The following is a 284323-nucleotide window of genomic DNA, read 5'->3' as shown; positions in this document are numbered from 1 at the left end:
AGGATGGCCGAGAAGGACAAGTCGCCTGCTGCTGCTGTTGTCGTCTGCTACCCTTCGTGTTTATGTAGACGTCTTCGGCTCCGTCAGTGCGTTTCATCTGTTCTTGCCGAACCTCATCACCAAGGAACAACAAGAGGAAGACCAACGAGGAGACATCTGTAAGCAGTGGGCAGCTTTTGTCTAGTATTCGGCAAATAAAACACGCTCAAAAACGAGTCTGATCAGGTAATTTTTACCTATACTTACAGAGAGTAGGAAATGCGAGACCAATGTTTTATACTTTTTTTTTACTTTCGTTCATTGAATTCTTCGGTTTAGAAATGTGGAATAAACTTATTATTATTGTTATTATTAACAATAACACGTGGCACCTTACGTATAGCACAGCAGGTATCCCCGGAGTGTAGAACCACACAAGAGATTCTTGCCTATACGAAACACATGCTCAATTAAAACCAACACGCAGACATACATGCATACACACGTGTAAGAGTGATTCTCCTATAGATGATTGCAATCCACAAACACGCGAAGAAGCACTAGCACTGCACTGCCCCCCGTAGCGACCGTTCCTGATCTTCCGGGTTCCTCACATGGTACGGCACCGTAACGAAAGAAAATCTCTCATTTGGGGGCGTTACTATCCGTTGCTATCCAGCATATAATAGGCCTGCGTATATTTTACCAGGAATGAAAGCTTCACGATTCTCCCATTGAAAGCTTGTGCCGATCTTAGTTTACTAACTTAACGCAGTGGCGCTCGTTCCTGTACATTCTTAGAAATGAACTTCACCGCATAGCACGCTCCTAGCCAACCATCATCTCGAATGATATCGCTACCTGCCCTGATTGGTTGAAAACGGGAGGCGTACACCTTTTTTTGTGGCAATTATGAACAGCATAAGTGACACAAAAAAGGCGCGCGCTTCCCGATTTCAACAAATCAGGGCGGATAACGATATCATTCGAGATAATGGTTGGCTAGGAGCATGCTATGCGGTGAAGTTCATTTTTAAAGTGTAGGCTCAGGTAGGGAGCCTATGGGCTCAGGATGGCGGCGGTGCCGTTTGGGTGGCACACATATTGTAATACGGGATGCTCAATTGATGCGCTGAATTGCATACATCATTGTGTCACAACCCCTGAAAGGCCGGCTGAGTTTGAACGATTATTATACAGTTAAAGTGAATTAGGTGAAGTATACACACGTACAAAGCGATCGCGAAAGAATCTATAGCCTTTCCCTTAACCGCACAGTAGTGTGTTCCTAGGTGGACAACAATGAAAGTCGCTAACAAAACTGTCTTCAACTCCGTCTGTAACAGGGCCGTTGCACCATGCACACATTGTGGTGATAACTATAGTAATCTACAGGGTTATTCTAGCAAACGTTACATATTTCAATCGCACCGTAAAAATAGAAGACTAGGTTTGGCCCATCCCAAACTTTGCAGACTGATAGCCGTTTATCTGAAGTTTCATTTGAATTTTTTGTAAGCTCTATAGTCATGTAGAAAGAAAATTAAAAATAAAGCGAAATCTCGCCCCATGCATTTTCAATGGCCTATCCCACACAAACACCGCCATTTTTTCTTGTGTCTGCTCCACGTTCACATCACTTCACACAGGTAGCGCTGCCTACAACGATCTGACAGGCCAATTCTGACGTTATGCACCAATCCTCATGTTCTAGTCTTGTTCCGTATGCTGGTGCCACCTGTGTGTGGTGAAATGAAAATGAAGCGCACACAGCAGAAAATGTCGGCTTTTGAGTGAGATAGGCCATAGAAAATGCATAGAGTGAAATTTTGCTTGATTTTTAATTTTTCTTCTACAGGACCATAATGCCCACAAAAAATTCCAACAAAACTTCAGACAAATGGCTACGAGTCTGCAAAGTTTGGAGTTGGATAAACCCAGTCTTCTATTTTTACGATGCGATCAAAATGTGTAACGTTTGTATATTTGAGACTAACCCGGTATATAGAGAGCGGATTTTTGAGTACTAACAGGGGGCGCTCTTGACTGCATAGTACGCAGTATGCCAATCATCACCACGGATGATATCGCTCTGTCTCCCGATAAGCTAAGAAAGGGCCCGCGCACCTATTTATGCATCAACTTTCCTTCCAATCAGAAGATAAAACGATATAATTCTGAATGTTAGTTGGCCTACACTCTAAAAACAGAGCTTCACCGCATAGCATGCTGTGCGCCAACCATTGCCACGAATGATAACATTCGAATGATAACCACTGATTCGAGGAGAGAGGGGGGCGTCGCCTTTTTGTGGCAATTTGGATATATGGTAACTGCCACAAAAAGGCGTACACCTCCCTCTCTCCTGGAATCAAAAGCGATAACCCTATCATTCGCGGCAATGGTTGGCGCACAGCATGCTATGTGGTGAAGCTCTGTTTTTAGAGGGGGGGGGGGGGGGGGTGATATATTTATTAGACGAAAAGAAAAAAAAAACGGGGGAAAGGTCAACCAAAGGAGAGTGTAGAACGACTCATGCGACGAAGAGCGCTACACTCTTAAAAATGAACTTCACCACATAGCACTCTCCTAGCCAACCATCATCCTGAATGACAACGTTCTCGCCCCTGATTTGTTGAAAACGGGAGGAGGAGCCTATTTTGTGCCGTGCATAATGGCACAAAATAGGCTCCTCCTCCCGTTTTCAGCAAGTCAGGGGCGAGAACGTTGTCATTCGGGGTGATGGTTGGCTAGGAGAGTGCTATGTGATGAAGTTCATTTTTAAGAGTGTACCTGCACTCTAAAAACAAAGCTTCACCACATAGCACGCTGAAGGTCAACCATTGTACAGAGTGATACCTCTATCATTGGAAAGCGTTTGGAGTACGCCTCTTTGTGCCATTAACATTTCTGCATAAGGGCCACAAAAAGGCGTACGCCTCCCGTTTTCAGCAGATCAGGGGAGAGAACGATGTCATTCGGGATGACAGTTGGCTAGGAGCCTGCTATGTGGTGAAGTTCATTGTTAAGAGTGTGTTACTGCCTAAAAATCCGCTACCAGCTCCCGTGGCTCAGTGGCTAGCGTGCTGGCCATGTCACGTCGAGACTAGGAGGTACGCGGGTTCGAATCTCGGCGCCGGCTGTGCTGTCTGGGGTTTTTCCTGGGATTTCCTCAGACGCTTTCAGACATATGTCGGCACAGTTCCCTTAGAAGTCGGCCCAGGACGCACATTCCCCCACACACTCTTAAAAATGAACTTCACAGCATAGCAAGCTCCTTGCCAACCATCATCTCGAATGATATCGATCGTTATCTGTCCTGATTTGTTGAGAACGGGAGGATTATGAACAGCATAAGTGTCACAAAAAAGGCGTACGCCTCCCGTTTTCTACGATATCATTCGAGATGATGGTTGGCTAGGAGCGTGCTATGCGGTGAAGTTCGTTTTTAAGAGTGCAGCGTCAGTCGTGACGCTGCCTCACCTCTGTGAGGCCGACAACGGCGAGACCTTTCACCAACACCTAAAAATCCGCTTTCTCCTGATGACAAGTGTATTGATGAACGATGACATATTTCCTCCTGTACGGCATGGTCTGCTCTATCACTCATTTGCAGCAGCATCCAATCACTTGTACTGTATCCCGTGTAATAGATGGAGTTCCGTTTATGCTTTGCTATACACACTGTTCTATGCCTTTCGCTACCGTGCGCGTTGGATGTACTTTCCGATCGGTAAATGACGGAGGTGCTTCGCAATACGGAATATGCATGTGTGGTGCTGTTATCAACACGTGGGATGGAGAAGAGAAAGAAGAGTGTTTGTTTATACAAAAATATTTCTAGCAGTTCAAGGCCCAACCACATGCGGCGTCTTTCAAGCGGGTAGAACGATCCTGTCGGGAAATCCCAAAGGTATAACTGCATGCAACGTTTCCACAACAGAGGGTGGACGAGTATATCTTCTTCATACCCCCACAAAGAAACAAACTCCGCATGATTTGATAAAGATGGTGGTGGTGGTGATGGTGAAAAGGCTCGTCGTTGTCGGTTTCACAGAAGATAAAGACATTTATTGCGAGTGAAAAAGTAATACACGCAAGTGTTTCTGAGCAATCATTTTGCCCAAAGGCGACCGTCGTGCACTTCTGCGTGCCACCTCTGCAGACAAGACGAGATCTCAGTGAATGCACGACATGGCATCCTCTCTCACCGTCGCTTTCTCGTGGATTTCCGCGATGCTACGCATCCCTTCTTCACCGCATGCGGCTCAACGTTGCGCTTACCCCAATGGCAGCGCCTTGGCCGCGCGCCGTCAGGCCTTTGTACCACGTACACTGTGCGCGCTGACCTACACCATCTACTTATGAACTATCCCGTCTTCCAGGGAAAACGCGAGGCCTTGCAGCACAGGATGCACGCAGTCGAACCACCGCCCCTTTCATCCTCCTCAAGGTGCTAGACCCCTGGTCCTGTCCAGCTCATATGTATCAAGGTCCCCGTCATTTTTGGGAGTTTGTGTCACCAACCGGCCTCTCTACCATAGTTTGATCACCTGAACTGCCATCTTTACCATCACGTTTCATTCACTACAGTTGGCACTGGGGCAGCGCCCAGCCTGCTGGCATCATCGTTTCTTTATGTGTGTGTGTGTGTGCAACATCATATTGTAACGAATAAGATACTGGAGCAATGAGCACGCACGATGCCATTCGTTATGAATGGCGTTCCGCTGTTGAACTTCATTAGGTACCCGCAAGAATGGCGGGCTACCTCAAGCACAACGAGCGAACGCACCATTGCAGCTGGCACCTTCACAATCTGTTCCACATTTTCGGCTTTGTGCGTTACATGATGAATTGCGGCCACTCACAAAAGGATTATGTTTTTAACATTCGCAACGATCTTCTGTCGAACGGGCGGTACGCGATCCACGCGAGCAATTCTGCGAGCCGTCATCTACGGAACCTACCAAGGACTGGCGTGAACGGACGCTAACCGGAAGCTACTCTTTAATTGGTCACCTGGGCGCGCCACTTCCGTCGCTTGCCGTCCAAATCTGCTCGTCTCGAACTTTGGGGTGGGCGTCTCGTCACCATCGTTCCGCGACGGCGTTTGCCTGGCCCACGAGCCGTGGCGCCGCTTTAAGTACGTGTGCTTACCTCCGGCTGAAATATAATGAGCTTCAAGTGCTCCGCTACCTGTCTAAGATTGAAACGTTTTACCCTGACACCGGCTCCGATGTTTGCGTCTCAGCACACGCTGCAACTTTGTTGCCCGTCGGCTCGGTCTATGTCGGTGACACACAAAGGCCTGTAGACTCTGATCAGGATGAGCTCATTTCTGTTACAGGGACAATGTTTGTTTTATTTGCGCTGTTTAACAGAATGGATCCTTATGAGCACACAGCCGGACTTTTTACGTTCGGCAGGCGAACGGTTTTCTCACGAGGGAATTTAAACGAAGTACAGGAGTTACACGAAGCTGATACCCCTGGCGACTCGCCACGACAGGAGTGTCGTGGGGAGGAACTTGACTCTACCACCGTTGTACACCATTACGCCACCTATGACGTACGTCACAGCGCGCCGATTGGAATGCCAACGATTGGCCGATGCTCCATTTTGTGGGAGCCTCGCGCAATTCTACCGTAAGGGGGCACCGGGAACATGCGTCTAAAAGTCGAGAAGAGTGAAGAGGAACGCGAGGGATGGGTCCGGAGATGGTTTCCACCACGCGTGGTTTAAAAACTGCCCACATTAGTAGGGAAAGATATCCGTTAGACGAGTCTCTGCACAAGAAGAACCGTTTTCAGCAAACATTCTTTGGGATGGCAGAAGGGCAAGAGCAAGGGCGAGATGGGGCTCCGTGTCTCGAGTTTCACTGTTATAATTCATTGGGATGTTTGTGAAATTTCATAGGCCCTTTAATATATTCGAGTCCTAACTGTTATCGCGCAACAGGGCAGACCAAAACATGCAAGAACGGCACATTCTTAAACGTGCCGCGCCTGCAGCCTGGCGGCTTGGTTTCGTGGTTCTGTCCAATGGACCTTTTTCACAAAGCTTCTGCGCATGCTCTGCGACCTTGACGGTGCCGATTCAATATCAGGGACGGCTCTGCCTATCCCTTCATAAGAAGTCAACAACTAAATTCTGTTCCAAGATGATGCCTCAGTTGCGAGCAAAATGGAATGATCTCTTCACCTTGGAATAGACAACGGACCCATGAGGCACGGCTTCGCTGTCTCCGTTCCGGGATGCTTCAGTCGTTCTCCTCAAGCTCACGACGTGAAACGCTTCAGAGATGACACTCAGCTAACTTGTATCCTACTCATCATTTGTCTTTATTGTCTTCAGCTTGTGGTAAGGTCCACTCCGGACACCGATGCGTTGTTCAAACGCATGGATGGATGATGTATTGACTGCATTTTGATTTTGTCTAGTTCAAGCGACCAGATGGAAAATTTCAAGTATTGTGCATTTGAACTGGTGGCACACCAGGATCCAAAGGTGAACTTGGAGACAGTGGTCGGCCTCGATCTCAAGGGATAACAGGTTAACCACGGGGATTTCCCGCTATTCCCGTGAGAAACGAGAGCCCACTCAAGACGAGTGAACCGTTGGTACATACACGTGAAATCAAGATCAACAGTAAATCTGACAAATTTTAGCATAGAGGGGAGAATGTGGCTACGATGGACCTGACGGACCTGCGGGATCGATAGCAACCTATGGTTAGGTTGCGGAGGTGCCCTGGAGAAATGGACATAGCTAATAAACCGTTGATGGGACCGTACGCATGTACTAGATGATCCTATTACACGGAGGTACCACTGAGGCATTTGTCTGATACAAAGTAGCTCATGAAATACAGTTCCTCTTCAACTGATCACCTGCGAATAATCATATCTTGTTGCTTTCATTCCTATCTTTTTTCTTTTTTTTTTTGAGGCACGAGTGTTTGCTCACAAAGTGTACCGACAACTATAACCTTGGCAACTGCCCTGAACTGCCTGGTGATTCACTGCATTGAGTACCGACTTGCCGCAAGCACTGTGCGTCTATGCATGTGCTACCGCTTCCTGTTGCGTACATATCTTGTATTTCCCGTTTTCGTCGTTGTTCTGAAGTAGGAATCTATATGCCAAAGTGTGTTCGTAGGCGTCAGCCCTGTCCACCAACGCAAAAAAAAAAAAAAAAAAAGCAGTCCATGAACATTAGTTCAGGCTGCGCCCTCCACAGGGGTCAGAGTTCAGACCACGCTGACTTTTTTTTTTTTCTCTCTCTCTATCGACTGCCTAGTCTCCATCCGTCTAGACACCACCTACGGTGCATGACAGCCGTGCCTGCTTTTGCGCTCTCGGCCCCCTACGTCTCCTTGGAAATCGGAATGAAAATTCGCTCTTCCGAGGCTCTGTTATTTATTTTTCTCTTGTGCTTCTAACGCAAAGCAGCTCTCCCTCCCTTCACGCTCAGCTTGCCTCGTTTCCCTGCTTCTGGTAACGCCGTTGTCTTCTTATTCGTCGCCTTCTTGATCCATATTCCTGTCGACCTCCGGCGGCGCGTTTGGTCTCTTGGTTCTCCGTCAAATGTGACGGGACATTTTTTGTCGTCTGCTTCACTTCGCGCCACCTGGATCAATACAACCCGGTGACACCACCACAGGGGTGCCCTGTCGTATCCCTTCCCATTGAAAAGAGCGTGCAACCCTGCGCAAAGAACTGTGGGACGGTTCAGGCCTGACGTTTACGGAAACGTCATCACTCACATGATCAGTAAAATGGCGGCGCACATGATCGCCGGTGAACACGTTTGTAAACAATGTCACTGTTGCTTCTGTGATTGGATTCAAAAGCATGTTTTGATCGTACTGACAAGTTTGATCGAATGCAGCAACAGTTAAACATGATCCTCATGGATGTGGCCTCATAGTACACGGTGAAGTGTTGCGTACAGCGGCTAATTCCTTCGCAATATTTCCGCGGTACCGGCTGCCCGTTGATAAATAAACCTTGTTGTGAATGTATGTCATCTTTGTGTTTTACCTAAACTGAATGTGAAGTGTCCACAAAAAGAAAAAAAAAAACGTCCCCTACCTCAGTTGGGCAGCCGCAGTAGTTTATCGCTTTACCGGGTTTTACCATGACATGGTGTTCCTGAAACCTTGGTTAGGAAGTTTGAGAGAGAAGTTGGTAGTCCAGTAGTTACTAAATGAAGTGTTTACTGACGCAGGTTAAAGGAACAATGCTGGGGAGACCCAGAACAAAAAGCAGCAACAAACTATTTACATGAGCCAACGTTTGCTCTTGACATACACTATGTGAAGTTTGTATTGTATCACTATATACAAGGCAACATGACCCAAGGGCAAGTGGGTGAAATATTTACAAACTATAAAACAATGAAAGGATGCTCTATATAGTATATACATTACTGTAGTAGAACAGAGTGTGTTACAGTAGTAACCTGTGAAGTGGTCTTAACCATAGATCGAGAAAGTGCCCGTCATAAATAACTCGTTACAAATTCAGTTACCCCGTGAAAAATATAACAGTTAATAATTATGTTCTTCTGCCTGAAATGTAACTTGCAGTTACTGAGTTACTTACACTTACCTTACTTCGAACAAAAAATAGGTAAATAGTATTTGGTAATAGTGTTAGGTAATTAGCAGCGCGTGTGAGCAGTTGAGCTAGACCTTGAGTTACCTGCGGAGAAGTACAATACGACTAGGTCGTTTTCATTTATGTCCAACAATAGACCTCTCCCTTTTTGTAAACAAATGACGTCATAGTGTTCGACACCGCTACAAATTTGGTAAAGTTGAACTACACTCGAAGCTAGAGGTGAACAAGGTCAACCCCGAAAGCCTCCGTCTTGATGATATTATGATGGTCCCAGAAAGGGATGCGACCTTCTGTCCTATTTTTCTTCCAGTAGGAGGCAGCAAACAAGTTCCCATTCGTGGAACCCAGCCCTCCCCTTCCGATTTGTCTCTGTCTACCAACATTATGCTGACGTTTCTCTGGTAGGGGTCCATTCGAACGCTTTGCATCTTGCTCCCTGTGGGCACACAACGGGCCAGCTTCATTTCAATGGCAGCAGTTCTTACTCCCTGAATAGAATACTGTCATTGATTGAGCATCACAAAATGGTAAAAAATGGCATAAATGAACCGGAGGGAAAGCAAGAAAATATGTGGACGTGAGTGAAAAGTGAATTAAAAGTAACTTGGTACTTAACTTAAGTTACTCTGGCAAAGTTACCTAAAAAAGAAACGAGTTCATCTGAAAGTTACCACGGCACAAAAGTACCGAGTTAAGTTACAAGTTACCAAAAAAAAAGGAACTTTGTTACGGTAACGAGTTACTTGTAACGAGTTACCTCGAACTCTGGTCTTAACCGTGATACTGAGTACCTGCTCAATGCAATGCTTCTTGCAACAAACAAAACACTTCAATTACTCCCCCTTAAACTGTGTTAACTTTGTGAAAAGCTGCCTGCAGCGCTGTCTATGCAAGTCAGCAGTGGCTTGCCTGCTTGCATGATGTAATCGTACCTCGAGGTATTTTTGTGCTATACTCTTCACGATGTGATAGTAATGATTTTCCAGTGGACCCTGATCAAGCATATGTTGTTGCCGGAGTGATTGAAACACTTGACTTTCAAAAAGGGGTTCAAGCACACGAGGAAGCAGTTCACGCAACACTATGCTCGACGGCTGTCCCTTCTCATTTAGCGCCCCACGGAGAACTCTTTCTGATTTTCGACAAACGGCAATAACGTCTTGTGACGGAAAGACAGCTTCACCTTGCAGTCTTCGTAGTATCAAAGAGTGATATGGCCTTGGATCTGACATGGTTAGCGTTGGGACACATGTCTCACATTTCAGGTACCCTTGTAGGTAGCGTGCAATATACCCTGCGATGTACACTACCACCCTCTCTCCAAAAACTGAGGGTTCACGTGAATCTGGGAAGTAGTCATGGTCCCGCAGGTCAGCCGGCACGACGTGGTCCTCTGTTGTCATGTTTCTTCTAATCGATGTTACATTAATGATGTCTTCTGATCGAGATGTATAGCTGCTGGCATGAAGAATTGCAATGTCTTCTAGTGGAAGGCAATTTCCCATTCCTGTTTCTTGTACTTCATTTTGGATGAGCAGTTTCTTGAATCCAGCTGCCAATTGTCGTGCTGTTGGGTTGTTATTCCATCCCCCCTGAGCTCGAAGTGTGCCAAAGAAGAGTTCCAAGTGATCTTGGCTGATCCTATGTGTGGGTAGGTACGTTATGGCACCCTTAGAAATCAGGTGCTCATAAACTTCCAAGGAGCTCTGGCAACAAACAAGGAATCCCAAGAATCCAGTTTTCCTGTTGCATTTTAGGAGAGCAGGGCCGGATATGCTTGTTCTAAGTGAAGTGATGTACGCTGCCGCGCAGTTGAAGAGGTCACGAACATTTTCTATGTTTTCTGGACATAGGGGCTTCTTCCAATTCTTCTGTATCATGCTGCGGGAGTTTAGCACATCAAAAATGTCGTTTACCATCCTAAGGAACTTCTCAGTGGCTTCCGAGTCACTGAACTCTGGAAGGAGGAGACTGCGGCATTCAGCTAGTGCATCAGCTACAGATGTGCTCATTACTTGGGCGGCCAGGTTAACCTTCATAGGCTGCCGCTGCCAGTTGATGTGTGCCACCCGCAGCCTATTTCCTGCATGCAGGCCTTCCCTCGCTTGCAGCAAATGCAGCTTCTCTATATATGCCCATGAGATAGTGTCTCCTTCATTATCTACAAAGGTTTCCTTGTGGGACAGGGCATTGCGGATTAGTTTTAGCATATGACATGCGTCCAAAAATGCACTTATTGGCTCACCAGTCTCAGGGTGGGGAAAGCTTGTCTTGAGGCCCTTTTCGTAGTCAAAGGAGCAACCTAAGTTGCGAAGCATGGCAACGTTTGACGATGCCCCATCACAAGTGATTGACACGATGGTTGCACCTGCTTCATGTAAAAGTGATAATGCCTCGCGCACAAGGTGTGTCTTCTGCTCACCAGATATGCCATCAACTAAGAAATAGCCGATTGGCAGCTTCCACTTTTCCGTGATGGAAACAATCATCACAACAAATGCTTCTTTGGCTATTGCTGTATCATCGGTGGAGTCAGGCCCGAGGCTGACATAGCCGTATGTCCTCCTTCCATCCCACTCGACATGTTTCCTTATTGCCATTTCATCAACCATGAGGCTGCACACTGTAACTCTGCCTTTGCTGTTTTCATAAGCTGTCTTCATTCGGAGTGCTGTGAGGGCTTCTTTTGAGAATCCTGGTTCGCCGTCGATTGATTGATACCACTTCTTTATTGTCCGTGGATGTGGCAGGCAGGTGTCGAAAGTGCTACGCACATATTTATAAGCACGAGGGGAATAAAAGTGGAGTGTCAAGGCAAAGGCACGTAACTCTGGGCTGTACTGACGTGGCACGGGTTTTCCCTTCTGTTTTGCTGTTTGTCGTTTGAGGATGTCTTTGTGGGCTCCAGCTATGTTTTCTAAGCAGTCTGCATTTTCTTGCAGTAGTATGTTCTTGGACCTCAAGTCTTTTATTACATCTTCGAGGTGTGCCACTTTTTGCTTTATGCGTCGCTGTGCCTGCTGGAGAGCCTTTATTCTCTTTTTGCTGGCAGTGTGCAGCGATGCCACTCGTTTCACCTCCTTTTTCAAGAACGCCTTAACAGGTGTGTCCTCAGTAGCATGGCTGTCCTGGACAGTGAGCATGCAGTCGTCTTGTTAGACGTAAATTCATAACACACACATTGAAATTTACCAGCTTCTCGCAATAAAAAATAAGTATGCATCATTTAACTTATGATTTTATATATTCTACAGTGAAATTATCGTGCAAAAATGCAGGTTGCACGGTACATAATTATGCCAATCAATATTAGGTACCTCATTGTAAGTTTAATCAAAGGACCTTCAGAGAAATGTCTCAGCTTTCTTTACCGCTACGTTGTTGCAGTTCACATCCCCCCTGCCTTTGTGTGAAGGGTCAGCTGCGAGTGTTTCCACCTGACTTTCAGTTTATAGGAACAGGCATGATTCATGATTGATTTGTACCATGCACATGATTAGAAACAAACGAGATGCACTAACAGCTTGCGAGGGCTACGTAGATGGACAAGCTGGAGTGCTCTTCCTCTATGCCTCCCAATCCTACTTCCTAGAATAAATGACACAGACATGCAAATCAACAAAGAATAAATCAATGTAAGTATTTTATTTCATCATTGAGTGTACATCATAAATGCAATTCATTTTTCTCATGCTGTTAGTAAAAATCTGTCAAATCACAGATCTAAATCAATACATGCCATCAAGATGTCATGTTAGCAATTAGAAGATACATGCAAACACATTTGATGGAATAGAAAGAGGCTGGTTTATAGCGCGTAGTACGCTCCAAGTAGGCTACGTAGATGCAGCCTGTACAAAATGTCAGCCGCCATCATACCCTTGTGATGAAAGATTTTTCTTCTAAAACGTAAAGGGCACAATAAACCCTTTAGTGTTCAGGGTACATCTTGCTCTCCCTTTCTCTTTTATTGTGTGCAATATGTTGTATTTAACTGCACTTAGGTATTAATTTCGAGGTAGTGGCCATGTCTCAAGACAGATTGGTATATCCTCCAATGACAAGAAGAACTATATGGTTTGAATGTATCCCCAACTGTAGTGGCACAGAGAGATTCTATGTTACTGTTGATGTAAGCATGCCGCACATTCCCTCTGTGGTCTGAGATGAAACAGTAGCCCTCCTGATAGTTCTTACCAATATAATCCCTCTGGTAGGGGTCACAGGAGTGGAGGTGCTCGCAGTATCCTACGTGTCCGATAGAAAAATAAAATGCATGTATATACCTCGACTGCACTTAAATGTATAGCATCCTTTCAACTGTTTTGCTTTTGGTAGTCCTCACCAGTGAAATCCTTCTGCTAGATGTGGCAGCAGCATAGGGAGCATAGGTGATGGCACTGGTTTCCTGTATACACAAAGGAAAGGAAAAGATGGAGATCACCCTCAGCTATAGCTAAATGTACTGTAGAATTGTAAAAGCAGGTGTACACCAATAAAGAAGGCAAAGCATAAAAACGTTAGCATTCACAAAGCATCACTACTGTGTTTCCATACTTATAACCCCTTCATAGCAACAGTGTGGGCGAGTTGGTACATACTGGACACAAAATACACTGCAGAGACCGGACATGACTAGTCAAATGAGACGGATGATTCAAATTCACAACAGAGGTGGTAACAGTGTGCCTTCCATTACCCTCCTTTCCCACGAGACCCAGTATGTCAACCACAAAATTGTTTTCATTCCTTCCCAATAAACCACAGTTGTTAGTCAGAGCTTCATTTGTCTACTCACGTCCTGTCTCTGCGCTGTTTTTTGTGCCAGTTTATACCTAGGGAGTGACTTTTTCGGGTTCAGTGCCTTTCTCAGATTCGGGGGGTAAAAATCAGGCGATAATTGTGCCTTTGTTATACATACATATAATTATATGTATAAATATATATAATTGTGCCGGGTGTTATCGGGTGTTTTTGTTTCTCCTCTTGTCTATTGAGTCCTTTCCTAATCTCTCCTTTTGTGTTTTTTTGCGGGATCGTGACCTTCCAGTGGTAATCCTCGAAGGCATAGACAGTGTTGACACACATGGGTGTATTGCTGGGAGCGTAAGTGACCCATTCTTAAATGTGTTACACGTGGCGACCTTTGTTTGTCTTCAGTGGAAACGTCACTTGAGGATTCCATAGTGACTGGAGATCAGAAAGAAATCGGGTTTAACCCGAATTGGTCGAGCATCAGTTCGGGGGCAAGAACCGGGCAGAATCGGTTTTAACCCGAAAAAGTCACTCCCTATTTATACCCCTTCTTCATTTCTCTTTCACATTAACATGTCTCGGACACTTGATAGCCTTATGGACATAATTATGTTTCGGCCGAGCTTACTGATTTGACCCAGGTACAAAAATAACCTTGGGTCATGTGTACCAATATGTAAATTTCCAAGCACAAATCAACAGGCCGGTCCAAAACATTCAAAACAGGATTGCATTGAGCAGGAATTCTGACAGTTGACATTCTCACCAGTGAGGTATTTAAGCTTGAACAAGAAGCTTGAGGTGATGCATGTCCAGCTCGGACATATCCCTGCAAAATTTGATGAATGCAGTACTGTAGCACAGTTAACTCTGTGCAAGCATATGGAGAACCAGAGAAAGCAAGTACTTACTAATACGTCCTCATCTTCGAGCTCTGTAAATGGGTTGTGCAACGAGTCACAGTCAAAGCCCGTGCTTTCCTGCAGCCAAAGTAAATCACATATAATACAGGTTTGATGGTTTTAAGAAAGCATAAAAGAAAACGATTGTTCAGACCAATTAGATGCCGTTAGATGCCGATGTTAGAAATTATGGTGCTCTGTGCATATGACTAATATTTTGCATAGCTGAAAAGGCAGCAATTTATCTATGTAAAAACCCCGAGACTAAGGAACACGAAGGGACAGACACAACACCCTTCGTGTTCCCTAGTCTCGGGTTTTTTACATTATGCATCATCTTCACCAGCTCACGTGCTTCCTAGCCATTTTTTCATACTTTATCTGTGCCCTGTTGTGACCCCGTCAGATGAAAAGTACTGATAACCAAGCAGAACGTGCACAGTGACGTGCTTTGTTTCAGCACAATATAAGAAACAACATCGAGTCGTCTCACTTTGTGTTTGCTGGTTGACATGTTGAGTCAATCTTGATATCAGTTGTTTAACAGGAACCACACATTTTAGTGCAGCATGATTTAGCATCATAAAGCAAAATGTACTATACTTACATCACTCATCTCTGCACAGGAGCTGGACAATAAGTCTTGCTGTCAGGATAGAAATTTCAATGTGAGCTGACTTGTGGAACTCACAGCAGAGTAAACTAAACTGTCTAAACTCTGAGGTAATAAGATGCACAAATAAATTAGCAATACGCTATGCAAGTAGGTCTCTGCGCACGAGAGGGGAAATGTTTGGAAGACGACATGACAAAGTGAGTATCCTCTCCGAAGGCAACAATAGAGGACCACATGTGGACATGTAGTAAAATTATGACACTATATGGTGAAAGACGAAGCCACATGGTGCACAGTGTAATTGATGGCCCTCTTATTTTCGAAAAGGGTGGGGAAATTAGGATGGCTCCACCGGCACGAGGAGAAAGGGGCAACCTAAGGGGCTGCGCAGATAGCTCACATGCTTGCATAGCATACAATGGCATACAAGTTGATGTGTAGAGACTACGCTCCTTCACACAGTAAGATACATTATGCATACTGATTGTAGCAATAGTAGACAATGGATAGCAATGGTGGATAAGTTTTTTAGACTTTGTGTTAGTACTGCAAAGCAACTGTGGCTATGTGTGGTGTACTGAGATGGATAGATGGAGCGAAAGAGAACAGCACAAGGGAGTGGTAGAAAGGCTCTGCATCCTGTGTCGAATTCACAGGGGAAATGTTGCATGATGTAGCAATAATTGTCCAAATAAAAAATCATATACATGTTTGAGGACTTCAAGTCCTGTAGCTCACAGCACCCTGAGTGTGTACACGAAAGGGCCACTCACTTCATGTTCTCCCTCACAGGTTTCCTCTAGAGCGAGTTCCTCCTGTGTTCTGGCTGGAGCTGGGAGTTGCTCCTGTGCTCCACCAGGAGCTGTGACTAGTTCCATCTAGGAAACAACCAGTATGCCATACAGCAATTGCCACGACATAGCAGAAAAATACAGAATATAAACCTAAACGTATGAAGCACAAACACTGTGCAAGGAAATGCTGTGAACACTGCGTATCATGCCCTGAGAGTGTGAACACGAAAGTGACACTCACTTCATGCTCTGCTTCATGTGCTGCCTCAGGTGCTGTTGAAAGCTGTGCTACCTGGAACATAACCGACATTATATGTGTGCCATAGGTAATGAAATATTGCTAGGGATTGGCAGAAAAATGTAGATTACAAGTCCATATCTCATGTGCTGCACTTTCTCGTCATGTTACTTAATTCAAAATTTCAATAAGGTTACTGCGCATGACCAAAACAAAAAGTATGTTCTCTGATAGCATTACTTACAGAATTTGCTATTCAAGTTTTTTCTTTCCTTTCTTTTATTTTTGTCGACATTAACGCTCACTGATTCATAACAGGTTGTCACAATTTCTTGTACCGTTCAAACAATATTATACGCACTTTGGAGTACGGGAACGAGAGCACTCAAACGCACCTGCAGCTCAGGAGCAGACACAGAAGGATGAGCGATGGGCACCGCACCAGGTCTTAATCGAATCCGTGCTAACGATGTCCTGTCCATGTCACGGTTCTGAAAGTGCTTGGAGCACACTACACTGTGTTTGCTGGGTGTCCATCCAGTTCTCCCAATGGCCTCAACCCAAGCTTCTCGAAGCGTAGGATCTCGTGGGAAACTGTAATCAATAAATAGAAGTAAAGTCAACTGTCGTACGATGTGCGACAAACGCATATACTTACCAGTGAAATGTTACGCCCGAGGCTTTTGTTGCCTCGCCGGACCGGTGCTGACAGCCCATGTAGCAACAACGTCCCATATTTATTATTGTAAAGTGTTATTCACAACTTTAAATACCTAAAAGCCGCACAACGACACCAGACTAACACCACATAGTTGCGTTTGGCAAGTTGCCACCGATTGCCACACAGCATAGAAACCACGCCAATTTGTTTTCGTCGCCTTCCGTGCGCGCCGTATCGTCTGCTAGTGACGTCAGGCCTGGACAAGATGGCGGTTTTGCAAGGAGCGACCGCTTGGGGGTGGTTACAAGGTCTGGGACTTCTGGCACCCCTGTGGACACCACGAACGGGAGGAAGAAAGCAAAAGAGAACTATAAACAGCAAACAATTTTCCGTCTCGTGTCGCTCGTTCTAAGAATTTTTCGGCACCACAATGCTGGTATGCCGCGCTGCCTCGACAATAAAACCACGGTCGGTCGGTGACAATGGTGCGCCATACAGCGGCGAGTTTTGGAACTTTGGGGTCGAACTACACCAAGCGCCGTTTGCGTCTATTGTACCCATCGTCCTCAAGCTTTTCAAAATAGTTGGGGCGCCAGATCAATAACACGTGTGGGGAGACCCGTTTAGTTGGGATATTGTGCGCTTGATACGTCCGGGAAGGTTACGTTCTCGAACCTTGGCGCCCGTAAAGGTTATTACGGCGACGGTCCGCAAATAAAAGCGAACGGATGCGTTGCGTGTTTGCGAAGTGGGTGTGTTGTCAGAGCAGCGGAAGGATTTACAAGTGGATTCTTAACCGCTGCTTCTACGCCCCCTAACCCCTGCTTCTATGCGTTCGTCGCTTGCTGGGATCTTCGACTGGGCGGTAGACTTCCATGCCGGTGCCCTAGCTCTACAAGGTGCAGCTAAGGCAACAGAGTTTAGGAAGTTCTCTGTCAAAAGCGATAAAAATGTGCAAAAGAACACACCTGTCCATTAGTAATACAACAATATGCAGTATGTAACGTGTTCCTGTGCACATTTTTGTCGCTGTTTTGCTTCGCCTTCTATAAGCTTTATGGGGATAGCTTTCGAATTGCGGGAGCAGTTCCGCCGACATTCTGAAATTTTGGATCCATGTATTTCGGAAGATGATAGAAGGACCGTACCAGGAATGCAGTTCCCTACCGCGTGTCTGACTTATTTTTCAGAAAAAGCAGAAGTTCCTGTTCGAAACTCGCGGGGGTCACAATGTTGCACTGTATACTATGACGTCACAGTAGGATGGGCGTGGATATAGACGTTAACACAAGCCAATGTTGGCGTTCGTTCATCCGTCGCTAGATACCGCCAGGTGGGATGATCTAGTCGGTTCCGCCGTTCCTGGAGCGACGAGGCGATAAAAAGCTATCTGTTTCTTTACACTATGGTCGGTGGGGCTTGGTTAGTTGATGTAACCGTCGAAACAGGGAACTTCACCATGCGAAACAGGGAACTTCACCATGGGTTCATCGCTCGTCACATCACGTTATTGTCATCAGACATATGTCGGCACAGTTCCCTTAGAAGTCGGCCCAGGACGCACATTCCCCCAGGACGTGAGTCGTGACGTTGCCCACATACGTGAGGCCGACAACGGCAAGCCCTATCACCACCACCACCACCACCGTCTACAAGGAGCATCCGTGCAAAATATTTTCATGTATAAAGATTCATTGGTTTCATTGATTGGGAGACATTTCGGCCTCTTCTCACTGCACAGTTCAATGTAAAAAAATAAATAAAAGACGAACCGAAAAATCGGTCGGAGGTACCAAGACCTGCGTGACGTACGTGCCAGCAGACATGTGCGAACCAAATGATCGGCACTCCCGTCGTGTGCGGCTACGTCATGGAGTGCTGTCAGCCTCACCCTCACCCATATAGTCTTACGGGGCCCCGAAGGAGGGCGGGGGATCCTGAAAGACCTGTGACCTGTCTCAAGTACTACAGGTCAGCTGAGACTATTGTTTTGTGGAAGAAGTAAGAACGCATGTCGTTTGTCGCACAACCCATCGCACAGAGAGGCTTACTTTATATGTATGTTATTTGTTATGTTTAATTACTATTTATATACTGTGCCTGTTGCTGTATATTGTGAGGAAGGCTCATCACCATCGGCCGCTCGAGGAGCACCAACTTCGAACTGACCTTCGTGTTCTCAGTCGCCCATTAAATATACTGTAAAACCCTTTAATTTCGCGTCCTGAATTGTTCGCGAATCTCACACATGGCATATATTCGCTGTCATTAGGTTTCGCGAGGTGTGTGCCTTAATTGGCTTGCCTCGTGATAAACTCGAGATTGACCGCAACACCCTTAAAGTTCCTTAGAAGTCAGCCCAGGACGCACGTTTCCCCAGGGCGTCAGTCGTGATGTTGACCACCTCGGTGAGGCCGACAACGGCAAGCCCTTTCACCACCACCGCCGCCACCACCACCACCACCTCAGCACAATTGATATAAGCGACATTGCACTGGCTATAGTGCTGTAAAACAATCGAGATGCTTGCCATAACCCGTACAACCAACTGTGAAGATAAAGATCGCGGGTCCAGCATAGTTTTGAAGGGGTCAAACTTAGCTAGACATTTTCGCAATCGTGCCCTTAAAATTCTCGAAAATTAAGACCTCATAACAATATACCAGCTCCGGTGGCGCAGCGGTAACGCGTGCGCTTGGAGACTGGGAGGTCCACGGTTCGAATCCGCGGGCCGGCTGTGCCGTCTGGGGTTTTTCCTGGGTTTCCCTCAGATGTGTAATAGGCGTATGCCGGCACAATTCCCCTGAAGTCGGCCCATGGACGCAGCTATCCTCCCCCCGAGCGGATTCCGCTCGGTCTTCCACTTCACCCTTTCCTCTCCACCACCTTTCCCTTCCCGAGAAACATGCCGCCTAATCAGGCAGACCTCTCGGGTTCCTCCCAACGACACTCCTCCTCCATAACAATATATTTTATGTACTGTGTGGCACGCCATATGTGTTATTTCTTCGTATATAATCATTTTTTTTATTGTATTTATTCGAACCGTACGAGGCGCATTGTCGTTTTGATGCACTGCGTGGGATGTGATTTGATCACCTTTTGCGGCAAAGGCGATCAAAGGTGACGACCACCTGTGCGGCAAAACGCAGATAGAAGCTATTAATATAGCGCTCCGAGCAATATATGTGATCTATTATACTGTGAGGGCGAATATACGAGGGGTGTTCAAGTCAAACCGGGACTTTCTGTCTCCTGAGTGTACAAATGGCTCGCGCTACTTCTTTTTCGTCATTTTCACACGCGACAGGGGCTAGATTTTGAACTTTTCGCTATCCCGTAACGCTCGCTAAACGCTCGTGCTCCCCGGTTGACGGCCAATGCGCGTGACGGACGAACGCGCAAATTTTGAAAAATAGCTATAACGATCGCTATGTGCACATCAAGATTAGGGAGTTTTAGCAAAGTGCGTCCTCCCGCTCGGTAGATTACCGTCGGGCCGGCCACGCAACTGCGCGTGCTCAGATGACGTCACCCTCACCGTATCTCTCCGGCCGTCACCGGAGCTCCGCTCGCTAGCCGCCATTACCGGACATACTTACGGTTGAAAATCTCATAACGGCTACGTCGTTTGCTAGTATGACACCCGCCCGAAAGCGTTTTACGATCACCGATTATCTTTATTTTCTCTGTGAGGAGCTCGGAGAGTCTCCGGCGCATTTCACTTACATTGTGGTAGCAGTAAGCATTGTTCCAAGCGTGCAAAAGCGAAAGAATAACTTAGCCGCAACTGTCTTCTCTCCAAGTTTCGAAGAATACACTTTAGGTCCACACATTTGTCGAGCAGCCCCTGTTCACGGTCAGGAAAGAAAAAAGCACAATAGTTCTTTGAAAGTTCTTTCAATCGTGAAAATGTGGACAGCAGTAGAACTTCTTCTTCGCAATGGCTGTCCTCTTCTTCGTCATCTAAAAAGATATCGGGCGGCGGGCAGCGAGCGCGTCTCCGGCACCCTCCGGTTTGCTAAAAGTGTTCGTGCTGGCGTTCTTTCCGGATACGATCGGTTCGATTTCACCGTATTTATTAGCGATCGGGAGCTGCCAGATCCCGTTTGCTAAAACTCTCTATTGAGCCCCAGGCCTCCGCGTTCACCACGTAGTGGTCCAAAGTTCCTGCAAAACAGAAGACACGTGCTGGACAAGATGGCCGACAACGAGGTGAGCGCGCACATCGAACAGCGAATTGTCATGAAGTTTCTCGTGAATGAAGGCGTAAAGTCATCTGATATTCACAGAAGACTTCATTCTCAGTATGGCCCGATTCACTTAACCGCAGCAAAGCGTTTGAGTGGTGCAAACGGTTCCGAGACGGCCGTACATCAGTGCAGGACGATCCCGGCCAGGGCGGCTCCGAGCCCAGTGTCAGAGTTCCTGAGAACATCCAACTTGTGGAGCGCCTGATCCTCAAGGACCGACGGATAACATGTCTCGAACTGGCTCGAAAAACATATCTTTCTGTGGGAACGTTGAACACTATCATTCATGGACACCTCCAGTTTCGGAAAGCCGGGCCTCATCACAAAAGGAGTCCTCCTCCTACAGGACAATGCACGCCCGCATACCACGCATCTCACGACACGCACCTTACAGGAACTTGGCTGGGAGTTGCTGCCACATCCCCCTTACAGTCCAGACCTCGCCCCCAGCGATTTCCATCTCGTCGGGCCACTGAAGGCGTTCAATGGAGGCCGCCACTTCAGCTGCGACGTCAAGAATGCTGTCCGATCATGGCTGCACGCGTCGGTAAGGATTTCTACGCTGCTGGCATCCAAGCCCTCGTGAAACGCTGGGACAAGTGCATTAGTGCAGCTGGAGATTACGTTGAAAAATAAAACTAATTTCTCGCCTGTAAGTTCATTTTATTTTTGCGAAAAATGAAAAGTCCCGGTTTGACTTGAACGCCCCTAGTACATATGGGGATATACACATCACGCGACCAGTCGCTCGTGAAACCAGTCCTTCGGATTCAGCTCTGCGCTCGTGTGTCCTGACTCCGTTGCCCCTATTCTCCTCAACCATATACTGTAGGAATATGAGACGCTTTTCGCACGCCTAAGAAAATAAAGAGACGAGTGGACCTGGCCCTTGTGAGCGACAGCGTCATCGCCACCATCGCCTCCGTAGACCCACCGTCACCGCCATGGATGCCGTGGAGTTCATGGCCATCGTCGACGAGTCATCATCATCCATATACTCTTAATTCGGCCCATTACCAGTATATAGAGGCCTAATAAACCTTTGTCTTGCCTCGCTTAAACTCGCATCATCATCGTACTTTCTTACATTCTTCATCTTAACACCCCCGTCTGATTGAACAGGGACGCCAGTTGGACCACCGCATTTACCTAGAGTGTGACTCTACATTTACCATCACCGGTTTATTTCTTGGACTAGTTGGATCAGCCAGGCCACGTCGTCTTCTCGTTTATGCCTGCTGCTGATCGTCACTACTCGCACGATAGTTCGCGTAATGTGCTGGGTGGGACACATTTTTTTCTTGCGTGTTAGCGCCGCGAAGCAACTGTGGCTATGAGCGGCGTACAGACGTAGACAGACGCAGAGAGGACAGCAGGAAGGAGGAGGAGACAGGGGGGTTAGTATGCGTCCTGGGCTGACTTCAGGGGGAAGCGTGCCGACATTCGCCTGGAATGTCTTCGGAAAACCCAGGGAAAACCTCAGACAGCACAGCCGGTGATAGGATTCGAACCCACCACCTCCCAGTCTTCAGCACGACCTAGGCTACCACCAACGAGCGGGACGCCTTAGCCCGCTCGGCCATGCCGCTGGTGGGTGGGACACATGGGTAAATAAGAAATATGTAGAAAACCATGATTTGGAGTAGATTTATGCGCAACGTGTGTCAGTCAGCCTATATACGTGTGTTTTTGTGACTGCGGTGTGCTTGTCGATTGTTGTACTATCTCATACTTGATGATTACTTCTCTACTTCTTCTTCAACCCTCAACGTGTTAGGCCCTATGGGTGCTTTCGCCCGGTATGAAATCCCGTAAGGTGGTGTCTTACATCCTGTTATGGCAAATTACTGACTTTAGCTTCTTGGGGTTGAGATCGGTGTTCATGGTGGGTTCTTGAGACCCACAATTGAAATCTACTACTGTCAGAGCTCGTTCACCCCCCCCCCCCCTTTTAGCTACATGCTGGACGCACATGACTACCCGATGAGAAGACTACATCGTCGTCGTCGTATATCGTAGTCATCGTCATCGAACATTGTCGTCATCGTACACTCTAAACCTGGTACCTTCTAGTAAAGGATAAAAATTTCAAAATTTTTACCCTCTATTTCAGAAGTTACCTTGTAACCTATGGGCAATACTCTCTGTAAACGTTACACATATCACCTATAAATAGAGGTTACTGTCTCCTAACCGCCACACTGACGTAAAAGTTTCAGTTTGGCCAGGCATGGGTGTCTCTAAGACGCTCGCCTCTTCACAGACGCTACAGAACAAATGGTGCTCAAAATGAGCTCTCATGAGTGCAGAACGCACACTGTTATTCGGAATATATGGCTATATATTCATCTAGATATATATATCTCATATGGGAATATATTCATCTAAGGGCATCCAGTGGCGAAAAGTGAGTGATGTACAGATTGACGTGCACAACAAAGGAAAGAAAGAAATAGAAATGATTGCAACTGGAGCATATGTATTATTCAATTGGCAAACCTGGAACTACAGCTGAGGCAAGAGCACGAGGATGTCGCAATACCAACACTTCAGCTGTGGTGAACGACATTTAGTTTCAAGGAGGTATAATCTTTGCGGTCCCCACGTTGTTGCAACTTCCTCTTCAGTATACGCCGAAAACTTTTCTATTCCTTTCTGGTATGTCAGAATGACACATCAGCGACGCGGCTATGGTGAATCAGAAGCACATGAAGAAGTAAAACACAAGAATGACAAATGACTAAGCAAATAACGGACGTAAGACACACACGTACACACTGTGTTGAACCGTTCAACCGTGTTAGAGAGACAGACGGTGCTGTGATTAGTGTTCTTAGACTGTCCAGCAAAAACGTAACCTCGTAAACTTTGTAGTGAACATACCGTAGAAATACCCTGATAAAGTTCCGTCACTTGACACTTGTGCTTTCTTCACAGTTCTGAACACGATCCGCAGTTCGTACAGACGCAGAGACACAATAATGTAACGCACACTGATACGACACTCTTGTACTGAATGATTGAATGTGCGGCTTACGAGAACACAGTGACTTTTGAGCAGTACCTTTTATACAGGTCACCCTGCAAACAAACAAGAAAAACAAACGAAGGAAATTCAAACGTGGAATTCGTTTAGAAGTTACAACGTTCCTATAAAGGGTACATTTATAAGTTACGACGATTGGATTTCCGTTAAACACCGAAGCAACCTCTATTGCTCCTCCAGTGTCTCGTTACAAGTCATGTTTAACCTCTAAATAGAGGTATCGGTCGTGTAACCTCTACGATATTTGGAAATCTACGTCTATATAAAGGTTATACATTGCTAAAAGTTACAATAAAGGGTACCGAGTTAAGAGTGTAGAAGAGAGTCGTCATCTCCTCCATTCCCAGTGCCCAAGAGCTACTCTCACTACTCTCATAGAATGCTCACTGGAGAGGGTATTGAGTGGTTGCTCACCGATGAAAGTTTCTGAGACTATTAACGCTGAGTACATTACATAAACTCGACAGGTACAGTCTGAACCAGAACTTCACTAACACGCTCTAAGTCGTCGATCATTCCGGATGACATCGTTCTTTCCCATGATTTATCGAAAGCGGGAGGCGTACGCCTTTTTGTGACGCGTATACAGTTACGTCAATTATTACAAAAAAGCGCGCGCTTACAAATCAGGAGCGATGACTGCATCATCCTGTACAATGGTGTATTATGCAGAGAACTTCTGTTTTGAATATATCGTAAAGCAGTGGAGGTGCAATCTCAGAAGATTTATCTACTTACTTATCTGATTTACTTATCACTTATCAACATGTCAAGACTTGCATGAAGATAGCCTGAACCCTCAGTATTTTTACGCCCCGATTTTCGTCCCAGTTGCATGCATAGTTCCTTTTTTAGATAATTTCAACTGAAAATTAGGGGCAACACTGTGTCGAAGTGTTCACCAACTGCGCATTGCTCGTCAAGTACGGCGGTATAACTACATTGCATGCTGACAACACTCGGTCTAAAACGAGATAAGTCGGCTACATGCCGGCTACGTAGCCACCAGGAGCAGCAGGTCAGCCGGGGACATAGATCACTGTTGCTTGACGAGATGGGTATTATTTCCCACCAGATGTCGGCACTGAGCCGTTTTACCGCAATTTAGCTTGGAAATTAAAAATAATAACCGTTCTCTGTCACAAGTATAACTTGTGCTGAGCTTGCAAGCAATAAGACGTTAATCTACTCCATCAACATAAACCACCTGACTACTGCTTCACGTTACCATGAAGAGTGCAGCAAAGTACTCAAGCATTACCTTTTAAGACCTTTTTTGTCGCAAATGCATAAAGAGCGCCTTTAAGGCCTCGAGTGATATCTCGAAGGGTACTGTGCAGTGTCATGCCCTGCCAATTTATTTGCCCAGTCGTGATCAGCAGGGGAGTGCACAAGTATAACGAATATAGAGCATATATTTAGTATCAGTTGTTGGTGGGCTGTGAGTTTAATGTGAAATATGTAGTTACTACCTATGTATAGATATACGGAAAGCAGTGTACCTGTGTGTATGCTGATTATAGTATAGCAGACAATTGAAAAACGACAATGAAGCTTCCTAAAATTTATTACAAGCTTTCGCGTGGTCCACCACGCGAAAGCTTGTAATAGATTTTAGGAATTGTCTCCTAAACTAGACCTGACTTTTCCCACTCTACCGGAGTATACCTCATATGCTTATTATAGTTTATGAAATTCGTAATGATGGATTGGCAAGCTGGACTGTAATGGCGCATGAGGTACTTAACTATAATGATACACAAATCGAAGATTATGTCAAAAGTTAAACACATGTCATTGCGAGTAGACCTGTAAAGAGTACTTTTCAAAAGCAGCTAAATTATAGTTCCAATTACAGTATCATAATTATGCCTAGCGACTGTCATACATTTATGTGTTTTCCGTCTGCCCACCTGTTTGATACGGCCCGGATCTGTCGTATCAGGTGGACGGGAGTTTGTATTGCAAACTACAGGATAGGACAGGCGCAACTCTTGCCCACATCACGCTTCAAAAGTAGTACTTCTGCCCTCGCCCTAAAAACGAAAAGCAATCTTCCTCTTTTTCTGGTCTACTTTTCCCCCAAGCACTGTCAAGTTTTCCAATGTGCGGTCTCAAAGGCCACGATAACCTTATCTTTCGCGAGTGAGTAATAACCGAGGACATCGAAAATCGCATTCAAAAGTAATTCCAAAAGTAACCCCAAATGCATTGCAAACACCTGTAAAAGTGATCTAGTTACAGTCTCAAGTACAGTGTATAATCGTATAAACGTGAAAGTAATAACCAAGAATGTGATTAATTACCGCAATAGCATTAGTTCCGATCGCCAGCAAGGATCTGGTAGGTGAGAAACGAATAGGAATAAAATGGGAAGCTTGTACACGCGTTTGGACGTGTACGAACATTGAGAAGTCAATGTGGTTTACATACGCATTTATCATCATTATCTATGGTCCATAAGTATTTGCCCATTTGGTTTACACGCGATACAGAATGTTGATCCTTTTGTTACCCACAACTTCACTGGCGTCCTGACACGCTCGAACTACAAGTAATAACAACAAAAAAATCGTTGAGCGCACTTCGACGTTGGTGCCCGTCAACATGCACACAAAGTCCATTGCAGACCAAACTGAAGTCTTGATTTTGAAAGAAACCACAACCCACATGGAAAGTGAACTAGAATAACATGAAGTGCATGTCATGCAGTGCACTAGAGTGTTATTTTAGTACTACACACATTGTACCAGAGGAACACACCAGAAGCCATACAGCGCCATCTGTCGAGCGGCCAGAAAAGCACGATTTTAATCGGTACCGATGAACCCCACTATGTGACGCGACCGTCAATGTGCGCTGCAAGAGCAGAGTACCGCCAACCGCTTGGCTTGACTTGACTTCACCTCACGTAACTAGGCAACGCCACCATTTCCCTTCCACGCTAATATGGTCCGCCGTGTTAACGCTCTGCGACAAATTCAATTGTATGTAAACTCGCGTGAGATTACCTGTGCCAGACATTCCTAGACGGTACAGAAACTACTGCGCGTACAGATATACGGACCCGGACAAAGCGAAAAAGTTTTCCTAGGTAGCGATAATATAATCTCAGTTTCACAATAATTTGATTTAAAAACACCGACATCAAAGTGTAGTGTTTTCATTAACAGTGCCAGTGATCAACGGCAGCATTACATGTACAACATATATCCAAATGAATAAATAATTGGAAGGGATATGGTGGATCACGGTCACGTGGGTGGATTCGGCCAATAGCCATCGCGGCGACAAGGGAAAAGGCTGGTGGCACTCTATGCGCTGCCATTTCTCCATGTCTCACGAAGTTAACAGACCTTTACCCGAGAAACGTTATCATGACGTTGGTAGACAGACTGAAACCGAAACAAATCGGAAGGGGAGGGCTGAGTTCCTCGAATGGGCACTTGTTCGCTGCCTCCTATTGAAAGAAAAGTAGGACAGAGGGCCGCGTCCCTTTCAGGTACCGAATTTCCGACCCATTACCCAGGTACGTAATTTCCGACCCATTATAACAAACGGGTAGAATGGGACGCTCAACTTACTATTAGCTCCAAGTGTATAGAGATCGTGAGTAACTTCAAACTCTTAGGCGTATATTTTTCCGACACTATGACTTGGGATTACCACTACGGAAATGGATTTTAGGTACACTAGCGTCCAAAACATCAAACTCCTTTTCCTTGGTGCGTAACCACTAACCCCATATTGCTGTATTTCCATTCTTGTCAATGGCGTATTTCCATCCTTGTCATATTTGTTATTACTACCATTGTCGAATTAATAGTTGTAAATATACCCCTGCAGTGTCAACTATTCACGCATGGTATTGAAATGTATCCATATATGCTGCTTCTGTTACTGTTTCTTCGCGTTTGAATGCCATTTGTACTTACTTTCTACATGTATTTGTATGCTCCGCTGTGTGAGGCGCAGGGTCTGGGACTCGTCAAGCTACCTAGTGTAGCTTTTTCCCCAGTACTCTGGGTCCAATGTCGGATCAAATAAAGTCATTATTATTATTATTATTATAGTACACGATGCAAGGTCAAAGCACAGTAACAACCGATAAACATGCCGACGCAACAAAATAACAATAAACGAGCAACTTCGACAAGAACATATTAGTGAGATAAACGCGACAATATACAATGACATTATATGTGAAGGAGATCGCACAAGCTGTTTTTAAATGCCATACTATTAGTAATCGCAGTGACAGAACCAGACAAACTATTCCATTCTGATGAGGTGCGGGGAATGAATGAGCCCTGGAATCATCTCGTTGAAGAACGCACTACACCTACTTTTTGACGATGATCAACACGAAAGGAAATGTACGATGGTGGAGTGATCAAAGAAGATTTTAAAGTCGCGTTGTGATAAAGAAATTTTATGGAACAGGCAGAGACGGAGCATTTTCCGTCGTCGGAGCAGTTTTCGTAGCGGTGACGCTCTTAAAGGAGCATGGAAGTGGCACTTAACATAACTCGAAATCCTGCTTCATTCGTGAAGCTGTCCACAAGAAGTCACCATGGAAAATATTTCCGATCTGCAGCGTATTGTCACTGCGCAATAAAATTTATAAAAGAGAAAAGACAGTTGTTGTTGCTCCTCAAGCGGGATGGCGCTTATCCGCTAGGGAGATTGGCCAGGACTACTGAGGTGCGGTCAACAGGATGTTAAAAAAGAGTTAGGATCGGTTAGAGCTGGAGATGAATGACATGATACTATGGAGAACAGCGCAGTCCCTAACGCCATTATGGGAGACTCCAAGGGATAGCAGAGATGTCAGGGAGAGCTGAGCACCGATGGAGAGAAGAGGGGGGACGAGAAGGCGACGACGAATGGTGACGTAGGAGGGGCAATCGAGAAAGAAGTGATGGACAGTCTCGGCTTGACAGACAGTCGGAGAACGGCAGTCGCGGACGAGAGACACGAGCCCCGTGTGACGTAGGAGCTGCTCGGTGCCTTTCTTCTTTGTTTTTTCTTCTCGGCTCACGCGCCGCTCATACATGTTTCAGCTCTGCCGTTGGACGTCACTGGTCACGTGCCGTAGCCCGTGATACGTCACGCCGTCTTCGGCTTCGCTTCGGCGCTCTTCGGATGTGGAGAACGTTCTTTAAAGCTGTGCGGAACAGAGCCTTGCGAGTGCTCTCTGGGTTACCTGCGCTCATCGTTCTTTCGCAGCAGCTCATTTTATTTGTTGTAGAAGACGTCGCAGCGAAAAACTAAAAAAAAAAAAAAAAATGGGGGTCACTTCCATGCTCCTTTAACGCTGTTACTCAGCCTCGCAAGTTGCGTAAGTGACGTCAGTGATTCTTTAAGTAATTTAAGTTGCGGCTGAATCCGAGTTTCCTAGGCACAGCAGAGCAATAAAGTGCAGAACTCCAACGACTAGTGAAACGTGCGAATCCAATCTGATCCGATCTGATCGCAACATGCGAGGAACTCTTTCACTGCAGAGAGGGAAAAAGAAGAAGGGAATGTAGCCTAGCGGGGCATACTGCAACCATACAAAATCGTCAAGTATATTGGTTTGTTCTCGGTGTTTGATATGCCCTGCGAAAAACGTTATTTTCGACCTTGAGACCAGTCCCATACCAGCTGCAGATCTTGTACCGTGGGAGGAATGATGCAGGGCAGCTGTATCCGAAGCCTGCGTGTAGCGCCAGTGCCAGTCTAGTTGCCTCCCGGAGCCAACGAAGTTTTTGGTTCAGTGCAGATGAACATAAACGCCCAAAAATTAACTTGGCAGATAGAGCCCTTGGAAAACACATTGTGAGAACGAAGAAGCAAGAGGACACAGAAAGTAACAGAAGCAATGGAACAGAGAAGACGTTATTCAATTCTGGGCACACCTTAACCAAAGACAGTTTCACCAAAATTGTTTAACGATATCCGACATTTTTTTCTGATTCCATACGCAATCTACCATGTGCGAGGTCAGAAACAAAGTTCACGGTGAATCCGACTTGATCCCTAGCAGAAAAGGCAACAATGGTGCGAGCAACTAGGGAAAGCGCTTTCGACGTTCTGCATAGCATTTCACGCTGATGCTGAAGACGACGAAGCAACTGTTGGCTACCGCGCCGCGGAGGGTGCCTGGTTCGACGCCGGTAGAGATGAAGTGCCGCGGGCGAACCGCGGTACTTATACTGTGCTTGGCGTTCGCCATCTCCGACATCGGAGTAGGCAGGCCAGATGAAAGCACCAGAAGAGTCTCCACTCCACCAAGGAACAAAGACGAACAGAAAGGAGCTAGAGACACCCAGGTGATAATCGAACACATCGACGGCAGAGGTGAACAGGTAAGCGGAAGTTCGTTCAGACACCGAAAGTTGTCACCAGCAGCGTTGTCGGACATCATGGTTTGCCATTTTGGTTTAAAGTGCCGCTATGGGCCGAAAATTATATTTATTACATTTCGTATTCTAAATCAACGTCGCTGAGTACGCCAAGTACGAACGCGGTCAGGGAACGGCAAGAGGTGGGGTAACTTCGCTAATAATCCTGGCGGTTACCGTGGTACAGGGAGCGTCTCAATGAAGACTACTGAGGCTGAGGGATGCTCGCATGCTATCTGTGGTGGGTAGTCCTCTTGGACTACCCAAATCCCAGAGCAAGAGGGTTAGCACGCCTCTCTCTCTTGTGCCACCATCATCTCTCCCCTCCCCTCTTCTCCCTCCACTCCCCACCGAGCCGCCACTTCAGAGCAGGCTGACCGCACCTTCCCCCTACATCACCCCCCCCCCCCCGGTCAGGGAACGGTACGAAATTACCGGGATTTCGAAAGAACTCCCAAACCTTTATAGTTTTGGATTCACTCAGCGTAAGCGGCGTCACAGGAAGCTCTGAGGTCTTGTCCGTCCTCCAGCAACAGCCCTCCCCGCCTCACGTTGGAAGACCGTCAGCAGCTGTAGTGAGCAGATGGAAATCTACTTTGGAGGAGCAATGTTCGCAGTAGTATGGCAGATACCGCACCCTTATGACGTCATCCTACTCAAAACTAAAAATGAATTTTGTTATGTTTATGTTTACGGGTCATAGAGAAACATTACGTATATTGGGACAATGCAGTGTGGGACACATGATTATGAAGGCATGAGATTTAGTCCGTAGTGGCCCTATAAAGAAGCAAGGAAAAAAGAAATCATGATTTCCCCAGAACCTTGTTCCATTCGTGAAGCTACCATGCACAATATTTTCACCTGTTTGGCGTCTTGTCACAACGCAATCAAATTTACAGTAACCCTCTGAAACCCGGATTGTATCCTCACTGCCAGATATACAAGGGTCGTTCAAGGTTGACTGAGGCTCTTACCCAAGCAGCACAATGTACTGAAAGTCGAGTGCAATAGGGGTGGACGGTATGTGTCTTATCAATGTTCTTTAGCTTCACGAGTCTGTTCAAGGCCTTCCACCTACCCGTCCACCCCTATTGCACTCGACTTTCAGTACATTGTGCTGCTTGGGTATTTCTTTAAATCAAATTGAAAATTCGGGAAGTATCAAACTAGGTCAGTTTTTCAAAGTAATCACAGTGCGCATCTATACACCGCTGCCATCGTTGTGGCGACTCTTTGCTGCCTTTGGCGTAGAAAGGAGTGGGCTGTTACCGTAGCCACACGCCATCTTTCTGTAGGGCTTCATCTGCGCGGGACGTCTTTCTTCCTAGGTGCTCTTTAAGGGGCCCAAGCAAATGGTAATGGTTTGAGGCTAAATCTGAGCTGTAAAGGGAATCGGGTAAAACCACCCAGCGTATTTCTACCAGAGTTGCTACCGTCAAATTCACCGTGTGAGGCCGTGCATTGTCACCAAGAAGACTGACCCTTCCGGACAACATCCCTTGCCTTTTCTTCCGAATTGCGTTTCGCACGGCACCCTTTGTCAATGTGGAATAGTAACTGGCATCAATCTTGACCCCTTGCTTCAAGAAATCCACGTGTATGACAGCCCGCATGTCCCAGGAAACAGTTCCCATATAGACTTCCCAGCAGACGGCTGCACATTGCTTTTCGTTGGCGGCAAGGAATCCTTACGTCGCCATTCCATGGTGCTTCTTTTTGTCTCTGGGGTGAAATGATGCATGTTGCAGGTTTCATCATACCTGGCGTGGCGACCGATTGCACAAATTCGTCCCCCTCGCACTGACCAGCTGCTCAGAAACTGCCATGCTCGCTCCCTTTTATAGTCACAAATGAGGTGCACACGGGTACCCATCTTGCATAGACATTGCGGAATAGGAAGTGAATGATTTTCTCCACAGTGCCGACACTAGTATTACGCCGGGCTGCGATGTCCCGAACTGTTACTCACCGGTTCTCAACGCATGCGATGTTCACTGGCGTGACTGGGGCCGGACGAACGTGTGCATGTAGTTCAGTCGCCACCATATCCCGTCCTTCTCAAAATTGTCTGCACCATTCGTACACTCTTCCCCTTCACATCGTTTTGTTCCCCATACTGTGCCTGTAATCTATACAAAATCTCAGCTGGTTTGACGTTCCCCTTCACAAGGCATCGCTGTTGCACAGCTACAGAAACACTGCTCGCTGCCATGATAGCTGCCGCTACTGCACGTGCCGCTGACCCGAGAAGTATTACACTTCGTCCTTCGAAAGTTTTATTCAATTACGCTTACTCACTGATTTTTCTCGAGCAAAAGTCTCGATCAACCTTGAACGACCCTTGTAGAATGCTTAACTATTTATCAACAAAGTGCGCAAGCAGCGCTTAACTCACTACTGTACCGAGTACCTTTCGTCTTTCGTATGTTGGCAATTATGTATGTATGTTGGCAATTATGTTGGCGTATGTGGCAAAAATGTAACGAAAATGTTAAGCACAATCTTTTCTTAAGCTTGGCCATGCTCCTAGTTATGTGGCCAGGTCTCTTTTTAATAGTGTATGTGACTGTGAGGTAACTTCAACCAGGACTGATTTGAACAAAATAACATTGCGAGCAGGTACAGTTTGGACACTAAAAGGTGTCTTCTGCAACACTTCTAGGCAAATGCATCATACACACTGGTAGACTGGCCAGTGAAGCTGGGCATCCTGGCTGCCGTTATACTGTCCCTCATCTTGTGCCTAGTCCTGCTGCGGTTACCGGAACCAGAGAGTGAGATTGAGTACAGACGACTCCACTCCGTCAAAAGGAGCAGTAGTCCTACAGAGGGCCTCACATTCGTGGACATCTTTGACGATGACTTCTCCCGCTCAGGACGAGATCCCTGCGGAGATGCGCACCGGTGTAGCCAGCTGGAGACCCACGTGCAGAACCAGGTAACGGGATATCGCCGCTTTTGTGCTTAGTTCATATGGCTGGAGGCACTACATTGAACTGTGCTCAACGTCTAGGGTAAGGTGGGGCAAGACGCGACATTTTTTGCTGGACGCCGCCTGCCTCAGAGTCGCGTTGCTTCATGCGCTTGAAACTTCACTGATATGTGGCTCTCACTTTCCGCTTTATTGCATGTCATAATTGTCCGGATTGGTGTATGCGTTTGAAGAGACCGTTGTTAGCGCGCTGGCCATGTCGCGTCCAGACTGGAAGGTGCCCGGGTTCGAATACCGGTGCCGGCTGCGCTCTGTGTTCTTTTTTCTGGGTTTTCCTCTGACATTATCAGACATACGTCGGCACGGTTCCCTTAGAAGCCGGCCAAGGACGCACATTCCCCCAGAGCGTTAGTCGTGACGTTGCCCACCTCTGTGAGGTCGACAACGGCAAACTTTTTCGGCACTACCACTACCACCATGCTGATCTCACCTCCACCTCCTCCCTCTCGCATTTCCCCTCGCGCTTCTTGACTACGAAACTCGTGGTCAAAGGGGACTCCTCACGTTGCGTTTGCATTTATTCGCTTCTCTTCCTTGCTGGCCTTGTTGACACATGGGAGGACAGTGACGTAGCAGGGCTCGCTGTGGTCTTTTTGAGCTGTACAGTAGATACAAACTTCTGGTGTGGTTCCTATTTCACCTACTTATCTGTTGGTGTATTGGCACTAATGTATTAAACAAATTTCGAACAAAGCGAGCTTAAAGGTGAAAGTTCACTCCTTGACATCGTTGAAATAAACTGTCCTGCAGGAGCTATTTGACCCTAAACAACTCTCCTGCGACCCCTTTCGCTGAAAATCGACATATTTCCAGAGTTATTCGTATGTTGACGTCACAGTCGGCAGCGGACCCACTACTACAGGGAGGAGCAACCGGAGAATCTCCTCATCAGCTCGCACGATGTTTTCGTGACGTGTCAGCGTCCTCTCCCACAGCTCATCCTCCTGACGTATTCTGCAGAAAGAGGGAAGGGAGTCATGCCCCAAGGCCCCACCCACACCTCCCCTCCCTGACGTCGAGCATGCGTCTTTCTGCGCGCGGATTTCAAACCGCGTGTGAATTCTAATCGCTTATAATGCATATAATAAATTGTTGAGCTCGAGAGTCGGCGAAACGTGAAGCAGGGATTCCGTGAATCCGGGAATACACTACTCGTGGACATAAGTATCTACGAATTGATGCTTCGAAAGCGAACTATTCCTTTAACAATATGGCATGTTCGTCTCTGTCCTGGTGACCTATAGCTTCAACCTGCTAATAGAAGACAGAATTCGCCAATCTTTTGCATCCCATCCGATAATATTCTCTGTTGCCCAGTAGAACATAGTAGTAGAAAAATATAGTCTCTGTTCGAAATATCGGGGTGTAGTCGGATTACCCTTGCTTCACCAATATCGTCATATCTAAGTTCTTTATTCTGTGCAGGAGAGCAGGCTCGGTTCTGATCAGGACAGTCCGGACAGCAGTTGTAGTGGCATCAAGAAATCATCGAAAGCCAAGCATATTTCTCCAGATACGGATTTCGGCTCGGGCAGAGCAGTTGTTCACCACGCACAGTGTGCACAGCTAAATCGCACGGAAAAGCAACACGAAGCTGGATCTCGCGAAATAACAAATTGCCCTCATCTTCTCCAACCAGAAGAAGTCCGGTTACATCCTGGAAAGGGGCGTGGTCACCACACACCGCATAGCACGATTTTACAAGAGGAACATCACGAAACGTTCGCCCACTGCACAAACACATGCGTAGGCCCTTCTGTAAACGATCGGTGCGTAGGTCGTCTGGCTACTTTCAGTCACCCTCCTAGAGGGAATTTAACAGAGAACAGTGCTACGCGAACGACCGAGTCTCAACGTCAACAGCCATGCCGTCAGCACACTGCAAGAAGCCCCGTAGTTATCGCGGCTACATCGTCAGCGTCATCGAAGGACACGCTTCCGTCGGGACGCCCCGCACTTGGTGAGAGTGAAAATTCAAAGACTGAAGACGATACTCCATCTCCCGGTGGAGCCTGTAATGCTGACGCTACTGAAAATACAAAGTCACAGGGAGGTCAGGGCAGCGCTGCAGTTAAGCAAACCGACCCAGCGAAATGTCATACTCCACACGACTCGAAGAAACGTGGACGTGTCCCAATCGCTCACAAGTCACAACGAAAGAAGAGTTCATCCCGTAAAAATCGACCAAAGGGTACAAAACGCGACTGTCGTTTCTGGAGCGCAAGTGACAGAGGTAGCAGTGGGAGTGCTGAGCACGATGGTAGAGCGGACGGGGTCCCGGGTAGTGAGTCGATTTTGAAACGCCAGTCATCGTCGGCATTTTTTTCTAGCTCGGAAAGCGGCCCAGCTTACACGCCGTTTCTGCCGGAACCTAGTTCATCCGGAGTGGCAGAAGCTGCGTCGAAACCTTCGCGTCGTAGAACACGACCTCGGTACAGAAGCACTGCTATGCAGGAATGGGTGCCGCCACACAATGTTGAGAACAAGCCCTCAGGGACAAAGCAACAGTCTAGCGCTGGGACGGCGAAACCCGACGGGACGTTATCTAGCGACAGACACGTTACACCTGGAGGTACAAGCGTCGAGGGAGGCAAAACGGTACGACAGGAAGCCTTCCTCCCGGCAAATGCGCCTGGTTCATTGCAAAGTACGAGCAACGACGGATATTCCTCCTCTTCAACAGCAGGCTCTACTCTTCTTGCTTTCCCAAATCATGCAGGACCGCCAGAAGGAAAGGCACCGGGATTACCACCAGAGGTGTCGCAGAGCCCGATCAAAGCTTCGAAGCCAACTTCTTCTGATAGTGTATTGAAACCATTTGATATCGAAAAAGCGCGACCTCGCAGTCCTACAGAGCCCTTTATCGTCGAACATTTATTGCAAGCTCTCGCATCAAAACGTAATAGCGCATCAGACGTCATGCAGAAATACACGCCCAATGAAATGTCCGCGAAGAATGAGAGAGAGAAGGGAGAGCAAAGTGTACCACGAGCGGCTCCTAGAGGGAGATCCAGCCTCGCCACCGCTTTGGACAGGGCGGCTGACTGTCGTTCGAACAGCATCAACTATAATCGAGACGACCGAAATGGAAGTGGCAAGGCCGACCTTGATGATGATCTTCGCAGAGCGCAGACCGCACGCACGAGCGAAACCAGTGCTAGACACGATGCCGTCAAAGTTCAGGGTTTTTCTACTGATGAAGAATGTTCGACGGAGAACACATCTAGAGACACGCATGAAAGTCCTTTCTGTGGCGCTGACCATTCGCCCCCGGACAGGAGACTCGTTGCAGTCGTAGAGCCAGAGGAGCCATTCTGCTGGCCCAAAGACGACTCGTCGGATGATCATGAGCAAACGGAGCAGCCTAAAGGACCACCGTCCTCGAGACTCGCAGAGGATAACCCCAGGGCGACTATAGAACAAACTAATACAGAAGATAGTTCACCGCAAATGTCTGAAAGTCTCATTGAAGACGTGAGCGTTCCTGTTGGCGTGGTACGACCGTTTACTGGGGTAAGGCAGCATATCTTACAATCAAGAGAAACAATGCTCTCCGCGGACAAAGGGAGCTCGCTCACATCGGAACATAGAAATCTACCGCCTGCGCGCCACGCGGAAGAAACCCGAGAACAGCATGTATGTCAGCCCGATAACAAACGCAGCAGTGGTCTTTCATCGTCCAAGATGAAATCACCCCGGCGACCAAAGATGATTTCTGTACCTGAACTGCGTCGAACATCGAAATGGGAAGATGGAAACGGCACTCTATGTTGTAACACACGAGACGACAAACTCATCAACCAACATCAGCATCGCCCCCACCACCAAGGATTCAATAGAGGAAATGTGGACAAAAAGCCAGTTGGTCGCGAGCTGTGCGACATTCGAAATGTGCCTGTTGCAGCTCCAACGTCACTGAAAGCGACACCTCTTCAGGATGCCCTTGACCTCTCTGCGCGAGAAGATACTGCCGAGCGAGAAAGTAGTTCTTCGGGGCATTCGTCTGGCTCCCCTGCGACATCTTCAGGTACTCTCTCACGGCAGATAAGACCGCCTAAAAAGCTATTGAGACATCAGCAAGAGATCAACGATCAGGCTAACACTATTCCACATGCTGACATTCCTCCGAAAAGTAAACTTCCTCCCTTCCGTCGCTCAAGCATTGAGCCTGCCCTCTCAAGGGACAAGCCAAGCACTGCGGAGTGCTCTGCGACTGCAAAACCAAAACAAGCAAAGCGACTAGGCCGTACAGATTGCAATAGCAGCCTCGGTACACTCGATGGCCGCAGCTTCGCACGCTCAGTTGAGGAATTTTCTAAAGAGGAATTACGAACTATTCCAAGAAGCGAGAAGCTGAAGAAAGAAGCTGAAGAAAGCGACACACTAAATCTCGAACCTAGGTCGAACCCAATCGCTCCTCTTGGCTCGCCATGCGGTCCTACCGACAGCACTTCCCTGCATGCTACGCCGCGACAAGGATGCGTTGGTCGTTCGTCCCGACGGAACAGCGGTGCTGCGCCAGATGCAAAAGCCCCGCAAGTTTTACCACCAGAAAGCACTCCACCATGAACGCTTTCTCGCCCGAGCAGTACACGTATCAATTCACACCGTTTAGAGTCTTCACTTCCAACAGCATCCGTATAGGCAGTGCTGGTGTGGTAACGCCAGGAAGTGATATAATGATTGGCCTCTTCGGTGTGACGAAGAATCGTCGTCCTCGGATAAAAAGGAAACTATAAATGAAAGCTGTCTGAATTCTAAGGGCAAGATTAGCATTCTTTGAAATGATCTGAATTCTTACGTAGTTACAACAATGGCTTTGTTGTTAGATTTAATAAAAAAAATATGTGTAATTAACAGTGTGTAATACAGCCTGGTGTCTATCATTAGCGAATGCAACAAATGTGATGCATATTAGTGTAAGACCGCCTGAGCGTGACCCAAAGACGTGCCTAAATTCTTCCCCAAAGTACGGAGTGAGGTACCGTAGCTCTGTTTCCTTTGGCGTGTTGAGTGGCCATCTATGGTACGCATTAAAACGTCATTGCTTGAGTCTTGTGTTGTCCTCATTGCCTTGTGTGTTACCCCACAAGCTGCAGTATACCAGCTCTCTCGCCACCATTCTTATTCATCGTAGTTTGCTGGCGTGCGGTTAATCCATGTTAGGTTCGTGCACGTTGCCTCAGGGCTATGGTATAACTTCACTTCCGGCTAAGGCCTAGTGAACACTGCTATAATACGGAAAAGCGGCACTGGCAAAAGGGGCACGAAAATAATACGAAAAGGGCATTGTGCTGTGTAAGTTTGTGTTACACAAATAATTTTGTGTAGCTTTTTTTATTCCAACTGGTCATGTTGTTTAATATTAAAAATTCTTCTCTCAGGATGTATACCAGCAGTACGGTACCACCAGCAGCAGCGGAACAACGCCTTGCGCCATGCAGGTGGTGTCCATGAAATTGGCACAAAAATCCACTAGTTTTGCAAATTTCCGATCCACTGGCCACCCAAAATGACACCGCTCATGTAGGATAGGAGGACATTGTGAGGATATAGTCTGATTGATAATGCCCTGCGTTTCAAGACGTCTTTGGTCCGTCCAGCTCTGGGTCATACAGCACAAAAAGTGGGTGGAGCTTCAGGTATAGGCTCCCTTCTAATGCACGGCTCGGCTTTAAAGGTCACATGACTGTTTATATCCCGTTTCAGCGACTGCTGACATATTCCCACCAGCAACAAGTTGTCGTATTTTGCCAAGGTATATTAATGCGACGATTCTGAAGCGGCATAACAGCTTATTCCTCCAAAGTATGAGTACATCGCGTAGGCTGAATGAGTCATACCCCTGTGGTTATCACATCTTTGGGAGTGATCACTAGTAATAGGCCTCATTTGTCAAAGGTACACTCTTAAAAATGAACTTCTCAGCGTAGCACGCTCCTAACCAACCATCATCTCTAATGATATCGTTATTTGCCCTGATTTGTTGAAAACGGGAAGTGTACGCCTTTTTTGTGACAATTATGAACAGCATAAGTGTCACAAAAAAGGCCTACGCCTCCCGTTTTCAACAAATCAGGGCAGATAACGATATCATTCGAGATGATGGTTGGCTAGGAGCGTGCTATGCGGTGAAGTTCATTTTTAAGAGTGTACTTGCCTTCAAGGATAGGAGAGGGACCATTTCTTGTCGACGACAAGACGCCTGCAAAGCAGCTGAGTATATTATGAGCTGAACCGATATCAGGATGCCAGTCATTCATTCCTGCTACATTCCCATATCACTCATCTAATCTGTCACATGTAATGTGGAAGACACCGCCATGATGTTAATCATGAAGTGTCAGGAAAGCAAATGAACGAGTGAAAGTGAGAGAGAGGAATGGGATACCTCTCAGCTCTTTCTTAGGATACCGCTTTGCGTCAAAACATATCATGTCCGCTTGGACGTCCCGGAAGTGCCCTGCCAACACTCAAGATTGAGACTTGTGGCAGAGAGCTCCGTTTTCATGGTTTGTTATTGCTTTCAACGCACAGTAGATAAATAAAACTATTAGTTATTTGAAACCACGTGATATTTTCATTGCATATATGCAGAGAATCACTTTTAATGTGCAAGCGTAACAGTGTGGGGAAAAACTGCGCCTTGCGTTAGCATGGACACATGGTCGCATGGAGACACTGTGAAAGTATACCGTACGTAGATCAGCCCACTGCGACACGCTTGCACGTGCTTCCAAGTTGGCAACATCGGTGCTTGAGGACTCCTTCGACCGCTTTGCATCCAGCCGCTGTTGAATTGGCCTCGTAGTGGCAGGGTTTTTTGCGTCTGTAAAGTTCAAAACGATGTCGTGAGAATCTACAAACTCACCAAGGATTCCAATACCGAACCTATTTCCTTATTATTATTTATGAGCGACAATGATATCATTTCTGATTATCTTTTAGGTATATAGCCGTATGCATTCTGACGAATTTGTATACGATCTCGCACTTCAACAATTGTAGGTTGGGATACAAGGCCTCTGACCGTCATCAACCATAAGCGGTACACCACTCTAAGAGCAAGGGCTAAACGGCATAACTCGCTCAAGATCAAGCAGCATTCAGAATGAAATTGCTCTACCTCCTTAGTTGCTGTGGTCGAGGGGCGTACGCTGTTTCTCTTTCTTTTTTTTCTAACTCTTTGCGTCTATGTGAAGCGCCATAGAAAATGCCAGCCCTTTTCAAAAGAGAGAAGACAGAACGACACCATTGGCGAGTGCTACTATTTCACCATGAGCATGTTATGCGGTTGAGTTCCGTTTTTAGAGTGCAGACTGGCGGCGTGTGTCGGAGAAAGGGCAGCAGGAGAAAGGGATAGACCCGATATCGGCTATTGGCAGCATCTTCTGTCACCGTTGTCACATGGGCGCTTCAATGATCCTTGAAACGAATGACCATCGGCCTGAACGGTAATCGGACGCGGCTACACGGCCACTCTGAATTGCCATTGACTCGCACGGTCCACGACCAGATGGAGATTCGTGAAACGCCACTGAAACTGTCAACGGACCTCGAAAACTGCCGCTGGCAGCCTCATGATCGGCGACCAAGCAAGCGCTGTACAAACGCACACAATAAACCTGCGAGAAGTGCTATGAAAAGTCTTGAAACAGCGGTAACACAGTCGTATTACATGTTTCTGGCACGTGTAAATTGGCTTTTCTACTGTCAACTTCGCGCACCGGCGCGGTGTCGACTCCACGCACTGTCGCACGAATATGTGCATTAAAGTTTTGTTATTATTTAAATTACTTATTATTTAAGAGCGACGAACAATTCAAACACACACAAAAAAAAAATCAAGAAAAACTCCAAAATATTTTTGCATTGTATTTAGAGATGTAGCGAACCTTTCGAGGTTCGAATTCGCAAAAGTTCGCAGAAATTTGGTTTCAACTGAGCATGCGCGCTGATCTCCTTACCGGAACCGGAAGCATATGTTTTACGACTCAAAAAGCCGCCAAGTACTTGTGGTATGTTCATATTCGTTTAGATGCTTTCTATATTTTTCTGTGTGCTATATATTTATTACACTAGCAATGTGTCTCGGAAACCTGAAAAGGAAAAAGTACTCGTAGTATAATGCCACCTGCAGGTGAGTCTGAGACGCTGCCGGACAACAACCGTGCTTTGCTGTGCGTCGCTTGCACAGGGATGCCCTCCAATGTATTGCTTATTAGACGTAAGCGTGCTTGGCGAACGCAATGTATTCTGGACAGTTGGTGCCAATGGTGCCAATGGTCCAGTTGGTGCCAATGACACCAACTGGACAGGTCCTGGTCACACGTCACAGCAAACGCCGCGCCCGTGATCGGCGGCCAAACAGTTCATCATGGCCATCATGAGGCTGCTGATCACTTCTAATGATGTGATGACGACCCAGCGTTACGCACTGAGCCGGTGTGATGTACTTAAACAAAGGAGAAATGGGCTACCGTGTTGCGGAAGAAGCACCGCATAGTTTACGTTTGCAAAATACGCTCATCTCTTGGCTTTATGCATTCGGGAATATGCCGGAAAGCGCTAAAACGATATATAAACAAAGTTGATTGACCTCAAAATGACGTTTTCTATGACGTGTGACCAGGACAAGATGGCAGGACAACATGGCGATTACGCGAAAAGCACCCGCTTGAGGGTATAGTTACAAAAATGTCGGGTTTATGTCACCCCTGTGGTCGCTCGTCTTCATAACATGCGATTTCAAACTACATATTGCTTGCTTGCAGATGTGGTTGCTTGTAATCTCGATTGCACTTCCTGTGGTAGTAGTTATAAGAATTGTTGTTTCAATAAACTTTCCCTAGTTGATATAGTGAGCGCCTGCGTGGTGTCCTTGTTCTCGGTCCCTCTCCGTGCCGCGCCCGTTTCATCGTGAACTTGTACTGACTAGACAAACCAATATGTTTTGTCATGTTTGACAAACAGACATTTCAATGTTGAGAGCTGTAAAAGTCGCAGCATTTTCAACTTTCCACGTTAAAGGCAAAGTCTGCGAACCTTTGCGAACGTCGGCGAATCTGGCTTGAAATTCGAAAGTTCGTCGGACCTCGCGAACCAAAGCTTCGCGAGAAGTTCGCGACATCACTAATTGTATTTATGTCGCTGTGGACGTCTTTTGTCTGGCAAAATTTACGTAGACGATGCAGACATGCAAACGAGTGCACGTAGAGTGTATACTACACTCTTAACTCCGTACCCTTTAGTAAAGGGTAAAAAATCGCAATATTTTACCCTCTATTTCAGAAGCTACCAGGTACCCTCTGAGCGACCCCTTTTATAAAAGTTACAAGGAAACCCACTAATTAGAGGTTACGGCCTTCAATCCAGCACCTGCCCGTAAAGGGTACGCCAACGCGCGGCTTTTTATACAGGATGTTCATTTTTATTCGCAACAGAGTAGCGCTCATTTGGCAGGTGGGTTATGTGAATTCTTCCTAATTAATCGGTCCGTAGTTACAGACACATGCGTCAGGAAATGTCGGAGATGTTTGTAACTACGGATGGGTTAATTTGCGAAACTTAACGTAACCCACCTGTCAAATGAGCGCTGGTGTGATGCGAATAAAAACAAACACCCCGTGCGTGGGATATGGACAGACATTTACAGAACACACCAAGGTACCAAAATGAACCCGCAGAAAAGGAGATCTTGAACATATGTATATTACAAAAACAGAAGTATAGCTAGAGGTGACACATTGTGCACAAGTGCGATTCTGATGTGAGGAGGAACCATGATCGCTTTACCATAGGTATGTGGAAAAAAGAACTATCTTCTAAGTGAGAAGCAATGCATAAAAGTGCGAGGAAGCCAGCGAGTCAAAACAACTGACCTATGTTTGCTAAGCTGAACAGACCCAACGAAATGGAGAATTACAGCAGAAAAAAATTTATTCCACATTCGTGTTGCAGAGGCGAGCGCAAATGGCAATACAGTATTACATAAAACGCACACAACCTTGAGGAATATGAGTGTACAGTAACGCAGGAGACACTACATTACTGCGTTATCAGCGTTGGAGGCGCTCTGGGACGAGTTTGTGAGGTACTGCATTGCGCTGGTGACGGTATATGTGAACCTGCATGTGGGATCCTGGGAACAAAAGTTTGGGCAATGAGAGTAACAATTACGGAACCATTCAAATCGGTACAAAGCACAAGGTACAAAGCAGCATAAATGCAGGAAGGCGTTCACTCCGCGATTGAGTCTTAGAATATCGTAAGAATACATCGAGTAGGAAGCTGCGAATTATATATCTTGATGCATATATCCGCAGCTCGCAAAATACACGCCGGTGTATTGACTTGGCGACCAAGTAAGAGCAGAAAAGTAGCAAGCGTAAGTGGCGTTCATATGCAGGACCGCAAAACGCTTGCCATAATCACAACAAACATGCGCTAAGAGCTCTTGCTATCAAAATAACGCACGTACCTAGCACAAAACGTACACTTACCCAGTGTATGAAGTGTGTGAATTAGGGCTGCGGTGGTGACGTTCGTTTTCGGTTATATATTCTTTGCAATCTTCGCACTCACTACACTTTCCCCTGAGAACACCGAAAATATCCTTGTTTGCTAGAGACATCTAGCTTTTCCGTTGTTCCTGACGATACTATGATAAACGCGAGGAAAACCACTGATTAAAACAGATTACACTTGTTAACGGACGGACGACGAGCGTTAAGCGTTTCAAGGCAACCGCTCTCAGTGTGGATAGACATAGACCAGGCTCGGCTACGCAGCGAAATCGGAAATCTTGGTGGTTGCGGCATTGACAATGGTTTTCCACCCTTTAGAAAGAAACATACTATCAGTATTCCAGACTGCGAGCTTATAATCTGTGTTCATACAGCATTGATAACATGTAGTCGACGTATAGATGACGCTGAAACAGATAAAAAATAACAGCGTAGATTCTCAACTGTCGTCTCGAATGGGAGGCTGAAACGCGGCATTATGCTGAAAAATAGAAGGAAAACAAACGATAAGAACATGAACGATAAGAAACTAACAAAGAAATTATCGTTGGAGATTTCGCTTAGAAGTTACAGTGCTGGAGTAGAGGGTACATTTATAAGTTACAACAAGCTGTTTTTGTTTTTTCCGAGATGTAACTTCTATTCGTGTTGTAAAGACATGACCTTGGTCGCTTTTAACCTCTAAATATACGTTACAGTGGTGTAACCTATATGAAATCTCGAAATCTACGTCTATATAGAAGTTACATGTTTCTAAAAGTTACAATAAAAGGTACGGGTTTAAGAGTGTACGTCCAACGTGTCAACCTCTCAAGGAACATTGGATGAGCCCGCGTTGCAGCTGGGCAGCGTCAATTGTGCTTGAAATGATCAATGGTTATTACATGCAATGATCATTCAAGTGCCCGTGTGACAGCGGTATTACAGTCACCCTTGAGGGTTGGCGGTGATCAAAAACGTAAGAACAGACGACCTTCTGCCGCTTCAATCTTCCCCATGTTGCCGCATCATCAATGTCAATAGTAGAGCACGAATATTGTTGTGTATAACTTACTGAACAAATTTCACGCGTTTCGTCTTGGCAAGACAGGTGACCCTGGTGCATGTTCCATTCAGGAAGCTCAGGTACCTAGACGCATGAGCTTTTACGCGTAGTCCATTGCTGAGGGTACAGGCACCTGGAAAGAAAACGCACTTGATGACGAGTGATTGCGGAGTATAGGCTATTATGCAATACCCAGGGTGAATAGTGTGAGAAAATTAAGAGAATTAAAACATCATCCCGATCCACACAGCAACGGCGCATACGTAGGCAATGGCACGGGGCTACGGCAACGTACGTGGGGCTTTATACAAGCACGCATAGGGATGCGCTAAACTTTACAACTGAAATAACAACTAGGAGTACGTGTAAATATACTCCCAGTTGTTAGGGGTGCCGTAAAGCATCGAGCGAGCAGCTTAGATGTGTCATTTAAGAGCTTGTTGCCTGCAAACACCACGCATAAGATACGTCGCTCAAAATTTTTTAAAGTTTGTTGCGAAAATTGTGATAAAATCGATCGGTGCGACGTCTTGTGTGAGACTACAGTCATTTTAGCGGGCAACACTGGCGCTCACGCATGCAGCATTTTTTGCTGCATAGACGAAGACGTCGCTGCGCCACACGCACTGTTGTGCGCATGCAATGTAGCCTTGCCGCCGTACTTGACGGGTCTACTTCGGCACACTGTTGCCCGCAATTTCCAATTTTCTAAAAAAAAAACTATGAGTGTGATTGGGACGAATGTCAGATGAGTTCTGGCAAGAGACGAAGACCCTGAGGGCGTATGCTATTGAATTGGCACCAACTGCTTTGCGATACCTTTAATTCGGTTATGTAAGTTAAGTAACTTCGTCTAGTAGACGAATGAGTACAGCACAGTTAAGAGGTGACCTTCGTTCCATAAATGGACACCTAATGGCACATCCAGCTTTCCACCAGTGGGTAACCGACATTCCTTTCACGTGTGCGCTTGGAAGAGTTGATCCAATGGCCGCTCTCCCACGAACTGACTCTCGTCCAGGATGGGGCGTTAACTTGTCGGATGCGACTCAATGTCGCCTTTAGTGCTGTATTGCGTCAACGCTTGCGACAAGTAGTAAGTAGTCTCCCCAAGGTGCACCCACTGTGGTGACTGGGAAGTCTGGAGCACATCCTGGAACACATCTGCTCTAAAAATCTTTAAGGGCCATATACGTACAGAGTGTCTAAATTAGCTAGACTCTGGCATTCTCACTGTGACAAAATTGCTTGTTCCGCACTCTCCAACAGAACATAACCACGCAGCATGCTCCTAGCCAACCATCGCCCCGAATGACATCATTCTCCCACTGATTTCTTGAAAACGAGACGCGAACGAACAACAGCAGCAGTTGAAATATAGCAGTCATCGAAAATGATGCCGCGTCTATGCCGCGACTTGCACTTGTGTCATATGAATGTGTGCGTGAAAGGAGGAGAACTGTAGGAGAGAATGTTGGAGTAAATGCGTCTTCTGCCAGTCAAATGATCCCCCAGGCATGCCGTCGGAAAGCGGATGCCAGCGTGGTCGAATTGGTCAAGGCGTTCAACCGGTAATCGAGAGATGGGTGGTTCAAATCCCGCCGCTATCTTTCTGTTTCGACGACTGCCATATTACAACTAGTCACGTCCCCAGGCGCATTGAGGCTTGTGTTGTGGCTGTCCTTTTGTGTGTTCCAACCAACTCTCTAATTTACTTTTTTTTATTCCGTGTTAGAGCCACGAAGCAACTGTGGCTATATGAGCGGCGTACAGATGTCGACAGATGGAGAGAGGACAGCAGGAGGGAGTGGGAGACAGGGGGGTTAGTATGCGTCCTGGGCAGACTTAAGGAGGAACTGTGCCAAAATTCGTCTGGAAAATCCTCGAAAAACCAGGGGAAAACCTCAGACAGCACAGCCGGTGGTAGGGTTCGAACCTACCACCTCCCAGTCTTCAGCACGACCTTGGCTACCACCAACGAGCGGGGCGTCTTAACCTGCTCGACCATACCGCTGGTCCAATTACCTTCCATCATGAACAACAACAAATTTGTTTTAATGATGATGATTTGGGGAGCTTCATCGCCAGGGGCGATACTGTACCCCATTGCTGAAGGTAATGTGGAGAGATGTAATAGTGAGTCGTATCGTAGTGATGACCCAAGTCCTGAGGTGTCAAAACAGTTTATAGGTTCTTCTAGGGCACAGCGCTGGTGGGCTGGGTTTGGCCATGGGAGAACATCTTGAGAAGGCGGGAGTCCAGCTGATTTAGAGACACTGAGAGTGTGGTTCTGAAAGGTTGGTAGTGGGGGCAATGGAGAAGGAAGTACTCTACATCTCCCAGATCACCGCAGTGACGGCATCTTGAAGAGTCAACTTGTTGCAAGCGGTAACGCCACTGTGCTGTAAAAGCCACTTTGAGTCGCATCCGATGGATTAGTGCAGCGTCCTGACGAGAGGTGTTGTTGAGAAGAGGTGTGGCATCCGCAAAGCAAGCGTTGGATCAACTCTTGCAAATATAGATGGGAGGGGGGGGGAGAGAATGTCAGTTGTCCATCGGCGGGAAGCCAGGGGTGCCAGACGTGGAAGAATGGAACGACGGTCTGCTCTCAGTAGTGCAGTACTCGTTCGCCTCCTAGATGCCTCTGTTCTGAGTAGCGTGCAGTGCAGATTTTGAGTCGGTGAACACTGTACGTTCTCACGGGCTAAAACAACTGTGTGCTACAGAAAGAATAGAATGGCATTAGCCGTTGATGAGGATGAATACGAAAGGCGTCGTCCTTGCACTACGCCTTGGGATGGTAATACGGAGGTCGGTGCAGACTTGCCATTTTTAGAAGCGACATCCGTGTATACTGCTGCAGAAGTGGAAAAATGCTCTTCTACTAGGGCATGAAAATGGGCTCGAAGGACTAGAGGGGGGGGGGAACCTGATCTCTTCGTTCCAGAAGGTGCGGAGGACTTACGAAGGTGGGTGGTACCAGCAGAGGGCAGGGGGCTTCCGGCCGTGTTACGTCCTTATTTACGAAGCCAGCGAGACTGTGGCGAGTCCTCTACGCCACTCGATAGAAGTTGCTTTCGGGACGGTGTCCAATTTTCCTGAGAGATGGAAACGTACAGGCTCATGCTTCTTGGCACCGACCCACTGAGGGAAATTTGTCATCGCCTTGCGTGTGAACGAGAGCTCGACGCATTTTTCGGGCGAAAGGTTCATCCCAGGGTGCGTGAGGTACGTGGTAGATGTTATTTAAAGTGCCACTATGGACTAAATCTCGTGTCTTCAGAATCCTACCAATGTTACTGAAATCATCTTGTCTCACTTTACATTGCTGCAAATTATTTTGGCTCTACGTGACACGAAAGCTAGAGAAAATTAATTTTATTTTTGAGAACTGTGACGTCATGTTAGGCTCCGAAGGAGCGCCCGGCACTCATCTGGCAACGCTGTTGCCCTTCGCGTCTCCAGGGGGGTTCACTTTTTACACTTCGTCAGCGGAGCCCCACGTGACATATCCCCTGACCGCTCCGACCTTCGAGAAAACACATGGAGGGAGAAGACATCTCTCCCATTTTCCCCTCTTTCGATCAGCGTCATGTCAGTTCTCCACCACGTGACCCTCCCCGGACGCCGGCGTCGTTGCTAGGAGAGGAGTGTCCTCTCCAGAACATGACATCATTGCAATTTGTGGGCTTATGATTACGTGTCCCGCTCCTGGCATCATCGAAACGGTAGTGTGAAATGGGCCTCATACTGTGATAAAGACGACGACAATCGCCACACCCTAAAGTCCAAACTCGACCGTTGACGATGAAGTCTCGGAATGCTAGCCAGCCGACGCGATGGTTTAGGGACTGCACATTCAGCCCTTAGCTTATATACACCCATTCATTTACAGACAACACGGTGTACAGATAAGTCAAGCCACGTGGTAGTACAGCTAGTCGCCATTAGTAATCTAAGAAATGTGCGTGGTTAAGTAGAGGCACATACAGACACACACACACACACACATAATAAATACTAACAGATATCTTCTTTTTGTAAAAGACCGGCATCAGAGCTCAGTGAGCGAAGTGTATTTGAATTCAGTGCTTTATCTAGAATCGCAAACACGGGGGGGGGGGGGGAGTTGCAAGAAATGGGGGAAGTCATTATTACAGCTGCGTTGTAACAGCTTTATGTATCTTGGTGACATGTATCTCATGCTGGAATAACACAGGCCCCTGCAGGGTATCCACAAGGAAACACATGTAAGGGGGTTGTCGGCGGGGTGGGGGTGGGGTGGGGGGTTAGGGTGGTGGTGGACAAACCACTGTTTGCATTTGTCCAGCCAGAGGCTTCCTATCGGAAGCAAATAGAAATATGGACATACCCTTTCGTACTGTAGCCGGCACTGTCCATTGTACTTTCTTCTTCCTTCCTACGGCCAGCGAAGCACTCAGGCAGCAACCAATGACGGCCACAGCCACCAGCAGCTTCCAGACGGCGATGGACGTCATGCTTTAGCCGCTTCGCACAATTAACTTACAGATGGTGGAAGGGCTCGCTCGCTTTATCCTCGAGTACAAACGATGCTCGCGGTCGTGATTTCATACGGCACAGAAGAAGGTCTTAGTGGAACGGGTTCCTCTTAAATCAGTCTCCCTCTGTGTATTTTCCCCGCGGTTAATCGCGGCAGGAGCTTTGACACGTCTTGAAAGTTGGCATATAGTTAACGAATCCCCGAAGCGAAATCGTTTCGGTGGTCGCATATGTTTCTCATGTTGCCGGTGCTCTGCCGAAAACAAACGAGCCATACTTAATCAACGTTCTTAGTCGTGACCAACGTGTCGGGTGGCGAAATATCCTTTCTATGCTGTAGTTTCACAGTTAATTTCCCAGCGGCAAACACAAAAGACACGGAAACGGTGCTAAAATTGAAAGTGACAGGAACTGCGTGCGTTGCGTTCTCGGGAGTTGAGGTACTCTAAGAACTCGGGAGTTGGAGGTACGTTTTGGTACGCAGCACGAGTGATAAGCAGGAACGTGTGTTTCGTTTTGTGACATATAGGTACTCGTAAGTTGGATAGCTTTTATGTGGCTTCACCAACGCCCACAGCGTGTAGGTCCGTACGTAACAGTAGCGAAGAGAGAAGACGAAACTTATCTGCAAACTGAGCTGCCACGCGAGCTGCGAACAGTTGGGAAGTAGAGACCAATAAATGTACTTGTTGTCACCACAGGATAGCGAAGAGGGGAGTATGTGGGAAGAAGACACCGTGAACGGCATCCGAAGAATATCCGAACCACGTTGGAATAGACGATTGAAGTTTATTATTATTATTATTATTTTGGAACGCGAAAAGATTGCTCAAAGTGCCAGCAGGCGACCCGTCGACGCAAGCACACGAGCAGCGGAAGAAATATTCTGTGGCAAGCGGACGAAATATTCCCAAGGGGGACAGCATACGCGAGGGGACGCGACATCAAGCGCTGGTTGTCGCGTGCATTCAACCATCTTCGCCGTAGCTCTTTTCGTACTTGGGTCACCGCCGGCGTGTCGCTCGATAAGACTGCGTGCACACTTGAGGGAACGTGTCCATGGCGCGGAAAACTGCCTGCGAAAAAAAAAAAAAAAAAACTTCTGCATTTCCTCGACGGCGCAGCGCACGACTTTTATTTAATGTGATAACATTATTGGGCTGCCCCCCGGAAATTCCTGTGTTCTGCGCAGAAAATTCAGCTCGGAGGATAGATTGCGCCACGGTATTATATAACGTACTTCAGCGCTCACACAAGCAGTTACTATGCACATGTTAAACCTGTGTACACAACGAACTAGAAACAAACAAGATCGGCTTGAATAAAACAAATCCTGTAATTCGGGTCAGTGGATCTTATTCCTTCACGCCAAACCCCACACCGTGTTATCCTCTCTAGCATTACATCATAACTCGATGCAGTTGTGCCCCTACGTTTAACCCATATCTGTAAGCCATTACGCCCAATTCAAAAGTAGCCTCGCGTTTTCTTAGCAGTTCAAAGGTTTCTATCGCTTTACTCCTCGTTGCATCAGCAGGGCGAGACTCTATTTTTTTATTGTCAGGTCGCACCTCATCAATATTCCAAAAGTCGGGGTTCATCACAAAAACACAAGAAGGCTTTACACCGACATAACTAAACAACTCAAGAAAACAAACTTATCGAGACGTTCTGTCTCGAAACGTAGCGGAATGTTGGGAATGCGGAAGACATCATCAGTGTCTGCGATGTTCTTACACGAGAGACATCATCACGGAATGTTCTACGGGAAGAAAAAACACAAAACTGCTCACAGTGCTGCCGCATAATATGTTGAGCATTCGCACGATGTCGAAATGTCGGGAGTGTCATGCTCCCGATGTTTTACTCTCATAGTTCACATTACAGTTTACAGCAGATCATCCTTTACTGTACCGAAAAGTGCTAGGAAATGACATATAGCATACCAATGATCTCCATTGCAAAAGGCTATCGCCAATTTCTAAAGAAAAAAAGAGAAGAAAGCGGTCACGTGGTAGATGGGATTACCCCAGAGTCCCATGTGCACACTGCTCCCCGTTGCAAAAAGGACGAGAGGCCGCTCCTGTGTTTCCCCTCCTCCATGCTCTGGACCACGCGCCAGTGTTGCCACACCTACAGATTTATCATGAGATCTACCTACTTTTTGAAAAATCTACAGATCTACAGAGAGTTATAGAAATCTCACGATTTTTGGTCCAATGAATGGATCACTCGACGCAGATTAAACCGGGCTGCTCGTTTCATCTTTTCTGATTACTCTCGTTTCACCAGCGTCACCTCACTTAAACTAAACGGATCTCTCCGGCCTTTATCTCTACGTCGTAAATTCTCTCGTCTCTCATTATTTCATAAGCTCTATTATAATAACGTCCTCCCTAGGTACTCACTGCTATCCCCTCCTCATCATATGTCCAATTACTTGGATCATTCTGAAAAAGTTCTCGTACCGTTCAGCCGCACAAACCATTTTTACAACTCATTCCTTCCTAAGACAGCACTCGAATGGAACAGCCTTCCTGCCTCGCTGGTCGTCGTCCAGGATGCTACACGTTTCCGAAAGCTCCTTGAAGACATGTTCACTGCCCCCACTCCCCTCTGTAATTCCTCTGAGACCTGAGGGTAAATAAAGAAAAGAAAGAAAGATGAAAAACGTCAGCAGAACGCGGGAATGAGTGTTTGACCGACTGTTTTTTAGAATATTCTCTGCAGTTAATTTGATGAATACGAATGAAAGAAACAGCCTCTCAACGACCACCACAAGTGGCCTCCTGCACACAAAACGCATGCTGTTGGGTCAAGCTGCTTTGCCTTCGCCATTGACAAGGATTTTGTCCGCCGATCACGAAACTGGAGGGGCTCGCCGGAGGAGAAGGACGTCTTCAGCGAACGAACCATTGGCGAGCCTTAACGCTAAATCAGTTTTCTTGAATATTTGGCGAGCTCTTTCACCAGCTCCACCACCACTACCTCTTGAGTATGTGCGCGTTACCAGTTTGCCTCACAGACTTGACTTGGCTGGCTTTGAAGTGTAACCAAACGTTTATAATTCACGTCACGCATGTACGCTTTCATTGTGTCTGTGGAAATAATATATCGAGCTTTATTGTTTTTGTGGTCTATTGTGATCCTCGCTCATCACTGCGACGGTGGAACGAGCGAGAGAAATGTTCCTACTACACGCGACAGGTTATTCTTGCATTGGAGCGCCACAGCTGATGTGAATACACGTGTCAAAGTATTAAAATCTACGTGCAGTGACACTTTTTTTGTGATTGTAGCAGACACTTAAGTCCGCTGCAATCACAAAAAAACGCGACATCGCAAACCGAAACCGAAAGTTCCAACGGCAGTGCGCCGCAGCAAGAAATTCCGGCTGTGGGTGTCACTGTTAACTTTTAAAATTTACGTCGCCTTCACACTGCGACGATGAATGACAGGAAGCAGCCGAGCCAACAATGCAAAGTCAAGCTGTCGTGTAGCACGTCTCTCTTTTTTTTTTTAAGCACCCCGAGTCACACAAATGTACAGGGAGGTCGTGAACCTTTTGGAGGTGAGGCTATAGGAGGTGCGTGGACTCACCACTTCTTGGTTTATCAATTTGTCCGCTCTATGAATTCGGCAAGATTCCGAGCGACACCGGGAGCTGGTGCGCGGCAGACGGGTGGGAAGGTATAGGCGTTTTTACCGTCTGGCGAACCGGTTACCGCATCATATTTTCCGGTCACAGTTCCGGTTTCGACCCCTGCTTTCGAGACGAATGTCGGCACGTTCCTCCTGAAGTCGGCTCAGGACGCGTACTAATCGCCACTGTCCCCTGCACTCTAAAAACAGAGCTTCCCCGCATGGCACGCCTCTAGCCAACAACCATCCCGAATGACAACGTTTTCTCCCTTGATTTGATGAAGACGGGAGGCGTACGACATCTCTGGTGTCAATTATGGACTGCATAATGCCATAAGGTGGTGGTGGTGGTGGTGTTGGTGAAAGGGCTCGCCGTTGTCGGCCTCACAGATGTGAGCAACGTCACGACTGGCGCCCTGGGGGAATTGCGTCCTGGGCCGACTTCTAAGGAAACTGTGCCGACATATGTCTGAAAGGCACATGCCACAAAAATGGCGCACGCCCCTGTTTTCAGCAAATCAGGGAAAGAACGGTGTCTCTCGGGATGACGGTTGGCTAGAAACGTGCTATGTGATGAAGTTCATTTTTAAGAGTTCACTCCTTCCTGCTGTCCTCTCTCCATCTGTCCACGTCTGTAGGGCGCTCATAGTAACAGTTGCTCCGCGGCGCTAACACGGAATTAGAGGTATATAGGGAAGTTAGTATAGTTCACCCAGCGTACTAGTATAGCTCACCACAGTGTACACAATGTATTCTGTGGATGTGTATACTCAAATGCTGTTGCGAGAAGCTGTTGAAATGCTGTTCATCTCGTTTTCCTTCTCCTGGATGCGCTACCCAAACGGTACAATTACCAACCGATACAAGAAGGTACCGCGGGGGGGGGGGGGGGGATTTCGTCCGATTTTTGTGGTGACGTGAATGGTGAGTGTGCAGTGTGGCTCCCATCAACAAGTTATAAGTCATCACTCATCACTTACAAGCGTTTTTAAGGACACTATAGAGTCAGTGCGAAGTTATAGGCCGAAAGCAACAAAACCGACAAAGAAAATGAGTTACCAGCAAAATTTAGCTGTCGTGCCCCTCAATACTGGATAAATATATATACAACTTGTTATACTGGCACGACAAGTGTACAACCAAAACAGACAGCAGCGAGTCACAGAACTTAAGGGCTGTCTACTTATGAGGCGTTATGGTATCTTACAAACCCATAGTTATTTATTCATAATGCGGAATAATTGATGTCAGCGGAATGACATGCTACAATCAGATATGTCTATAGCCGTTCACCCTGGAAAGGAGTATATCGCATACCATACATTGTCTCGTGGCTCTGTCAAAGCTACATCGTGCCAGAGAGGCGTTCAAGATATTTCCACCACCTTAGATGGATGTTGTCCGTTGGTCATATTTTACGTAAAACTACAGCCTTGAATCCGCAATTTCTGTAGCTTTCCTGTTTTCGCCACAAAGCCGCATTGGTCTTTATCATTATGACGTCACTGAGGAATTCCTTAAACCTTATCTAAGCCATGCTCACCTGTAACCGCTCCGCTCCAAGCACAACAGGAACCTGATATTGTAGCAGCATGTGCCATGTTCAATCATTCCCTGCCATACCAGTGCAAGGAACACGAACGGTGCCAGTACAGTTCCGCCAAACGCAACAATGTAGAGCTACACGTTCAGAGAATGCACCGACCAGAGGAACACTTGTGCTGTGACCAGAAATTCTCGACTAAGTTCGCCTTGGACGAGCACACGCAGAAAGAGCATCCGTCAGGCGAGTACAAGTGTACCTATCCGAGATGTAATGTCGTATGTCCCCGTCGACATCCGCTGTATCGCCACGCACAGGTCCACACGGGCAAGAAGCCTCATCATCGTACCGAACGCGAATACAGATCCAACAGCTACAGCAACCTGCATCGTCATGCACTATCTGTTCCCGGTGCCGCTCTGCCCGAGTCATCAAGGGGGCGTTGTGAACCGGACATTCCCTTTAGCTCGACGTCTCATTTGCCTGACAGGCATCATGTAATGTATGACGACAGCAGAGGTCTAGACGAATACGCTCAATCGGCGGTGGGAGCGGCTAGCAAAAGGTACAGTGAGGCTCAACTCGACGTTCTGGATTTGAGCTACAAGGCAGCCTCCCAGCGGTACGATGTCTCGAGCATGGCGTCCAATATTGAAAATGACGGCGGAATGCACTTGCTTCCAACTCCGCCGCTTTCCGACATGACTTCTGAAGAGGCCACGCAGCCTCAAAAAGTATATGTCACGTTCTGTCCGGACTGTCTTCAATGGTTTGAAAATAAGCGGGAACTTTCGCGTCACAGAGGTGAAAATCACGAATTCAGCAAGTTAGATGCAGCGCTGGCCTTGCTGGAACTCGCTGGAAGCAGCTTAGAGGATAGCTCTATATCTGGTGTCCTTGCCGGTCATGTTTGATAGCGACAAGTGTAATGTGTATTACCGTTTTATCTGTTTTTAGTCTAGTATTTTAACATATGGGCTTGATAAGTGCGAGCGCCACGGAGCGCGTAGATCATGATTGTGGTGCTTTTGTTTTTTTTTACTTTTAATGGTAGCGTTGCGGTTTTATTTGTGGCTTTGACTATCATGTCTGTGATCGATAGTTGTCTGCGTATGTATTTCTTACAGATTAACTTTGTGATAGTGTGTATCGCGCACGCATCTTTGTTGCGCTTCTTGCGGCGTCTTGTAAGGCGGTAATTCGCAGTGTGTCTTTATTTTGTCCACCATTCTGCTCAATGCAAAGTTCAATATAAAACGCCATTCTCATAATCCTAGGTCGTGTTTTGCGCTTGGTTACTCTTATTCCGTTGTTGGGGGATCTCGAATTTGGTGGCCGCCTTAGGGCCTGACTCAAGCGCACCAAGACCTCGCCTTTCCTCGTTGTCTAGTTCCAGGGACGTCCTTGCAGTAGTACATTCAAAACTTGCTTAGACTTGCTTTTGTGACTGCTGCTGTCTGAGTTCAGGCAACGGCATAGGACAGTCGACAGCAGCGGGACTCCTACCTACGCTTCTCGATTATCCTAGCTACCTCTCTCTCTCTTCTTGATCATAGGACAAGTGCCCTGGGATCACTACTCCATTCCATACCGATTACTCCCCATAGATTGTGCTTTAGCGACCTGCTGAAATACGGTTAAAATTTGGGACAGTTTTTACCTAGAATTCGTGGTCCTTCAACACAACTTACAACAGGGGATCTTAGGCAGACACGCAGGAAGAGCTCTCAATATGAGTAAAGAAGAAGAAGGAGAAGATAAAAAAAAGGACAACCACCACCACATATATGACGATGGGATGTGGTGTTTCACTGCAGAAATTGCGGTACCCTACCTCAGTGCATATGAATTAACATATGAGTGGGATGGCGATGAAGGAGATGAGGCATACGCACACGCACACACACATGACAGAACACATAGGAAGTGGGATATGCTACACATGCGTGGGTGCCCTAACTGTCGGGCTTAGTGGTTCATCCAGTCGCCTACACGCGATGCAGTGCGATGAAGTGCCATCACGTCACTGATGCTCTAGGAGCTCAAGCAATACCGGTGGACGTCAAGAACTGTGCCCGCCGTTCATTCGCAGGAGCACGTTTTATGCGCACAAAACGCAGAACACGCCGCAGCAAGAAAAAGCTACCCTAGGAAAAAAAGACGACCCTTTCTTCAAGCGAACCTTATAGTCGTGTTCAACTTAAGAACGAAAAGAAATCTACTCAGTCAGCTCTCAAAATATTACTGCGCCGCAGATAGGATGACTGTGCACAGAGACGTCACTCTCCCTCCTCCGCCAGATAATGTAATCCATCACACTCACTCTGCTTCCGTATTAGCTGTTAAGACTGGCCGCATGACACTACGCGGGCCCTTACCCATGGTTGCGCTGCATTATTTCTTTTGGTGTGATATTGGGTCTCCTTATATCTTGGACGGCGTATGTAAATGACGGACTAGACTTATTTGGCTTCACATGGCTTGCCACACAATGGCCACAAAGGCGGCCATAAGCGCTTTCATGGTTCCATCTCTGTAATATCATATACTACAATAAATACAGAGATTTGCCCCAGCATTTCTGTTCTGCGATGTGGGACGATTGCGCAGGCAATACAGCACCTCAACATGAATATTATCATTAATTTTCGCTACAAATAAGATAATATCATACATTTTATGCTTAATGATTTTTTTTATGCGCTGAGGAGAGGCAAGATCTGTGCGTCTTATAATGCACGTCACTGGAAGTTTGGTCGGGAAAATCCCCCACCGTCTTGCACCGGGCCTCTCATCATTAAATTAATAGTGTCTTGGATTGGTTACTACCGATCACTCTAGAGCACTCTGGAACGATGTTTCATCTTCGACTGTTCGAAACAGAGCACTCTCACTGCATTCGACTGGTGCATTTGGAGATCTTTGCTCCAACTCGGAGTGCTCCAGGGTGCTCTCACCAACGCCGTCGGAGTGGCTGCCAAATCGGTTGGGTTCCGGTCACGTGACTGCGCCAGCGTCCGCTGAGTAGTGTCTCTGTTGCGCCATGCCTGCCATGTTCTGCATTTTGCGTCGTCGTCGTCAGGAAAACATCGGAAGTTAACACGTGAGTTAACATTATACATCTCCACTCCGCTGCTCGAACCTACCTCATCGCTTCTGCACGGTTCCTCCGGCTCGGAGAACGTAGTAAGGTGCGGTCTGACCCGCTCCAACTCGGAGAATCGGAACGACCAGTCGAAGACACCATAAGCAAGCTTGATCATATTCACAATAGACGATTTCAGAAATTGCATGAATGGCCCACCAGAGAGCGCCGTGTTGCGAAAGCCCCGCTGCACCTTGGGATTTAGTTTTCATGAGTCAGAGAGAAGAACAAGAGCGCAAGCGGTTTCGGTTTTCTCTCTCCTTCACCTCCCGCACCTTCGAGCAACAGGCAGACGAGTACGAATGTAAACCATTTCCCACGACGCATTGCGCGATGCGCGTGACTTGGGCGACGGAGGGCCCCCGTGCGGAGCACAAGGGCAATATCTGAAATCGCCTATTAAAGGCCGGGTAACACAGAATGTGTCTAGCTTATCATTACAACGTGATCAAGCTTTGTCGATAGCATGGTTCGTCGCTGAATCTCCGTTGCGGCAGTAGCCGAGGAATAAAGTATCCGCCTCGCAACCTGAATGTTCAGGACTCGAAGCCCAGCGGGTGGCGAATTTTGCTTCCGTGTGACGGTCGAATGTGACTCCGGACCATGACGTGACGTGTCGTTATGAAAACTAGTGCGAAAAGTGGGAGTGCGCTCTTGCAGAGTTGCTACTTAACGCGCCCATCGGTGCAGCAACCATCGTTCAAGGTTTAAAGCTCAGTTCACAATATCTCAAACAAAAGTGACTAGCGTCTTGTTTTAAGAGCTGCACCAAGTGTTCTGGAGCAGCCGGCTGCCCCGGAGCGGAAGACATCTTAGTTTTTTTTTTTTTTATCTCTCTTTCTCTCTATCAACGATAGTCCCATGACTCAAAATAAATGAAGCAAGCCCAAGCAGCAAAATGTACTGAAAGTCGGGTGCAGTAGGGGTGGACGGGTAGGTGGAAGGCCTTGAACTGACTCGTGAAACTAAGGAACATCGATAAGACACATACCGTCCACCCCTATTGCACTCGACTTTCACTACATTGTGCTGCTTGGGAAGCAGCGAACTGTTTTAATGTGCCCTCTTTCTGCGAGTACACTTTCCCGCAATCGACTCCAGCAGGAAGACGAAAAGAGATATAGCGGAGAAGAGGCCGTAGAGAAGGAAGATAGACTGTACTTCGAAGAGGCTAAGGGCGCTGTATACGTCATCGTGTCTTGCACTGGAGCAGGCCTTCCAGTCCCCGTACTGTTCGTTGAGCCAGGCGTCGATGAGACCAGCCTCTTTAAGCCAGCTGATCCTGCATAGTGTACAACTTGTCACTGTCATCAAATAAACGCTCATACTGGGGCGCGTCAAGAACTGTGTAGAGCTTGGCGAGTTGGTGACTCATGATATGTGCAGAAACGGTGCAAGGTGAAGTAGGCCAGTTACAGTCTTATAGAACGCGAGCGTTTGGTACGCCTACTTGAATGGGCCAGACCTATTTCAATGAATGCGCTTCGTGGAAAACGTTATACGTGGTACGCTTTGTGTGTGTAGAGGGGGGGGGGGAGGCACAGCCTAACCTGCCAAATCTGAGTTCACCGAACATACCTAAGCTGATTATCTGTGAGGCAAGTGTTACGTATCGGGAAGCTCTGGAAAGATAGTGAGGGTTTTCTGCGAGCTGGGCTAACAGTTAATGATGAAACTGATTGTTTCAGAACATCAATTGTCTCATGGGCTAACAGGATCTGACCTGAACAGGAAAAGAACGACAGGGCCGGCGGACACCTTCCACAATATGATGGAGACACATAGAGACTTACTGTGAACTGGACTCACTTGGTGAACCATAGCCGAAGAATCATACACGACATAGGAAGGTGAAATCCGCAAGGAGAAAGCTCTGACGCTCAGTGTCCTTGAGGTATAGCTACCAGCCGGCCATCGAACGTTGCACCAATGTAGTGATGATATTGGTAACGTTTCCCTGAGTATTCCGCTTTGTTTCTTTTGTTCTAGATGTGGTACATCTTGTTCGTTTCGAACAAGACAAATAAACTGTTTTCGGTTATGTTATATTTCCAGACGCTGTCGTCATTATATCCCGACTACGTAGTGCTACGTACTACTCACGATAAGGTGTGAGCTCTGCATCACTTTCGTGACAGCGGGTGGTCCTGTCGCTATGTTGTAGCGGGCTATCGGGAAGTTTCGACGCCTATATAACAACGTATTAACCAGTGATGGCCAGTAGTTAAGTACATGTAGTTAAACTACCTTATTGTAGGTAAAAAGTAGTTATCAACTACTTGCAGAAATGCAGTGTGCAACTACTAGTTAAAGTACTATTTCGAGTAGTTAACTACAGTAGTTAGGTTACTTCAGGCGCCACCTACTTCTGATTTTGCCGCAAGCTTTACGGCAAGCTTACGGCGAGATGTAGTTAAAATACATTGCAGTAGTTAAAGAAGTAGTTTTAACTACTTCCCCGGAAAAGTTGTTGAACTACTAGTTAAACTACTCCATCGCGAAGTAGTTAGTAGTTATAGTTAAACTACTGTAGAAGTAGTTAGTGGTCACTGGTATTAACATAGAAGTAAGTACGATCAGCGGAATGACCGAGTGCATAGATGGTGATATCAGTTCGAAGGTCACGTGAACAGTGGGGTGGTGGCGGCGGGCGGGTTCTAATCATATCATCAGCTGTGCTGTCAGGAGGTTTCTACCAGGTTACTGCCAGGCTTTCTAGACGGATGTTGGCACAGTTCCCCCAGAAGTCGGCCCAGGACACATACCAACCCCCTGTCCCTTCCTCCTTCCGGCTGTCCTCTCTCCATCTGCCTACGTCTGTACGCATCTAATAACCTCATTTGCTTCGCGGTGCACGAAAGCAAAGAATAGTGAGAACGTATTATTCTACAATGGCAGTGGGACAGGCTATTCCAGTGCACATAAGTTGAAGAGGAAGTAGAAAAATGCAAAACAAATGCAGCTCAATGTGTCCAGGAGACAAAAAACAAACAGGGACCGATTAATGAGTGTGTTCACCGAATGAAAGCATATTTCAAAAGTCTGTAGACCAGATACAGCAATGTCCCTCGATGCACACCGAGCAGTGGGCCCCTCACCTAGGGCAGTAGCCGAGTCACTAAGCGATTTCAGAAGGTGTCGAGAAGGAACATGATTTCACACACGCATTGGATGATGATGAGGTGGGCGATTCACCGCCGCTGAGGCGGTACACTGCCCTAGTGTGCATTGGGAACGGATGAGGGGACGATGATGAGGGGAGCGCTTTCAGAGAGTGTCACATGATTTCAAAAATTGCACAACTGCGTGCATAGCCTGCACTTGGTGACCCATGGTGACCCACAGGTCAGCACCCAAGAATTTGTTTCGGTGCTGAAAAGGAGGTTATCCAGGTGGGTCAGCGACGGTCGCAAGACACGGCGATGGTCACTGTATTTAGTGCAGGCTTGAATGACGTGTTCAGCGTCCTCTATCACTACATTTACCTATAACTGGGAACGGACATAGGGACAGAAACTTGGAAGGTCCAAGGGTTAACGCTGTCTGCGACCATTCGATCCATTCGGCGAGTTGGGATTCGGCAGATTGGAAAGGCACGGTGTAAAGTAGCTATGCTGTCCGCACACTATGGGTACACGCGTTGTTGCATTATACGCGCATCCAGTGCGTGCTTACGTTGCTTACCGACTGTTCAGTTCTTTGATGAACTTCAGGTCAATGTCCTTCCTGACCGCCATGGCGAACTTGTGGGGAAAGAACTGCTCCTGGGCGAAGTGGTAGTTGCCGTGCCGAAGCCAGCGACATGTACGAGACACGTGGTACCGCATCGTGGTAACATCGCTCACGATCACTGTACGGCCCAGCTGCACTTCCTTTAGGTTCTCCTGACTGTACAAGGAGTTGGTTTCAATCGTACCGTTGCTGCGCTGAACCATTAGCCACACTTTCTGGTACTCCTCCACGTCCAGGGAGTTCTGCGTGGAAACCGTAGGGTAAGCGATGGGACATACAACGCGTAGTTTCCTGCAGAATACTTTCTGCATTTTATAGTCATGCAACCAGCTCGCGTTGCGTAGTGGTTAGCGCCTTCCACGCCGAGACTGGGAGGTGACGCGGGTTTGAATCCCAGCATCGGCTACACCGTCTCAGGTTCTTCGTGGGTTGGGAGGCTTTCCAGACGAATGTCGGCACAGTTCCCACTGAAGGCGGCCCAGGACGCATACTAACCCCCTTATCCCCCACTCCTTGATGCAGTCCTCTCTCCACCTGGTGCACGTCTGCATGCCGCTCATAGACATAGTTGCTTCGCGCCACTAACACGGAATTTAAAAAAAGAATATTGTTACGCAGCAAGAATATTAGTGCAACATACTGTTGCTGTAGTTGATGCTAAACGACTTCCGTTCAAGCCTTGAAGGCTTTTTCTGATGTTTAAGTAACCTCAAGATATCAGCCGTATGCAGCTGAGTCTGGTAAGCCTTTGCGGGCGTTACTATGCATACGTGTTGACACATGTGAAACTCTTTAACATACCTCGGTGCGTAAATTACCACACAGAATAACACGGGCTAAAAATACGTGAGATAGTTCTTGCTTTTCCTTTGTTCTGTATTGCACAAAGGTAGGGATACACATTCCTTGGAATGTCGTGAGTGAGAAAGTGGTGCCCAGCCGATGTCAATCACGTCCTTCCGATTCGGAAGAGTGGCAAGAGGGGATCTATTTATGTTGGTAGGAAAAGTCAGCCAGAAATGACGGCTTGCTATTCCTTAGTAAATATTTCTTCACTGGGTGGCAAGGGGCAAGCAACAAATATTTCAATAATTCGGTGCGCGTTGCTACAAAGTAAGTGCGATAGACACGAGTGATGTGATGTGATAGAAAAAAGAAAAACTGGGGATTTAAGTCACGACAAAGTCAGACTAACTACCCCAGACAACTTAGCCGCAGTTAGTTTAAATAAATATAAAAAAAGGAGAAAACCCGGTAGGCTGTGGGGCGGGAGACAAAATAGTGGGAACACTTGTCACAAACGAGGGACCAGAAAGTGTCACAAAAGGACACGACAAGACACGAGTATTACACAGTGGTTTAGGAGTTGCGCAACATCACACCTGAACAACTACAAATTTTGCGCGAAAGGTCGTGCGGCAAAAATGCTGTTTTTCCTAGTTCTTGTTCCCAATTGCACATGATTAGTTCGTCCTTTTCATGTTTGTTATTTCGTTGGTTCTCCTTCGGTTGTGCTTTGTGAACTCGCTAAGTCAAGGAACTATTGCAAGCTGGCAACCTAGGATCCAGGGGAAAATATAGAGCCTTCGGTGCACACTCTACTCACTCACTTTAATCATACGAACTGTGACAGACAACGTTTTCGTGAAACCAGCTACAGAGGTACTGAAAAAGCTTCATGTGGACTTAGAATTATGATTCCCATATATTAGAGGGGTTCCCAAGAGCTTATGCTCTTGGGACATGGCGCACGTTTCGATAGTGACGTAGTATAGTAGCGTCGTCAACCTAACAGTTCTTGGAACTGGTCGCTACAATCTGGAAGTGGGCCTTTTCAAGAACAGTTCGAAAAGGCATAGCGAATAGTGCATGGCAGCTCCTGTAAGGAATCTGAATTACACGCCTTTCCACGGGCTTTCAGTTTTCGTTTGTTATCCTTTACGCGTGATGATGTGAAAGCTGAACACGACCAACATTGTACATTGTAGACAACAATTGAACACAGTGAACCCTCGTTAATATGGCCACCGCCGCTCCCGTGGATTTTGGTCATAAAGCGAATTGTCACACTAACGGGAAACGCATCCTACGGACAGATCGCTAGGCAGAAAGGCAGAACATAATCATAATCCTACGTATAGTTATGATGATTTATTTTCGGAAAAAGGCCGTTACCAATGTCTCCTCGGAGCAGTTAACACCGATCAAGTTTTCTAAATGGAAAATAGCAGCATCAATTGTGCACTCGTTATAAATATCCACCTATTGCTCAAAGAATCGTAGTACAACCTTTAGTGCTCCTCTTCCCTCCTTCGCAGTGACGTGCGGGGGCCCACTCCGCTCACCATCAAGCACCCCATCCACAGCGTTATCGGGCGACCTCTGGACAGACCCAGTATGTCACTCCCGGAAAGCATTGTGTGCGTCGGCAGCACTGTGTGACTTGGTTATGTGGTCACTGCCTTTTTAAGCACTTCAGCGGTTCGGCGGTTCCAAAAGCGCTGTACGCGTAATCCCCAGGTCAACAACATCAGGCGTCATCCCAAACTTTGTCGGCCTATACCTTAACACGTGCCGCACTATTCCTGAGGTACGTGGTAGCGTCTCCTTGGGGTTAGTCTGAGGGTCAACTGCTGCGGTCATAATAGTGAGAAGATGAAACATGTGTTTCACCTAATACTGATGACACAAATCTCGGTCATTGTAGGATAAGCGAATTGTCATATTAACGAGGCGGATTTACATGGCGGCAAAACGGTTCCCAAGAAGAAAAGAAAAAGGTTCCCTGTATAACATTCTAAGTTTTCTTTGTAATTCAGCGTTAGCGCCGCGAAGCAACTGTGGCTATGAGCGGCGTACAGATATGGACAGGTGGAGAGAGGGCAGCAGGAAGGAGTGGGGAACAGGGGGAGGGGGGTTAGTATGCGTCCTGGGCCGACTTCAGGGGGAACTGTACCGACAAAGTCTTCAGAGAACCCACGGAAAACCTCAGACAGTACAACCGGTGGTGGGATTCGAACTCACCACCTTCCAGTCTTCAGCACGACTTGGCTACCCGCTGGTAACATTCTAAGTAAGCATTATGAGAAAAAGAAAAAAAAAAAGAAGTGTTTGCACGTACCTTAAGTAGGGCTTCGTAGGCGGTTCCTTTCCAGACAAGAGTACGCATGTTCGGTGTATCTGCCAGGTCACGCATGCTTTCGATGTGGAACGGTTCCGGTCGCACCATCATGGTGGCTTTCATGTGACCCGTGAAGGCATTCATCATGACCACAACGGCTAACCACCAGATGGCGAACACGATGCGACCCGATATCCACACCGGCGTCTCTACGGATGCTATACAAAGGGATGGAAAGGCGGACATTGGTTTTGAAACACAGCGGCATCACGAAGAAGGTGCACCCTAACGGCCACCGCGTTGAATCCTCCACACGCACGAGATATCCCACTCTTTTCTCCTTTTGCACCCGTTCATTTTCGTTCCTATCACTTCATCGTTAACCTCACCAACCCCTCACTCTTAGAAAAAAAAAAAAAGGTGGAGTAGTTACACCTTTTAGGAGGTAATAGTTGTCTCATATGATATGCCTAAAAGGCTGCAAAGTTCTACCTGCTACCTCATTATCTGCCACAAATGATAGGGTTACCGCTTTTGATTCGGTGAGCGAGGGGAGCGGACGCCTTTTGTACTGATTTCGATATACAGTCAAACTCTTTTATAGCGAACACCTTTTTAACGAAATACCACTACAGCAAATTTTTTTGCGGTCCCGCTGGAGCCCTATAGGTCCAATAATGGACATCCTTTTTAACGAAAATACCTTTACTGCGATTTTTTTTGGCTGTCCCCTGAGTTTCGTTGTAGAGGAGTTTGACTGTATCATGATTGCTTTTACCACCCTGTTACACCCTATATCGTACGCTATGTTGACCTAGGTGGTAACTGTAGAAGTTACCTCCTTTTCACACCCTTTTTTCTTAGAGTGCTAGTGGCCATTGCACTGTTAACTGCAAACGTTCTGGAGCAGCCCGCCCCACATTATGGCGAATTCGGGTGGTCATTTCATGGCAACACGGCCTAGCGCTCGGAAACTGCTCCGAAGTTGCCCGCGTTAGATCACGTGACCATCGCCACCCGGACATGAATGCCAGCAATCTAGCGTTTTTGGTCGCTTGGATCGCAGTTTCTCGGCTTCGGTTTTCGGCGTCTGCTAGCCCACGTGAACTTCGACGTGCGGGTCAATGTGGGCCTTTGCCATCCTTACAGTGCGGATGTGACGACACCGGATGTAGTGGGGCAACCCGCTGCCCGGCCGTATCGAGGCCGGCCGAAAAAAAGTGCTATCTGGAAAATCGTGGGCGCTCGGAAAGCGCCACGCGAACATGCGAGATTGCTCCGCCTTGACCAACCGAACATGACTGCTCGGGATGTGGCAAAAAAAAAAAGTTGCCACCAAACGGCCACACGAATTCGACACGATCTACATGTTGTTTTTCTTATCAATCCAATCCAATCCACTTTACACAGTGAAAACTCCAGCCAACATGCGCTGCCGACATCAAATTCATTTTGCTGCCTAGCCTCTTACATTCGCAGAACATGGCGGAAAAGTAGGTCCACCAATGTTGCTCAAGTCGTAGTTTGGCAAGGTCAGCCTTTGCGTACGCGGGATCCATGACGCAGTCCACGTACAGGTTGGTTGCCACGCATACCAGGATAGATATTAGGAGTCCAAGCCACACCTGTATGATATGTCCTATAAAGGCACGTTTCGCTTTGTCGTCTCTGCTTTTACCTTCCACTCAAAGGCCATGATGGTTCCGAAGATATTAGCTTCAACTACTTCGGGAAATCCCGTTAAGATGGTCAAGTAGTCGGTGGTTACTTGAGCCGTGAAGCGAGAAACTTGTGACCGGTCGTACGTCATGGCGATTGGTCCCAGAGCCAAATCTGCGGACTAGAAGACAGGGATATTCAGAAGACAGGAAGGCGCTCGAGAAAAACGAAACGATGTGGCTGAAGCTGTCAAATCAAACATCGGCAACATGATGTCAGCCACTTTAAAGAAATGAAACGGCTGCCTTATCATGTTTTCGGTATCGTTATCGTGAACACGTTCAATCTACTAAGTACTGGCTATTAGCGAGTTTGGCTAGTTTTAGCAGATCGGAAGCCGGCAACGAAAACGATACGATACGATCATTGGTGATACGGGTCCAATATGGGGGCCCGTTTCGCCAAGATTTTCCCCATATTGGCTGAAACTTGCAATACGGGCCCCATATTGCCCAGTTTGAGCCAATATTGGGAGAATCCTGGCAATATGGGCCCTATATTGCACGTGTACACCCCATATTGACTGAAAATACAGAAAATGGTGCGTACCCGTGTTGCACAAATGCCCAAGCAACACGGCAAGATTGGACGTTGAAGCGTGTGAAACGCCCAGTTCAATACATCGTTACATCCAACAACTTCCCGCAGATGACACACATTGTTCGAAACAGTCAACATACGTGGCAATCCCATTGTAACAGTCACTCGAACTCGACAACGCAACTTTCCACTTTCTGGAAGCAGCCGCCATCTTGCCAATGCCAATCGGTCGATCCGACTGAGAGCCAGCGTGGTCGTTTGAGCGAAATCACACGTCCTACAATTGATGCGCATGCGCGACAGTCGTATCGGACGTTTCATACGGGCTAAAATGTCTCTGGTTCCTCTAATGGTAACGGAACTGCGGCAGGTCAAGTAAAAAACACATTGTTTGATAGATAGGGATGGCTCTTCTGTAAAGTTAAGCGCTTTGAAGTTACTGCAAGCAGTGTGAGTTGCTGAGGCGTATGTCCGTCACCGTTACGAAAGTGTTTCGCTCCCTTGTACTCTCCGAGCGGGTTGGAAATTTTTGGTTCATACAGTATTGCAATCTCAAGGAAGGCTTCTGCGGGATGTTTTGCGTTGGCAATTCCGTAGTACTGCCTGCCTAGCACTAGTTGATCCTGCTCTTCGTTCTTGGGGCGAGGGCAGTACTATTTTTGAAGTGTAATGTGGGCTAGCTTTCGCTTGTCCCATGCTACAGTTGGCAATACGACTGCCTCTGTCCTTCAGCAAGACGGGCGTAGCACCCGTTCCTCGTTTTTAGGGCGATGCAATCTTGTTTTTGCAATTTTATGCGACGTCGGATCAATGAGATCTGCAGAAATGAAAAAAAGCAAAAAGAAGAGAGAAGTAATATCAGTGGTGGATATGAAGCCGGATAATGCTTTATTATTACACGGACTCCCCGTTGGCGTTATCGCAGAAATATTGGCGCAAAATGGGCTTGCCAATATGGGCAGCCCATATTGGTGCAATATGGAGCCTGGTTGCACTCCCCATATTGGTCCAATATTGGCAGTTCATATTAGACCAATATTGGCAATCTTGGCAGCCCATATGGGTCCAATATTGGACCAATATTGTCGTGCTGCTTGGGCAGTGTTCCTCAGCGCAATATAGAAGAAGCATTGGTCCCGTCTAGTGCTCCACTTGAACGGTTATTCAGAACTGGTATAGCGATGCTTTGGAATAAAACAGGTGAGACTTACAAAGACAAACATCGAGCGGTAGCTGTTATTCAAGTAGTTCACGTTGCACTAGTGACGGATTTAGAATAAATATTTTTTTAAACTGGAGCCTTCTTTTCGTCACTTTGGAGAGTAACTGTAAAGTAACTTAGTTACTTGTAACTTAACTAGTTACTATTTGCGGAGAGTAACTGTAATTGTACCTTATATAGCCACTGTATCCGGGTCCAACTGCAACTCTAACTTAGTTACTTTTTTAATTAACTTTTCCCAAGACTGCAAAGAAGTATATGTACTTACGTTTCTGAACAACATGCCCACCATGCCTGTCCAGCTGCCATTTGGTAGTGCCATGCCCCACTGCAAATCCTCCGGACTTGTCACAGAGTACCTAAGTTGAATACAACTCTGTGTAACTTTATCTCAATGTAGTGTCCATCTATACCAGGTCACAGGCAGCAGGACGCCATCTCACTGGTAGGGGGAGCAGCATCGCGTACACAGCTTTCTCTACTGTCTACTTATTTATTTATTTTTTATTTCACAGTACCCGAAGGGTCCTAATGGATATTACATGGGGGGTACAAGTACACTAATATACTTACCCGAATATCTCCGGAATACTCGGAATACCCGAATATACTTTCATGGGTGCCGTCACGTGGGGCAAGGGGGCCGTCCCCTCCCCCCTGCACTCTAAGAAAAAAAGGAGTAAAACGGGGAGTAATTGCAGCTTCTACTCCCCTAGTCTGCAATTGCTCCCCATTTTAGTCCCCTAACCCAACATTTCGTCCCGACATTTACTCCCCAGGACTGCAAATTGTCACTAAAGTTCGCGAATGGTCTCCTGAATGCAACAGTCTACGCAAATATGTGCCCTTGGTCAATTTGAACGACATAAGGCTGTATAACTCAAATAACGTAGCAATTTTCAACCACACAGAGTAACAAACAGTTAGCGCATCTTTCTTCGCAAATTGTGCCCTAGTATGGCGTAAGATTTTATATCACTCGATATATCACCGTTTACTGTTTGCTTTAAAGTATTTTCATGCATGCACACCAATTATGTACCTGGGACTCTTACAGCAGCGCGTGAAATGCGGTCTTCACTCTGTGACATTCATTTACTCCCGTGCATTTACTCCAGAAAGGGACTATTTTTTGTGGCAATGCAATTACTCCCCAAAAGGAGTAAAAGTACTCCTTTTTTTCTTAGAGTGTGGCTTCCAGAAACGCAGGGTTTCTGAGCGAAGACAATATAGTTGCGGGTGTAGTTGACGACCCCCCCCCCCCACACACACACACAAACATTCTGCCGTGCCTCCCCCCACCCCGCTGGAAAAAATCTTGGCAGCCCTCCTGTTTACTAATAGCACTGGGGCCGGTTGGTAAATAACTACTTGGAGGCGATAACAGTTTAGCCACGGACTAAACACACAGAAACACAGGCGGAGCTCCGATCGACGTGTCTATGACAGACCAACCGCCCGGTCGTCTGTCTACCTGTGCGCATCAATCACTGACACCATACTGCGTGCTTACCTGAAGCCCATCAGTTCAGCTAAGATTGAAATAATGTTGGGCATTGGACCTGTCATCGCAAGTCGAGCTTCGGTCTCTTCACTAGCCCTGTTCTTCAGAGTCACCCACGGTGGCCACTGCAAGGAATTCCAAGGTTAATGAGGTTTATGGCAAGCAGCGAGCGTTACCTCACGTCTTTGGGTCAAGCATAATCAAGGGCAGCAGGGCAACAACAACAACAACAACATATAAATCGTGGCTATGACAGGGGGTGATTCAGCACCAGGGTAAACTTATCGATACCAAAGTGTGTGTCCGCAGATGTCCTCCTAGGCTCCTACGGAGAGCAGTTTCAAAGATTTCACATTTTCGCATTTACTGAAGAAATGTATACTATGTTGAGTTCGCTGGTAGTAGTTTTTTTGTTGTGCTGCATGGCATGCTCTATTTTTTATTTTTTCGTTGCTGATATCCTGATATCGCGTCAGAACCGAACAGAATCGTAACTAAAGACCGATCACAGTTTGCTGACGAGTTTCGGAAGCCTATAACATTGCCTTAAGTTTGAGGGAAACTGCAGGACGAACACAGGACAAGACAAGGCGTTTTCCCTCAAGCTCAAGGAAATGTTAACATCAAGCACCAGCTAGCTTGCCTGCTGCTCCTACGTTCATCTATTATTCAAATTCATAACTGCTTCCATGGCTGGAATATGAGAGCACCACCAAGACGAAGGACAACGGATGCATTCTGTTCGCATTGTACTGTTTACTCCGGAGGTATTTTACCAGCGTCTATTCGTGTGTGTGTTTTTATGTTCGCCTTTAACTCGAGGAGCATGCTGCGAACAAATCAATTTGGACTTTTGTTCGACTTCTTCAGCAGTAGTAGCGAAATAGTAGTGGGAGTTATATGACACCTTTTTGAAATGGCATACGCCAATGAGAGGCGGGGGGAGAGGAGGGGTGTTCGAATGGTGTTGTGGGGAGAGGAATGCTTGAAAAATCTCTAGACCTCATTCGTAACCAGCTCCGGTGGCGCAGCGGTAACGCGTGCGCTTGGAGACTGGGAGGTACGCGGTTCGAATCCGCGGGCCGGCTGTGCCGTCTGGGGTTTTTCCTGGGTTTCCCTCAGATGTGTAATAGGCGTATGCCGGCACAATTCCCCTGAAGTCGGCCCATGGACGCAGCTATCCTCCCCCCGAGCGGATTCCGCTCGGTCTTCACCCTTTCCTCTCCACCACCTTTCCCTTCCCGAGAAACATGCCGCCTAATCAGGCAGGCAGACCTCTCGGGTTCCTCCCAACGACACTCCTCCCCCCCCCCTCCTCATTCGTAATTTCGTGCTGCTATGCGTGCCTTGGCTATACCACCAACGCTCGGCCGTGCCGTTGGTACCCTCTAATAGCGATGACCCAGTGGTGCCCAGTGGTGGCAGCTAAAGAATGTCAGTCGATGGAAAGGGTGCTGGCGTAGATGATGCACTCTTGAGGCGCAATTTTTCGATTTCGGCTCATTTGCATAGCAAACAGAAACTTTCGTATCTTGAAGCACAGAAACATTTCGAATTCGCTGACAGTTGGAATAGCTTTCGACTACGACGGTCTTTAATCCGGCCATCTCAGTTTTTCCCTAAAACTCGTTGATTTAATAAGTTATCGAATTTTAGTTCATTAGTCATCGAACACTGATGCGACCGGCTAGGAAAGATGTCCACCAGGCCACGTATGTTAGACGCCCAAACGGCATACCTGGGGCTCTCGTAGATGTTTAATAAAAATCTGTGGCACCTAAAAAAAGAAAGACACCCTGTATATATTCACAGAGTAAAGTTAAGGTAGCTTAATAAACTTTCTGTCCCCAACTCCCGGCCGTTCGCCGTTGGAAGCTACACTGTTGGGGAAAATTTTGGTGTCATGGCAGCCCCCATATAGAAAACAGCAACCAATGAGGAACGCTCAAGTTTGATTGACAGGTCGAGCCTCTTTTTAATGCTCCTCCCAATGGTCAGACTCCCTTTCAGTACACGCGTCCGCAACCAGGTGTACACTATACCGCCATCAACAACACGCTACTCATACTAAGCAAACCTAACATGTATTCGAATGATATTACTGTGTCTTACTCACATTGAGGGCGCTCACCCGCAGGTGGAATTTGTCGTACAAACCGTCTGAAAGTAAAAAGAAGAAAAGGTGTTGGTAACCAGAATAATCCACAAAACAACTGTAAGGTACACAACAAATTTAGCAAAGTTTCCGGCGCCCCTTTACAAACACAGATGGGATAAGGTTTCACCTAAAGTGTAAAAAAATAATTCTAACTGATGACGTAATCGCCGGAGCATTGTGGGACTTTCGGCGACCTTCTGGGAACGTTTGCCGCGTTTTAGGAAGGCTTTGGACAAGTTTTAGTGGAGGGAAATTTATTTTCTTCAATTGACCTTTGAAATTTGCCAAGCGAACCTCACTTTTTTTTTTTACAGAAATATGAAGTCATCCACGGATAACCACTGACCCAGCAAAAACTACGCGCAGTATCGCAACAGAAATAAGCTAAAAAATTAGTCAAATTTCCGCTTTAGCTCCGCCTACTTGATTGTTGGGTCTGCGTTTCTCTGTGTTCAAAGTGTGATGCGGCAGGCTGCGAATCAACCTACGTGACAGCTGGTCAATTCACAGTTCTTACACTGGACGTGGACGCCAGAGCCCTCAGGGTAGTTCGGATAGAAGCCAGCATGAGACAGAGTCAAACAAGGTTGTAAGTAGAAACTTTACTGTGAGCATGGGGTAACCCTCGGGGGTGGACCGCGCAACGCCAGCAACCTAGCAATCCAGAGCCAGAGGCAAGAACCCGGTGGGGCAGACCAGCAGCCAGAACCTGGTAGGACAGGCCCGCAGCCAGAACCAGAAACCCAGGACCAGGTGGACGTTGAAATCCAGAGCCAGGCGGTAGGACCCCCAAGACGATGCCGACAGTCAGCCAGGAATCTTCTCTTCCAGAACACAATCGCCCGTGCACCTCTGTCCGTGCCCGTTACGTCACACCTTCCCACCTTGCGCGTTCTTCCCCGAGCTTCTTTCCCCAGGAGTGACCACAACCATGACACAAAGCCCTCCCCCATGGTGGCAAAACTTTCCAGAAGGTAACAGCCAAAAGTCCTGCAATACTCCGGCGAGTACGTCGCCAGTTAGAATTGTTTATCACGTTAGGTGAAACACCCTGTATACCCTGCGGCAAGCGTGCAACATGTATAGCCGTTGGACAAGTGTAGGCGAACTCACCTTACGTGTACGTCTGCTCTCTATTATTACTACTATTACCACCTGGCTGTGTTGTCCTAATGTAGTTTTTATACCGTCCTGACATCGCATTCCAACGGGGAGGCCACGATATCCCTCCGTTCAAAATCCCCGGTCTCGAAATCCCCAATATACCAGAATCCCTAGATTACAATATCAAAGCTTATATCTGCGAAGTCTGAGAGTGAGCGTGTTTCAAAATAGGATATCATTAAGCAACGTGTCAGTTTCGCGTATTTTCGATCTCCGTCCAAATCGACGGTTAGGCTTAGCAGGGCGGACACGCTGGAGCACCACAAAACGAAGCGGCATTGGTTAAGTTTACGATTAGGTTAGACCGAGGTTTTCGAAGCTTGGTGAAGATATTTCGCGGCGCGTGATCTTCTTGTGGGATTTCCAGAACGTTCAGATTTGACACTTGTGGATGTTTTCACACCCAACACCTTTGGGATGTTGGGATACCCCCAATTCTGCTTGGTCGTGCTAACAGCTACGATTATCCTGAGTATGTGGGGATAACTGTGGAAGCAGAAAAGCCAATAGTGTTCACTTCGCTCTGAGTCATGTACTTCTCTTATGCTCGATAAAATGTTATAGTGTCCATGCTTACAAGCGCTTGATTAAATGCCACACTGTTAAAGCAGAAGTTCACTACAATACACGCTCTGCGAAGTTCCACTCTAACAGTGTAGCTTTCATGTCCTGGCGGCGTTCGTAAACAGCGCGAACAACTGTTCGCAGCTGCAGAGGCGGAGAGTTTTCATTTTCCCGGAGGGGGCAAGGGCGCACCGCGAAGTAAGTACTTTGGCGGGGGGGGGGGGGGGGAATATGTTTATTAAGAAAAAAAAAGAAAGGAAAGGTAAGCCAGATGGATGTCGGCTTGTTATTCCAAAACAAAAAGTGAAAGGGGAAGTGAAAAAAGGCAAAGAAAATAAGAAAACAAGAAGGAGGAAAGAAAAGGAAAAGAAAAATGAAGAACACAAACTAAAGCTGAAGAATCACACACTCTGGCGGGATCCTATGATGTATGCAGAACTGGTATAGAAATAAGAGGAAGGAAGAACAGAAAAAGCAAAACAAAAGAAAAAACAGAAAGAACGTAAACAGTGAACATGTGCACAACTGAAGGCATTACGCCTTTGAAAACTGAGTGCAAAAAGAACAAAATGTATTGAATCCTCGGTGTCTGACTCGAAATGCGCGCAAATAATGAATATGGTCAATGAAATGGAGCAGCGGGAGTTGAACCCGCTCCCAACGAATATACATTCCGAAGATCCTACCGTTACACCTCACTGGCAGCTGCTGGTACCTTTTCGACTGCTTCGTTTCATTGATCTGATTGCTTTGGGCGAAATTCAGGCTATGTGTTGTGTCATCCTCTGTTTCTTCGCCTCACCTTCTACAGTGATAATGAGTACGGTGGGCGGATACATATTTTACAAATTGCAAGGTGCATTTTTGGGTTGGTGCCTCTTCGCTCTTTTGACCCGGGCGCGCCGAGCCCCAAAGGTTGGTGTCAGCCTCTTAGAGGGACTTCCCGGGGGAGGCGGCGCCCCCCCCCTAGTTCATGTTCCGGGGGGGCAAGGGCCCCCGTGCCCCCCCGCAGTCGGCGCCTATGCGCAGCTGTTTTTTCAACTTGCGTTGACACTAACGGGGTTCAAATTGATCGATTAACTTTGAGTTCATGAACTTTGTAGTGACGTTCGAGCAGGTTCACACGGTTGAATGTCATGACAAAATGTTGACGAAGATGCATGACTCGAGCGTGCAAAAAGTTTCAACTCTGTTTGACGATACGGTGCCTCAGCCGTTGCATTTCGCCAGGTTGTATAGTGTCGGAGGCAGGTCCGTGATGCAATTTTCGGCTACGAACAACACCAAAGTGTATTCATAACCGCAAGGGAAAATGTTTATGGGGAACCTCCGATTAGCCATCTTATAGGACACAGGCACTCTAAATTGGATTTTATAGGAGGTATGTCCCTTATTCCATGTTAAGTTTACATCGGAGACGTATACATTGAAGACACACACACGCCTCGGCGACTTTTTTCACAGTTTCCACCACGTATTCTTTGTGGGAATAAATGTGATGGTGGCAAACATCGAGATTATTTTGCTCTGTTGCATATGTACGCGCTCTGGGCTCATCGTGTAAATACGGGATGCCGCGAAGTTTTTGCGAACTGGAAAATTCAATGTGAAACCTTGGCGTCCGAACGATTCGACGAACCGACTAATTTTTAGACTACAGCTCGAGCGGGTTAGCAAGGTTGTATGTAACTTCAGAGCGAACGGATAGTTCTTTACCGAACAATGATTTCTAGAGCAGCTAGGAATAACATCTTACGAATTCCGTTAGTAGAGTTGACAATTAAAAACGAACAGGAGAAACACCCGGGGTGCGAAAAAGGCTTATTCTTTCTCTATGTCTACTTTGGTGTAAATTTTAGAGAATCTGTTGAAGAATTTGAATGTGGGGAACTACTGTCTTATGCCATGTCAACTTTTCCACGAGTATGGATTCCACTTGGATTATGTGACATCGAATGGTAATGTACATTTCTCACAGGGCCGTCCGAAGGTGGGGGCATGAGTGGGTCAGTCGTCTCCCTGAGTTTTTGCTGCGGGGGCCCTGTCCCCCCATGAATCCCGCCACCTCATTTTTCATCTGTACGTGTCGACCCAAACAGACTCGCTTTGACCTCTGTTACCGCGCAGAGTCAATACATGCGGTAGTGTACTATCCAGCCAATTACATATGTGATACTGTGTGTGCGGACCTGCTGCGCAAAGAGTAGCGACAAGCCATTCAGTAGCCTTGCTTAGACGACCCAGGAAAACGCAGATTTCGCTCCAGTAAAGGACGTCGACTCGTTTTTTTTTTTATCAATGCAGGGAAATTGCAGGCTGGGAGGGGAAACTCATGGGGGGACATCATGCTACGAGGAGCATTTATGCAGTTCGCTGGTGTGCTTAATGAGACGTGTAGCATATATATCCGCTGTCTTTTCCTGAGCCATGGCCAGAACTCTTGGCAGAGCCTTTTAGTGCAACGATAATGACAGCCTTTGCAGACGACACCATTGCGCTTTTGACGAGAAAAAAAATAAATAGAAAGGATCACGCCACCGCTCGCTTACTTCTATTCGTCTTATCACACTTAATGAAACAATCAACCAATATTTCACTTTGTACTGCTCAAACGCCAATTTCCTTTCGCCTCGAGGTAATCAAGAACGCGAGGTGGCCTTCCCATATGCGTTACGCCCTGCACAGTCATCGGATTGCACCGAACGAGTCGTTTGTATTAAGCACATCAATGGCTCCTGTAGGTTAGGTTAGGTATGTACTTTCCCCCCCTCCCGCCCCCGTGTCGTGAGGGACTTCTGACGCCCCTGATTTCTCCATACTTACGTAACGGACATTAGGCAGCTGTGACCATTTTCATGGTTTCTAAAACCATGATAGTTCATAGGGTTTGTGACAAACTTGAAGTGACCTGTGACCTGAGAAGTACATGTTTCGGCGTCACGCATGCGCAAACATGTTGAACTTCCTTCGAGTTTTCCGACGAGACTCTTCGTAAACGTTCGATATTTTTCGAACCCCCTCAAACCGCGACTACAACCGCCGCTGGGTCGCGACATAGCCACTGTAAGTGTACTAAAACTTCAAGTGTACTAAAGCGCTTTTCCACCGTCTTACCTGAGGAGTTCATGAGGGGGCTTGCTAGTGCGGTAAATGATGGCGGTCTCCTTTGCACGCATGTAATAACTGGCGAATTGTTTTCGGTGCTATCATCGTCCCTGCTGCCGCAAATCTTTTTCTGCTTCTCCGTTGCATGTAGGGAAAGCTCACGATCATTTATTCATTGAGAGCTATTATCTCTGCAAATATGTTTTCGCTTAAATTGATCTCCTTGAGACAATCTACCTGATGGATTGACTTCCTGTCTCGCAGCACACCCCCAGAAGTCATAAGCGATCCTTCCCCACTGTCTTTTGTGGTGACGCAGATCGGAGTTAGCTTTACGTGTATAGGTACGTCTTCATGTTACCTTACAATAGCTCGGTTTATTTATTTATTAAGCGGCGAACACGCTCAATCTTAAAGATCGTGTCAATATAGCATCGGCAATTGGACCGCTTGGGCGCTCTACCACCTTCCAGGGAGAGCTCAGGATATTTATTCGATGCTATACTTTTCAAAATCACGTGCCTGCAGTGCCTGTCAAAACTCCGAAGCGGAAATAGGGAGCGGAAGCGTGGATTCCCTCCAAGCAGGCGAGGATTTGGAGCGTTAAAGGTACTGTAAAGCAGTAGACAAGCATGATATGCCGGTGATGTGACTAGAGACTTTGTTGCTTCTAAATACCATATGCGGAACCATACGACCGACAACGCGCTATAAATATTTTTAATTTGCCATGAAAGATGCGGCGTAGTGGAGCGGTGCGACGCCTGGTGTCAAACAACCCCCTGTACAGCGGGCAACACTGAAAATTGGTATTACACACTATGACATCGGAACTTCGTTATTTTAGTAACTATATTATTAGTTTTCCTGTTTACCTATGCATTCTGAAACCCCTGTTAACAGTTTAACCTGTTAACCCCTGTTTTTGCGAAGTAACCCAGTGCTGGCCGCTGTTCGATGGGGGCTCTCCCTACTTCTCTGCTGCGCCTGCGCGCTCCTTTTGTTCGCGGCCTCTTTCGAACGAACAAACTCTCTCTGTGAACAAACAAGTCCAGACGCTGTCTGGCTTCTTGAACGTCTGACACATTTTTTTCAACGGCTCAGCATTTCATTTCAGTTCGCTTATCCGTTTATTACTAGCCACTGTACGTTTATCCTCAGATGTGGATCGTTGTGTGGATTGCAGGGGTGGATTTTATGGTGGATTGTTATGTCGGGCCCAGTGTTATACGCATGCAATGGGGTTGCCGCCGTATGTGTCAGAAGTACGGATTCATTTCGAATACCTAGCACAGTGTTGCCCGTAATCTTTAATTGTAATTTTCTAATTAACTGCACCGTCGATTGGAATGAAACTTGCACAGTTTTTGTCCTGGTGGCTTGGACTATCGAATAGCCACACTAAATGACATTTGATCGGTGCTGCTTTACTGTACCTTTAAGCAGATGATCCTTGTGGGGTTAAACAGAGTCACTCCCTTTAGAGTACAAGAGTCGCCACTTAACGCACACATTGACAGAATAGTGAGAAATCTGTTATTACGACCGGCTCTTGAACTAGTGTCTTTTATTTGCGAAGATACCGCTCACCACAGTGCAACAGACTGGCTGATGTGCACATGGTACTCAGAAGATCTGAAGTGCGTTTTTCTTCCGTTGAACAAACAGTGCAGGGTAGTTTCATAATCCACACCGGGAACGAACGGGTAGGAGGAGTGTGGCCAGGTCTTCAGTGACGTACGTCAGTCAGATCTATAGTGGGTCGTCTGGATGTCATGGCCGCCCTCAGTTTCCGTCGTCACATAGTGCCTGAATTGACTTCAGGTAGTGTATGTAGCATGGTGTCCAAGGTCGGACCCTGCCCCCTCACCCTACACTGTAAACTGGAAAACACCCTTATGGGTGTAAATGGCTTGTCCTATAACACACACCACTTTTTACACCGTGTGGTCTGGAACACCCTTTTTAGAGGGTTTATTCTGTGTAAAACACCCTATGAAAGGGTACTTTTCCTTGAAAATGCCTTCTTTCGCACCCTTTAAACACCCTTTTAGAAGGGTGTAAGATTGTTAAACATCCTCCTAAGAGGGTGTTTAAAGGGTGCAAACGAAGGAATTTTCAAGAAAAAGCACCCTTTCATAGGGTGTTTTACACAGAATAAACCCTCTAAAAAGGGTGTTCCAGACCATACGGTGTAAAAAGTGGTGTGTGTTATAGGACAAGCCATTTACACCCATAAGGGTGTTTTCCAGTTTACAGTGTACCCCAAAAAACGTCTTGGAGCCCTGGTCACGTCTGAGGGGGCGATGCACGTCCACAGAGACCTCACCTGGTGCGCGCATACCGTTCACCAAGGAATTTGACAGCATTTGAGTATACATTACTTGTTAGCGCCGCGAAGCAACTGTGGCTATGAGCGATGTACAGACGTATACAGATGGAGAGGAGAGCAGGAAGAGTGGGGGACAGGGGGCATTAGTATGCGTCCGGGGTAGATTTCAGGGGTAACTGCAGACATTCGTCTGGAAAGTCTTCGGAACCCAGGGAATATCTCTGGCACAGCAGGTGCGAGGATTCGAACCCACCACCTCCCAGCCTTCAGCACCACCAACCTTCAGCCTTGACTCTCGGGCATGCCGCGGTACTAGTTTATCATATGTATGCTATAGAAGTTTGTTCAATAGTGTTTCTTTTTTGTTATTTTTGTGTCCGCTGGTTTGACGGCTTTTGGGGGGCTTTCGGGCAGGTATTTCGGGGTTACTAGGGGGTGTAGGAGCGTGCTGGGAAATTCCTAGGCCTCTTGTCATCCCGTTACGCAGCTTTGCATACACGCGTTATAGTCTATACTTACGTCTACAATTCTCCGTTTTGTTACCGCTATGCACCCACCAGGTCTGAGAGTGTACTCTATACAAATGGAAATATACGCTTGCAAGCGCCATAAGATTCCATAGAGCGAGAATGTAAATTGATTTTAATCTTTCAAAGGCTCTATGAGCCATAGTGACGCCGTGGGCTACTCGCTCCATACTATCATTGAGTATATCGATTTAGACAGCGCTTTGCTACACAGCACGATCCGACATCGTAGTACTGCTGATGAGCAGGTGGCTGCATGCAAAAGGAGATGGGTGAGATTAAAGGTGTGCAATTCACACCGCCATCTTCGTAATCAAGGCCTTGAAGACATCGTTGTTGAACTGAAGCGGAAATTTTATGGGGGGAAATTTGTTCCACTGTGTGCTGGAGCAACGGTCGACAACGAGCATCCCCCTGGTAACGGTGCCACGAAACTCAACGCTCGCAGGAAAACGTTCACTGGATGTTGTCACTGAAGGATCCAGGGCGGTCGCCATGGTGACCAGGTCGGAGCAGACAAATCCTGGCCTTTTCAGCACATTGCGCTGTCGGTCTACCGAGAGTGCAGTCAGCCTCTTGATGAGTTCCGAGTTCTTGGTGCCCAAGTTCACCCAGTTCTGGTACCAGTCCTAAATAATACATAGGCCTTTTTTAGAAGCGCAAGCGCCACCTGTGGCAACCAAGGGCTTATGGGAACTTGGAGCGCCTTGAAACATTACGAGACGGCCAGGTGCGCGCAGCAGCAGCGTCAGCCGTGGTAAACCATAACCGAAGCAGGCCATTGAGCAATGTCCCTCACAGTTCCCATGCTGCTTTACGCCGCGCGCATCTTTTTAAAATCGTCTATTCACTGTCAATACAAGTCTGGCATCAGTTTGAATACCCAGCTTCGCTACGCGACGTGATCCCTAGCGTTTAAATTCCGGTAACGCAAACCCGTACGATCTGCTAGCTGACATCTGCGAGCGACATATAATGATCGCACAAGCTGCAACAAATTCTAATACTGGTGCTTTGGTTCAGTAGCTGTACATCCTATAAAAAGCAGCCGGACACACCGTAGTCTGCATAGCAAGTTAGTTAAGTAGTTAGTTAAGTTAAGTAGACTGCATTTTGCGTCGCATAGGACATGCCGCATTGTACGCTACACATTGATCAGGCTCTGAATGAAAGCTTGCTGTAATTCAAATGGATTCTAACTGCAACCTCCAACGATCACGGCCCGGTATGCGTACCCATTCCAAGGCATGGCTGAGACAGGTCTCGTAAGGCACCAGACGTGTCTTGCACTGAGTTTCAGTCAGGATCATATTCGCAGCTTCTGGATCGTAGGTAAAACTGGAACTGGTCTCGGCGGATAGGCTTCCTTGACCTATTGGAAATGGAATGCTATCATTTTGGCTAACAGCGAACTCCAACAGCGTTACACTGGTACACCTGAACGTGCCAGTGGACAAGGAGTCACTGCGTCAAGACAGTCCCAAGTCTGGGGAAAGACAGCACAAGACAAAACTCAAACCAGCACCGGAGCTCTAACACAGCACGTACAAGCAGGGGCAGATCCACACACTATCTTTCTTTTCTTTTTTTTTCTTTTTTTTTGGGGGGGGGGCGGTACTTTTGTCGGAGCGCGTAATTGGAGAGGAAGGGGGAAAAAACTAATGCATAACCTAATGTTTTCGAGTGCTATCGCAAAAAAAAGCACACCCCACCCAAGTACAAAACGCAAAGAGACAATGAAGGGAAAGTTGAAACTACGAAACTCAGTCCGGAACTGTGCAGTGTGCACTCAAAACGCACTTTGTGCAGCATATAGGTTAAGGCGCATATGCCGGCAACAGAGTTATCAGTCACTTGTGCATTAAAATTACGGACATTTTTCTTAACGTGTAGGAAGTGAATATGGTGAATGATGCCGGATCCATCTAACGGTTAGCGTTATGCAAAGCAAAGATAAAAGAAGACTGTTCGGTGCTAAAAAGCCCCTCGTAAGATCCTGTTGCAATCGTATTGTGTTTCCCCAAACTCAGGTATTGTTGCCAACGGCAAGAAAGCGCCAGCTCGGAGCCTATTGCTTTACGTTCAAGAACAATGTAGTACACATATATCTCTATGCATATCTGGAACGGACCTTGCGTAGTGCCTCCCACGATGACCAGCTCCTTCAAATTTCGAAGGAAGCCCGGGTCTAGCCTGTGGGCGACGGCCACGTTGGTCAAGGGTGCCAGAGCAACCAGAGTCACCGCACCGGGATACTGCGCTACGATTTCTGTCATAGCGACAGCGGCGTGGTCCCTGGGAACCTCCACAACGTCCTTCGGGAGAGGAAGGTCGTCGGGCATTCTACTCATATCATCCGTGGAAGGCGACTTGCGAACGCTCTTTTGTTGGGCCTTGTTAACGAGGGATGTTTTGCAGCCCATGTACACAGGGATGTTCTGCAAGTTGAAAATGAAATATATCCACTATAGACCGCAATTAAATAGAAGTGACTGGAAGGCAGTAACCTTAATTAAGGCCTTAATTAAGGGGCGGGGAAAGTGTTCCAGTTTTGGTTGTGGCAGGTTTGCACCATAGATATTGGCAGTGAATTAGGAAGAACTTCCAATAACTAATTAATTGTGCATTATGAGAGTGTGATCGCCATGCATCACCGCTAGAAATAACAAATTATTTGACATATATTTCTTGTATTTCACCGTGAAAGTGTCTCCCGGGTGGATCCCATCGGAAAAGATGAGCTGCACATTTCTCGACCGTACTGACAAAGACTCCATAGCAGTGATGGGCAATATTTATATCTTTCTACTTAAATACAATCACGGTGATATTTACAATATGCGGTTATATTTTACGTACCTTTTTTGGCGCTTATTTTTTAAACAATTATACACGAAGCGCGATGTTTCAAAATTTCGCTGTTCCATTTACTGTCGTGACCGAGACCCCAGAGGCTACAAAGGCTACAGGTCATTCGCCTAGTTTGAATGATTAGTACACTTTTAGAGGTCTATTTGGGGCATACTTGTGCACCACAGTCGCGTGAGCATTCTACTGCCATCAACGTGACCCATTACTCCCAATACGGAGTCAAAGTCCAAGCACCTCTTTGGTAAAAGAAATCTGGTGCCATTTCTGAAAGTATTTAAGCAAATTTAAATGCTGCGTTGAGGCTTTGTATTTATGTGTTGTATTTATGCCGAATATATCGCTACATATGTATGTACCGTATTTTCACGCGTATTAGCCGCGGCTTATGCGCGATTTATTTTTTTCGCGGACGCTCTGCGGCTTATCCGTGGGTGCGGCTTATCTGGTGACTATTTTTCCCTGGTACCTTCCCCATACCCCGGGTTAAACGAAAGGGCCGACAGTTCCTCATGTTTTTCGGAACAGGACCGCCCTGCCAGTGCACGAACAATACCGAACATGGGCGGGTCCACTCCACATTCGAGTGGACTAACCCGTCAATCCACGAAAAACACGCAACAAGGGCACAATCCGATCTTAGTGGTAGAACACTAGAACAGACCTCCTTTGTTATACTTCATGCCAACACCGGAATGTGGACAGGGTTTATGGCCTTCCCCACGGTCTCCTTTGTCGGCAGACGCACAGGAAGGGTTCAATACACCTGTCATCGGGATAAAACGTGGTCAGCTAAGCGTCAGTTCTCATTTGACGAGAGCAGCAGCATTCGTGGACACGGGCACGGCAGTTAGAGGTGGGGCATGGCTCCAACGCTGAGGCACAGCCACGACAGCGGCTTCAAACTAAAAGTCGTCAGGGCAGAACAGGGCAGCTGGCAGGGAGTACGGCGCTCACGAGCGTTGAGCGTCTCTGTTGATTTTGTATGCGCATCATTGGTTTAGCGCACAAAGCAGTCGCGTCGTATTACCCGCGGCTTATCTGCGAGTGCGGCTTATCTGCAAAAACATTTTCAAAATGTGTCTAAAAACGAGTCCTGCGGCTCATCTGCGGTGCGGCTAATACGCGTGAAAACACGGTATTTGTATCCCTGCCTCATAATATCAACTTACCTGCTGCCGTGCGCAGAAATTGAGAATTCGCAGCGTGTTACTGTAGGCTGTGCTCATGGGAACGAACCCCATCACGCAAGTGATCGCGAGGAGCTTGCACCTTTCGGGATTCGTGCAGGCAAGGAGAATTGCCAGAGCGTCCCCCACTGTTCCATCGGTGTCGACTATGAGAAGGTTTTCGCTCGCTGTGCTGTTCTGTAAAGACTAAATTTTCACGTGACAAATGGCTTCCTCCTTGGTGTGATTTTCGATAAACCTTATACCAGACTTGTACAAAATACTGCACAAAAGTATTTAAAATAAGATACTAAATACTCTACGGAAAAAGTATTTAAAATAGAGTACAAAATACTCAAAACTGAAAGTAATTTGAGTAGAGTACTAAATACTTATTTAAATTTAAATACTTATTTATTTAAATTAAAGTAGAAGTATTTAAGATACTCTTTAAAGTACTTTAGTATTAGCAGTAAGTGAAACGCGTATTCTGAACGTGGCCTTACAAATGAAAGGAATAAACTTCATCAGCCATGCATATCTTTCATTTGCAACGTCTTGGTGTCAAGTAATGTCTGATGAACTTTGGTGAACCCAAGTAAACTTTGTTGATATGTTCTGACCCAAAACGTCGTAATCCCTCCTGTATGTCGGTTCGGGTCTTTCAACCTCTGGCACGTGTTTATTGCTTTAATGACCAAGGAAATAAATGCCGGGATTATCTTGTACCTAATCCCCTGGTGATTCACCTGGCAATATGAATAGGAACGGTTTTCTGACGAAGCTGGCTATCGAGAAGCAAGGCCAGGCTTTGGGACCAGCCTATTGTACAAGAGGATAAATGACAGATTCGCGAATTCCCGAAAAAAAGAAAAAGAAGAAAAAGGGGGTTAAATTCCAGTGAGCTGAAAATCTCGGCACGGCGGGAAGCGTGCTGGATATGGCTTGACGAGGAAGGAAAGTATTTAGAGTACTGAGTAGCAAATACCGAAAAAGTATTTTAAATAGATTAAAAATACTTGTCGCAAAAAAGTATTGAGTACAGTACCAAAATACCGGAAAAAGTATTTAAAATACTGTATTTTGAGTACGTACTCAAGATACGTACAAGTCTGCCTTATACTAACAGGCCGACAAATATTCGGAGGCGGATCCACTGCTGCCAACGCTGGTCTGTGCGCATGAAGAGTAAAGAATACAAAGTAAAGAGCTTCAGAACTGATTGAGTTCACTGATTGAGGGACACGAAACGCAAGCGCTATAGTGCACGCAGCGGTCTCTTCCCGCGCACACCGGAGTTCTTAGAGAATAGGGTTTTCATAACGCAGGTGCTTGCAACACAGCTACGGCTAACGACCGAGTCAAAAACAAGACAAAGAAAGCAAGAAATAAGAAGTATAATTATTTGAGGAAATTACAAAAATAATTTATTTCTGCTTATGCATTTATATTTTTTAATGCATTAGCATTAAGAGGCTCATGTCAAAGGAAAAACGACGGCGTCTATCTGCGGACACGAGTAAGAAACGAGAAGGAAGCTTATACCCCAGTCAGACGGACTAATTTAGTGTCACTTTCAGCGAGTGACACTTGCACTTAGTGGCATTCATATGCTGCCACACGACATCTTTTAGTGACACTCGGCACAAAGTGCACTAACGATTTAGTGAGTTCCCAAAACTCACTTCACTTGTCTTCGGCGGAAAAGTGTGTAGCCTCGAAGGCAGGCTTTGTGGCCCAGGTAAAAATATTGAGAAAATGCGAGGGGTCCCGACATCACAATATTTTTAAACGAATGTTTTCATCAGCGTGTCTATTTCATTTAAGTACAGTGTGAGATGGTGCCAAAAAACATGTTATTACTCTTGTTAACAGCCTGTGACAACTTCGCCGTCTCAGCAATCCAGCGGCGGCCATTTTTGTTGTGGCACATGTTCGAGGCCAATTTGTTTAATGTTGGAAGAAGATTAACAGGAAGTGTTTCTAAATCAAAGAAAACATTTTTGAGGAAGGTTCTATGGCGCACGCATGGAAATTTTGCCTCCGTTTATTTTTATCTATCGTAATTGCCATCACTACATAAGTGACACTTACTTAAGCCGTGTAGCAAGCACGTAGTGAAAGTGCATTCGCTGGTTGGAGTGCACTACACGAATGACACTAAATCATCCAGTGTGACAGGGGTATTAATCTTCTGGAAGGAGCAGCTTGAACGAAAGCAACGAAGACAGCGGGAAACGACGCGAGTTTTAATGCGTCAGCATTACAAGAGTCATGAAGAACAAGTAGTAGCATACAATGGAGTGCGAACGAAGTACGAGTGCCAAGCCAAGTAGGGCCGAGCCAAGCCGGGCCAAGTAGGAGACAAAGGAAAACAAAATGCGCTCGACGGTGATGGGCTGCAGCAGACTGAACAGCAACGTAAGCAACGCCTCCCTGCGGACGCCACGGCCCAACGTCGAAAGCGCGTAAACGAGATCAAGGAAGAACGAAAGCACACGAGACATGCGAGATTGCTGCGCTTTGACCAAGAAACATGCTTGCTCGGTATCTGACCACCCGAATTCGCTATTCATTTTTGAGTCACGTCGTCCAAGCGATCGGGCTTCGTCTCTATAGGTGGTGTTGGCTGCACTCGTACCTTTGTTGTAGAGCCGTAGAGGGTTGTAGTTCCTGTAACTCGTTTCGTAGTAGAGTTGGGTCAACTCGCTGCGATTGCCGGATGCGGGAAACCACTTCGGATTTGGATCCGGATTCGATCCCCTCGCATCGGATTTTGTTGTGCTGCAGCAGATTCGTGCCCTCGCTCCCGGTCGCCCGACCATCATCCTTCTAGCGAGCGTCACTCTGAACTTATGCCTGGTTGACGCTGCAACTTGGCTCCGTTGAGGTTACGGCGGTTACGGTACAGATCCAGTCTGGAGGAGGTTGTCGTACGACACGCTGTTCAGACACATGCGCTCTTGATACGGCCTCCACTCCACAGACAGCTATGTACCGTTAAGAGCGATGTGGTCGGTGTTGAGTTGTATTGAAGCGGATCTGTGGCATACGGAGTAGTCAGAGCTTCTTGTTTCACCAACGTGCTTTCAGCGGAGGCAGCCACGTCAGAAAAGCTATGGCGACAGCAGAACAGTGATGCGCTTGCGCCGTGCACCTTCGCTCATTTGCCAGCTGCATAGTGGGAGCATCGGAGGTAACTTGTACCGCACGGATTCGGTGGAACTCTTGCAATGTGTCTTTTTTGTTGTTGTTCGCCGTGCTTCGTTGCCATGACAACCGCGCCACACCGCATCCGTAACGCATGAAAATGCGACAGTGTGAACCAGGCATTATTCTCTCTCGTCTCATATCAACACAGCAACTGTTACACCTGCGCTCTACGTGACACAGCGTCACGCACGAAGGCTTGCTGTGGATGCTGCTGTGACACGTCAATGAAAGAGCGAACAAAAGTAAAGCTCAAAGCAGCTCGCAAAGCTCACGAAGGCCTGCGTGAGTTGGGCAGTGTGCAGGCCTTCTGCGCACTGCGCTACTGCCTAGCAGGTTTTGATAGAAGAGCGGTGTACAGATGTGGTTGCCCTGTCCTATGTTCACTGCACTTCTGCGGTGTCATATCAACAAACGTAATCGAACAGCGGTATTTCTGCTGTTATTATACTTAGGGCTGCGGATGTTCCAATACAAAACTTGTTCCATTTGACTAGCGCTTTTGCGTGCGTTCTCTGTGGCATAGACGGCAGATGAAAGAAACAAAGACTTACTTCCATAGAGATGGTTCTAGGAGAATAAACAGCGCCACTTGGTTCAGCAGCTGCAGCTTCGAAGCTAAAACGAGAAGAATGATGGAATATCAGAAATGCGGCAACTGACCCAACAACCAAAACTATTTACGTGCGCGCGATGCTGCGACACATGTGCAACATTGCGAACCTTCAATTACGAAGAGAATCGGTTCTACAACAGGATGTGAATACATATTCAATAACGCCAACGCTATCAATCCGAATTCATTGTGACTGTAGAGCTTTGTCGTTTTCATTGCCTACTATAGTTACTAGCTATACTGCGACTTCAGTATAGTAGTTCACCATCTGACCCTGTATTAGATTTATTAATAGAAGATCATACTCAGCTCCAGAGAAATCTGATAACCCTTAGAAACAAGTGCACACTCTTCCCTTTCCGCTGCCTAGTAGGCCAAGGCTTAGGAAATGAAATTTTTCAGCAAGAGAGCCACCGCTATAGTCATCGGATCACGAACGTGCTGCACAAGTCATGGCCCCATGGGAATGTGGGAAACCTAGCGCTGCAATAATGGTGTCGTGTCTATGTCATGGCGTCTCCCAAACTTAGTTCCTGGAGACAGAGTTCTTCGAGCCTTTTTGCTTTTTGTTCCTTCATTTCCAAAAAAATACCAACACGAACTAATACAAACACGAGAGGATACAGAAGTAGCAAGCGAGCTGGTGGTATAGATCCATAACTGAAAAACCCGAGACCAGGGGACAAAAAAGGCAACACAGACAAGGTCTCAGTTCCTTGTCTGTGTTGTCGTTTTTGTCCCCTATCTCGGGTTTTTTAGTTATGGATGAATACAAACACGTAAACAGCACGGCTACACGGTGGCGCAACGGTGCGTGACGGTGGCGAGACAACTATGATCATTAGCGACGCCGTGCGGTCGGTACGTGGACCAACTCTGCCCACCTGAAAGATTTTGTAATGTGCGCTGAAAATCTCAACACAACGCACACCGTATTTGACGTTCCCTGTGGAAGTCTACTAGTTTTAGCAATCCCTACCATGCCATTAAGCTATATAGTGGCGTCCCCTGGACGGGTTCTAATCCCTCAGGATAACAGACACGCTATCCATTGATGCTTACCGGAGCATGCGCATATACATCTCCTTGACAGCAACCATGTTGAACTCCGCAAGGAACTCGAAGCTAAGGGGCGGTGCAGCCTTGCCTTTGTTGCTCCTGTGGTCCACTACGAGCGCGCCCCTGGTTGTAGAGCCGAGAAGCTCGATCACGGCTGGAAGCGTCTCAGTCTTTATGACGCAAGCCGGGTCTATGACCGCAGCCACAGCCAAGGGATCGCAGGCGATAAAGCCAGGATAGTGGAGGACATTTCTGTATCGATCGACCATAGCTGCGTTGATGGCACGCACGAAATTGCCCCTCTCGGTTCCAGTCGTCGTCCATTGATCGTACCATGGCTGAAAGATGACAAAGTCACGAGTGGCGAAGCTCTTTGCGAATATTATTTATAAGCTGCACTGCAATAAAAATTGGGGAGGCACGGATGACGGTAAACTGGGGCGGATGCAAAAACGGTATGCAAGGAGGAATGTAAAGATGCCGCAGAATAAAATAATAGTGGTGTGGTGGATACAGGCAAGGCCACCTAGATAAGGAGGCCTGCTCAATGCCTCCTCTCACTCCTTCGCACGTAGACATATAACGTCCGCTAATCACAGCAGCCAGCCAAGATGTCAGCCACCCATCGCAGATGATTTTGAAACATAGGCTTTCTGTGACTAGCAGCGGCTGTCCATGCTGAAAAGCAGCATCGTGATTGTTACGTCACGTCGCTGAAGCGACCAGGCTTTGTCTGTAGGTGGTGTTGACACAGGTCACGATCTCACTTCACTTCAAACGTTTTACGAGTGAGCAAGCCGGAAATAGGCATACCCAGTCGAGGTTGCTTCTCATGCAAGCGTCAAAGGGCAGTATCCTGGTCTTGCACGACGCCTCACCCAGAACGACGCTCACAGCTTCGGGATCAACGAAGAAATTGAACTCTGCTACTGGAGTCACGTTGCCTACCCCTGAAACACAAAATGCGCTTGAAGGAGCAGCGCTTGGAGACGGTGAACGTCAATCGATGTGCGCGACACCGATACAACCCCCCCCCCCCCCCCATGTCGCCTATATTTCAGTTGCCGCAAGTCCCTGGCATGTATAAGAACTGCGGACATGGTCACGAATAGCGAACCACGGAAAATTCACGCGTGTTGTTTCTACAGTGGTAAAGCATTACTACATAACACCGCTCGGAGCCAACTGTCGTCAGACTGGTAGTGTTCTGTCTCCCAACTTCTTTCAAATAAGAGGTGTACGTGTTTTTTGGACAATAACCGCAAGATGCAAGGTGTCCGGAAAACTCGTGGGCCTCCCATTTTCAACCAGCACATGACAGGCTCCTGGGCAACCATCATTATGAGTGATATCCTCCTCTCTCCTGATAGTGGTTGGCCAAGAGCGTGCTATGTGGTGAAGTTTCTCTTTAACAGTGCACAGGTTCTAGAAATTGCGAAGGAAGATAGTCTTTGGTACACAAAGACATAACTGACCGTTCACAGTTCCACCCATAATCACGAGCTCTTTGAGGAGCCGCAGGAAGTCTGAATCCAACCGTTGCGCCACAGCCAAGTTCGTCAGGGGTCCTAAGGCCATCATGCTTATCTTGCCTGGATTCTTGCGTACGAGGTCTACCATGACGACTGAAGCGTGGCCCTTCAGGTGCCTGTACTCGTCTCCCGGTAGTGGGTACTGGTTCGCAACTCCTCCGAGACCGTCTTCGCCGTGATACAAGCTACCGTCAATTCCGCCTGGAATCAAGGCCTTCTGGCAGCCTTGGTAGACCGGGATCTAAATAAACCATTACTACTCTCAATATGCCAGTTTGGCAACATGAAACTGCTGGTAGAAATGAGTATTTCTGAAATAAGTGTTCGACCTGCGAACGGAAGTAGTAGGTGTAGCACAAGTATCCAGACAGCAGAGGTCACGCAAAACAGCGCGACCTGTGGGATACCGAGTGAGATACGCTTTGACACTGGGCTGGCTTGTCTTGGCTATGGCCTGAGCTACGGCGGCCTTTATCTCGTCGGCACTCGGAACTGCAGGGTGGATAAACGATTTAAACCTTTTACTTGGTATACGCGACATCAGCTGTAGTGGTATATACCGATCAGAAAAAGACGTCGCAAAACAGAAGGCTCGATGGAACAACTTTGTGACAAGATTCCTACGTCGTGTTGACGGCACAGTGTCAAAAAATCTATGAGAGTGGCTTTTTACGTTGTTTGGCGTGCTTATAGTGGCAGATAAAGGAGGTTCGTAGGCTGAACAAGAGGTGGCACTTTCACGTTGCATATATAGTCTATTTTAGAGACCAAAGTAGTGAAGAGGAAACCATGGGCTTTCCGGAAAGGGGCAAAGGGAGCTACTCTTTTTGTGTCTAATTCTATGGATGGATGTCTAATACACGAGTCCGTGCCTGCTCTTTGTATATTATACGACTCGATTATCTCTCTTGCCAGCTGGCGCCTAGAAGATGCCAGGATTTCCATATGTTCGAATCTTCCTCGGTATACGCAGTCTCGTGAGTGAATGGCCAGATGACCCGAAGGTCTCGATTTTAGCGCAGCGGCATGTTCACACAACCTCGGGTTGACACAACGGCCTGTTTGGCCAATGTACGGCAGCACGAGAGCAGAATACAGTGCGTAACGTGCACGCATCGTATGCTTAGTGGTACACTTTGTAGCAACGGTACGGGGTCCGCGATATCAGGTGACTTATCTCCCCACCTATACCTTTTCTACCTACCGGCTACCTTTGCAAGGTTAAGTGACAATGCATGTACATAGGGCAGAGCCATTGGTCTTCCCTCTGGTGTCCGCTTCTTCGTTGCTCGCCCTATTACTTGTGCAACCAGGGTCTCACTAATCGTTGTCGTGGTGCTAATGGGGTAAGCAGCACCACGTAGTCTGTCTCTCTGTCTGGACAACACCAAATCCATGCGGTGTATTCATGATTTGCTGAGTGCCGGTGCAAGACAGGCCTTGGCGATACCACGTTTACTACTTTTGAGTGCAGGAAAGGAAGCCCTTTTCAATTGCCCCCTCCCCCCCCCCCCCCCCAGTGGAAAAGGGCTTCACCTCGCGAGGTGAATAGTCCCAGCAAACGCGCTCCACAAAGGTCCAGCCCCTTCTTGGTCAAGAATTCGCAAGATGCTGTTGGCCAGCAGGGAGCCACCACACTGCGACTCCGCATCCATAAGGCCCGAGCTGAACACTATCACAAAATCGTCCACATATCTGAGCACCTTATGTACACCGAGGTCCTGAAGCACCTTGCTCATACCAGCGTCAACACTAGACAGGTAAATGTCACAATACTGGGCAACAGACGATCCAATACATACACTATTCTTCTGGCCGAAGGCATACTGTCCGTCACTGATAATGGTTGACGCCAGGTAACGGTCCAAAATACCCAGAAGTCCCTAAACGGTAGTCGTACAGAGGCGTTCTGGAAAGGGATCACACCATTTGCCTCGATGCATCTTACTGCGTGAAATAGTGGGTATATGGGATGGCATAGAAGAGGTCATCAATGTCAGCCGACATCTGGTGACTTCCTGAACATCGCTGTTGCTCCGATAACCTCCTCGGAATCACGTATGAGGAACCGGTCATTGAGCCTCAACATTGAAAGTTGTTTCTGCAGGTAGCGCGGTACCACCCTCTGCCATGTCATCTTCTCAGTCACTATGGTTCTCAACAGTTGGTCCGGCTTGTGGGTCTCCAACTCATCCTTCGGACTTACTGGCCTATAACTTTTTTTTGTGCGCAGCTGGGACCGGAACCGAATATATATATATATATATGTACAATTTTGTAGTGCACTCCCAGACGAGGACAGCTGTCAGACATAATGTGCGTTGTGTGAGATCGAACTACGATGTACACAGCGGATTGAGCCGCGTTGCCAAACAAATTCAAAACCGAAACTGAACAAAACAAAACTGCAACTCAAGTACGCGAGGAATTTCGTATTTCCTCCTCGCAGCTATTGCGTTCATTCAGTTGTGTTAGTTTTCCCGTCGTCCTTTTTGGCAGTTGTGGGCTTTCTCGTCCAGCTTCATTTTTGGCTGTGAAAATACCGGCCAGTCCCTGAGCAGGATGTAACAGGGTGTATACGATGAGTGAACATATGCCGGTTCGAACCGATATTTTGCGCTGCTGTGGAGCTAAACGCGAACCGAACCAATATGCCTTATCCTGAACCCAAAAAGAACCAAAGAAATAACGGCTCCGATTCGTGGCGCGAAGTCCGAGGAGCAGGAACATCGACACTCTTGAAATTCTTGTACATAACGTATGATCTCTTGGTGTTGAAGGAGCCGCTTGTGAGGTCCTCACTTTTTTGTCCGAATTTAGTAGCCTGAGAGGTCTTCCCCTTCCAAGAAGTCGCATACACGCTTCAGGTTCGGCCTTCTTACTTATGTACGACCTTGTACGACCTAAAGCAACGTCTCCATTCCTTCAGAAATACAATTTTGAACGTCATTAGCCTCAGTGTGTCTCGCTATGGGACGTACAGCTGTAACCACATCGGGCCCAGTCATTCTTGGGGGAACACAATATTTTGGCCCCAGTTCTAACACATCCTTGACCTCTTGGGGCTCCACCACTTCGTCGAGGACGACTAGCGCCACTGTCTTTATATTTGGTGTTGTCGTCTTGTAATCTCTTACAGTAGCACCGGAAAGGTAGTACTACACATTGTTTCCGCAACACATCGGGCCCTCCTTAGGTTCATCGTATGGCGTTTGTGTGCTGTCGTTAGCTTCCCCGACTGGGCATACACAGCGAGCAGGCATCTGTTGTAGAACATCGCCTGTTGCTATAACTTCTGACCTAAGAATCTGCAGAATCCGCGTTGTCCGAAGGGGTAAAACCATCAAACATTAGTGAAGCTCCCGTAGAGAGTAGACCAAACTTCGAGTGCAAATGTGGTTGCCTGCCCTGCGCTCTGCATGACGTGTAGGCACAAAGGAACATGTAAGACTGAATTGCCAACGGTTAAAAGGTCTGGGGACACAGTAGAATACGCTGTGAAAGTGCGTCTCTGCGCATGAGAGGAGGCAGTGAGAGGGAAGAGAAAGGGCGCCGCCGTAGCCAATGGGGCTTCCAGAGTGGAGTAACCGGGAGATGAGATATGCGCAGAACGCTCGGTTACTTGCAGAGCGTATTGCCCGGTGTGCTAGAAATAGCACGCATACCCGCAGTACGCAGCACCCATCCAAATCTGATATGTGTTCTCCAGACCTTTTAACGGTTGGCATTCATTATTACGTGTTGCTCTATATGCCTACACTACACGTCATGCAGGGCGTGACCACGTTTGCACTCATGTTTGGTCTACTGTTTGGTCTAGTTTTACCCTTTCGGACAACCACAGGAAGGGGATTCGGAAGATTCTCAGGTCAGAACTTTGGCAACAGGCGACGTTCTACAACAGATGCCTGATGACTGTATGCGCCCAGTCGGGGTAGCTGACAATAGCACATCAACGACATAAGATGTACCTAAGACAGGCCCGTGGTCTTGCGGAAGCAATGTGGAGTGCAACCTTACACCTTACCGCTGCAACTGGGGGAGAAGAGAGCAAGACGGCAAGCTACCGAGGCGGGCGGATTACCCCAGATACACCCCACATACGGCGTCAACGCCGATGCGGTTGCAGCTGTACCTTCCAGTGAGACACACTGAGGCTAATGACGTTGAAAATTCGTAATTGAAAAACGTAGTTAGGTCGTACAACACACAAGTAAGAAGGCCGAACCTGAAGCGTGTATGCGACTTCTTGGAAGGTGAAGACCCCAGGCTACTCAAACCGAACAAAAGGGCCTTTGTGGTCCTCACAAGTGGCTCCTTAAACACCAAGAGGTCATACGTGATGTCCAAGAATTCCAAGAGCGTAGTCGTTTCTGCTCCCCGGCCCTCGCGCCAAAATCCCAGAAGTAGTGGACTTCTGCAATGCGATCCTGAAATGCACGAAGGATGCGTCACAGGTCTTCTTCGCGGTAAAGACCCACAAGCCGGAACAACCGTTCAGAGCCATAGTGCCTGAGAAGATGACATGGCAAAAGGTGGTGTTGCGCTACCTGCAGAAGCGTCTTTTAACGCGTTGAGGCTCAGTGACCCGTTCCCCATACGCAATTCCGAGGATGTTATGCGATTTCTAGAGCAACACCAATGTTCAGGAAGTTACCTCATGTCGGTCGACGTTGTCTTCTATTCCATATTCCATATGGTCCACTATTTAAAGCAGTAAAGATCGAGGCAAAATGGCGCATCGAGGCAAATCGTGAGATCCCTTTCAAGAGCCCCGGTGGGGCTACCGCTGAGGAATTCCCGGCTAGTTCGGTACGTTACCTGACGTCAACCATAATCAGTGACGGACAGTGTGCCTTCGTCCAGAATAACGGTGTATGTATTGGATCATCTGTTGCCCCAATATTGTGTGATATTTGCCTGTTTAGCTGCTCTGAGCAAGGTGCTTCCGGACCTCGGTGCACAGAAAGTGTTCCGAAATGTCGACGATTTTCTTTATAGTGCTCAGCTCGAGCCTTCTGGATGCGGTGTCGCAGTGTGGCGACTCATTGTTGGCCAAGAAGATCCTGCAGGGTTTCCACCAAGAAGGGGCTGGGCTTGCGTTCATACGCGAACTTCCAGTTGGCAGTGTACTGGAGTCCCTGGGTTTGAGACCGGTGGAAAATGATGACCATGTTTGCTGGGGTATTCGCCTCGATCCAGAAAGGGCTTCTTCCCTTCCTCCGCTCAAAATTAATGAAACGTGGTATCGCTAACGCCTGTCTTGGATCGGCACTCAGAAAATCACGCATACACTGCATGCATTTGGCGTTCTCCAGACAGCCAGACTACATGGTGCTGGTTACCCCATTCGCATCACGACAGCCGTTAGACCCTGGTGGCACAAATAACAGGGCGCAAGAGCGGACACCAGAGGGAAGCCCAGTGGATCTCCCTGATGTGCATGCATTGTCCCATAAAGGTGGAAACAAAGTACGGTGTACCAGCAGCTTTTTTTCTGCTCCTGGAGGGGGCCCCACCTGTGTGCTAGTTACGGGGGGATCCCGTGCCATCGCTAGAAAGTGTACCATTAAGCATACGAAGCGGTACATGGTATCATAGCCTGTTCAGAAAATGTTATATGCTGTATTCTGCTATCGTGCGGCCGTCAGGACATTGGCTAAGCAGGGCCTTGTGTTAACGCGGGGCTGCGTGAACGTGCCGCTGTACTAAAATCGACACCCTCGGGGCGTCCCGCCATTCACAAGCAAGACTGAATGTCAAGTAAGATTCGCACACATGGAAATCCTTACTTCTTCGAGGCACCAGGCATAGCATACAAAGAACAGGACTGGACATGTGTATTAGCCAACCATCCATGGCATTACGCACAAAAGAGACTGAATTCCTTGATAAAGTGGGAACAACGCGGGCGATAAACTCAAACTGTTCCAATGATCACGGATGTGTTGTGGTTGACGTACTTTTGTGTGGTCCCATGTAAATCTGGATCAGGTGTTGTCCGTTTCCCAATAAAACATCAGTTGTGAGTGGCGCATTGTCCTCACCTTCCTCACCTTGCTCTGTCTTCGTCTAGGTCTGTTTGGCGCTCTACCTTCATTATGAACCGATACAAACTAGCTCTGTTTCTTGTTCTGATGCCCAAGCTCTGGAAATTACGCGCTCTTTGCGCGCCAGATCCTCTGCATATCAGATTATTCGATTGTCCTTATTCTACTGCCTAATGTACATTGGTTGCACACTGCCTTCCCTTGGAAGCTCTTTGCTCTCCCCTGGAAAAAAATCCTGGGAACGCCCATGAGTGAAACCACATTCTACAGTGCACCATTCTACGGAGCGCCACTGTTACACTTACGTTTGCTCGTATACCTATCTATTTTCATTAGTTGTATGCTCTCACCTCTAAACGATTACACAGCTTGAGGACCCTGAGAACGTTGAGATAGACTTTGGGCAACTCCACGTTGCCTGAAACACATGTGATGGCAACAACGCTGCAGCGAGAAGGATTTGAAAGCGCCAGCATGAGCGCTTGGGCGTCGTCAATACCCGCGTCAGTATCTATTATCATCATCTCGGCCATATTTCTTGTCCTTCCTGTAAAAGCAAAGGTTGGAAGTACGTAAGACTCTATGACAGGAAACTAATTTAGCTGTAGTGCTGAAGTGCCCCATATGTTGAATGATTCCTAACTACATTGCGGTTGAAGACATACGCGTCCTTTTTTTGAACCTAAGTTTGCTTCACGCGGTAATCGCAAGACGACTAGCTGAGTAGCTAGATACCACATTCGGTCCTCGGTGTTAAAGTCTGGTAAGATAAAGTCCTACCGCCGGCTGTGTTGCCTAAGGTCTTCCCTAGGGTTACTGGCTGACTTTCCAGACGAATGTCCGTAGAATACCCCTTGAGGCCCAGCCGCGGCTGACACTAACCACCTGTCTTTGCATTGTTTCAAGATTTTCGTGCACGCGACAACTACAAGGCAAATTGAAGAGTCATGTCACTTGTGATCCCACGCTGTAACCAGCTCTGTCAAAACATGTAACTGTCACCACGCCCCGAGTGCGAAATATTCTCTGAAACACAAAAAATGCTCGAGATATTTAAGTTCGCACATTCTCGCGTGTGGTCTGCAACTGGTTACTCTCCCCCTCTAGTGTAGGACAGGACACTCGACCAGTTGATGCGTGCGCGCGTTCTACATAGCTTACATCTTTCGTCGCATGGTCTCGTACAGCTGCCATCATGCTTAAACGGAACGCCACAGACGCACCACGAAGCTTGGCCGTTGGGTTAGTGGCTAGGACTCTGAGAGCGTGCCCCCCTCACGACAGCAGTTCGACAAGCTCGCTTGGGCGGTTATATATATTGACCTGTAGGCAGTCACTGTAGTCACATATGGCCAATGCAGACAGTCACCTCCAGGGTGTCGGAGCGAACCGAAAACCGGAACCGAAAACCGAAAAAAAAAACGCTATTTTGGTGTGAACCGGAACGGAATCGAAACCGTATACGTTTCTTTTTTTTTCGCTCAGGAGGGAAACCGAAAAATATATTTAACGGTTTTCGGTCCAAGAAAAAACTTCGCCGGTTTGGACTACGGAAAGGCGAATGAAACAGACGTCGTGTGCTCTGAAGTCATGTCATGGGTACTATACGAGGGTTACGGTTACGGTGGAATGTATGTTGGTATTCTATGACTCTTTGGCTCCCTTTGTAATGGTTTATCGTTGGCGCACGCACACAGACTTAGAGGTACATGTGACTCTCTAGCAATGTGCCGTAGTGTTCGCTTTAATTTGATCCCCCCAAACTCTCCTCAACTAAACAGCGACCCAACGGGGCTGCATAACGGCTTCTTTATCGGTAATGTCGCGCAACGCGTCCCTTGTTTGAGAGCAGCTAAGTTGAATACATTTACGTATACGCGAGGGCAAGCCCGTGCGATGTGGCAACTCTTTTGTGGACAGGACACGAAGCAAATATAACGGAGCCGTCGAGCGCGTTTGTGAGTGAAGGTGTTCCTCGATTTGCGTCGTACTCGTGCGGTGGTGCTTGCTGGCTAGACAGTAGCAACAGACATTCGGATGGGACGCGATCGCTCCAACCCAGCAAGAAAGTACTTTACGTATGACATCTCGACAAACAAGTCAGTTTGTAGCATGCGCTTCAAGAAAGGAGAAAGCTCATTCAGACAGTAACCTACAGGAACCAGGAGCTACCAATTTCACAGCTGTCTATTAATATTAAATACCATGTATGCGGAATAAACGGGTTTACATTTTGTAACTTTTTTTTGTGTGTGGGGATGAATATTCCCAGCAGAAGCGAAACCGGTTAAAAACCGGTATGAACAGTTATTTTTTTGCTCCGGAGCAGAACCGGTACCGGATCGTTTATGATGTAACCGGAACGAAAACCGGAACGAAAAACGTTTCGGTTCGACACCCTGGTTACCTCACCCGATACCGCTCTCTGAAGGCGGCGGTACATTGGACATTGAGCAAGACTTTTTCGGGATATCCACAGATGCCTTCAACAAGTTGCGGATGCGCTGTGTGCCTTCAGCTAGGCTCTACCTTCAAGGTAGAGGAGCAAGGGCATACCTTGAACTGAAGTATGATTGCTCTGCGCCACAGCCCTCACGGCCTTTCCCTAATGCGGGCGCTACCACGGGAGGCCTCGAAGGGACATTGTGTCATATATTCTCAGAAATATTCGCCGTTTACTACGGAAGAAAACAATTATCAATACCCGGCCCTCTGTTTGCATTCGCAGTTCGTTCTATGGTTCTGCAACGTTGCCTCACTGAAGTTGGCCTTTCGACTGGCTACCGGAAGCAGTTTGTGGCTCAGCCATTAATGACAAAACAAAATGATTTCGGAACGTTGTTTTCCGTTTCCTGTCGCTAGCAAATGGCGCGTTAGGCAGGGTCCCGGGCGCCATATCCCGGGTTCTTAGGGGAACGTACCCTTTGTGTCTCCACTGAATGGTGTTTGTCAGGCTATTCGGAAGCCGAGCGCCAGAGCCGCTGAGCGCGCGCCACCTATCGAGCTTCCTTCTGTCGTCTGCTTTAAGTATAACATAGCAGTAAACCATAGCAGTCCTCTAAAATCGTATCACTATTTACCGCCGACATCCGATGATTCCGGAAACACAAAAAGCATGGGCGGTTGCAACGTGTTGCAACGGTTGTGCCATTTCGAAAGGCAGTACACCGGAACATGCGTCACGCTCCGGAACTGGCCTCCCTCTCCCCCAGCATTCTCCGGCTCCGAAGAAGGGGTGCACAGGGTGCACCAGGGAACGTGTACCGGAAGTCACTTTGGAGGTGTTAAGTGATCCCCTGAAAGAGGGAACGTTCCCGGAGCACGAACCTAACGAACGCGCCCAAAGGCGTGGGTACATTGACATCACAGGGGTGCCAGAAGTCCCAGACCTTGTAACCACCCCCAAGCGGTCGCTCCTTGCAAAACCGCCATCTTGTCCAGGCCTGACGTCACTAGCAGACGATACGGCGCGCACGGAAGGCGACGAAAACAAATTGGCGTGGTTTCTATGCTGTGTGGCAATCGGTGGCAACTTGCCAAACGCAACTATGTGGTGTTAGTCTGGTGTCGTTGTGCGGCTTTTAGGTATTTAAAGTTGTGAATAACACTTTACAATAATAAATATGGGACGTTGTTGCTACATGGGCTGTCAGCACCGGTCCGGCGAGGCAACAAAAGCCTCGGGCGTAACATTTCACTGGTAAGTATATGCGTTTGTCGCACATCGTACGACAGTTGACTTTACTTCTATTTATTGATTACAGTTTCCCACGAGATCCTACGCTTCGAGAAGCTTGGGTTGAGGCCATTGGGAGAACTGGATGGACACCCAGCAAACACAGTGTAGTGTGCTCCAAGCACTTTCAGAACCGTGACATGGACAGGACATCGTTAGCACGGATTCGATTAAGACCTGGTGCGGTGCCCATCGCTCATCCTTCTGTGTCTGCTCCTGAGCTGCAGGTGCGTTTGAGTGCTCTCGTTCCCGTACTCCAAAGTGCGTATAATATTGTTTGAACGGTACAAGAAATTGTGACAACCTGTTATGAATCAGTGAGCGTTAATGTCGACAAAAATAAAAGAAAGGAAAGAAAAAACTTGAATAGCAAATTCTGTAAGTAATGCTATCAGAGAACATACTTTTTGTTTTGGTCATGCGCAGTAACCTTATTGAAATTTTGAATTAAGTAACATGACGAGAAAGTGCAGCACATGAGATATGGACTTGTAATCTACATTTTTCTGCCAATCCCTAGCAATATTTCATTACCTATGGCACACATATAATGTCGGTTATGTTCCAGGTAGCACAGCTTTCAACAGCACCTGAGGCAGCACATGAAGCAGAGCATGAAGTGAGTGTCACTTTCGTGTTCACACTCTCAGGGCATGATACGCAGTGTTCACAGCATTTCCTTGCACAGTGTTTGTGCTTCATACGTTTAGGTTTATATTCTGTATTTTTCTGCTATGTCGTGGCAATTGCTGTATGGCATACTGGTTGTTTCCTAGATGGAACTAGTCACAGCTCCTGGTGGAGCACAGGAGCAACTCCCAGCTCCAGCCAGAACACAGGAGGAACTCGCTCTAGAGGAAACCTGTGAGGGAGAACATGAAGTGAGTGGCCCTTTCGTGTACACACTCAGGGTGCTGTGAGCTACAGGACTTGAAGTCCTCAAACATGTATATGATTTTTTATTTGGACAATTATTGCTACATCATGCAACATTTCCCCTGTGAATTCGACACAGGATGCAGAGCCTTTCTACCACTCCCTTGTGCTGTTCTCTTTCGCTCCATCTATCCATCTCAGTACACCACACATAGCCACAGTTGCTTTGCAGTACTAACACAAAGTCTAAAAAACTTATCCACCATTGCTATCCATTGTCTACTATTGCTACAATCAGTATGCATAATGTATCTTACTGTGTGAAGGAGCGTAGTCTCTACACATCAACTTGTATGCCATTGTATGCTATGCAAGCATGTGAGCTATCTGCGCAGCCCCTTAGGTTGCCCCTTTCTCCTCGTGCCGGTGGAGCCATCCTAATTTCCCCACCCTTTTCGAAAATAAGAGGGCCATCAATTACACTGTGCACCATGTGGCTTCGTCTTTCACCATATAGTGTCATAATTTTACTACATGTCCACATGTGGTCCTCTATTGTTGCCTTCGGAGAGGATACTCACTTTGTCATGTCGTCTTCCAAACATTTCCCCTCTCGTGCGCAGAGACCTACTTGCATAGCGTATTGCTAATTTATTTGTGCATCTTATTACCTCAGAGTTTAGACAGTTTAGTTTACTCTGCTGTGAGTTCCACAAGTCAGCTCACATTGAAATTTCTATCCTGACAGCAAGACTTATTGTCCAGCTCCTGTGCAGAGATGAGTGATGTAAGTATAGTACATTTTGCTTTATGATGCTAAATCATGCTGCACTAAAATGTGTGGTTCCTGTTAAACAACTGATATCAAGATTGACTCAACATGTCAACCAGCAAACACAAAGTGAGACGACTCGATGTTGTTTCTTATATTGTGCTGAAACAAAGCACGTCACTGTGCACGTTCTGCTTGGTTATCAGTACTTTTCATCTGACGGGGTCACAACAGGGCACAGATAAAGTATGAAAAAATGGCTAGGAAGCACGTGAGCTGGTGAAGATGATGCATAATGTAAAAAACCCGAGACTAGGGAACACGAAGGGTGTTGTGTCTGTCCCTTCGTGTTCCTTAGTCTCGGGGTTTTTACATAGATAAATTGCTGCCTTTTCAGCTATGCAAAATATTAGTCATATGCACAGAGCACCATAATTTCTAACATCGGCATCTAACGGCATCTAATTGGTCTGAACAATCGTTTTCTTTTATGCTTTCTTAAAACCATCAAACCTGTATTATATGTGATTTACTTTGGCTGCAGGAAAGCACGGGCTTTGACTGTGACTCGTTGCACAACCCATTTACAGAGCTCGAAGATGAGGACGTATTAGTAAGTACTTGCTTTCTCTGGTTCTCCATATGCTTGCACAGAGTTAACTGTGCTACAGTACTGCATTCATCAAATTTTGCAGGGATATGTCCGAGCTGGACATGCATCACCTCAAGCTTCTTGTTCAAGCTTAAATACCTCACTGGTGAGAATGTCAACTGTCAGAATTCCTGCTCAATGCAATCCTGTTTTGAATGTTTTGGACCGGCCTGTTGATTTGTGCTTGGAAATTTACATATTGGTACACATGACCCAAGGTTATTTTTGTACCTGGGTCAAATCAGTAAGCTCGGCCGAAACATAATTATGTCCATAAGGCTATCAAGTGTCCGAGACATGTTAATGTGAAAGAGAAATGAAGAAGGGGTATAAATAGGGAGTGACTTTTTCGGGTTAAAACCGATTCTGCCCGGTTCTTGCCCCCGAACTGATGCTCGACCAATTCGGGTTAAACCCGATTTCTTTCTGATCTCCAGTCACTATGGAATCCTCAAGTGACGTTTCCACTGAAGACAAACAAAGGTCGCCACGTGTAACACATTTAAGAATGGGTCACTTACGCTCCCAGCAATACACCCATGTGTGTCAACACTGTCTATGCCTTCGAGGATTACCACTGGAAGGTCACGATCCCGCAAAAAAACACAAAAGGAGAGATTAGGAAAGGACTCAATAGACAAGAGGAGAAACAAAAACACCCGATAACACCCGGCACAATTATATATATTTATACATATAATTATATGTATGTATAACAAAGGCACAATTATCGCCTGATTTTTACCCCCCGAATCTGAGAAAGGCACTGAACCCGAAAAAGTCACTCCCTAGGTATAAACTGGCACAAAAAACAGCGCAGAGACAGGACGTGAGTAGACAAATGAAGCTCTGACTAACAACTGTGGTTTATTGGGAAGGAATGAAAACAATTTTGTGGTTGACATACTGGGTCTCGTGGGAAAGGAGGGTAATGGAAGGCACACTGTTACCACCTCTGTTGTGAATTTGAATCATCCGTCTCATTTGACTAGTCATGTCCGGTCTCTGCAGTGTATTTTGTGTCCAGTATGTACCAACTCGCCCACACTGTTGCTATGAAGGGGTTATAAGTATGGAAACACAGTAGTGATGCTTTGTGAATGCTAACGTTTTTATGCTTTGCCTTCTTTATTGGTGTACACCTGCTTTTACAATTCTACAGTACATTTAGCTATAGCTGAGGGTGATCTCCATCTTTTCCTTTCCTTTGTGTATACAGGAAACCAGTGCCATCACCTATGCTCCCTATGCTGCTGCCACATCTAGCAGAAGGATTTCACTGGTGAGGACTACCAAAAGCAAAACAGTTGAAAGGATGCTATACATTTAAGTGCAGTCGAGGTATATACATGCATTTTATTTTTCTATCGGACACGTAGGATACTGCGAGCACCTCCACTCCTGTGACCCCTACCAGAGGGATTATATTGGTAAGAACTATCAGGAGGGCTACTGTTTCATCTCAGACCACAGAGGGAATGTGCGGCATGCTTACATCAACAGTAACATAGAATCTCTCTGTGCCACTACAGTTGGGGATACATTCAAACCATATAGTTCTTCTTGTCATTGGAGGATATACCAATCTGTCTTGAGACATGGCCACTACCTCGAAATTAATACCTAAGTGCAGTTAAATACAACATATTGCACACAATAAAAGAGAAAGGGAGAGCAAGATGTACCCTGAACACTAAAGGGTTTATTGTGCCCTTTACGTTTTAGAAGAAAAATCTTTCATCACAAGGGTATGATGGCGGCTGACATTTTGTACAGGCTGCATCTACGTAGCCTACTTGGAGCGTACTACGCGCTATAAACCAGCCTCTTTCTATTCCATCAAATGTGTTTGCATGTATCTTCTAATTGCTAACATGACATCTTGATGGCATGTATTGATTTAGATCTGTGATTTGACAGATTTTTACTAACAGCATGAGAAAAATGAATTGCATTTATGATGTACACTCAATGATGAAATAAAATACTTACATTGATTTATTCTTTGTTGATTTGCATGTCTGTGTCATTTATTCTAGGAAGTAGGATTGGGAGGCATAGAGGAAGAGCACTCCAGCTTGTCCATCTACGTAGCCCTCGCAAGCTGTTAGTGCATCTCGTTTGTTTCTAATCATGTGCATGGTACAAATCAATCATGAATCATGCCTGTTCCTATAAACTGAAAGTCAGGTGGAAACACTCGCAGCTGACCCTTCACACAAAGGCAGGGGGGATGTGAACTGCAACAACGTAGCGGTAAAGAAAGCTGAGACATTTCTCTGAAGGTCCTTTGATTAAACTTACAATGAGGTACCTAATATTGATTGGCATAATTATGTACCGTGCAACCTGCATTTTTGCACGATAATTTCACTGTAGAATATATAAAATCATAAGTTAAATGATGCATACTTATTTTTTATTGCGAGAAGCTGGTAAATTTCAATGTGTGTGTTATGAATTTACGTCTAACAAGACGACTGCATGCTCACTGTCCAGGACAGCCATGCTACTGAGGACACACCTGTTAAGGCGTTCTTGAAAAAGGAGGTGAAACGAGTGGCATCGCTGCACACTGCCAGCAAAAAGAGAATAAAGGCTCTCCAGCAGGCACAGCGACGCATAAAGCAAAAAGTGGCACACCTCGAAGATGTAATAAAAGACTTGAGGTCCAAGAACATACTACTGCAAGAAAATGCAGACTGCTTAGAAAACATAGCTGGAGCCCACAAAGACATCCTCAAACGACAAACAGCAAAACAGAAGGGAAAACCCGTGCCACGTCAGTACAGCCCAGAGTTACGTGCCTTTGCCTTGACACTCCACTTTTATTCCCCTCGTGCTTATAAATATGTGCGTAGCACTTTCGACACCTGCCTGCCACATCCACGGACAATAAAGAAGTGGTATCAATCAATCGACGGCGAACCAGGATTCTCAAAAGAAGCCCTCACAGCACTCCGAATGAAGACAGCTTATGAAAACAGCAAAGGCAGAGTTACAGTGTGCAGCCTCATGGTTGATGAAATGGCAATAAGGAAACATGTCGAGTGGGATGGAAGGAGGACATACGGCTATGTCAGCCTCGGGCCTGACTCCACCGATGATACAGCAATAGCCAAAGAAGCATTTGTTGTGATGATTGTTTCCATCACGGAAAAGTGGAAGCTGCCAATCGGCTATTTCTTAGTTGATGGCATATCTGGTGAGCAGAAGACACACCTTGTGCGCGAGGCATTATCACTTTTACATGAAGCAGGTGCAACCATCGTGTCAATCACTTGTGATGGGGCATCGTCAAACGTTGCCATGCTTCGCAACTTAGGTTGCTCCTTTGACTACGAAAAGGGCCTCAAGACAAGCTTTCCCCACCCTGAGACTGGTGAGCCAATAAGTGCATTTTTGGACGCATGTCATATGCTAAAACTAATCCGCAATGCCCTGTCCCACAAGGAAACCTTTGTAGATAATGAAGGAGACACTATCTCATGGGCATATATAGAGAAGCTGCATTTGCTGCAAGCGAGGGAAGGCCTGCATGCAGGAAATAGGCTGCGGGTGGCACACATCAACTGGCAGCGGCAGCCTATGAAGGTTAACCTGGCCGCCCAAGTAATGAGCACATCTGTAGCTGATGCACTAGCTGAATGCCGCAGTCTCCTCCTTCCAGAGTTCAGTGACTCGGAAGCCACTGAGAAGTTCCTTAGGATGGTAAACGACATTTTTGATGTGCTAAACTCCCGCAGCATGATACAGAAGAATTGGAAGAAGCCCCTATGTCCAGAAAACATAGAAAATGTTCGTGACCTCTTCAACTGCGCGGCAGCGTACATCACTTCACTTAGAACAAGCATATCCGGCCCTGCTCTCCTAAAATGCAACAGGAAAACTGGATTCTTGGGATTCCTTGTTTGTTGCCAGAGCTCCTTGGAAGTTTATGAGCACCTGATTTCTAAGGGTGCCATAACGTACCTACCCACACATAGGATCAGCCAAGATCACTTGGAACTCTTCTTTGGCACACTTCGAGCTCAGGGGGGATGGAATAACAACCCAACAGCACGACAATTGGCAGCTGGATTCAAGAAACTGCTCATCCAAAATGAAGTACAAGAAACAGGAATGGGAAATTGCCTTCCACTAGAAGACATTGCAATTCTTCATGCCAGCAGCTATACATCTCGATCAGAAGACATCATTAATGTAACATCGATTAGAAGAAACATGACAACAGAGGACCACGTCGTGCCGGCTGACCTGCGGGACCATGACTACTTCCCAGATTCACGTGAACCCTCAGTTTTTGGAGAGAGGGTGGTAGTGTACATCGCAGGGTATATTGCACGCTACCTACAAGGGTACCTGAAATGTGAGACATGTGTCCCAACGCTAACCATGTCAGATCCAAGGCCATATCACTCTTTGATACTACGAAGACTGCAAGGTGAAGCTGTCTTTCCGTCACAAGACGTTATTGCCGTTTGTCGAAAATCAGAAAGAGTTCTCCGTGGGGCGCTAAATGAGAAGGGACAGCCGTCGAGCATAGTGTTGCGTGAACTGCTTCCTCGTGTGCTTGAACCCCTTTTTGAAAGTCAAGTGTTTCAATCACTCCGGCAACAACATATGCTTGATCAGGGTCCACTGGAAAATCATTACTATCACATCGTGAAGAGTATAGCACAAAAATACCTCGAGGTACGATTACATCATGCAAGCAGGCAAGCCACTGCTGACTTGCATAGACAGCGCTGCAGGCAGCTTTTCACAAAGTTAACACAGTTTAAGGGGGAGTAATTGAAGTGTTTTGTTTGTTGCAAGAAGCATTGCATTGAGCAGGTACTCAGTATCACGGTTAAGACCAGAGTTCGAGGTAACTCGTTACAAGTAACTCGTTACCGTAACAAAGTTCCTTTTTTTTTGGTAACTTGTAACTTAACTCGGTACTTTTGTGCCGTGGTAACTTTCAGATGAACTCGTTTCTTTTTTAGGTAACTTTGCCAGAGTAACTTAAGTTAAGTACCAAGTTACTTTTAATTCACTTTTCACTCACGTCCACATATTTTCTTGCTTTCCCTCCGGTTCATTTATGCCATTTTTTACCATTTTGTGATGCTCAATCAATGACAGTATTCTATTCAGGGAGTAAGAACTGCTGCCATTGAAATGAAGCTGGCCCGTTGTGTGCCCACAGGGAGCAAGATGCAAAGCGTTCGAATGGACCCCTACCAGAGAAACGTCAGCATAATGTTGGTAGACAGAGACAAATCGGAAGGGGAGGGCTGGGTTCCACGAATGGGAACTTGTTTGCTGCCTCCTACTGGAAGAAAAATAGGACAGAAGGTCGCATCCCTTTCTGGGACCATCATAATATCATCAAGACGGAGGCTTTCGGGGTTGACCTTGTTCACCTCTAGCTTCGAGTGTAGTTCAACTTTACCAAATTTGTAGCGGTGTCGAACACTATGACGTCATTTGTTTACAAAAAGGGAGAGGTCTATTGTTGGACATAAATGAAAACGACCTAGTCGTATTGTACTTCTCCGCAGGTAACTCAAGGTCTAGCTCAACTGCTCACACGCGCTGCTAATTACCTAACACTATTACCAAATACTATTTACCTATTTTTTGTTCGAAGTAAGGTAAGTGTAAGTAACTCAGTAACTGCAAGTTACATTTCAGGCAGAAGAACATAATTATTAACTGTTATATTTTTCACGGGGTAACTGAATTTGTAACGAGTTATTTATGACGGGCACTTTCTCGATCTATGGTTAAGACCACTTCACAGGTTACTACTGTAACACACTCTGTTCTACTACAGTAATGTATATACTATATAGAGCATCCTTTCATTGTTTTATAGTTTGTAAATATTTCACCCACTTGCCCTTGGGTCATGTTGCCTTGTATATAGTGATACAATACAAACTTCACATAGTGTATGTCAAGAGCAAACGTTGGCTCATGTAAATAGTTTGTTGCTGCTTTTTGTTCTGGGTCTCCCCAGCATTGTTCCTTTAACCTGCGTCAGTAAACACTTCATTTAGTAACTACTGGACTACCAACTTCTCTCTCAAACTTCCTAACCAAGGTTTCAGGAACACCATGTCATGGTAAAACCCGGTAAAGCGATAAACTACTGCGGCTGCCCAACTGAGGTAGGGGACGTTTTTTTTTTTCTTTTTGTGGACACTTCACATTCAGTTTAGGTAAAACACAAAGATGACATACATTCACAACAAGGTTTATTTATCAACGGGCAGCCGGTACCGCGGAAATATTGCGAAGGAATTAGCCGCTGTACGCAACACTTCACCGTGTACTATGAGGCCACATCCATGAGGATCATGTTTAACTGTTGCTGCATTCGATCAAACTTGTCAGTACGATCAAAACATGCTTTTGAATCCAATCACAGAAGCAACAGTGACATTGTTTACAAACGTGTTCACCGGCGATCATGTGCGCCGCCATTTTACTGATCATGTGAGTGATGACGTTTCCGTAAACGTCAGGCCTGAACCGTCCCACAGTTCTTTGCGCAGGGTTGCACGCTCTTTTCAATGGGAAGGGATACGACAGGGCACCCCTGTGATTGACATAGGAAACGACGTCATTTTGACGTCAGCTGTCACGTGCATGTTGCAAGCACGAAAACATGAAAACGTGACTGAACACGCCAATTATCAGCGATATTATTTCACAATATATCCACAATTGTATGGCGCCTAAAGATCCATTTAAATTAAACTACAGAAGTACCATCTACCAGTTGCCATTTGGGATGCTGTTATTTCTATAATCTCGTTCTCCTTGTGTCCCATGTGCAGCTCAGATCACAAGACATTTGTATCAGCACATCACATATACAATTAAAATATACAAATATAAAGGTTCTGCAGGATTTTCAGTAAAAGATGCTAGTTTCCGAACGGGTGAAAATAGGGTGTTCTCGTGAGGCGGTAGCCCAGCTACAACAATGCAACAGCATGGTTTATTGCTTGAGCATTGGTTGCGCACGCATGACATTTCTTCGCGCCTTCTTCGCTTGGCGACCAATGATAGCTTGCAAACGAAGTAATGCACGGATTGCTTCATCGAAAATAGCTCCCCAGGAGCTCAAAGCCGGAAATTTGCCTGGGACAACTCTACACTCAGGAGACTCTTTACCGAATGAGGAGATCAGCATCGCCACTATGCGTAACATGTACGAAGGGAAGGTGTGCTCCACGTGATCATCCAATGCCCCGCCTTCAAACAGCACCGAGAAAGGCTGGAAGCTGTTCTAAGCAAGCTCGACTCGCGCCCCTCCAGTTTTTGTAAGCTGCAAGTGTTTGCCCTGCTCAAAATTGCCAAAAGAAAGCGGAGAAATCCCTCTTCGTTTTTCTTAAAGAAAGCGGCATCGCAGACCGCTTCTAGACCTAGTCTCAAAAACATGAGACCCAAAGCAAAAGTGTCACGTGGCATTCACTCAAGAGTGACACATGCTAAAGACTTTTCTGCGGATATCACCTATACCACCTACAAGAAATGGAGCTAGAGGCGACATATGAAGTCACCACATAGCTCCAGCAAACACCCAGTCAAAAGAAGAAGAAAGAAAAAGAATGATCAACGCAACATTACAGAATGATTCTGGAAGGAACCACTCATCGCACGCCGAGCAGCTTTTCGTCGGCCTGGGAATGTAAAATATCTTTGGCTTCATCGTCATCGTAATACACGACACCACTGACCATCGTCATCAATCTCACTCGTGATCATTCCTCGTACCGTAATGCGTTAAACGTATATTGCACTGCTACGGGACGTTCCTGTCCACATTTTTTTTTACGTACATCTACGTGAATGAAGCAAGCTGTGTAATTCACGGCTGAAGTATCGCGCGAGTCAGGGTACTTTTGTATTGTCAACTAATTTCGATTAATCATAGATTTTAAATACCAATCTTCGAGCACGATGAGCCAGCTACCCCATAAGCACATCAGTCCATGGCCATGCAGTGCGTAAGGCCCTCTCATGCTAGACAGCGCTCAACAATACTCAGATGCAACCATTCCCGCTGTGAATTTGTTCAATGGAGTAGAGAGACTTACCTAATGGTAAGGACACCGGGGCTTTCAGGTCTTCACAGCGATGTGTTTCACCTCAGAGTCGCTCTCAAATTTTCGAAAGTAATAGAGGCCGGTAAATACTTTCTACGCGCAATTTGAAGTACCCATTGGAGTGGGCAAATGCTGACTCTACCAGTGCCCACACAGTCGAACGAGTGCCACACCTCGCGCATGCAGGCACTGGTTATGCGCGAACGCAACATGCAGGCGTGGGCGCTGTGCTCCTGCTAATGTTCATGCGCTTTGCCGACGACAGCGACAACTGCCGGCAACGACGAGGCAAGAGCTTTTGTAGGAGCACGCGGCCTGTATTCAGCTTCGGACCGGTTGTACACAACAATGATTGTGCGAGGACACACCGTGTAAATCATATTCTAAGAACATAATGTCGTTGTGGTCACTACCGTAACATGGTGTCTTATGGATAGCAATCACAACGTGTAACTGAACCAATCTTCTGTGGCTCATCTCATAGAGTCAACAATACACATGAACCAATTTGGTGGTGTAGTGAAGGACATTGTGCGGGAGAAGTACGAGCACCCTGATTTGAGCTTCATCGAGACCGGCAATCGCCGTGTGGTGATGGAGATGAAGTCTCCGGTGCCCAACTTCCTGCGTCTTAGGGGTAGAAGAGATCGTCGTTCAGAGAGAGGCTCGGTCAGGGTGCGAGGGACGTTCAGGGGCTCAGTGGTTTCCTAGTGATTCGTCGCTGGAGAGCATGGAAAGCGCAGTTAGCGCGGACAACGTTGCGGTAGAGTCCAGCCACGGTGTTAAGAGGAGGGTGTCCGACTCTGTGGTTGCCCTCGGTTCTGATGCGACAAGTGCTGTAACGGGCTCAGAGGCTTTGCGCTCGCCCAGTGCCTTGCAACCAGGGGGTGTTGACAATGATGTTCGTGGCGTGAAAATGTGTCGCAGCGCAGTCAAGCGCAGGGCGTCTCTCCCTGTGGCATCTGGGGCAGTGTTGCCAGTTGCTTCTTTAATGCCACAATGAGTTCTTTCTTCTTTTGCTTTTGGGTTTTGATGGCCTGTCCTCTGGCAACGCTGAATTGCAGGGGCTTTCACAGTGGCCGAAAGCAGTTTTCCGTTATTCAGTGGGCACGTAGTTTAGGTGTTGATGTCCTCTTGCTTCAGGAGACTCGCGTGTTATCGCATGGACTATTAGGCACTTAGTGACAGACTATGGGGTGCACCCCTTCTTCAGCCACGGATCTCCGCATCAGTCTGGTGCTGCGATTTTATTATTTCCTTCATTTCGAGGCGACGTACACTGGTATGATCGTGATAATGATGGGCGTGTCATTTCTGTTGAATTACAAATAGGCGGGTCATCCCTTCGAGTTGTTAATTTGCATGCCCCAGCTCGGCGGGCTGAACGGGACGAGTTCTTTCGAAGTCTCGACTGCTTCTTTCTGGGCAATTCTAATCTAATTCTTGCTGGAGACTTCAACTGCTGCATTGATCGTCATGGTAGTGGTCGTCGCCCTATAAACGCGGAGTTGTCTCAGTTGGTCCGGGATTTAAATCTTGCGGACGCTTTCACGCACTTGCAGCCGGGGCAGTACCAGCTATACCTGGTCCAACTCTCGTGGTGCACATAGTCGTATTGACCGTTTCTACGTGTCTCCCGCACTTGTGTCGCGCATGGGTGTGTGTGCTGTTGTTCCGTCTGGGGATCTGTCGGATCATGAGGGGGTTTCTCTCGTCCTTAATGGCTTCCGCAATTATCGCGCAGGATCAGGATGTTGGAGGCTGCCTGTCACGCTATTGGAAGACTCTGAAATCCGCAATGATGTGAAATCGTGGCTTGAGGCTCGTTGTGCGTCCACTCCTTTCACGCCAGGCTGGTGGGAGGAGACGAACGCGAGGCTTTTTCGTCAGTGGCGGGCGAGACGTGCACGTGAAGGTCGGCAGCTGATGCAGCATCTTCGGCAGGTGCTATCTATACTGCGCCATCCGGGGTCTAGGAGCCCCGGAAATGGCAAGACCATACAGGAAGTCCTGCGGAGGATTTCTTCCTTGCAAATGCAGGCCTGGGATCGCTTTGCCTCGCTCCAGACAGTTGAGCGTTGGTCACGGGAATCATGCTGTTCCCGCCTCCTCCTGGGCCGTTACTATCGCCGCCCCCGGAGTCTCATTGGGGAGCTGTTGGCGTCTGATGGGTCAACCTGTGGGCAGCCCGATGGCATTAGGTCGCTCTTTCGAGAACATTTTGCGACCCTATACGACACGGCGACCCTGCCCATTGGGGAGGCCCGCTCTTTCTTGCCTTGTGCAAAGCACTTTGCTCTCAGTGCCGACCCTTTTACGCGAGCTGAATACTCGGCTGCAGTCAAGGCCCTGCACACTGGGAAGTCTCCCGGCTCTGATGGACTTCCTACCGAATTCTATAAATGCTTCTGGTCGACTTTGTCCCGTCCCTTGACTATCCTTTTCAATAGCTGTTTGGTGGGCGGCCTCTTGTGTCCTTCCATGCGCGACAGCGTTATTATCTTGCTCTGCAAAGACGAGTCTCGCAGGCACGATCGGAACGTTTATAGACCCGTGTCTCTATTGAATACGGACTATAAGATTATTTCTAACGCGCTACTGCAGCGAATTTCTCCCGTTTTGGGCCTTGTTATTCCTCCTTGGCAGGCCTGCGCTGTCCCCGGACGGTCCCTGCAGCTCCATGCTTCTGCGTTGCGTGATGCCCTTTATTGGGCTCATAGTCGCATCCAACCCGCAGTTTTGGCCTCTTTTGATCAAGAGAAGGCTTTCGACAGGGTGCACCACGGGTACATATACCAGGTCCTGCACGCTTTTGGTTTCCCTGTTACGGTTATTGACTGGATCAGAACTCTGTACGCCGGAGCTTCAGCTACAATTGGGCTAAATGGAGTTCTGTCTGACCGTTTTCCGATAAGTCCGGTGTGCGGCAGGGTTGTCGTTTGTCACCTGCTCTCTACGCCATGGTCTTTAGTCCACTTTTGGAGTCTCTTACAACTTTACTTCCGTCACGTATGCTCAAACTACCTGGCTCTACAGCTCTTCCGCTTTTTGCGTACGCGGATGACCTGTCTTTAATACTTAGAGATGAAGCTTCTGTTGCCGCTGTCTTAGGTGTTCTAGATGCCTATGGCAACGTATCAAATGCGCGCACTAATCGGGCGAAGTGTGTTTTGCTCTTCCTTAATGCTACCCCTTCGTGCCCTGCGCTCTTTGACATTCCTGTTAAAGACGATGTTCGCATACTAGGGTATAACTTTAATGGTTGCGGACTGTCGCCGTCCTCGTAGCTGAGGGTGCACCAGCGCAGTGTCCCTGTTCTCGCTGATCTCAGAGGTTTGGTGCTCTCTATCACGTGTCGAGCCCGTCTTGCCAGCTCATGGTTTTTCAATAAGCACTGGTACCATGGCAGTGTCGTTATTCCCCTCGTCAGACCGTGGTGGCTGCTACTCACACAGCTTTTCGTTTCATCTGGGGTGGCAGCGTGGAATGGGTGTCACGCGCCCACATGTGCCTGCAGCGGGAGCTAGGTGACCTATGGGTTCCACATATGAAGACCAAGTGTCTTGCCCTTGGTCTTAAAGGTATTTTGGTGCGCTCATGGAGCCGTGCCACCCTGCCCATGATCTGTTACAGTTCCTCCTGGGTCCTGATGTCAGGTTTTTTTTCAGCATTTTCGCTGAGTAGGCCTCGATCTGAGTTTGTCGCACCCCACCTCAGGGAGTATGTCTCCTCCATGCGGCGCCTGCGTGAGTCCTACCCTGGTGAACGCATGTCTACATGGACTGTGAAGCGTCTGTACAAATCCCTCTTGGAGCTTCTTCCCATCCCTCCAGCGGCTGTGGGCCTTGGTGTGCCCCGGCAGGTTCCTTGGCGTCTTGTCACCGCGGGCTGGTTGGACGCACGTCGGGCTGGCCTGCAATGGCGCTTGCCACACGACGTTTTACCGCTTCGGGACCGTCTGGCTCGGTATGGAGTCGCCACTCCTTTCTGTCCATTCTGTGCTTGTCACGAAACTGCAGAACACGCGTTTCATCAGTGCCTTATGCCCGATACGCTGTGGCACAAAGTTGAAGTCCTGTTCGGAGTGTCACGCATTCGGTGGGCTGTCATTCAAATGCTCTTTCAGCCTCCCGTCCCGCATCGCGATAGGAAACAGTTCCTCCTTCTGACAGTTGAGATTAACTATCAGGTGTGGATTTCTCGTTGCATTGCAGCACAGGGTGGCCGCATCCGTAGTGTAGAAGTTCTAAATCTTGTTCGAGCAGAGGTACGTCGCTCTCTTCGTAGGGAGAGAGCTGTGCTGGGAGCTGTGCACTTTGCAAGACGATGGCAGACATCTTCGGTCCTCTTTGAAGATGATAGAGGTACGTATGCGCATCACTTTTAGGTGACCAAGTAGAGTGTGCCGTTGTCACGTTCGCAACTTTCCGCGAGTATTCGTTTGTTGCATGGTGTCGTCCAGCACACATATTAATCTAGAGATCATATTGCTCTAGAGTTGGCATCTACGTAGCCTTAGTTTAGTCCGTGTGAAACGTTAGAGGGAGCCAGTTTGTGTGGCTGGTCTTCCGCTCCGATGCCGATACATATAGATCTTGCGGTGTTGTTTCCGGGAAGATTTTTCCGAAAATCTTTCTGACCATGAGGGTGTGCGCCTCTTGCTCACTGGTTTGCGAGGTTCTCGCTCCGAATCAGGCTGCTGGAGGCTTTGTGCCGAGCTACTGCGAGACACAGAAATTTGTAACGACGTCAAAGCGTACCTTGTTGATCGCCGTGCTGACACCTTAGCGTCACCGGAATGGTGGGAAGAGACCAAATTAGGAGCCGCGAGTCTTTTTCGTCAGTGAAGAGCTATGCGTGCAAAGGAGAGCCGGGAGGAATTTGTGCACCTTCGGCAAGTGCCTCTATTTTGCGCCATCCTGGGTCGCGAGGCCCAGGCAATGATCAAGCCATACAGGACGTGCTAGGGAGGCTAGCCTCTCTTAGATTACGTTTCTGGGACCAGTTTGCGGCAGTACAGTCTGTCGAGCGCTGATCGCGAGAAACATATTGCTCTTGCCTTTTGCTTGGCCGTTACCTCCGTCGGCCTCCCAGTGTCATCGAACAACTTGTTGCAACCGACGGTTCGGTTCAGGAGCACCCTGATGGAGTTCGGTCACTGCTGCGTGATCATTTTATGGCGCTTTTTGACTCCGTGCAGCCTGCCGACGTCGAGGGTCGAGCGTTTTTGCCGGACGCACGACGTATCGAGCTCAGTGCAGCTCCGTTCTCTGAGGACGAGTATACTGCTGCCGTCAAAGCTCTTCACACAGGAAAGTCTCCCGGTTCCGCTGGACTCCCAGCTGAATTTTATAAATGCTTCTGGTCCACTCTTCAGAGGCCTTTGACAGTTCTGTTGAATCAGTGCTTGGCACGACGTCTCCTCTGTCCGTCCATGCGGGAGAGCATTATTGTCACCTTGTTGTGCAAGGATGCTTCCAAAAAACAAGACCCAAATGCCTATCGTCCTGTTTCACTGCTTAATACTGACTACAAAATTTTATCAAAAGCGATTTTGCAACGCATCTCTCCAGTTCTTGGTACAGTTATTCCTCCTTTCCAGGCCTGTGCTGTCCCTGAGCGGTCCATCACGCTTCATACGCAGGCTTTAAGAGACGCCTTGTATTGGGCACATAGTCGGCGGCGACCTCGTGTTTTGGTGTCGTTTGACCAAAGGAAGGCCTTTGATCGTGTGCTTCATGAATACATGTATTGTGTGTTGAAGGCGTGGTTTCGAGCACTGTATGCTGGTGCGTCAGCTTTCATTGGTGTCAATGAGGGTACCTCTGCTAACTTACCCATAAAGGTGGGTGTCCGCCAGGGGTGCCCCTTGTCATCAGCACTGTATGCCCTAGTGTTTAGCCCGCTTTTGGAGTCCCTCGCATCCTCGGTTGCATCCCGGATGCTTGCCCTTCCGGGCACATCCGCGTTACCGCTTTTTGCATATGCAGACGACCTATCTCTCATCCTGACTGACGAGGAAGCTATCGGGAATGTTCTCCGGGTAATCGAGAGCTACGGTATGGTTTCTAATGCACAGATCAATAGAGAGAAAAGCGCACTACTTTTCGTCAACCTCAACCCGTCGTGCTCCGCACCCTTTGGTATTCCTGTGAAGAGTGCCGTGCGCGTTATTGGGTATGATTTCCTGCCTTCAGGAGTATCGCCCAGCTCCTGGGCACGTGTCCATATGCGTAGTATTCCTGTGCTCCGGGACTTGAAAGAGCTCGTACTCCCCATTACCTACAGAGCGCGCCTTGCTACGTCTTGGTTTCTGAGTAAATATTGGTATTTAGCCAATATCTCCATCCCTCCGCGGACTACTCTTCAGGCCGCTACACGTGCAGCGTTTCAGTTTATCTGGGGGGGTTCTGTAGAATGGGTATCAAGAGGTCGTATGTATCAGCCTCGCGTAGATGGCGGCCGAGTGGTGCCCGATTTCAAGGTGAAGTGCCTTGCCTTAGGTCTGCGCGCGATCTTTCTGGGTCTCCAAGAGCAGCAGCATCCTGCTCAGTGTCTAATAACTTTTCTGTTAGGACCCCACATTCGTTTTCTTTTTTTTTTCTTTTTTTCTTAGCTGACACACACACGCTCGCGTTCAGAGTGCGTGGCTCCCCACCTGAAGGCTTACGTTGTGGCAATGCGCAGCCTGCGAGCTTCTTTTCCGGATGATGTTATAACATCAAGGCCTGTGCGGCGCCTTTATATGGCACTTCTTGCGCTTGATCGGCCACCCCCGCGCCACATCGCGTGGCGTACGACCACTGCTGGCTGGCTGGGCGCCCGCTGGGCCAGTCTTCAGTGGCGCTTAGCGCATGACGTCTTGCCGCTGCGTGAGCGTTTTTCCCGTTTTGGTATAACGTCACCCGGCTGTCCCTTCTGTGAGTATAGGGAGTCAGCAGAACATGCTTTTAGTTTATGTTTGTTGTCGGGTGCCCTGTGGCATCGTGTTGCAGGCCTCTATAGCCTGACGGATGTTGAGTGGAGCACCGTTCGTGGTCTGTACCCCCTTCCTGTCTCGCAGCGGGATAGGCGGCATTTTGTGCTCTTGGTAGTTGAAATCAATTACCAAGTATGGATTTCACGCTGTCGACGAGTGCACGCGCAGCAGAGCCGCAGTGTGCAGGAGGTGACCAGCTAGTTAACGCCGGTATTCGCAGAGTTCTTTGCAGGGAGCGAGCGGTGCTTGGAGCAGTTGAGTTTCACCGCCGCTGGATGACCTCTGACACTCTCTTCCGGGTGGACAATGGCAAGTTCTATGTTAACCTATGAGGTGTTCACATCCTCGTGTTGTTCTCCCACTTGCGGCTTTCCAGTGTCATGGACTGTTGCGTGGCGAAACGGACACGTATAGCAATCTCTAAACAGCCTTAGTAGCTGGGCGAGAGTTGGTGTTCAGAATGTTGTTCGAGTCTGTTTGAGATGCTACAGGAAGGCGGCCCCTGTGGCCGGCCTTCCATTTGATGCCAATACACTCTCTGGTTTCTCGTATGATGGCAATACATTTTTTTGGCATACATATTTTTGAAGCGTGATGTGGGCAAGCTGGTTGGGCGTGTGGTTGTGGGCGTGTGGTTGGGAAGCGGATAAACCGTCCGCGAACCGTTTGACTGAAAACGATTCGCTAGCTAGTTTTAGTAAATCGTCTTCACTCAAACGGTTCGTGAACGGTATCACGGAGTGCCAATGAGAAGAGGAAGTGATTCAGTAATCAGTATGGTACGTCCTGTGGCTTTTGAGCGGATAAACCGTTCACGAACCGGTTGACTGGAAACGATTCGCTAGCTAGTTTTAGTAGATCGTCCTCACTCAAACGGTTCGTGAACGGCATCGCGGAGTGCCAATGAGAAGAGAGAGTGATTCAGTAATCAGTATGGTATATCCTGTGGTTAGGAAGTGGATAAACCGTTTACGAACCGTTTGAGTGAAGACGATTCGCTAGCTAGTTTTAGGAAATCGTCTTCACTCAAACGGTTCGTGAACGGTGTCGCTGAGTGCCAGTGAGAAGAGGAAGTGACTCAGTAATCAGTATGATATATCCTGTGGTTGGGAAGTGGATAAACCGTTCACGAGCCGATTGACTGCAAACGATTCACTAGCTAGTTTTAGTAAATAGTCTTCACTCAAACGGTTCGTGAACGGTATTGCGGAGTACCAATGAGAAGAGGAAATGACTCAGTAATCAGTATGGTTATCCTGTGGTTGGGAAGAGGATAAACCGTCCACGAACCGTTTGACTGAAAACGATTCGCTAGCTAGTTTTAGTAAATCGTCTTCACTCAAACGGTTCGTGAACGGTATCGCGGAGTGCCAATGAGAAGAGGAAGTGATTCAGTAATCAGTATGGTGTATCGCGTGGTTGGGAAGCGGATAAACCGTTCACGAACCGGTTGACTGAAAACGATTCGCTAGCTAGTTTTAGTAAATCGTCTTCACTCAAACAGTTCGTGAACGGTATCGCGGAGTACCAATGAGAAGAGGAAATGACTCAGTAATCAGTATGGTATATCCTGTGGTTGGGAAGAGGATAAACCGTTCACGACCCGTTTGAGTGAAAACGATTCGCTTGCTAGTTTTAGTAAATAGTCTTCACTCAAACGGTTCGTGAACGGTATCGCGGAGTACCAATGAGAAGAGGAAATGACTCAGTAATCAGTCTGGTATATCCTGTGGTTGGGAAGAGGATAAACCGTCCACGAACCGTTTGACTGAAAACGATTCGCTAGCTAGTTTTAGTAAATCGTCTTCACTCAAACGGTTCGTGAACGGTATCGCGGAGTGCCAATGAGAAGAGGAAGTGATTCAGTAATCAGTATGGTGTATCGTGTGGTTGGGAAGCGGATAAACCGTTCACGAACCGGTTGACTGAAAACGATTCGCTAGCTAGTTTTAGTAAATCGTCTTCACTCAAACGGTTCGTGAACGGTATCGCGGAGTACCAATGAGAAGAGGAAATGACTCAGTAATCAGTATGGTATATCGTCTGGTTGGGAAGCGGATAAACCGTTCACGAACCGGTTGACTGAAAACGATTCGCTAGCTAGTTTTAGTAAATCGTCTTCACTCAAACGGTTCGTGAACGGTATCGCGGAGTACCAATGAGAAGAGGAAATGACTCAGTAATCAGTATGGTATATCCTGTGGTTGGGAAGAGGATAAACCGTTCACGGACCGTTTGAGTGAAAACGATTCGCTAGCTAGTTTTAGTAAATCGTCTTCACTCAAACGGTTCGTGAACGGTATCACGGAGTGCCAATGAGAAGAGGGAGTGGTTCAGTAATATGGTATATCCTGTGGTTGGGGAGTTGAGAAACCGTTCACGAACCGTTTGAGTGAAAATGATTCGCTAGATAGTTTTAGTAAATCGTCTTCACTCAAACGGTTCGTGAGCGGTATTGCGGAGTTCCAATGAGAAGAGGGAGTGACTCAGTAGTCAGTATGTTATATCCTGTGGTTGGGAAGCGGATAAACCGTTCACGAACCGTTTGAGTGAAAACTATTCGCTAGCTAGTTTTAGTAAATCGTCTTAACTCAAACGGTTCATGAACGGTATCGCGGAGTGCCAATGAGAAGAGCGGGTGATTCAGTAATCAGTATGGTATATCCTGCGGTTGGGAAGCGGATAAACCGTTCATGAATCGTTTCAGCGAAAAGGATTCACTAAAACTCCGTACTAAAAACTAGCATGCTAGCATGGTAACCTGTAAACTGTCTGGCATTTACTGCGGCTTTTACTGCGCCATGGAGATGGCAATGGGTTTCGTCTGAACGCTCTAGCGATCTTCAACGCTAATGATCCATCGTGTGTCGCATTGAATGCACACTAACAATTCGCGTCACCCTCGTGCCCCAACAACCGTTAATTGTCTTTGTTGTTGTTCAGTGGGGTACCAGTTATACTTGTCATCTAGTCACGTGGCTGTCTACATGCAGCCAACGCTGTGCATCTGTTATGGAAAACGTACAGTGCATACATGTATCTGAGCAATTGAGTAAATTAGACACACACACAAAAAAAAAGTATGGAGACAGTAGTCCCGACACTGACGAGAAATAGGCGTTACATAATGTCCGTAATTACCCCTAATATGTCGCGCGACAGACAATAGAAATTCTTCTGCTCAGCGTCTTGTACGGGGCGCTTAGCTTCACAAACGAATAGCCATTTTTTCTCGCTTTCTCTCTTGAAGTTGCATTTGAGATTTGACAGTAGGTGCATTCTTTTCGCTTGCACCGCCTGCACCAGACCTGAACTGGGTTATTTGTGTGCTGCACTTTCCTGTTGAAAAGAAAGGCATTACTAATAAAGTTCCTTTCAGCTGGAAAGTGCAGCTCCCGAAAACCTGTCTTGCGTGGAGTCCAAGGTAGTGCAGTCCAGTGCAAGTGAAAAGAATGCGCTTAGTAAGCATAGAAGATTTATGGGTTATTTGAATTTTTCTCACTTCTAAATGTGCTTGTGGGCCGGGGTTTCAGCTTCAAACCGTACCAGGACCGCATTTTTACCTCTCCTCCTCACCAATCTTTCCTCCAATCTCCAGAAGCCATTCGGCCTTCGCCACAGTGGCGTGAGGATTGGTACACAGGATTGGTACACACTGGTACAAAACTTGCGATCATGCTAAAGAAAGAGAGAGAGAGAGCGTAAAAGAACGCCACGTATCGCGTTCGACAGAATTAGTGAAAGAGCGCATAGGCAAGCTGGTGCATACTGAGGGATTAAAATTTCTTTTGTTCTTCCGTGTCTCGACAGCTTCCGCTTTAAGAATTCGGTTAATTACAAGTCATTTCTCTGTGTGAACAGAAAGCTTAAGCCTTATTACATAAAGCTTCTTTTGGCTTTTTGCCTTCCTTTGTATTCTCCGTGCACTTTGTGCGAAATAAACTTGGAGTTGAAGGAAACATTTGGAAACGCTGCTTCCGTATCGTCCTAGTCTGATCATTTGTTATAACACTGTGCGCAAACAGCCTCCGGAATTATCTCGTAAAAACATCGTAAGCAGGCAAGCGGAACGGCAGCTTCTGTGCGATATTAAAGTTGCCGCCGCAGGAACCTAGTGAGTGACGTCACGACAAGCCGGTCCCCGCCCCCAGGCGTCACCTCTGTTGCTGCGGCCGCCGAAGAAAATATTTCTGCGTGTGAGGGTGTGAGGTCGAGCTTTTCGTGTGCTCTAATCCAAAACCGCAACTGCGAGGAAGGTCAGTCCCTTACTGAACATTTTATAGCTGTATCAAGACCTGGAAGTGAAGAAGAGGTCACAGTATCTATCCTTGTCGCGGCAGGACTCTGGATTCCACGGAAGCATTCCAAAATGGTCATCAAAATATTCGTCTCGGGTATCTCTGCGAGCAAGGAGGTACGTTAAGTTATAGTTCGTTTTTGTTCCTCGATTAATCACTGTCAAACTGAATATGCATCAAACTGCTGGGTCAATGATTTCTGTGTAATGTCAGCGAGAAGTCTTGTGTATGATGGAAACGGGTCCATCGTTAAATACGAAGTATCCGCAGAAAATAATCACAGGAAAATAAACCGGATCAACACACTTCGCGTGCCGTATGCGGGAACTGCTGAGCGGCCAAGTTGTGGCACCGGCTTTAGTTTTTGTTATAGTGCCATATCCTCTTGCAAAAGTTAGCAGCCTTCGGTATTTTTAGTCGCGCTGAGGACAAGGGTGCGTTCCGGATTGTATTGTGGTTCTTCGGGGTATATTTTGTTATTTATTCACGTGTTTCCGGAAGTCTTCGCGTTCTGACTTTGAAGACCGCACGAAAAGCCAGAAGGGCGTCTTCCGTGGAAGATTCACGCAACGTTTCATTAACCTTAGAAGCACCCATCCTTCCTTCTCCTCCATATCACCGTGATTCGAAAACATCCGGAGTATATGTTGCTGTTTTCCGAGGGCAGGACTGGGACTTCGGCTTCGAATGTGTGTTTGAGGAATTAGTGAAACGCTAAGAAATTAAAGGCTGAGGTAACAGCCTTCTACTTGTTGGTTGAGTAGACATTGCATTAAACTCCAATCCTCGAAGGGAATCTCTTTAGCTCTCCACACCAACTCTCAAGACAGGGTGTGTTATGGATCTGAGAGCCTCCTTTGCATCCTTTTGTATAGGAGGAAGTCATGTTGACATACTTGGTATACTTTCACTTTCCTACGTCCTATTAATAACCCCCTTTCAAATAATATGGCAAGAAAGCGACAAAGGAATTTGCAGGAGGCTCTTTGGAACCAAGCTTCTCAAATGCAAACTGTATCCGCTGATTTCGGTTGTGATGACTGTGCAATTACTGTTGCTTGTTTCGGATGTTACTTGTTGCACACATCAAAACTGACATCCACATTAAATGTAGTCTTCACTGTCATTGCTCACGTCAGCATCAGTCTTCGTTGGTTCCTTGTCGATCTCGCAGTGTCTCTGCTTGTTATTCTCTTAGACGCCAGTACCTTGTGTTGACTGAAGCATGTCACATAGGGCTTGCTGTTCTAGCTAGTTGTTTACATAATTGCTCATGACCTTCAAATGGTGCTCCTCCAAATGCACAAACACACTTCAGGCGGAATGGATATCACATGCACAGCATCTCCAAAGCTCTCTGGTAAGGCTCAAAAAGGCCAAAAGCCCTGGTTGGAATCCCTTTTTTTTTTTTTTAATGCTGAAACGTGAAAATTCTGGGAAGAGTACAACACAAAAATTCCAAGTTCACTGTTCCGTTGAGAGAGCATTCTTCATTAAAAGCTTTACCTGCGTCTGAAACCCATACCGCCAAACAGCATGGATACATCTGCTTACTACTCATAGTCTTCTTCTATCTGACTACCTATTTCATGCACAACAACAAAAAAAAAACTTTATAGACGTGTTCAACTTTAGAAGGACAAGAAATCAAGTTTGTGAACTCTCACAATATTACTACGCCTCAAACAGGATGGCTGGACTCAGAGAGGTCACATTCCCTCCTGCGCATGATAATGTAGTCATCATACTCACTCTACTTCCGTATAGACTGTTAGGACTGGCCGCATGACAGTACGCTCCGGCAGAAAGTGCGCCCCCTACTGATGCCGCATGATGGCGCTGCAGTATTTCTCCTGGCACGCTATTGCATCTCCTTATATCTGACGGTGTATGTAGTTAACGGACTAGATTTCTTTTCCTTCTTAAGTTGAACACGACTATAGTCTGTTGGATCTAGACCAAGTACATTTAGAAATGCTTCATCCATGTGAGCACAGCAGTTCAGTTCTCATGGCAAAACGGTAACATTAAAAAAAAAATTCAATAAATCTTCCAGGCAAATGAAGCTTAAAGTGGCTTCATCCATGATATCATAAAAACATGGAATTGCTTTATTCATTGCTCATGCAATGGTGTTTCCTCAGGTGAAGAAGAAGCAGCAGAGGGCACTGATGATCCTGCAGTCAATTAAGGTACCCTTCGAGTCTGTGGACATCACAGAACCTGGCCATGAAGAAGAAAGGGACTTCATGAAAGAGCATTGCAAGAAAGTGGATGACGTCTGCACTCCACCCCCACATTTCTTCAATGACAAAGAATATTGTGGCGTAAGGGCGCAAACAATCCATGCTCCCATCACCCTATTTTTCTGTAGCTTTCTAATTTCAGCTATAACAGTGTTGATTCAATACATGTTTATAGATACATAAATACATGGATACATTTTTAATACTGTAACTACACTTGTCAGTACTACTAATGCATTGTACCAATTGTCAGTTTCTGTCTGAAGCACGAGAGCCGATAAAGCCCCCCCCCCCCCTTTTTCCCAAGTATTCACACAATAACCAGAAACAAAAATTAGGCATAATTTGTGTACTGTATAAATGGTTAATGGTTAATTTTGTGGTATTAAAAATTTGCAAATTTTGATTGAGAGATGTTATATGGAATATTTTGCCATTTGATGAGGCAGAAAGGCTTTTGCATGTCAATTGCATCATGCATGTCTCTTTGTTTGTTACAGGGTTTGTTTGTTACTGTTACAAGGAACTATGTATAGCGAAGGATATAAAAGCAAGACACCAGATGAGGTGCATATGTGTAGATATAAACAACGACGTTACTTTATATCTACACATATGCACCTCATCTGATATCTTGGTTTTATGTCCTTCATTGTACATAGTTCCTTGTAACACTTGCATTTTATTTAATGCCAGTCTTTAGTCATGGCACCAACTGTAATTAAGCAGGTAAAAATGCATTTCCACAGGACTTCGATGACTTTGACCAGGCCACTGAAGAGGACAGACTGATTGCATTCCTTAAGTTGGATCCTGCAGAGTATGACCTCAACGGATCAGTAAGTGTTGACATGGTTGAAGCATTTAACGGCATGTGACTTGCAAGAAAACAACACAAATAATGAGGCAAAAGCTGTATTTGATGCGCAACGACGAATCACCCTACAGTTTCCTTTGACTGCTGCATAGGCTTGTGGCAGAGCATTCTAATATAGTAAACAGTGAAAAATAAGCATAGTGCACAGTATTTAGAAGGTAAAAATGATTACTCATTTTGTGGAGGAGTTACAAGTGTACTTGTTAACAAATGGGTTGTCTGGTACATAATTAATTCATACATGATAATTACCACTGCTTCAATGCAAGTTACAAGTGTGATTCAACAACAGCATCCTTGAAGTGCGGCACTAAATATTCGTGCTGCTCATAAGGCCTGATCAGGTTGTCTGAAGTACAAAAAAAAGTTGTTTTCTATCCTTTTGCGTGTGTATGTGTGAGCTACTTGATGTTTATACACTGTATGGTATTACATCCTCTCTCTTGCTGCTCCCAGTAAAGGAGAACTTTTGGGGTGAGTAATTCTGAATTCAAATGCCCTATACTTCAAGATATCAAAACTGGTGGATGTGAGGAACTGTACAGCACATTACTGTGTTTTATAGAGGGATTGCACAGAAATATTTGAAATTCTAGTAGAAAATTTGTTATTGGCCTTCATAGCAGTTCTAAAGATTAAATATTTCAAACATGTGCTTTTTCTGAATGATTATAGAGTTCCAGGTTAGGTTATTGTGTACAATGCTACCTCATTCAGTCTCTCTGTGACAAGACTCAAGCACTCCATATGAACGCAGTATCCAGAACATGTTTGTTTAATAGCAGTCACAAATAGGGCACGAAATATCAGTCTGCCCTATGCATTTTCTTACTGATATTTCTGGCTACAGCACCAAAGGATGGAATGCTATGTTATGCCATATCTTCTATCTGAACACATCCTTCCAACATTGTTCTCTGCATGCTAATTTAGATCATGCGGTCGTATTTGCGTGTTATTAACCATTTTGTTATTGCACAATGTTTTCCATTGGTTCATTAGAAATTCATCCACACGTGTGGTGAAACTAACTTATTAGTATATGGACTTCTAGGGACTGATCACGATTACTAGTCCGCGTAAGTGCGCCTTTATACCTGCTCAACATCTTCAAGGAAATAGAGCTGCATGACAAATTTATTGATTTATTTATGGAATACACTCAAATTGTCCCATACGGGCATTTACATGTGGGAGGAGGTATGATAACACTTAACAACAGAGCATTGCAAGTTACAATTGCAACAGCTGTACAAAAATTGGAATGATTTTTGTAACAGCACATAGTTGCAGAAACCCTAAAAAAACGTTACTGTCATTACATTGCAGAGTGTCGTACCGGAGGGCCTGACGCCTAGAGATGCCGGCGACAAAGGTGAGGATGTTGACGTTAAGATTATTCGCATTGCTGACAGTGAAGATGAGAACTCCGCGGAAGAGAATGAGATGGCTGAGGACGAGGAGGAGGAAGAAGAGAGTGAGAATGAGGAAGCGGCGGAGCATTCAGAACAGGAGGAAGCACATATGGATGAAGAGGATGAGGTTGTAGATGAAGTTAAAGGAAAGAGTGATGATGAAGATGAGGCGGAGGAAGCTGATAAAGAAGAATGATTACGTGGAACATGTAGCCGAATAGTTTTTCATTTTTTGTGGAAGGAGTTATGCATCAACCTCCACTTCTTTTCTTTCTTTGCACTTGGGATGAGCTGTCACACGGCATTCTTTACATTTGGCTATGTTTATGTCATACATCGAATGGCGCCAGGGACCTCTCTGTTCCACAAAGTTAGGCTATGATAAGCTGCTTTCGCAACCCTGTTACAGTGTACTTCCACCCTAAAAATAGACCTCGGGAATTTCCTCAGCTCTATGCTCTATGCCCCCTCTGCACTAAAACAGCACTATGTTCTCGCACCTACTGTTATGTACAGGTTCCATCATGCTTCTTATCGTCAGCTTCACCTCTCAGCAGTTTCATAGTTTGTTGCACACCATTTTGTACATATGTTGGTGCATTCACACTCATTACTTGCTGTTCATGAGGTGAGGGGTTAGGTTGTGCCAAAACCAATGGGGGAAAGTGATCCCAGTTAAGAGAGGAAGTTGCACGAGTTGATGTCGAATACTTTTTATCATCAAATCGCTCGGTCAGTAGAAGTTAATGCATAAGTAAATAATCTAACTTGATTTCTAACACTATCTTGATCACACTATCTCACACTAACTTGATTTCGCAAGTCTAGGTACTTTGCTGAGAATCCCCGTGAACGACCCACCACAGTATGCAGAACAAATGTTAACATGTTCCGTGCACTGCGAATGTGTTACCTGCCAGTTTGTCGTTACATTTCGTACTAATACATTTTAACATGTTTTCTCTCCACAGCATGATGCATCTGTCCCAAGCCCGCACAGTGCAGTTCTTGCAAGCTCACATTATTGTCTTGACTGTGTCATCCTAACAACCTGTTCAGCCTGTGTCATGATGAGTATGGCAGTGAATTAATGTGTTCAAATATGAGTCGTGGGACCTAATGTTCTTTGTATTGTCTAGAAACCACGCATGTCTCTCTTCTGCCCTGCATTATGCCTATAACTATGACATAGTATACTGGGTGCATCATTGCAATGACAAGTGTCTTTGTTTGCAGCACAGAGCTTATTACAGTGTGCTGTTGTCAAATTTTAATAACGAGTAAGCTGTCTGAAAAACACCTGATTCTACCTGTCTACCGGCATATTTCCCATTGGTCTTATTAATTATGACAGTGCATTTTGCTGGAACGGTGAATGTACTACTTGTGCATGCGTGACACTTCCTTTCCCATATGCGCTGAATGCTGTCGTTGCATGGTGCATGTGCACCAACAGAATGTGTTCTTTTCCATGCTACAGTTGCTGCCAGAGGTGCTAGTCCTTGTGAAGAAATGAACAGAAAATGTCTTTTCTTTGATCCTGTCTTTCTTTTTAGTGGTTGTTTTATATAATATTTATTGTGTTGTTTGCATGTGTGTGTCTGCATACTGTTTTCAGGAATGACAATTTCTGTCAGAAGAAAGAAAAAAAAATCTGAGTAAAAAAGAAACAAGTTGTCAAAAAGTGAAGCACAACATTTCTCCTCTATTCTACCAACAATTGGGACATTCCTACGGCTGTATGAATGTTCAGACTTTTCTAATGCCGAAGCAAATAATTGTATACCTGATTCGAATCCAGATTCAAACGTGGAATTCTAAACTGAAATTTCAAATAGAAGGAACTTCTCTTTCGAACTGAAGAGCATTTCGAATGGTTAAAGAGCTGCACATGCAAGCCTAAAAATGCTACAAGAGAGGGGATAACCCATAATGAGAGCTGATTCCTGCAGAGATCCTTATGGGTGTGTAGTATCACTACATGCGAATGCACTGTATAGATCGGTTTTACAACTATTTGCTTCCATTTTAATGGCTATTCGAACAGCCAGTAATATACCACCATAAAAACAGGTTATATTAGCTAGACTGCAACTTGTGCAAATTTTATTGCCATACAGTGTCAGAATGTCTTAGATACTACTAGATACAGCACCTGAAAGTGTGTGTTTCTAGAGCACCTTTCACACTGTAGGTGAAGCAACAGTTTGGCTTGTTGGTATATATGTCACGCTATACAGTATGCATACTCTCGGAGAGGATGTGTATGTTGTGCTAAGTTTGAAACGCCCTAAAATGCCTTGTGTGCACGTTCAGCTGCAAGTGATATATATACGAAGCTGTTGGCAGTAGAACGAATTAAGCACGCAGAGTTTAAGAGTTGTTGATTTGACTTGTTGAGAGAGGCACCACACAATCTTTTTGTCAATTTAGGTGTTGGCTTCTTACAAATTAGTATTATCACCCATTTTGGTCTTTGGCAGATTTTCGTGAATAAAGACTGTTACACATGCTCTGGTTGTGTGAGAGTGCATGCCACAGAATTCATCCATTATTAACAACTAGGGTTATTTACTTGAAGAGCAGTGTGCAGTGGGAAAATAGATCAGGCCGTTCGAACTGCAAGGTCGAATGTTCTGCTACAGCACTTCTGTGTTCCTCGTTATTATGAACAAAAAACAATGCCTACAGACTTTTCAGGGAGCAGGAACATGCCATTTAATGTGTCAACACACTCTCACACGCTCTTTTGTAGGAGCCAACTATTTTGTTACAGGACATTCCACAGCCAAGAAACAATATTATAGGGGACCACCTCACTGCTCCTTTAAAGTCCTTTGCTAGAGTTACATAAAAAAGTAATCCCTTTGGTATGCTTTTAGAGAGATTATGCTCACCAAAAATGTACATGTAGCTTTCAATGGAGCCTTGAAAGTTTAAAATACTTGGCGTGCAATGCAAGCTTTGGACAATGGCTGCCTTCTAGGTCAGAGCCCAAAGGAAAGGAACGTGCTGTGAAGCTCACTTCCATGCAGCATGCACATTGATATATAGTGCTATAATTTTGCAGAAAAAGGCGAAAGAAAGAAAAGCAGCTTCCACAGCCACAATTTTTACATAGGAAGAGTTGATCCAGTGCTACCTTCTACAGTGAGAACGGTCCAGTAGCACACCTCCTGCAGTCCTTTAGAAGTCCAATGTTACACCCGGCTAAATTTTATTCAACTTTACATTCTTCAGCAGACTGCAGATGGTAGTGGCTTTCCATCAAGCCCAAACACTATGTTTCTTGCAGTAAGGAGAGCCATGTCTCTTCTGGTCCTTTCCGTTGCACTTCCAATATGAGGCAACAAAACTAGAATAGATTTGCAAACACCATCATCATCTGGCAATGCTTCCCATTCTTTCTTAATAAGATGGAAGGATGCATACCACAGTTTGATAGCTTGGTAAGAGGATGGTCAGGTGGCAGTGGCTCAGGGGTCATGACATCCAGACCAGCCGCGCATATCTGCTTCTTCGCTAGTGCTTCATACAGTGCATCCTGGTCGACTACTGCTCCTCTGGAATAGTGCAAGGGGGAAACATTCTTTCACTTCGTAAAATTCAAAAGTGAAAAGCAAAAAAGAAGAAAGAAAAGTGATGTAAAAAAGGTAAAAAGAAAAGTAAAAAGGGATAAACAGAAGCAAAGTAAGAAAAGAAAGTAAAAATGTAAAAGAAGTGGAAAAGGAAAGGTAAAATGCAAGGAGCCACAGTTGCTGGTGTGAATGAAATGTATGGTGCAGATGTTCTGCAATCACTTTCGAATGATTGGTACAGTGATGGGACTGCAGTAGTGAGGTTACGGATCCCGTTTGATCTGACAGACATTTGCAAGTCCTGTTCCTTCTTATTGAGGTTGCTTATATTCTGTTTGAAACGAAACTTACTGCACTTAGCTAAACCAAGCTTGGCTCACCATGTGCTTTCCTTGTCACTCAAACTTTGCTTATATTTTACTGCCAATACCGCTTCCCCCGTTGCCTGCCAGTTGATTTCAGGTGTTTGGCCACAAGTGACTATAGGACGGTACACTAGTCCTCGGTAGTAACTAACTTACAATGAACTTGTAACAGTAATTACTTACTTTTGTACAAAAGTATCTACTTAGCATTCTTGGTTAAAGTAACTGTAAAATATAAATAAGTTAGCAATATTTTCCGTGTGTCAGTTCCGGTCACTTTATCGGGGCTTCAGGTACACTGCTATTTTTTTCCCAAACAGGAATTTCACAAATTTTATCATCTCGTATGCAGCCAGGATGGCCCGGACTAACCCCTACCATGCTGATTAGGCCCATGGGAAATCATCTGCTTATGACACTGTATAGCTATAAGCTAAAGCTATGTTATTGCTGTAAATACTACAACAAAGGTTTTGAGAGTTACATTTATTCTGCTTTTTTTCCCTCAAAATGTCACTGCTAACTAACTTACTTTAATGTGGTAACTGTAACTATAACTAGTTAAATTTCAAGAAGAGTAGCTGTAGCTCTAGCTCAGTTACTATTTTTGCAGGCTGACTGTAGCTGTAACATTCTAGTTAATTTTTGTAGTAAACTACCCATGACCGTGGTATGCTGGGCATAGGCAGAGAGCTATCAATCTGCAGGGGGGTGGGGAGGGGGGGGGACGGCTGGGACACAAGGCCCTCACAGAAGGATACTTCAAGTACTTCAACCAAAAGTACAACAAAATGTATTTCAAGTAAAGAAGGAAGTATTATTCGGCAGAATTACTTGAACGCATTCACACGACAAGGAAGAAGAAGTATGAAAGAACTGATGTTCTGAGGCTGGAACAGCATAGAAGGGACAAATACATACAAAGCCTCAGTGTGCAAAAATGTAAGAGTGAAAGGAGGATGAGTGAGAGAGAGTGGCTGGTTTGTCCCTTCAGATGACGCACCCTGGAAGTCACTGAGAAGGCATGTTAGCTTAGCCCAATTGGTAGAGCCCTGGACCGGCAATCCAGAAGATGTGGGTTCGAGTCCTACAACTGGCTAGCCTTTTCAGTGACTTTCATCTTTCATCAAGAAAAAGTACTCTATGTACTACCCAAGTACAGAGTACTTCAAGTGCTGCCCTTCACTGCCTCGAACCATGGGCATCCCCAGGATTTTTTCCAGGGGGAGGGCAAAGAACTTCCAAGGGGAAGCAAAGTGTGCAACCAACAGAAACTAGATAATAGAATGACGAGAACCGAGACCACTGGTATGCACAGAATACGGTGGATAAGATTCAGACCACTATGACGACATCTGAGCATATCCCATGACGACCTGCGAGTGCACAGTCCCCACAGGTGATCTTGAAGCTCCAGGCAGGTTCCACAGCCCCTCTTGAGAACCCCCCACCCCCCCTTCTCGGAATGCCCATGCCTAGAACCGCTCGCAGCTCCAATAGACCACAACCTCTTACCTGCTTATATTGATCAAAATCGCAGTCTTCTTCATTTGGGCAAAGGCAGACTTGTTGAATAGGCCACGTGTGTCTGGATTTAGTGCGCAGGTCACAATGATGATGTCTGACTGCTGCAGCAGAGCAGCAAAAGATGTGAACTCGGCTCCCACGGCATCGGCTGAAAAATTTGTTCAAGCTACATAGAGGCTGGTAGGTTATCACAGGTAGGTTATCACGGGGTGGTCGTGTAGTTGTCATAGCACAACTCCTGCCTTACAATCAGATGAGTTGTTGAGTTGTCATAGTTTCACAGATGTTTTGGAACGAAAATCCAAAAGGGCTGCCAGGTACACGTACACAGAGAGAGAAAAAAAAGGGGGGAACTGGTGTACCGAAGAGCCTTCGCTCGAAATGTCACCCCCCCCCCCCTTCTTTGCTCCCCTCTTCGGTACACCAGTTCCCCCCATTTTTTCTCTCACAGATGTTTTGACAGCTACGAGTTAGGTGTTGGATGGGAACATTCTATCTCAAGAAAATGAGAGGCTACATTTGCTGGAATTAAACATGGGGTGGAGGTTTTGACACCTGCCAATACATATTCTTAAAATTAAATTCCACTTTCTCGGTCATATGCACACTGCACGCAGAACATGTATGATGAGAAACAGTGGATTAAAGGGACTATGAAATTTCCCGAACCCCCATACTTTTTTTCGATGGAAACTGTTCTTCCCGCAGAGAAACTAATATGCCACAAATTTTTCCGGACGAAATCGCTCCATTCTGCGAGGAGCGCGCGCTGGAAATGTCTCTTCCGCGTTCCTCCTCTCCCGCGCATATTTCCCTGCCGATGGTGTAACTGTACGGACCGCTCTTCGGTTCCCCGTTACGTCTCCGGTGTTGCACAATGGCAAGTAATGCCGCGAGCTCGCGCTGTGGCTGCCGCCACAGCCGAAATCTGCCGATCGCGCGAAAGCTGCTGTCATGGAGATTTCCACTCCCGATGAACGCATACGCGGGATCCTACGGCGCATGCTCCTGGCGGGATTCCTCGGCTCGGCAACACGTCACGATGACGTGTCGCTGAGCCGGCCGTGGTCGCGTCAAGTTACCCGTTGTGCCTCCGCTCGGCAGCTCGTCACGGCGCGGCGCCAGCTGTCCTCCCTTCGCCGCTCCGTTTAAATTCGCTCCCGAGAAATCCGCTCGCGCGACGAAAGTAAAATTTCGGTGCTAGACTCAGAAAAATGTCTTCTTTCGAACGAAACGAAGAAAAAAATCGTTTCATAGTCCCTTTAAAGCACATTAATTCTAGTGGCAAGAGGTTGATGAAGCAGGCTCTTTCGTTATACTACTACTTGGCATCTGCATATTCCATGGAAGGCAGTACGTACGCACCATGTGGCTTTGGGTGTCTGGAGAAGTAGAGGAAGCGACCAACCTTGAAGGGTTTCAGCCGTTCTGTAATTGCAAAACCTGCAAACATATGGGGTTGGGACATGAACAGAGATGCGCAATATAGGAGCTTATGTTGCCTGCATTACTATTGTGGGGTTGTCCCTTCAACATGTCTGTTGAGTGTCCTTGCATATGGGAAATTCAACTGAGTGCTGCATGGAAGCAGAAGTGCTATTAGAGGGATGGAGATGCACGTCTCGGCTGGGTGACCTTCTACATAGAATTTGCTGCATGAGATAAGGACAGAACAGTATGTGCACTGTTGTAGTCCACCGCTAAACCCGATTTGCCCGCATAATTAGTGCATCATATAAACCCAAAAACAGATAAACAGATCATATAAATATATATATATATATATATAATATTTAATATAAACAGATTGCTCTGTCGCACGACAGAGCAATCTACTAATACCACAAGGTAAACTGGCGTTATGGTGGCCACCACCGCACTGTTGCGCTAGCGGTGTTACTGAAGTTAGGGTGCATTATATCCTTGTACGGGGGAGATAAGTGGCAACATTTCAGAGCATAAGTTGGGGGAGCATTAATTACGCGAGCAAATTTGGTATATGCCAGTAAGAGGGTGAAGTAGCAAGTGAACTGGTGATAAGGATCCGTGATAGCAGAACACCATGAGACGAGGGAGATAAAGGAGAGACATGCACACACAACGTCTCAAGCACAGCTTGTGCTTGAGATGTTGTGTGTGTATGGTAGAGCACTGGAAGGGCTCGGGCTTAGTTGAAAAACCCAGCCTAGCCCAGCCCAGCCCATGGGCCGGGCCAGGCCGTAAAGCCTTCTTTTTGCGAGCCTGTACTGGGCTCGGGTGTTACATTAATGGGCTCGGGTCCATACATGGCCAGGCCTAGATCGGGCTTGAACCTACGTAACCCCACTTTTTGCAAGCCATGGTCAACTTTTACAGTCCGCTCCACTGGGCCAGGCTGGGCTGGGCCAGGTAGACTGGAAACTGTTCGGGCTTGGGTCGGGCTTGGGTCGTGCGTGGGCCAGATATGGAGACATCCAGACGAGACTGTGCGGGCAAAGCAAAAGAAGGGCAGGCCCGGGCTGGGCTTAGGAACGCAGCCTGTGCAATAACCTGGTGTATGTCCCTCCTTGTGCCTTGTCTGGGGGTTTCGCTATCATGGATCGGTATATGCTCTTGCTCTACTGCATAGGTTGGAAAATTCACTCATGATGGTTATCATATACATTATTAACCATCAGATCATTCTCCATGATGTGGTGGGTACAATATGATGTGATGCTGAAGTTGAAGCCATGATAGGTTTTGAAGTTGAAGGGGTGTGATGCCAATGTTGAATGATGGATTATGATGTAGGTGGACTATAATTAGGACCTGACCTTTTAGGGTTATACCAAATTACGCCCAATATTTGCAAAGTTGAATGCATATTTCTAGAAAAGTGGCTACCTATGCTCTACTGTTCCGCTCAACTTAGATCTTTTTCTACTGTGGCGTGGATGCTTTCCCAGATATGACTTCAATAATACCATGGAATTCACAGCTATGGCACATTACTACTGGTTTAGTATGCACAACACCAAATAAAGTGCACTGCGTTCTAGCCGGCTGACTCGTCACAGCTTTAATAGAGGTGCATGTTGTTTTTGGATGTATGAACGACATAGTTCACAACTAGAATGTGATGCTGGGCCCATGTCATCATTCAAGTAAGTGCAAAAGTCCAGGATTACGACTAAATATAAAGTCCAAAAAATGTTCAAAAAGTGTTCCGACATTTTCTAGGTCTTACGCACAACATGCCTCCGGACAATACCCGCATAACATACATTCATATTTCTGTTTCACTAAGTGCTACAAAACAGCATGAATGGCTTACTTTTAGACATTTGTCTAAAAATGAAGTGCAAGCCCTGGAGTTGAAAAGGACAAACTATCTCAGTGTCAGCAAGTTGAACACTCAATAATGAACAGATTGTACAAGAGATAAACTGATGTTCTGAGGCTGGAACAACATAGAAGGGACAGATACAAACATCGAACAGATTGTGTCAGCAAGGTTTTGACGAATCAGTACAAGTACAGTTTTAGAAGCCTGACACTCTCTTTTGAGCCCTGTCTAGTAGAGAGCGTTGACGACTCAAAACTGTTGACAGAAGGACCTCCTGTTACTACAGGTGTGTCCAAAGTGCACCTTACATCACCAGTGGCCTCGATGTTCAAAAACAAGGGAGTACTGGTGTGGGTAGACAAGGGCTCTGGTACATGCCCATGAATTCAGTCCGTGAATACAATGTCTCGTACCATTTGCCTTCATTGTGCAGATGTAATTTCGCTTATGTGTATCAGAAACACATAAAGCACATGAGCACGTAGTACATGATTAGTCACGGAATGTAAGCTCTTCCATAAACGCAAACGAAAGTCGTTGAAGTATTAGAAATGCAACCAACCTACATTTCCCATGCCAACAATTCCAACTGTAGAACCTCTGATCTCTGTACCACACATCCAAGACGGGTTCCACGGTGTTCTTGACCAGCCACCGCTATAGAGACAGAAGACGGGTACAATTCAAATGTTGCAATTTATGTAGGGACTTGTTCCATTATTTTATCTAGGGTCTCTACAAGTGCATCTCCCTTATCCTTTGTGTCACCTCCTGACGTGCTGACATGCCTAGATCTATCAACGTGCTGCACGTACTAGTAACTTGGTTCACATGCTAATGTGCTGCTTTTTGCTTTGACCCACTTGAAACTTAGGTCACCAGTATTTAATTAGTAGCTTCTCACTACCGTGTGTTAGCTCAGGAGATGTACAAAAAAAAAAGAAGAAGAAGGAACCAAATTAAATCTTTATTCACATATCTGTTTTTACATCGAGTTGCCTCATCCACATCTGTTTGACCTGTGCTTTTCAACTAGTATAGTTAGATAAGTTATTCAATAACTACAATGGATGCCCATGGGTATTAGAAGAGCAGCACCGTCTAATAAAGAATCTTCCGCACGGCACCCGCAAAGAGACACGTTCGAAGATGAGATGTTCCTTCAGGCTTAAGAAAGCAAATTGCCATGTACTTTCTACTCTGAAACACTTAATGTTTGCAGGTCCCTAGTTTTTGTGAATTTCGTGGGTTGAAGAATACGCTGATTTTGGGGGCATGTGAAAATATCTCGTAAAATCTGACAAAAATCGGACACTTCAAAAACTATGGCTCACTGTCGGTTGTACTGCTGAGCATATGAATTACTTTAAAGCTTGAGAATACACAATGCTGTTTTTATGAAATGCTGTACAGTAAACCTCAGGCTTATCACAAAGTAAGCCAATCAAGACACAAGAATCCAGAATTTTTGTCCAGAATCCATTTTTGTCCATTTTGTCCATCAAGAATCCAGACGAATTTGTGAAATTTAGTGGCTCACATTGTGCTCTGTGCCTGATTCGCAAAAAATTTGAGACGCAAAATTTGAGGCTTTTACAGTACAGTAGCAAAGTTCCTTGTGCAGCGGCAAAGCTAATTTCCACACCACCAGTGTATATGTTTATTGCCATCGCAACAGGTGCTCTCTAAAACACTTGTTTGTGAGACACAAGAGAGATCATGAAAGAACTGATGTTCTGAGGCTGGTTTGTCCCTTCAGATGACGCACCCTGGAAGTCGCTGAATAGGCGTGTTAGCTTAGCTCAATTGGTAGAGCCATGGACCGGCAATCCAGAAGATGTGGGTTTGAGTCCTACAGCTGGCTAACCTTTTCAGTGACTTTCATCTTTCACAAGAGAGATGTTCACACATTCCATAAGAAATATGTTCATTACTCGTAAGCCCCTGATTTCCATGAATTTTGCAAACGGAATAATCCACAAATGTTAAGCGCACACAGAAAATGACTCATTCAAGATTTGGTAACACATCAAAAACTGTACTGGAATCGCAAACTCTAACTTCACACTTGGTTGTGGGGTTTACCGCTGTGCATTTAGACTGCTAGAGCAATGTCACTTTTATCAAATGTAATATGGTCAATCTTGGACTTATCATGAAGTGGGCCAATTAAGCCATGAATTTTAGTGTAAGCTTGTGTAATGTCACTTTTATCAAATGTGATACGGTCAATCTTGGACTTATCGTGAAGCGGGCCAATTAAGCCATGAATTTTAGTGTAAGCTTGTGTAATGTCACTTTTATCAAATGTGATACGGCCAATCTTGGACTTATCATAAAGAGGGCCAATTAAGCCATGAATTTTAGCATGAGCCTGTGTAATGTCGCTTTTATAAAATCTCAAGCCTCACGAATTTTTGAAATAAACCTGTGTAATAGGACAAATCAAATGTGCTACAGGCAATCTTGGGTTTATCATGAAGTAGGCCAATTAAACCACAAACTTTAGTATAAGCTTGTTTAATGCCACTTTGTATGGGAAACCTCGGGCTTATCCAATTAATCCATGACGTAAGCCAATTAAGCCGCAAATTTCTAGCATCTAGAATTTGTTGAATTTAGTGACCACGAGTATTTACCCCTTGCCTGATTAGCATAAAAACAATTTAGCGAGCAAAATTAAAGGGTTTTACACTATTAGTGGGCTTCTCCAACTGTCAGTAACTAACAAAAGATGTGCTAAGTACAGCGCTGGATCATTCTTGGATCATTATATGCAACCATGTTTGCCACTTTCTTTTCCATTTCTCCCATATTGGTTCGGCTTGCTGGCATCATCCCACACACATAACTCACCTCATCACTTCATTGTGGGCCTCAAATAACCTTCGAGTTGTGGATAGTAACAGTGCCATGCCAAGTTCAGCCGTAGCATCCGTCAGAACGTTTGGTGTATTTCCTACTTTAATGCCCCTAGAAGCAGAATTGTAATCAAATACAAAGAGAGTAACACAGTTACAAATGAACAGGCACACCTTTTATGGCACTCTCCAATATCTATATGGTCGTAACCCACGGACATTGTTCCGATAACCTTCAACTGTGATCCTGTAGAGAAAGGAGATAAATCTTTCATGAACATTTGTGCCAAGGATTATTCTTCTCTAAAAGATTGCTTGAGTACATGGCAGAAGGATACGGAGCAGACCTATGAGACATCGCCCGTGATCATAGCTACCTAGCTTGTGACGTAAAACACATAACTTTTATTACATAACAAAAATTATGTGTTTTATATATTACCATTGCAATTCAATCAATGCACTCTCACACATTCTGAGTGCTGTCTCACAATATGTAATGCTTCCAGCGGCTGTACGGCACACACGTTTGGTCAATACATACAGGCAGAATCAGTAAACAAAAGCATGTTTGGCAAAGTGCCAAATTATGCGAATAAATGGTGTATATCTATATCCAGTTATGGGGCGGATCTTGTTCATTTTTTCTGAGGGGGGCCTGGTCTTGAACCGCATGCACTACCTAAGCTCAGTTGAAGAACTTGGTGGTGACAGAAAATGAGAGGGGCTGAGGACATCGCTCAGGACACCTTCCCTAGATCCTGGAGCTTCGAACGTCCTATTTACAAGTCGCCTATATAAATGTTCCTTCCTAAATTCTCCCTCGAGTTCTCTGACCGACGAGCGACTTACAGATTATGATGTAATAGGTCACGAAATGATAAAGAAGTTTACCTGCAGCACCTAGTAGTTCTGCATCAATCTTGTCGGTTAAGAAGCAGAACAGAGCATCCTTTCCAGCAATTCGTTGAATAAGATCCGGCCTCGACATCGGCGTTTTCTTTGGCCAGACTTCTACTGTACATCTGCGAAAATTCGACAGCCACGAAACCCTACGGTTATCAAGTATGACTACGACGACGCTTTCGTGGCATCTGATTCGAACGATGACACTGTCTTCATAGTATGGGGTATGGGCAGCAATTCAGAGCTCTAAAAACAATGTGATGGAATTTGGCACTGCATTACCTTTCGCCAAGTATATTTAAAGCCTCTTCGGCAATACCAGTCATGGTAACAAGTACGAATGGTTTGGTGCTCATCTTCAACGATGATACATGCAGCAGAGCGGAAATTTTCGACGAATACCTGGTTCTAAGTACACACTTTGATGTTGATACACATGTAGAAAACGTAAATAACATTTGGGATGCAGTCAAGCGACTCTGATCCGATGCAACGTCGGAAGAACTTCAGGCTAAAGCTAAAGCACTTCACTCGGGGGTCGAAAACACGAACGTATGAGCTGCGCCATATTGGGCGAACGTTTCGGTTTCGATTTCCCTTATTGCGATATTGCGACTGATGGTGTCAGACTGTAAACTGCGTCTACTTCGGCTTGACGCCACAGCTTAAAAACAAAGATAGCAGCGGAATTTAGCATATTGAACGGGGTCCGCACTGAACTTTACGGATGCCGCAGAACATATGTTCCAGGAATTCCCCCCTCCAAAGAGCTCCCTTTCAACCATGCTTTCAACCTTTCAACATCCCGTAAGCACCTGGCAAAAAAGGCCGAAAGAGCCCCAAAAGCCAGCAGATATGGGAGGGGGGGGTATGTTTATAAAAAAGAAAGAAAGGTGCTGCAATGGTAGCCCCCCACCCCACCCAGATTCGTCGAAGCCAGAAAAAATATTTCGCGAGGGGGGGGGGGGGGTTCCCTTATCCCCCCCAGGCTACGCCACTGCCCTACGGGATCGCCTCAGTCAGCAGTGTACCAAGTGTACCAATTTGAGGATTTAGAAGTCTTTGGCCCTAGTCAGGCACTTGGTTTATTTGTGCCAAAATGAGTTTCACCGCGGTGAGCATGCACCGCAGCCGTTTTTTATTTTTTGCCGTCATCACAGTGCAAGAACTTATCCAAGTGATTTTCGTTCTATTTGTAATACTTTGTTCCGATCTGCTTTATCAGGAATACAAGGAAAGGTGGTGGATTTTGAGAGGAATTCGAAATACCCGCCTATGCAAAAAAAAATTCACCTGCCACTAGGCGAGCGCAGACAAGTCGCTCCGGTCGCGGAGGAGGTCGGCTCGGCACTCGGATGCGGAAGGGGAACGAGTGGGAAACATGGAAGTAATGCGTCTAACACGTGCGTTTCGTCTGGGACATTTGTTTACAAAACAGGTATGGCACGTCATCCTTTTTTGAACGAAGCATACGTACTGTTTTCTTCCACTTCAACGGAGTTTCAGGATGGCTTTGCCACAGAAAAGCAACAGACTGAGATGCTCTTCTGCTGACGGTCTCGCTGCTGGGCAATCTCCACGCATGGGGAAGATTAGGAAATTAGGCTGATATCTTTGGGTGTATAATTTGCGTACTTCGTAAATTCATGATGCACAACATAACATCAATGTCAGTGCACCAGCAAATTGCTTTCAGTCAGTTTACGTGCGTTCAACAACGTACATCTAGTGGCCCGTTTCACACCATCGCTTGTTCGCGTTCGTGTCTGTCCGTCTGTCGGAATGTGGTGATGTCCTTGTCCGAGAAGCCTGACCGATAACACCGATGACTTTACGACGAGGAGGTTGAAGAGCCTTTACTATTCCTTATCTAACAGCACACGTTGAACACGGAAATGTCGCGGTTCGTGTTGCCCGTTCTTGACCTTGTGCGAAGTCTACGTGCCATCTGATGGACAATAAAAAATTCCAGATTGATAGCTGAAACCGTGGCTGCAATCGAAGTTCTCTTCACGCCCTCGCGCTCGTACTGTTCTTTCATCACCACGTCAAAACATCTCATGCATATAGTGACAGTCTTCGAAAAAGTAGCCGTTCATATTCTCACTTTGAAACCATAATGTCCTCCTTGAAACCCTATCATACCCTCGTCCACCTTGCCAGGTTAGATTGAATACAAATACAAACACAAATTACAATGATACAAATTAAGGGAAATCGGTAATCCTGTTTTTCACCAACACCCGACTAAACTATGTGCATGTATACATTCTTTTTTCTTTGATATCACCCAAGTGTCTCAGTGAATATAGTGAATTCCATGGAGAATATTGCTCCTTGGCTTCTGTGTCGTGCCCCAAAGACAAACGTTTCATTACCGCTAATGACCTGTGACGGTAAGCCTTGGTCATTATCAGCATCATTTTCTAACTGTGCGTCGAGTTCCCTGCTCGTGTGGACGGGATCTTCCTTCCTTCTAGACGTCCACAGGCAGTGCAGGAACTTTGACGAGGTCTGGTACATCCCGAATTCTTTCCACAAAATGGCTAGCAAGTCATGCGTGACAAAACATAAAGCCCTGGAAGCATTGCGAATTGTTTGCTGACAACCTTCACAAATTTTTTCTCCAACTCTCGCAGCATTTGGACTGCAGGTGTCAATTTGTCATTTTCAATGGATGTTTTGGCATTTTCACAATGCTCGTAACACTTGTAGGTTTGAATCTGATCCATAGCCTCATCGCCAAAGGCTCATTTCAGTATTTTCTGTCTGTCTTTCACTGTTTCTTCAAGTTTGAAACCAAGTTTGATCCACAAAACTCTCTGCTTCTTGATGTCAGTCATGTTTGCACGTGTGAAGCAGCACAAACACTGCTTCACAAAAACACACGTGTTCTTCTTCTGGGCACCCAGAAAAAGGACGGTCTCTGTTCGAAATATCGGCGGCTCTTCCCTTGACAATGTAAATGACTGTCCCTGTCCTGGACAACAGTAATTACTGGACCAGTTCCATTACATGTCGGCATTACACGCTCCACTACATTCTGCATTTTTTTCGGCAGAACATTCTAATCTTGGGAACTTTTCAATAGCGTTCCATATATTCTGTGCATTCATACTATGTCTTTATCGCTGCCCTCCTCAACATGTTAAGTTGATTGGGAAATGTGTTTATGAGCTTTACTGCTATCAAAACATTGTCGTCTGCTCTGATTGCTGTGCCAGCTCTGTTGAGGGTCATTGACACTGGACGAACATCCACCCAGGGGCAGTCAGTCTCACGTTACATGATGGCACAACATCACTCAACATAAGAGTTACTTGGGTTGAGTGAGAAAGCACATAGCCAGTGAAATATGTCTGCTGGTGTTTTTTTCCTTTTTTGTGATTGTTTAAGTACACATATCGCCACAGTTCCATTTCATTTTTATTTGTTCTGCTTACTTCTACGGTAAGCCCAAAGTAGTGGGAATAAAAGCCACGCAATGTCGCTTGAAACAGTTAGCACATGTTTCACACTATTTCATGATTTACAGTGACACAGACACTGTCATCAATGTTATCCACCACATGAATACCAACAGTGTCAGAACGCCAAGAAAATAGCAAAAACTATACTTTGTCTAGATGGGTGGGATGTTGATTTTCACTCCAATTGGGACAGTGAGCGAAATATAAGGCAAGCTCTTGGTCTCTTTGATTCTTTGTTGTCCTCTCAGCTTCCACTCACACTCTCCTGCTCGGTGCACGTGTCTAACATTTCAATTTTTACGTTCATCATATCAGTCCAAATGAAAATTTTGACCAGTGTCATCCGTTCTTTTATTCGCTCGGTAGGTTCCCGCGGTACACATCTCGGCAAGATGGTTGAACCTCCATGAGTACCAGAGCAAGCAGTTGATGGCAGACAATGGTGTCACAGTACAGAAATTCAAGGTTGCAGAGAATTTGTCACAAGCCCAAGAAATTTCCAAGTCCCTAAGTAAGTATGTACCCTAGTCAGAACTCTTGCTGTAAAGAGGGCCTTCAGAAGAATCCTAGGATAATACAGGTGCTGGCCAATTTTTGCTAACTCCAGATATTCTTTTCTTTTTGGATGACACCAGTTGCGCCACCTTACCTAAGACAATTCTAAAACCTAATGTGCCCAACATGTAAGCATTGTGTAATTTAATGCTTACTTCTCGGGCCAATTAGGTTCATTACATTAATTTCTATATAATCTATGTGCCCTTACTTTAGCAATGAATGATTTATTGCTTGCTGCACTATGTCCCAACATCTCATAGTTGTAACATTACTTCTGTTCTCCTTACAGATGTCGAGGAGTTTGTTATCAAAGCGCAGATCTTGGCTGGGGGCCGAGGCAAAGGAACTTTCAGCAGTGGCTTGAGAGGTGGAGTAAAGCTTACGAAAGAGTAGGTCACATCACTTGGAGCACTGAGCATGCAGCCTTTATCATAATTATCATAATCTGTTTTGCTGCACTCCAGTCCAGACCAGGTGGCAAAATATGTGGAACAGATGCTTGGTCACAATCTGGTCACAAAGCAAACATCAAAGGATGGGGTAAAGGTAAACAAGGTATGCCACCATCCAATGAGGATATCCTTTCTTGCATTCAGATGCACTGTTTTCTATACAATTCCTTTTTTGTTGTTGTTGTTGTTGATGTTGTTTGTGTACGTGTGGAATATATTTTTGTGCTTTAGGATGGAACTGCCTCAAAAAATGCTTCACAGGAAATGCAACTTGTGAAAGAACTTCGAGGCACTGTTCGACTTTCCCCAACAACACAGAATGTCCTCTGGATGTACCAATAATGTCCTAACGAGTTCATACGTCCGATGGACATCCCTCGGATATCCATCGGACGTACGAATCCGAGTCGTACATCCAGAGAACGTTCGGTGTTGTCAGTGTAAGCTCACGTAACTCAGTGCATGAACTCGGGTCTGATGTACTGAGAACGTGTGAGAATACAGCTCTGAGGGAACCTGCACCGATTCAGTATTTGCATATTGTTACATCCATCTTATGGAAAAGGATATTTGGCAGCGTGCTTCGGTCTCTGGCACACGATAGATAAAAACCATGCTCATGTCCAATGTTTAATGTCAAGCATGTTATATGGCATATGAATTAAGATATTTGTTTCACTTTACAATTTTTTGGAGGGTGAGCTGGTGGGGGAGTAAAAAAAAATAAACACGAAAATAGGCCCGATGCAGCAAAATTTGTACAACGCCATTTCGGGCCCAAGTGGCCACGGATCCAAACAGTAGGTAGTTTCGTCAGCGGGTTCTGCGTGGTGCTTCAAGCAGTATGGCACCAAGGAAAGCCACGAAACCTGTAGGAAATCCACAGAAAATGTGGTGCATGTTGCCAAATGCAAACAACTCAAGACCATGGACCGTATTTAGTACTTGCATACTTTGTGCACTTTTTCTCCCCAAAAAAGTAGCAAAAGTTGGAGTTGCACAAATTGCGTGGGAGCGTTCATTACGATACTCAACCGACGCAATATTTTAATATTCCGGTCACATAGGCTCTCGGTAGAGCCGATATTAACGTTATCACTGCATTGTGCAAGCGCAAAAGAAGCACCCAAATACAGTGCAACTGCTGACGGTTGAGAGGCTAAATGCCGGCCCGCTACCGCTCACATACCGGCGAAATGCGTCGAGACACTGTTAGTTGTGCTTGGCACCGAAAGCACGCTAGCTTCACCAACTTTTTTTCATGTTGTGCTGTAAGGTTTGTCATAGCGTGTTTGTCCAGCGTTGATTTCCATGTTTTGTTGTTGGAGTATCGTCTATCACGTTAGTGGACCATCACCCGAAAGTGCGCGCAAATCAAACGAAATCACCACGATAACTTAGGTAGCACTGACAGCGATCGCCACGTTAGCGTAGACACGAGCGCCAAGTATCCACGCACGAAAAGGCTGGTGCGCAAATTACACTGGACTGCACAATATGGACAAACACGCAATTTTTAGTGCTGAACTAGGGGTGCTCAAATTATGCGATGGCCCAAAATACGTGAGTAAAAAGTGCCGCGTCGTCTGCTAAACTACCACGCGTTGCATATTTTGTGGCGCTGACATTGCTGCTCACTTGCGCCACCTGGCCCGCAGAAACAGGTCTATAGTTGCGTGCAGAAAAGGGACTTGTATGGTGTTCGGACGCCATTCTGACAGAAACGTGGAAAGAAATGTCACATTTGGGAAATGCAATGTCAATTTGATGACCATCAACACAGGTTCACACAAGCCCATTCAACAACTACAGCATATACACGAAAACACGATTCAAGGAATGGGCGCTGCCATGAGTGCTGCCACCCCATGGTAGTAGCACAAACTGTGCACGTGTGGACTGTCGTTTGCCGAGCTCTTTCATTTTCCTGTGTGTGTTTTCGTTCATTTTTGTGTCCGTCCATGTTCATTTCGTGCCCCTTCATTTTCTACCGCTCCGGAACTGGTGTAGAAAAGATATCGCATCTGCCAGAACTCCTCACGTGAATAACTGTGCATATCGCACGCGGAAGCGAGCAATCTTCTTTTTCCTTGATCTTTCGAACGTTGATACGCTACTCTGATGTTTTTACCGGATGACTAGTTGTATGGAATGTTACGTTGTCGTCGTTAGAACTCATTAAAGACGGCGGCCACCAGTATTCACCCCAATGGGAAGAGAGATTTCGGCAGTCCACCCCTGTTGTGTCGTCGCTGGAAAAAGAGGCTTAGGAGCGCACAGAGACTACTGGTTTGAGAGTAACGCGACATAGTCTGTAGCAAGCCTTAGTAGACGTGAGATAAAATAGGTATAAATAAAATAGCTGTAAATGAGATAAAAATAATAGAAATATATATAGTTATAAATGAAATAAAATACTTAGCCAAAAGTTTATACTACAAAAATTTCACTCTAATGAATGTTTCCAACGAGCATCTTGGCAGCACACGGTCGCAGAATTATGCCGCTTTCTTTGTCTACATCATGACTGGTGTTGAGTTATTACAGTGACCACTACAAGTACTGAGACTACAATTCCACTTTGGCTTTGTGAAAAATGTGTCGTCTTCATAAGTTTGTGTGATAATTCCTTCTCCTTCCGGTAGGTCATGATTGCAGAAGCAATGGATATTGCTCGAGAGACCTATTTGGCCATCCTCATGGACAGGGCGCACAACGGCCCAGTAATTGTAGCCAGTCCAGCAGGGGGCGTTGACATTGAGGACGTTGCAGAGAAGACGCCCGAGCTTATCTTTAAGGTAAACTTATTCTCGCAACTTTTTGTAAGTTGCATAAGTGGGGCCGTGTGTTTTAGGGTTTTATGTAGGGGTGTGCGAATCCGAATATTTCAACTCGAATCGAATATTGAATCGAATGGGAGAAAAGTTCCGAATACCGAATCGAATATCGAATATTTGTGCAAAATTTGCAATATGTGACTTTCGCACTAAAAGTTTCCATTTTGTAGCCCATGGCTTTAGTGTAATTTTTCTGGCATTAACTGTCACGAGAGAGACATGCAATTCTTCTGTTTAAAGCCCCTACTCTTTAATTTTACATGAGAGTGCTTCCTGCTTTTCAGGTGAGCCTACACTTACTGGAGTGGTTACCTTCATTTCAAAATTTTATGTCAGGCAGTAGCATGTTATACGGATGAGGCTGTAATTGTTTCAGACAACCATAGGCCATTTGTGAAACAAACAAATTGGCAGCCTGCCTCAGTTTTGCCATGAACACCCTTTAGTTTCTTTGCACTCGTCCTAGGAAGTTCCACTACTGAAATTTTAGATGTAAAGGACATCTTTAAGACACCCTTCTTGTTCGTGGGCTGTAGTCATTATTCGAGAGTCCTAACCTTTTAAAGGCAACCTCACAGACATCAAATCAAAGTCCCTCGTAGGCACTGCTAAACTGCATGTGGGAGGGGCGCCGCCCCTTCCACATAAAATGTCTACAAAACTAACTTTGGATAACGTTATCTTAAACTAAACACCGTCCAGCCTGTGTTGGTTCTGCAGCAAGGGCAATTTTGTAAAGGAGGTTTCACCTCATACACGGAAGCATCAGGTGAAGCCCACTTTCGGGTTGTGTCGTTCATATTCGTGGAATAGTCGAATATTCGAAAAATCGAATACTGGATATTCGATTCGCGAATCGAATAGTTCGAGCGTTTGATATTCGATTCGATTCGAGAATTCGAATATTCGCACACCCCTAGTTTTATGTCTTTTGAAAATCTGGGGGTAAAAGTCTCGCGTTATATCAGGAGTTGTAAAATTGGGTGATATTGAGTGGAAAAGCAGATTCTCGTGTGGGAAAAAAAAATCGCAAAAAAAAAGAATAACACAAGCTATGGAACAGCAGTGCTGAATGTCCAATGCCCGTAGTGGTGGATGAATTGGGAGTTTGCCATGTTCATTTTTGGGTCTTTTCGGGTTTTACCCTAAGTGGTGATGATGCCTACCGTGGGGGTAAAAGCCGGTATTACCCTAAAACACAAGGCCTTATGCATAGGATACTTACAGGAAACATGAAGAGATTCTAAAAAATTTTCAAGTTCTCAGTTGAGAATTCTTCTCAAGAGTGCCTGAAAGCCCGCCAACAGAGACAATACCCTGTTCCTGACATCACGTCTAGTTTCTTCCTCTTGCAGAAGTTTTTGCATCAATTCCTAAAGTGTTGTTTCTATGGGTACTGCAGTTTTTCGTCCATTCTTACAGCAGCTGACAGCAATTACTCATTGGTACTGAACACATATAAAAATTGCTGTCACACAAATACCAATCTTTTTCCTTTAGTAGTTTGTTGTGCAAGTCTTGGCATTTTGTTGTACGCGTAATTCATTTTGGTATTTATTACCAGTTTATTATCAATACTCTGTAGTGGGGAAGCCCTTTCTCTAGCTCTCTTACTGGACCCCCTTGTCAATTGTGTATGATTTGGATGAATACAATAAACAACAACAACCGAAAACCAGAAGCCCCTGACAAAATGTAAACTGGCATAATCCAACTAGCCCTGTCTACATTTCTGTTATCATGTGCTGCTTCTGCTGTTTCATTTCTGGTGTCAAATGAGTTTTGCCTCTCTCAGTTGAATTCACTCTACATTCTGAAGTCATGTAGCACCAGAGAAAAAGTTTTCCAAACAACAAGCATTGCTGGAAGAATGTGCAGTGCTCTTTTGAGGACTGATGCAGTCACCTTATTACATGCGTTGTCTGTGACAGGAGCCAGTTGACATCAAGAAGGGAATTACAGATGAGCAGGCGAGAAGTATTGCAAAGAATCTTGGCTTTAAAGATGCTCTCCTAGACCAGGTATCGTGTCACCATTTCACATATTCAATTTTTTCGTTTTTTATCTTATATATATATATTTATTTATTTACGTGTATGTAGTGTGTGGTAGTGACTCTTAGTCTGGGGTTCACGAGGCACATGTGAGTGTGCACTCATGCGATTTGGGGGTTTTGGAGACTCGCTCGTTGTTTAAGGACATTGCAAAATCATGTATACGCAGCTAACTTTGATTCTAAGCTGCCACTGCATTGCGCATATATTGCATTATATTGACCTTGTAAAATGTTATTTTGCAGTTAATATACTTTGTTTTGGAACTCTGATACGCAACCATGAAAGCTTCGTTCAGAATGAAAAAGTTAACAACAATTAAACAGTTAACAATTAAATCTGTTTTAATTACAATTTGTGAAAATAACTTGTATAGTACATGCCAAAAGTCTCTCGCAGATAAATTTCATTAATCGCATATTTTCTATACCATACTTTTTGTGATTTTCTTTCTTTTTTCTTTTTTTTTCACATGGTTATGCCGAAACATCCTGTATACATGTACAGTTAGGTTGCAGTCAAGCAGAGCTATTTTCAGAAGGGATTGGAGAAGACCAAAGAGTGTCACCTTAACAATGAACACATAATTTTGAGTAATCACGGACCCTGAGCTTGTAGACCAGCGAGTTGATGTTTGACTTGATGTTAACTTCATCTTTCACTATGTTTGGGGCCTCACTGTTCACTGATGCAGTAGCATTGATTGCAAATTACCTCCAGGTTGCTCTTGATTTCAGTTGCCACTTCAGTGCTGTCAGTAATGTATTGTCCTTTCTTGTGCAAATACCTTATTTGGAACTGTTGCTTTTCCATGTACCGTATCCGGAATATAGTATTCAATTTGTTTTTACTCCTTTCTTATGTACATTGTTTTCAGGCAGCAGAGCAGATCAAGCAGCTGTACAATTTGTTCATCAAAGTAGATGCCACACAAGTTGAGGTGAATCCATTTGGGGAGACACCAGATGGTCGAGGTAAACGTTTCTTCCTTGGCAATTTGGAGTTGCTTAAAATTGCACGCTGCACGTACACAAAAATGCGATTCAAGTAACGGGCGCCCCCATTAGTGCTGCCATCTCGTGGTAGTCACAGGAACTGTGCACGTGCGGACTGCCGTTTGCCAAGTTCCTTCAGTTTTCGTTCATTTTTGTTTCCGTTAGTGTTCATTTCATGCTGGTTCATTTTCTCCCACTGGGGAACCGGTGTAGAACAGATATCAGCACATTGTGGTGCACATGTGAGGCCATATTGGATCTGCGCGTAACTTGCAGTGGAATGTAGCTTTAACCTGTCGACAGCTCTGGGTACTAACAAGGGAGAGCTATTCAGCAGTTTGTTGCAATATTAAGTCTCTCCCGATATGTGCCGCCTAATCTGTTTATCTAAATAACCGCCTAGTCTAAAGTTTACTGGCCGTTTCTTGCTGTGTGGAACAAACTTTTCCTTCTGACAGTGGTGTGCTTCGACGCCAAGATCAACTTCGACGACAACGCCGCGTTCAGGCAGGAGCAGATCTTTGAGCAGGAAGACGTTGCAGAGAGTGACCCCAGGGAGGTGTTGGCTGCAAAGCACCACCTCAATTACATCGGCATGGACGGCAACATAGCTTGCCTTGGTAAGTCGGCTAGACACTTCTCCTCCCATCTGACGAGGGGTACCCAGGAAGAAAGTTCCGACTGGCATATTTCGCTCGGTCATAAAGGGCAGTTGTGAGGGTGGGCATTTATGGTCAGTCAATTTTATTTTCAGTAAATGGTGCTGGCCTTGCAATGGCTACTATGGACATAATTCAGTTGCACGGTGGGAGCCCCGCTAACTTCCTGGATGTTGGAGGAAACGTTAAAGAAGACCAAGTTACTCAGGCGTTCAAGATTCTCACAGAGGACCCAAGGGTTAGATGACATTTCGATCTCTTATTCCCTCTTTATACTTTGCCCGCGACATGTGTTCAGTTCCCACTTTGAGTTTACACTTTGTGTACTTGGGCCAGTAAAAAAATCAAGTAAACACAAAACAAAAAGAGCGTGTTGGTTGAAAGCAAGCATACTGAACAAACGCTAACAAACACACGAACAGAACGCTTGGCCTGTGTCCGTTCTGTCTGTGTGTTCCCTAGCATTCGTTCAGTATGTGAAAAATCACTGTTTTTTGTTTTCTCTTTCTCAAATGCGTGAAAATGCAGCTGTGCTGACTGCAGTGTTGATTGAGGCAAACGGATGCCTGTTGAAGTTATTGATTTATTAATGTATGTACTTTTGTTTTTCTCTCATTAAAAATTATGCTGCAGTAAAACAACAATAACTTGGATCAATAGTTACTGCATCTATTTCTCCAAGCACATGGTCATGGTATGACCATGTCATGCAGACAGTCACGATACCAGGTCTGACGATGCAATAAGCAGTTTGGTATGAAAAAACACACAAACACACACACACACACAAAGTACCTTTCCATTAATTGTAACCAAGAACTAACATTCCACAAAGTCTACATATTGTGTACCCCTCAGGAGGAACCTGTGCCCGTTATTTGGGTACTGAATGCTGATGAATATAGCAAAGGTCCTTTCGATGCTAATATTATGCCTTTCCATATTCTATACCTTTCTAGTGAATCATTTTCATGTGCTTTTTAGTGTACTCATAGTGAACCTACGCAGGTATGTGTGCTAATAAATAAATGGCTCAATAAGTAGGGAATTTCCAGAACAATGCCAAGTAGGGAAAACTTTATCTACTTGTTCTGTTCATTGATAACATTTCCTAAAAAGCTCGCAAAACTCTTATGGCAGCATTTCAACCAGTAGAATGGTACTGTATGCCTCTTGCTGCGAGACTTAAGACTGCATATATCACAGCGAATAACTGTTTAGGCGTAATCAGTTTAAATGGCTTTCATCGATGGTACCGTCCAGGAAAGTAAGTGTAGAACACATCGCGTTTTGACGCGAGCAGTTCCTCAGAGAGATGCGAACTTGGAATTTCCATTTATATAGGCTACAGAAACTGACTCATAATTTGCTTTCTGCATCACACGTTGGTTCCTTCGGTTTCTTTAGGTAAAGGCTGTTTTGGTGAATATCTTTGGTGGCATTGTCAATTGTGCCACCATTGCCAATGGGATCACCAATGCCTGTAGGACAATCAATCTCAAAGTGCCATTAGTTGTACGTCTTGAAGGTGAGATGCCGTTTTTTTTTAATGTATATATTACATTGTAAGTGTAATAAAAGATTATGTATCCTTAGAGCCTGAAGTTTTAGGGTTTTACCCGATTCTTCCCCGAATTGAAGGTCTGTAGGAATGCATTAATTTACTTGTTTGGCAGAAAAATTCAGTTACATCACCATTTCTACCAAACCACTACAGTTAGTAGAGTAACTGAGCCCGATTTCACCCCGAATTTAGCATGCTGGAAGTTTTTTCACCCGAATTCACATGAATTTAGTGTGCATGTTTATTTACCCGATTTTTACCCCCCGAATTTAGAAAAAAATATTTCCCGAAAACTTCAGGCTCTATGTATCCTTCTGTGATGCATAGTGTGATCGCAAGCAGTGACCACGTATGCACGACGAATTGGAAAGAGCAAAGTGAGGATGCTGTGCTGTATGTGATGAGTGTTCCACTCTTCCGAAACAGGGACTAATGTTGAAGAAGCCAAGTTCATTCTGAAAAACAGTGGTCTTCCCATCACGTCTGCTCTAGACCTGGACGATGCAGCTAGGAAAGCTGTGGCCAGCCTCAAAGGCTAAACTTGACTAGATAGAATAACAGGTATCAGTATTGGCACTACATCCACATTTTCGTGTGCAGTACAGTAGACCCTTGAAAGCTTTTAAGTCACACACACATACAAAAAAAGAGAGAAATTTAAGGTAAACAGTCTCCAAAATTTTCAGTGTAGCAATTGTACATCTTTAAGAAACTTACTTTTGCAATTGAGTTACACCAAATGACCACTTAAAAAGTCTAAAGTCTAAAAAAAGGTCTAAATCACTTTGGATCAAAAGTAGTCACGATTAATGTGCGCTTGGCGTTCACTTCTGTCGTAGTTTCAACGCTTTGCACTGCTTGGGCTGCGCCATCTGCATAATGATTCATGCACTCGCACTGTCTAGAAGGCTCCCGATAGCCGGTAGTGAAATGTAACGGAAGATGACACTCACTCCCATGGCACGTTGGTGAAAACGAAAGAAACAGAACGATACTTGCAAAACGTACACAGGACCTGTCTGCCCAGCCGTCGTTGCCCCGGGCAATACCCGTCATCTCCCCCCCCCCCCCCCCTGTAAAATGACAGGAAGGTACACGAACTCTGCTGCATTGTAGAACCCAGGGGGCAGCCATGCAAGGATCGCTCGTAGGATCGTAGCGAAGCCTGGTGGCAGCTACAAGAATCAGCAATGTGTGGCTGACTGTCTGTCTGTCTTTTTTATTATTATTATTATTCTTATTTTCATATTCGCTGACCAAATTTCGAGATACCTGAATTCTGTCCCAAAAACATGGCTAGTATTGGAGTTTTATTCTGCGACATAAAAAGCTTCAACTTAACCGATATTTTGAGATACCAGAGTTGGAGTCAACGAGGTTCTACTGTACTCTTCCTAACTTGCTGTTTGCTCATCGTCTCTCTTTCCACTCTATTTCCTACTGTTCCGTATGACACCTGGGTATTTAGTGCATAAACCATAAATTTGTATACTTTCATATACTTGCTCCAGTGTAGTTAAAAATCCGGCGATTGTTTGCCACATTGAGTGTGACTGAAACGCGGGCAACTTGATGGAGATAGCATAACAAACAAACAAACAAGCAAGCAAGCAAGCTTATTTTGAGATGATGAATGGGGAGTTCCATCGCCAGAGGCAATAATCTACCCCATTGCTGGTGGGGATGTGGGGAATGAACCACTTCGCAAAAAGACTGAACAGAACCTGTTTCTGAGATTTTGAACTTCGTGTAACACTGTTCTGTCAGGTGCTGGAGAATCATTGAATTTCAGTAATGTGATTTCAGGTCAGTAAGGGAAGCGCTGTAGTTGCAAAATGTCTCAGTTAAAAAAAGAAAGGAAAAAGAAGTGTGGCATTATGGCACAAGGGATTTGTAATTTTCGAAGTTCACAGGATACGCACTATCCCTATATCCCCCACGCCTCCTTGCCGTCCTCTCTCCATCTGTCCACATCTGTACACAGCACTAACATGGAATTTAAAAAAAGAGATAAAGAAATGCGACACCTGTGCCAGCTACTGTTTTTTTTTTGTGTGTGCTAGACAGTTCTTGCAGTTTCTGTACTTGCTGGATATGTGGTTGGCGAAAATGTCTTAATATTTGGTGTGCTGTCTCGATGCCTGTGCCGTGTGGATATCAGTGTGTCTTTTTCAGTGGCTACAGCACGTCGTAGCACGTAACCGCAAACCAAGCTGTGTGAGGGTATCCGTAAGGCACACTTCTATTTCAGAATTAGCTGATGGCCTCGAAAGCAAGGTGCAAAGATGCAAGAGCATGGCAGAGGAAGAGGGATGGCATAATTAGTGTACAGGAACTGAATCATTTTGTATGCTGGACGGAATTTTAGTAAACATGTTTATAGTTTTTCACAATGATGCGTATGGCTGACTGATTTACCATCGAAATGTTTTCGAAACACTTTCTAACTCTCAATGTGCTGCATTGGCAGTTTCCTAAATGAGAGAATATGGGGAAGTAGGGAACCTCGAAGCACGGACAACAAGTACGACAGCGGAGTAGTTCTCAGACACAGTAATGCGTATTTGCGTGTTGGAATTTCCTGTTGGTTCATTCTGTGAAACTGTAGTTTTACAAAAGAAAAAAGAAAACCTGGAGAAACAACTTTATTTTTATTATTATTATTGGGATGTGCCATCACCGCGCGTGATAAGGTGACAAGCGTCTCGAGGGCAGAGCATTGGTGGACTGAATTTGACCATGGACCAAGTAATTTTCTTATGGTGAGAGGGCAAGAGTCTGCCTGATAACATGCAAAGTAATGCTAAAGGTAACCCCAAGTGCATTACCAATTACTTGCAACAGGGATTAATTGCGGTCATTGGGTTTCCTGTAATACGCTATGAAAGTTGGTCAGCTGTACGCAGCTCTCTGGTTTCCCTCTTTGCCCTATTGCCTGTGAAGCGATCAGTAGAACGGTATTGTATTCCTCTTGCAGTAAGACTTATGACTGCACATATCACCGCAAATAACTGTTTAGTTGTAATCAGTTTAAATGGCTTTCATGAAGGGTACCATCCAGAAAAGTAAGCGTAGAACACATCGCGTTTTGACACGAGCAGTACCTCGAAGAGATGCAAACTACAAAAGAGTGCTTACACAGTGTTACCTCATTGGTACCAATTTACACAAGAGGTAAAGGGGTAACATTCCAAGGTGAGGGGGCATCGGCGTTATCGGGCTCACTCTCTGTGCCTGAAGACAGCACAAACAGTCTCACAATGCGTCCTTTTCCAACTCCATAAACCAACCTTGTCATCTAGTACCATCCATTGACTGGATATATGCTAGTTTACTCGTAACAGTATGTGCAGTGCATCCATTTTTGTGTACTTCTATACATACCTCATGATGTGTGGCCTGAGACCATGAACGAGTTCCTAGAAATGAGTATACATCCCTGATTCTGGGGTGCAAGACAGAAGATGTAACAGCAAAGCACACCCAAGACAACTCAGACATCCTGAAAAGTTGTCCAGCATGCATATTCTGTTTTTTTCTTGTAGACATTCCACCGCACATGAGAACTCTATATGTTACATGTTGCTTTACAGTGCAACAGTACGTCCACCTCCAACGCAGGTCTTGAAGGTTAGTTAGCATGCAAATATGCGTTTTGTTTCGAGACAACTTCTTGAATCTTTAGCTCTTCATACTTAGAGACCCTGTGTGTTAGGGTAAGACATGGTCACAAAAGGATGAAACTGGCCAATGTGCAGAAATGAGTTCATATGCTTGTGTTAATCTGAAACGGGTAACAAGCACATTCGTTTGTTTTCACCCGAAAACCTATTTTTCCTCTCTATACCAATTCTGAAATATAACCTGATTTAGATAAGTATTTGAAGAGACTGAAACATTTAAATAATTTAAATTTAAGATATAAATAAACAGTCCGTCTTTCCTCAGGTGCGATACATTGAACATTTGGTAGAGATATTTATACTAATGTGCATAAGAGAAAGGGAACAAAGAAGGCAGCGAGAAAGAAGGAAATACAAATTCTTATTAGAGAGAACTGAGGCCGCAAAAAACAAAAAAAGCGATACCTTATTCCCTTTCTCTTATGCACATTGGTATAAATATCTCTACCAAGTGTTCAATGTATCCGTGATCGCACCTGAGGAAGGACGGACCCCGTCCGAAAGCTTGTTCTTTAGTAAAATAAATTATTAAAATGTTTCAATCTCTTTAAATAGTTATTCACTTGCGAGTGCTAGACTTTTCCCATTTTTGCATTATAACCTGATTTTTAAGAGACACAAAACCTGAAGACAAAAGAGACTACTCGTACCACAGTACAATGTAAAACATCACGAAAAAAATATTTTTCCAAAAGCCCAATATGACAGTTTAATTACTGAAGTACTACTGCAACGTTCAACTGTACTGTGCCTAACACGTGTTATGAGAAGTGTCCAGGACGAGAGCCGCCGATATTTCGAACAGAGACTGTTGTTCTGGGGCACCGTCCTCGAGATTGGCACGGCATTTAAAGGTTTAAGGGATGACGTGTCAAAGGTTCGTGGGTACTACTGCAGGTCAGCAGCTCGGCGGATAGGATAAATCCATCCAGTTCTTTACGACGGAGATGAACAAACTGTGCCCGTAAGGAAACTTTGCTGGGGTGCGGAAAGGGATTGCGCGAATGAAGACATCTTTACACCAGAGCCGTTTGCACTCTCATTGAGGAGTACAAACCAGAGCCCTGCACAGGCCTGCGGGCCGGGCTGGTCTTGTCATTGGCTGTGTGCTTCGGGCCGACAAAATACAGAAACACCACAAGACAATAAACATGTTTCCGAGAGTTAAGCTCGGCTGGGTCATGCAGCTAATTCCACACAATGAAGGACTATTAGTTCATGCTTGTGTCATTCCCATGCACATATTTGCAAAAACAAGCAAAGGACACTGCATTATGCTTATGATTCAGCACTCCAGAACATTATCAAAGCCACTCCAGGAGCGGATGAATAGCCGCTTATCTGAACTGCAGCACCATGGATAACGCTGGACTAGTGGCGGGTCCTGGGGGGGTGCACGACTCCCAGGACGACTCAAAAACTTCCAAAGCTGGCAGGTTGCACGGTTGCATTTGCACGGTGAAGAACGTGGCTCTGCGACCATACGGGGCATACATCATGTATAGACGGAACTGTGTGCATTAACCTTTTCAATGTGCAGCTCACAAAGCATACAATGCGGTTGTCTGTGTAGTGCCATGCCTTCTTTCAGCATCATGTCTACGTCTGATCCAAACCAGTGCTTTTGCAGCTTTAGTTTTCTTTCCGTTGCAGGTATGTTGGTGCAGACGTTCATGCATGCATCCTTTATCCATGTAATCCTTCAAAGATAAGAGAAACTACTTCAGTTGGATGCAACAAACCCTGTCTGCAACCCTGCCTGTTTGTTGGATGCAACAAACAATGCCTGTTTACAGGGAACATGTTGCATGTAGAAGAATTCATATGACATTCGTTTCCAGTCGGCACATGATGCATACTAACTCACCACCCGTCTCCCACTCCTTCCTGTTGTCCTCTCTCCATCCGTCCACATCTGTACGCCGCTCAGAGCCACAGCGACTCTCTCTCTCTCTGCAGACGCAACCGATGATTACAATGCGAGACTGTAGCGCCCTCTGTGAGGCGCGGGCGGAATCACTGTAGGGCAGGTTTCTCCCAACTTGAGCCTGAGGCACAGGAAGCACTTTACTGGGTGCTTCAGGCTTCGGACACTCTTCCGCTGACTCGAGAACCTCCCCTAACCTCCCCCCTTTACACCTCCACTTTACAGGTATCGCTGTAAAAACAATATGCTGCCACCATGAGGCGAATGAGAGAAACAGTTTGAAGGGCGGTGTAGAGGAGTATTGACTCGCATGCGTGCTATCTGCTAATATGACCACTACAGTGTCAGCTTGCCGTGACCCTCTCATCTCTAGAGATTTATTTATAGGTTAGGGGTACATATATCGATGCATTACGTGTGCCACATAACATGCTGCGCTTAGTGTACAGGCACTAAATTAGAAGAAGGCACTGAAGTGAGAACAAATTCCTAATTTATCATAATTTCAACACATCCCCCTCCGATCACGCCTTGCTTCACAGCAACAGGAAGATGTGCACCTATTAATATGGAAATCATTTTTAATATACAATAACGACACACAAATGTCTAGCACATGGTAGAGCACACCATGTCGGCATGATGTGCGACACTGCTGTAACAAAATACGTCAGCAGTACGCCTTCCAGTGAATAAAATTTGTACCGTGTACGATCTCTCGTGAAACTTGCGAAACTCGTTGTCAAAGCTTCGTTCACGTGAGTTTGGGAGCTGAACTAAGCTGCCCAGAACAGAACATAATTTCACAGTTCACCCTTTTTTATGGAGTAATTCCCTAGGCTCAGGGCAGTTCACAGCTCGTTCAGAACGAGGCAACCACAGAAACAGGTGTAACGTTATCCATTTCTCTTGAATGTCCTAATGGGACCCTTACAATAAAGACTACTCACAAGCCGCCTCAGGTGGGGCACCTCTCCTTCCACGTACCATGGCAAGATTGACCATAAAATAACACACTGAGCGACAATCTCCCAATTAAGGATAAGGTAAGCTTACAGAGACACATATATGTTCGGTTAGCAGTTGGAATTGCAAGTCAAGAAATGGTTTCCTGAGCCTACACCCAGGAAATCTCAACTCCAAATGCGTAGATATATCTGTTCCCGTCAAGAACGAGCTCCATACCGGAGGATCTCTGCCTCCTACCTATGGACCTGAGCGGTCCATACGAAGCTTTCAGTGCAACAGTGAGGGTACGTAGCTTATAGGTTTAAATATTGCTTTTCTCATATGAGGAAACCCGCAGATTAGGAAAGGTTCGTACAAACAACTACTTCCGTGAAGTGTACGAACCCACTTTTCTCAGTGACACTTTGAAAGTGACCTTCCGTTACACAGGCTTTACACCACTAAAACTTGCTTCTACAACAGGATTGTAGGTCAAGTGCAGGATCGTTTTTATAAATGTCTATGCAGGGGCTTCCACCGTAACCTCCAGTCATTGTTACGCACCGAGGCAGAGAGTGGTGTTCACCAGCATAACCCCATTTCTTCCATATTTTTCATTATTCCAATATCCATTATTCCTGTATTCCCATATTCCCAATTCCCGTATCTCCATTATTCCAAACTGCAAGAACTTTGCACATTAACAACATGTGACAGGTTACCCCAGCCTGAACACTCTCAACGTGATGGTGCAAAATCTCTTGCAAAATCGTCACATGCTGCCCCGCGGAATTCGCCCAGCATATCACACATTCAGGAATGTTTCTTGGACCAATACTACCTATACTTATGTACACTTTGTGAAAATAATGCACAAAAACAGCCGCATTATTACTAACTACATGATAGTATTATTAATGGCCGTACTTTATGTAAACAGTGCTAAACCGCGTTGGTTACAAGTGTAGCAAAATAATTTTTACAAATACCTGCAAGGCTATCAGATTTTTAGATATGTGCAGTTGAACACAGAGCCTGCACTTCTTTTTTTTTTGGGGGGGGGGGGGGGGTAGTTATCAAACATTTCACCAGGGGCACCGAGATTGTAGAGGAACAAAATTGACACAAGAAAAATCTGGCTAACAGTTAAATAAAGTTTGAATTTTAATTTGGTTGGTACGATACGGGAAGCGTTGCAAGCTCTGCATCCAAGATTGCCTCTAGGTCTATAATGTTTAGAAAAAAATGAGAAAAAATACTTCTCTCATTTGTTGTCTGGTGGTCCCAGCACATGCACACAATGCAAGTTGGAAATATAAAATCGGTTAGATAACAAAGGTCCTTCACATCGAATTTCAAACCGTAAAAAAGAGCAGCAACTCGACTGTCATCCACTTCATTAAATTAAGCATAGTTTTAACGATAGTGCCACGTGGTCCACTACTTCCTGCGCATCCCCGTGACAATGCCAATGCGCTCCATAACGGCCCAATAAATTGCGCGTCGCGTTCGAAGTAAAAATTGATTTATGAGGCTATGATAGTGATGATTTATGCGAGCGCAGGAAGAACAGCTCCCGGTTTTATGGACGGGTCCACTGCAACACACAACTGTAACAACTGAATATCAAAATTCCCCGTGACCCGCAAACGAGAGGAAACTAGTAAAGATGGAATAATACAGATAAGGTCACGAGGGTGTCACTAAACGACAATGCCACAACACGTCAGCATCGTTCAACGAAGTACGTCAGTGCAGATATGCAGAATAGAAGGATTACCACAGTATTCATATATATTAGCTTCCTAAACTTGGGGTCGACGTCACCTTGTCGGTACCAGTGAATCTGAAATAAAATAAAAAAACAAGAAGTGAAAGGTGAAATGAATTAAGGTCAGTGGTGGCACTGTCGGCATTGCACACTTTTTCCCTACAATTTACGCAATTTTTAAGCGAACACAAGGATGGAGAAGTAGACAGGACAGGTGCTAGGCTACCAAATAAAGATCTATTAGACAATAATGCCACACCAGGACATAATGAAAGGAGAAACCTCTGCAACAATCAACGCTACATGATAAGGAGTTCACGTTACCGGATAAGTACAGTAGAGCACATTGATTGCTAGACAGGTTGCTCTTTTCCTTCCCTTTCATTGCGTCGCATTATTGTCTAATAAATCTTAAGTTGGTAGACTAGTGCCTTGTCCTGTCAACTTCTCCACCCTTGTGTGTTTTAAATGCTGTTCCCGTCATATTAGACACTTGTCACGTTAGTACGCCATTCTCAAGCTGTCCAATTTCATTCTTTGCTTCCTTGTTCCTCAAGCAACAAGTGCCTCAATGCATTGTAGAAACTTGAATACACAAATATTTCATTTCATTAGGAAGAGACAAAGTGCAAGTTTGCTGAATTACAATTATAGTTGCGTTCAACCCAAGAATGACACGTCCTGAGCCCCACCCAACGCTTGTTCCAATTGGCTGCAACGGCTGGCTAGCTGCGTCCCTACTGGTGCTCACCCGTAGGAGCAACAGAGGCAACACCCGGTGGCGCTGCAGTGTAATCTCTCAGACGCGGAGTAACTCTGGAAGGGTTGAGGGCGGGCACGGGTAGTAATTAAGGTACAAGTAACTTGCAACTGTAACTAGTTACTCTTCTACAAAAGTAACCGCAGCTAGTTACCCATTTTGGTTAAAGTAACTGTAAAATGTAACTGTAACAGGGTTACTAAGACGGCGGCATAGCCAGAAAAAAAATATTTCGGGACCGGTTCTACAAGCGCTTTACATGGATGGGAGAGGAGGATTTTCTCGTTTCCCTCTCCCAAATGCACTGCAAAAGGTACCATATGAAGGGGGGTGGTTGGCCCTGCTGAACCCCCCTTCTGGCTACGCCAATGTACTCAGGTACTGCTATATTTTCTGTGAGGCACCTGGTCGTTCTTTTCCAACCAGGGACACTCAACACGAGAATAGTATGCGTAGCATTAGTCGGACTGCACGGGAAGACAGACGTGCAAAGTAACACGAAGGATAGGCATGAACTTACCAATACAATATGAGAGACACATAAGGCCACAATGCAGAGGGCAAAATATATGTGCCTTCCACAGGGCGGATTGACGGAATAAAAGAAGGCTAGGATGAGGGTAATCTGTAAAGTAGGGCATATGTTACATATTAGTAAGTATGTGAGCACCTCGAGACAGTCTACGTTCATCGCCGTATCACCTCCTGAAAGCACCTGGTGCGTGTTACAACACACGGATCAAAAAAGGGCGAAGAAAAGAAAGGCTAGCTGCTTTAGGCATTAGCTTTCCATCTGCCAACCCAGCAGATATTGATGTGGCAAATTTGACGAAGATAAGATAGGGCAATGTGCCAGTTTCATTGGCAGGATAATTGGTTTCAAAAAACATTTACTATGTCGTTTGGATCTGCTGCCGCTTGTTCCTTCACACTGTAAAATGTTACGATTGCCTCTGGAATTTTATTTACACTTTGACCCTGGAGTTTTCGGGAAATTTTTTTTTTTCTAAATTCGGGGGATAAAAATCAGGTAAACGAATATGTGCTCTAAATTCATGAGAAAACTTCCAGTCTGCTAAATTGGGAGAGAAATCGGGCTCAGTTACTCAAACTAACTGTACTGGTTTGCTACAAATGGTGACAATTTGCCAGGTAAAAATCGGGTTTACCCGGGAATACCCGTAATGAAAATACGCTAAGACACCATGACAGGGACACATGAAGAGCAGAGTGAGTGGACAACTCCCCAGGCAGGCAGGCAGACTTATTTGCTTGAGTCATCCCACGCCAGAGCAGAGAAGAAGTGGGCCCAGGAAGGTGTCAGTCCTCAACTAATTTCAGAAGGCTAGCACTGCTGAGGAGGAATGTGAGAAAGAAAACAGAACAGGGAGACTGAGAGCGGCGTCGGCACCGAAGTTTACTATGACACCATCTTTGTCAGATCGGAAGTTCGACTGCTACGATTAAACATAGTGTCCATGACAGATGCAATAAAAAGTACCCATAGTCCATGCTTTAGTTACTGTGGACTTACAACGGCGGTGCAGAGGTTACATTCTCAATGGAATATTAAACACCGGTATTTTCACCCCAAAGTACGTATGTTATGCCATCCATGTGCGTTATACACACACAGGACATTTGTTAAATTCTGCTAGTTTTTGGGAGGTTGTGTTATACACCCGAAAACACGGTAAGCAAGAGACTGTGCAGGAATGCCGCATGGTCCACCTCAAGCTTCTTTTCTCCTTATATGAAGCCTAACCAATGAGGGCACAGCCTTCACAAACGTAAGAAAGGAGGAAGCTAGGGTGCTGCACAGTCTCTTCACGTTAATTGCACAGCAATAAACCTCTACCCGAGAAACGTCATCATGACGTTGGTAGACAGGCCGAAACCAAAACTGATCGGAAGGGGAAAGCTGGGTTCCACGAATGAGCAATTGTTCGGCTGAAAGAAAGTAGGACCGAAGGTCGCGTCCCTTTCAGAGACCATCGTAATCCCCTCAAGACCGTGGCTTTCAGGCGCCACCTTGTTCGCCACTAGCTTTGAACATAGTTCAACTCTACCGAACTCGTGGCGCTGTCGAACATTATGACGTCATTTGTTTACAAACAGGTAGAGGTCTATTGCGCTAGATCAGACAGATGCTGAATAGTCATAGCACTCAAAAAAAAAAAAAAGGGTTTCCTCCAGCTAACACACTTTTCAAATTAACAAATTGGTTGAGGCTTTGTTTAAGACTGCTGTCAGCGCACCATGATCACCACAGCAGCGGACCACATGCCCTGTAATGTATATGTGCGTAAAGTACACAGGAAACACTGCAGTGTTAAACTCTATTTCAGATATGCAACACATCAACTCTTCACTGTTGCATCAAGTTGCAAGCGAAGCATGGGGCAAAGTAAACAGTACTGTAATAAAATCCAAGCAGTGACAGAAACAGGTGAGCCATTCACAGTGTGTCCAAGAGCTAAACAAAAACAATATATATAATATCCAGTACAGTACTAATAATGCAGGCTGGCAGCTCTGGCATCACAGGCCAGCTGTCGTACTTCATACTTCGGAACAGCACTCATCACGTAGACAGAAAAAGAGCTACACAGACAACTGCTTATTAACTAGTTGCTGTCTGCTGTTAAGCAGTTGTCCATAATATGTATTAAGCCGATGTCTGTATCGTTTGTTTTCTTTTTCTGTCTGTATGTTGAGTGCTGCTCTGAAGCGCAATTATCTGCTACCAACTGCCTCAAATGAGGGTTTTAGTTAGCGGCGCTGACTTCATTGTTTCTGCGCGCAGTTTTGGAACTATATTCGTATATATTTGGTTTGGAAGAGATATTGCTCGTACAGATTGCTCCTAATCAAATACAGAATTCTGTAGTTGATTCTATACCCAAATTGAATAAGCAATTATTCGGTATTAAAAAACACTGCCCTACAAGTGTATTCTGTTACACTCATAAACATTCGTGGCTTAAAATTTTGCTCACGAGGAATTTACTTTTTAAATGCTCGTGACGAGTTTGCAGGTTAATTGGTCTGTCCGTGTATTTATGGTCTCCGATCATCTTTCATGGGGCAGCAACAACTACCGATGTTGATAAGTGCATATTGCACCACAGATTTGTATTTCCGAATACTCAAGTATTTCCAACAGTATTTTCAATACTGTTTACAACACAGAGTGGACCAAATATTCAAGGTTTACCTCACTGTGCAGACTTAGGGAAGCATTTCTGCACATATTTCACTCTTTCCTACACTGACTCCAGATTACTTGTGATACACTCACAGAATAATCACAGCGCAGGTGAGGTGACATTGCTGGGGTAACCATATAAATAAATAAAATATCATATGGGGAAGCACCACCGTAAGCTCTAACCGGTTGTAGTGCATGGGGGGGGGCATGATTTATGCAGATCGAGCTTTGTGTAGTTTTCCTAAATCTGTCTCTACACTATAATCTTAGGTCTTCAAAATGTCTGCGAATGCGTATAGTTTGGTCTTTTGACGGGACGAGAACGAAGCAATAAACAGTAGCGCTTACAGTCACCAGTAGAGTCGTGACTATCCCCAATGTCATGTGGATGGTTCGTTCCTGAAACAGAGGAATACGTTAGCAGCGATCAGTGATGCTTTTCCACAGAACAAGACGTGTTGTCTGTTTGTCATGCGCTTCTAAGCTGTTTTTTTTTATCTCCAGGAGCGTGACAGTTAATTGTTTCCCGACAGTGGCGCAGTCTTAAAGTACAGCTACATGACAGTGTCGCTGCGTAGCGTACCTCGCGAGCCTTTATTTCGGTGCATCCGTATGTCACTTACCCGACCATTGGATCCTCCAAACAGCGGCCTGTCGACGGGGCCGCCGAATAGCGGTCTATATTCCGAATCTCTCAGATCCATTAGGGTTCACCTGTGGTGGTGGGTAGACATCCGACACATGTGTCGTTGCACTGCAAACACCACATGTTTGTTTTCGTCACACTTGCATAGTTCACGCGCGTTGGTCATGTAACGTTTTGAAACAGTATAGTCGCTTGTGGTGAGGTGGAATAGTGACCCGCGTAAGATAATCTTGCATGTAAAGCAAATACCAGAGACGCCCACTCTTAAGTTCACCCGCACGGCCTGAGAACTGAGAAAATTGCACCTGCGAAAGAGACGACTCACCACAAGACAGACAAAACAATAAACGCACGCAGACGACGGGTGATTGTAGGTGGCGCAACCGTAGTGATAAAACATACGAGCACGTGGTCGGTCGACCTAACTTATGTGGGGAGGCGGGGATGGCTGGGACATAGCCTCCTATATACTGAGTATCCTATATATCAGTATATAGGAGGCTATGGCTGGGAGATGGGACAGGCCACCAAGGGCGGATCTAGAAGGGGGCTCAGGATGTCCTAACATCCTCAGTTTCTATCTTTCGCATAGTGTTTAGTTTACCTAGATCGCGTATCTACCATGCTGGCCAAGACTGGACCCCTATCTCAGAAAAATCTTGGATCTGCCCCCATTGGCTGGAATCACGAACAGGGATAGGGCCCCGGCAGCACAATGCACTGAAAGTCGAGTGCAATAGGGGTGGACGGTATGTGTCTTATCAATGTTCCTTAGTCTCAAGAGTCTGTTCAAGGTTTTCCACCTACCCGTCCACCCCTATTGCACTCGACTCTCAGTACATTGCTGCTAGGGGGGTTAGTTAAGAAGAATGTGTGTGGGTGAAACACTTGTCTGCTTATTTTTGGGGCTTTTTGTCCTAAAAAGCATGCATTCCTGCAAGTGCCTTTTTGAGGTGGGGAGGGGTCATCAGGGGTCAAGAAATCTCTGGAATTTTTATTGTGCTGTGGATTTTTTAGATATATTTTTTTTTGGAGGGGGAGGTGTTGCAGGGTTTGTTGTCTCCTGTTGTGTCTTATTTTTAGATGTCTTTTTACTTTTAGGTGTCTTTACTAGTAGCAAAGCTGTATTGGACTATCTAAAAAATTTCAGGGGGGGGGGGGGAGTTCAAGACCTCTTCAAAGTAAACCTGCAGTCCTAATATGTTCAAACCGCAACCATAAACTACTGATGTTGTGAAGTTGTTTAGCAGTGACAAACTTCACTTATAAAGAGGTTCAGCTATACCATCTTCCTAAATTTCTACGAGACTCCAAATATAGAGATATATGGTGTCAGCTTGTTGCTGGGATGGAGGTGTGTGTGTTGGGTTCAGTTTCATTTAGACGTGCTTAATCCACTGAACAGCAAAAAAACTGTGCATAGGAATTGCACAGACACTTTTCTTTTTTTAAATCGCCTTTTTGTACTTTGAGACAGTGCTGAAAGTAACAGTAAGGTACTTGCCTAAGTACAATGCCTGGGAAAATACGGGTGCAGCTCTCTGCAAATACTGGTGGCTCCACACGAGAGAATACAGAAAACACCAGGGAGTCTCTTGAGCTGCATACTGTAGAAGTGCTTAGGGAAGACAAACACAGACGAAATGCACAGAAAGCGCAACCTGAACTGCCTTGTGGTCGCATATCTGGATGTTCGTGGTGTGCTTGTATTGGATCATAGGATAGGTGGACTGAAAAAGTAGTAATTTTTGCAACGACCTTGCCCTTTGCAAATTTTGCGATCGTTAAATTTTCGATAATATTGAAATCCCACAAAACATTGGTAACAACGATCGAAAATATACAGGCGCTGGAACTGGAATTTGCAGCAGGGACATTTCGGCTGAGTGCCATCTGCAGCAACACTTTCACAAATTTACATTCCACACCACACCAATAATTCCACAACATTCTGAACCACTGCAGCCAGATATTTTCCCGGCACCTTGCAACCTCCTCCATCCCAATTTTTGGAGTCACCTCAGTGCTTATTTTAAGACCTCACAAAATCTTTTCCAAACGTACCACTATATGAATCCACAAAGTGTTAAGGACAGAAAAAATAGCAAATTATATGTACTATGTCCTTTCTTTTTTCATATGTTTTCTTTTTTCAAGAATGGGAGTAAAAATGTTAGAAACTGTGAAACGGTAAAATCTGACGATGCAATGCGAAGGAGGAGATTTCTGGGTGGGAAAAAGAAAACGTGTGTTGGCATTAAACCTGGGTTTGTGATATTGTTACTTATAGTAAATCCCAAAAAACCCTGAAAATGAGCCTTGGCATTTTGTGTTGGTCTGAAATGCGACATGCTATGTATACTACTTAATTTCTACCCAAAAATTTGCTTTTTCATCCAACACATACCCATGATATATCTCGATTTTACCCTATTTTACAGTTCCTAAAATAAAACACTATTCTCATCCTACAACTTTTACAATACATGAAATCCGAAAACACGAAGTGTGTAGTGTTCACCTGTAACTGTGTAGGTGGCAGGGTTTGTGCTTTGACAGGTTCGTTTCTCGGGGTGGGGGTTTACCCCAAAACCTGGGTAAAATTCGATGTAGTTAAGAGGCCAAACCAGACTTACTGGGCTTAACCCTAAGACACGAGGCTCTACTTGTACAGTTTGCACCAATCTCATACTGAGCCTGATCTAAAAGAACAATTTTTAGTGAACCCTTCGACCCATTACACTTCACGTTACTCCATTGCCTTTAGTGTCACTTTGTTGGCGTGTGTGCAAACACATTTGAAAGACCGATGCAGAAGTCAGTAGCTCTGCTGCATCAGAACTGTGACACCTTGGGATGGCACGTAACTATGTAAGCTGAAAGAAATATAATTTTAGTAAACAACACACAAAGCGCAGTGAAGATCTTCAGTGTGGTACTCCATAACTTCATTAAAATCCGTATGTACAGTTACACACAATCCACTCAGTGTAATCCACAAGTATACACAAAGATGTTAAAAGTCTCGTACAAATCTCTGCAAAGTTTAAAAACTTGCTTTTACTACATATACGTTAAAGCTTACACCTAGAAGAAACAGATTCCCCAATCCAATTGGTCGTCTTGTCCCCAGTGGGCAGCAGAGAAAATGAGGCACTGTATTTCTTGAGCAGTCCATGTTGTTTTCTAAATCACAGACGGCACCTATTTTAATCCACACACACACACACACACTCTGAGGCCTAGGACTTCTCTTAATATACAAAAATATACAGCAAGGGAAGTTTGCTGGCAGAGAAACGACATTTCTTCTCACACCAACTGCACCGAGATACCTAAAGAGGGCAGCACAACAGTGGCACCGTGACATCTGCAGATCACCAATGACAGCATCAGTGGCCTTACGCTAACGAGTACGCGCGGCAAAAATTGTCACGGCTCGGTCAATTTATCGGGAAATATTTTGCGCACAGCCTTACACAGAACTAACGGATGTTTGCCAGCCAATTTACGACGTACAATTTTGTCGGGCAGCGGGGATATGCTCGAGACCGTATTTTCTTTGGCTTTCTAGTATCTTACAGAATGACCTACGAAGCTGAACAAAAGGGGCCCCGAAGAAACGCTCTCCCACGACGTGGAAATGTTATTACCGATGCCGTAACTGAACAACATAGTACCCAAAATGATCGTATCTTCCAATTTATCGTAAGATCTTGTTGCGGCAGTATATTTAAATTACTAACGCTCCACTCTGACTGAACAACATTGTAGTACACACTTAACACCTCCCCAGCAGGGGTGCTGGGACGAACCGGTTCGAGTGCCACCCCACGTTTATTGTGCTGCCAGAATTGTCCAAAAGTGAGGTCAGCGCACACATGCACATTCTTCACCACGTGCCGGTAAGGGAAGTCACTTGTGTATCTGTAGGTGGTTGGGAGCGTCTGCAAACGTGTACTTGAGCCGGTATGCCTCTGCCACTAACAGTGTCACATGTTCGTCGCCCCAGTCGCTAGTTGGCAGGTTCTGAAGCATCAGCATGAGGCCCTGCAAAAGGAAGACACTCTGTGAGAACAATAGCAAAGAAACAAAAACAAAATTGAATGACATTAATGTAATTAACGTGGCAGAAATGTGCTAGCATTAGACATATTCTCTTCCATTTTTTTAACCACTAATCACTAATTACAACTAGTCACTATCACTAGGCACTATCATCACTACTCATCATTCATCACCAATTATCACTACATTACTACAATCTGCAACTGTACCTGCTTATCTAAACCTACTGTCTATTTCTCTTCTCATATCTAGCACCCTATGTCTCAACTCGAGGCTTCACACACCCATCCGACAGACAGAAGGTCACAATTTTCCAACTTTGGGGTTCTAATGCTAACGCATTATCACCAATTATCACTATCATCATTACCTCAGGTACCTGGGTACCTGAGGAAGCGTGGACCTCCACGCGAAAGCTTGTACAAATTAAACTTAAACTAAAATCTTCAGTGTCGGTTTCTGTATTTTGTTTATGTGATCTACAGGACTTGACTCCCCTCTTCGTATACGCTTCTATCATCATTAGTGATCATTCATCACTAATTATCACTACGTTACTACTAGTACAAACTATCTACTACTGTACTTGTATCTACTACTGTACCTAATATCTAAGTCTATTTTCTACTTCTCTCCTCATATCCAACACCCTATAAACTTGGGCTAATGTTATCTTAAGCTAAACTACAATCTGTCCGTGTTGGTCCTGCAGCACAGACAGTTTCGTAAAGCAGGCTTCACCTCGTGCAGGGAAGCTTCAGGTGAAGCCCACTTTCGGGCGGTGCTGTTCGTATTTTGCGAACGGTCGGATATTCGGAAATCCGAATATTGGGTATTCGATTCGCGCATAAAACACTTTGAGTGGCTGATAGTTGATTCGAATTCGATAACTAGAATATCCGCAAACCTGTAAAAGTAAGGGAATCCTTGAAATTCCGTGCCCGACGAAGGATTCCGCGATGAATTCCAGATTTCGCGGAATCGCGGAAAACCCGGGGCATTATCATGGTATGCAAAACCTGTTTTTACTGCGAACTACTGCGAAAAATTTGCACTTTCAATTTATTTATTTATTTATTTATTCACGATACCCTAAAGGTCAGGAGACATTACAGACATGATTATGCGGCATACCTGTGTGAAATATCATGAAATTTCTATCGAACTGCCGCAGGAAAATAAATAGAGAAATTTACACTACCATAAGTTTGTTATGATATGTGTGTCTGTTGTGGTGCAGCAGTTCTATCCGTTTCCACACAATGTGCAATAGATTTTAGTCACACGCAATAACCATCGATTCAATGGCTGCTTTCCACCTTCAAGCTCCAAATTTCGTTGTAATAAAGTTGACTTGACATGTTGCAACACTGTTGCCCCCCACATCTCTATGCTTTATCATTCACTGGTGACAAGCAACAAATATCTACGGGAAGCAGATGCAAGATTTTGTAGCTGAAACAGAGCTTCCTTGTCGCTCAAGTGGTGGCACCGCCATAGAATTTGTCGCGTGTCGCTCGTAGTGTGCTACAATCCCCAATCCCCCGAATTGGGGAAAAGCATACCACCCAAAAACACGAGGGTCTACTCGTGCAGACACAGGTAAATATGCTCACAGAAGTGCCTCTTGCCATCTGCCAGTCGGGTTTTTTTCCTTATTTTTCCACCAGAAAACCTGCTCTTACACAACACATCACCACTTTTTACCCTGTTTACAGATTCTCTCATAAAATCAAATTTTTACACACCTTCCCCAACCCCACAGTGTCTAACCACACGAGTGTCTAACTACTGTAAAACCTTTTTTAAAAATTTGCTAATTTTAAAAACAATGCAAAAATTCCGATCATGACTGAGCACTTGAAAAACTGTGCTGTAGTCACAAACTTTATTTTCACATCTGGTTGCGAAGGTTACTAATACGCACCTGAACCACCCTGCAGCACAAGCATGCTTAATGCCATTTTTTGCATTTGCATTTTGCATTTTTTTAATGCCTTAATGCCACATTTCATAAAATGTGGTACGTGTAACTCTGGGCTCACTGCGAAGCAAACCCATGAAGCCACAAAACGTAGCATGCTGAATACTCGAAATTTAGTGGCCAGGAATACTTCATTCCGAAAAAATTCATTTTTTTAAGTATTCTGCAGAAAATTACCTGAAAGTCCCTCTCTTGCAGAAGCCTTTCAGAAAAGTGGCAGAGAAAGGCAGCACAGACATAGAGATGAAACGTAGAGAAACCCTCGGGCTCAGCCAGATAGGTGTCCCAAAGGCGGATGGTACAACGCAGTGGCAGCTCGCGCATCAGCAGGTTGTTCATCCAGCGGAAGGTGAACTGTAGGAACTCCACACAGTGCCTCTGCAGGTGGTCGTGCAATGGAGCTGGAAAGGTTCAGTCGTGCACAAATTATGCTGAAAACTGTTCCGTTTCCGCCGAAAACTAGTCAAGTTCAGTCTGTTCATCTGTACGTGAATGTGAAAGCGAAGTGAACGCGCGCGAGAGAGAAAGTATGTGCGCCTGTGTCCTCTTGAATGAGGCCTTTACTTGTCTTTCACGTACAAATGCTGGTCAAATATTTCTGTCAGAAACAGCTTAGAGAGAGACTTTGTACTGCTGACACCATGTCTGACATTGGTCTTGCTGGGCTAGCCCTGCCATTACATTCATATCTTGGTAGAACCTCTTCCAAATGTGCTGCAGTGACATTACTGAGACTATGCTAAAGTCTGCCAATGTGGCAACGGAGACACTCTATCTCCATGATAGTAACGATGTTTGAATTCTGAGGTTAGTGAGCACGTCTTGCACCGATTCTTTGATAGTTGCCTGCTTTGTGCAGCTGAGAAGTTCCTGCCAGCTGAGACATTGGTAACTGCACCAGGTCATAAAATTTGCAATTTTCGCACAAAATAAAGCATGAGTCATAAAATTTATGAAATATGAACTGCTTACGAGTTTATGAATTTTTGAACTTTAAAGGGACTATGAAACGATTTTTTACTTCGTTTCGTTCGAAAGAAGACATTTTTCTGAGTCTAGAACCGAAATTTTACTTTCGACGCGCGAGCAGATTTCTCGGGAGCGAATTTAAACGGAGCGGCGAAGGGAGGACAGCTAGCGCCGCGGCGAGCTGCCGAGCGGAGACACAACGGGCAACTTGACGCGACCACGGCCGGCTCAGCAACACGTCATCGTGACGTGTTGCCGAGCCGAGGAATCCCGCCAGGAGCATGCGCCGTAGGATCCCGCGTATGCGTTCATCGGGAGTGGAAATCTCCATGACGGCAGCTTTCGCGTGACCGGCAGTGGCGGCAGCCACAGTGCGAGCTCGCGGCATTACTTGCCATTGTGCAACACCGTTGACGTAACAAGGAACAGAAGTGCGGTCCGTACAGTTACACCATCGGCAGGGAAATATGCGCGGGAGAGGAGGAACGCGGAAGAGACATTTCCAGCGCGCGCTCCTCGCAGAGTGGAGTGATTTCGTCCTGAAAAATTTGTGGCATATTAGTTTCTCTGCGGGAAGAACAGTTTCCATCGAAAAAAAGTATGGGGGTTCGGGAAATTTCATAGTCCCTTTAATAAATTCCTGCTGCTCGTTTTTTTTTTTTTCATGCTCAGTTAAGGGGACAACTAAAAAATGTCTGCAGTCCATAACAATGTTGCTTCATTGTTGAAAGTTTCACGTGGAGTTGTGGGATAATTTTCTTTCCCTACCAACCAATAATCTCTTAATGATGCCCATGCACTTGACTGTCATGTCCTCCCTTGAAGGTTACTCCACCACAAAGCATGAACGCATCTACGCAAAGAGACCACTTTCGTCCATGATAACAGACAATCATTTTGACATTTCCATATTCGTGGGTGAGCCCAGTAGTCACCATCAGCGCAATAAAGTACCTCACAAACTGATGGCAGTGGAAGAAAATTCGGATGGAATTCCGAAATTTTGTAAAGGTCGAGGTTGGCTCTTGTTTCCAGGCATCACAGTAATCAAACTTGTTAGAAAAACTCTCCAATGCATAACTGCCTGTCAGTATTTAGTTACAGGCACACACAGCAATCACTAATTGGCCTACTCACAGTCTATCCTCTGAATGAGTTCCTTGAGCATGTTCACTTTGCTCTGGATGCCAGGCTGGGCGAAGGTGTAGTTATCTTGAATTCCATCCAGCAGCTTGCTCATGCACCAAAAGCTATCAGCCTCTATGTCCTGGAGCACACTCAGATCCAGTTGACTGACATCAAACGTCTCTACTTCTTGATCTGCATAGCGGAGCATCACATATGAAAGTAACCGCTGGTTTTATTCTGACAAGGAGACCCGCAAATTCAGGTGTATCGGATGAAACTTTTATAAATGAACCCCAAAATCTTTTCTGAGGAAACAACCCAGAGTTTCCCAGCTCACACCAAATGATCCAATGGTCCTGCTCGAGCCCTGGCAGTTTGGTTGCCAGAAAGTACTGGGGATGACCTGCGCTATCAGTAGGTATTTCCTGAACTCCTACTGGACAGAAAGAAAGAAAAACTGAGCCGCTCCCAATCTACCCAGGGTTCAAGTTTACGGGAACACAAAAGCGGTACTACGAAGGCAGGAATCCAGCTGGGCAGAGGTTTATGGCACAGAATAAGAGGCATAAACGATATGCCAAAAGCCATTTCTTTCTGCAGTTTTTATTACTGTACGTAGTACTGTTTTTTTGTGTTCCTCATAAACTTTGACCCCGTGTAGATCGGGACCTCAGGAAACGGCTACAAATAGCATGGGGTATCCACAATAATTCTTGGGAATCGAACTGCCCGGGGCGCAAGTAGGTCCACTGAATCATTTGGTGCAGAGTGAACCAGGTGAAGCAAGAATGCAGGACGTCGTCTGCTGGCAGCTCCGTGCACAATCTCGTACTGTGAACAGCATGCACTCCGGGTGTCAAACAGCGCTGTCACAGAATGTACACGTGTGCCTGTCTCAGTCAAACCTCGATATAACAAAGTCGCTTAAATCCGCGATTTACTTCATTATATTGAAATTTCGTTGCGTAACCACCTAGCGTGCACAGACATAGACGATATGTAAGCGGGGGGGTCCCCGAAATCCACCATTAAGAATAAACGTTTAAGAATAAAACATTCAAGAATAATCTGCTTCAAAAATACACGGTTAAAAATATATCTCCTAAAATAAACCACTTACTATCCCCACTTAGAGATCACCGTTTAATAATCCACCATTAAAAATAAACTGTTTCAAAATTCCCTCTACATCTAGCATGGAGGCGGATTGATTTCAATTTACGCCTGGTTATATCATGTTTTGTTGGGTTAGATGAGTTTGGTTTCGGTTAGTCTGGGATAGTTTAGGCTAGTTTGGTCCTGTGAGGTTAGGTTAAGCCCCTTGCTTGCAGTTCACCTTGATTTGGGCCATACCACATGACTCTAGCAACTGTAGGGTGGATTTGGGGGGATTCTGAAACGATTTATTTTTAATGATATATTCTTAATCGTGGATTCCTTAGCGTTTATATTTAAACGGGGATATTTCGGCGATTATTTTTGTGCGTTTATTTTTAAGCGTATATTCTGGGAGATAATATTTTTAACAGTGGGTACTTGCGCATTTATTTTTGAAATATTATTTTTAATGGTTTCAAACGGGGTACACCCATGTAAGCAGACACCTAAACCACGTTTATTTTCGGTTGAAGAAGTTGTAAGCTTAGTTTGCACGTGATTCGTCACTAGCGCTGTGTCACACGGCGCTCGAACGTCCACTGGGCTTCGATGGCATCCTGATGTTCATGATGAACTGTGCAGCACCAATAGGATGTCTATCGCATCGGGCATGTCGCGGGTACTTGAAACCTCACAGGTCTTCCGCCGTGTGTCAGCTTCCTCGTCGTCTTCGGTATGAGAACTTTCGAGGGCCCTCCTCACAATGGATTCGTCAATGACCTCTTCGGTCGCCACTACGGTGGAGTGCTCATACAAGAGACCTTCCAGTCCCTCTGTAATGGCTCCATCTGCGCAAAGGCACTGGCATGCTCCCAGAAGGGAGCCCTGGCCAGTATCTTCTCCAGGCTTGCAAGGAGCTTCCCTGGCTTCTTCCGCACTCGCTATGCTCTCGGTGACACCCCCCACCCCACCCCACGATGCAGAAATAATTTTCATCTCTTGAAATACACCCACCTTCGTTTGGTGCCTCAGTCGAACGTCAAGCAAAAGCTTGTCAATGAGTCATCAACTGCGCGCACATTTGACACCAATGACGATGCCCTGGTCGACCAGCTGAATCAACGATGTACAATTCGTTGGCAGGAACTGTATCTCCACAGTGGTGAGCTCCAAGTATTCGACACGATGATCTGTACGGTTGTCAAGTAAGAGGCAGACCTTACGGCCTTAAGGCTTCATGTCCGCATCGAAGGCTCGAAGCCAACTACAGAAGATGTTGCGGGAGATCCATGCCTTCTGATGGGATGTGTAATTAAATCTTGAGCTGCCGAGACCCCTTGAATGAAAAACGTGGCTTCTTGCCTTTTCCAATTACAGGGGTAATCGCTTGTCACTAGTGTCCATATTTACGAACAGCAGTTACCGTGACACACAGCTTACTCTGCTTTCCCCCATGGCAGCTGTCGCCCTCAGGGCAAGTGTTCAGTTGGGCAACATCTGGTAAAAAAAGGCCAGTTTAGTCTACGTTACACACATTGGCCGGCTTCTACAGTATTGACTGGATTTCTCGACTTTTCATTTTCGAGCCAGGCAGCAGCCTGGGGTGCATCAGCCAACGTCGACTCTCCACTCACCACCTTAGTGGTGATAGTGTGCCGGTTTTTAAAGTCGTATCTAACATGGCCAAAAACTGCTGTCATCTTGTAAAGCAGTAGGTGAAAAGCATTCCCACAAAATATTTCTGTCCAAAGTTGTTTCTCCACGGTGCAATTAATTTGGAAAATTGCTGCCGCGGTGACAGGCCGGAGCGCTCCAACTGCAGACAACACCCACTCTACTGTGACGTTGGTGGTAGAGAGCCCCTCCTTCGTTCGTAGGAAAAACCGCCTGCTACGAACATTGCGAGCTGTTTCTTGTTGACTTCTATTCTTTATATGATTTATATCACGTTTTCTAAAAAAACAAAGCATATATGCAGCCTGAGAAAATAAGATTACGATCACAAGAGTAATATATATCCGTGGCTTCTGTGCAATCCCAGGATTCACAGTAGCAGAAAGCAAGCGATGGCGGTGGTATTGTGGTGCCACCTGTTAGTCACTGAACCAACTGTGCGGTGAGAACAGTCAGACAGGCTGCACACTGTCTGGAAGCACGGGGTTTTCGCTGTACAAGCGCAGTTAATTTCGGGCTGCACCTATCGTTCTTCCCGTGGTGTCTGCGGTCCCAAAAAATCGTGGTTGTGTCGTGGACAGCCCTCAAACCCTCCGTGTCGGACATCACATAGCCGGAGAACGCATGGCGTCTCCGAAGCGGTAGCAGACGCTTTGGCCTGCACGATGTTGCTCACCTCGATCATGCGATCCCAGGTCCAATGAGGAGCGTCCTCACCACTTGCATCACATAGTGACGCGCGTGGTGGCGCTCATCACGTGCCTATCGTGAAGGCGAAGGAGGGTGTTTCGCGCACGGGAGGTTTGGGGAGCTATTGCAGGCGTCCCAATTTCGCTGCAGTTGCACTAATTGTGGGAAAACTGTTTTCAGCCGCCTAACATTCCATACTGACCAAAAACAGAAACAAAGTTGTGGGCCTCTAGACTGCTCCTTTAAACCTGCAGGATGAGCCACTGCTCGCTTTGAAGGCGTCGAGATCCAGCATGCACCCGAAGTCCTTTGCGCTCTGCTGCAAGATGGCTCTACTTATTGGGATTTTGCGTGCCCTTGTATCCATAAAAAAAAAGGTGGCTTTCGGTCTTCTCTGTCGTTCTTTCATTTGCCCTTCACTATAGCATCCAAGATCTTCTCCTTACTTACAATCTTGAACCTCCCAGATGGCACCGATGGAGGGCATGTCGCCGCCACCTGCGAGGCGTATTTTGTTCTGGGCTCTTTCAGTTTATTGAAGTCGCTCTAAGACAGACTTCGTTACGTCGAGGTCTATAATGCATGGAATTCCACGGAGACGAATTTAAGAAAAGTGTGGTACTTCATAAAATCGAGGATTTCATTATACTGAGGTTTGTTACGTTACATCGAGGCATTCATAAACAGTCATGTAATACAATTTCCTTAAGGCAGATCTGACTATTATGGTTTGTAGGGCAGGAACTGATGGATAAAACTACAGTGCAACCCCATTAATTTAAAGGGGTTGGGACACTTCCATAGATGTGGCTTATTACATCATGGTCACATTGTACTACACGCCAGAATACTGATGAAAAAAGATTATTCTACGTATCGTACTTAGCAAGATACAAGCCCTCGAACACACCCCTGTGAAAAAAGTTTATAACATCAGAGAGCTCAGAGTCACATCCATTCCCACTGGAAGCCATAAGCATGTGACTTCTCGTACGCCGCCTCACTGGCTATGGCGAGGGCTGTGATGTCACAGCTGCGCGAGTTTCAATATGCATGGTGCCCATTTTGTCCGCTTCTATTAATGGGATTGCACTGTGCCAGGTGACAGGAACCATTGCGCAGGTACCATATTTTGGGGTATCAGCGTACTTTTAACAAATGTGGGAAAGCAGGAAGACGTTCACCTTTTGACACATGCTCCTGAAGAAACACAATGAAGAAAGGCGTTACAAGGTCGTTCATTCCTTGCACGTAACCGCTGGCTGGGTGCCGTATGGCCCATATGTACAGGATCCGTTCAAATATCTGCCCACAGACAAGGGAAGAGGAAATTTCACACAACAGTACACTTCCAAGGTGCACATCATACACGCGACTCAATTAAGCTCATGGCTTAATCATCATCATTCAAAATGTTGGGGCAGAACAAATATGTAACAAAATGTGCAAGTCACATGAGCTAGATGGGCTTTATAACGACACACTTTCACAATTTCAACATGCTATCACAGATACTGTGCTACACTGTTCAGAGGAGACCCTCTTTGGTACGTTATTTCAAACAGTTATGCGTCGTTGTGTGTGTAGCAGATGCGCTGTAATTCCCCAAAAGGGAAGACACGTTTTCAATTCCTCTTGTGCCTACCTTCTGCACTGATTCTTGCTGAAATAATGGCACCAAAGGACTCATCCGGGGAATGTCGATATGTATCTGAAAAGAAGAAAGCAATTCATTTGCCAACAGCCTGCACGTAGCTTGTACAGTGCTGGACGAACGTTTACGGAACACGCTCCGGCGCGTTCCTTCCGCTGAGTGACACGATAGCAGCGAATGGAACCGTACGGACTTACAGACATGTGCCTAGGCAACCCATTCACTTGTTTGCAAGTCTGTAGGGCACCATTCGCTACTAGCGTGTCACTCTGATGAAGGAATGCGCCGTAGCATGTTCTGTAAACATTTGTCCAGCACTGTACCGTCTTGCCGATGAGATAGAGCAGAATACACAGAAAAATACAGCAGGATAGCTGTTTCAATTTACTCAGGGTTAGCGTGGAAGATTGGGAATGATAGCAAGGCACCTGACCAAAATGGCTGAAGAGCGGCAGTTCTGAAATCCGTACATCCTTGACTGACTGTTGCTTATGGTAGTATTACACCCCATGGCCTCATCATCCAGACACCAGGGGTGTCTCTGTCACCGGGACAGAGACATTTCCTCCATATACTCTCTCACATATGAACTTACACAGCCAACATCCAAGAAAGGAGGGCAGCCACATTGTGGAAAGCGACGGAAAAAGGCTTAGGCTCGCGCGATGCGATAGCCTTTTCCTCTACGGAAAATCCCGAATGGATGTGTTAAACTACAAACCTTAGTTACCCAAGCAGCACATCTTGGCCCAATATTGAACCAAGATTGGACGAATATTGGCAATGTCGGCCTAATATTGCACCAAGATTGGACCAATATTGGCAAGTTGGCCCAATATTGGACCAAGACTGGACCAATATTGGCAATGTCGGCCCAATATTGGACCAAGATTGGATCAATATTGACCATGTCGGCCCAGTATTGGACCACGACTGGACCAATACTGGACCAGTATTGCCAATGTTGGGCCAAGATGTTGTGCTGCTTGGGATACACGGTATAAAATTTTTACTGAACAAATCTGAAAGAAGGATGATGTCCGGCAGCAGTTGGCTTTACTTGTAACAGCAAGTACGCGTAGGGAGACCTCATTATTGTCATAAAAGGGGGTTTGACACGATTTGCTTGAGGGTGAAAAAATGACCTCAGAGCCAGCAAGGTATCCTCACCTGTCTGTAGGTCTCCTGATGCACATCGTCATTCCGAGTGTCGTAATACTGCTTTACAAAGTTGAAATATTCTTCCCGTTTCCTCTCCAGGACAGCTGCTCGCCTCTCTGAATTGGCTGGTAGGTATCCCTGACATGGGAGGGAAAAATATCTTTAGAATGACTACAGCAAAGAATGAAATTTAAAAAAAGAAAAAGAAACGAAGAAAGAAAAGGGAAAACGACACTGGATTTTTCACTTTAAACGGACTGAAAGTCATTGACGAACCTATAGAAGCTATGTTCTTCCAGAATGTCATAATATGAAGCCTTCAGATACAATTATACCCCTGTGTTGACAGATTTTGCTTTTTTTCCTAATTGTGGTTGTGGTGAAAAATGGGTTTTATGTTGGGAGCTGTAAAACGGTAAAATTGGGTAATATCATGAAAAAGTGAGTTTTTTTGGCTGGAAAATACAAAAAAGTGCTTCGCGCAGCACAGATAAACAGGTAACATGGCGAGCTACAGTGCTCAGTTGCAAAGTGTTCAGCATAGGAGGCTGAATTTGCACTTTGGAAAGTTTCATTTTTTTAAACACAAAATCATGATGATGCAATTTGGGGGTAAAAACGAGTTTTTTTGGGTCAACCAGTAAAAAACAAGACATCTGAAATACACTGAGCTGTTCTTCAGCAATTCAATTTAGAAGATTTCCCCGTAAAGCAGGCAGGTCTGTCCAGATATCCACAACAATGCAATGCTCGTAATACGTTGAACTCACATACTATGCTTTGTAATTCTAAAAATAAAGATATAAATAGATAAAATACCCACAGTCGAACCTGCATTGCAGACCACACCCAGGAACGCTACAATGCACACCCAGCATGTGGGCAAATTGGCAAAGAATCGAAGTGTTGCTCATAGTGTTGGCAGGAAAGACTGGTTGTGGCCAGCAAGTCCAGAGAATGTGACAAAAGTGCTCACCGCAAGAAGCCTCCATGTGATTGGCCGGACTTCAGGTGGGATCCCCTTCCAACTTAAAGGACGAAGCACTTCTGCAAACAGAGAACACTTCGAGTGGAGTTCCAACCTCAATGTTTCCGCACTGCTGAATATGAAACAAGGCTAGCTGAGGCTTCTGCCTGAGGGCAAGCATTCAATGCAAGACCCCAGCACATTTTGGCCATTGTGAACTGCTTTTCACTCCTTGCTGTATGAGGTGGGTCCATCATAAAAATGAGGATTAGCGGATCGCTAGAGAAATATGTCAGATCTGTCCAAGTATAGGGAGTGCATTTTCCTGAAAAGTTATCATGGAATTGCCACATGTCACATGTTAAGGCCAAAATCTCCAAGTCCATTGGGCTCATGTACCGGCTCCGTCAAGTCTCACCCAAGACCATAAATATGATGATTTACGATTTACATGTATTTTCCGCACTGCGCTATTCTCTATTAGTTTGGGGAAGTGCGAGCCAGGGCAGCCTTTATAGCTTGTTAGTGGCACGAAAGCACGCCGTTCGAATCATAGCTAATGCTCTCTATGACAGCCACACTGAAGTTTTGTTTAGCACTCTTAACATGACGAAAATAACACATTTTTATACGTATTTTTTGCCAAAAAGTAAAAACGTATATTGGCAGTAAAAAGCAATAATAAAATCGTATTACCGCATTATTATTTCCATTAGAAAGGCAACACACACCGCATACCAGTCATGCAGAACAGTGAAAGGTTTCCACTTCTAGAATAAATTTTGGTAATCAATTGCTCCCTCATGGTCTTCCTACCACTTTAAATGCTTACACTCGCAGCGTAAATACCAATTATCTCTCACCACCTTCATTAAAGGGGCACTAAAATGCAAAAACAACTTGCTCTCAAATGAAAGTCTGTGTTTCAATTAGTACAATTCCAACGAAATTAGGTCACACAACGCTACGTTTAGAAGACAAACGCAATGAAAACACAGCTGTCTTTGGCGGCAACGAATGGGATCCCCCAGGAGGCAAAGGTCGGCGGCACCCAATGATTGATTGATTGATTGATTATGTGTTTAATGGCACAAAGGCAACAAAGGCCATAGAGCGCCAAAACCATGGTGAGTGTGTCGGAGATGATTATGGGAAAGATGCACCCAATGAGACAGCAGGAGAAGCATGCCTATCGTGACCCTGTGGATTGGGAACGGGTCCGATCATAATGTTCCATATACACGCGGCATGATGCGCACTGCTGCATTTTCCAATACCGATTCACTGAATTGTAGCCCACAACAGTTCTCGCGAATGTTCCACTGAGAACATTTATCTTCACGACCTTCGGAGAGCGACTCCAGTCCGCTTCGCAACGCGGACTACGTTTTTCACCGAGACTGCTGCATGGCGTGCCACTCACGTGCACGCACAGCATGGACTAAAAACTAGGGGTGTGTGCGAATCCGAATATTATAAGTGATAAGAATGAGGAAAAAAAATTCCGAATACCGAATCGAGTATCGAATATTCGTGCGAAATTTACAATATGTGACCTTCGCACTAAAAGTTTCCATTTTGTAGCCCATGGCTTTAGTGTAATTTTTCTGGCATTAACTGTCACAAGAGAGACACGCAATTCTTCTGTTTAAAGCCCCTACTCTTTAATTTTACATGAGAGTGCTTCCTGCTTTTCAGGTGAGCCTACACTTACTGGAGTACTGGAGTGGTTACCTTCATTTCAAAATTTTATGTCAGGCAGTAGCATGTTATACGGATGAGGCTGTAATTGTTTCAGACAACCACAGGCCATTTGTGAAACAAACGAATTGGCATCCTGCCTCAGCTTTGCCATAAACACCCTTTAGTTTCTTTGCACTCGTCCTAGGAAGTTGCACTACTGAAATTTTAGATGTAAAGGACATCTTTAAGACACCCTTCTTGTTCGTGGGCTGTAGTCATTATTCGAGAGTCCTTTTTACTTTTTAAAGGCAACCTCACAGACATCAAATCAAAGTCCCTCGTCGGCACTGCTAAACTGCATGTTGGAGGGGCGCCACCCCTTCCACAGACGATGTTTACAAGCTAACTTTGGATAACGTTATCTCAAACAAAACACCGTCCCGCCTGCGTTGGTCCTGTAACAAGGGCAATTTCGTAAAGCAGGCTTCACCTCATGCACGGAAGCGTCAGGTGAAGCCCACTTTCCGGTTGTGTAGTTCATATTCGTGGAATAGTCGAATTTTCGAAAAATCGAATATTGGATATTCGATTCGCGAATCGAATAGTTCGAGCGTTTGATATTCGATTCGAATTCGAGAATTCCAATATTCGCACACCCCTACTAAAAACACCGATGCACGAGCTGAAACGACGTTCTCTGCTTAGCGTCGAAGCAAGAAAGAGTCCGGTATAATTTTGATCGTAGCTTCGTAACAGAATCAAATTTTTGAATTACGATAACAAGTACGAAATTAACATAGCGTGTTACGTAATTCGAAGTGAAGTTGTTTTTGCATTTTAGTGCCCCTTTAAGACATTATTTATGTAGTGCGTCCTGTCTGTAATCTGTTTAGTGTCATTCTGAAATTTTTGTTCACCGTACCTGTTGTCTCGACGAGTGTATAATACGGGGCTATGCCCTTGTCAAGCGGCTGATTTGCTGCTTTTATGCAACTCTCAATGTTGTAACTTGATATCAACATAATAAATTGATTGACTGAAAAAAAAATATTAATAGTGCTCCGAGCCTTTCAGGACATCAGGAGAGCTGCTGGTGTTAGGAAGGAAATCAAAAGACAAAGCACGAGTATACCAATACGAAAAGACAGAGAGAGAGAGCACAAAAAGGAAGCGATTCTCCTTTTTCCTTAAATGCAAAGGGAGGTCAAAATTAATTAGGACAAGTTTGGGGCAACCCACAAGACTACTAGTATGGTGATATAGTGGTCCACTTGTCCTGGAAGGCACTGACATTTATTGGAACTGAAAAAAAGGAAAAAGGTGTTCCCCTACTCTCTAATACCCTTGTCACACGGGCATTTCGATCCTTCTCGAATCCGATCTGCATCGAACTTCCCGAGCACGCTCGAGTTTTGACGCTGCTACACGGCCACTTTCAATGCGCATTGAATGGTTGACCTGTGCAAATGAATAAACGGAACTCATTAATTTTGCGTTTCCTATATAACAGCGATATTAGTGGTTTTATCGTATACCGATGTAAGCATCATTTGTAGCTTCGTGCGCATGTCCGTCTTAAGTTATGACAGTTCACCGGGGTCGAGGATGCAAATGGCGGCCGTCGAGCCGTCTTGAAATTCTCAATCCTGTTATGGGAACTGTCTTGAGTCAAGCAGGATCAAAGTTCGATTCTGCTTGGAAGCGGCCGTGTAGCACCATCCGATCTGCATTGGGTTCAAGCAGGTTCGGTCGAGCAGGATCGAAAATGGCCGTGTGACAGGGGTATAAGCTTCTGTTCCTAGTTAGCACGGACACCCTGTACCTGTGGCAACTTTTATGAGAAAATTCGTTTGGAAGCTTATTCAACAACAGTAGACGACAGCAGTGACAAGGCAAGTTAGCAGGTGTAAAAATGAAACAGACAACATTTCCTCGAGTCTGAGGGACTACAAAGGACACTGTCAAAACGAGCCGGACACAGTTGCAAGTCTGTGTGTCCACTTTGTCTTGTTCATGTCCTCTGTTGTTCCTCAGACTCAAGGAAATGTTGTCCGTTCCAAGAACACTAGGTCTGGTCAGGTTACAATCAAAGAGAAGACCAACCAAGATCTGTCTTGGATGTCTTGAGGATAGTCTGGAACTTGTCCAATAGCACATGCATATTCTGTTGGCTGCTACTGTGCAGTGGAGAGCAGAAGGGTCTGTTGCCTCCCGGCATGTTGTGGTGTCGTACTGCCATGCCCGGTACAAAGCTTTGCTCACAGCTTGTCGGCCCAAACAGGGCTCCTCTGCTAATGGGCGATGATTCAACTGCAGGAGTAAAAATGAAAGCGTGAAGTTATGCCCTCTGGAGCAGATGAAAAAGGGGAGATGTAGAATACTGTTATGACACGAGGCATCCCTCACAAGACTAAATTTGCAATGTGTCCGTTTAACTTATTCACTTCCGAAGCCGGCGATCCTCCGATGGCTGAAAGGGGCCAAATCAAGAAGCCGGCGACTTGCTGGTGTGCACAAAGGCATTTCTTTTAAAAGCGTTCTCATATAGGGTGACACTGTTTAGGCTCCTCTGTACTGCTTAGCATTATTGGCACCAGGTGATGCTAGCTGCCCATTTTTATTTAGGCAGAAAAAAAATGAGAACCTTGTGCTTGTCATGTAGTGTGTACGCGTGAAAACATGGAGTCGTGGGGAAGCAGATGTCTCAGCACTTTCAGGAAGTTCTTGCACAGTTGTTTGACAGCAATGATAACGGTGATTTCCAATTTGAATTCACCCTAGACGTTGAATGCAGTGCCTAGACAGAGTTACGAGGAGGATGAAGCAACGGACTGGGAATCGTGTGCCCCTATGTTTTAAATTGTTCTACACCAGGAGCGTTTTGAAGTGCGGTGGATTTGCCTATGTTTCAGGATAAAATAAAGGGAACATTATTCTCTCCCCCACCCAACTTTTGCAGCAGATGTTACTGTGCTTCCTTTCCAGCAATATAGTGGCACGTAAATTGGTGGGACAAAAAGTTTTCCCTCGACTCCCCCGATGAAACATTTTATACTTGACGTTGTACAGTAGAATCTCGGTGATACGATCATGGATTATACGAATTTTGGGATGATACGAATTCTTTTCTGGTCCCGGCCGGAATGCCTATTCTTCCCATGTATTAGAGTTCGGATGATACGAACGGGTTATCTTGCCGTTAAGGATGATACGAATGAGCCGTGGATGCGACAGAGGTCGTTCCCCCGTGACGCGTGTGTGCGCGAGTCATGCTGCTGCGTCTTTCGAAAAGGGAGCGCGATCCTCACCACGAACTCCCGTACATCATGTAGCGCAATGGAAGCAGTGACTTTCCTTTTGGTGGTGGTGGAGATAAGATCAAAGGGATTGAACGGCCGGGAACCTTATCACCTTATCTCTGTTTTGACCTTTTTACCCCCCTCGCAACAAACCGTGAAGCTGTGTGACATCGCCCTGGCGGAAAACAGCGACCAGAACCCCAGAACACGTGGAGGGAACATATCAGGACAACTTGTGGCAACATTACGCGTCACCATTCCGCAAGTCGGCTTCACCTAACGCCTGCTTGCTTTAGGAGAAGCTCTCTTTAAACCACTGTCGCGTGACTCGCGAGTGAAAAGCACGTGCTACGTCTTTTGAATCATCTCGCGTATTTGGGCAGCATTGGCCAAAAACGGAGACACAAAAGCGTTACTATTTTCTTGCCTCAATTTTTATTTTTTTAAAAATTCGTTTGATACGAATTTTTTCCGCGACCTCGTGAGATTCGTATCATCGGGATTCTACTGTACTTCCAATGGAACGGTTTTTGCGCACTCCTGGAGCAAAATTTTGGTCCAGCTCTGAGAATGAATGAAATGCTGGATTAGACTCAGTTGGTTCTCTATACACAAAAATGCGTTTCAAGGAATGGGCCGCCGCCATTAGTGCTGCCATCCGGTGGTAGTCACAGGAACTGTGCACGTGTGGACTGCTGTTTGTCGAGTTCCTCCATTTTCCCGCGTGTGTTTCCGCTGATTTTTGTTTCTGTTCGTGTTCACTTCGTGCCGGTTCATCTTCTCCTGCTCGGGAACCGGTGTTTAACAGATATCGCATCGGCCAGCACACCTCACGTGAACAACTGTGCACATCGCACGCGGAAGCGAGCGATCTTCTTTTTCCTTGACCTTTCGAACATTGATGTACGCTACTCTGATGTTTACCGGATGCCTAGTTGTATGGAATGTTACGTTATCGTCAGTCATACTCATTAAAGGCGGCAACCACCAGTATTCATCCTAATGGGAAGAGTGATTTTGGCAGTCCACCCCTGTTGTATCGTCGCTGGGAACGAGGCTAAGGAACGTGCGGAGACTAGGTGGTTTGAGAGTAACGCGACAAGGTCTATAGTCATATGCAAATGGGCTCAAGCTCCTAGTGCAATGCACACTGTACTTCGATGTAATGACGCGGTTATCGTGAAAAGCATTTGAAAGCACACAGAACCATGTTTGCGTTCTCCCTGAGTGGGTTTCTCCCTTTTGTGCCTGATCCTCGTTTCCAATGGAAATGAAATAAAGGCATACATACATACATGTTTCTAGGAAGCCCACATATTATCCATCTACATCATTGCTGCAAAGATATTGCTATGAGACGACACCATAACGAAGAGAATATTAGTTGGTTGCTGCTACTTCTGCCTTTGACAGCAATTTAATTACATAAAACTAAACTACACTGCTTAACTGTGACTTCAGTAACACAAAATGTCAAGCTACTAATGAGCTTGACAACTGATGACAACAGTCATAGCACAACGCTAACACGACTCGGACTGGAAGTGATCACTAAACTATACACAGAATCCCAAAATAAACGAAGGCTAAACGTTTAGTCATATTATAGTTGGTCAGATACCTGCGGGGACTAAAATTTTGTTTTTACGTTGGTTCCTGCATGAAGATATTATCGACACCAGTGTGGAAGGTAGGTTTTTTTCCCTCTCCTCTCAGTGTGGGAGACCCTGGATACTAAAAATAGGCTGAAAAATATGCGAGACCTTTCTGAATAGCGAGTCTCTGCAAGGCTGCAGCCCTCGTGTCCTGGTCAGCTGAGGGATGAAGTCCATCGGGAATGTCCGTGCAGTTCTGGGCCCTACTGTGATTCGTGATGACGGAGTCCGCAGCCGACTGTACCACTCGAGACATAATCTTCACGTCTGCTAGGGGGGGTACAATAAAAAGAAAAAGAAAGAAAATGCAGGTTAACACACACCCGTTACACAGGACTTCCTCTATCCACGCAACCGACGTATATCCGAAAGTACAGGCGTGAACCTGCCAGCATGCAAGAGGTTCATGTTCACGAGCTTGGTCAAAATTCCAGCTCTCAACAATCACTATAGATGAAATTAGGCAGTTAAATGCAAACTTTTGACACTTGGAATGTAGACATAGCACATTAGCTACAGATATTACATTTAACTATACAATCACTTGCACAAGGATACCATTGTTTTTCGACTAATCTGTAGCTCGAACCCCAACAGGGTTTATGCCAAACAAATTGAAGCAGAAAATGAAACTCTGTATTGAGCCCACCTGTCCCATGGCGTGGGCAAATTTTGAATGTTGATAAATATACACAGGTATATATTGATATCCGCAAGGAAAACATGGATACTGTTAGGGGAGATTAGAGACAAAAGTGGTTGCATCATCGGTTGCACAGTCATCATTTCAACGATGGCCAGTTAAGACGGGGGTATTCTGCTACAGACATACACAGCAGTGACAGCATTATGAATAGACCCTGAAGTTTTCGGGTTTTATATTTTTCCAAATTCGGGGGTTAGAAATCGGGTCAATAAATTGATGTCGAAAATTCACGCAAATTCGGGCAGAAAAATTACCATCAGACTGAGTTCGGGGAGAAATCGGGCATTATTGTAGAATAAACGTTCACTGTACCGTTTATCCAGAGTGCCAGAAGTAAGGGGCAGTTGCATATTTTGTGAGAAACTTGTATGTCGATGCCTTGACGTGCCTAGCCTAAGTGCAGTTTTGCAGGTAGAAATTGGGTTTAACCCTAGATAGGTGAACCTCAATTCGGGGTGCAAATTCGGGGAAAATCGGGTTTAACCCTAAAACATCAGGGTCTAATTATGAATTATGGCTGCACTTATGAAGAGTCCTGTCTTGGTTTCACCAAGATCAGCCCGCTCATTTTGTCACTTGACACCGTTCTAAGCAGCAAAGAAAAGCTGCAATAAGTACATGTGTAGGAAAGAGTCAAAACCTGGGTTGGTGGGTGTGTCACGCTAGGAGCACTAAAACCTGCAGTGCCTGGATAAAAACACAATAGACGAACAAGAAGAGGCAACCACTCTGAAATTGTTCAAACCCCCAGTGCAACGGGAAGATAAAACTGGGGGCAAAAACAAGACGACACACGTACGTTATGTCCCCCATTTTGCACTTGCACTGGGGGGACGATTTTAGATGTTCTACCAACACGCCCGGATTCTAACCGTATCTCAACCACTCTGCACTTCCCTTTCGTCCATTGTGTTTTTATCCCAGCACGGAGGATTGTAGTGCGTGTATGCACTTTCTCGGGTTCCCTTGTCTCAATTTGAAATCCCGTAGAAGTTCTGCCTGAAGCAATTCCTTCACAAACTTCCGCTTTTGCTGTTTTTCCGCCATTTGACTGTGCATTTGTAGGTTCCCATAACAAAGTATGGGTCAAAGATAGGTACGACACTGAATGTCAATTCCATCAAAAGCTACCAAAGAAAAATAAAACATTCGAGAAGATACCATATGTTGATGCTCCCATAAACATTGTTACGCAAGAGCATTTCGCGGAGAACAAACAAAACATCCTGTACCCGACACCACACAAAACTCGTCGTCCCCTAGATCCCAGGCATCATCTGTGCTTTCCTGGAAGTCCTGGAAAGAGCTAGACGAGGCGTTCCTCTTGTGCCGACCCATGTGCACTTCCCGCTTCGGTGTCAGGGGTCTGCGATTACATTACAGGACAGTTATTCACATACCACAAAATGTACAGGCTCTAAGAAAACAGAATCAATTACTCAACACTAAAATACTGCTTTTTTTTAAAACTGGATGATTTAATAGGTCCGTCTTTGAAATGCTTGTGACAGCTTGCATGATGGATAAGCAGTGGATAGATGTACAGAACGTAAGAAAGCGTTATTTAATTCACAGCCGTTGGGGGTTTGTTGCAGAGCTACAGATGCATGTTTCGTAGCTGTAACGCCCGACACTGATGGCCTTCGTGATGTAATGTCGTTGTTAGTACGAGCAGCCTGTTTTTTCTTCCTCTGTCTATAAAATATGTGACGTTCTACAACAGCGAGTGGCACCTTTTTACGTTCCTTTGAGTCTACTCTTCCCTGTAGGACACCTTTTCTTTGATTTTGATCATATTTTTGCCTCATACATGCCGACACTGTCAGAAAATTCGTACTTTAGTGTACTACTCCCTGAACCACTTTCAAATGAAATCTTTTTTTAAAGGGGCGCACTAAAATGCTACCACAAGTTCACTTCAAATTATGCTACCCGCTATGTTAACTTCGCACTTGTTGTCATAACTGAAATGTACCCTGCAGAATAGACATGAGACAATCATTCCTTTCAATGTGACATAGAAGAATTATGCATGTGTTACCTGTGGCTGACCACTGTGGAGTGATCTAAAATGTACACAAAATATAACTAACCACTGAAACCATCGTGTCACAACGAGTTTGTGAAATTATGGTATTGGTCAAACAGACACATAGCACTTACGCAGAGTCTTTTCTGGGTGGATGTGAAGCTCCATAAACAGGCTTGATGCTGCAAAGAGAGAGAAAGAGAAACTAGGATTAATTTAAACATATTCTAGCAGGTCAATACATTGAGACTGCAAACTGTGATCGACACCCATCTGTTAAAAACTGCAAGTTAGTGACATTTAACATAGCATGAGGTCCGTTTCGTTAATCATGTATCAAAAAAACGTGAATTTTATGCCTTTCATGACGAATTTCATGCTTTCTTGGTCAATTTTATTTTGGGCGTTGTTTGTAATTCACTGTAAATTACTGTAACATTCACTGTAATAATTCGTTCTGACTGCCGAATTTGCCATAAAGATCAGGTTTGGCCTTTGGAAAGTCACTGGCAAGAAGTTCTAAATGGGCAGCACCTCTTTCATAATCGCAGCAAATATGTTTTATTCCGCATAGTTCTCAGCATTACCAATATGCAATGTGTTCCGAGTCTTCCCTTTTCATACCAAGTATTCCTGTAACAGCATCCTTGACGGATATCATACCAGATAACTGCAACACTACCACTATAAAAGAAAAACTCTCGCATCAACAACCTAAAGTATCTCAAGTTAAATTGGAAAGTACGCTAATGGGAGATGCCAAATCCAAAGGATAATGCGAGCACTGAGAGATGGGACACATGTGAGCAACAATCAGTTCAGCACTTTCCCAGGCATCGACACATTTTGGTAACTTGGAAAAAGAATATGATTTCTCGGTACGTTTCCCAGCTTAGTAAAGACCAGAAACGCCTCCAATGGCTTTCCTATCCGATACAGTGGCCAAGACGAGACTAATTCCTTATTCCGCCATATCTGTTCCTACGTGCAACACAACGGGCGCGGGTGTTGGCGTCTCCGCAAGCTCCTGCTAGCTCTTTCCTACAAAGCACAGGGAAAGTGCATGTAAGTGAAGGCATGTAAGGAAAGTAAATGCGTGTGCACTTCTTGGATGGTTCCTTAAGTGCACTGACATACACACTTAAAGGAGCAGTGCAAAACCAACAACAAAACCTGTTTTCGTTCAAGGAAGAGCAGTCCGAGCTTCGTCATGCTGCGTGTGCTTGTAAATTCGATAGTGCTGTGGTGATAAATCGTTGTGGAAAAATATTTTGCGTGGTACCTCCTGACAAATTAGGTAGGGTTTAGAGCAATCTAAAGCATCATTTCCTGACCCTTTTTTTTTTAATTATGATGATGATAACATAGTGAATGAGGCAAATTAAACACAGGAGGCCACACGCAACACAAGCCTCACAGCGCCCAGTATATTAGGTGCTGGGTTATGACGGCGTAGAATCCTTCGGCACCAGTACACCTATATGCGACTACATGGGTAGTGTGTGCTAAACGTTGAAAAAGGTACGAGATGCTAACGGAAGCGCAACCACCATTCTGTCAGTCTCGCAATAAGGCAGCATGGACCGTAAAAGTTTCTGAAGCTTACGATAGATTTTCATTCATGGAGGGTTTTGTTAATCGTTACTTCTTTCCTCAGAATGTAACCCCATGGGCAATACGAGAGAAAGCACGGGAAGAATACAGTACAACACAGTACGGATCTCTTGGCAGACAACAAGGCAGGTTATTTTTGTCATCTGCTTTAGGAACTACTGAGAGGAACAGCTGCAGGTCGTAAATTAGGCTCGCCGTAGTAGCGGTACGAAACGAAAATGCCACTAGAGGTTTCCGTCACTCACATTAAAGCAGAAAACACGTCATCCAGCAAAGGCCTTATCACCGAGGAGGTAAGTAAGTACAGCTGGATGCACAGGGGTAGCTCTGGGCACCCTGTGCGTATGGCGCGTCTATACAAGTGCACAAGAAAGCTGTCGTACTTCAAAATCTGAGTGACCAGATGCCCTGAATGATAGGTGACACTGGACAACCGGTTAGTCGTCAAGTTTCCTCGTTCGTAATTCCAAGATTCTACAACCGGTTACCCTGCCACACCAATCTTCAGAAACCACATCCAATATCGAGATCATTCATAAACTTCGTCAAAACCATGAAGACCTGGTGAGAACGAATGAATAAGTAATGCAGCGAAGAACTGCAGCAGAGTTGTTGCCAAAGACACACACACATACAAAAACAAACATGTGTGCCCTGTATGCGGCGGCGAAATAAGCAAGGTACCTATGGGTTTTTGAATGCTAAATTTATGTGATCAATAGAAACAACACCTGCGTAAAATCAACGAAAGGCCGGTTAGTCTAAAATGCTGGACGGAAAACGTAAAAAAACATCACTGTGTACCTTCCAGGAACGGTTTTTGCATTCTTCCTCCAAAATGCAGTCCTATCATTGGCACTTTTCTCTGTGAATCCTTGCATCATGATTGCAGAGACACATCAGGGATGTCCATACTTTAAGTTATAAAAAAGGACACACCGCGTATTTTTGTAAAACAGTTCATCGGAACTTTCAAGCATCACGTCGCCATGTTGTCTTCCACACAAACGTAGTACATCCTAAACGACAGTTCCGGTAGCAGGGATCTGTATATTTATGCAGCAGTCTATACTGCGTTGTTTCGGAAATGTAATATTTTATTATTATGCAGGTGCATTCAGTGCAAATCATAGGTAGTAGCGGCCTGACACTTATTCAGTTTTTTTGCAGGACCTACAGGTGGTCGTGTGTCGTATTTCTGTTTTCGGTTTCGGTATCGCCGCCCACCTTCGAAGTCGCGTGTTTCATCCATTCGTCGCGATGTGGTAACGGCACAGCAGACGACTGCACAGGCCACATTCTTAGAACCGGAATCGTCCCGAGCCCGCCCGTACTTTGACTTATCCGCTCGGCACGAGCAATTTCTAGGCTACCAGCCGTCAGTGATATACCTAGGAACTCTCCCCCCCCCCCACTTTTTCCTCCCTTGCGCCCCTACAGGGGCCCTTGTAGCCCCCCCCCACCCCCCCAATCTTTCCCTTCTCACTCTCCCATCTCTTTGTTAGCAGCATATTGTCCGCAGCAGTTCTTTTATTTTTTTTTTACATTTAAAGAAGTAATAGCAAAAATTAAAATATCCAACAAAAGTTACTTTTATAGCTATACTCTACTCTATTACAGTTCATGGGATGTCAAACATGCAAGTTCTTGCAAAAAGTGCTGCCTTGTACAGCTCAAAATGTAACCATATCTAATTATCAAATAAATCTCATGTGTGCTGTTATATCTCAGTTCTTAATGACTACGCTGTGCCTTCATGTGGTACTACCCATTTATCCACACGGTTAAATGTGTATATTTAATGAAGTATTAAAATATGATGCCCATGCTACAGTTTTTTTTTTCTTCCTTTACAGAATTATAAAAAAGCCATGAGAGCAGCATAGATGTCGTTTTTGCAGTTGAATCCTACGGCCAGGCGGACATCCTCTCGAAGAAGGTATGCAACTACAAGATGACTAATTACCTAAAATTCGTTAATGAACTCTTTAATTAGGGAATATCGGGCAAAAGTGGGATAGCAGAATGAGAGACTAGCCTAGTTGAAAGTCATTCCACGTTTAAAAAATTCTGAAACACGCACCTGCATTAAGATATCCATCCCCAAATTTTTATATTCAGCACATGCCAAGGCAGACCACATTAACAGCAGCCTTTGCCCAATTGCAGCCATGCCACTACACCTGCAAATTTTTCTGTCAACTTTATCGGTACAGAGATGATATATTTACAAGGCAGTCGTCGAAAAAGACAGATACAGTGATGGGACTTCAACCAAGTGCCTCTTGATCGCTTTTCAAGTGCCCTACCAATTAGGCACTGGTAGGTTATTTGACTGGCAATCAAGAGGTGCATGGTTCGAACCCCACCACTGTATGGCTTTTTTGACGAGTGCCATATTTCTGCTGTTCATGTTCTAAGGCACTGAGGCTTGTGTTGTGTCTCTGTTTGTGTGTTCCAGCCTCAGAACAGCTACTTTCCACCATGACATATATCTCTGCTTGATCAACCAAACAGCAGTCCGTCAAACAATTCTACGTATGTCACAGTTTCATCAAGTTTCCAGTAAGAGCCAGAAATCACAGCACTGTGACAGGAACTGCATTCAGATTGTTGTTTATTTCCTAAGCATGTTTCGGCATGTGGTTGCTGAGTATGAACATGAAAAAGGTTGTTCTGCACGCTACAAGGTCGATATCCTGACATAAATAATATTGTGGCCTTACATTCATAGAGTACTCTGAAGCATGCAGACAAAAAATGGAACCGGTATGTACCGTAATATGAGACTGCCATCCATATTTGGGACGAGACACTGGGTTCGAAAGGACGGTAGTTCCAGTATGCGTAATCAGTAAAAGAAAACGTACTCACACTAATACCTTTATGACTAGGCTGTTCGACGGGTGCACAGGGCACAAAATTTTATGTACGAGTACATAGACACTGCTTCCAGTCTGTAAAAAATATTATCTATCTCTATCGCTGCTGATACAAGAAACAAAAATAACTTCAAACACTGCCTCATCACTGCACAACTCAATTTACAAAAATGCCCTGAAACAGATCGTGACAGTCAGCAACAGATGATATTTTGCAAATCTTTCTCCATCGTCGTCTGCTCGATGCTGTCCTTTCTCTACCAACCGTTTATGCAACACCGTGAGGTACTAGAAAAACAATGATGGAATTTCATTGTAAATGAAACCCACAATGCAGATTTTTTTTCTTCCAGCTAGAAATGCAGTACAGCTACAAGAAAATGGAGGGAAAAATATGCTAGAAGCTTCCACCTAAGTCTCGACAAATTCGGAAGTTTTACTGGAGAGGAAAAAAAAAAGCATGGTCTCGTTCAGTTCCTCTGCGTCACACCGAGAGCGTACCCATCCATGCTGTCAACATGCAACATCATGTAAGATTTGTCACGCATTTGATTTGAGAAGTCAAAGCTGCATTGTTGAAATGCAAATTTAAAGGTAGTGAGCAAATTACGAATAATGCTAGTATCTGTATTTGGCAAGTGCCCATTCTGTCCTAACCCCAAAACAAACAAAATATGCATTGCACCGAATAGTATGTTAATGTATACAAGTTTTGTATATACATTTACAAACTCTCATATGTACAATTTTGCATATTTATACTCTTTTTATAACAAAAATCCTGACAAGTACTGTCCTAATTGACTCCAATTTGGCTTCAATTATCCATTTATTTTATTTGCTTCCAAAATATATTAATATCCAATCTCTTTTAGCAAAGAATGTCCTAAATATGTGCCAACTCTGGAATATAATGTACTGTGAATTTCTTCCTACAAGCAGATTATTAGCCCAAGAAATATCAGATAACCTCCGGGGGCTCCAAAAAGTATGAAATCTGGAAGACAAATGTCTAAACAGAGACCAAAGCAAAATATAGGTACACAGAACTCCAGTGACAATGGTACATAAAATTAGTAATCATTTACATCAATTACACATGAAATACTGAATTACAACCAATGAAGCTGAGAGAAGTACACATCAGATGTGGCACTTCAAGGCAGTAAGCGATTAATTGTTCCAGCAAGGTTTTTGCTCGCATGACCCTGAGTAGCATAGTTTCAAAGCTATTATGCAGCACCTTCGACTTTGCTTAAGATGAATTAAATGAATTAATCTCAGTGGCAGGTTAGTCGGAAGACTCATACAACAACTGAGTGGAAGCAGTTTGCGAGGTGACACGTACGAGGACATGGCTCCCACAGCGTATGGCATGCAAGAGGAACCCTGCCGTGCCCATCCCATGGTCCCAGCCCACACAAATACCAATGGAATGGTCCAGCAATTGAGTGAAATCTCACAGGGCACTGAGTGCACCAGAGTTAGTACAGGCACGTCTTCTTCATGATTCGTAAGAATTCTTCCTGGTTCACTTCTCCATCACCATCTCTGTCTGCTTCGTCGATCATTTCCTGGATGGAAAGAACAGAAGTTATTGTCCACAAGCATTTCACATTAAAGAAAAACCATGTTGCAAAACTGGTATTTGTGTAGCACTCCAATAACAGAAGGAAAAAAAATGGAAGAAACTTTGTGTAGCGTGGCTAAGGCCCCTGGTTTTCGGCCGCGGTAAATTCAAAATTCTGCGGCACCAACTTGTAAATTCCGCGATTTGTCGCAGCTAGGAGTCAACAGCTGCTTGGAAGAGGAAACACTTCACTTTCTCGGATAATGTGGGCACAAAAAATATTTCATAAAATTAGATTCGAAGCACTGTTGTGGCTCAGCATTACATACATGATATCTTGTGTTCTCCTATGATGCGGTATGTCACCTACAATCATCTTATACCTGCCGAAAGATCTTTCAGCATCGACAGAGTTTATAGGAACTTTATAGGAAGGAGTTTACAATACCTGCCCTGGGGAAGTTACATCGACACCCTTTTTTGTTCCTGGGCTGTAGGCATTCTTTAAGAGTCAATCAGTTTGGCACCGATGATGTCCGTCGCATGACGGACGAAGCGTCTTAGTAAACTTTGTTATTTTGTTATGTTAAGTCTGAGTTCTCTACTTTTTTGTCTAATTTTTTAAAGGAAACCTCCTAGACATAAATTCAAAATCCCCCCGCGCCACCGCTAAAATACATACGGGAGGGACACTGCCCCTTCCTCAGGCGAAGTATGCACAATAAACTTGGGCTAACGTTATCGTAAGCTAAACTACAATCTGTCTGTGTTCGTCCTGCAGCATGGGCGGTTTCATAAAACAGCCTTCAATTCTGTAGAGCAGGCTTCACCTCATGCAGGGAAGCGTCAGGTGAAGCCCACGTTCGGGAGGTGTCGTTCATATTCGGCGAACAGTCGAATATTCGGAAACCCAAATATTGGGTATTCGATTCGCGAATCGAATACTTCGAGTGATTGATCTTCGATTCGAATTCGACAACTCAAGTATCTGCACGCCCATAAAAATAAGGGATTCCACGAAATTTCGCGGGATCGCGGAAAACTACGGGCCCTAAGCATGGCACACTCTAAAAACATTTTTTAAAATCTGTGTAGCATGGCACACTCCAAAAACAGGGGGGAAATTATGTAGCATGGTGTACTCTAAAAGCAGAAAAGAAAAAAAAAAAAAATGCTCAGAACCAACAGCCACCAGAATGACATTGTTCTCTTTCCAGATTTGTTGAAAATGGTAGGCCTTACACCTTTTTGAGCCAATTTGGTTACGTGTTAGTCACCACAAAAAGGCGTATGCCCTGCACTATCCTCAGATCAGGAGTGACAGCAGTAAATCGTTTGGCGCACAGGTTGGGGCAGAGCGTGCTATGAGGTGAAATTCTGTTTCTGGTGCGCAGGAGAACTATCACAGGGCCACTGCTGCTCCCTGGACCCACGAAAGCCCACAGAATTGCAACCTTACAGCTGAAAGTCACAGGATTAAAGAGACAGTGTGTAGACTGCAACTGATTTGGGGTTTAATGTTACAAGTAGGGTTTCCGGTTTTCGGTGCTAATATTTTCCGGAGCATTATGAGGTAGGGTGAAGATAGAACGGGTTCCTCAAGAAGTTAGTAGAAGTTGCAGTAAAGAGCTACCCTCACACCAAGTAACTGGCTGCAAACTGAATTGAAATGCACTGAACCATGACTCTGCAGTAGCTGCATAAGATGTCCTATTGGTGTAGTCCAGTTCTGTACATAATATCAGTCCCTTCCGTGATGATGATTTCAGTATCTACAAAGTGCTCACCTGCAATTCTTCGTCCGTTAGGTTCTCTGAAAGTTGCTTGGCAATGTTTTTTAGATTCTTGAATGATATCTTCCCAGTTCCATCTTCATCAAAGAGCTGGAACGCCTTCATGATTTCTTCGTTGATATCTTTCTCGGCCATTCGTGATGACATGATGGCCATGAAATCATCAAAGGAAACTTTCCCTGTGAAAGACAAAGAGAAGTACTTGCAAAATCCCTTACCACACTACGTACGGGACATTATTTACGGGCTTTTTGATCCACATAACATGACAATAGATTGCGAGGAAGAAACTGCCCACTGAACAAGACTATGACCTGTCGTATAAGAAAGAAGACTCCCAAGCTCATTGTTTCACCATAATAACTGGGTTTATAAGCTAGGGCCTGACTTTTTAGGGTTAAACCCGTATCCGCCCGATATTTACCCCCCGAACGAAATCTGTAAAATTCGGGTTTAACCCGAATCTACCCGAAAACATCCGGGTTGCGTGGCACACTCATAAGCGTGCATTAAAATAAAGTTTGATAACATTGCTAAACATTAGTTCCATGTTAAGACAAATTTTTATTAAACAAAAAAAAATTACCCGAATACACCCGAATTCCTGACGACAGAATATGCCGTAACGGGATTTAACCCGAATACACCCGAATTTTCAAATGAAAAATATCACCCGATATTTACCCCCGAATTTGGCCAAAAATAAAACCCGAAAAAGTTAGGCCCTATTTATAACTGAAATATTCGAAAACCAGCAGAGTAAAACCGTGCTTTGTGGTGCTAGTACAGAATTTTTAAAAAAAAAAGAGATTGATACTTCAATGCTAGAAAAAGCTAGGCACCCCCCCCATGCTGCTCATAGTTGTGAATTCTTTTAGAGTTTCACAACAACTGCCAGTTGCACCAGTTGCTAAGCTTCATTTCTGGGCGTGGGAAGTGCTACAATCAGTTCCATTTGCAAGCATTCACCCCACTGGAATGCAGACACAATTATGGGGACGCATGCAAGTTGACTGGTCCACTGGCAAGTCACCAATGCCATTTTGAGACTCTAACACGATGTTGACTCGTCTTTCTTTGTATTTAAAGGTAATAGATAAGAAAGCGCAAAAATTCGAATCGAGACCCTCGGATATACCAGTGCACTCTTACCCTTCAAAGGGTTAAGATGTGTGAAACTCGGCAAAAAAAAATATTCTGAAAACAAGTTCTTGTGTTTCTTAAATCTAAACTGAAGCCAATTAAACTGAAACACTTTCCATGGCATCTCTGTGCACACGAACACATGCAGCGGCAGTTTTTTTACTTGCAGCTTGCGTATTCACGATCGCTTTAAAAAATGGTGTCGATAGTGCTGGGTACAAATGACAAGTAGTCATAAAGTACAGTCACCTGTTTCCTGCTTGTCGATTTCAGCAATTATTTTCTTCACCTCCTCCTTCTTCGGTTCAAATCCTAAGGCTCGTATGGCAAACTGTGTAACAAAGCACACCATTTTAGTGACACACTCACCTCTCAGACAAAGCTGTGTGGTGTGGTGTGGCGCAGAACAAACAAAGCTCGAGTGTTGAAGCACGTAAGGGAAGATACTACATGTGCAGAAACAGAAAGGCGTATGGTCGTGGTCCAGACAACATAGATGTGGCAAAGTTTTATTTTTCTTTGTAGAAAAATAGGGACGAAGATGCAATATCCTGCAACTTTGCGTGTGAAGTAGTTATTCGGGGGTCATCCTATGACATGTGGAATGGCATCACTACAACAAACAAACGACTTTCGCCTTTTCTTAATATTGCGTAACCACAGCCATTAAATAAATTTTTAGTCGGTGCAGTAGTTTCTAGCGAAGATGGTGACCAAGTTTATTACCACTTTAGACAACATTTTGAGACTTACAAGTAAGTCCTTGCATTTTCTACTTCTTATTTTTTTCCAAATTGTTGTATGGCATAAAATAGGGTGAATTCTGGTGATATTATGTAAAAGAGCAGAATTTCAGGTAGTAAAGAAAGAAAAGTGACCAGATGAAGACACGCATGACATGGCAAAACGCAAAGTTGAGCGTTCGCCTTTGCCTGTATAAGTGAAAGAGTTTGCGCTTTGGCCCGTTCAGTTCTCATTTTTTTCCTGGTCTTGCCCAAACTGACGGCAATGCAAATCCCGAGAAAAAAACGGCTTCGATCAGGTTGAACCCTAAAACGCGATTCTCTATTCACCAGCCACAGGGCGCAACAACGGAAACACTGAAAACAGGTTACGTACAAGTATGCTGTATGAAAGTTAAGGTATAGTGGGTGATGAGCCGTTTGTTCACCACTTAAACAGTGAATTTCCAAAACTCTCGTTACATGGATGAGCCTGCTAGGGATTGGGAAGCTCTAAATCCTCGGCGGCTCTCATGGCAGCATTGTGAAAGTAGTTCATCTTACAAAATGCACTTAAAGGAACTATTGCATCCGTCTCAGTCAATATCCGAAACAGGATGACACCATTTTTAACTCCTGATGTAAAATAATAATAATAATTGGGTGTTTACGTCGCGAGACAACTGAGATCATGAGCGACGCCACAGCGGTCGGTCTGTGGATGGCTTTTGCCCACCTGAGGGTTCTTTAACGTGCGATGAAAGCTCATCACACGGCACCCCGTATTTAACGTCCCTCGTGGAAGACGGTGTGTCTAAGCAACTTGTACCCTGCCACCAAGTTCCTGGCGTCCTCGGCCGGGTTCGAACCCGCGATCTCGGGATCAGAAGGCGAACACGCTACCAACTGAGCCACCGAGGCCCCTGATGTAAAAGCAGAAGCTGCAAGTTGCATTGGTTGTTTCACTTTTGGATGAAATAAATCTAGAGCAATTAAAGTAATTGATATATGAACAATTCCGAGTTCTTGTGTATTTTGTTTATTATTTGGGGAAGGCTTTACGCCTGCATTTTGGTACCACCAAATACCCCCAAAAGCGGAGCAAATGAAATATGAATTAATTCTTTCTGGAGTGTTATATCATAGCATATGGCAAACATACTAGCACTTCTTTTGCCCAACTTCCAATTCTTGAGGTGGATTCTGCACATTATAACAAATAGAATATCGCCTCTGGAAAATCAAGACGTAGCAAGTAATAAAAAAAACAAAGGTCTGAGCGACAGAGTAGCACACCTTGAGATCTTTCGCTTCCATTGAACCTGTGCCTTCAGGATCAAAAAGGCTGAACGCTTCTTTCATGTCGTTCAGCTGCTCCTCGCTAGGTTCTGCCTTCCCACTCAGCTTGCGTTTGATGCCAACAGATGTGGTGCACTTCCTTGTTGGCGCAGACTGCAGGAAACAATAAATTAAAGTAACGGCCTGATCATATGCCATAGAAGAAAGTATGGGCATTAACTGCCCTGTAGATAGCTAACTGGAACTATATACTACGCCCAGATGACAGTTGAAAGTTATTTTTAGGACAAGTAACTATGACGACACACTTAGTGTTTCCAAATACTGTGCAGTAAAAGTAAAAATAGTTATCAACTGAACACTAAGGCGTGAAAGTAACAGATACTGATAACAATGTTTTGAGTGGCTCCCAACTGGGATGAAGTTCCTCTGCACACGTGCTTTTCTAGCTATTTGACTAGAAATTTTTTGGCAGTATGTTGGGTAGGCTGTTGGCAGGTCACGGTAGGACAAATGAACACGCCGAAGATTGCTCAGCACGTCGCAGAATTTGCACGAGCTTACCATGTTAAGTGTCAGAGGTAACTGAGGGCTACGGGGAAAAGCTGATTCCGGTTACAGAGACTTCGCAGCCTTCGTTGTTGTATTTCTATGCGTTTGTCGGGTTCACGCCCATATGCTTGCAGCGTGACAAAAAGGAATCAATATTTTGAATAAGCGACAAAAACAAAACTGAGAGAGAGCGCGATTGCAGCCAACTACAAGCCATACAAGCCGCGCAATTTAAGCGATTGAAGCGCCATCTGAGATGTGTCTAGTTCTGGTTTCGCTTTGAAGTAGTCATCCCAGGACCCCTGCTAACCGTGTGGCAGTGCTACGGATACGGAGGCTCTACCTCTACTTCATATTCTGCGAAGGTGCGACAAAAATAGCAAACTGATACGCTGGAGATCAACACAGCAATAGAAGATATAGAAGACGTCGTCAAATCCAAACCGAAAGTGAAGTAACGTCGTCGAGTGAGCTGCTCAGGCGATAGCAGTGTCACGTATCATCTAGCATAATGGGAATACCTGAAGAACTCGGTGAAACGCTGTTCTCTTGAACCTCCTCAAGATGTTCGTATATGCAATGTGTATTTATATCGCACATGTGATGCACCTGGAGGTCTGCTGTGCAGTGTGCACCAAAATGAACTCGCAGTAACTCTGCTCACTCCGTTGCAAGGATTCGTCCCCAAGATGATTTTCCTAGAGTGCCCCAGTCTAGAAATGTTGTACCATAGCAAACTTCGCATCATTGCAACGTTTTACTGGTTTTACCGCTAGCGCCACAACATTCTCTAGCGGCTTTATGCTTCTTTGTGATTACCGGTCCTTTATGACACAAATGGCCGCAAGAAAAATATTGTGTGTTAAAGACGAACGAAAATAACGAAACTCCTGAACATGGTATGAAACATTTTGTTAAAGCTCTGCATTTCGTTCATCGGAAGCTGTAGCAAAGGTGTCATGAAAAATGTGTTCAAATACCCTATCGGAGTATCGGATTTGAAAAATGCGCTCCCGAATGTAGCAGCCGCCATTTCCGTCATCCTGGTACTTGCTCGAATCCCCGGATTATCTCCCATGTTTCCCCTGTTGCTAGGAAACAGCTTCAGCGGATTCCTAAGAGATAAACACAAGTGTTATAGCCACATTTCAGCTAAGATTCGTAGCAGAAGCGCGGTGCCCAGTTTAGCCCTCTTCGAGACAGAAAAGAAAAATCAATAAGTTTGAGCAAGCAGTCACTATCAGTTTACGCGTGACGGCCACGGGTACCACTGGTTAACAGGTCCCACTAGTTATAGAATTCCTGCGAATATGACTAGCAAGAGCCACCTTCCAAAAAGAAAAATGCAGCTCTCACAGTTACTCTTGTTCTTCTTTCAGTTAAAAAACGTTCATTGTTTCAGCCTTAGAACTGACGGGCACCATAGGGAGTATTTTAGAAACGTGTCAAGATTGTGAATAAACAAATATAAATATGCGATCAACAGCTTTTACCTGTAGGAAACTTTTGCCAACTTACTACACGTAATTTTATTTATTTATCTATTTATGACACATACCCTCGATCATGTTTTAATTGAAATAGATTCAACTTCTTGAATTGAACTCCGAAATGTGAGGGAATGTTTTCTCCGAGGAATTGTGTTGGAGTTTTCCCCTAAATTCACCGCAAAATACATTACCCAGTGCAATGGTCGCAGTAGGAAAAAAATGTGCGAAAACGTGGGTATTTTGAGAAGCGCAATCGCTGAGCCGCACTCAGTTCTCTGTGAAGACGCGAAGCAAGAAGGACATGTACCTGCCTATCTCCAGCTTCCTTCTAGATGCTGATAACAGCAGCAGGTTACATCACCATCGGAAGAGGCGGCAACCACTTTCTTCCCCTGCGCAGCAGCAGTGCATCTCAAGCAACCATTTTTGCACATTATTTCCGGCTGTTTTTCATTGCACTAGGTAGCATATATCTTGTGGCCGATTTGGGTAGATGCACAATAAGCTCCCTCATTCTTGTATTGAAACGTTTCTCTAACTTGACAAATTTCAGAGGCCAAATCGAGAAGTCAAAATTTGTTAATGAAAGCTCTATGAAACCACTTGTAATACGGATTAAAAATTCCCTAGAGACAAATGCTGTTGGTCTCATATCTTTCTGCAGTGTGCTTTTTTATTATATATTTTTTTACATGGTTACTGAAGCACGCTGCATGTCTGGAGCATAGCAACAAAACTACACGCAAGACAAGACTTCCACAACATCGCACTTTCAACCAATTTAGGCTAGGAGCGTGCTATGCGGTGAAGCTCTGTTTTTAGAGTGTAGTGCGAATGGACACGTGTCAGAAGTGTCGCATGTTCCCGACACAATCAAATTCCTGACATAAAATGTTATGTGTAGTGGACAGTCAGCAGGCCAAAAGAAAAGACAGTTTCGTGGATAAATCTGAATATAAAGAAATTTCGCTCATGAGATTGTTTTACAAAAGTCTGAAATATGGAGCACCGCATATGAGTTTTATATATGCAGCATTATGCATTATGCAGCATTTTATATATGCATTATATATGCAAAACTGCATATATATATATATATATATATATATATATATATATATATATATATATATATATATATATATATATATGTTTGTAGCTCAAACGTCGCCATGCCAGTACTGGACAGCTGTTTCGGCCTTGTTGGGCCTCATCAACAGTACGCAGGCAGGCAACGTTTGAGTGGATGGCGTCAGAAGGTCACGTAGCACGTGATTCCTCCCGTCAGGGTGAGATAACTCACTCACTGAAAGCCCAGTGCAAAGCCAGTGAAGTATAAAATGAAAAAAAATAGCCGGAGCTCTTTGGCTGCACGTATAGCATATGTTTGTAGCTCAAACGTCGCCATGCCAGTACTCAAACGTTGCCTGCCTGCGTACTGTTGATGAGGCCCAACAAGGCCGAAACAGCTGTCCAGTACTGGCATGGCGACGTTTGAGCTACAAACATATGCTATACGTGCAGCCAAAGAGCTCCGGCTATTTTTTTTCATTTTATATATATATATATATATAGTTGAAATAAATGGGAGACAGAAGACGAAAGTAGGGGAAGTAACAAAAAAGGGGTTTATTAAAACTTAAAAATCATAAAAGTTAGGGAGGATGTCTACGTTACATCCTCCCTAACTTTTATGATTTTTAAGTTTTAATAAACCCCTTTTTTGTTACTTACCCTACTTTCATCTTGTGTCTCCCATTTATTTCAACTATAATTACGTAGCCGTCCGATCCAACTCCAACTTTTCAAGATATATATATATATATATATATATATATACACATATGCCATTTTGCGCATCGCATGTGAAGCAGACGTGAATCGCCAGAAAGTAGAGTCAGAAGCCAGTCACTAATGTCATTTTGATAGTTAACCTTAGCGGAACAAACAATAAAAGTTTTGAGCATGTTTATATGGTCCCTTATATCTGAGTAACTTCTAAGAGTTCCTAGCAACAACAATAACAAGGATCCTACTTTATACAGCCTACAGCAATGTTGACCTGGGTGCCACATTGCAGGAAGAATATGGAAAAGCCCACTTAAATATTTAGTCCAGGCTAGGAAGATAGTAGAGAAGGCTTCTATCCTCATTGGTGGGCGTGGTGGTAGTAGGGTGTGGTGATGTCCACTTCTAGATTATAGCAAAGCCGAAAATAAGAATACTACGGCAGTTGTGTAAGACTTTTATGATCTGCAGGAGTGATTAATCTGTTGACCAACGAATAATACGTTTCAAGTTGTGCCTGATTAAATCCAACTCAACTAGATCTAATCGTCCCTCCTATGGATGTGCTACGCATGCAATAAACGCGGGTTAGACTCAGGGGCGGTCCCAGTGAAGTACTTTTGGGGGGGGGGGGGCGACGTCTGAGAGCCTTTTGCCAGTCGCTATCCATTTGGGTGCGAGGGGCGTAGGGGTTCTGGACACGGGCTCAACCTAAATCCTACGGTCCTCAATCAACGAAATCCTTATGGTAATACATTTTAGGTCTTATGAGTAATAAGTTTAGGGGTGCGTCCTCTCCGCTCTCCTTGAGAATGTCACAGGTAAAGAGACTAAAACTGGACCAGGCTCTTCAACGTCTTCATTGTTGCAGATGATGGACCTGTGTGATGTCGCGGGTGTCCGTTCCAACTCCTCCCAGACAGACGACTTGGACAAAGAGGATGAGGAGGAGGATCTGCCTCCACTCCCCTGCAAAGATGACCTTATGATTGCTGGTGACTCCTGCCTTGCTGCCAGCGATGTTGAAGAAGTTGTGGTTGTTGCTGAGAGCAGTAAGTTGCAGCTTCCAATATGTCTCGAACAGCATGCTGGCCAACTTGTTCACTTGCAGCAAGTGTCCATTATTGTATGTCAGTGGTTCCAATAATGTGTTCCAAAAAATGAGTGTAAGCACATGCGAGTATCTCGTCGACATATAGCACTAACTGCTCCCGTTTAATAAGTAACATTCAACTGGAAACTGTAACCACGTACAAGTATTCAGGCGTACCAAGAACTTTTTATCTTCCATGGAAGGCACACGTTGAATACAGTATCAACAATGCTAATCGCACACATCATGCAGAACTTCTATATGGCCCCAACTGACCTAAAACTCACACTTTTCAAAACCAAAAATTGATTTCCTTCCCTGCCTGTCAAAACGACGGGCGGTCTTGTTTTTGATAAGATAGCTCTGATTCCCGCACTCACCACGTGTGTTTTTTCTGTGGGAAGTGAGATTCTAACCTTCTCCCCCTCGTATGGCATGTCAAGGTAACCTCCTTTCGTGACACCGTGGCGCTCAAATTAGAATCGACAAAAAAGACGCAGAACTGAGGACTCATTTCTGCAGAGTTTTGGCAAATTTATTTCAGCAATTGTTGTTGCGTTATGTGTCTTCTCAGGTGCTATACTGAGTAAACTGACCAAAATGGCCATGAGGAACCCTTTTCCGCAAAGAAAATTTTAAGTTGACTGGGAAAATTTTGGAGTTCAATTCGAGAAATTAAATTTCCATCAATTGAAATGAAATAAAAATGCTACCAATATGTGGCAAATATCCCTGGCAGAAAAAAAAAAATCCATCGACCGCATGCCTTTCCGTTGCCTACGTTTTTTACTACGAATTTCTATAATGGTTGGTGGACCACCCTGTATAGTATTAGAAAGTTACAAAAAAAGAAATGGAAATTGTGTGCATCAGGCACACAATTGACATAAATGGATTAGGCGGTGTTACTGCTCCGAGCTACAGACCAAATACTCAAAAGTCATTTAGAGGACCCATGGCTCCCAGCATCCATAGTGTTCATGGTGAATAAGAAATCCTATCGTTAAATCCCAGCGACAGAAAAATGAGGCAGCATACCTGAATATCACATTACGTTTTTGCACATTTTCTTGTACCAGATGTGCGGCCATAGCGGGTTAAGGGGTCCAGCTCATTGGTGGTAGCCAAGGTCGTGCTGTCTGAGGTTTTCCATGGGTTTTCCGAAGACATCCCAGATGAGTGTCGGTCCCCCTGAAGTCAGCCCAGGACGCAGACTATTCCTCCTGTCTACCACTCCTTCCTGCTGTCCTCTCTCCATCTGTCCACACTTGTACGCCACTCATAGCCACAGTTGCTTCATGGCGCTAACGTGGGATTAAAAAAAACAAAAAACCTTTTTCTTGTTCTTGTCCTAACTTGCACGTTCTGGATTTTTTTTTTTTTTTCTTTTTCGGAGTGCATGCCCGATCTTTCCTGTGTTGGCCCATACATGAACAGTTGTTTGCAGGATCTCTCCTTTTGCTCTTTGTAACTATAGCCCAGAAAAAAAAAATTTATGCCGTTGCCTCTTGCCATGGATCCTAAGAAGTTATGCGAGCTAGCAACCAGAAATACACCTGTTATGAATGACATACTATACATTGCAGATGATTCTTCGCTGTCGGGAATGGACGACCTCGAGTGCCAAGGCACACAAGCTAGTCACAATGAAACCGTGCTGGCCCCATCTTATTTCCTAGCGCCATGTACAGACGAATCTTTACCTGGCACACCTTGTCCAGGACAGACATACGTTTTATCTTTGCAAGGTAAGCAGGTATTGTTATTTCTGAATTTTGTTTGAAAGAAGCCTCGCAAAATATTCATCCACTATGATGATTTTAAAAGGGTTGTATATGTGTCATGATTCTCCCAGTTTTGGAGGGATCGTGTTGATAATGCGGGGATTTAATTGTGTTTCAAATATGCTGAGCAAGTCGTATCTCGTGTTGAAGTTGCTGCGCACTGAAGATCTGGCACCGTGAGAGAGGCGCTTTCGTTTTCCTCCTCAGTCCTTATAAATATAGCATACGACGTGCGTACGACATATCCGTGGACTGTAACATTTCAGGCGTTAAATTTTTTTCAGGGGGAATCTGGGCAAAATGGGGCTGCAAAAATCGCTTGTTAGTTCAGGAACCGTAAAACAGGGCATAATCGGGCATTATTGGGTGGGAAATCGGATTTTTGTTTTCAAAAAAAAGAATGCGTCTCACACTTGAGATGAACACAACATGCAGAGCTGCTGCACTGCATGCACAGTGCTTAGCGTTTTTCAGCGCCTATCCTGGTGACTGAATTTGCACTTTGGCTTTTGGGGTGTTATGGGTTTTACATTAAGTGACAATGACGGCAGTTTTGGGGGTAAAAAGTGGTTTTACTGAGTGTAACCTCAAAACACTGCTCTACATTCTATACATGCACAATGCGCACCCCTCTTCTTGGGAAGGTGCAAGGCACACCTGTTTCCATGGTAACTGTCTGCTCCTCCACAGTAGAATTTTCCATCTGGCATTGTGCTTTGCCTGCCGAGCTATGGAAAGCACATATTTTTTGTAAATGTTATTAAAGAAGTAGCAAATTTATTATATCATTTATTATGCCATATTTATCAAATTTAATTTGCAAGAAATTGAATTTTCCCCAATTGAAGTTGGAGTTGAAGTTCCCAAGTCGATCATACAGCAAAATATATAGAGCCTGAAGTTTTCAGGAAATATTTTTTTCTAAATTTGGGGAGTAAAAATTGGGTAAATAAACATGTGCTCTAAATTCATGTAAATTTGGGTGGAAAAGCTTGCAGTGGACTAAATTCGGGGGGAAATCGTGCTCAGTTACTCAAACTAACTGCACTGGTTCAATAGAAATGGTGACGTAACTGTGTTTTTTACCTAACAAGTTAGTGTGAATTCATCTCAGTGAGGCCAATTTACCGGGTAAAAATCGAGTTTCACCCTAAAGAGGCAGCCTTCATTTCAGGGTGCAAATTTGGGGAAGAATCGGGTTAAACCCTAAAACTTCAGGCTCTAAAGATGTATAGCAAACAAGTGTCAGAGGGAGAATGAGAATGAACTTGGAGTGAGTAACAAAAAGATAAATGAACACAAAATCATGAACGTTATAGACAAGTAAGACAGTTTAGGGTGCGCAATAATAGGAGATAAAGCATACAGGAAGAATGGAGGGAAAATGAATATGTTGTACCATTACTAAGGGAATCAGGGAACTTCTAACTGTTTCAACTCTCTTTTGACTGTATGTACCTTCTTCGTGAACTCGACAGTTCTCTCTATTTTGTCTGTTTATGTATTGATTTGTATATGTGGGCATTGTTTCCGTTTGGCTAGGTGCACCATGTAGTCTTCCTGAAGTTCCTGTAACAAATTCCATCCAACTGGTTGATGTGAGTACCTGGAGCTTAACGATTTGTATGTTTCATTGGTGGGATCAGTTAGTGTGACACCATCTTTGACAGGCACAGAGTTCACAACAAAACACACCGAATGTCAACCCTTAAGCGTACATATTTATTTACAGGCACTGCAAGGTCAACCTACGAGCAATCCCTCAGTTAACATCCCTTCTGAAACCAGCGTAAATCAGAACTGGTTTACGAGCAAGGAAGACAAGACCACGTTACAGAGCAAAGGCCATTCATGGAAGCAAGGAATGTTCTCGAAGGAAGAGAGCGAAATACTCGAAAATAACATACAGATCTATTGTGAGGTAAGCACCAGTTATTGGTGGTCTGGTAGTACAACACACTCAAAACCGATTTTCACCATAAAGTATGCTCGAGGCTGACAGCGCAGATAATGATATTGCATTGTCTCCTGATTTGCTAAAGACGACTGGCGTTTTTCTAACACTTTGCGTATATGTAAAGTTTTATGCCTCACATTTTCAACAGTCAGAAGGCCATTGGCCATGAGAGCGTTATGCTGTGAAGTTCTGTCTTAACAGTGTGCTCTCTAAAAACGGAACTTCACAACGTAAGACACTGAAGGGCAGCCAGCAATGGTGCATCCGTGCTTCCTGATTTGCTGAGTAGGAGGGGCGTACGCCAATTTTGCAGCACTTTGCATATATGTATGTAAAGTGTTACAGTAAGGCGGTGTACGCCACTCGTTTTCAACATTCAAAAGGCGGAACGATGTTGTTCTGAGTGCTGGTTGGCCACATGAGAGTGTTTATGTGGTGAAGTTCTGTTTCTGGAGTGCAGGACTGGTTCAGGGTGAAAGTTCATTGTTCAAATGTGTACTTCCCCAGGAACATGGTATAAGCAACCCTGCCACAGTGATATTCACCATGACCAAGGAGGAGAGAAAGGATTTTTACAGGACCATTGCAAAGGGTCTCAACAGGCCGCTGTTCTCTGTGTACAGGCGTGTCATCCGCATGTACGACAACAAGAACCACATTGGAAAGTACACATCTGCTGAACTGGACAAACTGAAAGCGTAAGAATTACTCAAAACTTTGTCTTCAGTTAAAGAAATGTTTACACCGATGCCTTACAAAAAATTCCGCTGTTTGATCTGGAGCGGCTTGCTTTTACGCCCCACAGGAGAATGCGTGTTTCCCTGATTGATCAGGAACACATTTGTGTGTTTCGCTCCGTCATGAAGCAGTCTTTCTTGACCTGCAGAGAAATCTAAATTCCAGCAGAACATTGTCATCACTTGTGCATCCTGCAAGGCCGAGCGACAGCAAATATTGGGAGAAAATGTACTATGTAGAGACTTTTCTCGTGCACATTAGCGGGGCCGGTTCACTGCGATTCCTTGGGTTTGCCAGATCCGCGTGACCAGGTGGCGTAGCGTGAAGGGGGCCGTAGTTGCGGTCGCCGTGGGCACAATATTTTTTTGGTCGCAAATTATCCACAGATAAAAAAAAGTTCGAAATATAAACAGTGAAACTGTTTACGGACGGATATAACAGTGAAACTGTTTATCGCTTGAAAAAATCTGAATTTTTTTTAACATTGGGCACTGTTAATTAGAACGATCTTCCCAGTCAACAAAAGTTGTTGCAGTAATATTGCAGCAATGTTGCCATGTCATATTGATGTTATATTGCTAATGTCCACCAATGTCATATTGCAGCAACATTATAGAAACATTGCACCAATATTCCAGAAACAACATTCACCGGTAATCACACTTTCATATCCTACAGTCTAGAATTCAACGTTTTATACATGTGCAATGCATCTGCACTGAAAACATGAAAGCAAAGAACACCGCCTATCTGCTTCTCTGCGTCATTTTGCTCCTTGCTGATTACTCTGTCCTTTATCTATCGAGCGTCAGCAATGTTCCGTCACAGTTGCATTGGAAATCTTGTTGCAGAAGCAAACTGACAATGTGTCCAGAACATAACCTCTGCTTGCACTTGGTTGTGAAACATTGCAGCAACATTACGGCAACATTGCAGCAACACTTCTGCAACACTTCTGCAGCTTTCTGTGTTGACTGGGTTCTGGGCGCCTCAAAGCGGAGGTGATGGAAGCGAAGTTCCATATTTGAGCTCGAGCACCGTCGCTTGTCACTGGTGGATTCGCTCCCTTGATGCCGGATTTTGTTGCTCCGTGGCAGATCCAAGTGCTCGCTCCAGATCGACCATGGGAATTTGCCATAATATTATCTTTGTTATACATGTATTATCTTTTGGTACTTGGATAGATTGCGTGCAGCTCATGGGAACGACTGGAGGGTGATTGGCAATGCCTTGGGAAGGAGTGCAGCATCCATCAAGGACCGCTGTCGTCTCATGAAAGAGAATTGTAGACAAGGTAAAATGATGTGCTTTCATTTGCAATGTGATATGGCCAGAACGTGGTGCAAAATAGGGGAGGTGTCATAGCTATTATCCTACACTGAAATGTTTTCATCATGCTGGTACGTGCGTGCCTTCACCATGCAGGTACAAATTGGTATACATCATGGTGCATAAAACATGGTTAAAGCCCTCCGTTTTCCGCGATTCCGCAAAGTTCCGCAAAGTTTCGCGGAATTCGTAATTAATCGCGCAATCCTTCGTTTGGCACAGAATTTCACGGAATCCCTTATTCTTAGGGGTGTGCAGAGTGTGTAGGGGTTTGTGCAGGGGTGTGCTGCACACATTCGAGTTCTCGAATTCGAATCGAATATCAGTCACTTGAAGTATTCGATTTGCGAATCGAATGCCCAACATTTGGGTTTCCGGATATTCAACTACTATTCGACGAATACGAACGACACCTCACGAAAGTGGGCTTCACCTGACACTTCTGTGCATGAGATCAAGCCTACTTTACAAAATCGAAGCCTGCTTTACGAAATTGTTTATGCTGCAGGACAAACACGGACAGATTGTAGTTTAGCTTAAGATAACGTTAGCCCAAGTTTATTGTGCACACTGTGCCTGAGTAAGGGGCATCGTCTCTACCATGTGCAGTTTAGCGGTGGCAATGGGGGATTTTGATATGGTGTCTGGGAGGTTGCCTTCAAAAAGTTACTACTCTTAAATAATGCCTACAGCCAAGGAACAAAAAGGTGTGTCCTAAAGATGTAACTTCCCCATGGCATGTATTGTAAACTCCTTCCTATAGAGTTCCTATAAACTCGATCTGTAGATGCTGAAAGATCTTTCAGTAGGTATAAAAGGTTTGCAGGCGACCGACCGCATCAGATGACAACACAAGAGATCATGTATGTAATGCTGAGCCACAACAGTGCTTTGAATCTGTAATTTTATAAAATATTTTTTGTTCACGCATTATCCAAGAAAATAAAGTGTTTCCCCTTTTCAAGCAGCCGTTGACTGCTCGCCGCAGGAAATCCCCAGAATTTACAAGTCGGTGCCGCAGAATATTGAATTTGCTGCAGCAGAAAGCGAGGGCCTTAAACATGTTCTACGAAAAGATTGTACATTACAAAGGAAAGGCTACTTAGGTAAAATACTACTAAATTTGTCCACACATCTTGGTGTGCCATATTTTCTGAATAAATGTGCATGATTAGTTACCTAAATGTCTGAATAAATGCATATGTATACATATGGTGTACGGAGGCATACAGCCTTTTTTAAGTTACAGTCGCAAGTATATGGGTGTGTATTGCTCTCATTAGGCAACTGCACTCAAGTGAATCGTCCAGATAATTCGGGAAAAAATCCTTGCTGCATATTTTAGTGCTCGTTTGAGCATTACCTAAAAGGGTTGAGAATCCATCCGTAACCACGTGTTTATTGCACGGTTCGTAATATTCTTGTCCTAATTATTCACTGTGTAGTTGTCTCCTGTGCACATTGTGTAATCACATTTATGTTGCACACGCTTTCCAAAGCTCGATATGCAGAGCATGATGCCAAATGAAGAACTTTCCTGCAGAGGAGCAGACTACTATCAAGGAACGGCTACTGTACGGGAAAATCGCAAGGGCATCGGGCTTTGATTGGCAAGGACAAATCTCTCATATTCTAACATGATTCTTCCAAAAATGGGGAGGGTTGGTTTATAAGCCCTTCAAAATAGACAGACAGACAGATATCTTTCTTTCTTTCATTTATTGATTCGTCCGTCCGTCCGTCCGTCCGTCCGTCCGGGCAGGGTAAGGCATTCAAAAGCAGGGCAAAAAAGCCATGTGGCTTTTATATAAGCCGTTCAATATTTTGCATTGCTAAAAACAGCTCTGGCATAAAAAAGTGAAGGATTGGTCAACGTTTTTACAAGGTGTACATTTCATAAGGAAACATCTATAAAGCACAATATATCTCATGCCCAGTTAAGGCACCTTTGCTCGTGATGAGAACAACTATCCCTTTCCATCAGTGGTTGATGTACATCTGTCTGCTACTTCACACATTACACAGGTCAGTGGCTGCCTGCGGAAGAGCGTCGATTGGCGGAGGCTGTGTACGACCTGAGCGGCGCTCTCCCCGGAGAGATGGTCACCTCTGGGCTGTCGTGGACAGCCGTTGCGGATCGAGTTGCTAGTCGGTCTGAAAAGCAGTGCCGCACCAAGTGGCTCAACTACCTCAACTGGAAAGAGGCAGGCGGAACACATTGGACACGCGAGGATGACATCACGCTCATCAGCACGTATGGCTAGTCACTACGTGCATGCTCTGATCAAAATATTCGCATGTGTGGGAGTCCCAAGTCACATGCACCAAGATTTTAAAAATGACAGAATGCTCTACATGAATAAAACCAACTGAGCGGTGTTAGCAGTTGTGTATCATAGTTGCCTGTATTTTATGCATAATTAATTAATTAGATAGGTTCTAACTAGCTACCTTTTAAAGCATTTTTCCTGGGCAAAGGTGTCGACCCTTGAATACATATTCTAAAGGTTGATAGCTAATTGATCTTATCTGACTAGTTTATTGAACTAACTAGTGAATTAACTAATTAGACTAATTAATTAGTTAAGAGGGCATATCAGCTCTCCGTCCCAATGTATTTTCTATGGAGCGCGATTTATGCTTTTCCTCGAAAACTAATCGACAGATATCAACGCTGGCGGTCTCATTGGAAAGAAGAAGCCAAGACGGGTCGGTTCTAAAGTCCAGAACTCCGAAGTTTGCTTTATTTTTTTTTTTTTTTGTGGTGGTCTCTTAAACCTGAAAAAAATGCATTATTTTTGTGGCCTCTTTTTCAAGATGTATTTTTCCATTTCTACCGTGAGCAGGGAAGAACCGTTGGTCAGAACTGACATAAAAATGTATTATATAATATATGTATTATATATATATATGATAATGTATTATATTATATAATCATTCACTTCGTAGACCAGAAAAAATTGCATCTGCATGCATCCTTTGCTAGAGCGTGCAGAGTAGTGAGAATGCCGGACCCAAACTAGAGTGCAGAAAACATGCTTGCATACATGATGCTCAAAGTCAATGTGCAAAAATAAGTCAACTAAATCTGTAGCCGGTTACTTATAATTAACTTCTATAGTGGTGTGGCTGCTGTGACGTTACCATCAGTAGGTTCTGGTTTTTACCAGTTCGGGTTTTAAACTGAAAGATGGATGTGAACATATGGTTCTTCTCTCTTCCTTGTCAGCAAAACTGTACTGTCTTCTTGAACAAGATTTTGCACGTGGATTTTTGGGCAACTCTTAGTCGAATACTCAACTAAATTACTCTACGTCCTGAAATACTCAACGAAACCTAAGAATATGGCTCTAACGTAAAAACCAGTCGCCAGCTCTAGACTGTCCCTTTGCAATTCCACCTTGTGGATTTGTGGCAAATGTTGAGCAGTATGGAGAGCAGCTGAAATGTTAGGCCTTTTGACGCTCCTTTATTTCATTTTTTCAGGGTATATGCATTAGGTGTGACTGAAGAAAGTATGATTGACTGGGTGGAATTTGCCAAAGACTGGTCAAGGTAATGAAGCATCTTTGCTTTTGTGGTAATTTCATAGAGAAAAAAAGAAAAAGAAGAACGCAGTTAAAGTAACAACAAAATATTGCATAAAACAGGTAGAGATAATATCGATAACAGTGATTTACGAGGATGAATAGGTGAAGCTACATTCAAATTTGCTAGGTTTAAACAAGGCATCCCACCAGTGGCGTAGCCACGGGGGGGCTAGGGGGGGGCTCGAGCCCCCCCTACCTGCCACGACTCGACCCACGTAAATCGTGCAAATCCGAGGAGAAAATAATATGGGGGGGGTACCAGAGTGACGATCGCGAAAGTTCTTGCAGTTCATGGCGGCTATCTAAGCAGCACTCGTGAATGGTTTTCAAAGTATGAGCTTTTCGAAGTGCTTACAATGTCGTGACACCACCTCACTGCACATGACAGCCTATATATGTAATCGTATTGTGAACGTCAAATAAATTCTTTTCGTTCTTGTGTTTGTTTTTCAACCGCATTTTGCGGTGTGGACAAGTATATGTGTGTTGTCGCACCCAGGATCAGTGGGGGGGGGGAGCAAGTTTTCGTATCGAGCCCCCCCTACCATGGAGGTCTGGCTACGCCACTGCATCCCACTCAGTCTTGACGTTGAGCCAATACAGAATCTGATAGTGCCCTCACTAAATGCTTTTGCTCTACCGTGCATGTCATATGCTAACGTGTACTAAAATGTTTTACTTTAATTAGTTAAAGAGTGATCCAGAACACTAACTTAATTAACTTAATTAGTTAGTTGGATAGGATACTGGAATTTGTGCAAGGTGAAAAAGCCAGTTTGTAGAGCTCGACTTGAGAAGATCTTTCAGATCTTGTCAAATTGATCACACCACTAAATTAGTGTTAGTCCAAAGTAATTGCTCCTATTATGTATTGTCTGTCCCCGTCGTGTTATTATTGATTACTGTTGCAAAATTGTTAATGTTATGTGCAGTGCTGCAAGATAGCTATTGCTCGAAGATGTTTGTTATGAAAGGTTATTTTTACTTTTCAGTATTTCTCTGTCCTATTTTGCTAAATAATTTTTGCAATTAATCATGTTAACATGTGAAATTAGCACCTCAAGAACTTCCTTATTACCAACACTTATAGAAAGTTTGAGAGATACCTTGGACACATTTTTTTGCATATATCATATATGTAGGGCTGTGCGAATAGTGATTTTTGGGTTCGAATCGAATACGAATCGAATAGTAAAATCTTCTAATAGTAGCGAATCGAATAATGTCGAATACCACACAAAAATGTGTGCTTATTGCTGAATAGTAAGCAACAGCTTGCATTGAAACCTGGTGCTCAGTTGTAGTTTGTGAGACTGACTGCAAACTATATACACATATATTTCACTGATGAATATGTTTGTGCTACAATTGACCTGAAAGTTGTAATTCCAGACATAAAGTAGCTGGCTGTGTGATTAAATCCCACTTTCTATGGAGTCATAGCTGGTCCAGCCAAAGCTCAAAATAATTAAACGAACTTAAACATCCCTGCCAACATTTGCTAAAATATTTCTCAAAAGTGGCAATTTTCAGTGATCCCTCAAGTCGCACTTTTAAACCATGCCTGCAACCCCGCGGCACTGGCAGAAGTGTAAACGAGGCTTCGCCTGATGCTCGGAGACACGAGGCAAAGCCAACTTGCAGGATATCGTCAAGTCCGCACGCGCAAAACTGTAAAGTAAGCTTCACCTAACACTCAGAAGCATGAGGTGAAGCCACCTTGCAGAATATATTTGAGGCGCAGAATTGTAAAGTGGGCTTCGCCAAACGCTCAGAGGCATGGGTTGAAGCCAGCTTGCGGAATTTCGAATATATTCGAGTATTCGATGAAATGTTATTCGGTTCGAATATCGAATATTTCGAATATTCGCACTCCCCTACATATATGCTTATATTCGTTAGTGGTTGGGTCATTTAATGCAGATTTTTGGCTGAGAGAGACGCTTGATCTGTTGCAGTAGGGAAATGATACGTATGTCTAACGGAACAATAAATGAATTTCTGAGGCAGAGAAACATTTTGGTATGGGTTCCATGATAGACTTTGCTTACACTAAATTTTTTTTTCCTTTCCCTGCCTTCGTAAAAGTGTCCGATCGCCACAGTGGCTTCGTGGGAAATGGTGGAGCCTCAAAAGGCATGTTCCCAGTGCCAACAAGATGAGTTTCCGAGGTAACACTTGTTGTTGCATGTACTGTACAAGTAATAATTTTCGCGAGGGAGAAATTTTCGCAAAATCCGCGAGCGTTCCTTTCTTCGCGAATTTAAAGTTTCGTGACATATCGTGACAGAAAGATATGTGAATGAAATATATGTAATAAATTGACCCAGGACGCTGTGGCAACATATCTACGCGCGATTTCTTACGCTATCTCACTGCGTTGCCTCGCAAGATGTTCAGTTCTTCTCTGTCGCACGTGGAGACGGTAATCCAGCCTACATGAATCCCGCATGGTTGTCGACGTCCCGTGATTCCAGTTCGGGCTGGCCTTTGTAAAAGTTGCCGCATCGCTGTCGAGTACCAATCGTACCTGCTCGATACAGTGGCAAGAATGATAAGTGACAGGGCAATTCGGCAATGACCCATATACCAGCAGAGTAAAGACCCCCTAATCGCAGCCCTCTCAGCCAGGAGGACTCAAGAGGAAGACAAACGCGACTGGTTGTTGTACCCAGTTGGGGTACCTTTTGTTGACTTCCTCCTGGAAGTTCGAGGTGGAAGGCCCCTAAGATGCCTGACACAGGGTCGACGCACCACGGTACTGTCAGTGATTTATCCAGCCCCCCCTCCCCAAACGTTCAGTGACACCCTCCTAACTTGTTCACCGGTGTAGCCCCTACGGGGGGTGCCCTTGTGATTTCAGCTTTAGACACACGTTGGTAATGATATGTTAAGCTGTAATGATGTAACTATAACAGTGACCCCCCCCCCTCCAATTTTTTCCAACACCTCTCCGTGCTTGGGATTTTGGATAAACCACTGGGTACGGTGAATCGAAGGGTCCGCGACTAATTGCCTGATCCTGGCTCCTCACAAATTGGCGAACTCTTTAGCCTGCGAATTTAACCACTTGAAAAGTATTTTTTTATGAAGTAGTTTTAGAAATCATGATTATTATTTTTCCTCATGTTGTGGGTATTTTTGTTGTGCTCGTAGCTTGTACACACGGGGTGTGTGTTTCCTGCTACAATTACCTGGCGCTGTGGTACTCACGTTTGTCATAGTGTTACACACATTTGTAACTGCTTGCCTGCTCCCTCGCACAATAGAATTACACATAGTAGTTGTGCACTGTAGGTGCTGCTGTTTTTGTGCCAAGCTGCCTTCCTTTCTTGCCTCATCGTGTAATTATGTGTATTGTGAATAATGTCTCGTGAATTTTGGAGGTTGTCTGAGTGTGCACTCTCTTCACTGAGGTTAGGTAACAGAACTTTATTTTATAGTTATTAAAGTAGCACAGAAGTAATTTTAACACCCTGTTTTCGTTCTGTAAATGTGTTAAGTAGGCCAGTAAAATGCACCATGAGAAGTGATTCACCCCACAGAGTCGTAACTATCGCAGAAACTGAATTTAAAGTATGCCGCAGAAAGCGCCCGTGCGCAATAGTGGTGAGGAGCAGTACAAGCCCGTGAGCCTGTGACCTTGCACTGATGACACACCGTCCGCACTCGCTGATTGGTTCAGAGAAATGTCGTCTGCTAGTCAGTTGTTCAGGTCTCTGAAAAAGCATTGGACACAGGGAAACTCCGGTGGAATAATGAAATCCTCGATGCGCACGGTCACCGTTTCAATCCCTAGTCCCCCCGAGGGAACAGGTTTACCGACTACAAAAGGAGAAAGCCGTCGCACACAAAAAGAAAAAGGCAGGCCCTGACCTCGACTGACCGCGCTGACGTTACACCAATATCGGTCGCGCTTCTCCTCAAACTCATTCTCCCTCAAAGACACATTACATGCACTGTAACACATTCATAAACATTCAGGGTCTGGCATTTGTCTTATCAGCTTAAAATGAAACACTGAAGGCCATCCCCTAAATGTAAAATATACCTCCCCCCCTCATATCATAACAGTGTCTTTCCTAATTCTGCCCTACTTTAATGTGTGAATAAACATATCCCACCCCCTACTTTAATGCTGTTTCAGGACGTTGCGTATGAAGCTTTAAGATAAATTATGACACATATTTCAGAACTGTGTGAGCACCTATACAAAGACTACGCTGAAAAAATAAAACTCTCAGAAGAAGGGTTACACGGAGAAACATCTGGGACGGGGAAGAAATCAGCAATTCGGTTGCATCCCAAGGTGTCCACACCGAGTGTGCAGCCCAACCTGAGGGTCATCAAAAGTTCGACACCAGTACTGCCACAACCTGTGATAACACCACCTGCCGGTATGTGCTGCTCGGTGCTCATTGCCAAAGTTTCGGCACAGTGTTGCTGACTCGCCTTTGTCAGTCTTGTAGAACCTTATATTAATTGTTTCGTGGAAGCAGTGGTAAGTCTTAATACAAAATTAGTGGGTGTGATGGACTTTTTTGCAACTTCCACAGGGATAATAAACTGGCTGCCTAAACTGTTGTTTACATGCACGCATTGTTCTGTACACCAAAGTGTTGGGGGAAAAAAATATTTTTCTATGTTTCATACTTGGTGAGAATTTGGGCTCCTAACCCTGAATTCCTGGGAAGGATACTAAAATGGGGATCAATTGCAAGGAGAGATTGCAATTATACTAGATTGCAGTTGCTTCCTATTTTAATCCATTAACTCTGAAATTTGCTCATCCCCACAGCAAATGGTCCCTAAACTTCATATAAACATCCGTACAATTATTATTATTTTTTAATCCTGCTAGCACCATGAAGCAACTGTGGCTATGAGCAGTGTACAGACATGGGCAACAGGAAGGGGTGGGCGACACAGGAGCAGGTTAATGTGCATCCTGGGTTGACTTCACGGGAATTGTACCGACATTTGCCAGAAAACCCCATGCATTTAATCGCCAAGAGGGAAACATTACTGCCTTTTCCCTTGGAGTGTACAGAAAAAAAAAAAAAAACGTTTCTTCAGATCTCTGGCAGTTCTACATGTATGAAGGTGGGGGGTAATTGCAATAGGTTGCTATGTCTTCGCATTTTAGTCTCCTAACTCTGAGTTTCTGGGACAGGAGAATAAAGTGGAGAGTAATTACACAATTACTAGATTGCAATTACTTCCTGTTCGTCCTCTAACCCCCAAATTTACTTTCCGGCATGCAAATAAACACTAAACTTTGCATAAACTTCCACACATTTAATCCCCAAAGGGGGAAAAGTTATTCTTTTTCCTTGGAGTGTGCAAGAATAAAACTTATTTGTTAATCAGCTCTCTGGCCACCAAGTCCAGGTCACTCTGGCCAGGCAAGTAAACTTCATGTGGCACTTATCTTGCTATAGCAGTCATTAAAAGCAAAGAAGGGGCTGTATATGATGATACCTTTATGAGTTTAGTTCACAACGTTACAGCCACCGTAAGAATAATGGAGCATGTCTGACTTCTTTGCAGTTCTGCCATTAACAGTGCCAGTAACATTACCTACCAGGCTTCCCATTCTGGAGGTGATACCACAAAATATTCATCTACCTGTTGGACCTCAAGCCATTATTTTGACAACTCAAGGACAGGGAAATGGAGCATTGGCAACAGCTCTACCACAGGGACAGATTCTCATCCAAACTCTTCCTGTGAGACTTTCTTTATCTCCCAATGTTGCATGTATAGCACACACATACACGAAAAGTCAGGTTCTCATTTGCAGGCCAGCTGTCATCAGCTTGCAGAAACCTTGCATGTTTTTCCCAAGTATGACAAAGCAAAAAAAATAATTGTGGCTATCGTAAAACTCAAATTGTTGCTGAGCCCTTAAGTTTTGCAAGTTTTTCGAGTTGAAAATTAGAAAATTTTAAGGGCACTCAAAAATATCCAGCAAGACTTGACACTTTGAAAAGTATGCTGGAATCACAAACTTAATCCTCACACTTAGTTGTACAGGTAAGCATTTGAACTGCTTCATAGCACAGTTGCACAAACAGGTGCAATGTTGCTTTTATGAAGTGTGCCGCAAGCGACCTCAGGCTCATCACGTGGTCAGTGAATTAACCCATGAATTTTATCATCCGGAATCCACGAAATTTAGTGACCACAAATATGTACCTCGTGCCCTATGGGCCTGTTGCATGGCGTTTGGGGCGTTCTGAACCGTATCCTGCAGCACCAATTGTGGTTGTGTAGCCAAAGGTTTGTCCATGCACAGGCATGTATTGCCTACACTGTTGCTCTGAAAAATCACGGAGCAATGATTTCCACAAAAAGGAGATGACATTAGCGGTACAGTGGTAAGGCAAGGAACACGCCGGACACCATGAAGATAACGTCTCAGTTTCTTACTGCTTTTGGATCAAGACACTCCACTTGGTCCATCGAAAGTCGAACTTACGCATTCTGCGTTTCTCTCTCCTCAAGGCGACATACCGAGATTGGAACAAGCTTATCAAGAGCTTGGCTGGCCAACCTAGCCGTACTTGGCAAATGCTTGGCCGACGAGCTCGTTTCTTGGTACAGGTCTTCCCCCTGGCTGACGGCTTGCCAAACCTTGTGCCACCATTGTGCCATTGGCCACCATTGGCCAACATTGTGCCACCATTGGCTTGCCGAAGCGTCGTTGGCCAGCTGTCGTCCAACTTTTTGCTGACCATTGGCTATCGGCCATTGCTTGCTTGGGTTGTGTGCGAAGCAATACTGAGGACACCCCTGAGGGATCTCCTCAGCGTCTGTGCAAACAGGCTCTGATGTCCTGAGAGACTTCTTGATGATGAAGTATTATAACACCCCTTAGAGTGATAATCTGCATTGTGATGTTGCTGGTTCCACTAGTGGTTCCACCAGTGTGATATTGCCTTCAACATGCCATCATCACTTTCCAGTAGCAGTGTCTTAACCATAACCTACAATGATGACAGCACAGCTAAAGTGCTCGGTCATTGACATCAAGTGGAATGTGCCGTCACTGTTGATACGAACAAGCCAGGTTATAGCTGAAAACATGTATTCGTACCAATTGGTTAAAAGCTAATAATATATATATTGCACGATTTTTGTTTGCTGTCAACTGCAGTCGGAGCCTGTGCACGAGAACAAGAATGTCCTGGTACAGATGAACCTGGCACCGCAAGTAGTGATGGGCACCGAAACTCAGTTCCTCTCCTCAGCACAAGACACCATGATGGTACCGTTGGTGGAACACGCTGGCGTAGGTACAAGCAATTCTTACGGGGAATGTTGCATCGATCAGGACGAATTTCACAATGAGGTAAGCTGTATCCAGTACCTGACTTTTGAGATAGAATCTGCTATGTGGGGTGATGTTATGGCATGGTATCATGTTATGAGGCATGGAGGTCTCATTGATCCTGTGGATTTTTAATATTTTTACATAAATCGAAGCATAACACATATGATGGCTATTGGCATTAAAGCAAATTGTCTTAGTGAGTAATTTTGGTGCAAAGAAATGGAGAATACCTAGCAGCAAATTTAAAGGCTTATACTTTGCATTTTTTGCTGCATATATCGTCTCAACAATAAAATTCTTGATATTTTCGCAGAATGAATTTGTAAAATCCAGTTGTAAAATTCAGTACAAGAGTGCATCTACAGTATAGTGACAAGTTTGACTAACAGGCATTTGTGTACAGTCCTGTTCAAAATTAAATTAAATTTTATTTGCTTCTTAGTGGTGAGATAGGCATCACATTAACCATAGTTGAACAATATCTATTTTCATCTATATCTATCATGAATGTACACATTAAACTTGTTGGCTAAAGAGAGGGAGCTGGGATTCCTCTGTGCGTGTGTCTCTAAAAGATGCCATCTTCAATTCCATTTGTACTTCATTAGCAGGCAGTCTATGTACCATGAATTATTTACATAAAAATTTTCTGCCTCAAGGAATGCACAGTTTAAATTGGCACATTGAAGTTTGGCTTTATACTCAGTGCACAAATTGGAACTGAGACTGATGGTTGGATAGATAGTATCTCTGTTTCTGAACATTATGTGACTGGCTTTGGCAATCTTTAGACACGCAAAGCAGTTATGTCCAGGAGCTGGCTATGGTCTCATGCTATCTGCTTCTATATCCTGCTATATATCCTGCCCATTGTGACATTTCTATTAAAGCTCTGTATATTTTTTAGGCATTACCTTTTGTTACTTCTTCATAGTGCACATCTGCTTTAACTGCTTAACTGCTTTAAATACCACAATTTTACTCTTTCAGGAAATTCATCATCACTCGTCATCTATCGACGAGGTTGATGATTCCTCAATAGTTTCTAGTCAGATTGATGGGAAACATGCAGAGAATGTAATACTCGCAGGTAAGCACATTTTCGCACAAGTTAAATTGTTGAGGTGTTTCATGTTTACAAATAGTATTAAACTGGAAGAAAACAGCTTCCAACTGCTTTCTTCCTGACTTGTCGACAAGAGTGTGCAACAAGGTCTTCTGCAGACACTCTGCGACTGTCTCCAAGATGTCTTGAAGTACCTGTGTACATGTACTGTGTACCTGTGTACATGCGTCTGCTACTTTGCATGCACTGCCCGCTACTTGCTTGGTTACCCAAGAATTGTGACTCGGACATCCCGATCCTGATGTTATTTTACTTGGATGCACATTTCAAAACCATTGCTTTGTAGTGACGCTAAAGTAATCTCTTCCTGAAACTTGTTCTACAAACACTAAAGTACAGTGTGATCGTAAAGGGACTCTGGCAGGTGTAACCCTAAGGCACAATGACCTAACAGTACTGCAGATAAAAATTGTTAGCCTTTTACTCCAAGGAGGCTAAAAATTAAATTATGCCCAGAAATGTAAATACACTGCACTGCACATGATTAGCAAGATGTCATGGTAATTTCTAAGCTTTATTAAAATATATTTAGGGCAATGAAAAAATGGCTAGGAAGCAAGCGAGCTGGTGAAGATGATGCATAATGTAAAAACCCTGAGCCTAGGGAACACGAAGTGTTGTGTCTGTCCCTTCGTGTTCCCTAGTCTCGGGGTTTGGTTTTTACATTATGCATATATTTAGGGCCCTGTATTTTAGGGTAAAACCTGTGTTTAGGGTAAACGTTTTGGACGAATATTGTGCAAGACGTTTCAAACGCAACTTAAGACTGGGTGCATTGTTTCAGGAGTGTTTCTCGCAATCTTCTATAAGTTTCTCATGGTATGTGCTAAACCTGTGGCCAATTTGTCTTTCTCGCAATCACAGATCCAATGCTGGCTGGGAGCCCAGAACTTCTGGAATCGACGTCAGACATTGATTCCGATAGGTCACATATTGTGGATAGCTTGGACGAAGTTGTTTCGGAAGAGAACTGAAGAAAACCTGTACTAACATCATTATACAGCTTATTTCAGTTGATGGACTATTCTAATTTAAACTAGGGGTGTGCGAATATTCGAATTCTCGAATTCGGATCGAATATCAAACGCTCGAACTATTCGATTCGCGAATCGAATATCCAGTATTCGATTTTTCGAATATTCGACTATTCCGCGAATATGAACGACACAACCCGAAAGTGGGCTTCACCTGATGCTTCCGTGCACTAGGGTGAAGCCTGCTTTACAAAATTGGCCTTGCTGTAGGACCAACACAGGCGGGACGGTGTTTAGTTTAAGATAACGTTATCCAAAGTTAGTTTTGTAGACATCGTCTGTGGAAGGGGCGGCGCCTCTCCCACATGCAGTTTAGCGGTGCCGACGAGGGACTTTGATTTGATGTCTGTGAGGTTGCCTTTAAAAAGTTAGGACTCTCGAATAATGACTACAACCCACGAACAAGAAGGGTGTCTTAAAGATGTCCTTTGCAACTAAAATTTCAGTAGTGCAACTTCCTAGGGCGAGTGCAAAGAAGCTAAAAGGTGTTCATGGCAAAGCTGAGGCAGGATGCCAATTCGTTTGTTTCACAAATGGCCTGTGGTTGTCTGAAACAATTACAGCCTCATCCGTATAACATGCTACTGCCTGGCATAAAATTTTGAAATGAAGGTAACCACTCCAGTAAGTGTAGGCTCACCCGAAAAGCAGGAAGCACTCTCATGTAACATTAAAGAGTAGGGGCTTTGAATAGAAGAATTGCATGTCTCTCTTGTGGCAGTTAATGCTAGAAATATTACACTAAAGGCATGGGCTACGAAATGGAAACCTTTAGTGCGAAAGTCACATATTGAAAATTTTGCATGAATATTGGATTCGGTATTCGGAATTTCTTCCCCCATTCGATTCGATATTCGATTCGATATTCGATTCGACTTAAAATATTTGGATTCGCACACCCCTAATTTAAACACCCTAATTGCTGTGGATCTGACATGTACATTAAATGGTTTTATTGGAAACAATGAAGCTACGTATCTGAGACAAAACTTGCTGATTACATTATAAATAATACTGGAGAACCCATAAAGAAGCACAGAAAACACTTCACCACCCTTTTTTTTAAACCAGGCGGTTATCCTGCCTACTAAAATGCACCATGCGAAGCAATTCATTCGACATACGCGTAAATATTGCAGGATTTCATTTTGAAAATCGCGACCTCGCGCCACGGTGACAATGCAAGCAACCAGCCATCCATGTTGCGTTGAAGTCACTACGTTACAAGTTACACAAGTTACACTGAAGAAGAAGTTGAAGTCATCACTGAAGTTACTACGTACAGCCCGCTAACTGGTTCGGAAAAATGTCATTTGCTACACAGGGAGTGAACTAGGAGAGAAACAAAAAATAAAAATAAAAATAGCGAACACACACGAATATTATAGGGCACACAAATATTTTGATTAAAAAAATTGACAATTCAAACACCGTGCTGCTATCATAAACTTTATTTTCACATTGCTAATTGTGCAGCTTACTAGTAACAGGATGTCTACCAAATCGCAGCCTTCAAATCAAGCCGGCTTTTCCAGGTTTTCACTGATTATTTCGACTGAATTCCTTGAACAAAACAAAAGGGAACTTGGTGCCTGCTGCTACGTTTTAGTACAGATCCCTCAAAAAAAATATTTTATTTCTTTTGTGGTATTGGTACCCATTTATTGGGTATTAGCGAGGCTGCCCTACTTTTCAGCCACTGAGCTTGTCGTACAGGCGAACCGCTACTCACGTCAACGTTGCTGCGGAGTGGCCGCTCAACCACTGATTGGCACTCATCATTCACTGCGTATCATTACAGCACTTGTCTGCAATTTTTCCTGACTTTAGCTGCTTTTTAGCAAATTCTTTGACTATTTCCAGTTGCATCCAGATTGCCTGACAATTCCCAGCTTTCCAGGTTGGTAGACAACCTGAGTAAGGATGTGAACAAGAACTTGGCAGCACAAGCGTGCAATGAATCGAGTCACAAATTGCGGCATACAGAATTCGTGTGTGTGTGTGTACTGTGCACATAATTACTGTATCTCACAGACTTTCTAGGATGAAATGCTGCACATGGCATCTGCATGTTACTTGCAGTAGATTGCAATTAATCTGAAAATCAGTTTGACAGCTCCAGGGGCAGTCCTCTTGAGGAACTGTGCAAGGCTGCAAAGGCCATCTGATTTTTGTGTTCTAGATGTTCAAGAAATCATGCGCTTGAACACACACACACACAAAAATCGGACTATCCTTGCGTTTGCCGACAAAGAGCGAGGGAGGCTCTGCCACATGGATGCCGGCCAATAGGAGGATGCGGAGGGCGGGCACTTCCCAAGCCTCTGCTCGCATTGAACTGAACCGGAACTGAACCGAAATAAATTTAGGGAGTTACCGGTTTGCAAAACGGTTCAGACGCAATGTGTGTTGTGAGAAATCGGAACTACGACTTACACAGCAGATTGAGCTGAGTTTCCAAACAAATTCGAAACAGAAACTGAACAAAACAAAAAAACTGCAACCCAAGTGCACAAGGTATTTCCTCCTTGCAGTTATTGCGTTCATGCAGTTGCGTTAGTTTTCAGGTCATCCTTTTGACAGCTGTAGGCTTTCTTGTACGCGATTTTTGTCATCCAGCAACCCCAAGTTTTCATTTTTGGCTGTGAAAATAACGGCCAGTTCCTCAGCAGGATGCAATGGGGTTGTATAGAGTACAGTATGCCACCGTAATGTTTCACCTGAAACGCAGATCTGTAACACGCAGTATTGCTGCGAACTGCTGCTGTGTCGGCAACAACAGCAACAAAAGTACATTTGTGTTGTTTGAGAATAGTAAGGATGTGCTTGCTGTTAACCCATGGCAATCGCTCAAGATTCACTTTCCTGAATCGGTTCGAGCAGATATTTTGCACTGCTGTGGAGCTGAACCGAAACCGAGCCAATATGCCTGAACCTGAACCGAACCGAAAAATATAACGGTTCCGATCCCTGGGCATGACACAGCACACGATGTCTTTCCAGTCCCACAAGAATGGGAGAGTCTACGTCACAACGTCATGGATGTTTCCAATAAAGTCCTTAGTGGTGCGACGTCGATTGGCTTGGTCAAACAGGCCAGAGCTGTCCACCAACTATCAACCCACAGAACGTGCTTCAAGTTTATTGCTCTCCCTTTTATTTACGGCTGTGACGAGTAAGTAAGAAAATAGCTCTACTAGAGTGAAATTCTGCTAATTTTGCTGTGCCAACACTTCAACACACCACACGTACCAAAAGTGATTGGCATGGACAGGATTGAACAAGCTTTGAAACAAGCTTTCACCGGAGCACAACCACAGTGAAGTTTTTAGATGAGGACATCTTGCGGCTTCTCCGAACGGAATCACTCAGTGTGCCTAAACGATGTCGGGCACATTCACATGAATGTGGTCGACTCGTATTAAATCCACTTATCATATTGAATCCTCCCACGTAAGTGGGTTAATTCACAGAGAAAGCGCGTCACATCCTATTTGCTGAACAGACTTGGCGTGTTTCAAGCTTCAACTGGATTCGATGCCCATTAGCATCCATGTAACCACAGCTACTCGTATAGCACACGTGTTGTGCAGTCACCTGTGCCACGAGAAAAGACTCACCACTCACCACTACTGCTACTACTCACCACTACTACACCACTACTACCAACACCACTCACTACTACGCTCGTGTCACCAGCAGGTTAGGTTCCACTTTCAATGCAACGTTTTATTCCCTGATCTGCACTTCTCGCACTTATTTCATTCGACGTTCTCAACATAACTTGCGTGGTAAATTATTTTGCAAAGAACAAGGATGGGTGGAATTGTGGTCACTCGCACTTTAATGGAGGCTTGAAAATGTTCTCTGGAAGCTAATAAACAAACAAAATCTGGAATAAAACACATTTTTTAATAGACATAAACGAGTGTGTTGTATTTGTACACAGTTAAATATTATAAACACAGCATATGTTTTGTGTTACTCTACCACTTGCTCTCTCTCTTTTTGTCCCATCAGCTCTTTCAAGATGTGTGACCTTTGAGTGAATCACTGAGGAGGATTGAGTAAATGATTCACTGAATCACACCAGTAATTGCTTCAGGGAAATATAGTCACATGCAGAATCCCCTTGTGACAAATACGATACAAATTTTGCTCACTAAACGCCGAGTATCTGCAAATGTTCACATAAACAAAACTGTAGTGCTTAATATAAGAAATGCACTCCTTTGGCAGCTGTTGCAGGCACATCAAAAAAGGAAAGCAAGCAAAACCCATTTGTGTCCATTGGTGTTCAAAGTAGAGCAAGTCGATAGTTCATATTCAAAGAGAAACAAGAGGAATTGCTCAGAAATTGCACAACTTGTGCAATTGTACATACAGAATCTAACAAAAACAGTTCTGCGAGGCACATAAAGTCCCGCACACTTTCCTACAGGTTAACACCGCGCTTCCTCCCTCTCCCAGTGGACGAAGCACGTCGTGCCGCACCCCTAGCTGCCCTTCTAGTTGTAGTGGCCCTGCCCCTGCTGGGGGAACCCCTCCCCCTTCTTAGGTCTGCAAAGGAGAACTGAACTTCATCCTCATCCTCAATCTCTGGTTCTTCTTCTTCTTCCTCCTCCTCGTACCCAGAAACGCTACGCTTGCTTACTGACTTGTTAACAGCCTTGCTCCTTCCCCGTCCTCTTCCGCGCGCGGTCCTCCTGGTCCCCGCAAACTCCTCGTCGAACTCATCTCCGTTCCCGGCAACGTCTTGGTTACCGGCGCACGTCAGAATGCGATCCGCCACTCGGTCGACATCCTCGACATCTTTGTCGACGCTGACTATGTTGCGCAGACCGTCGATTTCGGCGTCGAGTGTTTCCTCCGTTACATTATCGACGTCCGAGACTCGCTCCATGAGCAGTCTTAGGGCCCTCTCCTCTTGCATGGCAATCATTTCACGTACGGCTTCCTTGCACTGTTTGTCAACAAAGAGGCTCACTGCGCGCTGCATGGCTACGTTGCTCAGGAGGGACAACTGCATGGAGTCGTCGACGGTTTCAAAGTACTCTCGAACCAGGTCCACGACGCAGGCCTGCGGAACTAGTTCGGGCTGCATGACGCGGCGAAGCTGTTCAACGTCCAGGCCAACTTCCTTGCTGTTCTTGGATTTGCCTTTGACCTTGTGGAAGATGACAATGGAGCGCGGATTTGCGACCTTTTCGTGGAACAGACGAGCGAAGTGATGAAAGCTGAAGGTCTCGTGCTTGTCGCCGTACTCGACGCGTAGGCGGACGAGCGGAAGTGTCGGCTGCCGTGGGTCACCTAAAGAGTGATACAAAAAGTGAGCGAGCAATCTGAAATACGCAGCTCCCCAATTCCCTCTCTCCCCTCTTGCCCGTGGAGCAATGTCATTGGTCCCTCTCCCAAATAAGGGGGTAACATTTCAAGGTTGAGGCAGCCATGACAAATACTAGCCCCTTATTGCTCCCTCGTGATTGGAGACACAATTTGTTACATGGTTTCTCTATGCTTTACCCCTCCTCCTCTGTACACAGACAAACTTTCGTAGCATACTGTATCGGAACAACAATGTAAGAGAATGTGCGTTGAAGGTGAGTGTGTTTCCCCCCCCCCCCCCCCCCCCGAGTCTCCTAGCGGTGAGCAGGTAGCTGGCATGGCGTAGCTGGTAGCATCTCTGATCAGAAATTGGAGTGTGTGGGATGGAATCCCACTGCTGGTGCCTTTTCATCAAGTGCTATTCCCTAACTTGGAAGTATGCAACTTGGCATTGAGGAGCTAAGAGCAGCATGGTAAGACTCGAAAAGTAAAGACAAGAGGAGCAGAAATTAAAATTCAGCTCCTAGGACACATATTCACACAAAAAGTACGCGAGAGTTTACAATCCGTCGGATCAGAAAAACTCCTTCCCTCGACTGCCAGTCTGCAAAGTCACATCAGCCATCCAACAGCAAGGCGTATGCCTTGACATTGGACACGTACACCTTGACCTAGGAATGACATGTTCAAGCTCAGCCCTACACTTGTTTCTATTGGCTGCAACAGCTATATAATTGGGAGTTTACGTCGCGAGACCACTGAGATCGCTGCAATAGCTAGCTGCATCACCATACGCCACAGCAACTAATGTAATGCACAGACAACAAAACTATAGAAGCCTATAGTTGGTATATAGAAACTATACCTACAGAACTATACTATACTATAACTATAGAAACTATAGGTGGTACGAGGTGATCCAGAGCATAATTCCTCTGGCGGAGATAATCTGTCAGGGGCTGACGCACTACATCACACGCTGCCCTTCGGTTAAACCCGAGCACAGTACTTCACAAAGATGAAATCTCACCAGACAACTGCAAGCAGCTTCTCTCTATCATCTCTTCAACATGCACCGCACAGAATTCCGCCTCCGCTGTAGCCTTTTCTTCCTCCTGCGCACGTTCACGCTGTCCCGTCATGTCGAACAATGAAACGTCTTTGATTACAAAAGGCCTGACAGTCTTCAGCGGTATTTTTGTCATCCTGTGTTGCTTCTTTCCATCAAAGTAAATCTCCAAAATCCCTACGTGTTTCTTGACCGCCTCGCCGGGACAGAGGGACGTGGCCACTGAACTGCCGGGCTGGGTGACGTGGTACCTCCCGTTCCATTCGGGGTCTATCAGGCACTCGTGCTCGTGTCCCCACACCACCAGGTCCACGAAATCCGGCAGAAACTCCTCGGGCAGGTAATCCGTCGCCGTGTGTCTGTTCCGGTTCTGGTGCACGACCAGCAGGTTGAACCAGTCGTCCGTGTTTTCGACCGGGCGGGCCATGCACACCTTCCTCTCCCGGTAGAGATAGTGGAGGCGCCGGTCCCGCACCCATCCGAGCCCATAGAGGGCCAGCAGCGTATTCCCCTTCCGCAGCAGGAGCGGCTTCAGCTTAATGTCTTCCAACTGCGTCAGCTTTCCGAAGTAGTTCACCAGCCCCGAGGTGGAGAGGACGTCTATGCAGCTGAGGTTCTCCGCCCCGCTCGGGTCGTCGTGGTTTCCGTGGACGGTGAAGACGGGGTAGGACACGTTGAGGTTGGGGTCCTCGTAGTTGACGTTGGGAAAGGAGCAGAAGGAGAAGTTCTCGGACTGGTCGCTGAGGAACTCGAAGTGGATGGGCTTGCTGCCGAGGCAGTACTGGCGCAGGAGGCGTAGGGCCTCGTGTTCCACCCATCGCGGCGGGTGGTTCTCGTGGAAGAGGTCGCCGCCCAGGAGGATGAAGTCGACGCTGTTGGAGACGGCAATCTCCAGTATCTCTCGGAAGGTCGTCAGGGAGTCGTCCTCTGGAATGTGAAAGGGGTGGCAGCATTGAATGGAAAGCGGGAGTGAATGATTTCACTTCATTTTTTTTTCATCAAGTTTTTGTGGAGGTTAGCTACTACTTCTCCCTACCCCTACCCTGTAACCGAGCTTTCCAAACGCGACTGTGAAATACGTGAAGATTCCACCAAGCACTGGGGCAGAGTATCGCCTGTTGCGATGAAACTCCCCACTCTCCAAGGCCGAAAATAAAGTTGTTGTTATTGTTTCGTGAAGAGCAATGTCAAGTGGCTCTGAGTACGTCCGTGAAATGGTCCAATAATACCCATACTGCAGTGTTCTTCGCTTGTTTTTGGAAATACGAGTGCTAAGAGAGTTTCCTTTCTGAGCAAAAGCTATACAGATATACTGAAGTGCGTCTGTTTGATTGATTGAGAGGCAGTCCCTCCCACTGTTACAGCTGTGTAATTTCGCAGGATGAAAAAGGGGGTTCATATTGAGTGTCCTACATTCGTGGTGTCTAGCTGGCGGGCTGTCCCTGCGTATCTCGGGTTCTCGTGTGCATTGGTCTTCCAACAAACATTTAACTTTTACCCCGGCGCATGTCGGGTGTGCATAGTCTCTCCTATGCACTCTTATCTGCGTCTTTTTCTTTTCATACTTTTACGTGATGACGTGATCTGATCATCACATATGCCCTGTACAACGCGCGCTCCAAGGAATATCTGCGTAGTCGGCAGATGGACACCAACAACTTCAATCGTGGTGAAAGCTGAGACTGATGGACAACTGAATGCTCACTGCGGATAGATTCTTGCGCCTCATAACCCAGGTGAATATCTGATGCAACGAGAATCTTGAAAGTGTCCGCTTCGGAGATCATTTTCATTTAGTTTCGGAATCCCTGGACAGCCTCAACAACATAACAACAACGTTCATCCGCTCTCCCGCTGACTGACATGCTCGCACATGTCCACATGACACTTTCCCGCGCTACGAAATCGACGCCGATCGTGCCTGCCGATCCATGATCCATTTACACTCTTTTGTCGTAATCGTAGTCAAGTGATTATGTGACATGTAACTGTACATATATTGTTGAAGCATTGGTATTTTTCATTCGCAAAAAAATTCACGTAGCGGGAATAAACGAATATTTACTGACTCTAGCTGAAAAACTGCTGGCTGTAGGTCGTGGTTACCAACATTGTGCAGTCAAAATAATGGCGGCCTCCATGCGTTAAACGTGTTTTGAGCGAGCTCTCTGAAAGTTCTTGTGTGTTCCAACGTTTTCACAGCCAGTGCCTCGAAACTGTAACTTGTAAGGTGTGACAACAGCTGCAAGAAACCGAACATGGCAGAGTTCGTGCAAACAAACATAGAAAAGCTCATTCCAGAGCTGGAACTTATGGAACGAATTGGTCTCTTCACAAGAGACGAAATAAGGTTCGGAAACTTTCCTTAACCGGACAGCATGTCGTATTCCTCGATGTGAATTGCTTGTAACACGCAGTGACGTCCTGAACCACACCATTGATGAGGTAGCGCTTTACCGCGCAGAGAATGTTACAAAGACAAACTTCACACTTGCTTCCATGCATACAGACACCGATCACACATCTTGAAACTCGCCACGAAGTTTCCTTCTATGCCTGAATTTGAGCGTTAAGAATACGGAGTGGTTTCATTATCCCATAAAGCAACCAGAACGAGTCAAATTCCTGCGCCACCGCTGGTCAAGCTCTGAGGCTGAGGGAGTTGCCCCGAGGCAACTTCTTCCTCGAGGTGCAGCGTGGTCGTGAAGACCCATGCCCCCGTTAGAAGAACTGTCTATTGAGGCTCGAACAATCGCCAAAGAAAAAATTCTGGCATAAAATTTACATATGACAGGTAATTTATTCTGTCACAAGAACATTGTGCAGTTCAAACCTCTACTGAAAAACCCTAACTGAAAAAATTAAGTGAAATAGAAATATTAAAAACTCAACAGTGAAAAATTCTTCAATTCCTTGCTTTATTGTAGAGCTTCTAGGACCTCTGCCTTACGACACCCCCTCTTGGAAATGCGCTTGGGGGCGGCTGCTCCTCTTGCAAACCCGCCAGAACAGCTCTGCTATGAGATAATGACAGTGCGAGAAAATGTAACCACTCAAATTTAGGCAGAAAATATGTCTTCCTTCGGTATTTGACCATAGAAACGTGCGTCAACGATGCAGGAGGTGCAGAACCCATGGATACTCTGTATTGCAAAGAACAGAACTGAAAATAGACTGGGAGTCATGTTTAGTGGAAGGAGAACACTGGCTTACATAAAGAGTAACACAGGTTTTGGACGTTTCGACGTCTATATGGATGTCATCATCAGCGAAAGAAAACACTGCGTGCGAGTCCTTAGGTCTTGTAACAGTCTGGCAGTGGCCCCTTGTGGTGACCACAAGGGGCCACTGACTGCTATAAGACCCCCTTGTGGTGAAACGTCCAAAAACTTTGTTACGTAAACCAGTGTTCTCATTCTATTAAACCCTAAGAGCTGCACAAATGTTCTGTTCCGGAGTAAGTAAAAGCTGGAGATTAGTAAGTACTGATGCAGACAATGCTGTTTCATATGAACACTCCTATCATAATAGCAGTCTGATGCACTAACATGACAAAAACAGCGCTAAAGACACAGGACGAGGATGTAGGCATGACAGGCGCTGTGTCCTTAGCGCTGTTTTCGATATGTTGGACATTGAGCAACTTACCCAATTTCTCACCATCATGCAATCTGAAGCACATGTCATATTTAACTGATGAGCAATACTACTATCTCTAGGAAAATATTGGGCAGAAGAAAACGACACGAATACCGCCTACGTCGTATGAAGAAGTCGAAGGACGATTACCTTCAGTACATACAGGTACTGTGTGGTACTGGTACATTTTGCTGGCAGGTCGTTAACGGAAATTACTTATCTTCTTTTTTTTTTTTTTTTTAGTATGAGCTCAACCTGTATCACCTCCTGCAGAAAAGACGAAAGGTAAGATATTGCACACAGTGCAGTGCAGGCTGTTCACTTTCTCGCAACAGCTTACAACTGCAAATATTTGCTCGAGCAATTGGTTGATTATGGAATACCTTTAAGCGCATTTGGCCTTTAATGAGTGTGCATTAACAGGCAGCTTCACATGTGCAGTAAGCGATGCAGTTACAGTTTATTGACCACCTGTAGCGTACCTTGTATGACCCAAGATAGGGAAAATATTTTCTAGGAAATATGGTATGCTGTACCTTGTATATGGTAGTTGCGGTTGGACAGTACTGGAGTTAAAATTATGTTTTTGAGAGTTGTATTTAAATGGGAGGAGTAAAGTAAGTTGCTTTAACTTGGTAACTGTAGCTTAAACTAGTTCAATTTGGAAAAATTAACTACAGTCAGACCCATTACAATGAAACACAATGTAACGAAATTTGCGATAGAGCGAAATGATCTGCATTCCCCCAGCAAAGGGCGATAGAGACCTGGACAAGGACGTTGTAACAACGGAGAGCATTACGGAATAGGAGGTCGTCGCGGCCGCTTGCAGGCAAGGTGCCGGCAATGATAGTGATGAGTGAAGATGTCGAGCCTTGTATGTTGAAGGCTAGTCACATGATCGGTGCCACAGACATACTTTGACATTAGGGAGATGTACATACAGGTTTGCGGAATCGCAACACGATATTACGAAAGCTGTGGAGGCTTTGGCGCTATATTTGTCGTCACTAGCTTTTTAAAGTGACGTAGCTATGGCTGCTTCAAACGTATTGAGAGTCTCACAAGATACAGACTCAAGAGCATGCTGCAGCACTGAGCTATAGCATTGGAGGAGAGTGAGCCGAATTCAACCCTGTTGATCCTTGGAAGCACATAACACCTCCTAAGGACACCACCCGCAGCAGCTGCCTGTTTTACTGGTTGGAGTGTCCTGTTGTGATGTCACATCAGCATTGAGTTCCAGTTGAGGATCTGATTTGCTGCTTCAGTATTAGTTCCTTTGTGGATCCAAACCTTGGACCCATGGTTTGCATTGATAACTTGCATTGTCTGGATTATGGTTACTATTACCTGGAGCTGTAACTTCAGTGACTATATATCCTTGCCTCTACACTATGTATAGGTAGCAGATGGTCACACTTTTTTGTTTTGTTTTTGTTTTTTTGTTCCAGAGGCTTCGGATAGTTGACAAGAAGAAAGACATAGACTTCACCATTGCCAGAAAAATACATCAGCTCTTTAAAGTAAGACGAAAGTACGCTTTACCTATTGTGTTTACAGTGAAGTGAACCAAGCACATTGTAGTCTCCACCCATCTCAGGGGCAGCCAATCCTAAACAGTTGCAGCACATAAACAATGAGGTAGACCACGATTAGGGATGACGCAAACAATCAGAATGCCAAGGTTTGATTCCTGGCGTCAGTGCCTCTTTTCACAAGTTGTTTGAATGTGTTGGAGTTATGTTTCCGATTAACTGTAACAGGTTTTATTTGTTTTTTATTTTTATTTATGTACCCCGAGAGCCCATGGGCATTACACTGGGGAGTGAACGTTCATAGTACATACAATACAGATTAATGGCAAAAAGAACAGTATGAACAAACATAACATAGGTACGCAGGTTACAAAGTATGTAGTCACATCGAATTTCATGGGTAAGATAACATTGATTGTTGTTACATGGCACTGAATAACATAGGTATCTAAAGCAGAGTTATAGGAGCACTAAAGTTGTAAGATTTCAACTGGCAGAATGAAAGATGCTTGTTACCTTGACACCAACGCAAAAGAAACAAGGTTAATGCAGTGTGTACATGATTTATTTATTACATGTGTGTCAATGATGAGCTAAAGATACCACAGCTTTTGTTTTCCCTCTCGCTCTTCTTTTCAAGACGCACAACGATGCGGACAGGAATCGAATTGGTCTCCTACGATGACTGGACGAATCGTTTGAGGAGAGCAATGAGAGCCATCTCCGCATTGTCACCCTTCCTTAGGAAGGATTGATCCGAGTGTGCTGTTTATTCCGCAAACACTTCTGTCTCTGTGGTTGTGTGTTTTCCAAATGATCTCTCTACCAGGTGTACCAGGTGCTAAATGTCTCACATTATCTAAGTGCTGACAGCAGTTTTAATGCAAGTCTATGTGACTTCATCCTTTTCCCCAAAACTCGCATTTCACATCAGGGCAGACTTGTGCGTAACGCGTTACTAGTAATTGCGTTACTTGTAATCAATTACCTTTTTGAGTAATTTTTCGAGTAATCAGTTACTTTACTGTCAAAGTAATTTTTTGAGTACTCAATTACTTTTCTGAGTAATCGATTACTCAGTAATTGATTACTTTTCTGGCAGAGATTAGCTTATCTTTCAGATGTTCTGCCCCAAGTCAAGCCCCTGGTGCCATCAGCCTTTGTTGGGCTGTTCTACTATAGCAAGCGGAGGTCATTGTAATAACGCTCTGGAATTTCAGAGTCTCTCTCCCTAATCTCTTCCTACACCAGTGTTATGGTACCTGAAGCTTTGGAGGCTTAAAGAGTCATGGGGAAGTTCCACGCAATGCTCTTCCACAATCGGGTCAACGTCTTCCCGGGCGTACAGCTCCCTGTCCTACGTGTTTTTGTTTGTCTTGCTATTTCAGCTGTTCCGCTGTTGAACCTTTTTTTATTTTTTTGAGGCGCACAATGACGGTTATAATTTGCGTGAATGCAGAGTAACGACCGAAGTAACGTGTTACTTTTCTACTCGTTACTCAATTACATTTGAAATCGAGTAATTGGTAATGGTAATCAATTACTTTTTCCACAGAAGTAACGGTAATGGTAATCAATTACATTTTTCGAGTAACGGGCACAAGTCTGCATCAGGGTAACATTCAAAGAAACTAAAAGCAACATAAGGTTCGAGAAGAACCAGACTAGGGCATTTCATGCTGACGACTGTTGTCCGCAGTGGACAGCTTTGGACAGAGTGGACAACTTCTACAAAGGGGACAGCGTTGACTTAGAGTTCGGTTGTTTGTAAAGTTTTTTTATAACACGAATCTCATTACTTTATGGGTATAGGTTGTATGACAAAAAAAAACAGTTAAGCTGTCAAACACAGCAACTACCATGCCATTCTGCTACATAAGTAACATGTCGCCTGTTCTTCTAACGTGTTGGAGTAACTCTCCTTTAATTCATTGTTCTCTTGCAGAAAGCTGTTCTGAGGTTCAACGACGATATCAAGCTCTGGCTCTCGCATATTGATTTCTGTTCACGAATGGTAAGAATACTGACAAACAGCATGCCTGTGAAAAAACGGCTAGGAAGCAAGCGAACTGGTGAAGATGATGCATAATGTAAAACCCCCGAGACTAGGGAACACGAAAGGACAGGCACGTGTTTGTGTCTGTCCTTTCGTGTTCCCTAGTCTCGGGTGTTTTACATTATGCAGCATGCCTGTACTTAGTATACAGTCACCGTCCGATTTTTCGGACTCGGCGGGGATCGCGCAAAAGTCCGAATAATCGAGAAGTCCGAAAAAACGAATTTCGCTTCAAAATAAACTTTACTAAGCCCTAGTAGGCTGGAAAAATTTGTCGATGCTTTCCTAACGCGCTTCCAGCTCTGCCTGATAACATCAGCTTCTATTTCCCGAAGCGACATTTTGTCAATGTACACTATCAGAGGCACCGTCGTCATCAAGTCCGCAAGTCGGCTTCACAGCGCTGTCGCGCGACTCGCGGGCAGACTGTACGTGCTGGGCCGTTGGCCAAAAACGAAGACGCAAAGGCGCTACGACAGACCTCTTCTACTCAGAGGAATGGAAAGTCAACAATAATCACTGCCAATTTTTTTGCTTCATTATTTTAGTTGGTTGATTTCTTTTGATACGAATTTCAGATGATACAAATATTTTCCGTCACCCCAAGAGAGAAATTCGCGGGTTGGGCAAACAGAGTCCGAAATATCGAGCGACGGAGCTGCACGGCATCCGAAATTTTGGACGTTCTTATACATCACCTCAATGGGACCCGCGGCCGTTCCGCGAACGAGTCCGAATAATCGAGCATGTCCGAAAAATGGGGGTCCGAAAAATCAGTCGGCGACTGTATTTGGATAGTAATATTTGACAGTAGCTAACATGGTCATGTGAATCTAACAAATGTTCTTCATCTGTTCCTGTAAAGGGCTGGGAACATGCTGTTAGCACAATGTATGCTCGTATGCTCCAGATGCACAGCCACAGACCAGGTAAAATTCATCATGCTGACCATAACTTTCAAACATGCTTCCATTCACAAATTTAGACAATGACGGACAGGTTTCGTCTCGTTGACTCCAGTTCCATTATGTAGAACGGTCATCTTTGCGCTTTTTAACAGTTTGTTTTTTGCTTTTCTTTTACTCGCTATTTGCTGTCTCTACAAAACTCACATGGTAGAGATATGGTCAGCTGCAGCCAAGTGGGAAATGGAAAGCCAGAACTCTCCTGAGACAGCCAGGCAGATTCTTCAGAGAGGCCTACGCTTCAATGAAAAGTCTCAGCTGCTTTGGCACGAGGTAAGCTTATCCTCGTGCCCATCACTTTGCTTTCGTATGCGGCTATCAAAAGATGAGCGGCATTTGATAAGGCACCGTAGGGAGCTGTCAGGGGTCATCTGCGGGTAGTTTGGCTCACCACTGAAGTCACCACTTGAGGTCACCACTGACAAATGTGCCACGAAGTGAAAGACGGCATTATGAATAACGGGCACTTGATCATCCTAGCCGCAGGAAAAAGGGAAAGTAAGGAACCCAGAATGAGAGACATCCTTTTTGCACTCAAATTTTGGTTTTTCCCACCGGTGGTTTTTCCCAATGCAGCACATAGGTAGTTCACATCCATGGGTCACATGTGGTGCAGTTAATATGACCATGTGCGAAACAAGTGGACGAGATAAGGTTCCTCATTTGCTTGCGGAACGTGTCCGAAAGGGAGTAACTACCCCTTTCCTGCATGTGTCAGTGAGAAAGCAATTGATTATGTTTAGAGCCAGAAGATTTCGGGAAACTTTTTTTTTCTAAATTCGTGGGGTAAATATCGGGTAAATAAACATGTGCACTAAATTCATGTGAATTCGGGTGAAAAAACTTCCAGTATGCTAAATTCGGTGTGAAATCTGTCTCAGTTGCTCAAACTAACTGTAGTGGTTTGGTACAAACGGTGGTGTAACTGAATTTTTCTGCCAAACAAGTAAATTAGTACGTTCCTGCTGACATCCCAGTGAGGGCAATTTGCCAGGTAAAAATCTGGTTTCACCCTAAAGAGGCAACCCTCAATTCGGGGTGCAAATTCGGGGAAGAATCGGGTAAAACCCTAAAACTCCAGGCTCTAATTATGTTTGCCTTGAGCTGCTGTACATTCACTAATGCAGATGAATTTTGTAGTTTCCTCTGAAGATTTTTTTTAACTTTTAAAAATGATTTCGAATGGGTTATAAATTTACTCCAAAAGGTTATTCATTGACAGACGGCTTTTAGAGCCTCCCGTAGCACAAAAGGATCAGCCTAATGTCGAGTAAATGTGGTATCATTTCAATAAAGCTGGAGATTGTAAACAAAAAAACTTTCCTTTTCTTTTTGTTTCAGTACTTTCGGATGGAGCTGCTGTACACCGAAAAGGTAATTGTGTGTGATAACTTGTTTTTGTATCTTCGCTCTTCGCATCACCTGTTTTTATTGTGTTGGTACTGCAGCGTGTATTCATCTAGAGAGGGTCTCTAAGGATTGGACTTTCTGGTCTCATGAGCCAGGTCATATGACATACTGAAGTAGTGAAGTTTGTATATGTGTGTATGACATACTAAGGTAGGTGAATGTGGTGCATTCATCCAACTTGTACCACATTCATGTGTGCTACAGATCTGAGGTACGGTTATTATTTGCGTATATCTCTTTGCCAGCAGCCTAAGGAGATAAGGAAGAAAAAACTTTCATAGCTCCCTCGATGTTTTGAGATTGTTGAGATTGTCATGTCTGATTCACTTATGATAGCCCTTCGCTTAGCACACCATTCACCACCACACCATGCAGAATGGTGTGATGTTTAAATTGCTGTCGATGCTCAATGATGGCTTTGGAAGTTGAGTGATTGGTTGTGATGTCGCAGGGCTGTGAGAAAGGTCCACCATGCGATGATGTTGAGTGAGCTTTTACTGACCTATGCTCTGGACTAGAGTATTACCATGTACGATTAGGGCCTTGTGTTTTCGGGTTCTATGTTTTTGAAAACCGAGGTTTAAAAATTGGGTCTTATTTCACGAGCCATAAAACACTGTAAAATCGGGTGATACCGGATGGAAAGGTAGTTCTCGGGTTGAAGACAAAAAAAACGAGTGATTTTCGCATTTTAGATTAACACAAGATGCGGAACAGCTGTGCTGAGTGTCCAGTGCTTAGCAATCTCCAATGTCTGTGTCGATGGCTGAATTGGCACCCTGCTAAGTTAGTTTTCGGAATTATTTTTTGGGGGGTTTTACTCCAAATGACAAGGATGCAAAATCGTTGAGGAAAAAAAAACGGGTTTTTACCCTAAAACACGAGGCCCTATGTATGATACATCTTACAGTGCCGATAGAGTACGTACTCGGACGTAGTTTTCAGAATACGTACCTAGTATGTATTCTGAACGTACACACTACGTTCTACGTACATATTCTGAAGTAGAAGTCTCGGGACTGGAACTACCAATATTTGTGAAAGGACACTGCTCAAAATATATGTGGCTCATGACCTATGGCTTCTCCTTCAGTCTATGCTTCAGAAGACCGCCGGGTATTTTGCTTTCAGTGATACGGTATTCCGTTAGTCAGGTTGCACCAAAACTCCGCATGATGTTTTCTCTCGTTGCAGATGAGAAAGCGACAAGAGGTGCTCGGGATTCAGAAGGTGAGCTGGCTTTGTGCAAGCTTTCTCACACAAATTGGATGGATTCTGAACGATGCGTGTTATGTGTGTGCCATTTCAGGATACTCAGGAGCATGCCAATGATGCAGTCCTAGGGGCAAAAATTCCCTACCTGATTTACACCACATCTACAAACGTCATAACAGGTATGGTTAAGTGGGCTATATTAGCATAATATGTGACACGTAAAACACTGAAGGTTGTGCTCAGCTACACAGCATAATCCCCTCATTCCAAGATTAAATTTTGTACGAGCATAGCGAACCTGCCTTGTCCTGTTGTTGCACATTGACAGCAGGAAATTGGTATAAAAAGTAGAGCTGCGCGAATATTCGAAATTTGGAATATGAAACGATATTTCGAGCAATTGGAATGCTATTTGCAACCTATTTTCACTATTCAAAATTTTCGTTATCGCCATTCTGCAAGTGGGCTTCACCTCAAAACATTCAAGAGTTAGGTGAAGCCCACTTTACATTACTGCTATTGTTCTGGTGTGTGTGTGTGTGTGTGTGGGGGGGGGGGGGGGGCATGATTCTGCAAGTGGGCTTCACCTCATTACTCTCTAGTGTTAGGTGAAGCTTACTTTACACTGCTTACAATATTCGCTAAAGTCTACAAATATTGTGAACTCGTGGTCAGCACTATACTCTGGGCTTTGCAGATTGCAGAAAATGTACTCCCAACTTTGAGATGGAAATATGTGCGGTTTCTAAAAAAAGTACAGGAAATTCACAATGTAAGCATAGAAATGAGGAGATGCACACAAAGCAGGCAACATGGAACATGCTGTCTAACTCTCACAGCAGTCCATCCCTCTAATGTCAGTCTACCATACACAACACAGAAGGACCCTTCCCTCACACTATGTTATCCTGGCTGAAAAGGCACACATGTTTGGAGCAGAACATCATGTAATGAGCACAACACCAAAAAATATTTCACCCTGAAGTATTCAAAATTATTTGAATTTCTCATTATTCAAATTCGATTTGCCATCTGAAGAAATTATTCAGATTTGATTCGCAGTGTAAGTGAAATATTCGTAAACCATTCGTATTGGCAATGTTGCTATTCACGCAGCTCCACTAAGTATAGTTAAGAGTATTTTGTTTGCATAATATAAGAACCCGACATACCACAAGGAAGGACTACAAGGAGACACAAACAAGGTCTCTGTGTACGCTGTCCTTCATGTCTATGGTCGTGTTCGAGTTAAGAAGGAAAAAAAAACTACTTCATCGCCATTGGAGATAAGGAGACACAATAGCACGCCAGGAGAAACGCTGCAGCGCCGCCATGCAGTGTAGTGTCATGTGGCAAGCCTAAACAGCCAATACAGAAGTAGAGTGGGTATGATGGGATTATCCTGTGATTATCCTCATTATCCTGTGAAGGTGCGAGCATGGCCTCTTTGTGTCCATCCTTCCTGTCTGCAGCACAGTAATATTTTGAGAGGTGACGGACTAGATTTCTTTTCGTTTTTAAGTTGAACACGACTACAGCTGCATTCTTCAAGTATGCAAGTATGCCTTTAACCAGCGTGGTCTTCTGGTCAATTTTCCGTTAAAGCACTAACAAGATTTTGCATGTACAGTGCATTCCAAATTGTTTGTGTAGTTTGTTACCATGAGTAGCAAAGCCAGCGGCTTTGTACAATTTGTTTCCTATGCTTGTTGTCACATATCTCTGAGCAGTGTCGTAGCCAGAAAAATATTTCGGGAGGTGTTCTATGGAGACTTTACGGGGGGAGGGAGGTGGATTTCAACCTCATTTCCCTCTCCCAAACGCATTACCGAAAGTACGATTTGAGGAGGTTGAACCCCCAAACCCCCCTTAGGCAATGCTGCTGTATCTGAGGAATACCAGCATTGTATGTTAACCATAAAAAAATCCATCCCTCTGAGCAGCATGTGAAAAATTTTGCCTCATAGTGTCATGATTAGGTAGGACCTAATTTTTTTGCTTTTATGTTTTTTTCTAAATTTGAAGACAAAGGTTGAGTTTTACTCTGGAAGCTGATAACAGGATAAAATTCTGGAGTGGTAAAGGAAAAAGTTAAAACATACGGGATGGTGAGAGGCAGCACCAAAGCCGAAATGTTAAGTGTTCACTCACGGCTGTAGGTTAGGCTGAATTTGTGCTTTGATGAGTGTTTGCTTTCCTACTGGGCGTAACCCTAAGACAACAAGGTCCTGTGAGTACGTTATATCCGTAATGAACTTTTGGGCTGCACTCATTTCAAGGAAGGCATTGTGCGCATGCCTCGAAAACTCGTTTTGAGATGGAAGCGATTCAATTGCGTATAGCGTAGCTCTTTAGTAATTTTACTCTCCTCTTTCGATTATTTCCAGATGTAGATTTTGCTCTGTCGTTTCTTCCCATTTGTACAAAGTTTGACTTCGCTGCTTCAATTGAGGACAGCATCTACGAAGAGTAAGTTGATAAGTTGACTTGGTCGCGTGAGGCCCCTCCAACTGTGTATTAGGGTATGCTGCACAAGTTGACACCATCCCTTAGAGGGTCATCTGTACCTACCGTTCCCTTATCTTTATTCAGCATCCAGAATAGACATGCAGGGGCAGAAGAAACCTGGAATGCCGTGGCCCGCAGATGCTACGAGAAGCGAATGACAGTGGGATCGTCGCGAGGGGGACAGACATTGAGTAAGCAGAGCACTGTAGTAGGGCCTGACTTTTTAGGGTTAAACCCGTATCCGCCCGATATTTACCCCCCGAACGAAATCTGTAAAATTCGGGTTTAACCCGAATCTACCCGAAAACATCCGGGTCGCGTGGCACACTCATAAGCGTGCATTAAAATAAAGTTTGATAACATTGCTAAACATTAGTTCCATGTTAAGACAAATTTTTATTAAACAAAAAAAAAATCACCCGAATACACCCGAATTCCTGACGACAGAATATGCCGTAACGGGATTTAACCCGAATAGTACACCCGAATTTTCAAATGAAAAATATCACCCGATATTTACCCCCCGAATTTGGCCAAAAATAAAACCCGAAAAAGTCAGGCCCTATAAGTAGGGAGCGGCTTTTTCGGGTGAAATGCCTTTCTCAGATTCGGGGAGTAAAAATCGGGCGCTATTTTAAAAATCTGATATTCGGGGAGAAATCGGGCGATAACTGTACCTTCGGATGTTATCGGGTGTTTTTTTTTTCTCTCTCTCTCTTGTCTATTTAGTCATTTCCTAATCTCTCTTTTTGTTGTTCTTTTGTTGTTGTTGTTGTTTTTGCGCGATTGTGACCTTTCAGCGGTAATCCCCGAAGGCATACACGGTGTTGACACACCTGGGTGTATTGCTTGGAGAGTAGATGACCCATTCTTACACGTGTAACACGTGGCGACCTTTGTTCGTCTTCAGTGGAAACGTCACTTGAGGATTTCACGGTGACTGGAATTTCGGGGAGAAATCGGGTTTAACCCGAATTGGTCGGAGGTCAGTTCGGGGGGGAATAACCGGGCGAAATCGGGTTTAACCCGAAAAAGTCACTCCCTATGTATAAGTAGCGTTCTTCGTTTTCAGATTAAACCTGATTTTTCATGATAGTTCCCCCCCAATCACGTTTTCAAGAATTTGAGTAAAACCCGATAGCTACCCGAAATTTTTGCGGTCCTTCAACATGTCGTTCTAGGTAAACCGTCGGAAAAGTCTGCGAGCTTACAGCCACCTTAATTTTATGTTATTGGTACTGTACCACACGAGTAAAATCTCATCTGCTTGATAGGTTGCCTAGCTATATTCACACAAAAGTTGAGTTGCAAAGTGAGTTGAAAAAGTGGAAATGTAGTTGTCATGTAACAACGAGAATTCATGGCACTTCTTGAAATTCAAAACATTGTTAGTTGTCTCTAACTCGTGGACGTCTATTCCTGCAGCCAAATCAGAAGCCATCAAAGCAGCATGTGCCATCTTTGACGAGGCTGTCACAAAGGTTCCCACAGGTAACTGGACCTGTTCAGAAAGAATTATATTTCTGACCCCTCAACACGTAGCTTAATGCTCTGTCTCATTTCATGCAGAAAAAATGTGGAAGGTGTACATAGACTTTTGCCTTGAGCTGCTTGGAGATGCATCTTCGAAAAAGTCTGCAGAAAAGGTTGGTCCGTGTGAAGGTGTTAATTGCGTGCAGCATGGTGTAACAGATAGGCACTGAAATGTGCAGGGTTGGGGAGATTCCATTACAGTTTTGTTAAGTAATGCATTGCATAACCCATTACTTTTTCTTGCTTAGTAATGCACTGCTAGTGCCATTACTTCCATCAAGGTGTGACATTACGTTGGCATTACATTTTCCTAGTAGTCTCTGACACAATGCTACGTGGTGTCTGAGGCGCATGCTATAAAGAGACGAGATTAGTCTTTAACTTCGTCATACATTAGCGGGGATAACCATTATGAGTTTCTGCAAAATTACTGCGCACTCTTATGGCAGATGGCACATTGCTGTGTGTCTCAGTATTCCTGGGATTTGGGTTTTGCCTGTGTACCTATTTAAACAGTCAAAAACATGATGTTACTGCTGTGGGATGCATGCTTCACATGAAGCCCCTCATGCCGGCTATTGTTGCTGTCGCTACACTACGCCTTGGTCAGAAAAAAGTCGGTGAGGCACACGGTGACAGAAGGGGTTCGCAAGTGTACTGTGCAGCACTGGCTTATCAGTAGTGTCTGTGGCTGGATGACGAGATTTCCCAGTGGCAGGGTGTTACGTGGGCAAACGAGGAAGCCTGACTTGAGTACCGTATTTTCACGCGTATTAGCCGCGGCTTATGCGCGATTTTTTTTTTTTTTTTCGCGGACGCCCTGCGGCTTATCTGGTGACTATTTTTCCCTGGTACTTTCCCCATACCTCGGATTAAACGAAAGGGCCAACAGTGCCTCATGTTTTTCGGAACAGGACCGCCCTGCCAGTGCACGAACAATACCGAACAGGGGCGGGTCCACATTCGAGTGGACTGACCTTCCGAATACATTCCCCCACGCAGCTTTAACAAAAGGGGTGACAGTGATTCATGTCTCCTGGAACACCACTAACCCGTCAGTCCACGAAAAACACGCAACAAGGGCACAATCCGATCTTAGTAGAACACTAGAACTGACCTCCTTTGTTATACATCATGCCGACGCCGGAATGTGGACAGGGTTTATGGCCTTCCCTACGGTCTCCTCTGTCGGCAGACCCACAGGAAGGGTTTAATACACCTGACATCGGGATAAAACGTGGTCAGCTAAGCATCAGTTCTCATTTGACCAGAGCAGCAGCATTCGTGGGCACGGGCACGGCAGTTAGGGGTGAGGCATGGCTCTAACGCGAAGGCATAGCTACGACAGCGGCTTCAAACTGAAAGTCGTCGACTTCGCGGACGGGAACAGGGCAGCTGGCAGGGAGTACGGCGTCAACGAGCGTTGAGCGTCTCTATTGATTTTATATGTGCATCACTGGTTTAGCGCACAAAGCAGTCGCGTCGTATTACCCGCGGCTTATCTGCGAGTGCGGCTTATCTGCAAAAACATTTTCAAAATGTATCTAAAAATGAGTCCTGCGGCTTGTCTGCGTTGCGGCTAATACGCGTGAAAATACGGTATGTCTCTATTGATGCACGTTTCGTGTCAGTGACATGATACGATGACTTGATACATGACTTGATACGTGATGATCACGAATGCACCCTATCAGGGACAGTAAAGGTCATCATTGTGGAAGAGGACGCGTGATCTGGAGTGCGTAGTATTGTAATGCGTGATTCAAAAATAATTTATTTGCAGAGACTTAGCAGAGTTCTGTGTTGCATGCGGAGGGCATCAGAGAATGGCCTGCTCACCTTACAGCATCACCTTGAATGGGTAAGTAGCATGAAGTTATGTAACAGGCATTACTGAAGGTGGGAAAATGGCTAACGCTAATGATGCTCATTCTGGATAATGTTGCATAAAATTCCTCTCACGTGACAAGATTTATAGGGACTGGACATGTTGCACAATAACACGACATATTTCCTTTTTTTTCTCTTCTTTTTGGCTCTTAAAAAAAAAAGACACATCATTGTGTAAGCTTGAGTGCTAATAAGAACATTTTGTTAATGTGCTGAAAGGGGCTGTTGATACTGATGTACGGATTAGTCATCAACATCAGGAATTTGCAACTTGTGGAAATTGTTGTTGTTGTTTATCACAGCTGATATTCAATCACACGTTAAGATTTGCACACGCAGGTAAAGCTTCTACAGAACTGTGGTGAGGTAACGAGGGCTGTTGAGGAGGCCAATGCTGCGACAAAGAAGTGGACGACGTCGGTTGATGCCTGGCTGTTGACGTTGCAGCTGCATTTAGCTCATCCAGACAGTGTCAGTACTACGCTCGACGCCATCCAGACGGCTTTAGATGCTGTACCAAAAGAGGTATGCGGAGCAGATCGTTTGCCTTTTCTTTTCCATTATGTGGTCTTATGAAGCAAGTATGGTAACTCAGCACTTGCAGGCACCATTCTGTCTCTTTGAAAAAAGAAAAATGAAAAGAGTTGCTAGGAAAACTTTCACCCGTTTGGTTTTCTCATATTTCCAACATGCTCATGTTTGATGTTGTTAAAGGAGCATTGAGGTGCTATTTAACATGACACTGAAACATTGTTTCATTCGTCAAGCTGTCCATCAGGAGTGGGTGACAGTGGGTGGCTCACAATATTTTCACTATGCAGTGCACTGTCACTGTGCAGTCAGAGCTGCAAGAGCAGTTGGAGAGAGCGCCAGCCGATGGCCTGCATTATCCTTGCGTGACGTCTGCAATTCCTCTTTGTTTTTTTCTTCTCAGCTCATGCACTACTCATACCCGCTTGATCTACTTCACGAGTCACTTGAGAGGGGAACAGGCTACATGATGTCGTACCCTCCTCCTTCCCTCACTCTCTAATAAACTCTTTTGCAGAGTGGAGGGTTTTTTAAATGTTGTGCGGAACAGAGGCTTATTACATGTGCTGCAGGTCGCCTGCTCCTGGCATTTTTTTGCTGCAGCTCACTGTATTTGTTGCAGAAAATGCTGCAGCCAAAAGAAAAAAGAAAAAGGGGGAGAGGGTACCTCAGTGCTCATTCGAAGTGTTGCTCCTATCACATACCGTACGGATCAACTGGATCATTACCCCCCACCAGCAGTTTGCATGCACCATTGTCATGTGCCTCGAACCACAGATATTGCCATACCCCAGGGGGGGAGCTGCAAAGGGGTTAGAAGCACCTGTGTTCACTGTGTAGATTGTAGTGCACCAGTTAATGTGATGTGATGTGTGTGTGTGATTGGTGGTGAATAGCGCATGTGCCTCCTTCCAAAACAAGGTTATTGGGATACTCCCAGCCGTGCTTTGATTTACTTCGGATTTTGACGCTAGCATAAAAAAAAATCAATTTTGGTGAGGACTATGCTACGGACTGTGCTCTGTAACGCTAACGCTCACATGATGCCACGTGGTTGGTGCATTTTGTGAATGTGAGAGAGAACACACTGGAGAAGGAATGTTTTTCAGCCTTCCATAAGCCGGACTAAAGCCACGCGAAAGAAATGTAGCAGGATAGTATACAATGCTTAAAGCTTTAGTGTCTTCATTTAAACAATAAGCTCTATATATATTGTTTTAAACTTGCAGCGGTGTCAAATATCTCCAGTTACACACCTTGTTCTGTCTTTCAGGACTCACTTCCTATCTGGGAGCTCAGTCTCACATGGATTACGGCAGCTTGCCCATCAACGGCATTAGAATTTCTGGAGGCAAGGCTTTTCTTTGCGGCGGTGGAACCTTTTCTTTTCCTGTTCCAGTTCATGCATCACATTTTTTCGTTGCAGAAAGGACTGTTCTACCCACCACCTGTATGTACATACATTAAAGAACAACTCCTAGGACTGTATTGCTTGTACAAAGGGTACCATGCAGCTAAGAAATTTTACAATAGGTACGTTTTCGCTATCCATATTACGGTTCATACGGTCCCTGTTACAGTTCATGTCATTCATTAACACTACACAACATAAGCACTATTGAGATTCATGGACTTGGGGTGGAAAGACAGGCTACGTAATGGTAATCAAAACAGGACAGGATGCTGTGTTGTATTATTTTGAAACCATCATTTTCCCTCAAAATTAAAATTCCATTGAATATTGGTAACAGTAGATGTGTTAAGTAGCACCTTTTGCGCTCCAGAGGGAGTGACACTGCCGAACCCCATTAGGAGCAACGAGAATTTCCAGCAGGTTCTGTCCAAGGACAATGCTAACACATAAGTCTCCAATACCCCAAAAAACGATGGGATTCAAATTCCTGAGTGGAAGAGGTGTTGACACCAGGATTCAAACCAGTATCCTTGACCGGATATCAGGAGGATCCAAGTTCAAATACTGGCCGTGGCACCTTTGCGCCGACTTATTTGAATCCCAGTCGGAGCCTCTCTTTCGAGGAGCGTTCAGCCGATGTGAGAACAACACTGTATCAGTTTCTAAAAATGTTCCATTAAATGTTCTAAACGTTTTTTTTCTTAAATAATTTCAGGAGGGCGACCGCAACCTAGCCTCAGTGTAATTAGAAAGCTTGTCACGCACTACTGCTCAAACATGCTCTGCCCTCTGACTTCTCACAGCAATGACATCCACATCAGTTTGACATTTCACGCAGGCCACCAATTACATTGCTGCATTTTTTTAACATCAGCTCTTTTTAGGTCTTCTAGACTGAATCTATGAGGGATGTCTGTATGCAACATATTATAACTGTATATCTCTGTCGGAAGCTCCCAATTCCAGGCACAGCATTAATTTATAAGCTGAACTATTTCTTTAAAAGGAAGCCACTCCACTTCAGTGCTACACAGCCTGCACATGTTGTAGTGGTTGCACTACATTACCAAGCTCTCCCTCACAAGGCATGACTTAAATCGTGACAGGGTAGAACTGACTGGTGATGCAAAACATAATTGGTGCCGAGCCGGGAAATATAGGACTCTGATAAGTCTGCACCGTGTGATGTTTGCTGTCGCACTTTGTGTGATTTCACACTTTGACCTGCTTTGTAAATAATCGAAGTGCTTCGGGTACACAAAGCCTTACAGATGTTCAGGTACAATGAAACCCTTGTTCTCACTGTGCACAGTTTCCAGGGAATGCCTGGCCAGGAGTTAAGTGCCCAAATGTGCGTCACATGATTCTAGAAACTTCCGTTCATGTGCTCACATACATTTCACAGGAGCACGGGGCATATGGGACATATGGGAGTACGGGGCACATTTGTTCTTCATTCGTGGAGTCCACTGAGGTAGAAGGATGTGCTACTGTACTGATACTGCAGATCCAAAAGTTTCCGAGGTGCACCAATGTGCCCTCCACGTCACTTGAATGCCACCAAGAAGTGTGAAGGCTGGTGGAACTATGTCACTGCACATGACACACTCAGTTACCATTGAGTTGCTATTATTAAACACTCCACATGAACAGTCCTTGTTGGAACCAAAACAAAATGTACAAAAATTTGCTCTCATAAAAATATAAAACAAAAAGAATTTGCAAATTTGGTGTGCGCTTGCTGGAACTAACGTGGTGGTTTAAATGATGAACTTGCTAGCTTTTCGGATTTGGCCTAAAAATTATCTCTGCTAAACTCAAGATATAGATTAAGACTATTAATAAGTAGTATCAATGCTTCAGTCAAATAGCAGTTACCACCTGCTTTTAAACAAAGTGATTTTCATAGATATATTTTTTTAATACATACGTTTGTTAATTTTTACAGAATGCTGCTACAGAAGCCATTGTCCCTTGGGTTCTTTCAGAAGATGATAGACATTGAAAATGCACGTGTATGTAATATCATTTTGTTTGTTTTGTTTCATTTTGGAGCGTTTCATATCTTTAATGCATGGAAGATGATGAGACTATATAATGCCCTCTACAGGTGTCAACATCTGCAGAGAATCTGAGGTCATATTTTGAGGATGCTGTCAAAGAATTTGGGAAAGATGACTTCAGTAAGGAATCGTATCCTTTCTTGCAATGGATGATTCTGATTTAATTTCCTCATTCTTGCAGATCTGTGGATCAAGTACGTAACCTTTGAAGTCAACCATGCCGGTGGAAACCCTCGGAACGTCAGTCGGTTGTACAGGCGGGCGGTGAAGACCCTGAGAAGTGACGTGACTGATGCCTTTATAGCTGCTTACACACTTCTGCAGCCAGGGGAAGAAGTACCCCTAGAAGAGGGTTGACGTAAAAGAAAACGAAAGAAAAACTCCAACTTGTTATGTTCCGTTTTATTTGTTGTACCATACAAGGCATGGCGAGTAGTGGCTGATGGACCTCCAGCCAACTCATCTTGATTGTCATTATCATCATTACATAGTACAGTACTGTAAGCTACCTAGCTTCAAGCCATAAAACCAGAAAAATCCCCACATGTTCATATTTGTGACACCTGGGAAGTTTGTATATTGGCTCATGGCTTTATTTCGATACAGTATCACATTTACTCCACAGTTGGTGCATAGCTTGTAAAAGAAACCCATTCAGTACTCACACAGTTGATGCACTCCCAACTTGGGCATCCATATGTTGGTACTTTCTTTCCCACTTAGTTCACACCAGCTGACTTTGTCACTACCACGCGGTGATGGCCGCTACTGTATAGTAGCTTTCGTTTTCCTCGCATAATTAGTGCAGCCCCTCTGGCACTGCGTTTTTGGGTTCTGGTATGTTACGAGCAGAGACGACATTGCATGAGGAAAACATGTCAGATGCGCGTTAAAAAAATGTGACAGCTAGCAATATGACATGATGTGACAGGAATGTTGTAACAGGAAAGTTATTATGTGCTGGAACTGTATTAAGGTGATATCGTTACAGGGCCTACCGCCGTGTAGGTCCGTGCACGTAGCTTCCTAGGGCGAGCAAAAAAACCTGACATAAGTCATGTTCAGAACTGATCCATTGAAGGTGGAACCTCGATCACTACTGTTACTGGCGGATTTTTTTTTGGCGGACTTTCAGTAAAATCTGTTCCAAGTAATCGAGCAGTCCAAATGGACCTTTTTCCATGCTCTCGTGATATCCTGACAGCTGTCTAGTGAAACACGATCGGCGTGCACCAAAGCCGCAACCGACCCATATTGGCGCCATCTATGGAATTTGTAGGGAAACGGACACAGCGTGCAAAATATGCGGGTCGCCTGCTGAGGACATCACCCACGTAGTCCTACTATGTGAGAGCTTGCCCGGAGGCAAAAGGAACTGCAACATCGCCGATGCCCTCTGCCTCACGACAGAGGCCAAAGGCGACCCCAAGAGCAACACTGACAGCGAATTCCAGCACAATACTCGGGAAAGCACCCATCAGAACCACGCCATGATGCACGACGCAGAGCCAGCAGCGCCCAGAAGAGCGGAAATGGCGGAAGTGGAAACCACGAAGCGCCGCCTAGTGGAATGGAGAAGGCGCAAGGAGCGCAAGCAGTGAACAAGAAGAAAAGAACGAGGACTAAATCATCTATTTTCGAGTTTTTTCCGTGTGTTTTTTTAGTTTATTTTTTTGTCCCAGAGGCAATGACACGACTCCTGTGAAGGCGAAGTGCCAAAGCCCACCCTGACACGAAAGGGATAGGACGCGACTACTACTACTACTACTACTACCCTCTTCGGTGCCATCAGGGTCACAGAGCATATGCAGAAGCGTAGTGAAAAAGGTCCGTTGCCAAGTCTGCATTCAAGACCGCAAGATGGTCTCGGAAAGCTGTCAACCTGTGTCCGTTCTGCCTCAAACACTCTATTAAAAGGGGGTCTGGCCATTCGAAGGAGCCTCACAAAAAGAGGCTTGACCTGTCATTTAAACAGGATTTCATGGATTTCATGACATTTCTTTCATAAACTACTCTGATTTTATTCTGTAGTATACATCCTCTCAGGGGCGTCAGAAGGTGGGGGCAGTCGCCATCCAAGTTTTTAATCTCTGGGGGCGCTGCGCCCTGTGAACTTTCGCTCTGAGGGTCCTGCCGTCCCATTTTTCATCTGTATGTGCCGTCCGAGAGAGGCTCGCTTTCAGCACTGTCAGAGTAGCAACACACAATTCAGTAGCCTTGCTTAGATGATACAGGAAAACGCAGATTTCGTTCCAGCAAAAAACGTCGACTTGTTTTTGGTCAACGCAGGGAAACTCTTATCATGCGGCAAGGAGCCTTTGAGCGACTCGCTGGTGCCCTTAATGACGTGTGCATCATATCTGTTGTTTTTCCTGAGCCCTGGCAAGCACACTCGGCAGAGCCTTTTAGTGCTGACACCCACACCGTTGCGCTTTTAACGAGAACAAAAATAAAAATAAAGGAACGCGCCATCGCTAGTTTACTTCTGTTTGTTTTTGAAACAATAAACCAATATTTCCGTTTGTGCTACTCAAACGCCAATTTCCTTTTCATCTCAAGGTAACCAAGAACGCGAGATGCCCTTCCCATATGCAACGCTCTCCACAGTCATCGCGTTGCACCGGTGGGTCATTTCTAGTCAATGTTTCCTCCAGGTAATTGGATCAGGTTAGTGCTCCCCCCTGCCGAGGGACTTCCAACGGCCCTGCGCATCCTTTTTGTAACTAGGGAATAGTGTGTTAAACGAATTGCATGGTCTCGCTCACATCTTCTGATTAAAGCTATTACTTCGACCCCCTTTCAGTCCTTCTGTTCTTCACATTTTGGTGTGGGGCTCCAACTTTCGCTCCGCCGTCATTATTTACGCGAAAATGACATGCTTCGCCGCTACCTTGAAACGAAGGAAGTCACCGGAAAGGTTAGCCGGCTGTGGGAACATCAATTTCCATCGTCGCTACCTGTTGTTGCACTAAAGTTGGGGTGTTGTTTCCAATGCAGCCCCCAATAGTCGGATTATCTCCGATGAATAGAAGGATTAGCCATTGTGTAGGGTACACCACTAGAGGGCGCTACGATCGACGCCTCACCACTAGGGGCCGCTGCTGTCGCATTCCGCGGATGACGTCATTGCTCCTTCGGGGAGCATGGTGAGAGATAGCGGGAGGCATTGGATGGCGATGCGAAATAGAGCGCCCCCTTGTGCAAGGCTGTGGTGGCGCTGCGGGCGACATGACAGACGCTCTCGGTGGCGGCTCTCCACGGCGGTGTCATGGTCTCGTGACCGCGATAAGCGGCGTCGGCGGCAAAAGGGTTTTGGGTCCAGCATTGTGTACGAGTCTTTGAGCGAGTTTATATTAATCTCACTCCGTTTATTGTTCAACTGATGGTTGTTGTTTGAGAGCTCAATTGCTATGCTGTGAGATTGGGGTGTACGGCACGCATACGGCATACGACAATATAAATAAATAAATATAAACAAAAGGACGTGCACGATAAATTACGCCACATTATTATGGCTTCCCGTGTTGCTACACTTTGCATTATAAAGGCGCTTTCGCTAACCAGTCCGTTCACAAACAGCCGTGTGCATCCCTTGGTGTATTTATTAGACTTGGATACTTTCCTTTTAATTGCCTAATAACGCTTTTGTGACTCGAGCGCGTATATTAGAAGGCTCCAGACTCGCGCAATATTATTTTGGTGATGGCGCATATGTTCAGACAAGAGCGGAGGGAAGTTGTTCCCCCCCATTTGCTTTATGTATTTATTCACCTCAGTATGTCATTCTCACATACTAGTTTAAATTTAATTAGCGATTAGTAATACTGCAGTATATGCAATTTAGCACACTACAGTGCTGTAAGATATATTGTACAAGCGCCTTGGCTGCAGAATCACTGGGTGGATATCTGTAAAATTTTAGTGCCTTCTTTTCTGTGGTGGTCACTGTCACTAATAGGGATTCAGTTAAGTGTTGTGGCAATTCCAATGTAAACAGTCATCTGCTATATTGGAAAGTGAGTGATTATGGTCAAACAAGTCAATTAACATGATACCTTCTACAATACCATCTGTGATTCCTAAATGTCAGTATACAACAAGTCAGTATATGACAAGGTATGAAGAAATGTTAACGTAGTGCATGCTATTCAAAGCAAGTTCTTCCACACCCCCCCCCATCTACAAACACCCAGAAAACAAAAACAAAAAAACTGGTCTTGGGTTTGCCTCTGGAAACATAATTTAACTACACAAATGCAGATATGTGCAGCCAAACACATTTGCCATAAGGAAAGCGTGAAGATTATTGCAGTTGCAACGGTCATGTCAGTAGGTCATGTACATCTTGGTATTTTCGAAATTTCCCAAACATTTCCATGTCTTTTATATTCAACATGCTGGACATCTAGTGTGCAACACCTGATATCGAATCAAAATCTGAGCCAGTATTCTCTATTGGGTCATGAACACACCGGTGTAACATGAGCAACAAAAAGGCAGACCACATGTCAACAAGTTGCAAACCGTTGTTTCATCTTGCACATTTGTCATGCTCATCTAGGTATTTTTGAAATTTCTCAAACATTTCCATATCTTTTATATTCAATGTGCTGGACATCTAGTGTGCAACACCTGATATCGAATCAAAATCTGAGCCAGTATTGGGTCATGAACACACCGGTGTAACATGAGCAACAAAAAGGCAGACCACATGTCAACAAGTTGCAAACCGTTGTTTCATCTTGCACATTTGTCATGCTCATCTAGGTATTTTTGAAATTTCTCAAACATTTCCATATCTTTTATATTCAATGTGCTGGACATCTAGTGTGCAACACCTGATATCGAATCAAAATCTGAGCCAGTATTGGGTCATGAACACACCGGTGTAACATGAGCAACAAAAAGGCAGACCACATGTCAACAAGTTGCAAACCGTTGTTTCATCTTGCACATTTGTCATGCTCATCTAGGTATTTTTAAAATTTCTCAAACATTTCCGTATCTTTTATACCTAGATGAGCATGACAAATGTGCAACATGGAACAGCATGAATTTGTCATGCTCATCTAGGTATTTTTAAAATTTCTCAAACATTTCCGTATCTTTTATACCTAGATGAGCATGACAAATGTGCAACATGGAACAGCGGTTTGCAACTTGTTGACATGCCGTCTACCTTATTGTTGCTCAGGATACACCGGTGTGTTCATGACCCCATACTGGCTCAGATTTTGATTCGATATCAGGTGTTGCACACTAGATGTCCAGCACGTTGAATATAAAAGATATGGAAATGTTTGAGAAATTTCAAAAATACCTAGATGAGCATGACAAATGTGCAAGATGAAACAACGGTTTGCAACTTGTTGACATGTGGTCTGCCTTTTTGTTGCTCATGTTACACCGGTGTGTTCATGACCCAATACTGGCTCAGATTTTGATTCGATATCAGGTGTTGCACACTAGATGTCCAGCACGTTGAATATAAAAGATATGGAAATGTTTGAGAAATTTCAAAAATACCTAGATGAGCATGACAAATGTGCAAGATGAAACAACGGTTTGCAACTTGTTGACATGTGGTCTGCCTTTTTGTTGCTCATGTTACACCGGTGTGTTCATGACCCAATAGAGAATACTGGCTCAGATTTTGATTCGATATCAGGTGTTGCACACTAGATGTCCAGCATGTTGAATATAAAAGACATGGAAATGTTTGGGAAATTTCGAAAATACCAAGATGTACATGACCTACTGACATGACCGTTGCAACTGCAATAATCTTCACGCTTTCCTTATGGCAAATGTGTTTGGCTGCACATATCTGCATTTGTGTAGTTAAATTATGTTTCCAGAGGCAAACCCAAGACCAGTTTTTTTGTTTTTGTTTTCTGGGTGTTTGTAGATGGGGGGGGTGTGGAAGAACTTGCTTTGAATAGCATGCACTACGTTAACATTTCTTCATACCTTGTCATATACTGACTTGTTGTATACTGACATTTAGGAATCACAGATGGTATTGTAGAAGGTATCATGTTAATTGACTTGTTTGACCACCCAGGGAGCACATGGTGGGCTAGTAAACGTCTAAATGACGTCTAAAAAAAGAGATAAGGAATGTCTATAGAATGTCTAGGCAATTAGACCAAATGTCTAGTATCCGTCCACTAGACGTCAAATAACACGTCTAACGTTACGCCACCTAGCCATCTAGCCCTAGACATCCGATGTCTATGTACCTAGCCGTGATTTAGACATTCTTTTGACCTGGATGTCTGGAACAGGGTCAGACACTTAACCATGTATTAGACATGAAGTCTACAGCTAGACCAATTTTATCCCTCCATTCAGGCGACAGGTCTAGGGTTATACATTTCCTGTACCTTACTTTAGCCACCTTTAGACCTATTTTAGACCATGACTAGTCCTGCTACCGTCTTGGCATGCATTCATGCAGAAATGTGATATAATTGATAGCAACACGGATCTCAGCATAAACATTTATTTGCAGTAAACCACACACGAAGTCTACGGTACAAAACTCTGTCTAAAACTGGATTGACTTTGCCGCCAAACAGGCGTCTTGTGTTTTGACTGAGGAGTGTTGAACTGGCAGCAGGGTGTTGATGGCCACCTCATTCCTTTCTTCCAACGAGTGATTGTTGGTGCTGCAGCACTGCCTCCAATGACTCACTGTGGCTAGAAAATAGAACAAAACATGTCAGAAAGCATCATGTAGCCTGCTAGTTCTAACTAGTTTGTTTAGTGGCTATGCACACTCTTTCACGGGATGCTTGTCTGGCCACATAAGAGTAAAAGCTGTATCAACACTGATCTGAGAGACACAAAGAAAAGAAGCTGCACGTACAAAAATCACAGAACTGTTACAGCTACACAACACAAATTGCAGCAACAGCTGAAAATCTGTTTGCGCGTCACTACCTGATGTGGACGCTAGAGCCCTGCACCATCTGCGGATGGAAGCGGATATCCGTAAGATACTTGCGGATTCGGACAAGAATTTATCACTTTCTGCAGTGTGCGGATCGGATGGCTCGAGGTCAGATGCGGATATACCGCATGCTGTAATTTTTCTACTAGCAATTTATTTGTATTGCGCACCGACAGCGAGCGCATGCCTGGGTTCACCTTTGACCATGCACGGCCAAGACAGGAGAGAAGGCATTTTGGCGTGAGTCCTTCCATGAGAGCATGGAGGCATCCGAAATTATACCAACATTCTTCCGGCTGTGTTTACGCGTCCTTCGAAACTTGCGGATCTAAACGGTTGCGTATGCAACGGTGCGGATCGGATAATGTGCACGCAGATGCTAAAAATCTTATCTGCGCAGGGCTCTAGCGGACGCTGCCAGGATCTCAGGGAAATGAGGATGTAACAGCTGTCGCTGTTAAAGTACATCAATGTGACAGGCGTTTTCTCGTGACACAACCTTAACTGGTCGAGCAGGCGACTGCTAAGCACTCCATGATTGGCGCAGCACTTCCATCACTGCATTACGCTAAAACAACATCTGTGCTGCTCTCATAACTTTGGTGCAAAAATTCTGTACAGGATAAAAATAAACACTGTGTATATTATAAAAGACAATACAAAGCAAAACCTGTATCACCACGTCAAACATTATAAGTACGTACAAGTAGTATACAAGTTTATTCACATGACGTCATCCGCAGGAGACCGCCACTGTCGCTAGCAGGCAGATTTGCTGCCATCGGCCTTGGTAGATCTCGACCCTATTGTAGATTTCAGTCAAGCTGTTACCCATATTATACTCACCGCATATCTGGTGTTTAAAACTTGTTGCTCTGTGATTTGTAGAATATCCAAGCAATTTCCATATTTTTTGGTGTTAATAGTCACCTAAAAAGCATAATGCAGAGAACAAATGCAAGGACTAAACATTGAGGGACCTATAGTATGGCGCTGAGGTGACTTCAGTGAATAAACCTTTTAGGAACTCAAATCTTGCACTACTACCAGATAGCTGTTTGGGTGAAGTAAGACGGAATGACATAGTCACGCTGTTCTCCATACAATACCAAGGATGTCTCAAAACGACAAAGCACAAAAATACTAGTTTTGTACCGTTTGATGAATATTTTGTCTGCTGCTCACACATGTTGTGCGGTTCTTTAGCAAGCTTCTGGCAGTCGTTTCTTCTACATCGCACTTCCCTGCTGACTTTCACAGCATCTGAAAAAAAGTTCGAAACCATGTGAATGGAAAGCAGTTTCCGCAGTTTCAGCAGCAAAGAGTCTTCCACCAACTGTATTTGCAAAAAATTTAAAGAGGCTCCCTCCAGAGTAAGATTCGGGGGCACATCGAACATCAGGAACATTGGAGGACAACACAGTCACACGTCAGAGACAACTGCTTCCCCTCACCTCACAGGGAACTGTTAAGCTTATGTGCAAATAGCTGTTTCGTAGGGTATGTTACCACTATTTTCATATCCACCGATGCAAGATAGTCCAAGCACCTATAAAGAGAAAAATTCAGTTGCTATGAAACCATGATATGCAAACAAAAGTACTTGCGCAAAATTTTCAGTGTGTAGTTTCACTACCATCGAAAAATGCAACAACCGAAGTCGGGTTGACATGACAATGAACTAACCAGCATTTATGTTCCGGCATGTCCGCCCTGCAAACCGTAACTGTCGACTTTCGTTTACTCAAGACTTCAACAGTCATCGAAAACTCGTGAATCTCGATGATTAATTAGTGATACCGTATTTGTTTTAGCACCAAGACGAACCAAGGCACTTAATGAAACGTTGTACTGCCGAACATACAACGTTAATCACTACTTTGAATGCAAGTGCAGTCAGGTCAACCCACACTTCCAATATGCTTCAATCGGTGATACGAAGCCGAAATAGAGGAAACGATATTCCGATATTATGCCACGCATATCTACTACATGCGATTTGGTGTACAGAAACAGGCACATACTTTAATGAAGAGTGAACTCACCCCTTAAACTTGAAAGCCAGAGAACAAAGAAACGTTGTCCACCACAGTACTCTGCGAGCTCTGCTGCGCTCAACAGCTTTTATCACTGGACAGCACGGCGTACGTTCTCGCTATGCTCAAAAATTGCAAGACAAAACGCGCGGGATATTAGAACTTCGAAAGATTTTCGTATAACAACCAGTGGAATGCAGCCGCGAAGACCCCAACTGCTACCCGTTGCGCGTCCGGAAAGTTTGAAGTTTCAACCGTTGAAACTGAACTGGTTCGAACTGGTTGGATGGATGGATGATGGATGGTGATTGGGTAGACGGGCAGACGTCATTGCCATTGCTTTAGCTCGTGCTTTTTGAGTACTTATTTTTTGTAATACTTTAATTTCCGTGGCTGTTCATTATAATTGGGTGGTGGAGGTTAAATGTTAAATAACACATATGCCAATCCAGCGGAAGTGACACCAACATCATCATCATCATGCCATCGTTGTTGCAGCGATGAGTGTCGTATTTTGCGATGTGTGTGTTGAAAATCGCTGTTCTTTTTGCAAACATTTTATCAGTGCCTTTGCTACTGAGCTACAGGTGTGCCTAATATGTAGCGCATTGCCTGTTCAGCGGTTTCAAAGAGATACCATGGGCAGTTTCAAGATTTTTTGAAGTGTCCTGAAATCCCTGAGTCACGTCAGATTCCATTTTACTGCTGCTGTGTAGCTTGTGGGAAAATGTTATGTGCAGCAAACAAACATCTGCTATCTGCTGCCCACAGTACGTGCAAAGTGCTTCTGTGTTTGTGGAGCTATGGTTTATAGTGCTGCGCTGCACGATTCGTCGGAGTCGTCGACTTTTTTATTGACGTTTCAGTGATTCAATAATTTAGTTGCTGATTTCTTTAAGTTGGTGTAACGTAGTATTGTGCAGGGGAGTCACTAACGTACAAAATTTACATTTACCAGCAACGGTAACGCCATCAGGAACGCTAGTTCAAGAGACATTGCCCCGAACAAATGCGGGCTTTCGTTAAGAAAAAAAGATATACATTCAGAAAAATAAAATATTACTTCACAGCACTTAGATTCTGGTAATGTCTTCTAGTTGTGGATGCTGTCAGTGTATATGCATGTCAGTGAGCCAAAAACAGTCGGATCATCATATGTATGGACATTATTTAAATTATCTACGTACCTCAGTCAGACTGCCTTCATCTGACTGATCTTTTGTTACAATATATGGGCATACAACTCACATAGCATACATACTATCCATTTGGTCATAATATAATTGGACAAAGTTAATGTGGTCCATTCATGCATAGTTTCTGAAGGTTGTTGCAGAGTCCAGTTTTATTACCTCAGTATGATCATTTGCAAACAGATTGTACTTGCTGCTCCACACACGTGTGGTGATGGAAAGTAAGAAAATAAGGAATTTCCTTCATGTATGAGGATCATCCAACAAAAGTTCCTCTGCTGTGAACAAAATAATAAACCTATAGCACAATATTGAAAAAATTTATGTACAGATTAGAGCTCAACGTTACTCCCTAATATAGTCACCTTATTTAGCTGAACATTTTTGATACTGTGATACCAAGTATTCAATACGTTGTCTGTGCCATGCTATGCCCTGTTTACAAAGTGAGGCATTCACTTTGCATTTCACCTGATCAATTTGTGTTTCATGATCACTCGCGAATTGGTGACTGCCGAGGGGTGCTCTGAGAGGAAGATGGAACAGCAGATTGGGCAAATTTTCATTGAAGTAGGAATCATCACCTTGAGCACGAGGAGAACGAAGTATACAGGAAGCTCACGAAAAGGAAATTCACGTTTGTGTGTCTCCTGTATACTTCATTCTCCTCATGCTCAAGGTGATGCTTCCTACTTCAACGTTGTACCAGCTCGCTTGTGTACTTTTTCTCTCTTTGGCAAATTTCCAGATGAATTTCTGGAACAAATCCCGAGTCTTTCAAGACGAGTGCAGACAGCGTTGACGTGGTTGTACTACACCCTTCCAAGTCCTGTGCGTTTTTCTTTCATTGTAGTTTGACGCTTTCCCAGGATCTCGCAGTACATCTTTGCATTTAGTGTGGTTGTGCATGTGAGGTAATCTACAAGTTGCAGACAACGATAGTCCTAAAACACTGTCGGCATAGCCTTTCCAGACGAAAACGCGAGTTTGACCTCCTTCAGAATGCTTTCACCGGGCACCCATCATGGCTTCCTATGGTATTTTGTCTCAGCACTTGCATAATGCACCCACGTTTCATTAATAATAATTGTTCCAAGAAATTCATCTTGACCGTCTTGATACCATTGAAGGAAAATGCAAGCTGCATTCATTCGTTGCTCTTTACGAACGTTACCGAGCAAATGTGGCCCCCATCTCGCATAACTTTCGTTGACCAAGCTGAAGGAAATTTGTTCCCATTAGTATCAGAGTGCAGTACCAGTGACCCGCCAGTCTCCGTTAACAATTCTCGGAATTTCAGAAAAGAAACGTCGTTTCGTGGTGTTATAGCTGATCTCCCACTGTACTGTTCATTGTGCAGATTTTCACGACCCTATATAGAGGACACACCATTTCAATGCCTGTAAAGTGTTTTGTATAAACAGGTGTTAACTGTCAGTGGATATTCTCTAAAGCACTCTTTTTTTCTTCAACGAAAAATAGGATAACTCTTCCTTACTAGGATAGTCAGACGTACTTGGAAATATTACATCCATGCTTGAATGCCTGACACATAGGTGAACGGCACTCCATTAACCAACATCTGCAGTGCCGGGATGTCACACCCAACTACTACACCATTCAGTTTGTCCTAGTGGTGTTTCCTTTGAAAAACAAATATCGGGGAAACTTATTTTTGGATGACCCTCCTAATTCCAGTTCCCTTTCTGCATTTGGCTACATTTTTTAGACTTCTTGTGACGACTCTTGTGGACAGATACCAGCATGGAAGACTTAATAACAATTGGGGTTTACATTGCGAGACAAATGAGATCATGAGTGACGCCAGAGCAGTCGGTCTGTGGATTGCCCACGCAACGAAAGCTCACCACACAACACACTGTATTTAATGTCCCTTGTGGAAGATGGCATGTCCAAGCAACCTGTATCCTGGCACTAAGTTGCTGGTGTTTTTGGCCGGGTTCGAACCAGCGATCTCGGGATCAGAAGACGAACAGACTCAGTCACCAGGGCCGGTTCACGGACAACTTGAACACCACAATTATGTTAACTCTGCCATCAAGTAATTCAGTTTCCTGCATATGTTTCGTAGCAATTGAACTTCAGTTTTGTAAGCCTGAAAGCTAAGCTTAGGACCACCTCTTATAATATAGTGACTGTATTTGATGTGTGAATGTGTTCACACCTCTTAAAAAGCTAATAAAACAAAATCTTGATGATTTCTAATATGTGGTATATACAAGGCCAGCTACAAGACGTCTACAATTAGACGTCAATTACTAAATGTCTACAAGATGTCTAGTAAATCACTAATTTTAGACGTCTAAATAATGGTAAGACTTTTAGACGTCTAGTCAACGTCTAGTTTGGGCACTATCCCTAAAGTCTAGGGCTAGAACAGGTCTGGACGTCTAGTTGACTACCATGTGTTCCCTGGGCATAATCACTCACTTTCCAATATAGCAGATGACTGTTTACATTGGAATTGCCACAACACTTAACTGAATCCCTATTAGTGACAGTGACCACCACAGAAAAGAAGGCACTAAAATTTTACAGATATCCACCCAGTGATTCTGCAGCCAAGGCGCTTGTACAATATATCTTACAGCACTGTAGTGTGCTAAATTGCATATACTGCAGTATTACTAATCGCTAATTAAATTTAAACTAGTATGTGAGAATGACATACGTGAATAAATACATAAAGCAAATGGGGGGGAACAACTTCCCTCCGCTCTTGTCTGAACATATGCGCCATCACCAAAATAATATTGCGCGAGTCTGGAGCCTTCTAATATACGCGCTCGAGTCACAAAAGCGTTATTAGGCAATTAAAAGGAAAGTATCCAAGTCTAATAAATACACCAAGGGATGCACACGGCTGTTTGTGAACGGACTGGTTAGCGAAAGCGCCTTTATAATGCAAAGTGTAGCAACACGGGAAGCCATAATAATGTGGCGTAATTTATCGTGCACGTCCTTTTGTTTATATTTATTTATTTATATTGTCGTATGCCGTATGCGTGCCGTACACCCCAATCTCACAGCATAGCAATTGAGCTCTCAAACAACAACCATCAGTTGAACAATAAACGGAGTGAGATTAATATAAACTCGCTCAAAGACTCGTACACAACGCTGGACCCAAAACCCTTTTGCCGCCGACGCCGCGTATCGCGGTCACGAGACCATGACACCGCCGTGGAGAGCCGCCACCGAGAGCGTCTGTCATGTCGCCCGCAGCGCCACCACAGCCTTGCACAAGGGGGCGCTCTATTTCGCATCGTCATCCAATGCCTCCCGCTATCTCTCACCATGCTCCCCGAAGGAGCAATGACGTCATCCGCGGAATGCGACAGCAGCGGCCCCTAGTGGTGAGGCGTCGATCGTAGCGCCCTCTAGTGGTGTACCCTACACAATGGCTAATCCTTCTATTCATCGGAGATAATCCGACTATTGGGGGCTGCATTGGAAACAACGCCCGGCTCGGAAGCAGACGACAATGCTGGGTGACGTCATGGAATCCTCCAATGGGTGAAATGCTGTAGTATGGAGCACTGTTTTCTGCTCTCTGCATTCCGGTTTCGGTTTGCAGTTCTCATCATTTACTAAATAATTGCTCGCACAAAATGAATGTTGTATTCGGTATCGAGGGAGTGGTTCATGTTCGGTATGATGCTCACCTAATGTTTTTTGAATCCTTGCAAAGTCTCCCTTCAAAGGGGCAGCGACAGGTCATCCCACGTTATCCTAGATAAACGTGAAAGACGGTTCTTCACACCTATGTGAACATGCATTGAAAGTTTCACAGCGATGAGAGTAACATAGAAAAAAAAAACATAGAGAATAGGCACTAGCGAATACCGAAACTCACGCGGCTCTGACATCACAGCCCTTGCTTACGGCTGCCAATGGGAGTGGACACAACTCTGAGCTCTGACGTCTTCACTTTGCTCGGGATTTTTTCCAAAGGCTTGTCTCTATCTCGACAAGCATGACGCATAGAAGAATAATTATTGTTTCCTTAGTAATCTGACATGCAGTACGATGCGTCCACGATATACTGAACAACATCTGCGAGAGTGTCTCCCAACCCCTTTATATCTCTTATGACCTTTTTGGGACACTGTAGGACTGTGAGACGACTGATTATTTCATCTAAGAGTAGTCCATTTGATATAGAATTGACCGCAGCTTATCCAGTATCTAGTGAAAGAGTCTGGATAGCGAGGCATCCAGAAAAATGAAAACACAGAACCACTGGAAACTCAAACCTGTTCCCACATTTCCCAACCTGAATAGCGCAGTACCAGGAGAAGCGAAATGCGGATAAACGGGTGTTTGTCAAATTTCTTACAGGTCGCATCTACAGAGGGCCAGTGGCAAAGACCGTGTGGCTTCGGTGGATTCTCTTCATTGAAAAACTCCGAGGAGGCAATGCAGGGCGTGTGCAACGTGACAACGCGCATCTTCACACTTCTTCTAGACCTGCTGCCAGACCAGGGGTATCAGTCACCCGAAATGTCTAAGGCTGATAAATTAACCCTTTTCCTCGTGAAGCTGAAGTTAGGCATCAGTTTTACAGCGCTGGGTGCCCTGTTTGGCGTGAGCGAGTCGACTGCGTCCGTGGCATTTAACGACGTGCTGGACACACTGAGCGTACGTGATTCTGAAAAACTTTGTTTTTGTGCCGCACAGGGAGGCCATCAGAGACACTATGCCGGACGTTATTAAACTTCACTACCCCAACTGCATCTTCATAATAGATTGCCCAGAGATAAAGACTGAGACACCACCAAACGTAGAACAACGGGATTTCCTCTATTCGCACCATAAGGGGGCGCACATATTGAAGTTCTTGGTTGCAGTAGCCCCAAACGGCATGGTTGCGTTTGTTTCCAAGCTTTACGGAGGTTGCCACGGCGATTCGTACGTAGCGACCGATTCCGGCTTTCTGTCTCTCGTCAAACCCGGCGACGTCGTGTTAAGTGACGCTCCGTTCCCACATATGAGGAGGAGGGTTGCGGAAAGGGGGGCCGCGGTTGTGATGCCGCCGTTCTTTTCCGGGGATCGGCTTTCCGTGGAAGACGCGGGGAAGACCTACAGGGTTGCGCGAGTGCGCATGCACGTTGAGATGGCCGTTCAGAGGTTGAAGGCGTTCAATATTCTGACCAACCAGGTGCCAATCAGCCTCATTCCACACATGTCTAAAGTGATTCATGTTTGTGCGGCAATAGCTAATTTACAGGCACCTATCGTTACACCAAAGTGAGGTCGCTACGCTCATCAGTTCAATCGGTTCATGATCGGCACTTGATTGCATCAGGGGCCCCGCTTTCTGTGATAAACGAGCCAAATACCTTCCCCTTACTCACAGCTCTGCCCCTGGCATATCTCCAGTGAGGCTGCCTAAGCATGTAAAACAGATCACACTTTGCATTCATCATTCATTCCAGTACAGTAGAACCCCTGTATAGTTTAACCTGTATATAGTAAAGGGAGCATAAGGTGCTGATTGAACATTGTTGAGACTGTTACTCACTGCGTGTCACTGTATATATTCCATTTGTGTGGATCTCTCGATTAATGTTGCATCATAGCTTGTCATTTGTCTCGCTTGCTGTTTCACTCAGCTTTGTTTTCAATCATTGTTTTTAACAATAAATAAGAGTATGTATGTTGCAACTGCTTCATTGCTGTTCACATAAAAATTGTTCATTTGTCAGAGTTAAGTTGTTTTCTGGAACACAGACTAGCAAAGCATTTCTACTTCAAGGTTTTGAGATTCTCTTGTTGCTCAGAAGATAGCAATCTGACTTATTCAGCATTTAAAAAAAAGTAAATGAAAAAGGAAAAGAATTCAAGGTTTGGAATGGCTGTTAATAGGAAGGCGTAGTCACTCTACGCTGAACAATACACAAAAAATGTGCCCTTCTGTAAATTCACGATGTACAGTTGCATCTGCACTTGTGCATAGTGCTTGTGCTCTGGCTTAAGGGATGCCCCTGTATCAGTAAGCAGCAGGTATGGCACAGATCATTCCTTGGTGTTGTAGCTGGCCTTGCCTGCTGTAAGGGCACTTCAGTACTAGTGTTCTGTTCATGTAGCTGCAGCATGTTTACATTTGTCAGTTATGCTGACCCAGGCAAAAATCTGGGATGGTTCCAGTAGAATGGGGATGGCCCCAGCTTGATCCCCAAGTGAGGTGCCTTGTTCCACTTTGGTGAAATCAGTGGTACCACTATGGCCTCGGATAGTTCCACAGGTTTCAACTGGGGCCTCACAGGTACCATTTTGTTCCCGGGGGGAATCTATTTTCACAGGAAAAGTCGGCCAGAAAGGACGGCTTGCTATTCCTTATTAAATAGTTCCTCCGTGCGTTTTCCTGGGGTACCAGTAAGGCGATGTGGGGCCAGAGGTCTTCCACCGTCCCACACACGATGTCACAGGCTGCTGAGGAGACCGCGGTATCAAGCAGGTAGTGGAGAAGTGCCGCAGTTGCACCACTGCTCCAATGGTCAATTAACGCACTTTAGATCCAAAGTTTGAGATCTCGTGGGGAAGGGTCCACTCTTGCCATGTACCCTTATAGTTTTGATTGATCTATTACTGTGTTCCATTTTAGCGTATGCATGATCTCTTTTTGCTGCTTTTGATCCAGCTACGTCTGAGATAATATATGTGCTGTAACTTCAATTCGTGCTCGTATTGTAGGTGAATATCATAAGCACCATCAAAATGTCAAAAGACATATTTGAAAAATGACAAACTTTTTTCTAAAGAATTCAGAGAAGAAAGAAGGAAAGGTAATTGCAGAGGTTGAAAACAGGTGGTGTACGCCTTTTCTGTTACAATTATGTTCTGAGTGATTGAGCCTCTGCATATACAGGGTGTCTTTTTTTAGGCGATACAGATTTTTCGTAAAAAAAAAAAAAAACTGTAAGGGCTATAGACACGCTGTTTTCACTTCTGTCATCTCTGGGCCGGCGGACGTTCTTGGCCATATGTTGCTCGACCGTCAAATGACTAATTACCTAAAAATCGTTCATTAATTTTGTAATTATAAAAGCTACGAAGTTGTCCCAATGAGAACATCTGTTCCTTTCGGTGACCTGAGATCGAGCCGTTTTCAGAACAAAAATTTGTTCGGTAGATCGTCCGCAAAAAAATTCGTGAAGGAGCACCATTTTTTTCTTCTTTATTTTGTTCATTGCGCATCTTCGGAGACGCGTCTTTCCTTCACCCCCAATCAATCGGTGCCAATCAATTTATGGTGCGTCAAATTAGTGCGATGGGTTCGAGTAAATCGGGAAGCTCCATATAAGGTAAATGAGATATGTAATGAAGGTTGTGGATATTAGCCAAAAAGAAAGAGAGCAATACCAGAGGGTAACGTCTTTCCTGACTGGAATTACAAAGCCTATCTAAAAGCATCTAAGTCTAAAAGCAGTCTAAAGCTAAGCAATCTAAAGCTACATCTAAAAACAGTATCCTGATGAAGTTGGCTTGCTGACGGACCATTTCCATATTCGTGTCGCCCCTGGCGACGGAATGTCGAACGTCGTGTCTTTCCCCCCAATAATGGTGACGCTTTTCGGACTGGCATGTTGCGTAGGAAAGTAGCAAGAGAAGATTGGAAGAAGAATGCGGAAAGAGTGAAAGCGCATTGTACTCATTACCAGACATCAAACGTCCGTGTAACCTTGAAACCGATTATCTCCCCCCAATGAACATGACAGTCGCCCGCAGGTGGGTCCATAGCGATGTTTTCCACTCAAAGATGGCGGCCGCAAGGGCTGGGCATGCGCATACGCGTTGTCGGAAATGGTCCAATGACCATTTCTGGCTGCAAAATATATCCAAGCAGACAGCTCCAGTCACCAATCCCTAAACATGCAAGGAGAAGCCCCTGGCGTGTTGAACATTATAGTGCAAAAAAAAAAACAAAAAAAAACAACAACAATTCAATTCAAGCAACTATGACTATGCGAGAATTTGCAACATATTATACCTGCTTTCAGAAGCCATGGGCGAGCGTGCTTTGAAAAAGAAAACAAAATCAAAGTAAGCAAGTTGCTGGTGTGGGAATAGAACATATACGATTATCCTATTTTAGTACTTCCTTTCAAGTAGCTGACTGATTAGAATATTTAGTACGCTTCTCAGTGCGTGCTGTCTGAAGTATTCACTGCACCGTGGTTGATGAGTGCGATGGATCCCGAGAAACATCGTGTCGATGCTGTCTCTCTCTGGTGATTCTGACAACATCAAGTGTCCATTGTCGGGTCCGTCGGGTCCCCGTTGGCAGCAAAGGCACAGGACAAACAAGTGGCCGGAGAAGGAAGTCGGGGGGGGGGGGGAGGGGGAGAAGGTGCGGTCAGCCTGCTCTGAAAGTGGCGGCTCGGTGCACCCAGGGGAGGGTGAAAGAGGGAAGGGAGAGATGATGGTGGCATAGGAGAGGGAGGGGTGTGCTACACTCTTGCTCTGTGTTTAGGGTAGTCCAGGAGGACTACCCACCACAGAAAACATGCGAGCATCCCTCAGTAGACTTCATTGGGATGCTCCCTGTACCACGGTAACCGCCAGGATTATTGTCCAAGTTACCCCATGGAGGAGGAAGCCCTATCTATTTCATGTTCCCGTCCTCGTTGTGTTTACCCCGCCTTGGGAAATATTGTAAATGTTAACTCGGTCCACGTCTCCTCATCTTCTACCTTGCATGAAACAAACACATTGGAGTTATCACCCGGACTTCTTCGCCCCGGAGTGTCTGACGGTAGCTGCTGCGAACGCGGCATCCTGTTGACAATTCCGGCGTTGTTCCGCGGCAATACTATGTTCTAGTCGACTATCTGGTGCGCTCAATTTGCAGTAAATTACCCACCAATTCTTATCTGCACTATTCCCTAATCTCCGCGTCGTAGCAGTGATGCACAGACAATGTTTCACTAGTGCCCACTACTTATGTTTACCTCATCTTCAGTGCACCTTTCACACGTATTCCATGCGTGTGTTCGCACTCGTGTCAGTGCTCGTGTGTTGAGCATCTTCTTCTTCTTCACTAACTGAGCGGGAGTTGGAACTTGGTGGCTGTCCAAAAGGGCGCCTGCAGCTCCATTTCTTGTGAGTTTCGCCAATATGGCAGTGGCTATCATACGTGACACTCTGTAGCGAGCATCACATCTACTATTGGTTTTGTTTTACATTTGTTCTTTAGTAGCGGCTAGATATGCCGGTTGGCTAATATGCACCGACTCCAAATCAGCCCTACAGGCAATCACCAAACAGCGTGACAACAACTTTTTGGTTTATAAAATTATTGTCACCTTCCAAGAGGTCATACAAAATGGACACAATCTAACTCTACAGTGGACCCCCTCCCACTGCGGAATTCCAGGCAACGAGGTTGCCGACAAGGCAGCAAAAGCAGCATTGCAGAAGACCAGGCTTAGTGCCATACCCTTCTCAAAGGCCGACAGCAAAATCCACCTGAAGAACACAATTCAACAACTCACTAGAAACCTCTGGAAGGCATCTCTACGGCCCGCAGATTACCTCTCTACAATAGATCCAGGTCTGACAACAAATATCCCGGTCAGCCTAGACAGAACTATTCAAACAGCTATTCACTGAACCCGACTGGGACAATTATATACAAGAAAAACCCTTCACAAAATGAAGCTAGCAAACTCCCCATTCTGCAGAACCTGCAACGTCCCTGAAGATACGCACCACGTCATAATGCATTGCCCGGTGTTTGAGAAACATAGAAAAAAAAAACTTCCAACGACACTGGAAAAACTTGACAACCGTCCATTCAGCTTCTACAAGATTCTTGGACCTTGGTCCAGCCCTCAACAACAAGACAAGGCCATGAAAGCATTATGTGTTGAGCATGGGCGTGAGGCTTCTTGCCTGGTATCAGTTGCCCAGCACAATAGTCCATGTTCGAAATATCCACGGCTCTCGTCCTCAGGAATCTCCTTCCAGCACCATTTCATTGGATTTTCTACCTCTGTACGTCTCATATATACCTGTATTATTTATTTTTATTTATTTTATTCGTTTATACATACTGCAGCCTTAAAAAGACTGAAAATATGGTGTCATTCCTAATTCTTCATTAGATTATTCTATAGACGGCAGCTTTCTTCCGTTCGGTCGTCAAGGGCCCTCGGACCACTGAATAGCTGCGTGCGTGCGACATGTGACCCGCAAGCCGCGTGTTTGATACCCCCGGTATAAATGGTACGAAGACACGTAGTAATTTGCTGGTGAATGACATGACGCTAGTGCTGATATTACATGTAGAGAGTCTGACAGACTTTAATTCCCATAACCATAAAGCGAGCATAGGTGAGAGACAGTAAACACATGTAGCTTTATAAAGCACGCACAATTTATTCAGATTTTGCTATCGAAACGCATTCTTTCCGGAGAGCCCAGTCAGAAACAATCGCATGCCCTATTCACCTATCAGGTCCACCGGGACTCTGTCCTCGGTCCGAATTGACGTCGCGATGCCACAAGGTCAGATTGAGCTTCTCTCCGAAAATGTAAAACACGTGCACAACGCACCCGCTAAACGCTATGAAGAGCACGTATTCGCCGAATGACAGTATTTCCAGGACGGAGTAAACCCAGATGTTATATACTATACCGAGGTACTGCATCCACAATACATAGACTGCGCTGAAGCACATAAGACTCGTAACGCCCGCCTCCCGCGACGGCTGTTGATGGCGGTAGAGCCATATTTCGATCACGATCAACACGAGAGGAACCGTGTGCACCATATGGTTCAACCACGAAGGGTAGTAGAGTGACAGCACTGGCGGGAACATGAAGTTGGGGTCGATGTAGTACAAGGACCAGAAGAAGGTGGTGACGAACATGCATACGGGGACGGATATTGACAGGATCACGTGATCGCGTATACGGGTTAATCGACTGCTGCTAGAAACCCCTAGGAAGTCGATGACGCAGCACACGAAGAAGACGACAGTTTGTAAGGCAAGGTTCCAATGCGTGAGGAACTTGTAACGTCCGAAGCGCCTTTGACTGGCGCTTCTCTGAGGTATGTCCAGGTGAAACTTGAAGTAGTAGATGCAAAAGGCGTAAAGCATGAACGCGAACAGGTGGAATAGTTTTACCACTGTCGCGACCATCCTGGCAGTTGCGGAGATGCGAGCAGAAATTTTGGCTGCCGTGCTGTCAAAAGTTCGTTGCTCGTGACAATGCGGCGCGTGATCACGTAGTGTTCTTGTTCTTCATCCTCACATTCGCTTAGTGGTCGTGATACACGAAAAACCAGGACTCCAGGTAACTCTATAAACAGCAGTGATGGCCACTAACTACTTCTAGAGTAGTTTAACTAGTAGTTCAACTACTTTTCAGGGCAGGTAGTTAAAACTACTTCGGTAACTACTGCAATGTATTTTAACTACATCTGTAACTACTTACTAACGTTGTCCATCAATACCAATCTCATTCTTTAGTGTTCTCAGACACCTACATATGAATCACAAGCAGTGATAAAAGTACAAGATTTAGTACACATGCACAGCACAATTGCTCTGCACCTCCATTCTCATCAAACAAGTAGCTCAAGGTAAAAGTCGGAAGCACAGTCGTGCCGTAAAGCTTGCGGAAAAATCGGAAGTAGTTGGCACCTGCAGTAACCTAACTACTATAGGCAACTACTCGAAATAGTAGTTTAACTAGTAGTTGCCACTACATTTCTGCAAGTAGTTGATAACTACTTTTTAACTACAATCAGGTAGTTTAACTAGTAGTTTAACTACATGTAGTCAACTACTGGCCATCACTGATAAACAGAAAGTGATATAGAGGGGGATGTCCCTAACCGGAAGGAATGCAAAAATGATGTGTCAAGGTGTCGGCAACGAACTAAAAGCACTAGTGATTGAGTAACGAGCGCCACGATGCCAAAGGCCACGGACCTATACTCCAGCGTGCTTTGTGTTTTGGCCCAAAGGGGAGAGCTGACGTTAATGAAACAGAGGACTCTGTTCTGCATCAAAGTAGCACGGTTCGCCAAGATAAACTTCAGGGTCTGTAACGAAGATAAAACAAATACAGATGCAGTGTCGGGATGTTAGAGGACGTATTATGCCCCAAAATTTTATGTCGATACTCACTTGCCTGGAAATATGATGTCATTCCTAATTCTTCACTAGATTGTTCTATAGGCGGCAGCTTTCTTCTGTTTGGTCGTCAGGGCCCCTCAGGCCACTGAATATAGGTGCGTGCGTGTGACATGGTATATAAATGGTACGAAGGCACGTAGTAATTAGCTGGTGGATGACACGACGCTAGCGCTGATATTACTTGTAGAGGGCCTGACAGACTTTCGGAAACATCCGAAAAGATGTGGAAAGACCGTGTAGATTCTGCTAATGACGTTTCTGCCGCCTCGTTTCCTTGGCTGCCATCTCGTGTTTGCTCTAAACGTGAAATGATGTGAAATTTCACTCTAGTAGATTTTTGCGAGCACCCACGGGTATTTCAGCACGGGTACGAACGCGTCAGATTCTCCAACGCAGCTCATTGGGCTCGAAGTACGCGCTGAATATCTGAATGTCGTCCGCGCGTGAGTGGCTTTTTCTACACACCTTCCACGGAGGGAACTGGTTGAAGATTTGGAATCTCGCGCTGCGAGAGGATCGGTTGTATGGGACTTGTCTTGCAGGTCGACGGAGGGCTTCTGTAGGCAACACCCCCACCTAGGCAGAGGAAGCCTCCGCATTGCCTCCTCTCCCCCTTTCAATTTAGAGTCAGAATTCGTCTGCTACAGCTATTCACCGTTCTGCGAATTCAGGAACCCGCAAATGATTGCAGCTCACCTGGAACCTGCAGACCTAAATATTTAGATAAAAAGTGCGAGACGCTTTCCAGAAAATCAGCTTTGAGAAAGATTGAGACCGTTTTGCGCTTTATTTCCAAGTTTTCCCATTTAGTACGCGGGGACGTTCAATCACAACTGGCAGACGACGGTGGTTCTTCTCTATGGCCACGACCGCTGAAAGCACTTTCGTGATTGGCTTCGGCCGCTGAAAACACGATCCTGATTGGCTGACTCTTAATTGTTACGTCGCGTCGACGAGCGCGCAGGCTTTCTGTATCTAGGTGGTGTTGCTCTAGGGCAGTTCAATGAGTTAGTCCGCGTTCTCTCCTTACTGTTGAGATGCAGCTGTATTTCATCCACGCTGAGTAAGGTGACAGACTGACAGTCGAATCACGGGCACTCTGGCGGAAGAGCGAGAGAGAGGGGAGATAGGATTCGTACTCGTGATTGATGGCTAGTGAAATGACTAAGTGCCTCGGGACAATGCTATTTATAGATTACATGCCAGGGGGCGTCGAACCAACAACCTCCTTTTCCCTCCTTTCCGAAATCAGCTCGGGAAGACAGTATATGAGAGAGTATATGAGACAGTATATGAGTATATGAGAGATAGACAGACGTAGCGTTTTATTAATGTGCGCATAGATATGCATTGTAGATGAGGTCGAGTAACAAGTAAAAGACCGTGAGAACACTGATCCGAGCGAGTTGGTTTGGATCAGACGTAGATGCCGCGGAAAGAAGCCAGGACGTCTGTGTAGTTCCGTCCTACCTTCTTTCCGCGTCGTGCCTATACAGTGAACCCTCGTTAATATGACCCCCGATAATCTGACATACGCGCTTTACAACCATACCCCTGGGGAACAATGCAGGGAAACCTCTGCAAATCTCCCCCGTTAATATGACAATTCCGCATTATGACCAAAATTTTAGGGAACGACTATGGTCATAATAACGAGGGTTCACTGTACAACAACAACAACTTTATTTCAGGATGATGGTTGGGGAGTTTCATCGCCGGGGGCGATACTCTACCCCATTGCTGGAGGTGAAGCGGGAAATGAAGGAATGAGTCCCGTTACCACATGCCTATATACGTTTAACCCTCAGGTATACGTTTCTTGTCCCTCGACATTGGTCATTGCTTCCCACGGAGCATCGTACTGTCGAACATGAAGTGAATTGCCTCAGGACGAGAGCTGCTGCTATTTGGAACAGAGACTTTCTTCTTCTGGGCACCGTCCTCATCATTGGCATGGATATGGTAAAACAGTACGTTACGACTGTTTGTCACGTGAGAGGACTTGAACAGAAGAGATGTCACATTCATGTGGCCACACAGGAGGATAACTCGTCAAACACGTGGTCGTATTTTTGGTATATCGCTTCGCTACCATTCTCGATAGACGAGTTCAGAAAATCCCAGTGCTCTTTGCGCACGCATTGCATCCTGGGCTCTTGGTGAGCTTGGGAACGAAGAATAATCCTTCACATTTCGCTTTCGCTGACCTTGACACGTCGTGAACAATGGTCCGGTAGGGGAGAAATCGGAACAGTTTGGAGGCCACCCGTTCCTTTCGTATTAGTAAACTCCCACAGTTCAAAGCGGCGCTAAGCACTCTGGGATTTTCTGAACTCGTCTATTGGAGTACTTCTATACTGAGAAGCTTCATCGCGCTAGCCTAGCTCCTTTGGCATCTTTCTTCATTGCTTCAATTGCCTTCAAGTCACAATGAATTACAGAAGGGAGTGGTAAAAATGTATATATATATATATATATATAATGTCTCTCTCTCTCTATATATATAATGTCTATATATATGATGCCTATATATAATGTCTATATATACACTTCACTGGCTTTGCACTGGGCTTTCAGTGAGTGAGTTATCTCACCCTGACGGGAGGAATCACGTGTTACGTGACCTTCTGACGCCATCCACTCAAACGTTGCCTGCCTGCGTACTGTTGATGAGACCCAACAAGGCCGAAACAGCTGTCCAGTACTGGCATGGCGACGTTTGAGTTACAAATATATGCTATACGTGCAGCCAAAGAGCTCATTTTTTTCATTTTATACTTCACTGGCTTTGCACTGGGCTTTCAGTGAGTGAGTTATCTCACCCTGACGGGAGGAATCACGTGTTACGTGACCTTCTGACGCCATCGCCACTGTCGTTTGAGCACAATGTAGGTGCTCAAACGTCGCCACGCCAGTACTGGACAGTTGTTTCGGCCTTATTGGGCCATCAGCAGCAGTACGCAGGCAGGCAACGATTGAGCGGATGGCGTCAGAAGGTCACGTAGCACGTGATTCCTTCCGTCAGGGTATGGTAACTCACCACTGAAAGCCCAGTGCAAAGCCAGTGAAGTATATTAGGGAAAAAAATAGCCGGAGCAGCAATAACCCGAGACAGGGAAGAAAGAACTCGCCTGCGCTCTAGCCGTGTTATCAACAACAACAACTTTATTTTCGGCCTTGGAGAGTGGGGAGTTTCATCGCAACAGGCGATACTCTACCCCAGTGCTTGGTGGAATGGGGGGAATAAAATAACGTGCCCCTTTACAATAACGATCGAAGTCCGATGGTGTCCAGAAATGTCAGAAGACCTTTGAGCGCAGAGCGTTGCTGGGCTGAATTGGGCCCGTGTTATCGATTTCTTTTTGTGTGTCTTATTTGAAGCCGAAACAATGATGTTACAGCCTCCACAAACGGGGAAAGTGGGAAGAGAGATGGATGTGCACTCCCTTGGCCTACTGTGCGTACCATGCACGAACAGCGTACGTACCACATGCCATTCTGTACGCCTTGAATAAAAAAATCAAGAATACTTTTACCCTCGGCGGGACTCGAACCCGCAATCCCCGGTTTAGGAGACCGATGCCTTATCCATTGGGCCACGAGGGCGCTGAAAGAACTACCGCTAGTTTCATGCGAGGAGACATATTCGCTTGGGCGTTGCTCCAGGTTGCTATGGCGAGGACCGCAATGCCGCAGAGCGCGCTGTCACTCGTGGACAAAGCACTTGGCAAGACAATCCCTGAAAGCATGGGCGCCTGCCAAATGAAGAAACAAGTTGTTCTTCAATTACGGATTTGCTTTTGTGCCGGGGAGCTCGCGCGAATCTTTACCCATTTAGACAGCCACTATCTGTCGCCAGTAGGACGAATCGATGTCAGTTGACCGTGAACCAGCTCTTGACCGTTTCTCGGTGGCACAATATTTTTCAACACACTCTTCACACGTATTCGTCAATCGAAGGAACACGTGCTGACGGGGGCGCCGTCACGGGGTTTGGGGGGCAGTTGCCCCTTGGCTTGTTGCAACACAATCGCAAATTATGAATCCTGTAAAAAATCCTGGCGGCGCCTATGCATGCTGTACCCAGACAATGCTGTACATGTAGGGAGTGACTTTTTCGGGTTAAACCCGATTCCGCCCGGTTATTCCCCCCCCCCCCCCGAATTCCAGTCACTATGAAATCTTCAAGTGACGTTTCCACTGAAGACGAACAAAGGTCGCCACGTGTAACACATGTAAGAATGGGTCACTTACGTTCCCAGCAATACACCCATGTGTGTCAACACTGTCTATGCCTTCAGGGATTGCTGCTGGAAAATCACGATCACGCAAAAAAAAAAAAGAAAAAAAAGAAAAAAAAGAGAGATTAGGAAAGGACTTAATAGACAAGAGGAGAAACAAAAACACCCGAAGGCACAATTGTCGCCATATTTCTCCCTGAATTACAGATTTAAAAATAGCGCCCGATTTTTACCCCCGAATCTGAGAAAGGCATTTAACCCGAAAAAGTCACTCCCTATGTATATGTGCCAGTTAGACTGACATTCGATTCACGATTGTAACCGTTGCATTACGTACGGGTTTGATGCAAAGGATCACTCTGTTGATATTACGCTGCTGCGACAGAATCCCCACAGACACCGCACGGAACCAACAGTCGTCCTGAATGGTGGCGTTTTGTTTCCTCGTTTGTTGAAAGGGGATGGGTCCGGCTGTTCTCTACACTTTGCATTTCGTATAATGTGTCCAGAATCAGATGGTCCATTCTATTTTCAACAAATGAGGAGACACAACGCTCTCATTCGGGATGACGGTTGGCTCCCAGCGGTGTTATGCGGTGAAGCTACGTTTTAACTGTGAAGTCTCGTTGAAGACACGGATCAGCGCAGTTTGTCTTTCATGGTGTTTTGTCTTTTCAGCAAAAAGACGCGAACAGAAGAACGACGACACGGACGACTGCTGACTCTCAACTCACAGACTTTATTAGACGATACGAGTTTAAATACACGTGACACATCAGTTTGTACACAAAGAATTGATAGCGAACGCAATATTGAAGCCCGTCACTGTTCTACGCAATACATCTTGTGCCAGCTCAGGGCTTGCTACGTTGGTTGAGCGGTGGCGTGCTGACACATCGACCGTCCCCGTGCGTAGCAATGAAAAAGGCTGCTGTGATTTCCCTCGTGATTTCTTGATTGTGCTTTGCTGCTTGTGGTTTGTCTTTCCTCGCTACATGCTTTCGTTGCTTTTCGACGTGATACACATGGTAGTGAATATGCTTTCCTTGTAATGTACTTCCTTTTTCCAGAACAAAAAAAGATGTCCACGACACGCGTGCTTCCGCTGTGCACTGCATTCCCTGTTGCCGTGCCAAACACCTCACAGGTAGAAAAAAAAAAACGAAAAGAAAGACATCTAGGCGCGCTTCACGAGGCATTTATTTATTGTCGAAGACAGTGCGTTGGCACGACTTTATGGCGCGAAGGCGTGGTACACCCTCTGACGAGTACTTCGGGGAGAAATTCTTCGCGCTCTTCGTGAGTGAAACAAAGTTGGGCTATGTGGTTGGAATACATTCATAAAAACTGACGAGCAAAGACGCACCAGAGAGAATCAAGACAAGCTCGTCCCGTTCTTGTGAGCCTGTCTTGTGCTGGGCTTTCTCTAAACCGAATGTTATTAACAACCGTGTATCGTAGTCGCCCGTACTTTTCATTATGCGTAATTAATTAATTGGATAAAACGAATGATCTAACTTATAAACTATCAGTTAAAGGGCCGAGGTGTGAATTGGTAGGTTGTAAAAGTGAGTTGTGTGCCTTTGTTCGTTGCCTAAAAAAGAAAGCTTGCGAAGGGGAAAAAAAAAGAAAAAAAAAAAAGAGGAGAGGCACGTGGCTGGTGCCTTCTCAAGTACCCTTTTCTGCATTTCACGGGTTTTATTTTAATATCCGTGATGCCCCTTATAGGGGCCATGAAAGGACGTTTTTCTCGCTTTTGTTTGACGGAAGAGATGTTACTCATCACACAACCTAAGTTCTATATGTGCTTTTCACCGAGGTAACGTTTAAACGAAGTTGATACACGTGGCGACAGCCCGACCAGCGGCGGCAGTAATGTCGTGGCGCGGAGAGAAACAAGACCTATAGTTGAAACTTTGAAATAAACAAGATGTTTATGAAATATGAAAGGATCAAAGCAGCCGATTCAAGGGAAGGCGACCGCGCGACCGCATCGCCGCTCCTCGGTGTCTACAGCGAACTCCAGTGTCGTCAACCAACATTCGAATTTTTTTCTCGGGATTGGACGCAAAACAAGGTAGATTTAGCCGGGTAGCGAAGGCGGGGTAAAAACCAAATCTGACCCGGCATTGCCGGCAACACTGTCATCTTCGTGACTCGAGCGATCCTGGGTGTTGGTACACAAGTACGGTCGTAAACAAAAACTATTTACGACGCTCGCTTGGGTCTTGTATGCACTAATAGTGTATTTAAATTTTAGTATAGGGAAATCTATCTGTTGCCCCACTAGTAGACCTATACGAAATCGTCTATCACCTGAATAAGTTTCCGTACCCTGCTCCACTGCGCATGTGCATAGCAGCAGGTAGCAGTAAGCTCGTTTGTCCGTGCATTCTTGTATCCGTGCCGTGTGCTCGTGCGTTATAATGCGGAGTTCGCACACTTTATTTGATTAAACAGAAAGCGACGTTCACATGTCGAAGCTGTAGATCAAGATTAACACGCTTGAACAGATGAGTGCTATGCATCCCGTGTTGCTGGCCCCGCGAAAAATAGGTTTCGTCATGGCAAGGCCGGTCATGATAGCGTGAGTGTTAGCGAATCGGCTGTGCACCAACGATGTCGTGTTTTTTGCAACGAACCTATTATGACCACTCATTGAAAAAGATACAAACGGCTAATCACTACGTGTACGTTTAGGTCTATGTAAGCAATGGACATTAAGTGAAACTTCCTGTTTATTTGTGGACATCACGTACCCTTCATCAGAACCTGTAATAACTCTATGTATTTCGAACTAATATGTGTCATTAAACCTGACATGATTCATTTTTCTCTGTTCTCATCTGGTATTGCTGCCCTGGGTGATTAGCATGGCTCGGTCAAGAGAAGGGGAAGGGAATGCAACGCAAACCAAGTACACGAACACAAACGCGCCATGGCTAATTATGCACTGCTTATTCTTAGACCCTGATGTTTTAGGGTTAAACCCGATTTTCCCCCGAATTTGCACCCCGAATTGAGGTTCACCTATCTAGGGTTAAACCCGATTTCTACCTGCAAAACTGCACCTAGGCTAGGCACCTCAAGGCATCGACATACTAGTTTCTCACAAAATATGCGACTGCCCCTTACTTCTGGCACTCTGGATAAACGGTACAGTGAACGTTTATTCTACAATAATGCCCGATTTCTCCCCGAACTCAGTCTGATGGTAATTTTTCTGCCTGAATTTGCATGAATTTTCTACATCAATTTAATGACCCGATTTCTACCCCCCGAATTTGGAAAAATATAAAACCCGAAAACTTCAGGGTCTACTTATTCTCCATGCTGCTGACGTCATATCAGATGTCATCGATTTAGAAAAGTAGTAGTCCGCGCAACTGATGGATGGGCGCTGACAGTCTCCATCATGGCGGCATCTGAAGAGGCAGGGCCCTACACTGTAACAGTTTTCACACTTTTAAAGGTGTAGTAATGTGCATGGCGCACGCCCTTTCTGGTGTAATTCTGGTAACATCATAATGGAGTACGGTTTAGCACTAGTTTTCTTCACTCCCATTTTGTCTGTCCTTCAAAAAATCAGTCTTTCAGAGTCTCAACATTGTTGAACAGTTTTGTAGACGCTTGCGCGTGCTCGATTATCGGTAGCGATGCATACATGCATTAGCACGTATTTCTACGATATCCACGATATCATGAAAGCAAGATTTTCACTGACACCTGAACTTTTGTAATGCCTTCCGAATTTTGTAAAATATCATCCCGGAGGTACAATGTTAGGCAACCAGGTTTAACGTGCATGGCGCACACCTTTGAAGGTGTAAAAAAGTATACAGTGTATGGGAGTTTCGCTACCTGTCTATACATATACAGTGAACCCTCGTTATTATGACCCCCGTTAATCTGACATTCATGCTTTATGACCGAATTCCTGGGGAACGGTTTTTTCCCCATGTAAATCCTTCCCGTTAATATGACATTCCGCTTATCGGACTATGACCGAGATTTTGGGGCACAGCTAGGGTCAAAGGCACGTATTATCCTCCCGTTATTATGACCGCATCACGCACCCCTTTGAGTGGCTGCTTAAGTTTCTCAGGAACAAAGTGACACAGTTAAAGTGGGGCGCAAAAGATTAGGGCGACTCAAGGCGTTGTTGACCTCGAGATTACTCATACCTCTTCTCGGATTGCTAAAGCAGTGAAGCACTGAAGGTTTCCTTATTGTTTTTTTAGCAACACAATGACATTAATAACGTTTGCGTGATCGATAATACTCTTGTACAGTTAGAGAAGCTGATCACTGCAAGCAACTCCAAGCAGTCATTGCTGACAGACTTTTTTTATTAAATAAATTGTTGTACAGCATCATGCATACGTTTTGTTCTGCCGTGCATGCCCTCTGGTCCCCACTGGACCGCTCTCTCGTTATTATGACCATTCGCTTTATGACCAAAATCTGCAGGAATGGAGGTGGTCATATTAACGAGGGTTCACTGTATACCTTGTGCAAAATTTCACCAGATTTCGCTAGACTGCGAATTTGTCCAGCGGCGCCTCATACGTTACTCATTGAACCAACGGCGACGGCGTCGAGAACAAACACAAGCAAACGATATCACCATGGGCGTACCGAGAAGGGTACGCCTCCCTAGAACTTCAAGGTCGCTTGCGAAAATAGTGTGCTTCTAGTCATAGGTCGTAATGATTATTCTCAGATGCCTCGGATGTGCATCTGATCACCCACACAGTCCGCAACATCCACCTCCAGAAAAAAGAGGTGGTGGTGGTGGGGGGCACGCTTGCCTCGCCCCCTGGAAGCACTTCGTGATTTCATGGTACACTCAAAATTTCATATCAGTTTCTCTCCGATAACAAACAAACATGAGTTCCCAAGGCGGACCTGGCGAGGGGTGGCAAGCCTACGAAAGGAAAACAAAAAAACCGTAGTGTTCGAAAGTGGATGCACGGAGCACATGAGCGCGGCCGATCTTCGAGTAACTGCCGTAGGTGCTTGGGAAAATTACGGTACGGAATGAGATCAGCGATCAGCCCAAGTCCTTCTGTGGTTGCGTTTTTCCTTTGCTTGAGCGAGGGAAAATTGTACATCACGAAATTTTCGGAACAAGTGTAGCGGCAGTAAAATTGCTTACATTTCGATGGAATTCCTTTTTTCCTCACGCAGGCTTCAGATCCCCCGGACCTAGGGAATTTGCTTAGAGTTGGCAACACTAGACAGACCAACTGCACCAAGAAGCCCTACCAACCCCCCAGGTGGAGATCGAAACTACCCGTTCTCAATTCTGCCTTCTTGCATAGCCCTTCTCCAAATGACCTTGCTAAAAAAGGGCTTTATCGGAACTGCCTCCCTCTAAACGCCCTTCTCGTATGACCACATATTGCACAGAACCATCGCCCTGTTCCAGAGAACAGCCACCATAGTCCTGATTTTGCTGTTTTTGATTGGTTTGAAAGCTGGCATGTGTATAGCTGACCATTCCCTTTTGCGTCGTTTTTGTTTGTGATATGTTTACATATTCAACGCCCATCAGATTGAGCTCATGTCCTCACAGCGACTTTGGATGTCTAACGAATAGGTCATGTTGGTAATAAACTTAGAGGAAGGCCTGGATTCCGCCTCGTCCAAGTTTGCTACTGGCATTTTGCTGCGCGAGACTGTACGTTTTACAGGAAGGTAACATGCATTTCCAGTAGTTGATTTTGCAACGGGTGCGGAGACGACGACCTTGACGCACCGCTCCACCCATATCCGCTCTAACTTACAGTACAGCCTCAGAACAGCTCGGCCGCCACATGTTACCGTGTGAAGGAAAATTTTCTCGCCTTCAGAAAACAAATAGGTTGTGGACAAGAATGCCGCATTGGCGTCTTACCCAGTGCGGACAACCTACAACCTCTTTTTTTTTTCGTTACAAATAAACAAACAAGGCGAGGCAAGAACACGGCCACCTATTGGCGTCTCGCCTAGTGCGGACAATCTACAAACACCACGAAACACGAGACAGTCACTCCATCTCGGGCCATCCACTAGACCTGGCTTCCAAGTAGCTGGATTACAGGAGCGAGCCACCACTCCCAGCCTGTCATATCGTATGCTTTTAAGGAATATACTTCTCAACACGATCTCTCAAGTCGAAATTGAATGCTAGAGGGCCTTTTCTTTACTCAGAAAGTTCAGAGATCTAGGTCTGGCATGATTGCTCGACTGCCTCATGTTCCCGGGTGATGTGATCGTACCCACTGGGGCTAGATCAAGGAACATTTTCTCATCTTCAGAAAACCAAGAGGTTGCGGACAAGAACATGACGACCCATTGGGACTTACCTAGTGCGGACAATCTACAACACCAGGAAACATGCGACAGTCACTCCATCTCGGGCCATCCACTAGACCTGGCTTCCAAGTAGCTGGATTACAGGAGCGAGCCACCACTCCCAGCCTGTCATATCGTATACTTTTAAGGAATATACTTCTCAACACGATCTCTCAAGTCGAAATTGAATGCTAGAGGGCCTTTTCTTTACTAGAAAAGTTCAGAGATCTAGGTCTGGCATGATTGCTCGACTGCCTCATGTTCCCGGGTGATGTGATCGTACCCACTGGGGCTAGATAAGGAACATTTTCTCATCTTCAGAAAACCAAGAGGTTGCGGACAAGAACATGGCGACCCATTGGGACTTACCTAGTGCGGACAACCTTCAACACCAGGATACATGAGACAGTCACTCCATCTCGGGCCATCCACTAGACCTGGCTTCCAAGTAGCTGGATTACAGGAGCGAGCCACCACTCCCAGCCTGTCATATCGTATACTTTTAAGGAATATACTTCTCAACACGATCTCTTCAAGTCGAAATTGAATGCTAGAGGGCCTTTTCTTTAATTCAGAAATTGAGAGATCTAGGTCTGGCATGATTGCTCGACTGCCTCATGTTCCCGGGTGATGTGATCGTACCCACTGGGGCTAGATAAAGGAACATTTTCTCATCTTCAGAAAACCAAGAGGTTGCGGACAAGAACATGGCGACCCATTGGGA

At 45.1% G+C, this 284323-nt stretch overlaps 18 protein-coding genes, 5 long non-coding RNA genes and 1 other non-coding gene across 28 annotated transcripts in view; 10 read left to right on the top strand and 14 right to left on the bottom strand.

The window, feature by feature from the left end:
• Nucleotides 1-215, top strand: part of LOC135399673 (uncharacterized) — a 3380-nt gene extending 3165 nt beyond the window's left edge. The window contains exon 2 of the long non-coding RNA XR_010424381.1: nucleotides 1-215. This exon is cut by the window's left edge and continues 427 nt beyond it. This is a non-coding gene — a long non-coding RNA (uncharacterized LOC135399673).
• A 12090-nt stretch (nucleotides 216-12305) lies between these two features.
• On the bottom strand, nucleotides 12306-16836 carry LOC135399671 (THAP domain-containing protein 3-like). The gene is made up of 9 exons (XM_064631403.1): nucleotides 16570-16836; nucleotides 16307-16505; nucleotides 15915-15965; nucleotides 15653-15757; nucleotides 14871-14909; nucleotides 14273-14341; nucleotides 14128-14190; nucleotides 12952-13014; nucleotides 12306-12854 (listed from the first exon to the last, which is right to left on the bottom strand). Exons 1-9 carry the CDS (start codon nucleotides 16644-16646, stop codon nucleotides 12723-12725), a joined length of 798 nt encoding a protein of 265 aa, XP_064487473.1. The 5' UTR covers nucleotides 16647-16836; the 3' UTR covers nucleotides 12306-12722.
• Nucleotides 16837-29944: 13108 nt separating this feature from the next.
• On the top strand, nucleotides 29945-38304 carry LOC135399670 (nucleolar protein dao-5-like). The gene is made up of 3 exons (XM_064631402.1): nucleotides 29945-30221; nucleotides 32923-33198; nucleotides 34678-38304. The coding sequence occupies exons 1-3, from the start codon at nucleotides 29967-29969 to the stop codon at nucleotides 37819-37821; spliced, it is 3675 nt and encodes a 1224-aa protein (XP_064487472.1). The 5' UTR covers nucleotides 29945-29966; the 3' UTR covers nucleotides 37822-38304.
• Nucleotides 38305-39824: 1520 nt separating this feature from the next.
• Nucleotides 39825-49456, bottom strand: LOC135400327 (uncharacterized). Its single transcript, XM_064632160.1, has 3 exons — nucleotides 49196-49456; nucleotides 44833-44956; nucleotides 39825-40081 (listed from the first exon to the last, which is right to left on the bottom strand). Exons 1-3 carry the CDS (start codon nucleotides 49320-49322, stop codon nucleotides 39958-39960), a joined length of 375 nt encoding a protein of 124 aa, XP_064488230.1. The 5' UTR covers nucleotides 49323-49456; the 3' UTR covers nucleotides 39825-39957.
• LOC135400329 (uncharacterized) lies at nucleotides 43174-44826 on the bottom strand. Its single transcript, XR_010424586.1, has 2 exons — nucleotides 44151-44826; nucleotides 43174-44090 (listed from the first exon to the last, which is right to left on the bottom strand). It is a non-coding gene; the product is annotated as an uncharacterized LOC135400329 (long non-coding RNA).
• A 923-nt stretch (nucleotides 49457-50379) lies between the features above and the next one.
• Nucleotides 50380-54566, bottom strand: LOC135399669 (uncharacterized). The gene is made up of 3 exons (XR_010424380.1): nucleotides 54530-54566; nucleotides 51813-51978; nucleotides 50380-50420 (listed from the first exon to the last, which is right to left on the bottom strand). It is a non-coding gene; the product is annotated as an uncharacterized LOC135399669 (long non-coding RNA).
• Nucleotides 54567-54585: 19 nt separating this feature from the next.
• On the top strand, nucleotides 54586-55443 carry LOC135400522 (zinc finger protein 665-like). Its single transcript, XM_064632354.1, has one exon. The coding sequence runs from the start codon at nucleotides 54586-54588 to the stop codon at nucleotides 55441-55443; it is 858 nt and encodes a 285-aa protein (XP_064488424.1).
• Nucleotides 55444-58548: 3105 nt separating this feature from the next.
• LOC135399668 (glutamate receptor-like) lies at nucleotides 58549-71666 on the bottom strand. The gene is made up of 8 exons (XM_064631401.1): nucleotides 71629-71666; nucleotides 69522-69637; nucleotides 68277-68367; nucleotides 66206-66367; nucleotides 65999-66152; nucleotides 64528-64745; nucleotides 61359-61648; nucleotides 58549-58956 (listed from the first exon to the last, which is right to left on the bottom strand). Exons 2-8 carry the CDS (start codon nucleotides 69575-69577, stop codon nucleotides 58728-58730), a joined length of 1200 nt encoding a protein of 399 aa, XP_064487471.1. The 5' UTR covers nucleotides 69578-69637; nucleotides 71629-71666; the 3' UTR covers nucleotides 58549-58727.
• A 7794-nt stretch (nucleotides 71667-79460) lies between these two features.
• Nucleotides 79461-110261, bottom strand: LOC135400326 (uncharacterized). Its single transcript, XM_064632159.1, has 10 exons — nucleotides 109999-110261; nucleotides 96217-96413; nucleotides 89760-90057; nucleotides 89098-89234; nucleotides 88288-88622; nucleotides 87164-87227; nucleotides 83403-83606; nucleotides 81494-81800; nucleotides 80598-80734; nucleotides 79461-79991 (listed from the first exon to the last, which is right to left on the bottom strand). Exons 2-10 carry the CDS (start codon nucleotides 96397-96399, stop codon nucleotides 79656-79658), a joined length of 2001 nt encoding a protein of 666 aa, XP_064488229.1. The 5' UTR covers nucleotides 96400-96413; nucleotides 109999-110261; the 3' UTR covers nucleotides 79461-79655.
• Nucleotides 99296-103830, top strand: LOC135399667 (THAP domain-containing protein 3-like). Its single transcript, XM_064631400.1, has 9 exons — nucleotides 99296-99566; nucleotides 99631-99829; nucleotides 100171-100221; nucleotides 100379-100483; nucleotides 101227-101265; nucleotides 101795-101863; nucleotides 101946-102008; nucleotides 103122-103184; nucleotides 103282-103830. The coding sequence occupies exons 1-9, from the start codon at nucleotides 99490-99492 to the stop codon at nucleotides 103411-103413; spliced, it is 798 nt and encodes a 265-aa protein (XP_064487470.1). The 5' UTR covers nucleotides 99296-99489; the 3' UTR covers nucleotides 103414-103830.
• Nucleotides 110262-121134: 10873 nt separating the features above from the next.
• Nucleotides 121135-128335, top strand: LOC135400325 (SH3 domain-binding glutamic acid-rich protein homolog). The gene is made up of 6 exons (XM_064632158.1): nucleotides 121135-121242; nucleotides 121327-121400; nucleotides 123429-123611; nucleotides 124280-124369; nucleotides 125737-125782; nucleotides 126794-128335. The coding sequence occupies exons 2-6, from the start codon at nucleotides 121356-121358 to the stop codon at nucleotides 126796-126798; spliced, it is 369 nt and encodes a 122-aa protein (XP_064488228.1). The 5' UTR covers nucleotides 121135-121242; nucleotides 121327-121355; the 3' UTR covers nucleotides 126799-128335.
• A 687-nt stretch (nucleotides 128336-129022) lies between these two features.
• LOC135400324 (glyoxylate reductase/hydroxypyruvate reductase-like) lies at nucleotides 129023-138947 on the bottom strand. Its single transcript, XM_064632157.1, has 9 exons — nucleotides 138649-138947; nucleotides 138355-138485; nucleotides 137635-137707; nucleotides 137456-137572; nucleotides 135162-135256; nucleotides 132658-132735; nucleotides 131281-131440; nucleotides 129255-129385; nucleotides 129023-129177 (listed from the first exon to the last, which is right to left on the bottom strand). Exons 1-9 carry the CDS (start codon nucleotides 138822-138824, stop codon nucleotides 129059-129061), a joined length of 1080 nt encoding a protein of 359 aa, XP_064488227.1. The 5' UTR covers nucleotides 138825-138947; the 3' UTR covers nucleotides 129023-129058.
• Nucleotides 138948-139679: 732 nt separating this feature from the next.
• Nucleotides 139680-153348, top strand: LOC135400323 (succinate--CoA ligase [GDP-forming] subunit beta, mitochondrial-like). 2 transcript variants are annotated; one of them, XM_064632155.1, is made up of 12 exons: nucleotides 139680-139804; nucleotides 142203-142347; nucleotides 142684-142783; nucleotides 142859-142949; nucleotides 145492-145644; nucleotides 147615-147704; nucleotides 148615-148711; nucleotides 149191-149352; nucleotides 149487-149629; nucleotides 150799-150919; nucleotides 151382-151516; nucleotides 153207-153348. In XM_064632155.1, the coding sequence occupies exons 1-11, from the start codon at nucleotides 139748-139750 to the stop codon at nucleotides 151492-151494; spliced, it is 1272 nt and encodes a 423-aa protein (XP_064488225.1). In that variant the 5' UTR covers nucleotides 139680-139747; the 3' UTR covers nucleotides 151495-151516; nucleotides 153207-153348. The 2 variants fall into 2 exon arrangements, with proteins under 2 accessions (XP_064488225.1, XP_064488226.1); XM_064632156.1 differs by having other exon boundaries at nucleotides 153131-153218.
• A 3568-nt stretch (nucleotides 153349-156916) lies between these two features.
• Nucleotides 156917-164323, bottom strand: LOC135400322 (transmembrane protein 243-like). Of its 3 annotated transcripts, none has more exons than XM_064632153.1 (5): nucleotides 164227-164323; nucleotides 163879-164009; nucleotides 163604-163654; nucleotides 160565-160669; nucleotides 156917-159359 (listed from the first exon to the last, which is right to left on the bottom strand). In XM_064632153.1, the coding sequence occupies exons 2-5, from the start codon at nucleotides 163957-163959 to the stop codon at nucleotides 159240-159242; spliced, it is 357 nt and encodes a 118-aa protein (XP_064488223.1). In that variant the 5' UTR covers nucleotides 163960-164009; nucleotides 164227-164323; the 3' UTR covers nucleotides 156917-159239. The 3 variants fall into 3 exon arrangements, with proteins under 3 accessions (XP_064488223.1, XP_064488224.1, XP_064488221.1); XM_064632154.1 differs by having other exon boundaries at nucleotides 156917-157125; nucleotides 159294-159359; nucleotides 163879-164291; XM_064632151.1 differs by having other exon boundaries at nucleotides 163879-164284.
• A 2496-nt stretch (nucleotides 164324-166819) lies between these two features.
• LOC135400319 (TBC1 domain family member 22B-like) lies at nucleotides 166820-191291 on the bottom strand. Of its 2 annotated transcripts, none has more exons than XM_064632148.1 (12): nucleotides 191085-191291; nucleotides 188801-188848; nucleotides 187870-188003; nucleotides 186040-186201; nucleotides 183081-183287; nucleotides 179304-179374; nucleotides 178337-178465; nucleotides 177158-177223; nucleotides 176697-176817; nucleotides 172060-172242; nucleotides 170131-170354; nucleotides 166820-167951 (listed from the first exon to the last, which is right to left on the bottom strand). In XM_064632148.1, exons 1-12 carry the CDS (start codon nucleotides 191162-191164, stop codon nucleotides 167817-167819), a joined length of 1560 nt encoding a protein of 519 aa, XP_064488218.1. In that variant the 5' UTR covers nucleotides 191165-191291; the 3' UTR covers nucleotides 166820-167816. The 2 variants fall into 2 exon arrangements, with proteins under 2 accessions (XP_064488218.1, XP_064488219.1); XM_064632149.1 differs by having other exon boundaries at nucleotides 186040-186198.
• LOC135400321 (uncharacterized) lies at nucleotides 190494-193808 on the top strand. Its single transcript, XR_010424585.1, has 3 exons — nucleotides 190494-190573; nucleotides 192137-192219; nucleotides 193516-193808. It is a non-coding gene; the product is annotated as an uncharacterized LOC135400321 (long non-coding RNA).
• Nucleotides 192881-200478, bottom strand: LOC135400320 (uncharacterized). The gene is made up of 5 exons (XM_064632150.1): nucleotides 200254-200478; nucleotides 199687-199842; nucleotides 197918-197999; nucleotides 196520-196704; nucleotides 192881-194736 (listed from the first exon to the last, which is right to left on the bottom strand). The coding sequence occupies exons 1-5, from the start codon at nucleotides 200254-200256 to the stop codon at nucleotides 194647-194649; spliced, it is 516 nt and encodes a 171-aa protein (XP_064488220.1). The 5' UTR covers nucleotides 200257-200478; the 3' UTR covers nucleotides 192881-194646.
• A 562-nt stretch (nucleotides 200479-201040) lies between these two features.
• On the top strand, nucleotides 201041-223489 carry LOC135400318 (cyclin-D-binding Myb-like transcription factor 1). Its single transcript, XM_064632147.1, has 15 exons — nucleotides 201041-201140; nucleotides 204391-204571; nucleotides 206199-206360; nucleotides 207939-207994; nucleotides 208129-208317; nucleotides 208861-209051; nucleotides 210276-210385; nucleotides 212446-212674; nucleotides 213907-213975; nucleotides 216099-216181; nucleotides 218204-218407; nucleotides 219561-219739; nucleotides 221170-221364; nucleotides 222337-222436; nucleotides 223337-223489. Exons 1-15 carry the CDS (start codon nucleotides 201138-201140, stop codon nucleotides 223444-223446), a joined length of 2061 nt encoding a protein of 686 aa, XP_064488217.1. The 5' UTR covers nucleotides 201041-201137; the 3' UTR covers nucleotides 223447-223489.
• A 3910-nt stretch (nucleotides 223490-227399) lies between these two features.
• Nucleotides 227400-231799, bottom strand: LOC135400316 (double-strand break repair protein MRE11-like). Its single transcript, XM_064632144.1, has 3 exons — nucleotides 231606-231799; nucleotides 229862-230827; nucleotides 227400-228816 (listed from the first exon to the last, which is right to left on the bottom strand). The coding sequence occupies exons 1-3, from the start codon at nucleotides 231691-231693 to the stop codon at nucleotides 227942-227944; spliced, it is 1929 nt and encodes a 642-aa protein (XP_064488214.1). The 5' UTR covers nucleotides 231694-231799; the 3' UTR covers nucleotides 227400-227941.
• Nucleotides 231800-232012: 213 nt separating this feature from the next.
• On the top strand, nucleotides 232013-251239 carry LOC135400317 (U3 small nucleolar RNA-associated protein 6 homolog). The gene is made up of 21 exons (XM_064632146.1): nucleotides 232013-232250; nucleotides 233620-233704; nucleotides 233783-233824; nucleotides 234994-235065; nucleotides 237023-237091; nucleotides 237999-238062; nucleotides 238253-238371; nucleotides 239440-239472; nucleotides 240703-240738; nucleotides 240818-240902; nucleotides 243111-243192; nucleotides 243316-243422; nucleotides 244657-244722; nucleotides 244801-244877; nucleotides 246548-246625; nucleotides 246994-247179; nucleotides 248459-248536; nucleotides 248612-248718; nucleotides 250548-250614; nucleotides 250710-250782; nucleotides 250844-251239. Exons 1-21 carry the CDS (start codon nucleotides 232159-232161, stop codon nucleotides 251017-251019), a joined length of 1794 nt encoding a protein of 597 aa, XP_064488216.1. The 5' UTR covers nucleotides 232013-232158; the 3' UTR covers nucleotides 251020-251239.
• Nucleotides 251240-257153: 5914 nt separating this feature from the next.
• LOC135399666 (uncharacterized) lies at nucleotides 257154-259987 on the bottom strand. The gene is made up of 3 exons (XR_010424379.1): nucleotides 259663-259987; nucleotides 259072-259166; nucleotides 257154-258880 (listed from the first exon to the last, which is right to left on the bottom strand). It is a non-coding gene; the product is annotated as an uncharacterized LOC135399666 (long non-coding RNA).
• A 5579-nt stretch (nucleotides 259988-265566) lies between these two features.
• LOC135400521 (uncharacterized) lies at nucleotides 265567-266121 on the top strand. Its single transcript, XM_064632353.1, has one exon. The coding sequence runs from the start codon at nucleotides 265567-265569 to the stop codon at nucleotides 266119-266121; it is 555 nt and encodes a 184-aa protein (XP_064488423.1).
• Nucleotides 266122-271226: 5105 nt separating this feature from the next.
• Nucleotides 271227-272175, bottom strand: LOC135399665 (androgen-induced gene 1 protein-like). Its single transcript, XM_064631399.1, has one exon. The coding sequence runs from the start codon at nucleotides 272015-272017 to the stop codon at nucleotides 271319-271321; it is 699 nt and encodes a 232-aa protein (XP_064487469.1). The 5' UTR covers nucleotides 272018-272175; the 3' UTR covers nucleotides 271227-271318.
• A 4377-nt stretch (nucleotides 272176-276552) lies between these two features.
• Trnar-ccu (transfer RNA arginine (anticodon CCU)) lies at nucleotides 276553-276625 on the bottom strand. Its single transcript has one exon. It is a non-coding gene; the product is annotated as a tRNA-Arg (tRNA).
• Nucleotides 276626-284323: the final 7698 nt, after the last annotated feature.

This window comes from Ornithodoros turicata, chromosome 7 (assembly GCF_037126465.1).
Source record: "Ornithodoros turicata isolate Travis chromosome 7, ASM3712646v1, whole genome shotgun sequence".
Lineage (NCBI taxonomy): Eukaryota > Metazoa > Arthropoda > Arachnida > Ixodida > Argasidae > Ornithodoros > Ornithodoros turicata.
The sequence above is the reverse complement of the archived record's forward strand: the minus strand, read 5'-3'. Positions and strand labels throughout refer to the sequence as shown.

What these genes read in the sequence shown, in the direction of transcription:
- LOC135400316 (XM_064632144.1), bottom strand. Translation starts at nt 231,693, where the DNA reads ATGAAAATGATCTCCGAAGCGGACACTTTCAAGATTCTCGTTGCATCA. An exon ending in GGCGCAAGAATCTATCCGCA is followed by an intron (nt 230,828 to 231,605) that starts GTGAGCATTCAG and finishes TTCACATTCCAG; the next exon opens with AGGACGACTCCCTGACGACC. An exon ending in AAGCTGCTTGCAGTTGTCTG is followed by an intron (nt 228,817 to 229,861) that starts GTGAGATTTCAT and finishes ATCACTCTTTAG; the next exon opens with GTGACCCACGGCAGCCGACA.
- LOC135400324 (XM_064632157.1), bottom strand. Translation starts at nt 138,824, where the DNA reads ATGTTATTTACGTTTTCTACATGTGTATCAACATCAAAGTGTGTACTT. An exon ending in AGAACTACTAGGTGCTGCAG is followed by an intron (nt 137,708 to 138,354) that starts GTAAACTTCTTT and finishes CTTTCTCTACAG; the next exon opens with GATCACAGTTGAAGGTTATC. An exon ending in ATTGGAGAGTGCCATAAAAG is followed by an intron (nt 137,573 to 137,634) that starts GTGTGCCTGTTC and finishes TTCTGCTTCTAG; the next exon opens with GGGCATTAAAGTAGGAAATA.
- LOC135400326 (XM_064632159.1), bottom strand. Translation starts at nt 96,399, where the DNA reads ATGGCCGAGATGATGATAATAGATACTGACGCGGGTATTGACGACGCC. An exon ending in CTAGAACCATCTCTATGGAA is followed by an intron (nt 83,607 to 87,163) that starts GTAAGTCTTTGT and finishes GTGAAAATTTAG; the next exon opens with TCTTTACAGAACAGCACAGC. An exon ending in TCAGCCATGCCTTGGAATGG is followed by an intron (nt 79,992 to 80,597) that starts GTACGCATACCG and finishes TGTATTATTTAG; the next exon opens with GACTGGTACCAGAACTGGGT.
- LOC135399667 (XM_064631400.1), top strand. Translation starts at nt 99,490, where the DNA reads ATGGGACGTTGTTGCTACATGGGCTGTCAGCACCGGTCCGGCGAGGCA. An exon ending in TGTCTGCTCCTGAGCTGCAG is followed by an intron (nt 99,830 to 100,170) that starts GTGCGTTTGAGT and finishes GTTATGTTCCAG; the next exon opens with GTAGCACAGCTTTCAACAGC. An exon ending in CAAGCTTAAATACCTCACTG is followed by an intron (nt 102,009 to 103,121) that starts GTGAGAATGTCA and finishes TTGTGTATACAG; the next exon opens with GAAACCAGTGCCATCACCTA.
- LOC135399670 (XM_064631402.1), top strand. Translation starts at nt 29,967, where the DNA reads ATGCTGAAGACGACGAAGCAACTGTTGGCTACCGCGCCGCGGAGGGTG. An exon ending in TCGACGGCAGAGGTGAACAG is followed by an intron (nt 30,222 to 32,922) that starts GTAAGCGGAAGT and finishes CAACACTTCTAG; the next exon opens with GCAAATGCATCATACACACT. An exon ending in AGACCCACGTGCAGAACCAG is followed by an intron (nt 33,199 to 34,677) that starts GTAACGGGATAT and finishes TATTCTGTGCAG; the next exon opens with GAGAGCAGGCTCGGTTCTGA.
- LOC135399668 (XM_064631401.1), bottom strand. Translation starts at nt 69,577, where the DNA reads ATGACAGGTCCAATGCCCAACATTATTTCAATCTTAGCTGAACTGATG. An exon ending in GCTGAACTGATGGGCTTCAG is followed by an intron (nt 68,368 to 69,521) that starts GTAAGCACGCAG and finishes TATTCAACTTAG; the next exon opens with GTACTCTGTGACAAGTCCGG. An exon ending in TTCCGCCATGTTCTGCGAAT is followed by an intron (nt 64,746 to 65,998) that starts GTAAGAGGCTAG and finishes CCCTTTGTATAG; the next exon opens with CATCCGTAGAGACGCCGGTG.
- LOC135400317 (XM_064632146.1), top strand. Translation starts at nt 232,159, where the DNA reads ATGGCAGAGTTCGTGCAAACAAACATAGAAAAGCTCATTCCAGAGCTG. An exon ending in AAATACATCAGCTCTTTAAA is followed by an intron (nt 235,066 to 237,022) that starts GTAAGACGAAAG and finishes GTTCTCTTGCAG; the next exon opens with AAAGCTGTTCTGAGGTTCAA. An exon ending in AGCTGCTGTACACCGAAAAG is followed by an intron (nt 239,473 to 240,702) that starts GTAATTGTGTGT and finishes CTCTCGTTGCAG; the next exon opens with ATGAGAAAGCGACAAGAGGT.
- LOC135400318 (XM_064632147.1), top strand. An exon ending in TGTGGTTGTTGCTGAGAGCA is followed by an intron (nt 204,572 to 206,198) that starts GTAAGTTGCAGC and finishes TATACATTGCAG; the next exon opens with ATGATTCTTCGCTGTCGGGA. An exon ending in CAACAAGATGAGTTTCCGAG is followed by an intron (nt 216,182 to 218,203) that starts GTAACACTTGTT and finishes CACATATTTCAG; the next exon opens with AACTGTGTGAGCACCTATAC.
- LOC135399671 (XM_064631403.1), bottom strand. Translation starts at nt 16,646, where the DNA reads ATGGGACGTTGTTGCTACATGGGCTGTCAGCACCGGTCCGGCGAGGCA. An exon ending in TCGAAGATGAGGACGTATTA is followed by an intron (nt 14,191 to 14,272) that starts GTAAGTACTTGC and finishes CAAATTTTGCAG; the next exon opens with GGATATGTCCGAGCTGGACA. An exon ending in CAAGCTTAAATACCTCACTG is followed by an intron (nt 13,015 to 14,127) that starts GTGAGAATGTCA and finishes TTGTGTATACAG; the next exon opens with GAAACCAGTGCCATCACCTA.
- LOC135400325 (XM_064632158.1), top strand. Translation starts at nt 121,356, where the DNA reads ATGGTCATCAAAATATTCGTCTCGGGTATCTCTGCGAGCAAGGAG. An exon ending in GTATCTCTGCGAGCAAGGAG is followed by an intron (nt 121,401 to 123,428) that starts GTACGTTAAGTT and finishes GTGTTTCCTCAG; the next exon opens with GTGAAGAAGAAGCAGCAGAG. An exon ending in AGTATGACCTCAACGGATCA is followed by an intron (nt 124,370 to 125,736) that starts GTAAGTGTTGAC and finishes ATTACATTGCAG; the next exon opens with AGTGTCGTACCGGAGGGCCT.
- LOC135400319 (XM_064632148.1), bottom strand. Translation starts at nt 191,164, where the DNA reads ATGATGCAAGGATTCACAGAGAAAAGTGCCAATGATAGGACTGCATTT. An exon ending in GCAAAAACCGTTCCTGGAAG is followed by an intron (nt 188,849 to 191,084) that starts GTACACAGTGAT and finishes CTCTCTTTGCAG; the next exon opens with CATCAAGCCTGTTTATGGAG. An exon ending in CCACCCAGAAAAGACTCTGC is followed by an intron (nt 188,004 to 188,800) that starts GTAAGTGCTATG and finishes ATGTAATCGCAG; the next exon opens with ACCCCTGACACCGAAGCGGG.
- LOC135400522 (XM_064632354.1), top strand. Translation starts at nt 54,586, where the DNA reads ATGTTCAATCATTCCCTGCCATACCAGTGCAAGGAACACGAACGGTGC.
- LOC135400320 (XM_064632150.1), bottom strand. An exon ending in TGGAAGCGAAAGATCTCAAG is followed by an intron (nt 198,000 to 199,686) that starts GTGTGCTACTCT and finishes TTTGTTACACAG; the next exon opens with TTTGCCATACGAGCCTTAGG. An exon ending in AATCGACAAGCAGGAAACAG is followed by an intron (nt 196,705 to 197,917) that starts GTGACTGTACTT and finishes TGTCTTTCACAG; the next exon opens with GGAAAGTTTCCTTTGATGAT.
- LOC135400322 (XM_064632153.1), bottom strand. Translation starts at nt 163,959, where the DNA reads ATGGATCTGAGAGATTCGGAATATAGACCGCTATTCGGCGGCCCCGTC. An exon ending in TCACGACTCTACTGGTGACT is followed by an intron (nt 160,670 to 163,603) that starts GTAAGCGCTACT and finishes CCTACTTTACAG; the next exon opens with ATTACCCTCATCCTAGCCTT. An exon ending in GTGTCTCTCATATTGTATTG is followed by an intron (nt 159,360 to 160,564) that starts GTAAGTTCATGC and finishes ATTTTATTTCAG; the next exon opens with ATTCACTGGTACCGACAAGG.
- LOC135399665 (XM_064631399.1), bottom strand. Translation starts at nt 272,017, where the DNA reads ATGGTCGCGACAGTGGTAAAACTATTCCACCTGTTCGCGTTCATGCTT.
- LOC135400521 (XM_064632353.1), top strand. Translation starts at nt 265,567, where the DNA reads ATGCCGGACGTTATTAAACTTCACTACCCCAACTGCATCTTCATAATA.
- LOC135400327 (XM_064632160.1), bottom strand. Translation starts at nt 49,322, where the DNA reads ATGACGTCCATCGCCGTCTGGAAGCTGCTGGTGGCTGTGGCCGTCATT. An exon ending in GCCGGCTACAGTACGAAAGG is followed by an intron (nt 44,957 to 49,195) that starts GTATGTCCATAT and finishes TTTTCTTTCCAG; the next exon opens with GTGCCTGTACCCTCAGCAAT. An exon ending in AAACGCGTGAAATTTGTTCA is followed by an intron (nt 40,082 to 44,832) that starts GTAAGTTATACA and finishes TGAACTTTACAG; the next exon opens with ACGCAAAAAACCCTGCCACT.
- LOC135400323 (XM_064632155.1), top strand. Translation starts at nt 139,748, where the DNA reads ATGGAAGTAATGCGTCTAACACGTGCGTTTCGTCTGGGACATTTGTTT. An exon ending in CGCCCGAGCTTATCTTTAAG is followed by an intron (nt 145,645 to 147,614) that starts GTAAACTTATTC and finishes TGTCTGTGACAG; the next exon opens with GAGCCAGTTGACATCAAGAA. An exon ending in ATTAGTTGTACGTCTTGAAG is followed by an intron (nt 150,920 to 151,381) that starts GTGAGATGCCGT and finishes CTTCCGAAACAG; the next exon opens with GGACTAATGTTGAAGAAGCC.